We start from the raw sequence: 225,814 nt of genomic DNA on the forward strand, positions 1-225,814 counted from the left end.
GCCCTTTTGAGACAGACAGTTGGAGGATAAGGACCTAAATGTCAATCTTACAGTTTGATTTCTTGTATTTTGCCTGTTTGTTTGTTTCTAATTATATATATAGAGGCAAGAGAGACTTTCTTAAAGGTGCATATAGACATCAATACACTTCTGCCTGCATATTTGTTTTCGTGTCTATAGATAGTGTAAACTGCTACATCCGAACAGCAAGCTGTTAAGAATTGTATAGTGTTTTACTCTTTATTTTAAAAAATCTGGAGAAAACTACATATATAACATAATAAATGTATATATATGTGTGTGTGTGTGTGTGTGTGGGGGGGGGGGGGGGGGGTACCTTATTTACATAGTTCCCTGGCTGGAAGAGAATGTGTTGCCCTTTGCACAAATCAGATGGAAAGGGCAGCCATGCTCCAACATTGACACAATTGATATGTTTGCAGAGACAAGGGAGAGATAGAAGGCAGGTTGATAAGCAGAGGTTTATGAATCAGGTTTATGCTGTCAGTGGGGCAGACAGTTAGACTGAGAGGTGAGAGGGAGAGATAGAGATCCTTGAGCGGAATAAAAAAGCAAGCCAAGTCATAGCCAAAGATAGGTTAGAGCTCATCATCGCAGGGGCTTCACAACAGGTAACTGTACCTTTTTAATTTAATTCACCTCTTTGGCACCCACTGATTTCTCAACTCTGTCAAATTGACTGTCGCCATGAATAAAAGTTTGGCCCTATGTACTTTCAAAGAGCTTAATTGATTAATTAAGGCAATTCATTACGCTGGGAGTGTCCAGCTACCAATTTGAATTGAAAACTCACACAAGGTGGATTTGAACTCCATTAATTACTTCAGTAAATCAATTTTGCTGAGCCCCTTCAAGTAGTAAGACAGGAGACAACTGTGTAAAGTGATTATGAAGTGTTATAAAGAGGTTATTTTAGCCAGTCATGATTATTATGGAAGTGAGGAGTAACACCAAATGTTTCAGAAAGGTCAAACTAATTACATGGAATGGACAGGTGGCACATTGAGGCAGCAAATCCGCTACTTCAATATTCATTTACTCTGCTTTCTGGGAGACTATTGTTTGAAAATGCACTAAAATTAGCTGTCAATCATGTCTGAATACATTTGCTGAAAATTACTCATCAGGCACTGGCACTGCACACTTGTGTAACTGAGTGTTGCTGTCCATGTATTTACGCATAAATGTCTAGCACTGTTTGTGTTTCAAGAAGTATGTGTCTGACTGTGAATGAAATATGGTGGGCCAGAGGGAGAAAAGAGGTGCATTAAACATTGGAACAAGGTATGAGAAAACATAGCGTGTAACTGTATGTTGCCACCCAGCTTGGTGCTTGTTGTCGTGTGTTTGCATGGTGCTCACATCCTACATGGAGAAGTTCTGTCAAGTCTGGTCTGGCCTGACCTTTTCACTCTCCAGACACGTTTACAGCTCTCCAATACCTATCAAAATATCTACTCCCTTTCTGCCTGCTTCTCTGCCCCTAGCACAAACTTGCATCACATTCTAAATCCTTCTACAACTGTACTTTTCTCCCTCTGCTGAGTGTTTTTTGTATTCTGACCCACAATCCACTGCTTAACCGTACAATTTCCTCCATCCGTTGTCACTCCTTTCTCATTTATTTTCCCTCTATTCTTTGTCTTTCTCTGTGTGTTTGACCATCGCTTTGACAATTCAAGTCAAAGCGATGCTCCAGGAGCCGTCTTGGCTCCAAGAACCACATGGGAACACAGGGCAGAGGTGACAAGTAGAGTAGGAGTTTTTATTTGCATAGAAAGCATCAATATGTATTTTCTTGAATTTATGTTTGCCCACATCATTATCATCAGTGTTTTGTTTTGTTTTCAAAATTGTAAAAAGATACATTTTTGTCTCTTTGTCTTCTTAAAAATTGTCCTCAGACATGGAGTTCATGTGGCTGTATTCCCTATGCCAGTGCATGTTATCTTTATCTATAATTGTGGTGAGCGTGCGGCTTTGCATGGCAGTCACCAGCAAGGGCACGATGGCTGATGTCCAAGACGGATCCCAGATTTCCAGGCCCCAGCCTGGGAGTGTTTCATGCTGTCTTCGACTGTGTCTGGGTTGTGTCGGAGCCATAGGAGGTGCAGCGGGAGTCCCTCTGAACGTGTTACTCAACCTGCGAAGCCCCCAGTGTTTGTACACCTGCATAACCCTTGTGTGTTGCCCTTTGATGGTCAGGCAGTTTACAATGTTCCTGTTGGTACTGCTTACCCTGGACACCCACCTATACCATCGTTTGGCAGACAGGTGAGCGTAACAGTTTGATCAGTAGAGGAAAATGGACAAGTTTTCAATTTCAGTTTCAAAGTTTAAGCAGACAAACACACACACACAATTACACAACAAAAAATACACAAAAGGAGACATTTCTTATATAAGACTCCTTTTCAAAGTAAAATAAAACTTTGAGTGGTTTAATACATTTTTGTATATGTGTGGGAAAGAGTGAATATGTGGGTGGCAAGAGTCAACCAAGATTTGTAAGCATGCTTTTAGCAAAAATGAAAGAAAAATAAGTCAAGGCACACCTTTGTATGTAGTAAAACAATCTGTTTGTTCAGTGCTCATAAAGATGTTCTTATTGCGAACTGCTTGTGATGCGATGTGAGTGATGGTGAGTAAATATCAATAGGCTCCAAGGCTCTTAGATGTTTGATTGACAGTGACCCACAAATTCGGACTTGAATGGAAAATCAGAATTTCCTTTAAGACTGAAAATACTTTCTTCAAAGATGTACGGCGTGCCATTTTGTATTTTTGGAGTTGGTGGTAGACAGGTGTCAGTTAGGAACAATCATCTTGGTGATGTCCTAATTTCTTATGATACCTTCAAGTACTATTGAGTCTCAGTATTAACTCCACGCTAATATGTTGTTGTTGTTTTTCATGTCTTTGGATGCCAGATACTCCACAGTGGTCACTCGTCAGCGAACTCTGGGTGTAGTTCTGTTGTGCTGGGTGGCCTCTGTTCTCTCCTCCTTTGCTCAGTTCATCGGCACAGATGTCCTCAACGCCAGGACGAGCAGTACGGACCCAGGCACAGTGGGTCTTGAGTTGGATGGTAACTGGACAACTTCTTTACCCCATCTTACCTCTTCCCCACCCCCTAAGTATGACGTCAAAGTCATTGGGAAGCACCTTCCATACGGAGGCTTCTTGTCAAAATTTTATGTGGAGGACATGAGCAACTTTACCTATGCTGAGATTCACAGCAGCCACTGGACACTCTGTGCTCCTGACACTATTCTCAGTCCCCAATTCTTGGTCTATGTTCACGGGATGACGGCATTTATCCTCCCCTTGCTTTGCCTCCTGGCCATTTACATTGACCTGCTATGCATGAAGCAGAGGAAGACTCCTTTTAGTCATGCAGATCCCCCAAAACATGACTCCTGCTTGGCCCGCTCCCTGGCCCTCTCCCTCTCCCTTTTACTTCTGCTGTGCCTGCCACTCCACATTATCCACGCTCTCCTGCTTTTTACCCCGAGTACCTATGTTCCTGACTGGGTTCGTATATTTGCCTTGTTCCTCTTCCAGCTCTACAGTCTTGTGCCCCAGATCCTTTTCACTCCTCCTAAGAAACACATGGGGGGAGAACAGGCATCATTCCCTCTCACTGTTACCAACCTTCCACCTGCAGTAGCCCAGTCCAGAGGGAAATCTGTACGTATGGCACTGTGTGAGGCGATGCAGGCAGCTCCATGGTCTTCAGCCAAACACTCCCTTAAAGCTAAAGTGTGCCCAGAGGTCTAAATTCTCGGAAGATCTGGGCTATTGTTCCCAGCAGATAGAGCAACATTCCCTCCATGTTTCGTGTGCATAAAAAATAGTTAGCATTGGAAACAAATGACCTGTGGACTGAAGAAATGTGGCATATTTCTGTTTGTTGCTGGCTTTTAAGCAATCTGCAACCTTGTACACACACATAATGAATAACTAGCAAATGATCAGGCTAGTTAATTATCAGGTCCCACACCAAATGTCAGTGAGAAAATTAAGTCTCTAGGTGATAACTACTATCCTGATCACAGATGTCTGTTTTCTTTGACTGCTCTTCCTATGGGTCTTATTTTAAGCCTGCTTTAAATCTCTACTAAGCCAATCACCAGTAATGTAGATATATGAGTGGCAGCATTTAATTAAACCTTCAGTAGTGGTCTAGAGAGAAGGTGGCATTGTAAGGAAAACATAATTAACCTGGTTATGACACAATTTTCATGGCTGCTTTGATTAAACTTGTAAATACAATACGATTCTCTCTTGTAATAAAACGGTCCTTATTCACACTAATTGGATTGTTCATCTTGAAGCATGTTAGTATTAAGAAATCAGTGATGGAGAAAACAGTGGCAATCCATCTCCCTCTACATAGGACATATGTATGACAATGAACATGCCATTTACATTAGGGTGACCAACCGTCCTCTTTTTTTTTTGCGCTTGTTGACTTGTAAAAACCTATATGACATTTTTTATTTCACCATTCATTATTAAAGTTCTTCATGGCTGGGCCAAGTGTCCTCTTTTTTGGAAATCAAAATATGGTCACCCTAATTTACATTTCCCCCCTGTTTCTCATGATCATAGACCTGCTCTGTCTCTCCAGCTTTCTATAGATCTTGTGCCTATTTTTTATTCATTTTCTCACTTTTCAAATCCTTCAGCACTTTCAGTTTTATCTTAATGTATTCAGAAAATACACAGACTCTGGTATGCTTCATGTCATTGCAAAAAAAAAAAAAAACCCTTTCCCTGGAACACATTATTGACAAAGAAATGTAGTAAAGTCTGGGGTAAAAAATATCACTCAGTGAAAAAGAAAATTTCTCCAGCTTCCCTGGCACAGGTGCATATTCAATTGTTTTGCCTGCTTGGAAGCTCCTTGCTTCCTGATTATACGCAGCTTGGAAACGTCAGTATCCTGCGCTTCAAGCTACTCTGTCACCTCTTTGCCATGCTAGGGTCGCTGGTGAAACCAAAGAGATGATAAATAAAAAAATCATAAAAAAAAAATAAAAAAAATAAAATCATGCATGTTGGCAGTAAAATAAAATTACTTTTTTTCCTTTTGAACTGAAGTCAAATATTGGCTGCAAATTGTAAAAACGAAATATGACTCTCACAAATGGGAAATTCTCTGATGTGAACCCGTTCCAGGAGATTAATTTGTGAAACCAACGTCAGAGAAAAGCTATACAAGTTATTCATACATTTTTCCTGTCATATTATTAGCCATATTTTGGTACATTCACTGCATGCCATAAATAGAAGAGGATTAAGGACTGATGACTTGTTACTTTCCACTTTTTTCCTTATGTTTTTGATAATCACACTCCATGATCACGGTCGTATTGCTTTCAGAAATACCATATGAATTGTGTTATAAGTATGTCCAGCCTAGTTTCCCAGAAAGCCTACCCAGCCAACAGTCAATGCTGTGAATTTCAGTGTGATTATGAGGACTCTATAGGGGAACACAAACACAACTGTGAACTAAAAAGTTTAGTTTTTGTAGAGTTTTATTTCTTTTTCTCCCCTCTGTGAGGACGAGCAGAATATCAGCATCAAACAACCAACAAAGACAACCAGACTGAGTGCTGTGTATCCCACAGGAAAACAAACAGATGAAACCTTTGTTTGAAGGACACACACTTCTGTTTTTAAGACATAAAAAAGGGGCAATATTCTCAGTTTTATTACTCATCGACCACAGTGAGTTTGATAGCAAGCGCTTTCAGTGGTACTGTTGCGTCATCATAAACTCAAGATATGTCTAGTTTCGACTGAATTGTTTGCTGGCCAGAGTGTCAACTCATGCTGGTAGCGCCTGGCAAGTCCATTACTTTGATTGCCGTTTGACAATCTGTCTTTATGACAGGCGACCAAGGAGCTTTGCCATCGATAGAAGAAAACACATCGATCTATCACCCTGCGACCTCCAGCAGCTTTCAAATCTAGCCCTGCACACAGATGGACATGTTGAGTGCTTCCCGACAGAATCGGGTATTGATTGCATGGAAGTTAATGGCAGAGTCATATTTTTCTGCGTGCATCTGAATCAACCCTCCTGTCACCTTTTCTTGCCTGCTATCTGCTCTCATGATTCATTAGCACTGCCACACAAGCATCTGTTTTGTTTATTCTGAAAGAGCTGCCAGTTTTAACCGGCTCCGCTGCCTTCATCTTTATCTTCCCACCTATAACGCCACTATTCCCCATTGATCTAATCATATGCTACATCTCCTGTTCTGTATTCACAGGATTTCAAAAACAGTACCAGCTAATTATGCAGTAAACACCCTTCGCCCCCAGCCTCCCCCAAAAAGAAAAAAAAAACAGTCTGATACCCGAGGTTATTTTTGGATTCTTTTTTTATTTTGTCGTGCTTTGTATCTTTCCCCTATAAAGAAATAGTTAGCTATATATCAACAATGACACATGGACGGTAAAATCAACAAGAGTGAAAGACAGGAGAAGAGACAACTAGGCACAGGAGACATAGAGAGAGAAAGACTGGGAAAGAGAGGAAAGATAAGAGGAAAAGAGTGAAAAATGACAGCAATTTCTCTACAGTAGAACCAAAACAAACCATGGGAAGTGTACATTTCTTTAACATTTACAAGTATAATAATAACAACAGCAATAATAATAACAGTAACAACAATCATAATTGTTCAAATAATAATAATAATTAATAGAAAATCAATAAGACCTCTGGTTTCTCATAAAGACAAATGTTTTTTTTTATTCTTTTCTTCATTTTCTTTAAAGATCACTGGACAGTAGTTTGTTCGGCTTTGCACCTCTAAAGGCTAGTATTCTGTGTTAGTATAGTTGCTCATAATGCATTTCAGTAGTAAACTGTTTTCTTATTTCTTAAAAGTTTAATTTAATTTATGTCGAAGTTCTTTTTTATACAAACAAGGAATTCAGAGATATGTATACTGTCAACGTGTTTTACTGTACGTATGAATGTGTGCATGTATCTGCATATGTGTTTGAGCATTCAGGGAAAAAAAGCCTTCTCTCTCGTTCAGTCCTTTCACTCTGATTCTTCTTGGCCCTCTTATTAAGAGTTTTAAACCTTTTTATCCTCTTAATGACATTCTAAAATAATTATACTTTTCTTTAATGCCTTAGCAAGTCATATTCCTTTATTCTTTCTCAGCCCAATACTAATCCTTTCATTATTAGGAGCCAACAAAGAAGAAGAGATAGAGGGAGAGACATACAGAGACAAAGAGAGATATACGAGTAAGGGGAGAGGATTGTAACAGGTGAACGCAAAACAAATTAAAAGAGGACCACATTTCCTCCACTGTTGCAGTGAGAGGGGAAAAATAACACTAAAAGATGCTTTTTTCTTTCTTTTTACAAATTGGCAGGCCACCCAACAAGGATAGCAAAACAGGACAGTTAGTTTATTCATAAAGTATGGATACTTCCTGGGACTCAGTTTTGTTAGGGAATTATATATTAGCTAAGCTGTGTAGCCAAGATGGTTTGGCAATTAAAAAAAAAAAATCCATTTTCAAGCATCAAGCACTCAGAAGCTCCTGGTCAACTCTCTCTCTCTCCCCTTTGTCCTCTCTCCCTTCTCACACAGTGCTCCCACTGTCTCCGTCAGTTAAAAAACTGAGCTTTGTGAAATGGATTCTTCTATTCTCCAGGCGGGGAATTATAGCAGTCATCTGCCTCTAATTCCCTTTCCACTTTGGCGGCTGCACAGGCAGAGTGCCGGTTTTCTTTGTGCTCCCAGTTTCCCTCTCAATCAAAATAATTATGGCATCATTTCGCTTTTGTCTACATTCACCTCACTCTGTGGCCTCACCCTCTCTCCCTTTCTCACTCCCTATATTTTCCCCAGTTTCTCCAGCTTACAGTATATGGCACAGTCGTTAATGGCTGGTGGGTCTAGAGGCTCTCTTTTCTCAGTCTGTCTCCTAGTGTATGTCTGTTTACAGGATGTATATGGAGTGGACTGGAACAGGATGGATTGGCTGTGTGCGGTATCTGTATACAGTCGTTTTCAGAAGGCTGCCTCTTATGGCGCATTGTATTTTGTGTTTGTGTGTGTGTGTGTGTGTGTGTGTGTGTGTGTGTGTGTGCGTGTGTGTATACTGTATATAAGGTGGGACACAAGGACAGGAAGGGGGAAAGGGTATGAGGTCAGAAGAAAAGGGAATAGGGAAGGAGAAGGGCTACAGTAGGTACTCCTTCTTGCCCTGGCTGGCGTCGTTCCCATTGAGGAAGGCCTCTTGCACTTCACCATGTTCATCCAACCCACTGGCCTCATGGGTAAGATAGGAACCTGAGTGAACAGAAAGAGAGCAGGGGACAGAGAGAGAGAGAGAGAGAGGACAAGAGGGAGATTGTAGGGGGAAGGTTAGGCGGCAAAGCGTCATGATCATTGTAGTGCCATGCAGCAAAATCAAACCAGTCAGTGCTAATATTACTCCGTATCATACCTTTGACTGATTAATTCATTAGTTAACTGATTGTTAGGTCAATACCAGGCAAGAATTGGCTCTCGTGTACGGTATGAGCCTACCAGCAGAAATCAGAGTTGGCGAATGGATGCGTGAATAGAAGAGTCACAAGGAGAGGAGGTAATAGAGGGAGGATAATAGAAGATAATAGAGAATAAAAGACAGGGAGGGAAGAGAGATTGGCAGAAAAGGGTGGAGGGAAAGTTAGGTGCAAGAGAACAATGGCACGTTTGCGTCACTCAGAAAACCCATTAAACTCATTTTACCACCCCTCAGGTCTGTATGATTAATGAATCTGTGTAGTACAACTTGTAGAGAGCAAGAACCACTCAAGTCATCTTCATGCTGGAGTGTCCCTTCACTCCACGGGTGACTGACATCCTTATTCGTTGCACCACAGAGGTTGACTGGCATGTTGACAGTCACAAGGGACCAAGACAAAGCCCTAATACCCTGTCTCAACACTGATTGGTTGTAATGGTCCTGTCTTCATGCTGATTGGCGGTCAAGCCATACTGACTGTTGACTGACGGTGTGTCTAGCCATAGGGTAAGTTACCCTGGTCGCAGCCTGCTGCACTATTCCTAGATCATTTCTTGGCAGCTTTAGTGCATAGTACGTGGCTGCCAACAAAGGGCACTTAAAAAGATAGGGAACGCGGCGACTCTGCTTTAATAGATGAGCCTTGATACACTAACATGTAGTCATAAAACACTGGGGACCACACCTACATTTCCCACCCAACCTTTTCTCTTCCAAGGTTGTTTATCACGGACAGTGCCTGGCTGGAGAGGAGCATCCTGTCCTGCATGCTTTCTGCTGACAATTTTACACAGAGTTTCACAGACTCTGAGTGTAACTAGAATCCAATAATATTTTCACAGCGTGTTAAGTCAGAAAGTTGAGAAATTGAGAAAACATGCCTGTGGAAATTTGATAAAATACCCCGATTCCCAAAAATGTGAGGTATGCTTGTGAGAGTAACTTTTGTGCCACCTGATATGTGAATTTGAGTGTGTCTGTGGATTACCTTTCTGTCGGACAGAGCACCAGATGGTGACAATGAGGACACAGATGACAGTGAAAACCAGCAGCGCCAGAACACCACCTATCACTGCATAGGGTACTGCACTGTGAGTCTCCACCACTGCACCAGGATCTGAGGAAGAGCAAGAAAGACAAATAGCGTGTGTGGGTAGACTGCATAAAGGGAAATGTTGAGAAAAAGGAAAAGAAAAGTGCTGGCAAAGAAACTGAGGGAAAAAAAGAGAGAAATGGATCAAAAATGAAAGCAGGCGAGATAAAAGAGAAAGAAAGGCAGCACATTCCATCAGCTTGGAAGAGGGAGCAAGACACGAGAAAAGCGAAGTCGATATCTTCAACCGAACTTGCATTATCACCTTTCATAACCCCCCCACTCACTCTACAGAATGCCAGACAGTCAAAATGAGTGAGAAAAGGGTGAAGAAATGAGGAGACTGAATAAAGGAATAAGTAGCCTATGTCAGCCACTGCAAAACCACTCCATTCAGGAACCTGTCAAGAGTACAATGCATTTTGAATGAGGGAAACTGTGTTTACACCTCAAGCAGTACAGTCCTCAGAAATGAAACCAAACCTTTCACCGCAAAATGAGTGAAGTGAGATCAAAACCTGGAAAAAGACAAATTATGTGAAGATTTGCAGTATAAAGTTGCAGTTGTGGTAAGAAATAATGATGGCTAAAATGAGAAATGATGAAAGAAGCGCATGTTTGTATTGAAATGATTTGTCATTTGATACCTGATCGGTCAAACAATCAAACAATCAAATGACAGAAAATGAAAATAGAAGAATTTGTTAAATCACACTCTCTCTCTCTCTCTCTCTCTCTCTCTCTCTCTCTCACACACACACACACACACACACACACGATTAGTGCTCTGAGGTGTCATACTCCCCTTTAAGCAGTTTGTCAAAATTAAGATTACTCAAAAGTCAAAAGCTGTATTGTTAGTTGCACCTGTTGCAGATCATTTAGCTAAACCCAAAGGAAATGATTGTGTTTATGTGTGTCTTTATACAATTTCAGTAGTATATCCTGGCAAAACAACAACAACAACAAAAAGACAGGTATTTACATGCACAGATGCAGAGATAGAGAGAATTAAGATAATTGGAATCAGCCTCGTTTCTCCTGAATTTACAGGACACTAATTATCCACCAGAGAGCTAACTTTAAATGTGTGCTTCTTGCAAGGATGTGAATTGTTCTTCACTGGATGGAGAAAAGGCCCCCTGACTCCCACATTGGCACAAAGAAACATTTTTTAGTTTTGAGCACTAATGAACTTATGTGCTGTTGCATTTTTACAGAACATAATAAAGCAAAATAAGCTAGGGGTGAATTTCAAATGGTGCCATATCAAAGCTCGTCCAGCAGAGCAATTCGAACTCCAGTGTTTACAACAGTATGGTACTGTGTGCAGCACATGTAGCATGCAGCAAAGCTGAGCTGGTCAAGCAATGTCGTCACAGTAAGTTGTGTTTTTAAAATATATTGCTGGAAAGTTAATAACCACTTAGTCTTTAATTTTTCCCTTTTTAGTACATACATTAATACACCCAACACTTTGTTAGGTACACCTTGCTAGTACTTGGTTGAATTGTTTTGCTTTAAGAACTGTCTTTAATTCTTATGGCATAGATTCAACTGGGTGCTAAAAACTTTCCTTAGAGATTTTGGGTTTTGATCTATTGGATTAAGATCCCGTGACTGGGCAGGCCGTTTGAGTACAGTGAACTTAGGGAGATGATTTGAGCTTTGTGACATGGTATGGTGTACTGCTGGATGCATCAGAAACATCAGAATGTGGTCATAAAGGGATGGACTTGGTCAGTAACAATACTCAGGTTATCTTTGGTGTTTAAACATGTTCATTTGGTACACTTGGGCCCAAGTTGTTTTAAAGAAATATTCCACACCCCATTAAACCACTACACCAGGAGACTGAACAACTGATACGAGCCAGGTTGGATCCATGCTTACACCACATTCTGTCGCAGCAGAAATCGAGACTCGTCAGACATGCCAAATTGTAGCTGGTAGAAATGGCACCCAGTGGGAACCACTTCTTCTGCTTTAGCCCATCTGCTTCAAGGTTGTATGTGTTGTGCATTCAGAGACGCTCTTCTGCAGACCTTCGTTGTAACAGGTAGTTATTTGGGTTACTATTGAGTTCCTGTGCTCTTGAAGAACTCTGGCCATTCTCCTTTGACCTCTGGCACCATTAAGGCATTTTCTCAGAAAGATATTTTCTCTTTTTTGGATGATTCTCTGTGAACCCTAGAGATGGTTGTGTGTGAAAATCCCAGTCAGTGGTTTCTGAAATACTCAGACCAGCCTATTTGGCACCAGCAACCATGATCAAAGTCACTCAAATCCCCTTTCTTCCCCATTTTCATGCTCTCTTTCATTCAGCAGGTTGTCTAGATCATGTCTAGAATGCCTAAATTAATTGTGCTACTGCTGTGTCATTGTCTGATTAGATATTTGCTAAAACACGGAGTTGGACAGGTGTACCTAACAAAGTCACCAGTGAATGTATGGATTTATGTCTATGATGAATATCCTCTCATGGGTATACTCTATTTAGTGGTATAAGACTTTTTTTAGTTCATAAATATGTACTTGCGTCATATTACCACAACATACCATTACACCATCCACTGGACTCCAAATGCAACTTCTTTTAATCCTTCTGATGCTTTTAGTGGCATATCGCAAATGAATCACAGAAATAGTTTTTGTCTGCTCTTTGACATGGTAATACTAGCATGTATAAAATATAACTCATAAGTGTTGCAGATGAAGCCCATGCATCTCTGTCTGGCAGTGTCTGTGTTATCTCGTTCTTTGTTGTTGTGAAAAAATTAATAAAACATATGTTTTTGAGTCTGGACTTGTGTCTGAGTTGCGGGCGATAACAAAAGCCTTTTGATGGGCTGAGTCAGTGTAAGAGCTGGTAAAGCCAATAGAATGCAAGGACACAGAGTTATTGATGCAGCTCTTGAACCTTGATAGAGCGGAATTAAAACATGAATCATTAATACAGTGCTAACAGATAGATATCAGGAGGAGAAGAGAGACTTGTGGGAGAGGTGAAAGAAAAGAAGAGAAAGGAGAAAATTGAGGATCAATGACTTAAAAAAAATCCTTTCTCTACATGCATCTCTTGGACAAATGTCTTACTGAGCAACTTGCATCACTTTTCTGGTTTTGTGGATGACAAAGGACTTGCATCTATATTTATTACTTAAATGAATATTAGTTATTTGAGGACACACAGTGAGAATAAGGAATATTTCTTAGGAGCCAAAGAAAAGCAAAAGAAAAGAAAAAAACAGGTATACTCAAGAGATCCGTCTTTATCTCCAAAAATATGTTGTTAATCCTCAGTGGCCCAAAGCACCACAGGAAATGACTGACTAAAAAAATAGTTGTTTCCCTAAGGAGTCCTTATGATACACCACATTGACTAAACATCCACAAAACTGTCCAAATAGCAACTTTTTTAAGACCCTTTATGATATCTCCACACATGCCCAGCAGGTGAACAACCTCTACCTGTCACGGATAGTGACAGAGGCAACAGCAGAACAAGAAGAATGCTCCTGTTCTCTTTGCTTCATCTTTCCTTTTAAAAAAAACAGAGAGCAGACAGAGAGGAGCTGAAGGTGTGGAAAGCAGGACGAAAACAGTGAGCATGTGCTTTTGTGAGTGAATGAGATAATTAGATTCTGTAGACGAAAAAAGATACGGCGTACTGAATGAGAGTGTGCAGTTATAAATATGCACACAGCAACCATGCTTATAGCTGCAGCGTAACACTCATCTGAGCAAATATGATTACATACACCTGGATCCCTGATCTTTTCTACTTTCATGCTCTCCTTCTCTCTTTTGATGTACATTTGTGAGTCTGTGTGTGTATAAGCAGATAAAGGTTTGTGTAGCACCTTCTGATCCTGCCATAGGCTAACATTAGTAGCTTAAAACTAGGTGTGTTGCTAACTGTTAATGCAGATTCATTATCGGTAAAAAAACAGCACCGTGAAATCCTGCTTAGGCCACACACACACACACACACACACACACACACACGCACACACACATGTGTAAAAATGCTGACTGGGCAATGAGCGTGTGTTGGGGGGGGGGGGGGCATCAAACAGCTAGTGATGAGAGGAGAGAGAATAGATGGTTACGCATGGTGCATACCCAAGCGTCTGCAGGCGGGTTGCTCATGTGGATGCAGGGCAAAGGAAGGTTGCAGCAGTAAAGTGTGTGCGACTGCATGTGTGAGTGGAGGGAGGTGGAGTATAGGTAGGGCGGTGGAGGACACCATTGGAGAGAAGGAAACGACAGGGCGAGAGATGCAGCGACTATGACCTGCAAGAGCTGGGTCACAAGAACAACCAGGGAGAAACCCAAGAGAGATTAGGCACTCTGTCTTCTATCTACATTTGTGAATATATATATATATATATATATATATATATATATATATATATATATATATATATATATATATATATATATATAAAATTTTGGGACAAAAAGAATGGTAACCCGTAACTGTGAAAAGTCTTCAGTGTAATCCATGTAGCACTGCATCACAGTGCTATGGGAAATGTGGAGGGACAATGAATAAGGCTGAAATCCTGCAATTAAATGACAATCCACTTGAACACCTTAGTAATGGCCACAATGAAAGACATAGAATGTATAGAAAGCATGAGGCTTTCAGTGGCAACAACAAGTACTGTTACTTTGATGTGGACAACTGCTCAAAGGGATTATAGTCTACTAATTATACTGTTCTTTGGCTCCATGTTTAAAAATACAAAAACTTTTCTGTAGTAAATCCATAATAAATTTTAAAAGGTAAGCTAGAAAAAAAAAACCTAAACTTAAGTATAGTCTTTTTGGAGAAAAGAATTAGGCTAACCCAGATGTGAGCTCTTCCTTGCAGGTCATAGTTATCTGTTTTCTCATTGGGGTGCAGCAAAGCCAGAAAAGAAAGATATGCATGTGTGTTACCTTCTGGATCCAGGGCCAAGGTGGGTGGTAGGAGGGTTGGGGTGGTAGAATGGGAGGTGATTGGTGGGGTGGTAGGAGTAGGAGTGGAAGGGACCATGGTAGTGACAGACACATTATCTACAGGCAGACAGGGAATGGGATAAACACAGACATACAAATACAACACAGAGGGACATTTTAAAAGGTGTTTTGTAGTAAAGGTAGTACTGGATGTAAAACATGACACATGCTTCATTCGTTTCTGTGGCTGCAGTTGTTTCAAACACTAAAATATCAACATTAGTAATCATTTCCCCCCAAAATGTATGCAGATTTCAAAAAGAAATATATTCTGACCCATGAAAAGTGATAAACAAACACATTAGCAATGTTCTTTGGCAGGTTATATACCAGCTAAGGAGGTTAAAGATGCTCACAATGTGAAAAACACGCTTTAAAGTGGCAGCTGATGAGAATTACACCTGGCAGACTGGCATTCATCTGTGAAGCAATTGGAATATATAGGAACACATTCTCTATCACTGACACATTTTCTATGGTACAATGGCAGGAGAGACAGAGACATTGTCTGTGACAGATGCATTCCCAATGGAACAGTGCCATGCAGGGACTGTCTCATTCAATGCTGAACAATAGCTTGGATCTTGACACATTCTCCAAATCAATGGCTAAGACACAATGGTAGGTAGAGAGGTAGAAAAAGACAAGTTCAGTGCTGTTAAAGATAAAAATAATGGCTGACAAGAACTAAAAGGGAGATGGTGGCGTGAGTGTGTGTGCATCAGCACTTTCAGAATGAATAATACGCCACTTCATCGGACAATTTATATAAAACTGCAACATGCAAGGAAGTCTATGTACTCAGTGTAGGGCACACACACACACACACACACACACACACACACACACACACACACACACACACACACACAGTGAAGTTATTTTGTAATAGAGGAAAATGCACTTTTGCATAAAAACACGCATACTCAGTGTACATGTGCTTACACACAAATGCCTAATTGCACACACACATGCACACACGCTGCCCTTTCTGTTCAGGAGTAATTTATTGGTAAGTATTCCTCTGTCTCTTCTCTCTTTCTCCCACCGGCCCTGAGATCATCAATCTCTTTTTGCACTCCTCTTATGTCAGCACAATACCTCCCCCACTACTGCCTTTTTTTCCTTTCTTCAAGACTAGCCTTGGTCTTCTCTTGTGTACACGACTTACATGATGCATAATGTATTTTGTGCAAAAGATGAAGAGTTATCTGCAGGAAAAATAAAGTAAAATGGAGAGTGGAACAAATCGAATTTGATAGAAAATAGAATTTACTTAAATCTCTCTTTAGTGTATGAGTGCCTTGCTGTATGTTATATGCTTTTGTATGTGTGTGTGTGGATGCATGTAGATTTCATTTGAGCCTAAGAGCGGAAGATTAATTGCTGAGGTCACTGCACCAATTAACTGGTCGCTGATTAATTTCTTTTGACTATCATGAAAAAATAAATGTTCCCCGCTCACTATTTTAAACTTTTTTCAGTCTCACTCATCTTTTCTTCTTTCTTTATCAACAAAACTCTTTTTTCCCCTCACCCTCGCTCCCCAACCCATTTTGTCCACTTCTCCACTTCCCTTCATTTGGCTGCCTCAGCTGGCTCTCTGGTTTCATTCCTCTGTGACTGCGTTCCCTCACTGCCTCTCTTCAACTTAATTAAGGAGAATGCCATACAGCTGTCGTTCTCTTGGCCGATAGCGTCCTTTTTCCCCCACATCATATTGTTATTCATTAACACTATACGCCTGCCAATCAGGCACACAGCCCATGTTATTTCGAGGGATGGATGAGGCGGCACTTGCGATAATGACGTTTCTCCTCGTATCTCATTCTCACAGTAGTGCGCCTGAGGATACGGTGCCACCATTTTGGATGAGCCCTGTTATTCTTTCATGTTCAGTGTTCTTTATTTTAAGGGCTTAGCCCAAAGCACTGCTTGTCTAACCAGTTATCTTTTAGTGCACTGAGTGCTTAGACATTGGTCGAAGGTCCACTACTGTGACCATAAAGGTCGACACTGATTACCTGAAAACTCATAGAAAATTTACTCGGATGTCAGGTGCATTGTCACAAGGGAAAGAAAATAGCACTGAAGCTTTTCTTTTTTAAAACTAAAACGACTCGGCTTTATCTCAGTCTAGCTTCTTCGGCCCCTTGCCTCTAACCTTTTTACACTTTCCTTCTCATTCTATTTTTTTTGAAAGTCTCACTTCATTAAGTGGAGGTCTGGGTTTTTTTTTTTCATTCCAATTACCCTGACGGCTCATTACAACAGTCGAGGAGACAGACTAATCCCTGGTCACCTAATATCCTTCTCTATCTCACCGTGTACCCACCCTTTCATCTTTTTGTCCCTTGCTTTTGCTTTCCATGCAACTTTCTGTAAATCAGTTTCCAGTTTGCATCCTTCCCACTGTTCGCTTCTTTCTGTATTTCACAGAAATGAGCACCCTCACATGCATACACGTGCATGCACATGTGTTAAATATATAAAAACTATAATACTTATTTCCCCATCTCCATCTCTCTCTTTCTCCCTCTCTCTCTCTCTCTCCATCTTGCACACTCTCTCATGCAATTCAATTCTAATAGGTTTTATTGGCTTGGCGATTCATCTGAGTGCAGCAACTAAGTTCAATTACATAAGGAAGCCCTTTGGGCTTTCACCAGACAATCAACAACATTCTCCTCCCCGTCACAGGCACTCGTATGCTCATGCATCTTTGCGCATACACATAAAAAAAAATCCAATTTCTACTTAACAATGGTGGCACAGAGATGAAACACCCAAGAGAGGCCACATCCTTTTAGGATTTTGCAGATACTCGCTCTGAGACTATGTGTTTGCGTGCGTGTGCCTTTGCTTTCTCATTCTTTCGAAATTTCTCACATTTACATCAATAGTGGCCTCCTGAACGCTGCAGAAAGTTAATTTCATTGTTTTAATTTGTTCACACACCTACATGCACAGCAACAGGAAATATCTCACTGTCTCTAAATCAAGGCTTCTTAAAGTGTGTCAATTAAGGAAATCAGCACGAATTAAGAGCCATAACAAAAAAATGCAGACATCACACACGGGTAGTTAACGTTTTAATGTGTCTGTTTAGAGGATAGTGGTTTATGTTGGTGATTAATTTCTTCATTTAATTTCAGTAAATCGTTTTTGTTCTGGTTTCTAGCTTTCAAACCAGCACCCTCTGTCCTATTAGGAAGACAGAAACGTGTTTGTGTGCTATGATCACTAGAATAAAAGAGTTAAAACCACCCACAAGCAACATAATCTCTCAGCTCTAATACTTGAAATACTCAGTTTGTCTTGGGTAAGGTGTTCCTTGATTGCTGTGGACTGACATGACTCTCATGTGCTCTACTCCCCATTTCCCACAATTCACATCACGTGAACTGTGATTTAGTACATCTGTGCTCACACCTATTTTGGGTAATATCTATATAAGGTCAGAGATGAAGACAGTGTGTGAAAATAGCCATAAACTGTGGAGGAAGGATTGTGCAGCCCATATAATGCTGCCTAGCCCTCTGATTGGTCCCCGGGCACTCTGAGAAACCTTGCTCTTAAATCATAAACATGCATGTATACAGGAATAAAAATTCAATAACACACACAGAGTAATATGCGGTAGGAATGGTTGATTCGTCCAATAAAGCTCAGCTTCAATGCATCATGTCTTTGCACAACCAAGGCCCCTTGGAGAGTTTCCCACCTCTCACTCACAATTCTCCTTGGCTAGCATTAAACCTGCCTCTCTTTGTAAAGTGACAGCACTTAAAGCACCTGCGACAAATCTGAAGCCCCTTTTGCCTGAGTTTGAGCTCAGGCTGCAGACCCTGATGGCAGATAATTCTCGCAGAGGGACGGTTGACACAAAATGAGACATAGAGATGAACAAGTTTCTTTGCACCTGTAACAGAATGGTTTCATTTCTGCTGACTCATACCTTATAACACACATCTTCCATCATCCCCTCTTTGCCTGCACTTCCTCCTCCAGTGCACCCAGGGATTCCCTGTGGGAAGGCTGGGAGCCAGCTAAACTGACATTTCGTGTATTTGACAAGCCGTGGTACTGAATGTTAACCTGCATTCAACCTCCATCGTCCTTCATCTCCCCCTATTCATTTCTCCATCACACCCTCCTACCCCCGTTCCCCCAATCCAACTTCTCACTACTTTACACCCAGTTTGCTCCGTGTCGCCTTCTCAGAGAGCAAGGCCTTCTTTGGTAAAGACACTGAACTGCAGCTGAACCTAGAATAGGGGGCAAACCGGTGGCCAAGTGAGAAATAGTGATGGTGTTTCACAGGAAAAGGAAGTGGACAGGAGGTGCTAAAAAGGTGAGAACAGTTGAAAGCACAAGGAAAAAATGACATTGAGGAACGGAATACAGCAAGGTATAATGGGAAAAGGTGAATAACAAGAGTGTTTCAAACAGAAAAAAGAAAATAACCTCAGAGAGATTGAAAAGGTAAAGCATGCGACTACATCAATACACCAGTAAAGCTGCATTTCTTTTGATCTGCATAATGCTTTGGGAAGAAGTGAAGATCCTCGCTACAAAATAAGTTAATCATTATTTGAATGAAAGAAACAGATGATGACACCTACTTAAACAATGTGGGTGCTGGAATGAAAGAAAGCACATGCTGCGTAAAATGTTGGAGTTATGATTCATCTTGTGTTTTATAGCATTCAATCCCATCAGTTTTATTATTGATTGGCGACTTTCATTTAGTTTTCAGAAGCTAGCATGTCACCAGCACTATGTTAAATCATCCTTGGTGGTTTATTTACATCAATACAAATGTATAGCAAGGCGTGCATAGAGCTTGAATTCAATGGATACGTTTGACATTTCTCAAGAAAAAATTTTCACCATATTAGCTGGATTATTAGTTGTGACATTCAGGAAAAGCAAGTGCGACTTTCAGTTGCCTACAGATTAATATGATGGTTGCATCACCAACTCTGAGCTCTTTGAAATAAGGTTTAAAACAATCTGCCCAGTGGGTGACTACATTTTTCTTTTTTTTTGAAGTACAGCAACCTACCACTGATACGGGGCACACCGAGAAGACTTAAGGAGCTGATTGCTGAAAATCTATGGTGCAGCACAAAGGAGCTGAAGCTAGGCTTATGTTGTTTATGAGGATTTCCTGTCTTTTATGGATTTTTATTGAGGCCAGATTCCTTGATCTGAAAGTATCATTTTTTTCACAAAATGAAAGGATAAGAAAAAAAAAAGAGCGATATGTCAAATTAACAAGCAGCACAGAGCAACGACATTAAATAAAGAAGATAAATGATGAAATTTGAGGAAAAAATGCCACAGAGGAAAATAAATGGAGATGACTGCTAAGGAAATGGTGAAGTGGAAGAAGACAGAACATTTTCTACAGTGGTGGCAACACACATCAAAGCTCGACATGTCTAACCTTTTTGAATAGAGAAACAGAGACAACGAAAGAAAGAATAAGTGCGAGAGAAAGAAGAGCTGGTGGTGATGTCATCTTTCATCTTGCCAGTGTTGCCACCCGTGATGTCTGTGGAAAGCTGCCATTACGTGTGTCATCTGATTATTGTACAAAAGTGCGCTCGGTGTGGAAAAGAAAGTGCAACAGTGAGAAAGATAGATAGACGAGGGTGCGCTAACTAAAAGCAACCTAAGAATGTTACATAAGATATCATGTCTCAGCTTCCTTCATTCTTCCCACTGCTTCTGATCTTCAAACCAGGTGCTAGAATGACATGACAGGAGCTGCCAGTGGGGGAGTGGGGGGTTAGATCAAAAGGGCAAACCTACTGAGTGACAGTGGTGTGCACGTAATTAGGTCAAACCACAAATGCATTGGATATGAATCCATATAAGCCGCTAATGACGAGCTTGCTTTACAATTCAGCCCTACTGCTGCTGTCTTGTTAAAATTTCACAAATCTTGTTTTGTCCTTATTTGATTGCAAGTTTTACAGAGTTCTGACTCTCTTGGATCACACAACTTTAAACATATTCTTTTCAAATGTACTTCTAAGCCAGCGAGAAAGTTTAACCAATTTGTCATATTTCCTGAAAAGAAGTGGTGCGAGATATTCATGTGATGTTTCAAGCGGCATTGCTAGCATCGCCTTTTATTAATAAGGGATAACTGCTGTGTTCATTTCCACAGTTGTAAGATTGAACTCTGCTAGCAACATTTACACATGTAAAAAAAAATATGCTTATTTATTTTGAGCCTTGGTGAAGCTGTTTTAATTCCTCTTCGCCACCCTCCCTTCAAGTCACCCTTTCATTTGATCAGCTGCCCCTCACAAACAGAGGTAGGAAAGTGATGTGCTTACACTCAGCGCTGTGGTTACAAATGACCCTAATAAGGATATCAGCTCTCACAGATAGATATATATATCTATATATATACACACACACACACACACACAGTCCTTATTACTGAAAATAAGGACTAGCATAGCAAGTAAGTGGATAAGTAACAAATATGTCTTTTATAAATTACTTTTCAGAGACAGAGTCACAAAGTGCTGTAAAACAAAATAGAATAAATTACATAAAAACTAGAAATAATCACAAAAAATAACAGAAGTTTTAAATATAGTAAAGAGCAACAAAAACAAGGACGCAAAACAGACGAAACAAAAGCTGATAATTAAAGCAGGCATTATCAATAAGATCGAATAAAACAGAAAAGCTACATAAACAAATAAGTCTTTAGCTGATTTTTTTAAAAAGAGTTCATTTCATGGTTTTAGTATGTAGTATGTAGGCTTATCAAAGTCAAAGTCTCTTCATTTGTCTCACTTGGGAGACATTTGCTTTGGACCTAGGGGTCACACCGCACTCCACAGTCTTCAATCTTGTGTGCAATAGCTAAGAAACTCCGACCCTGCAATCACAGAATGCTAACAGCGCTAACTGGTAATTGAGCTGTGTTGAGTTTAAAATCAGAGTCTGTGTCATGACAGTGGCTTTTTCTTTTTCAAACCTGGCTAAATCACCATGGTTACTCATGGTGAACATATAACCTGGACAGCAGCAAGTTAGGTTCAGAGTTTAGGTTTAAAATCTGTGAAAAGAGACGTTTTCACACTGATTCTTATATATATATATATAGCATGTTATAAGTGCAACATAGATTCTCTCTTTTTTTATATGTGCAAGTTCTTAAGCCACACCTTACTAACATCATACATGAAGCCCAGCTGTAAAGTTACAGCAACTCAGGTGCCGCATCGCTTTGTCGCTTGAATGTGCATATATTCAGTTGGTATGCATAAATGGATAAATGTTTGTATACTTGATTCTAATGTACTATTAAATCTGTTTTACACTGATGAAACTGCAGCTACCAGAACACAGAAAACACATCAATAGAATGAATTCCACTTTGATCTGTCGATAAACCAAAGCAATTTCCACATCTCCATTATTAGGCTGTGGAATGGTAACCTTTAATATTTTATTGCATCCAGTTTATATTTTCTTGAGCTCTAAAGCGTGGCTGTCACGTTAGAAACAGACAGCAACATTGAGTGCACAAGTGGCGATAAAATAATTAACTTGCTCTTTGTTTTTTCACTCGGCGCACTTAATTCCAAGCTTATTGATTTTTCTGCAGCAATTGCGATTGTTAGATTTTTTTATATTGTTTATAGATTTATATCACTGTTTTATCATCATCACCTTATAATATCTCAACTGGAGTAGGAGGCATTCTCAAAGATCACGTTGTGTGGAAGTGGAGTCTTGTGACGCGTGAAATGCCCATCACGCTGTTGTGATACCAGCTCCAACTGGGATTTGGGGTTTTGTTAAGCCAGCCTGGCTTTGTTGAACTTCCTAGTAGTATACATCTAGAGCAGTGTGTTAGAGAAGCAGCTGAGATAAATAATCTGGATCTTCTCCATTTAGTGCTTAAAACAAAATCTAAAATCTACTGGGGGTCATTGTAAGAGTATAGACGTGTATTGTGAGCTTGCTTACTAGAACAGGTTACTGCATACACTTTGGGAATGTAGCACCAGTGAATTTATTTGCAGATCGTGATAACAAAAGCCATTTTACCAGCATCTTCCTCCCCTCTAAAACCTCTGTTCATGCAACAAGAAAAGAATTCCAACAGGTTTTTCACTGCACACTGTGTTTCAACTTCTGTCCTTGTCTTGTCCGTGTCATTACGCACTGTAAAATTCATTAGTTGTCAAAATATCTTGTATCTTTAGCTATTGCACTTGAAGATAAGTTATTTTGAACTCCTTGAGGAGAAGATTGGGTCACAGTGGAGATAATAAGCTGCTTCTTTACAAGCGATAGCCAGAATAATAATGTTGGTGACTAGTATCTGTGCATGCTAGTCTCCTTGTGGAATCAATAGCACTGTGAAATCAGTTGCACAGCAGGCTTAGCAAAGGTTTCCTGCTGTGTCTGAATCAAAAAAACAAATAAAGCTGAAAGAAAAATGAGACAAGCATCATGCTGTAGTGGGTCTGTTGCCCACTGCCAGTATAGCCAGACTCCAAATACTCTGGGAAGATAAAAGAATCAATACAATTTAAAAGACTTCTCTAAAATATTATCAAAAAATAAGAAAAGAAATAAGAAGCTTAACAAAGCAACCACTGAACATAAAATTATTCAGGACCGTTAACTACAGCCTCAGGTACTAAAACTTAAGGGACATAAAAAGAACCACTGGAGCAAACTTTGCAAGCACTTGTCTTAATACTAAGAAAATGGACAGCAAATTCACTGTTAGTGATCTTTACTCACCATACACCAACAGCGTGTAATGATCAGCAGCACGACCATAGTCATTCTGGGCCTGGCACAGGTATGTTCCGTTGTGTGATTGGCTAAGACGGGAAATCTGAAGAGTAGTGCCAGAAATCTCTGCCCTCTCAGGTAAGGTGTCATTAATCTTGGACCACTGAGTGTTTCTGGGCCTGTAAGAAATATGAAACCTTCAATCAGTTATCAAAAGTCAACCGTGTAACATCTAGATAGCAATGGTAGGAGATGACCCAGGGCTAACATATATAAAGAAAACAGAATTGGACCAAGCACTGAGCCCCGGGGGACCCACATGAGCGGTCCTGTTGAGGACATGCAGTTCTGAAGTGCTAGTTAGATACGTGTGATGAGAACCATTTGAGAGCAGTGCTAGAGGTACCACCCAGTTCCATAATCTGTCAGTAAAATGACATAATCAGTGCTGTCAAAGACTGTTGATAGTTTAAGGAGAGGGCGGAACCCTGATTTGGGCCAGCATCTTTACATATATGGACATTTAAGAGTCATTAATTAACCTGACATACATGTCTCTGGCCCAGGAAACTGGACTGCCCAAAGGAAATTCATACATGTACTCCAAATGCCCTACCTGACCAGAATGCTGGAATCTTCTAACTTAAATATTATAGGTTTTAGCTTTAGATGTCTAATTTTTGCAGTTTGTTATCATACCTACAAGAAGCAGTGCTATTTGCTATCATGATGGGAGTTTGGTGGAGACCTGAGTGCTAAAGTGAAGCTCTCAATCTACCCTCACCTATGGTCACAAGCTCTGTATTGTGACCGAAAGCATGATATTGCAGATACGTGTGGAAGAAATGAGCTTCCAGTGAATGAGGTTTGGGTTCTGCCTTAGAGATGTCATGAGGAGGTTAGTCATTTGAGAGGGGATGAGGGTAGACCTCTCTTCTCCACATTGAAAGGAACCAGCTGAGGTGGTTCAGTGATCTTAATAGGATGCCTCCTGGGGCCTCCTAGGTGGGGTGTTTCAAGACCCTAGGGTAGACCCAGGACACTCTAGCCTGTGAATGCCCCTGTGTTTCCTCGGATGAACTGGAGGTGGCTGGGGAGAACGAGACCTCAGCTTGTCTACTTGCTGTCCCCGTGACACGAAACATGAGCATAGACATACACGTTTTGAGTAGCTGCATGTCTTTTATCAGTTCAGAAATGTTCTACCTGCGTTCCCTGATCATTGCTCTGTATCTCTGCTGGTATGTGGTTTCAAAATGACAAAGCAAGCTGTATTGTTTAAAAAGAGATGTCTTGTGGAAAAAAGATATCTCAAGATAAGCTTACATGCAGTAATCACACACTTTAGTTCATGTTTTCTGAAGAGACGACTAACTCTTAGGCTTTACCTTGACAGTAGAAGAACAAGGTAAAAGATTGGCCTTAGTTAGCTGTTAGTGGCCACTGTATCTCTAACATGTTATTATTTTTATTTGGACAAACAACAAGTTGTTTGTCCAAATAAAAATAACTTTATTGTATAATTACTTTATGCTTCTATGCTTGTCAAATAAAGAAGACAGGATATAAGGCTGTTCAGGATTTAGATCAGCTCAGAGGCACTTTTGACAGAACTGGTAGTTAGTTAATAAGTAATGTAATTTATAACTTGTTTAATAGTCATGCTGTTATTAAATTCACGGGATAAAAATATGGGTTATTGAATCAAATATTTCCAAGGACATTGCTTAACACTGTCAGCAAGTACCTCACATAACAATGCAATAGATAGAATATGCATAGTCTGAAAGATATTTAATAAAGCCTGAGGAGCTAAATAATTTTAGAAGCAAAGGAAGTCAGTATCAGATTGACTTTGGCACTACCAGAAGTGGTGGCATGATAAAAAAAGAGGTGAAGACGGAGGGTAAAGAAGCCCATAGGGTGAGGTTGACATGAGAATGAAAGAAGGGTCTTGGAGGAGAAATCGTGGCAAGCGAGGGATGCATCCCGATAAATAATCATGAGATATGTGGTTAGAGGGCAGCGAGTGCTTGAAAGAACTGGGTAAGAGTGACAAGGGGGCAGATGACAGAGTAAAGGGTTGTCAGGTGTTAAGAGTAGGAAAGAAAACGAGAAGAATGTATTACAGGTAGAGTGAGGGAAAAAATGTGTAGTAGGAGTTGAAGTGCAGAAGCAGGCAGACAAATTGGTCTGCCTGCTTCTGCATTGGTCACGAGGCTGGGAAGGCAGAGCAGATGGGAGGTACAAGGATTACAGACCCCCAAATCTTTGTGTGTGTGTGTCTGGCAGGGTTTCATGGCTCTTGCCACCCTGGCCAGATTACAATCCTGACTCATCTGGGATCTAATCCCTCAGGAAGTCTAATTAAACCACCTTCTTGGTACAGCATAGATGCATATACACAGTTTCTCCCTTTCCACACTGATGTTTTAAAACAAAATCTCCCGTTTTTCCTCTCTTGCAATAACAAACTTGCACTCTTACTCTGAGTAATCCCTTACAAAGACAACACACAAATAATCAGGCTATCAAGCTAAATGAAAAGACATTGTCTGCCTTAATCTCCCCGCCTAGTAACAGACAGACAGTGAGTGTACCCTTCGCCACAAGGAAGTGACATATAATTAGTAATTAATGCTTAACAGGCATTTAACAGGGCCAGGGAGCAAGCGCAAGGGTGACAAGGGTACTGTAATGTGTGTGTGACTGTGTGTGTGTCTATGGGTGTGCAGTCCAGCATGAGATGAGGGTCATAGTCCAGCGCTGCCTGAAGTCCCATCCCTCACTGTCACATACACACACGCATACACAGTGTCCCCAACCAGCCGTTACAAAGCTTTAGTGGGGCTATAGCCAATACACTTCTCAGCCAGTCCTAACTGTGGGATTTCACTAAATTCATCACACTGACACACACAAAAACACACATGCACACACTTTAGCTGCAATGAGCTTTACTAGGGAGCTTTAGTGGACCCAATGCCCACAGACAGACAGACAATCTAGGGGAGGGTTTAAGAGCTTAGGCCCCAATACCCTTCTAGAAAGTGCCCAAAGGGCTGCCAACACTCTAGAAAAAGGCTTCATTTCAAGGTCGGATCTTAAAATTGTTGACTGCTGATTGGGTTTGGGTAACCTCACACACAGTGCATACCATGTCCACATTTAGACAGAATTCTTTGTATCCCCTTACACACTTCCAATATCCTATCAGGCACAGTCTAAAGCGCCTCTTCTCTTTGTCCTTCATGCAATAAAATATGGATCAGGTTTTTATCCATCTGTCAAACGGTAAATGTCATGTGAAACCACTCTTTTCATCAAAGTCAGAAGTACACTGCTACGTTCACATGTCCTTACACAACAAGAAATATATCACGTGGTTTAATATTGTACATTTACACGTGTAATAGAAGATAAATATGGCTTACAGCTCATATTTCAAGTCCATTTCCCAATATTTTCAATAATAAGTATTGATATTTAGATAGTGTTGATTTCTGAGCACAGTACCAAGAAAGTACAACAATAAAGACAAAGATAAGTCTATGCAATATAGTAATTTCACAGACACAAACAAGATGGCTGAAATTAAAAGTACTTGATAATTGCACTCAGTTTCTGAAGTAAAATTCTGGAAATGAAGGATCACAATGAGAAATTATATAGAAAGAGACGAATGTGAAAAAAGTATTAGACAAAAACAATGAATCTGTTGTAGCTTTCTGGTTAAGAGTGCCTAAGGTCTCGCTGATTTTCTTCTTCCTTTAGAACCAGTAATGCTGGTTAAGCACACATGTTCTCCCTTCTGTGATAATTGCTTTATACTCACACATTTGGGAGCTGTCCAGGAAAACCTGTTTTCTGTTGTGAAAAGCTCCACTGGAGCAGGTAGAAGTTATTCAAGGATGTTTCCACAATAGCAATTAAGAAGGAGATTTTTCTTTAAACGAAAGTGGATAGTAATTACTTGGAAAGTAAACAGTAATATATTTCAGAGACGCTCTCTGTTGGATAGTCACAGATCACCTACTGCACCCAATTTACCTCTATAGCCCATAAATGGCAAAAAAGTTTTGGTAGCACCCCTTATCACTTCATTGTTGACATTGTTGACAGCCAACACTTTCTCTGAACCTTCAACAAATCAAAATTTAAGTTTACTCTGTTAGATTTTTTCACACATTTTTGTTCTTTGAAACATATTAAAAGAAAACCAGTAAACAAACAAAAACATTTAACTCTAGTGTTACTGGGGCCGTAGTAACTTCAGCTCTTTTGCAGTTCTTTAGGGTTGCTTGTTATTCAATTCTAGCTCATTCTATATATAGCTGGTGGGATTTAATTATGATCTATAATTAATGGTCTGGGTAAATGTGTAAAACAGAGTTCTACTAACAGATTGGCAGAGATAAAGTCAAGCCTTACAAATCTTTAGCAATATTAGAAATGAAATGTCATTCTTGTAGCAGCAGCTCAAAACAATTCCACAAAACTGTGTTAGACACGATTCAATTTTGCTAAATTTTCTATTTGTAAGGATTGATACTGAACTCTGCAAACTCCTGCATGCCCTTGTCAGTCAAACGATGTTTGCGTACCCTTAAACTGATTTGTCAAAACCCGTTGCTTTGTCGAGGCAAACAATTTATAATTTATGATTACTTCATCTGGAATTCATTTGAAAAATTATGGAAAAATCTCTCTCTTATGACAGCCTGCAACACTTTCACAAGTAGCGCCTGAAACCAGATGGCAAACAGAACTTTTACACATCTTGTGAAAAGTAAAGCTAAATTCATTTGTCATGAATGCGTTATCTTCGTAATGTGTCCTGGTAAATAATGTGGAAAGCAAGACAAAAGCAGCACATTCTTAATGTAAAGCGCACCAATGCCAAGCTGTTTACCACACATACATATACACATAGACTTACAGAGGATTCCCAGTGACAGAGCAGGTGAGGGTGAGCGAGTCGCCCTCTCGCAAAATGCCAGCAGGAGGAACAATTCGAACTGTAGGTGCAACTGTAGAAAAGCAGAAAGGAGGAGGGTGACATGAGTAAGCATTTCAGAGAAAAAAAAGAAAAAACATTTCTCGACCTGAATGATGCAAGAATCAGACAGGAACAGGAAAAAAAAATCAAGAAAGAAAAGAAGAATCCGAAACAAAAGACAGGTAACAGAAAGGGATAAGTTAGAACATGGAAGGAAAATTATCTTTGACATCTGTTTCCAAGGCAACCGTGCGACAATCCTATGGTTTAGACACCTGTTATCGTAAGCAGCCCACCGCTCCAGCAGCTGCTGTAGTGCACTTGCTTCAGTAACAGAACAATCAGGAGCCAAATCCACACCCGCGGTTGGTCATTATTGCCAGTTTTCTGGCTGGAGGAGCATCCAGGCAGAGATGTTAATGTTTGTTGATAGCTCACCAGTCTGATCTATCAACAAACATTAATATAGAAGTGGCAAATTAATTGAACTCACAAGGCCGATGTAAACATATTCGCTAAATATGAATCATCCACATCTATAAATGTTTACATATGCCTGGGAAATGTTTGACTATTCAAAACGATATATTGTTGGATCAAGCAATCACATCAAGCTGTCAGGAACAGTGAAGATAGAACTAATGGAGTTACTGAATATGGTTGACTGCTGAAATTCATCAGATTAATATTGGGGAAGAAGAGAGACTACACTGTATGCACTTTTATCTTGTATTCTCATCACAGTTTATCTGCTATAATAATGCCTTTTATCAATTGCTGCCCACAAGACAATTCCAGTATGGAAGGAAATAGGGATCCACATGAAAAAACAAAACAAAATGAACTTTGCACAATCTTTGTTTTTCTAAAAAATATATATATAATAAAATAAAATAAAAATGTGCCACGATTTTTGTGCTGGAACATGTTTTTTGTTTTGTTCTGTCCCTGTGTAGTATTTTCTGTGTCTTGTCACCTGTCTTATTAGCCTTTTCCCTGGTGTGTATAGTTTGTGCGTTTTCCCCACAGACTTTATGTTGTTGTTCCCTTTTCCTTCTTTTCCTGACCCCTCAAATACATGTGGTACATGTCTTTGATGTCTTGCCTCTGACACACTTTTGCTCCATTATCACAAGACTTCAAGGCGCACCAGTAGCATTTCAGAAATGGAGCGTTTAGTCTGCATGGGTTCTCATATTCTGAAAACTGACCAGATTCTCTATGCCGTCCCCATGTCGAACTTCCTGTCCTCCTCATCTGCTCTGCGCTGCTTGACGTGACTTCCATGAAAAAGTAGAAATTCTGAGGGGAGAGTCATTTTTGGAATTTTTCCAAAGTGTACTCTGGTGGGATCGGAAGCATTGTCTTTTGCCTGAGTGGCTGCAATCAGCTCTGGTGGTTAGGTTAACAGAACCACACCCTGTATATTTGAGTGTCCCTTGTTTTGGTCCTGCTGGCACGCTGCTTTTGATTAGTCTCTGTCATTTCTGGATTTTGTTACTGTGACGCATTTCCCTGTATTTTCCAAAAAGTGCCTTCTTTTTTTCTAAATTTTATCTTCCAGTCCATTTCAGTTTTTGGTTTCACTTAGGCAGCATGCAAACACAGTAGTACAAATTAATATCTTCAAATCAAAACATTGAGCTGAAAGCAAATATTTGTTCCTCCTCACATCAAAAACAAACATCAAAAACTTGACAAGCTTACATCTGATTTTCTCATTTTATACACTGATTCTACTGAAACAGACTTCAAAAAGAACACAAAAAACCCCAAACAAATGCTGACAATTTAGTGTGGCATAAAATATATAATACAAAAACCCAGGGAGTTATCTCTTTCAGTAGTTTTCCCGCTTTGCCTCATCTAAGAGGACATTACAATTTAGTGCACACAAACTTGTGCAAAGACATCAGCAACAAAAAGACAAAGTCAATGTAGGGCAGGGATTGTTTCACATACTAATATACTCCACATTTCTTTCACTTGATGTTGTTTAGCTGTTTAAACAACAGGCCAGGAGCCTAACCTGGCCATGTTCCTATCTCTGGCAGCTCCCTGCATGACAGCATTTGTATGTATTAGGTTTTAATGAGTGCAGGTCTCATACAGGGCAGTTCTGAATATCACTCTGTTAAAATCCTGGATGGTGTATAAATGAGGATCATTCTAAAATGAGATATCACCGTTTGAAAAATGAGGCTGCTAACCTGACAAAATTATTGCTGGCATTAAAGTAAAACACTATAATGAAGAGGCCTGAAGTAGCACTTTCAGTGACAGTATTACAGATGAAATAATGTTTGTTTTTGGCAATGAACATTATGTTACTTAATTTGTCTGAAAGATGGATAGAAATTGTTTGGAGGCACACACACACACACACAAAAGAAGAGAAGGGACTTACAATACACATCCAGGCGATAATGCCGAATCCTCTTCTGCCCATTAAGTGCAGGGTGGAATGCCTCACAACTCAGTGCTGCCCCATCGTCTTTCCTTTCTACCGGGATGCGGATGGTGCTGGACACACTGAATGTCTTCCCATTGTCCTGCAGGGATACCACACCTGGAGACAGGCAGGAGAAGCAGGGGGGATTGAAAGAATGGAAGTAAATAATACAGATGAGGTGGCCAAGAAACATTTTAGCAGCCAAAATATGCCCGTTCTTACTTTCTCCCTGCTGAGACATCACACCTATGTTAAGGGACTGTGAGCTGCAGGGAGAAGGCGAGATGGAGGAGAAGAAGGGATTTCGCTTTCTTTTTTTGATGAGAAACCAAAGGGGGATAGAAAAACTGAGCAGAAAGAGAGTAAGAAGTGAGGGATTGATGAATGAGCTTTTTAGAGCATCACCAGGTACCTGTAAAGGGGAGGATGAGTGGTGAGGGAGCAAATAAGAGATAGAGAGAATAGAAAGCAATTTGCATCTATATTTCATGGCAATTATGAGCAGCAGCACAGTTTGTTTTCCGATAGTAAATCAACTGAATGTTTTGTCTGCGTGCGAGCGAAAGAAAGAGAGAGAGAGATAGAGGAGAGAGAAGGATAAAAAGAGAAAATATGCATAACCCAATTGAGATTTTAACTGAGCCAGACATGGAGAGAGAGAAGGACGTCAAAGGAACAGGGTGAGAGAATAAAAGGAAAGGAGAGAGGGACGCACAGAGAGAGAACGAGGGCAGCAAAACAAGCATGATTGATGCGTGTGTGTGTCTGTGTGTGTGTGTGAGAGGGGTGGGGTGGTGGGGGCAGACATGAAAGAGGATGATAACAGCGCGAGGCAGATGCAGAGTGGAAGAAAGATGCAAGAAGAGAGGAGGAGGAGAGACAGACGGAGGGAGGAGGAATAGTGGCAGCAAACTAACGGGACTTGACATGGTCACGTATTGGGAGTTTGTGCTTGTTTAGGCAGAATACAATATACTTATATTGCACTGAATTTTCAATTATTGCTGGCAAGCAAATGAAAGTGAGCTTAATCGAGGCCTGAGAGGATGCCAGCGTGTGCTGATGAGCAAGAATAAGGGTGCGGCGGGAAGATAGCGTCTTAATTAAAGAGTACTTCTGATATCTGTTGGGATCTGCTTCTAACCTTTAGTGTCACAGTTCGTTTAACTCAGGGCCAAAAGAGATGGGTGGAAGAGAGGAGGCGAGAGAAAAGAAGGGAAGAGAAGAGAGGAGAGAGAAGCATTAGGAAACAAGATAAGACAACTGAGGTAAAAGGACAGTCCCTGTCTGTCTCTTAGACTCTTAAAGTGTTGTGTAGCCAACAACTACGCCGAGGAGCCTCACGTCTTTGTCAGCAGTGAAACTCACAGGAAAAAAGAGACTGCTTTAAAAGAAGGTGAAGAAGTTAAGCATAAGGACATGGAGAAAAGACACAGAATGACGGTGACAGGTGCGTTCTGACAGAGAAAAAGAGAAGAGACTGGATGAAAGAGACACCCGGTGTCAGACAAAAATAGAAGGTAAAAGAGATGACAGCTGACATGAAGTTTAAAAGGGCAAAACGCTGCTCAGTGCATGTCCAATAAGCTGCTGACAACAGATTATCGCGCTTTATTTAATCTGGTCCGTGCAGAGCTATCTGAAGTTACAGATAAATGAATGAATTAATAACAATACAAAACACATCTGACACCAGTTTGTACTTTTGAACAATACCGTCTGCATATATTAAAAACTGGAGATAAAACCGAATAAAAATAATAACAATAAGCCTCAGTCAGAAATGCTTTGCATGACTTAGTCCCCAAGAGCTGTTTTGTTGTTGCTCAGTCAACTGATAAAGTTTTGGAGCAATTTAAATCAAACACAAATGCTGATTTAACAAAAAAAATTAATAAAAAAAAATGGGTGGGTGTAAAAACAAACAAAAATGATTTCTCGGGGGTTAAATAGGTTGAAGGGCCATGGAAAGATAGTTCTCAGATGTATTATTGAGCGAAGTGCTCCTTTAACTGAGGGAACCCAAAGGAGACAGTGAGTTAGAGACGAAGGATAGATCAGGGTATCTGATTGATGGATGGCTCATAGATTTATCAGCAGCAAAGAAGTAGGGAAAGTCAGAAGATGTTGAATTAAAAACTGTCTTCACGAAGCTGTAAAAGAGATAGCATGGGAAAAGAAGAAAATCAGGAGTGCGCGAGGCTTCTGGCAGTTTAATATAATAGTGTGCTTGTCAGATTACGTGCAAGTAAATTCAACTGAAATTAATTTTCATGAGAGATTAGCTTGAGAGAACGGACAAAGTCTATGTATATGTTTTCAGAATGAAAAGATGTTCACTGTAGTGGACACGGAGAGGCAAAAGTGTTACATTATTTAGCTGATGTTGATTTAATGAACACAGATTTACTTCTTCAATTAGCTTGAAATAGAAGGAATACTACTGTTCCGGTCTCAAAAGAAGTGCTGTTAATCAGTTGGAACTTTACTGTTGCCTATAAATATTGCACAAAAAAAGTGAATCAAAATGTAGAAAGTGGTTTGGAGAGAAAAAAAACATGGCAGCCCCACAGCCCAGACGCACATTTCCCTGCTCACTTATCATTCATCTATTTTTTACCTGCTTCTATCAACACATCCATCTGCTAGTCCCCAATCAACCGATCAATCACTCATTCTTTTATTCAGCACTCAATCTGTGATATCACCCAACCATTCTACTTCACCTGCCCTTTATTACCCAATTAACTCCCTCATTTAACTCAAACAATCATTTGAGCATTCATCAGTCCATCTGTCAGCCATGTACCTGCTATCTCCCGTCCTTTACGCATCCATCGCAGGGTGGCGGCCGGCTTGCTGCGTGGTGACACACAGGTGAGTTCCGCCTCGCCGCCCTCCACAGCCTCCTGCTTCACCTCCACTGTGGGTGTCTCTGGGGGAACCAAGACCGAGAGTGTCGCCACCTGGTGGTGCGTGGAATCCGTGTAGAGCTGGCAGAAGTAGCCGCCCTCATCGGACACGCTAACGTTGGTCAGTGTGATGCGAACCAGCCGTTGCGTGAAGAGCACCATCTGGAAACGGTCGTCCTTCAAGGCTGGAATTGGGCAAAGACAAAGAAGAGAGTAGGAGAGGGAAAAGGGTGGCGCGGAAGTGAAACCGCATGAGTTGGCATTGTTGAGGATACGGAGAAGAGGACCGTGAAAAGGTGGGAAAGAAAGGGAGGGGTGATGAAAATGACATGGAACAAAAATGTGGAATTGGTGAGGAACTCAAGAACAAGATGATGGGTGGTGAGTTCAATAGTCAGCAAACAAATATAAAAAAAGACAGTCACAATTTATAATGAAATAAGAAACAAAGCTACTTTTGGCTGCTCCCTTAGTCATGTGGGATCACCACAACAGGTAGCGCTGCAGGTTTCCTTTGGCAGGTTTTAAACCGGATGCCCTTCTTGACACAAAGGGATTTGTGTCTCCTCCCAACTCAGGCAGAATCAGGCAATCTTAAGCTTGTTAAGCAAATGTGCAATCCACTACACGAATATGGAACCACTGCTAGTTATAATGTAAAGCATTTATTTAAAATCTAACCACTGTGACATTATTAATTAAAGCCAAAAAACGTATGTAGATCTTTTTACATTCACGCAGACACGAAAGCTATGACTGCTAAGGATGCCATATTTTACAAATTTTCTGTTTTCATACATTTTACTTGGCAGGCTTTCATCTTGGTAAATCTGTCAATTTTACATTTTTAAAAGCATATCAGGAAGCTGACATCTAGTCCCCACAAAAGGTAATTTATTCTGCAGGATGCAAATTCTCCACAAGAGGGAGCTAATCAGTTGGTGACAAAGTAGTTCCAACTGGTCAGTTATTAGGATCCTGTATTCTACTTTGATTGGCCACTTTGTTGTGATCGAGACAGCTGATGAAACCTGAAAAGACATTTCAACTTCTGAAAGGTTGCGCAACAGGTAAAAGAGCTCGGTGTAGACTTGGCTAAATCAATAAACGGGTCTGGTGATGGGTAGCTTAAATGGCCACAATCTGGCCACAATCAACCTTCCAAAGCTATTAAATATCAAAATGAAAGAGATTTAGATAATTGGCTGCTTGAAAGGAAACACTAGATCAATGAAAAGCTCCATACTTTCTTCATTCTGTGTGTATAAACACAAAAAACCTCTTCATACACTAAATATGGTAAAATCGTAACTTGATAAATAAGCAACCAAAGGTGTCAGGGAGATGTGGTGAACCAAAAAGCACTGTGATTGTCTGTGAAATATACTGGGTAGAGTATAAAAACAAGTTAAAAAGAAAACTCACTAAAAGACTAGTCCAGAGTCGGCTGGACTTTTATTCAGCAAAATGCAGGTTTTTGCAATGAGAACCAGACTGAATGAAATTGCAACATAAACTGCGCTTAAAGCGAAAGAATTCTTTTGACAGGACTTTTGTGCAGTGACAGTGCTTTTGAGGATCTTCGCCTCGTCTGCTTCTGTACGCCTCAGGTGGTCAGGCAAGTGTTCTGTCAGACATGGCGAACAACATAACAACCTGCTTATTTGCGTCAGTCTTATCTAACCTTGATGCAAGGTTTGGGGTAACTTTCTGTTATTTTTTTGGAGGGAGGGGTCAGCACAGACAAAGGACATTACTTTTGCTCAAGAAATAACCATCAGTTCAGGAACTCTACACGTATCTTCTATGTGGGCAGAGATTCAGAGGTCTTGAGACAGGCTAGGATGAACCTGTACAGCAATGCAAAATAAAAGCAATTAGGACGAGTAGTTGGAAGGCCATTGAGGCAGCCTGTTACTGACCAAGCAAGAACAGGTTGCTGGAACTGCATGTATTTTTATTACAGCTAAGATTAAAATTATAGGTCCAAAGTTACAGGTTGGGGTGGACTTCTGACATGACTCTAGTTGAATCAAATTGGCCAAGTCTGGTTGAAAGTACTTTGCAAATAACACGATTTGCTTTTTTTTGTGCATCTTTGAAAATTCAGTGCATTTACATTTTGTTTGCAGTATTTTGAAAGTATCTATCAAACAGCACAAGAAAGCTGAAGGCTGCTTCAATAGAGGTACATGACATTTTGATCATTGGAATCAGTTGCTTCGTGGCCTCATGATCGTTTGCGCTGTAATAGCAAACAGTCAGTTATATCTCACCAACTCTGAAACAAGAGTCTTCACCCTCTGTTTGCGATGTCACTCCCATGAACAGCTTTGCAGAGGAAAAAAATGACAAAAGATGGGAGAAACTGTGGCTGCGACAGCACCCCTGTTGATTTGCCGCTCTGGAATTGATAGTGCTGTTAAATCCAAAGCTTGGTTTGATATAGAAAAGTTCATAAACAGTTTTGCAAAGTCAGTCTCGGTGGAGCAGCTCCAGGCTGCACATTGATACAACATAACAGATGTCTTGGTTCACTCATTTCCAGCTTAGAGGGAGAGTGTCGTTCATTTCCCCAAGCAATGATTGGACTTTGGTTAACTAGAATGCATTTGTTCGCTCTCTTTTTAAGTGCATGCTTTTTCCTCTCTAAGCCCATGCTTAATTAGCGTCTGGCATTTTTATTGTTTGTCTTATTAGATTTTAATCATTATTGTTTTTACTTTCTCTGAAGAACTGAAACACGCTATTTATTTCATTTTTGGAAAGATATTAAATTCAGAGGCACAAACTTTTGAGTCAGAGATACGTGCTGAATACTACAGTTGCGTATAACATACTGTGTAGGTCAAACAATAGAAAATAACAAAAGGCATTAAAGGCAACAATTTTGAAGCCAATCCCGAATCTCAGACCAATAAGCTACAATTACTAACCATATAATCCAAAAAAGGAGAAAAATAAGAAAGGACAGTGACATGAGGGATGAGGAGTAATGAAGATGTAACAACTTTCCCTTTGTTAGCAAAGAAAGAGTACAATCAATAGGGAGAAAAATGCTGATAATGACAAATAACACCAATAACAGTCTGTGGTTGACAGTAGTTTCATGTCCATAGATTCTCATAAATACCTTTGAGACTCACTTTGTATTGACTTGGCTGTGAAACCTCCCTCATGTTCCATCTCTATTTTATTCTGTCCCTCTCTTCTTTCCTTTGTGTTGGATTTGGCCTGGCCATCTCGCAGGACAATTTACAACACAGAACAGACACTACGGTATAGATATTAGCTTTGCGGGAGTGTGTGCATGCTTGTGTGTGTGTGTGAGTGTGTGAGCGAGAGAGAGCAAATAGGGATGTAGAAAAACGAGAAAAATAGACTACATAATGCAGCAGGCAGAGAAAAATAAGATAAAGACAGAAATCCACAGGAGACTAAGAGAGCAGCCTGGGGCAATGGAGTTGGTCCACTTTTCTTGGAGGTACACCACACTAATCTGTCCACCCCACCCCTAAAATTTCCCCTCCATCGGATGGCAATGAGAGCATTGTTAGAGAGCCATTCCCTGCAGACAGGTAAATCTTTTTCCCCCTCTCTGCACTAAATGGCAACTAAATGTCAGACTTCTGTTCAAGTCCAAGTTCACCATGATTGTCCTATCTCATTTGCATGCTGTGGAGAGTTGGCAATAAGATGAGAATGAGAGATATGGACCACTACGGAGAAAGGGTCCATTTAGTTAGTTCTACTGCTCTATTATAGCTCTCTGTCCCCACAATCCCATAAAAAACAACCCTGACTAGTTGCTCACTAGCAAAACAGGCAGTCTAATTCACTGCACTTAGTGCAGCAGCTCTGTTTGGGCGGCTAGTGTGGAATACATCAGCAGAGAAAGGTCTTAGTTTCTTAGCCTGTAATCTGGGTGGCAGATGGGCAATAGAGTGGAAGTGATGGAAGAAATGGTGGAGGTGGCGAGAGCCAGAGTGAGGTGCAATTTACACTCCCAGAAAATGTCCACAATGAGGCTTTTTTTGTTCTTACAGGAGCCAAATTAGTTATGGGAAGCCATCAATGCTTTATAGCTTTGCTAGACTTTGGAGCACTTCCTAATGCTGTGTCTTTCTTCAGCAACTGATCCTCCCTTTCCTTATTCTCTCTGTGGCTGTGTTTTTCTTAACCCTCAGCACCTTTTCTCATTTCCCTCACTCTTTTCTTTCTTTCTCATTTTCTCTTTCATTTGAGCCTTCAAACCGCTTCTTCTTCCTCGTTTTGATTAGGCCTCATCATGCTTTCCAAAGGGTGCAAGTCCAAGCCTCGTGGGAGAGCAGACGGAGCGACTCTGTTTAAATACTTAATGGAACTTACCGGCAGCGTGCTGATCTGATAGAATTTGGGGGACAAGGTTTCCCAAAGCAGCAACCTCAACTACCCAATTACGTCCGCTCCGTGATCGAGGTGACTAACAAGTGAAGGCTAAGTGTGTGGAACAAAAGCACTGGAGTGCTGCACCTGTGAACAGTGAAACTACGCCTGCAACTGTTTTTTGTTTTTACTGATTTTTCTCTCATCTTTGCATTCTGTTCAGAAAACTTTCATTGACTGCTATTTTGCAGACTGTTCCTGTGGGGAGTGTGGGAGTGTTGATTGCCGGATCAATGTAATTACAAGAACTGCAGGTTTTAATGATTAGAAAGTTGAAAACGTGTTCAAGTGCAGATTTTCACATATATAAATATCACAAAAGATGATTGCAATTACAACTTTGAGGTATAAGAGTCTCCTTTTTACTGTGGTCAAAAGCAAAAGGTTTTAAAAAGTCTGAGCATTGCACCTTGTACCAACTCACCAAGAAAATCAGCTCTTGATCTATTGGCCGTTCATTATTTTGACATTAAGCTCCTTTTAGCATTTTACAATGTCTACCTACTTACTGCACACTGAAAAACAAACTATTAAATCTTTAAAGCTGCATTAAAACTGCCAGTGGCATGAAAATAACTATTAGGACCTTAGACTGTCTAATGCACAAACGCAATGTTTTGTAAAAGTCAAATTTTAAGATGCTCAGATAAGAATTCAGAATTATTGACTTAGCGAGAGTTGCAGATTGGAATTAAAATGTTAATGTGTACGATACTCAGGAGCTCAGAAACAGTCATCAAGAGCAGCTTGAATGAAGTTAGCTCAGCAAACAGATTATCTGTCTTATCACCTGTCACGCAATTACAGCGGCGAAAAAATCCTTTTCCAAATAACAAGTAATCAAAACAAATTTCTTGGAGTAGCTAGGCACTAGAGAGACGAGTGTTCTGCCACTTGAAGGAAAGAATTGGATCTTGGTATGTAGATCTTCTAAGGTAGACACTGTTGAGAAGTTTTCACAACAGAAAGCTCCTTGGATGAAAGATGAGCAAGCGATTTTGCTAAGGGATTTGGGGATTTCTAGTTGGCTGCTCTTCCAAACAGATAGAGATGATTTTTACGCTTGTTGCAGACTGTGCTTTTGATGTGATTTTGGCGGGGGAAGACTCCTGTGCAAAACAATATCATGTATGCTCAAAACCAAGCATCTGTGAACACATTTGTGCTGGCCCTTCGTTACTGAGAGATTGCAGCAGCTAGCTGATTAGCTGGTTAATAGGATTTTGTTTTCAAAGTTTGTTTGGTTTTAATATTAAATCCAGCTCACTAAATAAGGGAGTTAAACAGATATTTTCCTCTTTACTGATCAGTGTCTATGTTTTTTGTGCTTGTTTTTTTTCTCCTTTGAGAACTTGTTTGCGTTTGACTTGAAGGAAAGGGGCTCAGCTCGGAGGAGACCAGGCTACTGGTGTCTTATATGCCTGAACTAAGCACATACACCATCCTCCCCTTTACTGTGAACATTTACAAGCCACAGTATTAAACTGTAGCCTTAAGCCCAAACTAATGTCTTATCACATAGATTATGTAGTGCATAAATAACACATTTTTTGGTTCAATTAAGCTGCTACACACAAAATTCAAAGCAATGTTTAATATCCTTGATCGCTGTTCTTTTGCTCAGAGGTTTCCTAGCAGCATTTCTGCTGCAAATCTGGCTAAGGTAGCAACTTCTGCCCTTAATTAGTAAGAAAAAAAAACAGGTAGAGTTTGCCTACCCCGAGGCCCTCAGTGAATTCTGCCTTCATTAAAATATTGGTTACAATGATAATTTGCCATAAAGCTGTATTTAAAAAAAACATGTGATTGTCAAGGCCATGCTCTAATGAGGACTTTAATAAGTTCTGATCTCATCACTGGGGTTAACAACGGATTATGCAGAAAGCTTCGAACTGTGCTTTTAAAACAGATAAGTAGTCACACTGTTAGGGCACACAGTAAACCCATCTCCTAATTTCACGTGGTGGTTAGCTGACTTTCTAATGTGAAATCACTTCAAAGGGAAAATGAGGACATTTGCAAGAAGAAAAATGTAAAGTGAAAGTGTTGGTGAGTCACTGCTAATGTGTTTAAAAGGCTCGCTTTAAATGTCACCAAAGGCAAATACATAGACAAGGATAAATTAGGTTTGTCTGCAGAGACCAGCGTGCACGCAGATACACACCTCGCGTGCCGTTGAAGAAGAGAGTCTGGCGGCGGGGATTCTGGATGACCACGATTGATCCATCGTAGTTCTGCAGGCGGCAGGAGATCTGAGCCGTACCCCCCTCCAAGACTGTTACATTCTCTGCTTGCACTGCCTGACAATGGGCTGAGGGAGATAAAGAGAGACGTAAACATAGTGATACAGAGGTTGGACAATCCAGAAGAAAGAAGGGGAAAAGTAAAGAAAACAGATTGAGGGAATAGAGAGAGTTGTTCAATTCTCTTGAGGTTGAATCTTATAAAATATAGTACTTAAAGGATGATTCATTTACTTGCTATTCATCACACAGACACAATGATGAAAGAAATGTTGAAGAGGAGGGAAAAAAGAGAAAGAGATAAAGTGATAAAGCGATTGAGAGCAAAAGAGAAGCCACCGAAGGACTCAACAGGTAAAAGAAGGTTCTCGAGCACTGCATTCATACGATAATAAGATGGATGATTATAATTACTGCTATTTGTTTCTTTACATGCACAAACACACACATACAACATTGCTTTGGGCTAGTCTAACACAATGCATCAACAAACACATTTGAACAGATAACACTTAAATCTTTAAGTGGCTGTTTGTCTCTTGGGCTTTAAATACATGCTTGAATGGCCATGCATAAGCACAAACCTGGTGGCATACAGCCAAACACATGTGCACATAACTCAATTTCATTCAAACAGATGACCACACTGCTGCCCTCTCACTACTTGTGTGTATATGAACAGTTTAAGTTGCAGCAGCATTACTGTACAAGTCTGTAATTGGCCAAAGTGCCGAGCTATGAAACCAAGATGGGAGCTTTAATTGGACTTCACACATTCTTAATGCCATTTCTCTACCAGGTGCATTCTAAACCCACTGATTACACTCCATTATCCAAATGAAATGGTTCTCATAGGGACACTTTCATGTACACGTGGTTGGAAAAGTACGCAATAACAAATGAGCACAGACACACACAGAAGCACGTGTGTACGGAAAGTGATTTTCACAGTCCCAAAAACTGTCTTACATAGTCTTTCAAACAAACTTGTCTGGGTCCTCCAACTCAATATTTTTAGACAAGGGGGCTGAGCAATAGCAGGGAGCCTCTTTGATGTTGCTGACAGCTCAAGAGTCAGTAATGAGGAGGTTGATTAAGCTCTGATTGTTGCACCCTCCATGTTTGTGGGTCAGGCTGTTGACACGACTCGGCTGAGTCACACCTCCCGCTGAGCACAATGGACACTGAGAGCCGTCGTTTGAATTCAAATGATTTGCGGAGCAATTAGTCATATGGTTCCAGCCAGGAGTGGAATGTGATTGCCTTGAAGAGAGTACCAGCTTGCTGGGCCTCCAAAACTAGTATTTATCAATTTGCATCTCCATTTGCATTTCCTCTCTCCCTGGCAATGTGTTGGCTGCAGGGAGGATTTAGAGGAAGAACGACACCAATATTGAAACACAGTGATGAAGCAGGCAATGAGAAGAACTGATAAAGATGGCAGTACTATATATATTTCACTGCTGTGTCTAGCAGTGTCTCTGAGCGTTGTAAAACACCTTCAGAAAGAAAGAAATGTTGTGAGACAAACAGATGGCAGCTGCTGTACTAAGAGTTGCTGACTTGACTGCTTTGGGCCAAAATAAATGTCTATATCGGCAACAGAGTGTGTGTCCTGAGCAGGTTTTGCATGCATGTCTGTGTGTGCACTGAGTGTGCACATGCAGGTGTTAACATACTGCAATTAAGCTACTTTGACATCATCTGATCCCTGGAACTTCATCCAAATCTAATCCCCCTTTGATTATAATCTTTTTTAATGAAATACTCAAAGCCTACATATTCATCACGTCAGGGGAAACACAGAGACACAGTGGATATTGAACCGAAGTCAGAAAGAAACCAAGGGGGAATAAAGACAAAGGAGACTCTAATACTTTATGGAATGGAGAAAAAAATCTTGACAATTACCACTAATTGTAGTCATTATTGCTCTCATTCTCTGCATCAATATTGTGATTCATATCGGGGGCCATCAGGGCCTGCCACTGCCATCCCAATTATTTTTCTAATGGCTGTTATTACTCATCACCATAGAAACTGGGCTTGGCCACCATTGTCTTAAACAGATGTAATTGCAAAAGCGCTGCTGCGCATCCTGACAAAAACAGTGCAGGGTCTGCGCGTGACTAGTGACCCATCGGAACCGACAGTAAGCGTGCCCTTAAGAGCAAGACAGAAAGTGGTCAAAAGTTTGCTTCTGGGTTGAGGCCAGAGAAACTAATTAGCTGTCCATTTGTACACCCACTTCTCTTGACAGCTGTCACCTCTTCAAAGAAAATTAGCTGTGGTGGGATGGCAGTAAAGCACAAAGAAAAGCGGGAAAGAAAAATAAAAATTAAAACTCATTAGTGGCTTATGCATCAGTGACGACTGACATCCGCAGTTGCTTTCTGAGAGATGCCACCCAGAAACACCTGCTGCATGCTGGTGTATGATCAATCTTAGCAAAGAGAACGAAAGAGCAGAGGGATATAGAGATGACGGGGAATGAGGGCTCTAACCAGGAAATGATAGCAGGGAGTTAGGAAGTGATGGTTCGGGTATAATAATGCAGCTGGTGGGGGCTGGACGAAATATGCGAGAGATGACGCATATTCTTCAACTCCCGCTCGTAACGCAGCTGGGTACAGCACTTTAGTTTGACTGTAGGTTTTATAGGCTGCCATTCACATCAAGGCCATGAGCCTGTGCCTCTGATCACCAGCATGGTACAATCCACAGAGGGAATGAGAAGGAGGGGGAGGGAATCAACCTCTGTGACAGAGGTATTAATCTCGGCCCCATTAAAATCTGTGCCCATAATAAAATACTCCACAAGCGTCGACTCGTATTAAGAGAGAATGGCGAGTGCAATCGATATCATGGTAGTGCACTGACGGTTATGGCAGTGGATAAATAAAACTGGATGGGGAGCAAAAACAATCACTTCTCTCTCCAACCAAGCGGGGGCAGTATTTTATAGCAGTGAAATTCCTATCATTTCCCATGCCACTGCCCCCGCTGTCACAGCCCTGGAAAAGAAAATAGAGGCCCTTATTTACTATGGCAGGAGACATCCAAGAAGGGCCATCATTTCAAAATACATAAACAAATAAATAAATAATAGGCAGGCAAATTCATAAGACAAGGGACCCGTCCTAATGGTCCCACAATAGGGTGAGTTATTAGCCAAGGGAGCCGGTGGGTAGTGGGACAGAGTGAGGGGATGAAAGGAGGTGTAGAGAGCTAAAAGAAGGGGATTTGGGAGGCAGCCAGGTGGACTGCTGGCTCACCCTTGGTCACGGTAAATTCTAGAAACTGTCTCACTGGTGCAGGGTTAGCAGGCTGAATTACGGCCTTGCTGGGTCTCTCTCACTTGGTATCACTCTCCCCTTAACTCACTCTCTCCATGTCTTTGAAGGTGGAGAAAGGTGAAGATTGAACAGAAAGACAAGCCACATAAGAGATGAACTGTCTCCATTTGCCCCAAACAAGCCCTCATGTATCCTTGAAGAAGTGCAGCACTGTCTCCCTATTCATTATCTGTCATTATCTTTCAACTGGACGAGGGCCAAGTGCTTGTGTTTTCTTTGCATGCTGGTCACGGATTTACAAGGGAACTGGTGCTGTAGACTACAATGCATAACCCCTGATGTTGTTACCGCTTTAATTAAAACAATAACAGCAGCTTATAGTTTCCACTCATAAGGGCTCGTCCTTTGGCGACTTCTCCATCACTTCCCATCTGGATGTACATATTTTTATCTTGCGTTATCCCGTGAGTCTGCGAGGCAAGTCGGTTTCTGTGGTATGTATGCAAATGAAGTGTGCAGTGTTTATATGCGTGAGTGTATATTTATGTGCATGTGTGTACGAACACTTGCTCTAGGTTAATCACAGAGTTTTGCAGCGTTCCGACTCTATGAAAAAGCTGACTTTGACGTTCTTCCACTCCAAACCTCCCACTGCAGACCCGCAACTCTCTCCCGTTCCCTCTCCCCTCTTTCTCTTCCCTGTCTAAAATTATCGCTTTATCTCACAGGGAGGCAGAACTCTGCCAATCAAATCCAGTTCCAAGAAAAAAAATTCTCCCTGTACATAAATAATACATAATCCTTTACAAATCTCGCTGTCGTCTCTCTCATTACCTTTGTTCAGTCCCTTTCTGAAGTCCTCTTTTCCCCTCCTAAGCTCACACTTTCTTCTCAGTTTTTGAGTGTACTACCCTGTCCCCGATTTTTTACTTTGTCCACAGCTCATAATTCTCTCCTCCCGCTGTCTTCTTGTCTAATCTCATTCTCACATCTCCCTCTTTCCTCTTTTTATTTAAACCCAGAGTCTCTCCATCCATCTCCTCCCCACCTTTTGCCTTATTTAATCCCTGATTCCTTGTCATTCAGCGTTCCTTCTCCTTTCGGCCCATCTTCTTTCTCCTTCTCATCTCCCTTATCTTTTATTGCATCGTTCATCATGCATCTTCTTCATTAATGCTGTCCTAAAGGTCCCCTTTCCGCTTCTCTCCTGGGCCTCAGGAGAATTTTTGCAACTTTTTTCTCTTTAAATCTTCCCTGTTATCTCTGGTCTCTAAACTCTTTCTCCCTCTCTTTTTTTCTTTCTTCATGTAGTTTTTTTTCCTGGCTTTGCAATAGTTTCATTCTGAACTCCAATATGCTTTCATTCCCCTTGCAATCTCTCTCATTCTTTCTCTTTTTGTGACTCAGTGGGAATCTTTTCCTGCCTCTCTGCTGGTTCCATCTCCACACTCTCCTTCCCTAAATGTGATTTGTTCTGCAGCTCAAGTCTGCAGCATAATCATGCTGTTTTTATAGTGTGCGGGGAGAGGGGAAGAGAAGGAGCAAGGGGAAGACAGAAAAAAGTGAGAGGAGTGAATGGGACAAGAGGGCAAAACAAAAATAAGTGGAGCAAGAGACCGAATGTTTCAGTTTCCCCTCTTTCATCTTCTCTACTTTCTCTTAATTACTTGTCATATAGCTCAGCCCTGTCCCTCTATCCTACCCTCTTTTTTTCTCTGTTTTCTTAATCTCTCTCTCTCTTTCTCTCTCTCCAGCAGAAACTTTAGACCTCATTTCATCCATCAACCAATGGTGTACTATTAGAACTGCACTGCTAATCAGCAAATCAGCATAAAATTGTCTCTTTTCACTCTTGACCTCTCATTAGAAACATTTACTTTCATTTATTTACATATTTCAAATCCCGTTTTTAGCATTCTGATTTTGCTCCCTAGTCACACTGCCTCCATCCTCCATTGCACTGAAATCTTATTATTTTACTGCTCTCATCCCCCTTTTTTCCTCGCACCTCCTCTCCTCCTTTCAACACATTTCTCATTTTGACCTTTGCATCTTTAGGTCTCTCTAGCCCTTTAGCGTATTTCAATCACCTCATCCCTGCCTTGTCCCATACCTTCTTCATTCCTCCCCCACTGAATTGTATCTGTCTGAGCCCTCTCTGCTCCCCTTGTCCACCCATCCCATTACTCTTTTTGCTCCCTTATTCACCTCCTCTTATGCTTCACAAATTACCATCTCTTCCTCTCTTTTCTTTCCCCTCCTTTTCCCCACATTTTCTGACAGCCAAAGCTGGTTAGCTCTATCTACTCTGCAGCGTTTTATGGCCCGAGTCTGTCACAGTCCCAACAACCCTGCAACAATGGCCACTACACATACCCCAACAGCAGCTTAAAGGAAATTTACAAGGCTATTACAACCACGGCAACTACACTGGAGATTCAACACAGCCAAAAGCACTGGTTTTAACACCCCTTCAAAATGTTCCTTTGGCGTGTGTATATTGGGCATATCATATGTGTGAAACTCATGGATGTGTATGTGTGGGAAATAGAATGCAATGATATGTGTATGTATTTAAAATCATGTGTGCGTACTCCTTTGAAATGGCGCATGCGAGAGAGTGTATGTGAATGCTCACTGAAGGCACAACTCGAAACTGCTTTGCTGGCTTGAAATTTAAACCCCGACTGCCAAAAGCTGACTGCCAACACAAAAACTCCTTCTCCATATAGATTATTCCTCACTTGTTACCCCAACCCAAGACCCCCTCTACATTCCATCATAGTACCATCACTATTAATGTCACTTCAAAAGTAATAGAATTTTTAAATGAAGGGAAAAGGATATTGTTTACTAGTGAGTAGCAGGGAAACAACATCTCCTCTGCTTTAAATTCATAATAATAATGACAGGAGGTATTAATAGCACAGCAGCAACTCTACTGCTGATCTCACTCCACTTCATCTACTGCTCTGGTTTGTGTTCAATCAATCATCTCTTGGCTTCAAATCTCGATCTCATGCAACTCTTTTTGAGGTCTTTTAGTGTCTTGTTTCATCTCTGTACCATCCGCTCCATCTCTGTCTTTCTTCCATACACACACAGAGTGCACTGTTCTCCATCTCTGTTTTCCATTTCACTTTTTCTGCCTCTGCGGCTCCCTGCCTCCCTCACATACAGTACAAGTGTCTGTCTGGCCAAATCGTGTTTTCCTTGTGTCAGTCTGGCTCTCTCTCAATATTTGTCTCTTGCACTTCACTCTTGCACAATTCTCTCATACTCTGTGGGTCTAACGGTCTCACATTAGGTTCTTGAACCACACTCTTGCTTTCTCTACTTTTCATTTGCTTTCCTTAAGTCCTTAAGTCATTCCCTAGTCTCTTCATCTCATGGGGATACATGCTTGTCTTCATTTTGTCTCTCTTTAACCTTAGATGTAATTACCAAACTCAAATTAGGCTGAGCAGCAACATAATCAAAAGCACTGAGAAACCCCGACCCGCAAGACCCAAAGGATCCAATGCTAACACCCACACGACACCCTCTCCATGTCCCAGTGGGTCAGAGTTGTTCTGGAAGCACAATGGGGTCGTACACAATATAGCTGCAATGTTGCATCTGATCAGTATAATTACCAGTACACTGAAAAATGATTTCATTGTGTGTTAAATCTTGGAATTTTTAGTTTTTTGCACATTTGGACACCAATTACTTATGACTTATTCTTTTTATACAACATTTGGATGAATATCTGCAGGGAGTTAAAATGTAAATTACACTGATGTATACTGTCTATACTAAGAGTGTTTACACGTGAAAATGAAATGCTTGCTTCCTTGACTTACTTAGCGAATAGCAGTAGAAACAACTGTGCGCATTTCATTTAACCAGTATGTGGGTGTGAGTTCATGTGAATAAGTGCAGGACTTACGAGTGATGCAGAGCAGGACCAGAACTAGGCTGCGCAGAGCAAGAGAGTAAGGAGCAGGAAGGAGGCGGCAGAGGACAGAGCTTCGGACAGGCCTCATTGTGTATTGAGAACTTGTGTTTGTATGTATAAATGCGCGCACGTGTGTGTGTGTGTGGCTGTGACTGTTTGATCAATGGCTCCTTTGTGACCCTGCCTGCACTGCTACTGACAAACCAGTCCACACACACACATATAAGCACTTGGATTTGTTCTCAAAAACAATGCCAACTAATGCACATGCTAACTGTTGTTGTATGAGGACAAACTGTGCTATACAGCATCCAAGCACATGCAAAGAAACTGCCTTAGCAACAAAGCCACACAAGACTGCCTTCTAGCCAGCGTTTGCACGCAACACACAAACGTTTTGCCAGAGCTCAGAGCAATTGTAGAGCAAGCGATTTAGACACTATATCACAATGCACACAGAGAAAAGCTTACAGCAACAACGTTCATTTGTTGACTATAGCTCCTTGTGTTCCTTAGACAGAATTTAGAATGTGCATTGTTTTAATTCCATGTAATGTGAGAGATTTGCTACTGCAAAGTCCTACAGAGGCTCAGTTCAATTTAAAGAAAATGTAATTTTTTATTGTAGCGCTTTAAGTCTCCTGAGACCAAAGTCTGAGATTCTCAAAATCAATAAACTGAGAAAAACAATGCCAAACAGTACCAAACAGACCGTATACTAACAAGAGTATTCAGTAATGGCAGCTATGCAATTAACTTAATGAGGTACAGGTTAATTAATTCTTCAGCTGTATACTACAGCGTCACACTTGGAGCTTATAGCAGGGTCTGAGCAATAATGAGCCACACAGTTAACCACAACAACAAATAGGCAACCTGTCTCCATTGGGTCAAACCACACTTATTTAGGGGAAATAAACCATCATATTACAAAATTTCAGTCAAATAAAACACAAGAAACTGACATCCAAAGCAGGTCTGATTTTCTCTGCTGGTGTTGACAATATTACAACTTTCAAAATAGAACCATCTCCATTGCTATGCCCTTAAGGACAGAAGAATCTAGGGCAACAACGTTCATCCTCAAACAGATTGTATTTTAATGAGTTAGACAAGGTTTTCAGCACTTCTCACCCAACAAATCAGTAGGCAGAGAAGTCAATGTTCCTTAGAGCTAATACCAAACCATCCAGACCTCGTGAGAGACTGAGACACTATCTTACTGCAACTCATCTAGAGATAGCCAAGGTTAAATAAAATCCATTGAGCTCGAGTGCAGCGCTGAAAAGACAGAGTGAAAGTGCTTGCCCTGTGCAGAAGAACGAACTTGCAAAGCACTGAATAAAACTGTTGTAAGATACTTTACATTCAGATGCTACATATTTTGGTATGCTATATTACCCCGGAGACTTGCACGTGATCCTCACAAGAATTCTACCATTATTCGCTTGGATGCTAGAACTTTGCAGATGAGCTATCATGTACACACTGCAGCGCAAATGGACAGAGATTTTACTGATTTTACTTGAATAATCACAGGCTATCGGACAGTTTAATCATGCAGCATCGGCTTTCCTAACGCTTCCTTTCTAACGTGTTCCACTGGCTGCAGTCGGCGCCTGGGTGCACTCCAGTTACACTCTCGCTCAAACACACTGATCTCAAACCCTGCTGTGTTCAAGGTCCAGACACAGTTTCGCTGATTGTCAGGACCTGATGCCTTGTTGGTCTGTGTAAGTGTGTGGCTCTGGTGTGTTTGTGTGTGTGTAGTTGTGAGTGCTTAATGTGTGTGTGTTTGTAGTGTAGAGACAAAGCGCAGCAAGCTGCACCGCACACCTCACTGAGCACTATCTGATGGAATAAAGTGCGGGTGTCATCCTTAGATTACTACACACTGTCTGCTTTCTCTCACTCTCTGTGCTGCTGCAAACACAATGAGCTCTAACGGCGATTGCTCTAACACTCCTGGCAAAGCTGAAAGCGGATCATCGCCAATCTTCCCTACAGCGCTGACTTCATTGGTCAACTGGCTGATGCTGAGAAAATTACTCTGTGTTGGTGTACACCAGCAGCTCGGGTCTGGCAGGTCTAAGGGCCTGGCAGCACTCAGATGGAAACAAAGTCTATCCACTTGTTAAAACTGATCTCAAATTGTGTTGAGTTTATCCATTCTAGCGCCCGTTCTCTGTCCTCTTCTTTTAATCCTCTGGTCCGCAGAAGCTAGTTAGTTCCCACAACTTGTCCTCGTTTTGTTTCTTTCCTGTTGATCTATGAAAACTGTCATAATCCCAGCGTGCTATCACTGCTGATCAAATCCATCTGTCTGTTTTCTGTCGTTCACTTACTTATATAAGCCTGGCCTCCCTCTCCTTGCTTAGACTCTGTGTGCGTGTGTCAGTGTGGGATCAGTGTCTGCATATTTGGCATACTATTTTGTGAAGGTTAGAGATGTCTGTGTGTGGATGGAAGCAGTGACAATGGATGCCTTTCAGGTCAACAAACAGTGGCAGTGTGTGTGCGTGTGTGAACTGTGCTTGACTGTTCAGTGTTGACTGAAGAAGAGTGTACATTTGGTTGACTGTTTAGCCCTTTCACTATCTACTAGCCATTAATTTATCCGTGCAGCCACGAACAGAGGCATCATAGTGCCTCTTTATGTTAAATGGGCGTTTTTTATGGCTGCAGGGATGCACATGGCTGTCTGCTGACAAGAAGTGGGTACGTGTTTTTTGTCTTTGTAATTCAAACTGGATGCGGAGAAAGGAAAAATGAACATGACTATGAGTATATATGAGTTACGCTGATGCGAGTTTGGCCCATCAAAAAGTATCGGCTCTATATTTTTATACTGATGAAACAGAAATCATTGCTAACAGCTAGACCAACCTGACAGTAAATTTTGTTTCACCACATTGTGTATAATGAAATTCCTTTGTTCAAGCTCATGTACTATCATTACTGCTATTGGCAATAAAACCTGCAATACAAAGCCAATAGTGGAAGCTAACTGCAGCAGACTCCGCGTCTTTGACATTCATTGTCCTGTAAAATGCGAAAGGCAACACAGCTTTGCTTTTATAATAGCACCTCTACTTGTTCTTAATCAACTAATCAAAAACTATCAGTCCTAATGTGCCACAAGCTGTATTTACAAACATCTTAATGCATTTAATTTGAAACACGCTGTTCCCTATCATCAAGTCAAATAAAGTCAAATTTATTTATCAAGAGCTTTTATCAAAATAGGGTCATGGCAATGTACTTTATAGATTAACTAAGGACATAATTACAGGCAAAAAGAACACATTGCAAATCATACCCACAACTGGTGAGTATGTGCGTATTTGTTAGTCTGCAAAGTCCCTGTGTGGGCAACCCCCTGATGGGTGTATTTGTTTTTGTCGCAGTGTGTGCGGAAGGAATGGAAGTAATGGCAAATTGTGTCCCCTATCCCCCTTCCTCTTTTTTTCCCTTTCCCCCCCTCTCTCTCATCCAAATCAAATTTTTAATGGGCTTCATTGGTGCCACCGTGGAATAAGTGTTGCCAAAGCACTTAAGGGGCTTAAGTCAGCAGCGTGCTGAAAATATTAAGCACTCAAACAGCCTTACAACTGCATGCTTAAGTATGCCGAGGAGGTCGTGCCAGCATTTAATACCAATGGTATTAAAGCTCTCCGACAAGGGAGAGGAACAGAAATATAGATATATACAGTATGTACAACACCTGGGAACAGATACAGCCTCACCGGAAGAATGGGAAGAGACTATGAAGAGACTGTGAAGACATGAGATGGACAAGTCATGAGGAGACAAGAGGGACGTAAAAGGGGAAAGATTAGCAGTGAGGTGAAGAAAACTGAATTTAATGACAAAGCAGGAAGCAGGTAAGTGAAAAGAAGTGGTGAGAAAAGGGAGGGAGAGAAGGAGAGGAAATAAAAAAAAATCAGTGTAGAGGAGGAGGGATGCAGGGGAATTGTGCCAAGGTGTGGGAGGTAAGGGTTGATGGGATAGCTGTGAACCAGCAGCAGAGGGCTAATGCAGAGATTCTATCGGGAGGCTTATCCGAGATTAAATTTCTCTTTGTCCTTAAGGCGCTTCTTGGGTAAGCGGAAGTGTCGAATTTATTTCTTATGTCTCCCTTGAGGTTGAGGCGAGTGGGTTTGGAACATATGAGTGTATGTGCGCGCCTAAGCACGAGGTGGTGATGTCTTCGTAGAGGTGGAGCATATGTATATGTGTCTATGTAAGCATGAAATTTGTAGATTTATTAACTGTCAAAGTGAGGAGGAGGAGGAGGGGGTGTATTCCTGAAAGGTAAAATAAGTCAAATTAAGATTCAAGTAGGCTGTTAGTGTGGCAACAACTCAGGCACGTGAAGTTGTACGTTAAATTTGCATATTCAGAAACATATGTGAGTTTTCTTTCTTTATAGATTTTGTTTTATGAGCTGCTACAAAGCCCTACACTATGAGAAAATCACAAAAACAAAATGTTATCTGAACTGTCCTGATTGAGTAATATCCTCTGGGTTTTATTCAGTGTATGCAAAAAAAATAAATAAAATAAAATAAAAAAATCAATTTGCAGCTGCTGTTTGAGATACTACAAAATGAATAAGAATTTACAAGGAGAACATCAGAAATTCCGAATTGCAGGTCATGTATCTGATTTTAAAAAAATAAAGAAAAAAAAACTATTTTGACCGAGCTCTGAGTACATTCATATCGGGCCTGACAAGCTCAATCAGCCTCTCCCTGGCCCTCTGCTCTCTTTCTCCTCTCATCTTTCTGATTTCTTGTTTGGTTGACTTGGTGTTAATAGCTACCCTAGAGCCATGCACTAGCTAATCCAGCTGGGTTTGCTCTGAACTCTAATTAGAAAACTCACAGCTCCTCAATCTATTTGACACTATCAGTGACTGCATTTTCTGGAGGCACAGCTCAGGTTACTTCCAGCTCACCTCACACTCCTGGGCAAAGGGATCAATATGGCCCGATCATTGGGGTGGCTTTCGAATGACACCAATAGCCTTTCGTTACACAATTTAGGATTACAAAGTTTTGATTTTCTTTATTTTCACTCTTTGTTGACATTGGTGGCTGGCGAATAAATACAAGTCAATGCTGCTCACAACACGACAGGCTCATAAGAATGCAAAACCGATACTGGGGCTTGAATCACTGGCTGTCTGAAATGACGTAGTTTGCATGGAAATAGGTTATGTGTAAAGACTGCGCATTTTAGTAGATATTTTCTACCTAAAATGATAAATCTCTCTACTTTTAAAAGCATTTATAGAGGCAGTATTCCTTAGGAGCCAATTTCACTGATGTTTCTAAGCACATTTATAGAGGATGCAGCCTATTCAGATACTTCCTACTTGACACATTTGTCTATTCCGAGTAAATAAATAAAACACTGCTTTGACGTAACTTTCTGCTTTGTGTATGTATAGTTAACCCTGAGATTAAACTCACTTTATGGTCGATAACAGTACTGGCAGTCTCTTTTCACTGATTTTATGAGTTGAGGGAAAGACATAACAGGGCTGAGGTAGACATATATAGACATGCTATTGTTATTTCTAGTCCCATTAAGCATTTACAATGCATCAACCGCGCATAAAAAGGGGCAATTTTAGCGTACTTGTTTTCCACCACGGCAAATTTTAAGCCACAACACTCTCAAGTGTCACACTGCAAGGAATGAAGATAAAGAATTGTGTTGATGGCCCGGTGCTATTGTAGTGGAACAAGCCAGCTGAATGTTTTATTAGAAATATGCAGCCTTTGGTTAATTCACTGCAATTTATCTCCACAAAAAACTCTGAATCTGGCATTTTAATTCATATTGTGAAGCTTTGCTTTATCATGATCACTAAAAAAAAATGCATCTTTCCAAGCTTCAAGTTGCACTTGTATCCCAAGGACTGTCCAATCACCATCAGCATTAGGAACTACTGGTCAATAATACAGCTGCTGGTGTGATTTTGGTGCCACAACAAGTAGAGTGTTTTCTTAAGCACGTACCAAATATTTTTGTGAATTCCTGTGAGCACTTTTTGTATGCCAAAAACACCATAAGAAATGCTAAATACCTAGCGACACAGACAAAAACGATGTCTTGATTTTCCTCTTCTGCTTTTCCACAGCCCTGTGTTTTGTTGACTTGAATAGTTTGTCAATGTGTTTTTTTAAGTGACAATTCTTTTCCAAACATTTTTCGAGGAAGCATTCCAAGATGACTCTGTGAAACAAATGATGTGGCACATTAGGATACTCTTAAATGATTTAGACAAAAGCTAGAAAACACCTCTCACATCAAGCACTCACACAAATGCTAAAAACTCACTTCTGTTATGACTCACTTCTCAAGGGGTGTCTATACAATAATAATAATAATAAATGTGTAAAGAAGTGAATGAATTTGCTCTTTCAATTCAAGCACAGGATCAAGTTGAACATCTGAACATCCCCAGAGTAATCAAATGTCTCAGTACAAACAGTATAGTTCTTTCAAGTACTTTTCACATTTTGCAAAGTTACATAGCCTACATGCAAACTTATGCTGCAATAATTAAGTCAATTTATAAAAAGAAGTAAAGAAAATTCACATTTTGAACAAAGCTAAATTGCAAATGCAAAATATTTATATGGCATCATTCAGACCTATACTGTATGTATAAAAATGTCCAGTATCACTCTGTTCCTTCTCCTTATGCCCTATTCATTTTTACATAACAACTAAATGCTGTTTAAAAACTATTTTATGTTTGTTTTAGACACAAAAAGCACACGAGTAAAGGCAGCGTAAAGGCCTTGTTGAAAAAGAATACAAACCTGCTTCAGATCTATTCTCATTCCTGAAAATATTCAGTTAGTAGTATTCAGTTTAGCAAGCGTGCAGCATAGTTAGAGTTTGCAGGTTTGCTGAAGTGAATTTGGCAAAAATTGTGAATACTGGTGTCCAAGTCCTGTGCTTTGGATAAGAAAAACTTTCTTACACTGAGCTGTAAAAGAAAGTTGGCTTTCATCAACTTGAAAGACTGCCAGTAAGCATAATTTCAGCTTCAGTTATTTCTCCTATTAAACATAGCTGGCAAACCAATAATCAGTCCAAATGGTATATTTTAGAAAACCACATTGCATTGTACCAAAGCATCCCAGTATTTGACAAGACTCTGGATGCCAGGAGTTACAGTGCCTGTAAGTACTGTCTGCAAACCCAATGACATTTAGTAAAGATTAGCTTTAGTTGCACACTTGCAAGTTGTTAACCTGGAATCATGCAGGTCATGTAAGAAGAGCCCATAGACCTTGTTAGTGCAGATAAAATATGTAACACTAGCAGTCAGAAAAAAAAGCATGAGAAATCAAGGTAGCTGCGGGGTTTCTCATTTGCTCATATAAAGAGAAGGTGTAGAGCAAAGTGTAAAGCATGTTGACCAGCAAGGTTGGGATCTTTTTAATACAAGCCTGACACTTTCTGTAAATCTCCTCCAGACCCTTGCCATCGTCATGCATGTAAAAAGATACACAGTTTAAGTTTAACAAGTCATTACACGCACATTTTATGCATGGCCACAGGAGCCCTACTGTGGCGCTACAGAATGCTAAGCTCAGTTATCTCTCATTGAGTAAGATAAATGCAAACATTGCTACCTGCCAACTCTAAAACGTACTCTCTGAGCTGTTCTCTGAACAAGTGTCGCTATGAGTCACATGCTACGCTGCTACCTGCTGGGAGTAACACTCATTATCCATGTGGCATTGTACCTCCCAGTGACAGGGTACAACTCCCCGCTCACTGTTTTCTCTGCTGCATTGCATGTGTCAGTCTCTTTTCTTTGTGTCCCCACTGCATGTGCTAACATTTGTGCGTTATGTATTTGGAACCCTCCTTTGTTCCCTGATATGTACATGTGTGACAAATGGCTGTCAGTGACTGCATGCGTATGCACCAGCTCACTATCTTGCCCTTTACCTTGCAGGTATGTTCATATGATGTGTTACTGATGTTCATATCAGCCTGTCAAGGCTGCAGCTTATGATGTTTCATTTTTATTCACTCTGCAGAGGCTTTGTATATTTCAGTGTGAATGTGTAGCTGTAAACAGGGTCTGGTACAGGTTAGCTGTGTGCTGTCGTGGCATAGTGTATGTGATTAGAATTGAGCAGCGATGGGCCAGCTCGCTGGGGAGTGCCCTGCCAACAGCTTTGCCCCCATTCCGCCAATTCACTAACGCCTAACAAAGGGATAATTTCTCCCTTGCATGATATAATCTTTCCTTTCACCCGCTGCCTCAGTGGAACCATTTGTGGCTTTTTTATCACATTTCTCTTTCTATCCCTTCATTTTCTCTGTCTCTCTTACTGTTGTGTCTGTTGCTTTTTCCACCCGCTCCTCACTCGTCTGTCTCTCGCTCCCTCCTTGCTTGCCCTCTCTTCCTCTGTTACGTTTTTCCAATCCTTTTCTTGCTCGACTCTTCTCTCACTATGACCTTACAGCAGGTCTTTGCACTGGAGTCACTCTTACTCTTTCCCCCTTTCGCTCTCTCTCCCTCTTTCTCTTCGTCTCTCTGGAGGAAAATCACAAACTCATCAGTTTGCCGGCTCTGTTCCTGACGAGCAGGCTCGCAAGGAGAATATTAACGAAGCTCTGCAGCCAATTAACACCTAAAGCACATAACAACCTTTTATGCCAGCAGATGCACATGCACGCGTGCACACACAAACACATATATTCACGATGCAAGAAGCACACAGTGCCGCATGCAAACAGTAGCAAGAAAATGCATACCCTGGATGCCACACACAATCCTGCCTAAATACAATCATTGCTACCTAAGAGGTGCACACAAACACAAAATCAAACCAAGACTTCAAGTCAAAGATACACATGCTCATGCACGCAAACATGCAAGACACTAATAGATTGCGCTGATGAGCGTGGATGTAGACGGAGAGAGACATTTATAGCAGCAAGGGTGAGTGATGCAGTCAGAAAGGATATACAAAAACAAAAAGAGAGGGGAAAGAAAGCAGAGAGGGAAATGTGTGTGAGGGAGGAGAAAGACAGAACTGTGGAGTGTGAAAAGAAGGCATGAAAAAAAGAGGGAAAAATCAGTCATAGAAGGTTAACGTGGCTTGGCTGCTCCTGACATAGTTCATTTGAAGGGTTTAATATTGGGTTGGTGCACAACGCGATGCATAAAACATGGTAGTAGAAGGGGCATTAGCAGTGAACCTTTGCACACACACACAGACTTTCGGACACATGTGGGGCAGTATCCTCGTATGCATAAAACATGGTGAGAGACAGTGGGAGCAGGGGGCGTGAGGGAGATAGGAAGAACAAGTGCGAATGGACAAAAAGCGTATGTTAATGACCCGGATAACGAAAGGCGGCCGCGAGGGGTGGAGAGTCAGGGGGAGAGTGAGAGAGGGCTGAGAGTGAGTTTGATAAAAGTAATGGTGAAGGGAATGTGAGAGCGAGAGAGAGAGACTTTCCTCACGGCCTGCTGCTTTTGGATCGAACAGCGTGCAAATGAAAAATGGAGATGAAATAATTAGACAGGCTGACTAGAAGCGCTCATCTAAATATGTAAATGCACTTAATTTTACTTTGATTTGCTCTAGTGCTTCCCTATCACTCTCCCACTTTCTTCTTTCCATTCTTTCCCCGTCATCCATTTTCATTCCACTCCTTCATGATTTTGCATCTTCTTTCCCAGCCTCTCTCTGTCTTTCTGTAATGTTTCCTCTTCTTCCTGGTTTTTCCTTCTTCTCTGTTTTATCTCCCTGCATTAAAGTTATAATATATACAAGTACACACACTGAATCATTCACAGTTTTAGGAACTTTCGGCGTTGTATTTGTCAGCAAAATTGTCTTTAATTAGTTAATTTATGCCTCTATGCTTCTTTGATGGGGTGTGGATGTGTGTGCATGCTTGTACTTGCAGCATGTTTAATTGTGTCCAAGCATCACTCCTCCAGGGCCATGTTGATATTCCGGATTTTAAGTTTAAAAATTTTCAGTTCCGATGGATGCACATTTGCCTCTGTCTGGGTTCCCTGTTTGAACTCGGATTTCATCCAGTCCCAGTGTATAATTGTGCTACCTCCAAAATTGAAGTTCTGTCTGACTACAACTTCAGCCAGGAGTGTACTGTTTCACAGTTGCTCAGGAGAGAAGGGATGATTACAGAGATTAACTCCTTCAGCTTACAATATGGGTGAGTATCATGTTAAGTCAAACCTGAGTGTCTGTATTACAGGAGATTTAAGTCACAATATGGGAGTCAAACGAGCAGCCTAAGAGGCAGATTGCATTTCATTATATCTATTGTATGTTGTTTTGAACCTTCTTTTAAAGCTAGCTATGCAGTTCACATCTGTGTTTTTTGAAGTCCAATAAATACGGCAACATTTCACAGATGCTGTTATAATTAAATACATTGTGCATAATTTCCAATTTGCTTGTAAACAAAAACGTATAAAAAAAACACAGTAGAATGAAAAAAATCGTCTTTCCTTTCGTATTTGCCAAGAAGTCTAATAATTGCCTTTTTATGTGTATTTTGACTGAGCGCGTTATTAAATTAGCATACGCTGCTTTTGTGCTGTCACTTGTATTTGCTGAAGTTTGTCTTGAAACAAAGATCTCAAATTAAATGAGACCATGGTACCTGAAAGAAGAAAGGAAAAATTAAAATGTGAACGAGTTTGTATGTGTGTGTATCTGATGTGTGGATTAAAGATGATAAGAGTCACTACGGAAAAAGCCAGCTGTCCTTCTTAATGACAATCTGTCAGAGCTCTGTCCCAAGTACTCCTCCTCCTTCATCACTCTGTAGTGTATTCCTCCAACCCCTTTCCTCTCCTCTTTGAGCAGGCTTGTACCAAACATCCCTCACTGGGACACTCACTTACTGTTCCTACAAGGTGACTCTGACAGCAGTCCTTCTGGTTTCACTTCTAAGAGTTTCCTTCACATTTCTCTCTCTCATACTAATTTCTTGTTTTTAATGACGTGTCCTTTTTTGGCACACTTTTCAAAGTTAGAAAAATAGCATTTGTCATGTTGTAAGATTTGATTTCTGCAAATCAGAATATCTGGTTTGATCTATTATACATAGTGTACGTGTTATAAACAATTACTGTTGCTGCCACACTGTTGTTTTATAAAGACTTTTTATGTTTTTGAGAGCCTAAAAATATGTTTAAATGCAGAAAATGCTCTCATTGAATTGCTGACTGACTCAGTCAATGACTCAGTCACACACAAGCAAAAATAGGATGCCAACCTCCTTCTGAATGGGGAAAATTGATGGCTCCCTAGTCATTGCACTGAATTCTTTTGCAATTATTAAATGATTGCAACTAGTTAGCAGCCTCAACTTTTGGGACCCCCAGAAGTGCAACACTCTGAGCCTCTGGGTGATCTGTGCTCAAGGTGACTGCACAGGTCACCTGCTGGGAATCAATAGTCTCCAAACAGGTCCGACTCAGACAGACTGGCAGAAGTTTGATTCTAATTTATAAATACAGACAGATTGCCCACACATTGCAATCAGTCTGAGTTAGTCTGCGCCAATAAACGTAACTCATCCACAACCCGTCCTTCTGCAACAGGGGGACTCAACTCATCTCGTTGCCAACTGGCTGTATTTTGGTTATATTCGTATGTAAAAGCAAGTTTTCCCAGCACCTTTGTCATTTTGCAGTTAAATTGCGCCCCTGCAGTAACTATGTCACTATTTGTGGAGAAATTTCTGAATTTCTGTTTGAAATCTATGAGGTTCTGGCTGGACTCTGAATGTGAGTAGTTAATGTGAACTTCTGACTACGTAGATGGCAGCAGATGGCAACAGATTTGTAATTTTCACCAATTTATTACAGTTAATCGCTATATTATCACAAACAGATTAGATTTAATTGCCAACTTGAACCCATTCAATCACAAACTGATAGCAGACTGATAGCAGACTGACTCCCTCTTAATGCAGTTTTATTGCCGTCTTGATGCACCAAAGTCACTTTGAAGATGGCAGCCCACTGCGAGTAGTCACCACTTGGAAACAGCGATTTCAAAGGCAAGTTCATTGTAACTGCTGTTTTCCCTAGAGTGACAGTAACCTAATAGATTTCAACCTGTTTATATGCACTTCATAACTTTTTTTCTGCTTCTTTATTACCTTGAACAGCACTTTGGATTGCTTTTGTATGAGGTTTTACATCCTCCCACATTAAACTACCCACAGTTAAATGACTGTGTCAGACAAATGAAGATCAATGCAGACAAATTACTATCTCTCTAATTGTGACACATGACAAGGCTACTAATTGTGTTTTAAGAGCCAATGGTTGATAAATGGATTATAGTAATGATTACTGATGTAAAAATAAAGTATGATTTATTGGAACAGAAATTTATGATGTTTCGACAGACTATAACTTCTTTTTCATTTGCCCATCCACTGTCTGTCTATCTGTCACAGCTGACTCCAGTATAAAACTTGAACGGCCTTGTGGTTTTGGGTGTTTTTTTGCTTGCTAATATTTTCATGTTTTTGTTTTCTTTTGATGAGAAAATATGGATGTCATTCTTGGTATATTTTTCTTTCTTTTTTTGCTGACATCAGATATCTAAAAGCATAAACTTCATTTTTCTCTTCTCTGTCCCTCCCTCACTAACACTTCACACACTGCCCACGTGCATCTGCGCTGCGTTAAACAGCCAGTTGGCAAGTTCAACAGTACCTATCACTGCCTCCACACAAGTGACCCTGACACAGCACTGTTTATTCATCACACCCTATTCTTCTATTCTGCTCTCTTCTTCACGTCCTTCAGCTCCAACTGCCCTCAGGCTCTGTTTATTCATTTATAACTCGCCACTGCTGTTTTTACCTACATAATGAGCTTTATTGCTGTCTTGCAGCCAACTGAGCAGTGAACATACATCTGCAAAAATCTGCACACACCACACACAGATCAACGTCACTGTGAACTATTAAGTAGACATATTTAAAGTTTATTAATCATACTTTTAATATGCAGAGAGGGCCATAGTAACACCCACACACATACTCACACACTTGCAAAACTTAAAAAGCCTCTCCAATATGCTAATTGTTTTCAAGCTGGACTGCTGACTGATTATTATCAGTTTCAGTTAAAAAAAGGAAATTAATGGAAAGAAATCTGTTAAATTTCCACTTCACCCTCTCTTTCATAAGGGCTGTCAATCACAGACGATGCTTAGTGACTCACAGCTGGGGCTAAGGAGAGCAAAAGCTAGCTCATCTTCTATCTTTCTTACAGTGGAGTGGAACAAGAAAATATATCAGTTCATCTTAAGGGCTTTCTTTCCCTCATTTATTGTGCAGAGGGCTGCGAGATGCTGTTTGTCTTCAGCAATCAAATACCTGTTCACGGTCTTTCAGTGAGACGATCGCACCTGTCAGAATACAGGGCACAGTGAATTCAGGACACAAACGTGCACTTCCTTCATTTACTCCTGGACTACTCAAAGTGGATGGAAAATCTGCCAAGGCTCAGCAGAGGGATCCATTAAATCGGCAGCTCGCAGCAATTAAGCAGACTAAATTTTATATACCTCTCGCCTCGTTTAAAAAAATTCAGGATTTCACTTTTAATTCAGCTTGATCAACATCACGCTTGGTTACCTAGCTCAAGGGGACTTGGGGGATTTGAGGCTATTAAAGACTAACCACAGCAGCAGAACAAGAATTAGAGCCCGACTAGTATTACCAACACTTGTAGAACTGCCACTATCAGGCTGGGTTTTATTTGTAAGGCCCCAGTACACCTGTTGATAATTCTAATGAAGAGAATAACACCCCCAGCAGGGGACTAAATTAAGCTGCAGCAGTCACAAACAGGCCTAATAAGGCTCTACGTGGGGCCTGCGCAACAATACATGCATTCTAAGCTGGGTGTTTGTGTGTGAAAGCATAACAGATGGAAGCCTTAGAGTTATGCCAAATGACCCTTCATAACTGAAAGCATGTTTGTATATTTATTCTATGTGCGTCCTTTCTAGCCAGCACACATTAAGGCTCACACACACGCACAGTTTTATGATTGCTATGGCTCTGGCAGCAGCTCTCCTTTAAATTCTTTTTAGACTTTAAATGAGGACTTAAGCCCATGGTTTGGTAATGACAGTTATTACACTCCTCTGCCTGCAGGAGGCTATCACACACACATAACCACACACACATACACTCACACATAGGGATGGGTACCGGTGTCCGGTGCCATGATGGCACCGGTTCTGACATAAACGGTAGTAACCAGACCGAAAAGCAGCGCACATTTCGGTGCTTTATTTCGGTGCTTTTTTTTCCTGAGATGTGATACACTTCGAATTGTAGCCAATCATTTTACGTTTCCGGGGATAGTAGGCGGGTCCAGGTACGTACGTTCTTTTAGAGCAGAGCTACAGATTAAAAATGTCCAAGACGAAGCGGTCAAAAGTCTGGCTGTACTTCACAGCAAAAGATGCAAACTCAGCAGCCTGCAACAAGTGCTTTAAGCTGATACTGTGGAAAGGAGGTAACACCTGAAATCCGATGAAACACCTGGCGACGCATAGCGTCTTTTTTTAAAAGCCAAGAAATGCGGCGTATTTGATAGCTTGCTGCGAGACCTCACACCGAGCGCATCTACTGCAGGTGTGGTGCCTGTTATCGGACCCAGAGTTAGCAACATCCCCCAAAAAGCTGAAGAGTAGAGTCCTGGCCCCTAGCCCTGCCAGTGTAGCAGAAATGATGAGGATGATGATGGCAGCAGCAGCCGTTCTTCTCTGCGTGAGTAGCTTAATGTTGTTCGTGTTTAATTTACGTTGAGTAGGCTAACCACGTTATTAAATTAATGCATGTAAGGTGAACTTGCAAACATCATCATAGCTACATTCGGCTGCCTTCTTGTTTGATGGCAGATACTCCCTTCACCCTGGCCAAAAAGGCTAAAATGACCAAAGAAAAAGTGGGAAACAGTTAAACATGAGGTTTTTGGACAAATTTGTGTTTTTTTCCATTGTTTAAGCACTGCTTCCAGCCAAGAGTGATACCATATATGCCCTATAGCTGCAGAAAAGGCTAACATTGTTATCTTTTTACAAAAAAACAGCTGAACATGAGAGGTTTTTGGACAAAGCTTGTGTTCTCCATTCTTTAAGCACCGGTTCGAGCACCGTTTAAGCACCGGCACCGTTTCAAAAGTACCGGTTTGGCACCGGTATCAGATAAAACCTAAACGATACCCATCCCTACTCACACACATACACCATTTAATTGATACATGTGCTGTTCAGTGCGAGTTATTTTGGAAAGACACCAACATAGTAAATGATGCAAATGCACAAAAACTGACACAACCCCCACAGAAACTCTGTCTCCCGTACACACACACACACACACACACACACACACACTGAGGCATAGTTACACACAATCATCCATTACAGCTGGTCTGTTCTCCATACCCAACATCCATTGCCTAGCAACCACCTATCAGGAAACAAGCTCACCTCCGGACCAGAGTAGCCTGCCCCTGAAAGGCAGCCAATCAGGTGAGTTGCTCCCCTGGGACAAACTAGTGTGATCAAGAAAAAAGGGCGGGGAGTTAGTCAATATGGTTTCAATGTCGCCTGCTGAAATCTCTTTTCCTTTTCCACTCTCAAGCTTTTCACTCTGTTTTAATGTTCCTTTGACACAATTATCAATGTCAAAGCACTCGAACCTCATTCTCATCAGCCCTGCTCTTCTCTCACCCGCTCACTGTGTGTAGGCGGCACTTTTTGACTTTAAAACTGACACCTATTTTGCAAATATACTGCCTCAGACAAAGTCATTCAAGACTCCAGTGCATTTATGTTTTTGTATCAGTATCCTGAAAGACAGATCAGGAATAGAGAAACATGGAGTACCACTCACTCATCCAAACAGTACAAATAATGGTTGGACGACATTTGTGCCTCATATCTATTTTGAAATCTACAACCATCCTGGCCAACAAAGATGCCTCAAATACAAAAATATTGCTGAGAGAATATTTAGACTGTGACAGTGTAATGCAACATGTTTGGAGATGGATGATGTCCAAGCAGAGCATTTTTTTTCTAGAAGCTGTGAGGTGACTGACAGTAAGCAGAGCACACTGTAGCACAGTGATATGAAAACACTCATCCTGGGGACTCTGGCACAATGAGATAATGATAAACTAGAACTCTAACAGGACCAAATCACAGTTTCAGGTTTTTTATTTTTTTGTTGTTGGATGGATTTTCTGTCTTAGGTAATTTTCCCAAGTGTGTGCTACTTGTTTTTCAAGTTGAATAAAAAAAACCCCAAAAACAACATAATATTGGCTTGTAGAGCTGGTGTGAAAATGAACAATTTTGTCTCCAACGCTGTTAAAACAACATTAGGAAAATAATGAAGACTATGAAGAAACATAATATTTGTTTAAGTTTAGGCAAACTTAACTAAACCACAATATTTTTTCGTTATTATAAAACCAAAACAATCCTACTTTTGCAGACTTACCCCTTACAAAATAATCACAATGAACACAACAATGGAGGCAAAAGATCAGCCTCAGTATGCTCTTCCTCACACCACGCTTTAATAAACTCCGCTTGCCTGACTGGTAATGCAGTCGTCCGATCAGCCATAACGATCTCTGTGCAGCAGAGGATTTTGCCAGGATCTTTGCAAATGTTCAGAGATAATTATTGGACATGTTTGACATTATTGGAGTAGTTCAAATCAATCTACAAGTTCACGGGGTTGCCTTAAATTAAATCTTAAAACCTCTCACTCTACCAGATAAATTTAGGTTGACCACTAGTCCTGATCAAGCCTTTGATCCAATTGTCCGTGTGGGCAAATCTGCAGCAAATCAGCCCGATAATCCTCGGGCATAATATCAGCCTCAGTCTTTCTCTGTCTGTGTCTTACACCTTTCTGACTCCCTCTCATTTCACGCTGGTCTCCTTTTTCTTTTATTCTTGCACAGTTTTTGGATCCAAAAGTCCTTTTTATTCTTTTAATATATGCAACCAACATGTTTAGCACTTTAAAAATTAGAGCATTACACTATGTAGGGAAAATCCATAAAATATAGCTATACCCACTTTTTAAATACTTTTTAAAAATTCTACAGTTACTTGTAATATATGCAGTGAATTTCAGTGAACTCTGTTCAGGAACATTACGGATGCCATTAAAGTATTAAGAGCTTGAATTACTTTAAGGGCTCCATTATCACTCTGGCCACCTCATACTAATAAAAATGTACATGCATAATTCTGGCTGCAACTCTGTCATACTGTTGGTAAAGTACTGTGCCATCATTTCAGGCAGCAGGAAACACTGAAAACCTCCTGTTTTTTGCCTCACTCCATCCCTCCCCGTGCCTTTCTCTGTCACTGTGTCTCTATCCGTCTGTCCCTGTGCCTCAGCTGCGATCCTTCCATCATTTCTATCTCTCCCTGGTGTGCTGTACTTTTTCGCCTCATCGCTTCACCAGCCCCCGTTTTCCTCTCGCCTTCTCTCCCTCTCCCCATGTTGTTGTTCTCTTGTACCTTACACCCCGTTCCTGCCCCACTACCTCCATCCTGCTACCTCTCCTTGACTCCATCCTTTTTCTTCCACTGCCACTCCCTCCATCACTCCGTCTGTCCTTCTTCCTGTCACCATGCATCATGCTGTTTCTTATCTACTTGTCACATTCTGTGTTTTGCTGGGTACTCAAAATTCGTTACTCTCCCTCTCTCTTTCTTTATGTCCTGTGTTTCATCTCTTCTACATGACGCCATTATCTAGCTTTCATCGCTGTCCCCGTCTTTCTCTCCATGTGCTGATGCTACAATGTGCATTCGCCTTCAAAGCAATTTCCACATTTAACACATTGGTGTGTCCTACTTGTTGACCCACTCGTTTCCATTTTTAATTTTTGAAGAAAATATTTTTTCCAAAAAATGCAAAATAGTATCTTACAAAAAATAAAACAAAAAAAGATTCTTATTGTGTTATTGTTAATTACTTCTAAGGCCTCTACGAGGAGTGATCTCGAGTATAATCAGCAGCATAATTTGCATCTCTGTTTCATTTTGTGTCCATCTATTAGCAGAGACATATTTAGCATTATCTTTGCGACAGAAGGAGCACGGTTTTCTCTAAACTGTGGCAAACTCAACAACTTTCTGGTGCACGTGAGCATGAAATTTAAGAGAAAACTGGCTTCTGTTGATGAACTATGAGTTTCTTTCTCTTTTTCTTGGTCCATTTTCTTTTTTTTAAAGTGAAAATTGTTAAGAAATGAAACGGATTAACCATATGTGTGTGTCCCTAGAATCTGATTGGAATGGTCTTTTTGTCCGGCAGTTATTGCGGTGAATGTTGGGGCAGAGTTCACAGAGAGGACGGGAGTGGGGTGGAGCTAGATGGGTTGCACACACATGCACACGCACACACAAGTTATGGCTCTCGCACAATACTGGAGAACAGGGGACACACATATTGCAGCCACACAGATCAAATGTGACGTATTGGGGAACATGTACGGTCACACACGCGCAGGAAACAGTGATATAAATGAAGAGTTATGGCACAGTCACACACATACCCAAGGGTACTGGATTCAGGAGAGCACTTTGATAATGTCACAGCCCTTAGGCCAAACTTGTCCCTTAAGCTTTAACCCCTAGTTGCTCCCAAGGCAGTATCTTGCAATTTGTGCGCATACATGTGAATATGTGTGTTTGTCTATGCGTGTGTGTGCTCCTTTTAGTTCGGTGGTGATAAAAGCTGCCTGCGGCGACAAGACAAGCCTCACCGTGACATCGAACACACCCTAGAGGACTCTAGACACCCTGCTAGGAATAGAGGGACAGATGCAGGGAAGAAGAAGAAAAACAAAAAGAGTAAGCTGAAGGGAGATGGCGACCAACGAGGGAGACATACAAATGGAGAGGATGCTGTGCTGAGAAGGAGAAACTGAGAGGAGAGGTAATTTGTGATGACAGAATGAGAAAGGGAAAACAAAGAGGTAGCAAAAGAGAGAGACAGAGAAGAAGGTAGCAACTGAGATACGCCCAGTGATAGATAGATAGATGGAAAACACAGAAACAAGAAAGCTCGAAAGACTTCAGAGAGAGAGATGGGGGGGGGGGGGGATCTTCATCAGAGAAGGGGAAGAGGTAAAAAGAGTATTTATCTAAGCCCTGAGGGGAGGAGGGGAGACAGAGTATACAAGAAAGCAAGCAAAAAGGAGAGCGAGGGATGAACATGAGCAATAGCAAAAGCTGAAAAGAAGCTGCCTTTTGAAAGCTATTTGGTCCTGAGCCCCCATTAATTCAGCCCGCATTTAGCTCTCTCTGTGAAGTGCTTTGGTAACAATGGATTCATCAAGCAGACTGCACAATTTGAATTTAACTCCAGGAAGGGAGATGGGGATGGAAAAGGGCTTGAGGGGGGTGGGGAGTATGAGAAGTGGCAAGGAAACAGTAAGGAGAAGCAGAGGTGGGACAGGCTGAGTGTGTGATGTTCCTTCACTGTGCTGAGAGCCATTCATTGTGAAGAGATGCTCATGGGAAGGGTGGAATGTCAACTTTTATTGTCACAAAGATGACTTATTGTTTATTCATCAGGGCAGACAAAGGGAGGCAGAGAGGATAGGGGTGGCTTTGTGTGTATGTGCGCACAAGTACATGAGTTTAGATGGTGAGCGTGCGCAAGTGTCAGCATCTATTCCTGAATGTATGCCTACGTGGGCTGAATGAAAGGAGATAAAGTCAAATTCGGTGTGATTACCAGACACGGAAAATCCGAATAATTGCCTGGAATTTGTTTGTGAAAGAATCATGTTTAAATGTCATCCCCTGACATATCTCTGTGTTCACATGGAGACCAGGCTACCATGGTGCATTTTCAGGAGGCCACACATTTCTGACTTTTCCTATTTCCCACATAATTATCTGTCCTCCACTCTTCTCCCCATGTCTTCCGTTATTCCTAACTCCCTTGCTTCACTTGTCTCCCTCTGCTGGGATTGTTTATCATTTACAGAAATCTCTGGCATCATCTGCCACTTCAGTCGCTAGCTCATCTCTCTCACCCTTCCTCCCATCTTGTCTGTCAAACACTGAGGTCATTGTGAGCCGTAAAAGCAAAGAAAGAAACTTTTCCTTCCTCTGTCGAATTTGTTTTTTCCAGATACCACATTGTATCCCCTAAAATTCAAAAATTGGTCCTTTGCAATGAAGAGCAAACACTATGGGCCGTATTGAGCCCCCAAAGGGTGAGAAAATAGCACTCAGCTAATATGGTGACCAGTAAACAATGAAGTAAACACTCTGCTGAGGAGTTTGTCTGTATTTACACAAAGCGTGTCTATAAACTCACACGGTTTATCCCCTCTGCATTCACACCAAGATGAGAAAGCTGACAAGTCTCATTTTCTTTCGCTTCTACCAGTTTCGCAAGATAAATTTCTACAATTTCTCAAAGAAACTGATACTTTTCCAGCTTACTTCACCTGTGTTTTTTATCCTCGCTCATTCAGAAGCATTTTTGTGATCAGTGCTGTTTACAGCCATTTAGACACGTTTGCAAAGAGAAAGCTCAGATAATGATTTAGAGACATAATGGCATGAGCTAAATGGGGACAAAATTCAAATGAGCTGCTAATTAAACCCCTTTAAGCTGTAGATGGATTTCGATGATCCCCTGTGTGTTTAAAGATGAAGCTGTCTCTTTCCTCTTTCTAACTCTGCTGGTCAAGCAGCCACACAGGTAGAAACTTTTTTTTCTTCTTCTTTCTGTAGCTCATGTTGTGAACCTGCAGAGCAAAAGACCTAACCATCCTACAGGAAACCCGAGGGGACAAATGCATACTAACCCTTTGAAGGTTTCACAATGGTTTCACTCTTTCTCAGACTTCAAAGAGAATATTTGGGGTACTTTTTTCACTTTGTCAAAAGTACTTTCTTGGCATTTCCTTTTGCAATTTAAAATCTTGATATCACTTCTCACAGAAGCTTATATGGTTCCCCTGCTCCAACAAGTCTAAAACCGGTCAGCCACAGTCACCCATGCTTCGTCTAAAAAACTTAAAAGAGCAGCTGAGAACAAGAGCAGCAGATTTTATTCTTTCATTTTGAATTTTTTTATTAGCAATTTTTTAATTAGTTTTCACTGTTTCTTAATCATCTAAATTGCAGACTCAAAGACACACTAATTCAGAGTCGGTTTTTAATGAACCGAGCAGTAGTGACACATAAAATAAAGGATTTGAAAGGAAAAGTAAGGCAGTGAAAATTACTTAAAATGAAACTGAGGTGGGTGCAGGAAATGACACAAAGCAAAACCAGGTGAGAACGCATGCATATGCAAAAGAATCAGTAGAACTTTTATGTATTAATTTTACAGTCAGGACACCCTACTGTTATTCCTTCTTATGTCAGGATGTCATCAGTCTTTGTTGACCCTTACAAACACCAGCAGTGCATGTCTCTGTGACAAACAGAATTCAGAAGACCCAAGAGACAGTGCATGAAAAGGCTCCTCTGCAAATGGCTCTTGTATTCAGTCCATTCCCCCAGTGGATCTGCCCTATATTGACAGAGCAGAATGGTGAAGGCCTTTGTAAAAGTATGAGACAGAACATTGTGACACAGTTCTCACACTACCTGAATGGCACACCAAATAACGCTACACCATAACCTCCTCTTTAAGGCACAATTTCACTCAGTGGTGGAAATGATCTCATTGCGTACGGGCACAATATGATGCTACATTTGAAACTCTCTGAAAGTGAATATATGGCAGGAAGGAAAGAAACGTGTAGAATATGGATGAATTTAAAAATAAAATCAATACAGATAACACGGCAAAGCAGAAGAAGCAGTGAGGTGTTATTGTGTGTGTGCATTCTTGTGTGTATTCTCAAATAAATAAAAGTTTGTTTTGTGTGCCTTAGCTATTGGTAAAACCATAATTCAGCAAAATATATTTCATAAAGATGTTTACATTTACTGTTCTAAGAACAACATAAGGTAAAATGTATTTGTGGAGACTTTTATATAGCTAGAGTCACAAAGTGCCTCAAACCACCTCTCGAGTCAATAAAGTGAAACAAATTACAGACACAGGCATTCTCATACAATAAAACACAGACATCAATATAGGGCTCTTTGTACAAGCAGGTACTCAGACATACTTTAAAACAGTATAACCCAACCTACAGGCAATATGACAGGTCTGAAACTCCAAATACAGCATAAGCAACGATTCACTCTCTCCTTGTTCTCCCTGTTCCAGACTAACAAAGAGCCAGAAAACAAACAAACAAACAAACAAAAAACTCTTTTCTTATATGCGACGAGGGCTAAAAAGTACCAAAATATATGCAGGTGTTCGATTGCAAAGAAACATACAGGTTTTCCAGAAAGAATATTGAAATTGCATTTTACTTGCACTTGGTGACACAAAATCAAAAAAACGAGGTGATACGCACCCTGTGGCTGATTCTTCACAAAAAAGCTTTGGCTCTGTGAACCAGCTCTAAATTCTCCGGCACTAACAGCCTGAAGCATATAGTTCTAGCAGTTATTTTGAAGCACAATAGGCAATCATTTGGAAATATTTCTAGGATAGAAAAAGCAAAAGCAGGATAAAAAAGGAAGTTAGGTTAACTTGTGTGTGTGTTTTTTGTCCCCAGAATCATTTCTTTATTATCAGCTACACTGTTCTCACTGAATATTATAAATAGTACAGCGTATAGTCTGATCTGAATATTATTTGCGTGAAAACATTAGCAGTTGGTGCCACTTACAAAAACAAAACAATAATAGAATTTTTAGGTGGCTGCGTGAACCATGAAGTTATTATAGTGCATACGACACATATCACTCAAAATAAAGAAACACATGCCGCTTTTCATTTATTAAGTATTTGTTAAGTGTCTTATTATTTCTGTAACACTAACTTAATCACACTGGGATCTATCTATAAACTCTATGAAGTGAAAATATGGGATTTGATTACAAGCACATATATTTAGCTACCATCAAAGGATCCATCCATCCATCCATCCATCCAATATATGCAGAGGACATCAGGAGAGAGGAAAAATAGTGAGTGGCCACAGCTCCGTTGTGGTTTGGGGGCTGGATTTCAGCCAGTGGTGTTGGAATTATGAGTGTAAAAAAGTACAGTCAGATTTTGGTCCACCTTGCTATATCATCTAGAAAGTGTCCGATTTGCAGTGGCTTCATTTGTCAGCTTGACAGTGATCCCAAACAAACTGCCAATGCAGTAAAAGCATACCCTGAGAGAAAAACATTTAAAAATGAACATTATCAGTCATGGATTGGCTTCCCCAAAGCTGGACCTCAACATTATTGAAGCAGTGAGGGATCTTTTTGACTGAGATTGAAACGAAAGGCAGCCAACAGCCAGAGAAGAGCTCTGAATGTCCTTCAAGAAGGCTGGAGAATGATTCCAGAAGACTACTTAAAGAAATTACAAGAAATCTTGCCCAAAACAATTCAAGTTTCATTGAAGTAAATGTGCTCATACCAATTAGAGTTGCACAAACTCTGTTTTTGCCTCATATACTGCATTTGCATACAGTATATGAGGCAATGCATGTTTGCAGTGACTGAGTTTAATAAATCACTGCATCTACTTCCCATTTTCCTGTATCAAAATTATAACGAAGACCTTTTTTTTCTTCTTTTGGGTGTTTACAGACCACTGTGTCTACACTGTTTATGTCAATAAACACATCCCAGTTTTCAGTTCTGAGTGTTTATTTCTGTGATTTCTCTCTTCGCTATGCCTCCTCGTGTCTTAGAACCTCCTACATGGGAGGTAGGCAGGGAAGACAAGGAAGTAAAATGCGAAGAGAGGAGTCGAGGCAACATGCATGTAACAAAACGAGACAGCCTTGCTTCACAGTGGTCACTTTAAATAGATTAATTAAATCGGACGCATGGCACAGCTGCATCATCTCCCCACTGTTTTGTTATAGATTTTGTGATCTCTGTCAGATGAGCCTAACAGTGTTCATGACAATTGTTAGATTTATATATTTAAATAGCGTGGCTATATTTCATACTGTGGCATAATGTGACAACCATGATGTGGCAGTGTTTGATGAACTTTAATAAAGTATACAAACTTATTTTCGTGACTATTTGTTGTTTTTATAGTCCATCTTTATGTCATTCATATATAATATTAAGCAAGTGCTGAAAAGACTCCTCCTATCCACTCGCATGCATTCTTTCTCATAGCTTCTACAAATATCCTCCTTTTTTCTCGCTCCTCTATCCATGCAATGTGTTTTAGGAATTGAGACATCCTTCAAGATGCCACACAGATATTGACCTTTGGATCACAAACAGGAGAAAGGAGGACAGAGTAGGTGGCACAAAACTGAGAAGGGAGACAATCAGTTGCCAACCAAACAGTTGCCTAAAATGATCGGCTCTGGTAATATATTACATAAGGAGGCAAATGTCAATGTAGAGATGTATGAGTGAATATAAAGAGGGAGGCCAAAAAATGTTAAAAAATACCAATAAAAGCTACCTAGGAGGGGGACATTTCTCTCATTTTCGGTCTCCTTCCTCGTTTGCTGTTGATGGTCAGAGTGCACAAGAGAAGGGCAGTCAGTCTGCGATATGGGAGGCTGGAAGGACAGTTGTTGGGTATGAAAGGTGGTGCTGTGCTGATGGGACTTTTATGACATCCTGTGTCATTGGAGCGTAGAGTTGGAGGAGACGGGATAACGGCCAATAGAGAAGAATGTCAGCAGGGCCTCTGGAAAGACATGCTCCAGAGAGAGCGCCTGATGGTTATGGAGGGCTTAGAGTGGGGAAGAGACAGAGGCTCTGCCACTTTGTGTGTCTGTTGCTTTTCTCCACTCTGCTGTTATTTCCACATAAAGACGTACAGAGTGAAAAACTCTGAATTATTTCATTAAAAGTTTCACTAGTGTTTTGTTTTTGGGTTAAAGTCAAACAAGAACACATAAAGAATTCAGTAAAATTCTACCTTGAATAGAGGCTGAATATAAGGCAGAATTTTCTTTTTGATTGTTATGTATATTTCTCCTTTAAGAGTCTGGAGATTGGATTTTTTTCAGTAAAACTGTTTACAGACAGAAAACCCTTTTTTATGTAAAGGACTCACTTAAGTAATGACAGTTTTTCATGTCTTTCTCCTTTAAGGAAACGGCCATTATTACAATGGTGATAAATTATCTAATCGCACCGTGCAGCAGTCCCTGACACTGCAGCACATTATAAAATTCTGCCAAAGAAGCGCCATCACATATTGGCAACACATTTCTAGAAAGCGAGATCATATTGTTACTATATTTCTTCTCTTGTCTGGTTTAAAAATGATGATGTTTCACTTCAAATGATGTAGTAGACAGTTTAAAAAAAGGTAAGGCATATATCTGATTTACTACAGTACAGTTTCTGGGGATTGGTTTAGATATAATTTGATTTTGAAGTTATGTTTTGGCTAAAATAAGGAGAAAAAATATTTCCATGTGACTTAAAACTAGGCTTACGGTTAAAGGTGCGCTAAGAATTGGAGCTACAAAAGAAATGTCTCTCAGTCACAGCAGTCTGGTGTACGAGAGCTGTGATAGTATGTTTAAGGGGTCACTGAATAAGGGTAATAAATGAGAAGTGCGGATGAGTTCACAGCTACAAAGACGAGCATCTTCTCCAATTTTCCATCAAATCATGTAATCATGTATCTGCGATTTCTGTCTACCTGTATCTGAATCATTGTGTTTGAGTGTGTGTTTGTGTGTGCGTGTGTGTTCATCTGTGCATGCATGATGAAGTGTTTGGAGGTGCCTGAGTACATCTCTCGCTGTGTGCAATCTGCAGCCGCTCTACAGTTGTTGTATCCCCCCCTCCGCTGGCTCATCTCAAATGGCAATTTGTTAAACATGGCCCTCCGTTAGCCCTCTTCCTCTCCTCAAAGCCATTCCCTGCACGACTGCTCCCCTCCTTCATCTGTCCATCCGCTCTCCCCTTCGCATCACTCGTTTTACTTCCTTTCCTCCCTTTCCCTTCTTTCTCCCTCTCTCTTCTCTCGTTTCCATCATTTTCATACCTCCTGTGCACCCTGCATCTTTTGCTATCTCCACCTCTCTGCCTGTTTATTTCTCCCTCCCTTTCCTCCCCCTCTCTGTTTTTCTCTCATTTAGCCTCACTAGTCCACATCAGATTTCTTCTTCATTATCTCTTTTTTTTCCTTCTGTCCTTCGTTACTCTTGCTCCGTCATTACCTCCGCCATCTCACCATCCTGTACTTAATTTAGGATTTTTTTTATTTTTTGAGGGGATCTCAATCAGTGTCCTACACATACAGTAATGAAGAGTTTGTTTCACTGCATATATCACGTATCACATTGATTTACACATAAAGATACAGTCACTCTTGAAACCCAATTTTAAACGGCATACTTTATGTACTGCTGCTCACTCTGGCTTCATTCCTAAGAGCAAGTGCCTGAGAATGATAAAAGTTTTTGCTGTTACTCGGAGTTAGAACAACAACCTGCAGACTGGCTGGTTGACTTATTGTGGTTATAATAGCTTGTCCTCATTTAAAGAGAACACTCAAAGGAAAAATGCTGCTTGTAGGACAGCCGTAAAAGTAACCTGGGAGCAAAAAATATCTATGATCTGAGCTGAAAATGAACATCAGCAGGCAGGCGTGTGCTTTACTTAATAGTTACATTAAACAACTGCTATCAAAGAGAATAAGCCTTGAAAATTCAGAGGAAAGGTTGATGGGTAACTATGAAAGAAAAAAGATGTAGTATAATGACTGATGCATAAATTTAAAAGAGGAGAAAGAGAAGAAGGAAGTGATGAATAGACGACACAGACAGGCTTTCTTATCTCTGCCTTCCCTCCTCTCTTGCCTTGTTCCATTTACCACCAATAACATCAGTTGTTTACCTTAGCCTATTATTTACTTCACCTCTATTAAGTTTGTTCTTGGATTCTCCAGTATTTTGCATTAATGGCCAGATCCAGTTTACTGTCCTCTTTGCCAAACTCTCCCCTTTTTAGCTCTGAGGTAAACAGCCTCTCTTTCATCTTCATTACCCGTCAGCCTCCTCCTCTTTTATATCCACCTCTCATCCTTCGATCAATCCATCTATCCAGCCACGTTCCAGCATACAAACACACGCACACACACGTGCTCTTGTGCGTTTGTTTGTGCATGTGTGTCAGTGTGCATTTCCATGGAAACATCAACATGAAAACTACCCCTCCTCCAGAGGTTCCGCTCATTTACATTTCATTTGTATGTTTCCTCAGAGACCCACGGCATTTGACTTTGACAATGGCGAGGAAACTGGCATGACCCTGTCCGTTTCTCTCTCTCGCTCTTTCTCTCTTTTAGCATGTATGCTTCTCTCGTGTTTTTACCCTCTCGCCCAGTGTTTCATCAACTCAACTACTGCTCAACCCTCCTTTTCCCTTTCCTCCATCCCTCCATTCCCATATTAGTCACTTAGAATGGCATTGCCCCTGTTTTCTGTCCTGCTTATTTAGCGGCTGTTTTGGAAACAGATCACTTTCATTCTGCCATAATGTGCTTCTTACCTCCTCCTTTTTGTTTCTCTCATTTGTAAACACTTTTCTTCTATCGTTTTCCATCCGTCTCTATTCCTAACAGCCATTTGAAAGAAGCTGCAACTGTAAGTCTTTCACTCCTTCTCTGAATAAGAGTCACACATTACAGCCTATTTGTAATTGGACAAAGAGCTTTCCACCCATTTCCTTTGCAGACAAACACAGCTGCTGGTAAACACGTGTGCACACACACGCGTTGCTGCTGCGTTACACAACACACGCATACACTTTTATTGACAATCTATAACAAGAAACATACTGTACTAGCCCAAGTGGGGATAAACAGAAACATACATGGACGCACACCCAATAACAATCCACATACAAACACAGACATATACTGTGCATCGGGCGCTGTAAACAGACAAAGAAAAACAGTGAAACACACAACTTGTTCTGTTTGCACTTTTGCACAAACACACACACAAATTCAGAAACACGTTCCCAAGTAGCTGTGAAATTAAACTTTTTTATATCTGACTTGTTGAAAAATCTTTCAAATGGTTAACCAGACACAAAAGCACATGTTTTTTTTCTCCTCCTTTTCTTTTCTTTCCCCCATCATGAGGATTTCCAATTAAACAAATTCTCTTTTACTGAGATTATCATCATCAATTTGTTTTTCACACTCCACAACATACTACTTGCCAGCATATGACAGAGTCACGTCCTATTCCCTATGCTCCGTTGGAGAAATGGTAAAGTTATAATGATGTGAGAGTGTGACAGAACATGGCAGTTGCACGACACCGTTCACATCCTTCACAGTAGAGGATTTAAAAGCCTTGCTCGGGATGCCTGCTGTAATTGGCTGTACCGCTGAAGAGTAGAACTCTTCACAGGCTTCATTACTGGCAAGCCTACATGTGGCAGGGTAAAATTAGACAGAACCAGCAGACACTACACCGTGTATATATATGTATATATTGTTTGAGTGTGTTGTTCGGTTTTTGTGAGAGCCAAATGTGTGCATGTGCGCACAAAAAAAGACAGTGCTACCTATTAGTGTGAGTCACCAAATGTATGTGTGCGGAGGATGTGACAAAGTGCATGCACGTAACTGTGTGTGTCTGTATGCGGAGAAGTGGAGGAAGCATTCATTAATGTTTGAGTGTGGGTGTGTGTCATTACTTGCTTGCATTTGTGTGTTTGTGAAAGACACTGTGTATGTCAAAGGGAAAAAAAAACCCACTGCTCTTTGGCTCTCATCTGACATTTTAAAAGCCGGCAAGCCGAGGACAGAGAAAGTTTTATGAAAACAGACTAAATGTCCAACGGGGATGACAGACAGAGAGACAGCTAGAGAAAGAGTGACAGGGAGATGAAGAAGAAAGTACTGAAAGAGTGAAAGCGAGAGGGAGAAGACACAGCAGGAAGGAAAAGTATTCAGAGGACGGGAGAGAACAGTATTCATCGAGCCAGGGGGAGAGGAAGGGCCTGTGCAGTTTCATTGATTTGAAGCTGTAGGAGGGGACAAAACGGGTAAAGAGGGGAGGCAAGGAGACAGAGTGGCTACTGTAAGAAAATGGTTTTATAATACAGTTAAAAAGCTGCACAGAAGACAGTTGGACAGAAAGGGGGGTAAAAGAGGAAAGCATGGAAGACACAGTGTAGAAGAAACAGGCTAAACAGATGGAGAACTTTTTTTTTAACTTGTACAAATACTGAACTTGCACTTGCAACTGTAGTTTTTTCATCATACTTTACACCTCCCACTCACAACATATATTTAATGTTGTGATTTTCAAGAGCATAATTATTTTATATGCTTGGAATAATCAATAAATCCTCACCTCACTGAAGCTCGGTGAACTTAGCTACAAAATTGGGTAAACATATGAAAATAATACAGCTCTATAAATACATTTTTTTAGATGTGTGTATAAATATTCATATATTTAATATAAAATGCACTGATATTGTTTTTGTACTTTGGCAGTGTGTAGATGATATATCACACCAATGAAGGTCTTAAATTGCTTTGAAACAAGGTGTGATGCATAGGACAGAGTAACAAGAGAAAAATGAGATAAGAGAATGTTTTTATAGAGATAAACAAAGTGTTGATTATTTACAGTAATTACTTTCTGCACAAGGAACAGAGGTAGTGAAGGTAGATGTTTACAATGCCTGGGGTCAGCCATCCAAAGCAATGGACAGTGTTCAAGAAGAGCGTGCAGGCAGGGTGGAGCGGGTGGAGATGGAGAGTGTCAGGGGTGATTTGTAACAGAAGGAAACCAGCAAGAGCAAAAGACAAGGTTTACAAGGTGGCAGTAAGACCAGCTATGATAAATAGTTTGGAGACGCCGACACTAATGAAAAGACAGGAGGCCAAGCTAGAGGTTGAAGAGTTGCAGATGTTAAGATTTTCATTGCGAGCGACCAGTAATGGACAAAATCAGAAATAGGTATATCAGAGGGACAGCTTGAGCGGTTTGGAGACAAAGTCAGAGAGGTAAGGTTGAAATGGTTTGAACATGTGCAGAGGAGGGATTGTGTATATACTGAACAAATAATATTGAAAATGGAGCTGTCGGGCAGGAGGAAAAGAGGAAGACCTCAGAAGAGGTTAATCGATGTAGTGAAAGACTCGCAGGAGGTTTGTATTACAGGGGACGATGCTAAGGACATGGTGACATGAAAGAAGAAGACATTCACTTAACTACAACGAAAAGCACACCAATAGTTATTTCATTCCACTTATTCTTACTCCCTAAGGCAAATAATGCTTTCTCCTGTGTTGCCTATTTTGAACCAAAACTACATATTCTGCTACAGGAATAATCAGTAAGATTCCTTTCTTAATTTTTTAATCCCTTACTGTCCACTGTAAACCATGTGCCTAACCTCAGTAATTACTTTTCATCCCCATCAGTGGCTCCACCTTTAACTCAAGAATATGGAACAAATTAGATGGAAGATTTGAAATATAACTTTAAAACTAAGAAGCATAAACACACATTTGGATTACAAAATGAAGTGACCTTAACTTTCAGTGTATAACATAGGAATGCAAGTACTGGCCATTGGAATGACATGCGGTAAAGATACTGTCTATGACCTAATGCTTTTGTTTCCAATGAAAGAAAGTGTTTCCCCTCATGCTCCTTTATGGGTTAAAAATGTTCATACTCATACTCTCAAAATTACTTTTGTTAGGTGGAAAAACTAAATTAAACTACTCAAGAGTAACATATTTAAAATATGAGCTAATTGGAAAAATGAACAAATTAACTTTTTTTTTTAAATTAGAGCTTCTTTATTTTTAAAGTGAAGGACTTAAAGTACAGTGTAAGACTTTTACTGGTATAAGAATATTTGAATGGTGTTGTCACTTTTAATTATGTAAAGGATCAGAATATATCTAGCAGCACTGAATGAAGTAATACAGTCAGAGTGCACAGCTGTTTAAGTTTTCCAAAAAAGAAACAATACATGTCCAAGATATTTATACTCAGTAGTAAAGTGGTATAGTAACTATGTGGGAGTGCAAATGAGTGTTCTTTGGAAATGTTTAATCACTGATTAGTTTAATCTAAACTGAGATGCACTTTTCATCTCATTTCCATTTGCATTTTGCTACAGAGTAAAATGTCATCATGCCAATTAATCAGGTGATTGATAAACATTTTGCTGATTGCCTTACTTTGTTGATTTACATGATTTGTATGTACATATTCATCCATGGATGGATGGATAGATGGATTGATATGTAGAGTGTAGAAGAAGGTCATCACACATCCAAATAGAAAGACAGAGCTATAAAGGAAGGAGACAGAAAAGTGGAGGGAGAAACAGAAAGACAGACAGAAAGATGAACAGATGAGCCCAGAGAACCAAGGCGTAAACAAGCCCAAGCTGCACTCTGTCATGACCTATGGACCTTGTGACAATGTGACTAATGGCCTTGAAACATACAAGGACCAGAAGAGCAACCACTGATGGAAACAAACCTTTAGAAAAAAATGTCACACCGTACGTAAGACTGGTGCAATTTGAAAAGAAAACCGAGACAGCCATGGAAGAAGTCGGGGAGAGATGGGGCAGACAGAAGCACTGCAGTGCTAGAAGTTAGATCTACTGCTGAAATCCTGCAGAAGACAAATGACCAGAAACCTGCCTTTTAATCCATGTTTAGTGTAGTTACATTTACAACAGACACAAATAACAGGAAAATTAATAGAAAGAAAATACGGTAAATCGTTAAGCTTTATATGTATCACATGACTCACATGTCTAATACAATAGTATGATTCACTAATGTGAGTGTTCTCTGCAGAAAATGAGAAAGAGGCAACTTTCATGAGTAAATTACAGAATGAGGCATACATTAAGTCCGAGTCCTCTTCTACAGGAGTCTTCCATCACCTTAAATCAGTTATGCTCAGAGCCATCAGCCATGATTTTGAAAATCTGCTGCATTTAAGAACATTAGAGAGAACGTGCTTTACAGCACAAAGAGGTATCTGTTGATCCTGAGCAAACTGAGATAAAGCTTTCTGTATTTTTTTTATTGTGGCAGGTGGCAGATCACGGTGGTGTACTGAAGAACATAATCCACTTGTATTTTGTTAAATCATATCTAAACATGACAGGTACACCGTATACTTTTGTTGTCATTACAAGATATTGTGTAGGAGAGAAGTGGGAGGACGAGAGAGCACGACAACATCTGCAGTCCAAGATTGAACAGAATACAATCAAATACAATAGAACCATTTTTGACCAGCTGCCTTTACCTTTTGCTGTCACTGTAACTTCTTCTGAGTTTTTTTTTTCAAGTAAAGTGAAGTATGCTAAGCTACAAACTAAGTAAACTACTAGTCTACTATTAAGTAAACTGAACTGACAGCTACACTGATCAGTTATTTAGTCTTTTCATCCTGAAATAATTGAGAAATCTGTCAGGGAGGTATTCATTTATGGTTTAAGATCCCGTGGTAGCTTCTGCATGCTAAAAGAGGCAGAATAAGCATTCCTGCAACTTCAAAGCTGTCTTGTTACCTGTACCTGTTTAATCATAGTATGTTTGCCATGAGGACTTGACTTCTAAAGTGTAATGTGGAGTTGCAGGGGCAGGACTAGCTGTCGGTAGATGCCACCAACCTTGTATCCACACTCATATATATATTGCGTTTGTTAGCAGAGATAATCAGGGGATAATGTGTATCAATCTTTTTAGCTAAATTTTACAACATTATGCAAACTCAGATGACTAAGAAAAATCAACTTTAATAACTTTGCAGTTCTGTAGTGAGCAGCTAAGAAATCTCTCTAGCCCTTTGAGCACTTTGAGATCAGGGTAGGTTATGCTCCATTTACAGGGTTGGCAATTTGATCCCTCACTTGATTTGTGATGTGGAAATTTGTCCTTGACCAAGACAAGACATGTAGTTAACCAGATGCACTTATACATCAACTATGGTATTACCCTGCAGTAAAAAAAAAAAAAAAAAACAATAGCTGGGGCTTAGTGAATATGCCTTTTCTAGTAATTTGTATTCTATAAATATCCCATTATGCCCTATGTGTCTTTTGGGCTTCAAGGCAGACTGAATCACATCACGGTAAAGAGCACCGTACTCACTCAGTGGAATCTAAGAAAACAGAACTCTTTCGACATGGAGAGCTGCCTGTAATGGGGTTGATATCAAAGGCACAAACAACAACAGCTGGAGTGCAGTAGCAGTTTTACAGACACTTGGTTTCATTTTTGTGGCTGATCTTTGTTTCCACTTGTTTTTGTCTATTTGCTTTTTGTTTGTTTTGTTTACTTATCTGCAGAACGGTATGAAGTTGATATCTTGGATGCATTACATCAAAATAATGTGTCTTGTTGATTTGCCGGCTGTTGCGTTCTTATAAATAAGTAATTATCCTATTATGTTGTTGTTAAGGTCAAGCCAATGTATTCTTCCAATAACACGCTATTATGTTTTTTAAAACAGTGCGGGAACTAGGAGAGACATCAAACAAAAATGTTGTGTGTTGGGGAGCAGAAGGCAGTGAGTCAAGATTAAATTCATAGAAAGTTGGGTTAAGGTCTGAGATTAACAGAATGACTGATTGCTTTGGCTCAAAGGGGGAAAATCCCTCTGAAAATCCCTCTTTTCATCATTTTTATTTTTCTCTTGCAATAAATTTCAGGCCTTGTTCTGCTAACCTATATTTCAATCCCTCCATCATTTTGCCACTGGGTCTTCTCGTGTCTTTCTTTGTTTTCTAACTTTGTCACTGCGTCTTTCTGCCTCTCTTCCTGTCTTACTGTAAATCCCTCTTAGTCTTTAAACAGCTTTTCCTCTCTGCACCTCTCTTGGCATCTCTGCCTCTGCCTGTCTTTGTCACGTTGCTCACTCTCTTTGTCACTCAAATTATACAGTATTGCCACTGTCAGTTAGGGATGTTGTGCTTACCGCCCACGCTTGCAAACACACCATTAGCGGATGCAAACCTGTGCGTGCACACACACGCACAAAGGTGATGTCGCGGAGAAGACACTGTGTCAATCACCATCAATACTGATCCGTCACGCTGTCTTGATACACTCTCAAAGACACCTGCATATGCAGAGGGGCACACTGCAAAATAGTCATGTCAAAACATGCCTTTTGAACATGCTCAAGCTGCCAGTAATGCTCCACCCAGTCCACAACTTTTTCCTCTCTGTTTTTCTCACACTTCTCTTTCTTTCCCTCCTCCCCCTTTCCCTTTGTCATCCACCTTTACTCCTGGGAGGCAATTAATGTTTTCCCCTGGACTCAAACTAATTAGCTTAAAAACTCCCACAAATAAATAAAGCATTTGGGGTGTGTGTGTTTGTTTGTTTGTGTGTGTGTGTGTGTGTGTGTGTGTGTGCAGACTGTGCACCTATGTGCTTGCACTTGCGTGTAAATGAGTGGAAAATGAAGCTGAATATATAAATACTAATATGGCACAGATTTAGTCGAGGCTAAAGCCTGTTAGAGTGTGCATCCAAAAAGATGTGGCACTGAAGTAAAAGCTGAAGCACACACATGACCTCAAATGTCAACACACACTTGCAGTGAATCTTGATATTGATCAAGAGTGCGCGCAAGGCACACGTGTAAATCTCTGACAGCCTAATTTTGATCGAATGAGAAATATGAAAACAGAGACAAATATATGCACAGAGAAGTCTGTCTGGCAGCTTATTTTGCTCCAGTTACACAGATGGTAAAATACCAAACCTGTAATGGGAGCCAGCTGTGTTGCAAAGATATTTCTTCTTCCTTCCTTTCAAACTACACTCAAGAAAAAATAATAGAATAAACGGGTATGTAATAGCATTTGCAAATAGCCACACACAAGCACAGGTGCAGGTTGGTCTCTCCAGTAGCAAGCCTAACTTATCATTCAGGAGGCTTTTGTACAAGCTGGTAAATCAAACGCATGTAAGCAGGTAATCACCGTACTTATCTGGGCTGAGGTATGAAAAATTCACAAGAAAAAAATGCAATAAAAAAGAGTGAATTTCAGACCTGACATACACCAATGAGAGAAAACAAGATTTTCATGGGTTATAATTCTCCTGCAGTTTGAGCTTTTTTCAGAATTCAGCCCACGCATAGGAATAACACATACCACACATTTACACAGACACGCACACACACACACCGAGAGCAATGCATGTGTGAATAAGCACACCTACAGTTTTAAAGACCCACGTACACACAGGTATACACGTACACACAAAGCGATAGACAAATAATCCCTGATTCATTGATTCCTCCAGAGGAATATGGGGTTACTCTTAGTAATAGCACTGCCAAAATGAACATCAACACAAGCGCTTGCACACAAAAATACAAGGCACCCTGGTTTAGGGGAGAGCGTGTCCCAATTTTTAATAACAAAAAAAGCTCTAGGGAGCCATGTGTGTTGATAGCTAAATGACACTTACAGGTTGATGTGCTGCGGATATGGCAGGAAAAAATAACAGGCTGCCAGGCACAAGGGGAGGGAGGCCAGGCCTACACTGGGAATTCATGCAGCAATGAGGAGCTGATTAAAGTGCCTGGCAGAAAAACTGGCAGAGCTGCAACTAGACACAGTGGATCAGAGCTAGCCAGGGAGCCTCAGTTCACAGAGTAACAATACTAATCCCTGCAGGCACAAATATTGGGTCCTAACAGCCTGCACTTCCCCTGAGGAACAAAAATAACATTTTAACTTCAACAGTTATGGCGCAGTTTGAAATATTAACCCATTTTAACATGTGGAAAAGATTTGTTTAACTACCTGATCGTCCTCATCAAAGGCTCCACACCTGCTGGAAAAACTACAGTAACTTGCCCACTTCAGGCAATTCCGACTCTAACTGCATATTACTTTTTCAGGAAACATTTACAGGTAAAACCATTGTTAGCGGCTGGAAAGGAAAAGTTTTGTGAAGCATAAGAATACATAACTTTAAGAGAATTACCTAATTTTACCTCTATTATATTATATTATATTATATTATATTATATTATATTATATTATATTATATTCATACTAGTTATTTCATTCATCTAGTTAGGTAAAACCATTATTTATTCATTAGAGTTTATTTTAACCCTGGGCAAGTTTCCACAACATACCCAGCATATTTAATGAGTGATACTATTGTTTAGAGCTCTTACTGTATCTAAATTGATCACAGCAACACGATTCCATCAGATTTCACTCAGCAGATGACAGAGACTGATGACGTTTGAACATGATACACATGCCTTCACATAAGTATTAATAGCGAACAGAAAAGAACAGAACACTGGATTTTTCCTCAGTTAGGAAATGTTGAAGCAGAAACGGTTAAATTCAGTGCACTTCCAAAAGAACACATGCAACCCCTAAGTACCACACTAATGTTAGTACAGAGCTGAAAGACATTGAGTTTATAACTGCTGGCAATTCATGAGTGGGGTGATCATTTCTTCAGCCTTACTTTATAATAGGACTACATTTCTGCAGGGTAAAAGGCACTTATTTGACTATATTAGCTATTAAGTGTATGTGCACATCCATTATATTCAGTTTCAGTTCATATTTTTGTATTGTGCAGTAGAACACTTGATAAAAGACCAGTGCAGGATAATCTGCACAATGCTGGTTAAATACATTTTATTGGTGCAGCGAGCAGGATGTGTTACCTGTAGAAATGTAGACACTGTGTACATGTAGACTTTGCCCATGTGTGCAAACACAGTGTATGTGTTGTGACTGTAAAAAGGAAAAAAGGGGGGTGGAGTGTCTTTGCTCAGCAGCAACAATATGTATTACTCACATCTGATTACAAGATGCTGAGGTGGAAGTTAGAGAGATGGGGGGTGAAATGAAGCAGGAAAGAGGGAATACAATGAAAGAATACAGTAAAAAAAAATACACACAAGTCAGTGAGAGTGTGTGTGTGTGATTGATTGTGTGTGTGAGCGTGTGTGTGTGTGTGTGTGCGCGCGCATGTGTGTGTATGTGTGTGTGTGTGTGTGAAGCCTCTTAGCTCCCTTTTCATTTTCTCCCTTTCCCTCTCCCACTTTCACCCTCAGCCCACCATATACATCTCCATGGAGACTGCCGCCTGGCAACAGCTGGAGGAGAGCCAGTTGCCGCGGCGACACTAACGCCCAACAGTAAGGAGCAGTGATGTCACCGGGTGGCCAGAATGGGTAGCCTGATACAGGCAGACAAGGGAATGAGCATTGTGAGAGTTAAACCCTCGTCTTCTTCTTTATCGCTGCCATCTATCAACCATCGCTCCTCTTCAGTGACAGTTTCTCTCTGTTGTTCATCTTCATTAGAGGTGTTTCTGTGCTGTCTTTGTTCATCTCTCTTTATCTGCTTCACATTCAGTATCTCTAACTTTGTTTTTCTCGCTTCATTTTTTTTATCATGCTATTCTTCTCTCTACTTTTGTGCAATCCTTCTTTTTTCAGCTAATGGTCTTTTAACATAGATAAAAATGCAAATGCACTGCCAGTGTATATATCTATTTACATTAAAACAGACAGGACTACATAAGCCACAGTCAGCATTATGCTAACACATGCAAGTATGATCATCTTTCCTTAACTCTCTCTCTTCATAATGTACTAGCAGATCAGAGCTTAACTACTTTATGCATACTTGCAGAATCCTATGTACTATGCCTAATACTTATATAACTCAGTAACAATCTTTTTGTATGTAATTCAGCACTAAAAAACAGTCGAGCCAATTTTCCCTTTTTCAATTTCAAATTCAGTTCAGCTCAATTAACTCAATTCAGTTGTATTTATATGCCATCAAATCACAAGAAGCAGGTTTTATGGAGTCATGAAGCCAAATCTTAAATTTTGGGTTCATATCATCATCAGTCTGTACAGAGGAAGTCTGGAGAAAGGTTCAACAGTGAGTGTCTATGGTCATTTGCAAAACATGATGGAGGCTCTGTCTTGGTTTGCAGCTGCATTTCAGCCAATAGTTCTGGGTTCTTTCAAAAAACTGATGGACTCGTGAATGCAAAAAGATGCTGTTCCACCAATTCAATTAAATTCAACTTTATTTATAAAGCTCCAAATCACACCAGTTGCCTCAAGATGCTTTATATTGTAAGGTAGACCCCACAATAATACATGCAGAGAAACACCCAACAATGATATGACCCCATGTCCGCAAGCACTTTGACGACAGAAGGAAGGAAAAACTGCTCTAATGGGATGATGATATGGTACTATTTTGTCACCAGACAAAACCATCTGGAAAGCAACTGATTGGTGGTGGCTTTATAGCTGAGGATGGCAAGGATCATTAACACACTGCTAATGCAGTATAAACATACCTACATAGAAAAACACTTGATGGAACACTATCAGCCATGGATTTCTCCCCCCCAGAGCAGGGACATTATTGAAGTAGTATAGAAAAACAAGAGGCAAAGAAAGCTTTGAATTTCCTTTAAGAAGCCTGGAGAACTATTCCTGAAAGCCACTTAAAGACTTAAAGACACAAAAGCTTGCCTAGAAGAGTCACAACAAATATTGATTTAAAGCTCATTAGAACTGTATAAACTGATTTTGCCAAATATACTGTATCTCCATGTATGTTTGCACATTTCAGTAAATCGCAACACCTGTTTACCATTTTCTTAGAATATAATCATATTTTTAAAAAAAACTTTTAAAAAGTATACACAGCACCCTAACACATCTGGAAACAAGGCTTTATATGTATTTAAAAACTAGCTATTTTTTTTAAAGGTAATGGTACTATTTCCCTCTGTAATGTTGTGGTAGTTTGTCTTGCCACTTGTGAATTTTGCATTCAGGAGTATATTTATCCTGGCAGCTTCCTGGAACTGTGTGCCACTCTTGTATGTGAAAAGTTGCAGTGACTGTGTCTGTGTGCATTTCATTTCTAAAATGCTCATTTAAATTCAATAATCTGCCACTCTACTTGTTGCAAAGTGGCACTTTATCATGCCACAGAACTTCACTCTAATGCAGTTGTAAATAAAGAGGCACAAGCTTAAAGGAGTTTTCAAGTTATGTAAGATTTTTTCCTTGAGTCACAAGTGACACTAAATCAACTACATGGACTCTGTTGTCTTGTATTTCTGACCAATTACGATCACCACTAACAGGTCTTGTTTACACCTGTAGAAGACAGTCCTCACACTGCTGTCATCACTGAAGAATGCTGAATCCAGTAAGCATTATGTGGAAGTTGTTTCCTTCTTTTTACTGTCTATTCACTTGTTTTTTTTTTCTTACCACCATCACCTCCAATCTCCTTCCTAAGTTGGACAGGTGTCCTACACTTCTGCCTCAATTTCCCAGCTTCTGCTTTATCATGTTATTCACTCCTCATCTCCTTTCCTCCATTTATCCTCTGCTCTTCCGTAACTTCAATCTAAATTGTGCCATCAGCCAAACAAGATACTTTTCCATTCACATAAGACTCCACACGCACACACACACACACACACACACACACACACACACACACACGCGCGCGCGCGCACACACACACACACAAAGGAGTAGATAGATAAACCCAACTTGCAGAGGTAAACACTGCAGATAATGGAAGAACCACTATGTGAGCTGTATCCTTACTATGTAACCTTCACTGTTACATGTCTAATCCTAACCAAAAAACAAAACAAAATGAAGAATAAGAGAATAAAGAACAAAATTTGTAACAAAATTGTAAAATCTCAGTTCTCACAAGGATTAAAACATTGCATACATTCAAGATAAAAACACACAGATTTTATTATTATTTATTTCTATTTGGTGTTATGGTTGGTCAGTGACCCCAGGAGAAAATGAAGGCAGAGAAGGCAAGGCTTCAAAAACAGAAAGCTTCAGAAGAGAAACAGGCATGTGATGAGGGAGGTAACAAGGCAGGACAGAGTGGTCCTGCTTCAGTTAGCATGTTAACGTGATCTGAAATGCTCCACACTCAAAACAGACTTAATTAATAGGGCAGTGCATTGCCTATAGCTAAGCTAATGCTAAACACAATGAGGAAAGGAACATGAAGGCTAATGCTAGTGGAAGCATGCAGACAGTGGAATCTGGTTACTGGGGTGGAAGAGATCAGTGCTAAATGGCTTGTGAATTAAGTAATTTGCTCTGGAGTAACTAATGCCCTTGTCTTGGTGCAGCAGTGAAGCTCCTGGGGGGGATATATCAAGAGATACATTAGTACTACAGAGTAAATAGAAACCAACTCAAATCAACTTGAAAAATGTTTTCCAAGCAAAAATATTCAAATTAAATAAAGGAATATTCTTTGTTGCATGAACTGGATGGTTAGATTATTCATATGGTGTAGAATTGGTATGCATAGACATACATACGCTTATTTTCTGACCTTTACATAAAAGTTAAAAGTAAGTCTTTCATGGATGGACAGAAAATGAGTGCATAGGCATTCTTGCAAAATATTTTAATGTCAAAAATTCCTACCTTCATGCCTTAGGGTTACATTGTTGCATTCACAGGTAATCTATATTTCTGTTCAATTTTGGCCACTGGTATAACAGCAAGCTCCTCCAAAACCCTACAGCATTGCCTACATCTTAACATACCCTGCAACTGTTGTGATTGGTCTGTTCAGTAATGTCGATTCTGCCTGTGCATTTCCATCTATTTTGTCGACTGTTTTCAGTTTTTAAAATATGGGAGAAGAATCTTTGCCTTCAAAACAAAACAAAGCAAAAATAAATAAATAAATAAATAACAACAAATGGTGAAGATCTTGAAAAAGTCAGAAAAATGTATTTGTGTCTGTATGGTTGGCACCACATATGACACACTGGGACAGGACAACAAGGTAATTATCACGTAAAACCGCAGGCACAAGAATGAATCTGGCGACGACGTCAGCCACTTACGTAGGTTATGTCGTAGGGCTCTACACAGAAGTCTAAATTAGCTGTTAGCGCTACACAACAGCCAGTTGGCTTTAACATTTATTGCAGTACAAAAAAGGAATAACTATTGGAGACCCTCTTGTTGCCTGGTGAGGAATATTATTTTTAATTGGTCAGTAGGCAGTGGTTTGTACATGCTGATGTCAATGTCTCAGAGATGAATGGATCCGTCATTCTTCTTCACTCACATTTTTCACATTAATGCATTTAATCATTAGTTATTATTAACCTCCCCTCACCCCCAACCAGGCACAGCAGATGGCCACTTCTCAATGTGCCTGGTTCTGCCAGAGGTTTCTTCCAGTTAAAAGGGAGTTTTTCTTTCCCACTGTCTCCAGTCTCCAGTCATAGTCATATAATTGTTGGGGTTTTCTGTGATGTCTCTGTATCATTCTAGGGTCTCTACCTTACAGTGTAAAGTGCCTTGAGGCAACTGTTTCTGTAATTTGTTGCTATATAAATAAAATGGAATTGAATGGAATTGAATTGTAGAAACACTACTTGTACTGTATGTGATGGGTAACTTCTAGTGAAGTCAATTTCTGCCTTATTCACCTGTAAGCAGCCTAAGGGTTTAAACACTGACTCATTTTCTTAGGCCTTCTCTGACACTTTCCTCATTTTGTCTTGTCCTCTACCATCTAATCTGTCCCTCTTTCTCTCTGCCACGGGTCTTGTTTTTCCTTCCACTCCATTTGTTTCCTGTCCCTTTCAGTCGGTTCTCCTGTTCGTCTCTCTCTCTCCTTCTGTCCTCTTCTAGCTGTGTTGTGAATGCAAATAGCCTGACACAAATTAACAGAGAGGACCGCCTACACCCACACCATCACCACCAACACACACATACCCTTTCTCGAGCTTCTGCTCCTAATGGGATAGTTGGACGATTGATTGCTTCCCATCACCAACGTTGGTTATATGTAGATAAGAGCGCCCGCATTCAGGTGCAAATACACACCTAGAAAAGGACACAAACAGGCCTCCCACAGGCACAAATTTCTCCTATTTGTTATAATGCAGAAGACACAAACAGAGAAATCCCACAAATGGCATAAATTTTTGCTTTCTCCTTCTTGTCTTTTCTTCCTGCACTGCCCTTAGACTACATCAACACTAAGCCCACTAAAAAATGAAAATGCATTTTAAATGCGAGCAACAGAACAAAAACTAAATGTTTTCTTCCTCTGCACTCTGGCCACCTTAGACACTGTTCTCTGCAGACAAAGTTACAATTTAGCCATTTTTATTTATATATTTATCAATTTCTCCTTGCAAACATCTGACAAGCAAAAAAGCAGGCCCATTCTGTGCCGCTCAGAATTATCAATCAGATCACTATTGTGTGAAGGAGATGGCTTTCAAATAAATACAGTATGTACTTTGTGAGATAGACTTGACATTTAAAGTGAGTGATCACAGAGTGGGATCGGGGGTGACAGAAAGTTTCCTTCCTTACTTTACGGCCACAGAACAAGAGAAAAACTGTCGATTTGATTTTCGCTGTCCAAACCAAAACTTGATGCCAGCAGTGTTTCATTTATCCACTGAAAAACCTTTATTAAAACTTATTTTTGGGTTTTAAACTGCCAGCTTATGATGGAACAAGGCCATAATTTAAGCTGCATGAGGAAGATTTCCCACAGAGAACGATACTGAGGACCTGAGAGATCAGGGCCAAAGCATCCATCGAGGGTGGCCAAATACAGCGACAGTTAACGGAGAACGAACATAGAGCTCAGCATAAAAAACACATACGCACACAGACTTGGTTATAAAATCGTACATGCAGCCATCAGATTCAAGCCCAATTAAAGTGTAGTTGACACTTCATTGGAGATACAGGGGCGTGCTTATCAGACCTGTTGTTAATGTGTGTGTGTTTGTCTGTGTGGGTGAGAGAAGGAGAAAGCGAGAGTCGGGAGGTTTATGTGTGTCGTGTAAGTGTGTGCGTGTCTGCACTTAATCTTTTACCCTGTTAATGTTTGAGTTGGGTGAATACACATGGGAGAGCCAGCCTGTGTGTAGGCAAAGCTTGAAGAGCTCATTACTGCATTTGTGTGAATCCAACTATCTCTAAAAAGGATGTTTGACTCCTGTCTGGCTGGGATTTCTGTGTTTGCGTCAGTGTCTTTGTGTGTCTGCGTTTCATTAATAAAGTAATGAATTCTTGTGCCCTCGCACAAGCCCTTGTCTCTCTTTAGGTGTGGATGCGTATCCCATAATTGGGAAATTGATCATGAGTTGGGTTTTTTTTCTCTATCATTGTAAGGACTCCTTCTCATTCCATAAGTGTAGATTATGTTCATTGTCATCTGGAGCAGCGCGGGACTAAACATAACGTGTAGCGCCTGAAACAATTCTTTAATTCTCTCCCGGCAACTGCCTTGCTGTCTCTCATTCTCTCTTGTTCTCATCCGTCCTCCTCTCCAGCGCTTTTCACACTCCTCCCTCCTTGGCTTTGCTCTCTGATGGTCTTGACAGGAAGACTGACAGACGAACAATGACAACCCCCTCTGCACATTTCAAAGGACACACGCAGACAGCCTCACACAGACATGACATGTGCATTGACAAATATAGACATGTAAATGCAAACACACAGGACATTATAAACAAACGAAAGACCAGTTTATGCACTTAAAGTGCACACAAGCAGAAAATATAGACACATGCATCAGCTCTCACAGACACCATGCATAGACACATACCGTGTGGACAGACTGAACAAGAGAAATAAATCTTAGTATTCAGTGTGTGGGCTGGTTGGAGCATCAGAATGTAACAGATTGTAACACATTTATAAACTGACCAACACTTGCTAAAAGCAACCAAATGCTGAACGTCTGTGTGGTTTCACAAGCCCTCTCCTCGCCTGCGTGTCAGACCGCTAAAGGCAAAGACGAAACATAAGAAGGCCCGCTGCAATTATTCATGCTACATTTGTAAAGGTTTTAAGCTTTTACACACATTCCCATAGCTCCACCAATTCTGAAAGCTCAACATCAGCAGTACCAGAGTTAAATAAACACTGATCTGACACCGTGTCGATACAGTTTAAACATTACAGGCTGCACAAAAGTAGCATGTTACATGGCCATTGCACCGGGTTGCTTATTTTTCAGAGTTTCCATTATAGTTTTTTTTTTTCTTTTCACTTGCAGCTCACTTTCCCTGACTTCTCAGCACCTCAGCAATCTGTGGTGCATAATATTGCTTTGTATATCACTACTGGCAACCCATCACTCAAATTGTCACATGTAGGGACCTATTGTTTTCTGTTCTGCTTGGTGCGTTTGCTGTAGTAAGCAAATGCTACTTTTGGTTCAAATTCAACCCTTGTATTGTGCGTTACACAGTAAACGTTCAGTGCAATTTGGTGTGCTAACATCGCTATACAGTTTTGCCATGAAGTAACGTCCAGGTAAAATGGAAAACTGGAGTGAAGTAGGGAAGCTGCTTCCAGTTAAATCTCAAAACTTTCAACACATAAAGTTCTGTCTCGTGGAAATGTTGCAGAGAGGGCAGAGATGATCCGGAATCGACTGGTATCATGGGTTCTCACAACAACTCGGCGCTGTTTTTAAGGTCTCTGCATAATACCAGTATGCTAGCAAAAGGAAGTCTATATGTTACATTGATTAGCTAACTTGGACATCTCTGCCCTTAGCTCAGTAAAAATTTATGTGGTAATCTATCTGTTGCCTGTTTCTGCAAACACCAACAATGAAATCTGTGGTGGAAATATTGTTTTACAGGTGTTTATGTGGCTGTGTATAACCACCCGAGTGCTACCTCACCATATCTCACCCGTTATTTCAACTGCACTGTCTCCTGAAAAAGCATAGGTTGTGCTCAAAATATTTCAAGCACTGGCAACATGTTTATTATTCACGTCCCTGACTCTTATATTCATATCAGTGAGACAAAAACTGAGACATACGTTACAAAAAACATCTTTTGTGAGTTTTAATTTAATTTAACTGCACTACATGGCCTCCAAACTTAATGCATGCAGTGAGCTCACAGCGTCATTACTGGTCCATGTTGTATTATGTAAGAATCTCATTTACTGTTGTACTTGAGTCTGCCAGTAGTTATTGAGTAGCAAGGTAATTAATGAGGCAGTGCCAGGAGAATCCTTGAAGACACTGACAGCTTCAAGCTATGGCTAATGTTAAGCAGTATGCAAAGTGAAACTGCATATATTTTAATGCCATTGCCATTACAGCAACCATTATCGGCCCTATATTTTATTGAAACGATTCAAAGTGCAGGTGGGGGGAAAAAAGGAAGGCTTTCGTGAAAATAATCTAAAGCTACTCATGTGGAATCACTGCAAACACAGAGTAATCTCCAAACTATTAACACGAGTGATCTAATCAAATTTAGGGTAAAGCTGGGTTTACATAAGTAAACACGACGCTAAATTAGAAAAAAAAAAATCTTGTCAGGAAATGGAAAATGCCCTATTTTCATTTGAGAGCACGATAAGATCAAGGTAGGAGCAATGAGGGCTTAGTCTCCATAATGAGTGGTACATCAGGTGCTCACACGCTCACGCCGTCCATGCTGGGATTGTCAGTGTGTGCCTACATCGAGCTTTATTTGTGAGCTACTCAGTGCTACCTCCCCTCAGAGAAGCACAACGATACTGCAGTCTCTTATTCCCACCAGGACACACTCTGACATGAAAGAAGTGCATGGAAGCAATTGCACACGGGGGCCCACAAACTTATCACAAAAAAGCATATAGCCTCTCTCTCACACACAACAGTGTTGAATCCACCTATATCCTTAGTTTCCCATCGAGATAGAGTAACGCTACAGTAGCCTCAAATTCCATTTACTGTGCTGGCTCTCACTCGACCCCTCCCTCGCTACCTTCCTCCCTGTCCCCGTCTCGCACTCGTTGCCACTTTCTCTCCTCTCCCTCTCTGTGTCTTTTCCTCCACCTTTGTATTCCCCTCTCTCTCATCTCATATACGCTACCTCTTATTTTCTTTCTTCGCTCTCAATCTCAGTCTGTTAACAGCTCCCTCGTTGCATTTACTCCCTTTCTCGCTCTCTCCTTTTGTCTTTTTTTCTTTTCCCGTATGGTCCAGTGGGGCCTCTGACAGTAACCACAGTACAGTAGGTTGCAATTAATCTTTTAAATAATTGTCTCTCACCGCAGATAGTGGACACCCTTGCAGAGGGGGAGAGAATGAGAGAGCTAAATGAGAGACGGTGGAAAGCACAGCAGAGATGGAGTGAGACAGAGAGGAAAACAAAAAGAGACACAAGAGACTATTTTATTTTTATGTTACAAATACGATGGAAAAATAAACCTGATTCTCATGTGTAACTGCAAGCTCATTCATTTCATTCTCCTTCTGTAACACTCAGACCCCTCCTCGGTGAGGAGGGGTAGAGGTGGTGCAGTCCCCGGCTGCCAAATCAGTTTCAACACGTCACACTCTCAGAAAGGATAATTAATCAGATTGATGCATAAAACATGAAGTCCACATTTTTAATATACACTACGCCTTCATTTTGACATTCATTGTTTAATACAGTGGCAGCCAATATATTTTGTTGAGCTGTTGGTGAAATAAGACATTCAAAGATACTTAAGTCTGAAAAGCGATTTCCTGCAGTTGAGACAGGAGTGGTTGATTGACACTGACTCAAGATTTAAAGGAACAAAAGTTCCTCCCTGCCGTAGCTCTCTTTTCAGCACTTTGTATTTTTGAGAGGGAAGTGATCAAAGGTTATTCTACTGTTACACACAACCTACGTCTCTGTGACAGATGTCTAAAGTAGTCTACTTGTACAGCGAGTGAGGCATTTATGCGACACCGCACTTTGCGTGTCAGCTCACAACATTACAGTTTGGAAATATCTATGCAGTGTTACGGAGTAAGACGAGTTCACGCGGGTTACATTTGCATTCCAACTCATTTAAAATAACATGATCCTAAAAGTATGAAATCTGTAATGTTCAAAGTCATTATCGCTCACTCATCACTCACCACAAAGTTCATCTAATTGCTGTTCTGGAGAATACAATCATTTAATGTCAGTGTCAGCAGAAGAATCTATATGGGTAATAACGAAATTCAAACCATCATTTTAATGTCTGCAGGGGGAGAAAAAAAGTGAATAGCTGCAAATTCATGACAATTTATCAGAGTCATCTGCTATTGAAGACCGAGCTTTAGTGATCTAATGGAGAAGTTGTTGTTCACCCAAGGCTTTTTTGATAACAAGAAATTGAAAAACACAACACCCACTATCACAAACTATACCTGCTTGTAAAATAGACGTTTTTTAGATATGCTACTCGCTAGGAAATTCTATAGATTTTTGTCTTATACTGAACTTGAACCATCAACTAAAATTTGTCAGTGTTGGAAAAAATAAAAAGCTACGTATCAACGTCAATCATACAAACTGCAAACGAACCTGTCAAATGGGTTTTGTGGCGTAGCAAGCTGTGCTAAATTGTGCATGACCTTCTTTCCGTCTTTGCACTGTCTTTTAATTACACTATTTAATTAGTGTTTATCCAGTTAGACATATCGCCCGAGTGTCTTGCAGTTTTGTTATACAAGTGAAGTATGCCCTTGTAACATTAAGTCATTTTCCATGCTTGCCAGTATAGGAAGAGTAATAAGGGCTAATTTTGATTCATTTAAATTTAATTCAAATGGAGAAGTAAACAGACAGCCCAAAATAGATTTGGCAAAGGACAGCATGAGATGAAAGGAAATGAAAGGATCGTGGGACAGCGCCAGGGTCAATAGTGATCTAGCTAACAGGTCAAGATGAATGGATGGTGGGATGAGAGCTCAGAGCTTAGTTTGTTGAGAGGGAAAACAAGAGATAAAACAATATTGTTTTGGGTTTTTTTTAAGAGGAGAGATCAAACTGAAATTTAAGGGGATACAGAATGGAGGAAGAAAGAAAAATATTAGCAAAGACAAGGGTGTGAACAAAGAAAACAACTGTAAGGAATGAGCAGCGTGAGGAGGACTGTGAAGAGAAGCAGGTGTAGATGAGGACAGGGACAGATGAGGGATTACAGAGTGATAGTGTGAGACACAGGGATGCTGCAAGAGGTCACACTTGGCGCTCATTGTCTGTAGAAGACAATCATGGCTCACAGTGAGTCTGTATGTGTGATGGTGTAATGTGCACACATCTGTGTGAATGTGTATGTGTTTGTTGACAGCTCTGTTCTCACCACAAGGAACAGTAGGCATGAAGGGAAAGGCTAAGAAAGCATGACAACAGCCAAGGAAAGGAACAATATGGTGTTGTGCAGCAGCTATAAATCAGAGAAAGAGACATTGTACAGAAGCTGACATTTACATTTTAGGCATCTGATCAAGGCTCTCGTACAGCGTAACTTACAGTGAATATGCCTAGACTGCTAAAAAAGACACATATAATCTGATGGAAGGAAGCCAGCAGAGCGAGGCGGGCACATTGTTCGCTCTTGGCGCAACAACTTTTTTGAAAAAAAAAAAAAGGGCAAATTTTTTTTACATCGAGTAGGATTTTTGTATGGTGCAATAACGTGAAAGGGAAGGCAGTGAGTGCCAAGCAGAAAACTTTCCAAGCATCCATAAATTCATCCCTCCAGTTTTTAATACAAAGCAGTAGTTTTCAAACTAGCTTGGCTCGCCAGCAGGGAAGGGGAGAACTGACGTGGGAGAGGGAGAGCTGAGATGGAGAGACGTGAGGAAAAGATGCTACATACGAGTAAGTGGGCAGGTGCGTGCGGACAGTCGGTGTTCAAAGAACAACAGGAAGTTAGCTCTGATTTGGTCTGCTTATCAATACTGTCAGCAGTTGGGGCTGCGACATAGAGGCAGCTGAATTTCTTTTTGGAGATAAATTATCTGAATTTCAGGAGCAGGACCATATCTCCGAACACGCCCCTTCTGGGTCTTATCTATATATGACCTTCCAGTTCTACAAGCAGTTCATTCTCATTTTCATGTCCCACATTTCGTCCCCTTTTTTCAATTCTTTCACTTCTTCACTACTACTACTACTACTCTCATTAGTACATGGGGATCTGCCAGGCCCGGGAGTCACCACCCCCTTTGAGGCCTTTCCCAAACCGCAGCTCAATTCTTGATTAAGCCATTTGCCTTTATCTACCAAAAAATGAGGACGTTGGCCCATCTAGCGAAAAGATCCTCAGAGTGAACTGCAATTTGCATCAAAATGGCTTTCATTCTAGGTGTCATAAGTCAGTCAAATCAGAATACACAGATGCATATGATCAGATTTAGTACAGGGTGTTTCACACTGCAGTGCATAAGATGGAAAAAAGCACATCCATACCAAAAAAGGGCAGGCGTTCGACCCAAAAACACATTTACAAAAATCACTACCATACTGCAAAAATCCAGTTTTACCTCTTTATTGCATCTTGGTAGCTGTAACATTTCTAGCACACCTGCTCTTCGTCAAAACTTTCCCAATGTCTGACTTGACAACCTGGTATACACCAGTTGCCAGCTTGGGGCTAATTACTGATTAGGCTTGCAGGACAAAGGCACCAAGAATGAACGAGATAAAGGGGCCCTTACAATACAATTTGCGTTTAGCGTTTTTTTAACCTAGCCACGGGGACCCATTCATTTTGACACTGAGTTAATTTTAGCGAGTTGAATTTCCTGGAAAAAGAAGAGTGTTAATGGTTGAAAAAAAGAAATGCGCAATAGACCAAAAATACTAAAGCTGAATTTGAAGTACTTGTACTTAAACTGTCATACAAAAAAGACATCATAAAAAAGACATCAACTATTTTCTTATACTTCAGGTTAAAAATTAAGGAAAACTTTCATCATAATTCCTATGCAGAATCTCATCCAGGTGCGAAAGGGTCAGACCTCGGAACGTATCAGAAAAAAATACTAATAATACTGCTGTATTCTTAGAGGAAAGATGAATTATAGAAAAGGTTAAAAAAGGGCATTTTTTTTACAGCGGCAGAGCCACAGACATAGGACTACGAGACACCGTCGGCAACCGTATGTGGATTGATTAATTAAAGATCTTTATCTTTCATTCTACTGACAAAAAGAGAAAGAGCAGGCTGCGCCTCGAAAAAAGGAAGGGAGAGTGAGAGATGAGGGAAGCTAGAAGGTAAAACCAACAGCGTAATAGAGAGGAAAAAAGATGGCGAGATGGCTATTCTGGAGGGGTAGATAGATGGAAAGATAGAGGCAAAAAAAAAAGGAATGTGACAATAACGTTGGAGCGAGGAAGGCAGATGTAAGTGGAGGGAGGGGGTAATGTGGCAAGATGAAAGAATGAGGGTGACTGTTTAAAGATGGGATGAAGGTGTTGGTGGGGAGTGGGGTGGGGGGATACGTTGGTAAAGAGGTCTTATGGTGTGATATTTTTACCCCTTTCCAATGATGGAGTGATGAGAGGTGGGAGGTGGAGAGGAGAGCGGAAGCTGTGATTAATGGAGGAGACATGGAGGCAGGAGGTGGTTTGACGGCTTGCATCGCTAAAAAAAGAAAGGCAAGTGTACAAATGTTCAGCTCCTCTTAATGGATTTGTATGGCTTTCTACTTTATTTGAATTAAAAAAAAAAAAAAATACCGCCTTTTTAAGCACCCTACATGTTTGCTTGCATTTACATCATCGTGTAGCAAGGGGTTACAAATTATCCTTAATTTGCACGGCACTTTAATGCAAACAGAATTACAGTGAACACTTAAAAGTAAGCCGGTGTTCAGTATGCAGTCAGGTAAACGGCTTCATGGGCACAAACACACCGTATCATTACTACAATTATCCCCTTCATTACACTGTGATATTATTTTATTCTTTTGCTTTGTAGTGTGTACATCTCTCTCAGCTTATTCATAGAAACACATTTTAACTGATGGCTTCTTGTTTTGGCTCATGATCCACAGAGCTTTTATCAGCACTTTACATTTTTGTGTAATAGTAGCATTCTGCTAATTAGTGTATATGAGCTGTAATTTGGCCGAACACCTCCTAATGTCATTATCTAATCCAAGCGATCTGATGACAAAAGTTGAACCATGTTTGTGCTGCCATCACTCATTACAGATTTATCTTCACAAATTCTGCACAAACAATTCACAGAGGAATCAGACTGTGAATATGCTTTACCCAGTCTCAGTCAGCATATTTACACGTATATGCATCTCGAGCCCACTGGATTGCCAGACATTTCTAAGCATGAACTTCTTGGATCTCTACAACCACTGGCTGACTGTGCTGGCTCAGGAACACTCACTCAGCAAATGAAAAAGCACAATTGTACCAACAATCAATGTCTAAACTGATGTTTGACCCCGCTTGCTTGAAAGTGCTCATTCATCAACTCTGTGATTTACAGTAACTCTGCAAACTATAACATCTTTCAACAACTGCTTTGTGTTTTCAGAATGACTTGGCACTGCAATTCTGTATGCTCTACACTAAAGCTCAAAAAATAGAGCTCAGGAAATCAACCGACTCGCCATCACCCCTGAGCTCTCGTCGTGGTTGTTAATGAATGACTTAGAGAGATGGGTCTGAGGTGCTACAAGGTACTTAGGATTCAGGTCAACATCACTTGACCCATGTGGGCAGGCCGGCTGAATAGTACTGATAATAAGGCTGGAGGTTGAATGAGAAAAGTCATTATAAAGAAATATAGTGGCAGGCGGAGGGAGATGTTTTGATACTAAGACTCTGAACTTGTTCTCCTCTCACTTTCCCATCTTCCAGCTCCTCCTTCCTTTTTTCCAAAGTCCCGTTCTCTGCCACTTCAGGCATCGCTCAAATCTCTTTCGTTATTTAATCCTTCTTTTCCTTCCCGGCTCTTGTGTCTTTGCTCCAGATCTGTTTGAGCCTTGAAGACAATACTTGTTTACATGCCTCTTCATCTGTATTTTTTTCTCTCTCTCTTCATTAAATTTTTTTCTCATCTGTCTCAATCAGCGTCTTGCCTTTAGCCATTTTTTCCCTTCATCTCCCTCATCTGCAACTAGCCTACTGACTTCTTCTCTCCTTTTCTTCTTCCCTCCCTTGCTACTCGTTCCCTGTGATTATAACAGATGAGGATGTTCACACACACAACTATAAATCAATTTATTTTCATGCCATCACACAGAAAATTAATGCAAAAAAAGAGAGAATAATATAACAAAGGTGATTATGGAAAATAACCTTCTTCACATCTCCCTCCGTAATTAACCCCTTTTCCCCACCAGCCTACCTCATTTCTATGCCTGCCAAGCTCCTTGCTGCAGGGCAGGTTCCAAGTCTCATTAGAAAGTGCTGGCCAGCATAGCTTTCTAACTGACCTCACCTGCTGTTTCTCTCTCTCTTCTTTGTTGTTCTGTCCTATCCAGACCTCTCACCAGTCACAGCAAGAGAAAACACTGCACACATGACACACGGTACATTGCCCACAAGATAGAACACACAACGTCCCCATACCCATGTGTAAAGATCTACACGGTGCTCCCCAAACTCACCAAAACCGCTCATTATTCATCTAAAACTGCTGCTTGAACCTTCAGTTTCACATAACACGCCACATAACCCCGCAGCAGCACCTGCACACACACAAACCATAAACTGCACATCAACTCACCACTCACCCAAAATCACATGAACACATGTGCAATCTGCTTTGGCACAAACACACACAAAATCTCTCAATAAAACCCCATGAACGCAGGTAATGGTCGACCCCGCAGGCTCAGACAGTGCACCACCAGCAAGCTCATTCTGAAATAGACTCTAGTTCTGTTGCTGCTTCGCTCCTAATACACCTTCACTGTAGGCCACCAACTCAAATTGGAAGCATGCCATTAGCAAGGTCAAGCCGAGTGTAATATACTGTAGCTGTTTTCACACATGCACTGCAACCCTGAACTTTTCTAGACATTACCCTGCGGCGCTGTATATAAGAACGCAAATGTCTGAATCAGCTGTGCTGGTAATTTTAACCTGCTGTTTCCCTGGTTGAAATCAATATAATTGAGCCCATGTGAGAACAGAACAGATAATCATCCAAAATATTCAGTGAGTGAAGTGTCGTGCTTCCTGCTTCCTCCATGCTCCACCTAGGCACCATCCTTCAGCAAAATTATGAAGGTTAAACAGTGGTGGGAATGCATTTGACATAGATGAGACTCTGCTGACAGCTTCAGGTTTATCTTCACTTTAGGTCTTACTTGTCTTACTTGACAGAGCAGGATTTGTGTTGACACACCAGCAGTTTGAAGCCCTTAGGTTGTTTCATTTATGCAGAGAAAGCTGTTGACTTAATTCCCCACATAGACATAGCCCTATTGATATTTGTATGAGCTAAAACCAATTGGAAAGAGAAAAAAAAACACCTTCTATTTACTGCAAATGCTGATTTTATTTTCACAGTCAACACTGACTTCAATACAATGGAAAAATACAAATTTAGATGCTGATATAGTTTCCACAGACTGGAGTGGCCCAGTCAGACCATCCATCCATCCGTCCGTCCGTCCATCCACCCTCTTCCACTTGTCTGTTCAGTGTTGCGATATAGGAAGACATAAATGTATATATGATATGATTGGCTCACTACTGCATTGTGAACTTACTTGTCTAGACTCCAATCAGCATTGTGGCTCTGCACCCTTATCTCAGTAATCTAAAAAAAGGCCTCCAGAGTGAGAGGTCACAAGTTTTCCTGATGGTGTATTTGAAATCTTTGTGAGTTTTTTACTATTTTCACAAGCAAGATTGTTTCTTTCATTTTGTCTATCTGATAAAAGGGTAATATGAAACAGCTATTTGAACGACGTCTTGTTAAACCTCATTTCTAACCAAAACAAGATTTACAAAGTTAGTGTAAAGTTTTGCAGGTACAATTTGTGAACGCCGACCCCACCTGCTCGTTTCAGTAATGACAAGCACAATCTAGCAAGCGCAGCACAAATCAGAGCTCTGTCGCAAAGAACCAGACATGATGATTATGAAGCCAGTCAACTAACACATAGGCACAGATTGTTACTTGTACTGTGACAAACATATTACAGTGCAGCATATGTTTTATGCAGTGGAGTGTAGACTAAGGACGGGCAAGGGAGAAAAGCAACTTTCCAACAAGTGATGAGGAGACATGTAACAAATACAGTAAAATACTTTTAATGTTCAATCTATATGAATCTGGAGCAACACTGTGAGAAAAATTAATGCGGGGGGGGGGGGGGGGGGGGGGGGGGTAGTCGTGTTAAACAGATGGAAACGATGACATAATTTAATGACATGCCCAAAATAATAATAAAGCCTTGGAGAAGATGCGTCAGGACCCTGCTGAGCAAATGTCCTTAAGTCCTTTTGAAAAAAAATGACGCAGCAGCCTTTCAGTGCAAAGCTCAATGACGCCAGTGTTTCAGGAGAGTTCTGCACAAGGTAAATGATAATGTTGTGCGTAATGGGAAATGCAGCATAAATTGAAGTACACAACAATGCACCTGTTAAGCTCTTAAAGACTCAGATTATTGTTTTAACAACCTCAACAGCTGTCTATTCTCAGAACCAGAGTTTATGCCAGTGATTAACCGGGTCTTGTTGTTTTTCGTGGTTCAAGTCCAAGACTGGAACACACTCTCTCATCCCAGCAACTACTTGTCTGTGACATAGACTTGCAGTGACTTGAAGAACACAATATGCAAACTGTTACTATCACAGCGGCACTGACAAGCCTAGTGTGTGAGCTTGGGCTGATATCAGAATCTGGCAACGTTTTATTTTTTTTATTTTTGAAGGTTGTATTTTGATAATCTTGTGCACAATTTGGATTGATTGATTCTAACCTGATACTTGGGTTTCATTTGTCTAAATGACACCAGCATGTGCAACTGCACACCAAAAACACTTTTTTTCTGCGTAGCCTCCTTTTATAAATCATTAATCTGCTATATTTGTCTAGTAAAAAAAGTTTCAGTTGATTCTTTCTTGCAGAAACCTTCACATCAGGCAGTAACCCGACTCACCCGTGTTCATTTCATTACCACTGCAAGGATTTTTTTTTCTCCCACGCTAACTTGCCTAACTTCCCGGAAGCAGTTTGGCAGAAAACAGAGGCTAATTTACCCCACTGACATCTCTGTGGGAAATATAACTTCGCTGTCCATGGTACTGAAGCATTCAACATTATCTGAAAACTGAATGTCATTAAGTTAAAGATCACATGTAGCTTTCTGTATGCTCGACAGAAACAGCAATATGAAAATTTTACCAAAAAAATAAATAATAATCATCATTAATATTCAGTTCCCATGTCTTTTATCCATCTACAGCCTGCATGAGATCAGGTTCAAGGGCTAAATCCATCATTGGGCTCTTCCACCATCATAACAGGCATCCCATTGCACAGTGCAATGTGGCAGGCCTTATTGAGGCTGTGGAGAAGTGCCCATCCGGTTCGATTTAGAACAGGGAAACAGACTTATGGACTTAATTTCAGTTTGAGGACTGATGTCAGCCTATCATAGCACTCCTCTGATGGTGACCTCGGAGGAGTGACCTCTGGACTGATGTGACTATCAAACCTTAGAAGGGGCTGGCATGGTCACTTCTAAAATAGAGACAGTGAGGCAGTTATCGATTCATTAAAGTTTACCAGCTGTAAGAAAACAAATCGTGAAAATATAAACTTAATCTTCATTCTTTACTTTTTTGAAAAAGGCAGCTATTACAGACAGTAAATGAATCATCAATGGATCATGGGTGTTTAGCCACGACACTGGCAATAAGCGTGGTGGGGTTACACACAACACGGATATTTATGCAGTGTGTGTTTGCCTTCTCATGCAGAACACATGCTTGGCTTCAAAAGGGGAAATCAACTAAACATGAGTTTCCTAATTGCTCATAGGACATTTGGGAAATCTTCTGTGGCTGAAAACCTCTGCTTTACATTTGAAGAGCCTCTTGGCTGTTTGGAAATATTATATGTGCTCTTGACATCAGCAACCTGAGGGCCAGGGACAAAAATGTGCACTACACAAACCACAGCAGATAGAAAAGCTTGTCTGGTTGTGGCTTATTTTGTGATTTCGTCTAGTTGAGGTTTCAAGATGATCTTTGATTTTCTCCATAAAATTAAGAAAAACCTGACTGACCAACTGATACGTTGCGATGCCTTTCTCTGGCCTTCCAAATAGATTAACACAAATGGAGAAAACTCTCTCTTTTCTACTTCACACAGTGTTCTTCTCCTAGCTGCTATTATCACAGGCAGGTGAAGTGCAAAACAAGAGATGCTTTTTTTTCCTGTGTTAAATAATGACAGGATTTGAAGCAAATTTCCTTCTGCAAACTTTAGTAGATCACACTGTATGAGTTATTTAAATACCTTCCTCCCCAAATTCAGCACTCTACAAAGGAAATGCCTGCAAATACTCCTCCAAATATGCAATACAGCGTCCAAAAATAAATGTCTAAGCATTTCATTCCCAAACGTATCACTTCACCTCCTTTGCAAATCCTCAGCAAATCATTTTTAATGCCAAAAGAGGGTTTTGCGCTGGCCCAAACCAGAGTAAATGTGACCAGGTGTGTACAACACAGTCAGTGTTATAGAATAGGATTTTCATCTAGGGGTGCCACAGTGGTTAGCACTGGTCACCTCACAGCAGGAAGGTCCTGGGTTTAGAGCCAACACTCATTTGGGAGTGTGTGTGTGTGTGTGTGTGTGTGTGTGTGTGTGTGTGTGTGTGTGTGTGTGTGTGTGTGTGTGTGTGTGTGTGTGTGTGTGTGTGTTAGCCCCTGTGACAGGCTAGTAACCTGTCCTGGGTGTACCCTGCCTGGGATGGGATCCAGCCACTCCCTGTGAACCATAATTGGATAAGTAGAGGGAAATATATGGATATAATTTAATTTTCAAATCTTACAGCTTTATTTCACTTAATTTAATTTATATAGCTTCCAGCATATTTCATTTTATTTCATCTTTATGTAGCAAAGCTTCTGAATCTATATTCTGTGTACATATCAAAAAATGGTTTAGATTTCTTTGAACGATTTATCGCAAAGACCAATAACTCAACAAATGTCAGTGTTTTAGGACAGCTCTAAAAAATGCATGTGGGTCTGGGGTATGAGATCAATAAAAAAAAAAAGTCCTGCTATCAAACAAATGGTGTGACATCATGTGAGATTTTTAGTAATGATAAATACAATTACTTCACAGGATAAATGTTTCCAAAATGACATTTTTTTAAATGTTTTCACTGCTTCTCCTTAGGTCCAACCCGGACTGGAATCAAGTGTCTGTGTTTTGTATGTGAACTGTAATGAAATGAAATGAAAAATGTATACATTTATTTCATATGTAAGTGTATTTAATCTAAATGAAATATGAATACTTCAGTCATAAGACAGCCATCAACACAATTAGGATTTATGTTTTAGCCTGCTGACAAGGTCAGTGAAAGTAATTATGATCGCAATACGTGTTTTTAACCTCTTAACATTTTTTCCTTTCCTTCGTTTTAAGAGGCTTTTGTCATGGACCAAAAAATTCTACATATATTTATTTTTTAAAATATTTTAGTTTGTTTTTAACTTTAGGTTTTCAGTTTTTCATTGTTTTTTTCCTTACTGAGATAACCTTGGTTTGATGATAACATCAGAACTTTTTTTTTTTTCATTTCTAATTACCACCTTTCATGCATTCTTGGTTTTTGACTATGCATAACGTCTCCATTCCAGAAAACAGATTACAGTCTCTGAGCCTTGTGAATGTTGAAAAGAAAAATAAATGAATATTTTTTTCAAAGTAGCAGAGTTGGAGCAGGAGTGATTTCTAGTGTTAATGATAATTACATCTGAAGAAGGAGAAAAAAAGGCCCGAGGCATCAGTGTTAGACTTTTGGGACTTGGTTATAATGTGATCCGGTGCTGGTTAAGCAGATAGGCTGGGTTTGGGTATATGAGCTTGTCTCAGTTCGAGGACTGGGTGGCAGTTCTTTCATGCCGTCCTCTAGCTGTCATCGTTATGCACCCACTCACGCGGAATCCAAATTATAACAGCATGAAGCCATGTGAATGCATGGATTTGTGCTGTGTGTGTTAAAGAGAGAGAGAAACACAGGGTAGGAGAGAGAGAGAGAGTGCCTTTTCAACGAGTGTTTCTATGTACGAGAGAGAGAAAAGTGAGAGAGATGACGAAAGGTTAGGGTTAAACCACATCTCTAAATTTGGCATGAGCTCAGATCAAAGGACTGCAATGTTGGGGGAAAGAAAAGGGAGAAGGCTCTGGAGTCCTCTTCTCCCCTATCTATCTTTACTATCATTTTCTCTCCTTTAAAATTACTTGCCTCCCTCTTTTAGAGTAACCGCTCACTAGACCAAATTTACAAATGCACATTTTCTTTGTTTTGGCCCTGGATCCACAAAAGATTACGTTTTTTGAAGAAAACAAAAACGTTAAAAAATGGACAATCTGACTTTGTTTTCGAAGGGTTCTCTGTGTTCCACATAAGGCAATATACACAAGTCATTTTGCATCCCTGACTTTTGGTCTAGGTTATAAATTTATGAAGAAAAAGAATTTGTGCTTCACTGTGTATAAGTGGGATTTTTGACTGGATGAGCATTTTTGTCACAATGACCTAATACATCATTCAAATTTAGCTGGCTCACTTGTTACAGATTATTATTTTTCCTCTCCCCCCCCCCAAATGGTTATGTAATTCATCCCGCTCCCTCTATCTCTCCGTACCCCTTTTTTCTCTCCATTACTCTCTATCTCTCTCCTGCCTCTCTCTACAAGAGTGGAACAAATGGAGATCAGTCAGACTAATGCTGAGTTAGGCCCCGTGTTGCTCTCACAAAGCTATAGCATTACCCCTCTCATTTAACCAGCACTCTGAACTGCACACACACACACACACACACACACACACACACACACACACAAACTTGACAGGCTGCACTTTATCAAAATTTCTTTCTTTCTCAACACAAAGCGTAGACATCCGCACAATGTTCATGTGCACACATGTCCAGAGCTTTTCATGCATTCTTTTCATGCATAAGTGATATTTCAGCTTCAGAATAACATCGCCCACAAAGAATCCAGCGCTCGGGTCAGCTTAGGTACTCTTTAACAAATGGCCCTCAGAGTAATTGTGTTAAAAGTCTGTCTGCTGTTTGTCAGCTTTCAGTAAGTCTTGGATCATGTTTTTACAAAACACAAAAACTTGCTCCTTATTTTATATGTTTATTATGGTGTTCTGGTAGTATCTTGGTTTGAAAAAGCTCAGGAGATAAATATTTTAAGCTCTAGCGAACAAAAAAAAAGATCCAAATATTAAATATAATCTCACGCCAGGCATTGGTTTGTGTACAGGATTTGCTAAAGAGATCCGTTTTCTGCTGCCTTTTTATGTTTTTTTTTTTTAAACATGAAGTGACTATACTTGAGGCAAGAGCTCTTATGTAAACATCAAGTAACACTAGCACTGACTGCCTAGCTTCATAAGGCACCAGTCTAATTTAGTGTAATACTGTAAGATGTGCTAATATTGGCTAACCAAACAGCAGGCTTAAAACTACCTTCTATCATCCTTAGGATCCATTTTTGTGCAACTTAGAACAAGATAAATTGCACCCACCTGTAACTCAAAGCGCCCAACTGTGGCATAAACTTAAATCTTGAATACAATTTAAACGAATGAGTTATATAAAATTTCAATCACCCATTCAGCTGTCAGAAAGAGGTACATTAGCTTTAGAGACCACAGCCATGTTTTGTACTAGGCTGTCAAAATAGTATATTTCTGCTTCAAACGTGTGTATTTTAAGATGAGATCTCTGTGGACTGACTCACTTTTCGAGCTATTAAATAAAACTGAGTTTGGGCATTTCCATTTGGCTTCATTTCTGTCTTTAAGGTTGCTGCTTGTTACAGACCTATTTCCCAGTCCATTTTTCTCTCTCGGACATGGTTTACTCCTCAGCTGGCACACATGTTTCACATCAACTACAACACCAACCTACAGTATATAAACACCTTAGCTTTTATGCCCATTCTTTGCCAGATTGTCCATCAACTATTGTGGTAGACAAACCAGGCTCCCCGAGCATTTTCTCTAGCTCTTGTATTTTTGACCTGCCTCTGTTTACCACATTTTCCTCTCTATGTGCTTGAGACCTCCTTCGTGTGCCAGCTAGACTTTGTGAGACCCTGCCTGCTTTTTTTTTGCCTACCAGCCCACTCACCAATTCCAGCGTCTCACTCTGACCTGACACACCATCTAGTCCACGTCTCCAGATTCTCTTTGTGTTTTGTTTTCCATGCTGCATTTGAGTTCACTAATTCTTTATTAAACCGTAACATTACACCACTTTAGTTATTTGCAGCATCACACCTCATTTTTGCATAGACCCAGATCTCAGATGGTAATTTTCTTGAGAATAATGTCAACATAACCAGCAGAAACTATGACAATAACAGGATGTATCCTTATCATCGCCTCCTGCACTGCTTGTCTTGGTTTAAGCATAAAAAAATTGTTATTTTCTAATAAACACAGGGGGAGGCACCGTCACACGGACAAAAACGTACATTCTCTCACACAGATTACAGCACAAGAAAGCATTAGTGGGAGTCTTGTACTTCAATCAGCCAATTAACCTGGAGCAGAGCAGAACAAAACATTTGGCATTTGCCAATAGGGCAGCAACCTTCCAGTGATAATTACTCTTTGAGAGAGCAAACATACACACACATACACACACAAACAACAACACACACACACACGCAATGCCCCCCCACCAGTACAGCATCTATCACATGTCAGGTTAAAGACGATAGTGGCTGCACTTCCAGCGTAATCAATTATTAATCCTTGTCCACGTATGAACAATCCCAAACTCATGCTTCCGCATGTAAACACACACAAATATAGAAATGGGAGACATTCACACGACAACAGAATGACTGTTGTTAAAAGTTGACAACAGAGCGCAGACGATATGAATGGTGTGCGTCTGAGCGACGCCTCAGGGCACCAGAATACTTCATGAAATAGATGGCCTACACACATTCTTCAATAAAGGCAGGGTAACAAACACACACACACACACAGTCGAGCACATGAATGAGCCCAACATCATGTGTACAATTGAGACATTTTTCCTGGAGAGAGAGAGTGCCTTGGTTTTGAAATGTCAAGATAAAATGCTGTGACAGTGGTGGAAGAAAACATCAGAGAATGTTTGAAAGAGAGAGAAAAGAGAGAAAGACAGGGCGTCCTGCAAAAGCCCATGTATATTTGATTGAGAAAGGAAATGCAGGGAGATGAAAAAGGAAAATGAGGAAAAGGGAAAAAAGATGATGGAGAGTTACAGTAAATTGGCAAGGCCGCTTCTGAAAGCACGCTCTAGGGGAGAGAGAGGGAGAAAAATAGGGTGAAAGACAGAATAACACACAGAAGGACTCAGAGAAGTGCAGTAGCAAGAATGGATTGTTAGCTGGTAAACGACTGTCACTTTCTTTAGGGAGATAAACAGATCTGACACCTCCGCATTCTTCCTCTCTCCTCATGTCCCTTCTTTTCTCTCACTCGACATGGCCTGACAACCCTTCAATAAAAAAATCACTTTCTGACTCTCTCTCTCCTGTTTTTGTTCCCTGCTGTTCTGTACCATCTCTCCCTCCTCCGCTGAGCTTCCCCCCCCCCCCCGACTCTTTTTCTCTCAGATATGTGCGACAAACTCACCCTTCCGGCAAAAGAGGCGGCATATACGAAGAAGAAAGGGTGGAACAACATGAATAAAGACCCCATTTTTCACACGCGCCTTTTCTTTTCCTCACTTGCCAGCGCCTTGTGACGAGATTAGATGAGGAAGGAAGGGGGAAATAAAAATCAAACGAAAGAGATTTCGTTCCCGACATGTAGAAGAGGTACAAAGGGAAAGAGAATAGAGAGGAGAAGAGGAGATGGAGAGTGTAAACGACACAAAGAGGAGGATCAGAGAGAAGGTACGCATGGAGACTCAGAAAAGGGAAATCAGCAGAGAGATAAAGAACAGAAGACTTAAAGGACGACATGCGTTGATGGATCAGTTGTCACTTGGAATTTGTGGGGTGAACATGCATGTGCACCTTGGTACATACATGCTGTTCACAAAAAATCTAGACCATAAACATAAAGCTTTGACAGTTTTCACAACTAATCAGCATCAGCACCTTTAGAGCAAAAGATCAGTGTTATGACTGTCAATGACTGGGACAAGCATATGAACATCAATAAGAGGAATAAAGAGGCACTTGTTCTACCAGAAGAAATGAAAGGCAACATGGGACAACAGGGAAGGATAGGCAATATAGAAACAGCTGGTTGAAAAGATGGAACAGCACCAATCATTCGAATAAATGAGAAGGCAAGGGAAGATGGAACAAAGAGGTCTGAATGCATTAGAGCGCTTCGGTTTCTGTGTTTTTTCTCTGTGATGAAGGAAGTTGTTCTGCTGTGATAGTGAGGCCTCTGGAGGAAAGATGGAAAAATCTAAACAATGTGAAAATTAGGCCATGCAAACACTCACACACAGACGCACGAGTACAAGCACATGCACATGTGCTCTTTCACTCTGCGCAACACATGTTACCCACTCAAAAGGGGATTGCAAGAAGCACAAAGCAAGCCTCCACATATGCATACACGCACACACACACATGCACACACACACACACTCTGATTCCGGCTGTTTATGTACGCAGTGGCAGGAATAAATAAAAGGCAAGCATCTAACAAATAAAATGAATTTTTAATCATTGGAGGCATTTGAATTAGCTGTGTCATTAAATAAACAGAAACAAGGCACTGTTTGAAATATTCATGTTGGGTCCTGAATATATTAGACTGCTTGGAGGTGTGCTCCCCACGGGCCCCAGTTAGATTTGGGACATGCCCTAGGGCACAATGATATATTTTTTATATATACAAACACAGTATACATACAGTTATAATGGGGAAGGGGTTAGGGTAGAAGTCAGGCAAGAATGAGAAAATGGAAAAAAGAAGCAAAAACTAGTTCTGATAAACTCAGAGGCCTTTTTATGGATTTTTGGGAGAGTGGGTGGTTAACAGGAAGCGTAGAAGAAGCCTGAAGAAACTAGAAGAATGACAGAGTGGATAGTGAGGAATTTAAACAGGAAAAGAAACCAGGGGAGGGAAAAAGAGGATTCAAAGATGACAAGAAACAAAGTTAGTTGAAAGGGAGGGGGATGCACAGATGAGGGACAGAGTAAAGCAGAACATGACGATGAGCGCAAAAAAAATTTTTAAAAAATCAAAGTAACAGGTATAAGGGGTAAAAATGAGAAGACAGACAGCCTGAGAAAGAGGGAATTCATAGTGAGATCAAAGGAGGTATGGAAAACCGATAGAAAACAGAGGTGGGAATACTGCGTTGTGGATTAATCTGTGGAGAATAGTAAAGGATTTACATGTAGCATCCCATGTTATGAAGGCAAGCTGTGTGTCAGCAGGAAAAGGTAGATAACTGAGAAAATAGAGAGATTATAATGTGAGGAGAGGAGCAAAAGAGAGAGAGAGACAGAAGCATCAGAGAAATAAAAAGTGAAGGTAGACGGAGAGTGAGTGATAGATGCTAGTGAGATCAACCAGATACACCATGGCAATAACAGAGAAGGAGCAAAATATATTAATCTCCTGTATTTCTTACAGCATGTGACAGACAGTAGTGAGGAAGAGTATAGAGAGAAGGAAGGAGGGAGAGGCCACTGGAAAGGAAAAAATAAAATGATTCGGAAAAAGGGGGAGCATGGGCAATTGCATAATGACTTTAATGAAAGCGCTCTATCCCCAGCGGACACTTTAGATATGACTACTGGGAACAGACGAGAAAAAGAAGAAAAAAGGATGACGACATCAGGAAGGGTAGGAAGAGGAAATGAGGATGATTACAGTTGTGGTAATTCTACTAAATGAACTGTTTTATATATTGGTTAACAGTATAAACCATAATCACCTATTTACGCTCACTTTTATGACATCCAAACTGATTCATTTCATCTCTAATCTACGTTCATCAGTTTTCATCATCAGTGGGATACCATCGCAGACTTTGCTGGGGAGTGGATGACCTGCTCTACCTCCCCGCAAAGTAAGGAAGAAGAAAGAAAGAAAGTGTTGTGAAAATCAGGGAAAAATCTGATTCTTTTATGGAATGCCAAACGGAGTGTGTCCTTGTGTGTGTGTGTGTGTGTGTGTTTGTATGTGTGTGTGTGTGGGACTGGTGAATACCACAATTTTAATACGATGAAAGCTCCAGGGGGTTTGGCACTGCGTCTTACAAATAAATCTTCCATCGCCTCAGGCATTTATGGGAGCGTACAGAGTATTTTATTTTGCCTCTGCTTTCATTTCCAAAAAGAAAAAAAAGAAGAAAAAAAAACCTTTGTGTTCATGTATGTATTTCTATGAGTGCATTTTAGTGTTGGAGTGGTGCACAAAAACATCTTGTCATCTTATTTTTAAATATACGACAGCCTGTCCGCTGATTGTTCCCTCACCCACAACTCATTCATAACCATTTTTAGCATCACTTGGCTTCAGCTAAAGCCATGCTAGACACATACTAAGCACTTCATGCAACTTTGTTGAGCTAATAACGACCTCTTACATAAAACTTCATTGTAAAACTAAAGTTAGTGTTTTCTGTATTCTTTGTCAAATCTTGGTACATATTACTCACAAAGCAAAATAACCAGTGGGCCTGCTGAGCCACTAATCTTGAGCAAAAGGTAAGAGCATGCTATAGAAATCTGGAAAGATGACTGGTTTCTGGCACTGCAATGCAAGGTTTTTTAATATTTCTTTGTAGCATTCAGCCTCAATTGCCATCAGCTTCTCTTTGCACACGCAGTACTACTTCTCAAGACTTGTTAACAGGCTCTGATTAGTAACTCTGTGGAGTTGCCCTCTGAAAGAGCAACTCACCAAAATTAGAAAGACATATTTTCTCACTTCTCCTGGTGGCAGACATCCTCGGGTTTACTGGGTTTATGTTGTGAAGTATCCATCTGTAAAATTTCTGCCTCAAACCCTTTACGGTGGAGGAGAATTGGATTTCATATGATGTTCACGTCATTGAAATATGACATTTAAAAAATTCAGAAGGTAGAGTGGCCCATCTATTAATCAGTGGATCGGTGCTCCTCTTGGCCATGTTTTGACACTGTAGCTCAGTTGCTTCCAGTCAGTGAGTTTCAGGCATTATATGAATGCTCCACCAAGAAATATCACAGGGTTCACCTGAGTGTAGAAAAAACACTTTATAATATCTAATTTTATCAATTCATTATTCACAGAACACTCTCTTTTTTTTAAACGTAACTTTTACATTTTCAGTACTTCATCAGAAAACGTCCCTGTATTGAAGTGGAGAGCTGAAAATTCACTTTGTATGAAACCATTTTCACTTGCCAGAGACGTCCTTGCTTCCAAGGTTTCGAGCTCAGACTGGTTCACACAAGGATAGCAGCACTGGAACACATACACATTCACACTTGTGCTCAAACCCTTCTGCAACACAATAACTTTGTTTGAAATGGTGCGTCTGTCCCCCTCTCTGTCTCTTCTCCCTCCCTTCTCAGCACTGCTTGAGGGAATAAGACAGACCGAGGAAGACAGAAGAAGACCGGGGGTAAGACAGGGGTTAATTTAGTCCTTTAAACAGGGCAACCTATTGGATTACCGGTCCTACAGACCAGGCAGCCACTCTAAGAATTAAAAAGGACACACCTTAAAAACATGAGTCCCACCGTCTTACGAGCCAATCACTATGCAGATCATGGAGCCAAGTGTTCGGAGGGGTGCACAGAGAGGCCAAACAGGGTTTGCTTTGTTTTATCAGCCCCCTCCACCTTAAGCAAATACCAAGTGATTTGTTTTTTAAATGGATGGGATTGAGCCTCCCAAAAAGAACAAGGGAAGCACAAAAGAAGGTTGAAAGAACCCGCCACACCACCCCCGAAACACACACACATCACGACAAGATGAAAGGGGGGTGGACGGGACACTGGGAGTGATTGATTTTCATGCAGCTCTAAAGTGGATCCCTCTGGAGGCCTGGATAACGTGAGAGAGAGAGGGAGAGAGACAGAGAGAATAGAGGTAACTGAGAAAGAAAGAAAGAGTAAAAGAATGGCAGCGAACACGAACAAGACAGTTTGCCCTACTCAAGTTTCCAACAAGCCTTTTTTTTTTCCTCTTTCACTCATTCAGCCTGCTTGCCTTTCATTTTTCTATTATTCCACTTTTGAATTACACAAGGATATCTTCATTTTGACAGGAATCCAAATGGAATCTGAGCACATGCTGAGAGAAAGTAGAGAGCGTAAGAGGAGATAACAGAGACAGACAGGGATTTAAAAGTGGAGGCCATGGATGAAGAGTAAGAGAAGGGGTGCAGAAAAAAATTAAAGGTGAGTTGAGAGCCAAAAGAAAAGTTGGTTCTTTAGTATCTGAATTAGAGGTATTACAGGTGCTTGGCTTTACCCCTTTGTCAGTGCAATATGTGTGGTGAAGTTTTGAGAGGGTGTGCATACAGAGGAGAGACTGGATGCAAGCAAGAGGTAGGAGTAGACGTGGTGCTGTGATAAAAGGCTTTGACGCCATGAATGTCATACTAAAAAAAATACATCCAATAGGATATTGAGGTTCACCCACTGAGGCAAAGATTTACAAGGAAGAAAGAATAAAAGAAAGATAAATAAGAGATAGGGTGAAATCAAAGGGACGCAGAAAGACGGAGGGAGAAAGGAAAAGGCCATCGCTCAGGCTGACACATTCGTGCAGTCACTAAAACTTAGGGCTATTACAGAGGACATGGGATGGAGGGCTGCAGAGCAACAAGAAAGGTGTGAGGAATGAATAGAGGAGAAAGGTAAGAAAGAGAAAGCACATGTGGGTGGCCAAGGGGTATAGCGGAGGATAGATGTGGGAAGGGGGGTGGTGAAGGAAGCAAAAGAGAAATGAGAGCAAGGCAGAATGTTTGCTGATATCCCATTTTCCACAGAGGAGATGAAAGAGGGAAAGAGGGGATTAGAAAAGAGTGGGCAGAGAAGAGGAATGAGCTGGTGATATGGAAAAAGAGTGGGGGAGAGAAAGGTGACCAAACACGAGAACAAGTGAAGGTTAGGGTTGACTCTGAAAGCTACCGTGCGGGAAATGTTTGTGACGTGACAGAGTTATCACTACTGCCATCTAAAAATAACATTGGCAATACCACTGGGATTGGGCGGCTGTGGTCTGAGAAATGGGAAGAAAGGAGAGGGAGACGTAATTACAGCAGCCCTATTAGCATGCAGGCTGTCCTTATTAAACATTCACATAGGAAACTGGGACTGAGAAGTAATGTTTCTGGGCAAATGCCAGACAGACAGGCTGCCAGCAAGCCCTGAAAACTATTTGGACATGCAGACGGCCACAAAGACCGGAAGAGGCTATCTATTCATCTGTCCATCCATCTATTCATCCCCTCAGACCAAACATATACAGAGAGGGAAACGGAGACATGCAATCAAGGTTGCATGAATTTGTTCCTTCCCATCTATCTGCGAACGTATTTAATGCCACTCTTTTTTACATTATTCCAATCAAAGATAACAAAAAACTGCCTATTTTCTTATAGCACAGCTAAATTCTAATTTGGAAATGCGCATTAGCAATATAAACAAAAGGGCACCAGGGAATTGTTAGGGAACATTAAGTGCAATCAGCTTTAGTAATGCCGTTACAATTATAAAGATGTTGACTGCACTACTGGTCTTTTTCTCTTTTACTCGGTCTGCATTAAGGAACTCCATAGGGAAAATGGAGTCTCTTAACTGTATTGAGGACATTTTCACTTAGACAATTTAAAGCATTCTCAGGCTTCCAAGCACCCACAGATAGTGTGATCCAAGCAAGCACAAAGCCTATTAGCCAAGCAGGGAGACACACAGCCAGACGGAGAGACAGTCTTATGAACAGCAGGGAGACGCATGGCTCTGAGCCTGCTAAAGCAGCCTCATGTCCTACTCTACAGTGTGCATACATGCAACAAGTGAATGACTTAACGTCATGAAAAAAGCCACAAGGCTTAATATAACATTGTTGCCTTACGTACGCACTATAAAATAAAGGCATTAATCCAAGCAGACATTTGATAAAGCATATCTCTGACACTCAAGACCTAACTTAGTCACCCCAGACATTTGCAAACTTAGTGACATTAATCCTGTTTGACACTTTGATACAAATGTAGAGCAATATAAATAAACACATGTCCACAAGAAATCTCACACGAAAGACATCACCTCTGGCACTGATACAAGTAGACAGTCTGATACAGAAACCCAAATTTCCCTCTTTCATTCACTCCACAAGGAGCACACTTACACATACACACACACACACACACACACACACACACACTGAGCAAGCATGCATACAGCACTGCAAATAAACAGCACTGTCAGGTGTCATGATGTGTTTTCACACTTTCTGTGTAAAAACATAAAGACAATTGGGATTTTATTATTCCAGTGTCCACAGCAAGTCTACTGCTCATTATTATTTAGCCTAGATTTACAATTAACCTCAAATTATCCTTTAAATAATCAGTGAATACATCATTTTGAATCAATGACATGGCAGAAAGATAATAAAAGAAGTAAGAAAAATGAATTCCAGCCACAACTGAGTATGTAATTTCTTTTAAATGGTTTACACCGCTCTGGGTCATCCACCTATCTAAAACAATAATTCAATATATTGTTTGTTAAGCACTATGAACAGAGTTGCAGTGGTTCCCTCCAACACTTTCATGTAAATAAAAACAATAATTTTATAGTTTTATATTAATCATGGAAAAATGGATTATGCTGAATCTATGAAGGGTTGCTCATAGGTGCAATTACACAATAATTGCTTTTTTGAGCAGTTTAGCATTTTAGCTCAAAGCATTTCAGTGTTAAGGTCTGCAGGATTATTGTTTTGGTGCAGTCTTACAGCTAATCATTGTCATTTTCAGACACAACAGGCAAACACTGGCATTCAGTGGAAGCATTTTAGCATTGGCGAGAGCCAATATTTCCTTTGTAAGTTGGTGGAGACTAAAAGCTAAAAAAAGATCTAAAAATTATGACTATTAAAAGCTTTTACTCAGATGACCAGTTATATTATGTTGAATATGTGCCACAGCACCAGATTACTAAAGAGGTTTTTCAACTTGTTTCTCTGCACACATCCCCTTTGGGTTAGACTGTGGGAGGTATTACCTGCGTGACCTGAGTTCTGCTTCCACTAAGCCCACTTTTTCTTCAGCTGACATAGAAGTAGCTCATGGGGCATGCAGCTTGGTGGAGTCATACAACTGCTCAGCTTTTTTACCCCCCTTTTTTTTGGAGGAAAATGTTTTGTGTCTTGGAAGAATTCAGCAAGAATAAAAAAAAAAATTTAAAAAAAGAAAAAACTGATAAGGAAAAATTACCCCAGCTGTAAACAGTGTTAATTCAACCTCTAAGATGTTCAAAAAATATTAAGCTTTATTAAAGAAACTTTCAAAAAGAAAAAAACCTCTAAAACCAAAAGGCTTAAGTAAAAAAAAATTAAATTACTAAGACTGTGTTGTGGATGGAGAAGCAGAGTATGTGGAGTCAACAGCTGTGTGACAACTTGGAGTGGGCGACTGCAGTGCTGCTAAGAGACAGAGGACACCAACAGCCAAGAGAACAGAGGTAACATGAAGCCAGTAACGTCTCTAGTGATCAGTCATTTGAAATAAGTTTTACTTCATTTATTTATTTGTTTATTTATTGAATATTTATGCATTTATTGGATAGGGATAGTAACAGAGAGACAGGAAGATGGGGAGATGGGGGGAGGGGGACTGACAGGCAGCAGTTGAGCACTAACAGATGGAATTCATTAAAGAAGTGTGTCAAAAACAAAACAAGAAAATTCATGTTAAAACTTACAGAAACTTAGTGGTATGAGAAGCACATTCCAATTACTGCATCACCTACTTTACTTTATCTCGCTGAAACTCTGAGACTTCAATTTCCAATAGCAATTTTCTTTCTAAACGTTTTAGAAAATGGTATTGTTTGTTAACCACTATGAACAGAGTTGCAGTGGTCCCCTTCAACACTGAAGTGCAGGACACGTGACTCAGAATAACTGACATCCTTTCTTCTGTTCTTTGCCTATTGTCATCTACTCAAAGACGGGGTTGCTAACACAGATAAACACTGGATTTCAGAGCCCATCTAAAATTTTTGTTGACGTGATTTGCTGGTAGCTTCCTTGCAGTCTGCATCACTAAACAGCTAACCCCTGGCTCACCGGGACAATACCTAAACCAATACCACAAAGTAAAGCTGTTTTCCCCCCCTTTTATTAACTAATATCAATAAATCAGTCACTAGAGGCACTATTGGCCTTTGTGGATCTTGGCCTTTATCTCTCCGTCTCTTTCTCTTTATTACAGTTGCACTCCATCCACTGCTTCATAAATGACAGCCACCTTATAACTTCAGCACCATCCTGGTAGTGTATTTAAGCTTTTCATTCGGCCCTCCTCCCTGATCCCTTTAAACGGAACGGTGCAATTATTAATTACTCTACAATAACACGTTAAAAATCCTCCTGTGAAAAAGGCCTACAAAGTATACAGGAATGAGTTACAACATGCTCATTTACCACATCAGTTAGTGTGCGGCAAAAAACAGAGTGAAAATTAACCTGTCGTACCAGGCGAGTGAGGTGTTACATCTTATGATTCTCATTAACCCATGATGAGCTTTCAAGCATGTGCAGAAAAGTGCCAGATCTGACAATAAATCATAGACTGTCTTGAATTGTTAAAACTGGGTTAGTCTCCAAAGACTCAGACAAATTGCAAAGACAAGAAAGAATAAAAGGGCACAGTGAGGCCCATGATGTGCAGTTCTGCCAATGCCTCCTCCGACTGCCTCCTTTGAGGAGGCCTGTGGTTGAGATTAAGGCTAAAGCACCTCCATCCTGCAGAGGCTCTACTCCCACAGTCATGAAGGCGTGTGTGATAGCATCATCTAGCCAGTGAGTACAATGCTGTTTTGACAGGAGCAAAACTTGTGAATATCTTCTGTCGTGTGCGGACATTTGCTGTATGTGGCTGATATTTAGCCACATACAGCAAAGCATGATGAAACAGAACATACAGTGCGAGGATTCCTCCTACTTCACCGTTACGAAACAAGGGGAAAGGGGTCTCCAGAGAGAGAAGCCTCGGTCTGAAAGAGCTGATCTTACTCTTAGATGTAAAAGAGCAATTTGTCTGTAAAGTAGAAAAAGTCCTGTCTCCCTTGACAGAAAAACAAGATAACGAAAGTGATAATACACAAAAGTCACTCACTCCCTGAAATCGGTTCTAAAAGGAGCACTGTTTTTTAGAGACAGCATCTTGGGAAAGATTTCTGCTATCAGCTTGAACAATTGTTTTACCACAGTGTGCAGCATCAAGAGTGAATCCCACTGAGGCGCCAAAGAGCACACAACAGGTCTTATTCGTCTGACTCCTTAAAAAAAATCACCTAAACAAGGGATACGCAAAAAAGGATATCTTGCCGAAAAACCTGATAACAGATTAGATGGTAGTGACATTCAACATAATGCTAGGCAGAGCTAGTTTCTTATCTACCAATATCAGGAAAAAAGGTCGAGGACACAGTGTGGTATATCCACGCCCATTTGAAGAGACTTGAAAATGCTGTCTATATTAGAAAAAAAATCTTGCTCTTTGGATAGTGCATACCAGCCAGGGGAGCAGGCTTAACCTTTTTGGAGCCAGACCCAAAGCCACTGGCCTATCACCAAAGGATGGACGATAGCACCTTCCAGATGTGAAAGTGCATATTTGCACCAAGAAGAGCTGCCAGTGCTTCCCTCCCTTTAGCTCCATAATGGTTGAGAATCATGATGTGCTTGTGTCTTCTCCAGAACTGCTAGATTCTCCTTCTTAATGCGCATGAGTATACATCAGGGGATGTCCAGATGCATATTCACTCCCACTGGAGGGTCATCTCATCTGTTAATGCAATAACACAGCGTAGCTTCTAACGTGAGTGGAACAGATTCACTTCTCCGTCCCCAAATTATTCTCACTACATCTACAATTTCCACTTGTTGTGGACAGAAAATAAAAGTTCCTAGGTATGCCAGGATGATCGTTCTGGTCTGGATGTCTAGCAACTACTTGGGAACACATTTATTGTATTTTTTTGTTTTTACTTGATTGAATTCATATAATACTTCATCTTACACAGCGGGTACTGAGTCAGAAAAACATCAGTTATTGCAGATTTGAATACATACCAGAGCGACCTACAATATGAGCCCATAAGGCTGTTTGTCAGACACCGAAGGACTGATTGGACTCCTCTGTTGACAGTGTTGCACCTCGTTTAAATCAATCTTTTACACCATTTCAGCTCAGCGTCTAAACAAAATATATGTGCATCTCTAAGCTTTTTCATCAAGTCAGATACTGCAATTTCACTCCTTAACATTCAGCAGTGGCATACGGAACAATCAAAAGCGTTACACTGCTGCCAAAAGCACACAAGACGTGTTGAAATATATAATTAGGAACAACAGGAATGTATTTGGTAGCCTATGACTGATCACGTCATGATCAGTGATGGCGGATGATTTAAATTTCACCCATATTTATAAAACCGTTTTCAAATACAACCAGCTGTGGCATAAACGGAGACAAACATACAGTGCGTAATGACAGAGAAACAGAAACAGGTTGTCAATAACAGAGACAGGCTCACATGCTAAATTACCCAGAGTCACACCTTGGCACACACTCACAGCCTGCTACCCGAAACTAACAAGTACAAACATGACCTAGCCTTGTCCCCGGGAAAAATCACAGTGGCGAGCTGGCATATAGAGAAAGAGCTCTGTGCCAAACATAGACACCCACACACAGTGTACCTGCAGCACAGTGTCACAGACATGCAAATACGTGATTCTGAGAAATGGTGAATCGTGGATGTGAATTAGGAAACGCTGACAGCAGTTCAGAGTTGAGATAGTAGGTGTGCCTTATCCCATAAAAACATTAAAAGGCCTCTCAAACACACCCATATGCGGCAGTGATTAGGTGACTGTCTTTTATTGTCATCTCTGTTACAACATCCTTTTGATTTCTTTTTTAACCCTCGAGCACTATCCCTGACTTCTAAATGCTTGAGCCAAGCCCTTTCTATTACACTACGTGCACATGCGTGCAGTGGTTTATTCATACGGCTTTATTTGCTTTGATCCGTTTGTGTAGGTTACAGGCAACCTGTACAACTTCAGTCTGACTGAATAACTGCTGTCAGTGCTGTTGAATCTACTGTTACAGAGTGTGCTTTAGTGATACGTTTCTTATTCATTACAAGTGCTCAAATTGAACATGTATCATTTCACACATTTGTGGCTTTCACAGCAAGACTTTTAAATGTCATTGTCAGTCATAATATGTGAAGGACTTGGGTAACTCAACACTATGTCAGTTATTGTCATTATCAAAAGATCCTTTTTTTTCTTGTAGTATTTATGTGACTTTTCCTGTTGACACATACTGAAGGTGAGGCGTAGAGGACCACAGAAATATATAGACTGAGAAAAAAGTTTAATAAATAGGATTTTTGTATGGAAAAGACTTTTATTTTACTAAAATTATGCTAGTTTTGTTTTGTTTTTGTTGTTTTTTTAGCTTGGGGAGCTAGGGGATTTCTGGCTTCTAAAACAGGATATGCCAGGAAATGTCTGGCACTGATTTAAAAAAAACAAAAAAAAAAACATGAAAGGACATGAAACCTATAAAAGACTTTTTCACTCTGCACGGTCCAAAGAAAACAAAAGTGAAAAGAAAGTGAAAACTTAACCTCAAGTACAAAAGGGGACTTTTTCTGATAGAAGCTCAGGAAAAGACAATGGCACATGATATCACTTATGCTCACACTTTCAACCAAGATCAGTCCAATTAGGCTAAAGGAGGTTAGGTCCCACTTCTCACTTCCTTTTCAAAGCTACAATGCAGCTGCATTTCCCAGCGCTGTCGATCCACAGACTGGACAAAGACGGACAGTAGAGCCACAGTCTCAGACTTTGATTACGTAAATCTCCTTACATAAGAATTCTACAAGGATAAGTGTTTATTTGTGTGCCGCTTGAAACTGCAAATGTGTGTTCACTAGCATGAGGGTCACATTGTGTGACTTTGTGAGTGTACATTTGGCCACATGTGTTTATGAGTCCATGTGTGGGCATGCATTACAATGTCTTTACAATGTACGGGTCTTGTGGTGCATGTCTGCAGTCTATAAATTCCCACCGATAGACGACATCACTGCCTCGTAACAGAATGACACAAGTATTAAACTGAAGGAATGGGAAAGGTCCCTCGGACGTATTTGGAAAATGTTGAAAACAAACAACAAAAGAAGCTCTAAATGAATTTTCATTCTTTGTAGTTCATGAAACCCCATTAAGGGAAAAAAATGCAGTATGTTCTTTCAGTCTACAGAACAACACTCTGGTTTGTTCCCCCAGTTCGTGCAGATGCACGCAATCCCTGACTGATGGTTTGGAAGGACAATGTAATTGGGTTTTGGAATCGTTGCTCTCCTGAGGAATGGCTCCATGTTTGCCTCTTTGATATTTGTGACACAGAAAGAGCATCCTGTTGCAAAACCGCTGACATTTAAGATGAGACAAACAACACATACATCAGATATTCCTAATCAGTGCTGTGGAAAATGTAATGTAGGGTCTTTGTTGACATCTGTAAAGTTAGAGGTGTATTATACAAAAGAAATTCACAATTTGTTTTTAGGCTTATCTGTGTTTCTATTGGCTTTAATTAAAGCCAGTAGAAAACCACAACATAAAATCAGTTATTTTAGGAAAAGGCATACTGGCAAGTGCAGCAGATATGTAACAAGAAAACTAGCTGCATGTGTTTCTAAACATAACTTGTAAAAACTATGGAGCCATGGATTTTCTTTCTCAGTGAAACTCATATTCATTCACATTCACTGTTACACTCAGCCACAGCAGGAAGCTCCCCAGTGAAAACGCGGTCTTCTGGTATTGAACTGCAAGTAGCTCCACTGGTGCGGTTGACACACTGTAACCTTGGAGATGATTTCAGCAGGTCGGGGCAGAATTGTATTGTTTCCCACCTACATTTTCCCTAAAGGTCAGAGTAAAACACGCCACATTTTAAGAAAAGCTGTCAAATGAGCTCGGATTAATGCATAATGTCCCATTAGAGGAAAAATGAATTCGAAATTTGTGGTAACTATTGAAGCAGTACTGCAAATCCTCAACTGCTTGCTCATTTATCCTCTTTGTATACATGAAATATGCCATTTTACAGCCTTAGGTTGAAGAAATCAAAAACTCAAAGCCGCAGGGCTTTTTTAATGGCACAAGAAAGTTCATAAAGCCAGCTACCTGCTGCTCATTAGATAAAGGTTGAACTGCTGTCTATACTAGTGTAATGACAAAATGCTAAAGTTATCATATCTAGTCATACAAAACGCATGGTTGTCGCTTTTAACATTATTTCGATAAAGCTGTGGGGCGTTGCAATGGCCAGAGGTGTGGGCGGAAAGAGAGAACCACGCAAGAGGGGGAAAGAAAAAAAAAGCAGGCAAAGAAAGAGAGAGAAGCCTCCAGATACAGTGAGAAGTGGTTGTGTTTGCACGAGATAAGGCCAAGGAGCTAAATCACATAGTGAGTGAGGTGGTATGCTATTAAGCAGGACAAATATGCCTATTCAAACAGCAACTTTCACAGCCCAAATGAAAATACTTTAGGGCAAGAGACAGAGGAAAGGAAGAGGGAAGGAGGAAGTGACTAGGAAGGAGGGGGAGAGAAGCAAGGGGGAGAAGACAGGGAAGGGTAAAAGGGGCGACGAAAGAAGGAGCCAGAGATGGATTATGCCCACCAGAGGGAGAGCAAAGGGAGATAAAACAGGGAAGACGCTATTTCATTTGTCTAATTATATTTATCTATCTCTAGCTCACAAACAAACAAAAGAGACAAATGGTGCTGACTGAATAAACTAAAGCTGAATGGGTACAAACAGGCGCCCAGACACACGAGCACAAACGCACATTAACCAAAGGCATGCAGCAAAAACAAGAAAACAAATCCGGAGGAACAAAATACTGAGGCAGAGAAGGCAGAAATATGGGAACTGAGAAAAAAATGGCAAAGAAATGAGAAAAGCTGAGAGTAAGAAAGATAGTACAGAGCTAAAGGCACAAGCCAGATTGACACTGAAAAATTAATGCGCAATTGCAAAGAGGGATGCGTGCAAGCCTGAGATGGAAAGGGAATGTGTGAGTGACACAAGGACAGAGGAAGAGAATATTGGTCTCAGCGCTGACAGATTTAAGGTTATGGTATATACGCGCCTTCTCAACCACACACCTTCGCTTCTTGGTCTGCTCTCATTTCCTTTTTCAGCTATGACTGCTGTCTGTCTTTTCCTACTTTTCTATTCCAATTTCTCACATCACCTTCTCCTGTCTGCCCAGCGCCCACTTTCTTTATCTGTCCATGTGTGTGGTGATTTGGCTATTTGTCTGCTATATGTCCCACACACATACATGCACATGCTCGCGCACGCGGACACACACACACGCTCCAATGACTGTTCATCTTCGTAGATCTGATTGTGTCAATTTGTCTCAGTGTCACGCCACTCTCCAATTTGCCATCTTCCTGACAGGATCTTATTGATTGGCCCACACACTTGTCATTCTTCCGGTCTCTCACCCTCCTGTCCAATCTCCACATCTCCATTTGAGAATAGTTTTCAGCTACCCCTTCCTTCCACCTCCATATATCCATGCTTCCATTCTTTCATTATCACACCTACTCTAACACTTATATCTCTCTGTCTTTCCACCCTTCTCAACACCATTCCCACATCCCACTTCACTTTCTCTTTCATTTCACTCCCCGCGTTTTATAGTATGCACAAATCAGAGCTATGGGCTTTTATGCTGTGATCAGTAACTCAAATGGAAACGCGCGAGTAATAGTGATTACCTGTCATAGCCCGGCTTTGCTTATAAGCAGTGCAGGAGCATCTATCGCCAACTTGAAACAGGAGACTAACAGTCTTAACAGCCTCTGTAATTCAGCTAAGGTTCACGGCAGTCAGAAACTGCGTTGTGTGTGTGCGTGCGTGTGTCTCTTGTGTGGCTTCGAATGCCCGCAGACAACTTTGGAGTCATTGAAAAGTTTTAAATTCAAAAGATGAACACGAGAGGAAAATGCAACCTGAAGGAAAACAAAGGGGTTATTGAGTTTTTCGTTTTCTGTTTATCGCTACCATTTTTCTCGCTGTTGTTTGACCCAACAACGCTGTAATTTGATGCGGTGCAGTTTTAAACTATTCTTTATGTTTTGAAGCATGTTTGTGCAAATCTGTGTGTGTGTGTGTGATTCACAGTCTCCTGGGAATACAGAGGAGCTGGAACGCCATCAAACATCCTGCTGACAGACAATCTTGTCAATCTGCAGCTGCAATCCATCAATGGAAATGCGGTGTATTCATTTTATCCAGAGGGATAAAGCTTCTTTTTTCAAATGTTCATTTTGGGCAATAACTTTGATAACTGACAGCACTGAGTTTCCAGATAAGTACAGATTTGAAGAAGCATACAGTTTCTGTTCTTTAAGTCAGACTATCACACTTTATCAATTTTAAAAAACAAAACAAATTAATACATTTTTAGAATCCATTTAATATTGACGCAATGTTTATTGATGGTGATGATCTATTGATTAGAGAGACTATGTCCTTTAGCAATAATGTACTCTTTCGGTTCAGGCAGCTTTATAGGTGTCGATCAACTGCTGTGTGTATTATTGGTGATTTTTTCCAGTGAGAATCTGAATCAATTATTCAAAAGGGTGTTTTGTAAACATAACATAGAAATGTGAGGTTTTCTGAGGGTCTGTAAAAAACTGTTTGTTCTCGGTCAGATTTTGTTGTTATTTAGTTTCTCCCTCCCACATTGATAGTGGCTTGAAGTTTGTTGTTTTATAAGCCCCTTAACTTTTATTACTTTCCTTCCTTAGTAATGTTACAGCCACAGTTCTGTTACTGCTTTATACAGTGTGCTTTTTATTTGCTGAAATAAAGCATATCTCACTTAAGGTATTTCAAAGAATACTTGGTTTTTAGAACAAAAATCTCCTGACACTCGCGCCTTTTGACTCAGAAAGCACAATGCAGCCACACAGAGGAGACACGGAGTAGGAAATGTGTCTTCACGATCAGTCAGAGCTGAATAAAGCATGCAGGAGGGAAAAAATGAAGTAGGGCCACATAAGTCTGTGAGTATGGTGTCAGATGCTCTGTTTATAGTCAGCTCTGAAGCTGTCTCGGGACTTGCACTGACTCATTAACCAACATTTTTTTTTTGCCTTCATTTTGACGAGTAATAACTGCTACTGATGAAATCTCTGATATTTGATAATTACATGCTGACATCATGTTTATAATTTTAAAAAGATATTATCTAAAATAATTATATATTTGTTCATTTTGTAAACTTTCTGCAGTTCTGTTTACAGAGTCTGTCTTCTCTAAAACTGTATTTGAGTGTAATTCACTTGCAGCAAAGCAAAGTTAAAGATTTCACTAGGGATGGGTATTGTTTAGGTTTTATCTCATACCGGTGCCAAACCGGTACTTTTGAAACGGTGCCAGTGCTTAAACGGTGCTCAAACCTCTCATGTTTAACTGTTTTCCACTTTTTCTTTGGTCATTTTAGCCTTTTTGGCCAGGGTGAAGGGAGTATCTGCCATCAAACAAAAAGACAGCTGCATGTAGCTATGATGATGTTTGCTAGTTCACCTTACATGCATTAATGTAATAACGTGGTTAGCCTACTCAACCTAAATTACACACGAACAACATTAACCCTTAAGAACCCAGACCTATTTCTACTTTCATGAAAATTATGGGGGTTGTAAGTTATATCAAATGAATCATATATAACACATTTCTGAAGTTTTTTTTGTAATAGCTCCACCCACTGCCCCAGATCTGAAATGTCACATATGCATCACATTGGGCATACAAGGTACATTTGTTCCATATTTAGAAAGTAATTCTGTAAACACTTTCTTGCTTTTAAAAACAGAATTTCCTTTTTATTTTTAACTTCTTAACATGGATACTGATGGTAACACTTCTTGGTTTACTTTAACAAGCATTTTGGAAAAAAAATCAAATAAATCAGCCCAATGTTGGAGGTACAATTGAAAATGTCACTGAAAAAACATTAACATTAGAGAGGTGTAATGAACTAAAAACATGAGCATATAAAACATTGTGCCAAAATAGAAAAGAATGTTACATAAAGTCAATAACTTGCTCAAATGGCTTTTTTCATTGCAGTTGTTAGAAGTTTACCTTTGGTAATGGTAACTTTTGAAGCAATTTCTTTCCTCTGTGAAACAAAGACGTACATCACATTTTTCACAGAGGGTGGTAGTTGCATTCACCTTGCAATTTTTGCACCGACCTCGCTTTTCACATTTTACAGGCCAATGTGCAACCTCATCAGTCCGGACATCTTCTGGAACTCCAACACGAACTCTCTTGGGTGGTGGAGGTGGTGATGAGATGTTATGTGATGGGCGCCCCCTGTGTGATTTCAAAAGGATCAGGCTTGTGGCAACTTCTGCCTGGAAGCTTCTTTGTTTCAGTGGCTTTTGGACACCAAGTAGCTTGCAGTCACGACGGTAAATCAACCATGCGTTGACAACACCGAGCATGATGGTTTGCCAGAACAGGTAGAGATACCACCTCCGTGACTTCATGTGGTACTTGTACCTTGCAATGCAGGCGTCAAGCAGGTCAATACCCCCCATGAATGTGTTGTACTCCTTCACAATGTGTGGCCTTTTGACCTCAACAAATGCCTTGCCCAATTTGCTCCAGCGACGGACTGTATCTTGAGGCTCAGTTGCACAATAGGATGAGATGAGGGTAACAGATTTGTTGTCATACCACTTCACAATAACCATGCTCTCCTCCTTATTCACCCTGGCATCAACAGATCCTCTGCCTCTCTGGGCAAGACTTTTTTCATCTTCAAGCTGACAACCTGCTAAGCGATTTCCACGAAGTGTTCCTACAAAGTAGATCTGTCGCTGAAGAAGTGTGAGCACAAGTGGGGCTGAGGAGAAGAAGTTATCAGCAAAAACTTTGTAGTTTTGCTCAGCTGGCAGAGTTTCACACAACTTCACCACAACATCTCCTCCAATCCCAAGTAAAGTCTTCTTCCCAGTACCACCTTGATAAACAACAAAATCATGGAGCATACCAGAGGGTGAGCACCGGGCCCAGATTTTCAATCCCCAGGGGTGGGGCTTTCCCTTCACATACTGCCTTATTGGGCTGTGTGTCCCCTTGAAGGGTACCATTTGCTCATCAACAGAGTTGTACTCCTCTGGGACGATATCCAGGCATTGTTTGCGAAACATTTCAAGCCATGGACGGATCTTCCAGCACTTGTCTTCTGCATCTCTGTGTAATAAATCTGTATTGTCAGTGAAATGTAGAGATCCCAACAGGGTTTGAAATCGGTTGCGGGACATGTTATCTGCTACCATAGGAGACCTGGTGTCATTTTCCCAGTATGCTCGATTTCCAGGCATTTGGCATAGACCCATCCTCAGATAGAGACCAATGAGTATTTCTAGTTCTTTAACAGTGGTATTTACATTTCTCAGATGGTTGGATTTTTGTACACTGTATAAATTTGTTTGTTCCATTAACAACAGCAGCATATCATCTGTGATGAAGTTTTTGAAGTACTCCAGTGGAGTGTGGATCTCATCTGGAGGTTTGGCACAGGGTCCCTTGAATGTGGTCTCAGGGGTTTCGAACATTTTCTTTCTCCAGGAGAATTTTTGTCCTTTGATAGCTGCCTTGGGCTGCCCAGTGTCCATATGGCTTGAATGTGGCTCTGTCTCTAAATCACTTGAATCACAACTGTCTGAATCACTGGATTCACTTGATTCATCACTCTCCACGTCTTTGTGGGGGATGTAATTAGGGTCTTCAGAATCTTCATCTGAGCTACTTTCACATCCCTCATACTCACTGTCCTCTGCAGTGATAAACTCCAGCGCATCTTGAACACTATATTTTTTCTTTTTATCCATTCTACAAAAGAGTGAAAATGATAAAAAAAAAAGGGGGGGGGGGGGGGGTAACTGAAAAGTGCCTCGACAAAGCTAAAGTAAAGTTCCATCACAAATTTAGGTAATTTAATAAATTAGTTATGCTTGAATTTAGTTAAATATGACTGAGAATTAATAACAAAGAATACATTTACTTAAAATAACTGAATGAGCTAAACTGACTAAGCAAATGATCAGTTTTTGTCTTTTTGTGCTAAATATGTCACATCAGTTTTTTTAAGAAAATTTGGAGTTTAATGCCCGATGTGACATATTTGTCACAGCGATATTTAACAAACTGATTCTAGATCAAATTGTTTCAGAAATATTACCAAACTAGGTTACAAGTGACCTATAACATCTTATCTAAAGTTTAGAATTGCTAAATGAGTAAAAGCTTACCTTTTCAAAAAGAAAAGAAAGTTTTTAAAATTAGCGTAGTGGTCTCATTAGCTAACCAGGTGGACCAAGACTTTGAAAATGGTGTCTTGAACACCCAGAATGCCTCACTTGTCACATGACTGAACTAGTTTGTGCAGTAGACGCCACTTAGGGACTTTATTAGTTAAAAGTCAAAGTTAAACCATTATAAATAGTTTTTCTCTAAGTGTAAAGGGGCGGTGACACCAGTGTCACTGTGGGTCCTTAAGGGTTTTAAGCTACTCACGCAGAGAAGAACGGCTGCTGCTGCCATCATCATCCGTCATCATTTCTGCTACACTGGCAGGGCTAGGGGCCAGGACTCTACTCTTCGGGGTTTTGGGGGATGTTGCTAACTCCAGGTCCGATAACAGGCACCACACCCGCAGTAGATGTGCTCGGTCTCGCAGCAAGCTATCAAATACGGCGCATTTCTCGGCTTTAAAAAAAATGCTATGCGTCGCCAGGTGTTTCATCAGATTTGAGGTGTTACCTCCTTTGCACAGTATCAGCTTAAAGCACTTGTTGCAGGCTGCTGAGTTTGCATCTTTTGCTGTGAAGTACAGCCAGACTTTTGACCGCTTCGCCTTGGGCATTTTTAATCTGTAGCTCTGCTCTACAAGAACGTATGTACCTGGGCCCGCCTACTATCCTCGGAAATGTAAAATGATTGGCTAGAATCTAAAGTGTATCATTCCATACCAGTTGGTGGCGGTAATGCACCTTTCACTTATTTGCCAACCGCCAATACAAATGTAAGGAAGAAGAAAGTGTATCACAGCTCAGGAAAAAAAAGCACCAAAAAAAAAAGCACCGAAATGTGCGCCGCTTTTCGGTCTGGTTACTACCGTTTATGTCAGAACCGGATACCGGTACCCATCCCTAGATTTCACTTACTGGCAATAACATTAAAATTAAAATTCTTTCGGTCATGAAAACAATATATTGAAAGTCTGATATTATGAAAGCACAAATTCTAATTCTGACAAACTATGTTCTCTCAGTTTTCCGTGTAAGGAGAAATTCTTTGAATGGATACAAAAGAATATCCATTATAGGTATTGAAACTAAACAGTTTCAATGAAAGAATCTGTTCCCGTTACTTCTACATTTTTGCAAAAATTAAAATCCTTCCAATGCATTATTTGCCTGTGGTTATTACAATCTTGCACCACAGATAGGTTGTCTTTGAACACAGGCTAGACCACCACTAATTTTCTGTCAGTTGGAGCTCCATCTGTAGAACCTTTACTTCGTATGTCAAGTAGGAACTGCATTATGCTATCTATAATCTGCCATCCCCTGGTTGTAAATCTTCTTCGCTCAATAGCCGGAGTTTAAAGGCTGAAAAAATTCAGTAAGTCTTTAGATAATAAGTATAATAAAATCATAACATATATTTCTGCAGGGCTTCATAATGGGGTTATTGATCGATACTAAATTTTCAATATTTACTTTACCATTTAGTGAGATGTTTCATTCTCAGAACTCATTTGATTTATTATTAAAAACTCTGTTTTAATAATAATAATAATAATAATAATAATAATAATAATTTAATAATAATTATTAAAAACTCTGTTTTTAATAATAAATCCCAGCTTTTAATTCCAAAGAAACTACACCAGTAGTTTCTCCTTTCAGTTAAGCAGTTTTTCTGAAAATGTGCTTTTCACTTATGCTTGCTTTTTGGGGTATAACGGGAGCAACGCTGATTTGGGGCTAAAAGGAAAAGATACAGCTGTGCATCTCTTTGCCGATCAGCTGCACATGGTGAACTGCACTTGATTTGAAGTGCAGCGATTGGAGATAATCACATATCCTTCTGTGAAATTAGTGTTAAAAAAAAAAGAAAGAAAAAAGCTTCAAACATTTGTGTGGGTGTTGAGGTCAGCAAAGGGGGGCACTTATTTGAAAATGGGAGGGGTGTGGGAGAGTGGGAGGGAAATAAAGATTAACTTCATCATATAATCAATCACACTTGTTCCCTATCATTAATCAGCTCTTCTCCACTCCTCAAGTGCCTCATTTTCCTCCTTCGAAATTCATTTCACAGGCTTTGTTGTGCATGAGCTACTCTGCTTTTTGGTTCGTACAGATCAAACCTTTTCATTATATTTCATGATCTGCTATATTTCATCACATCCTATAAAAGTAAAAGCTGAAATTAAGAATAGCTAGAAATATAACGAATTGTTTTCTCACAACTGCTGTCAGGATGGATCGGCTGCTTCAATATAGGAACATAGTGAATGTACCTGGCAATAATCAAAGCCACTTAACTCAAATGCAACTCACTGCAGTAACTGCACCTGAAATGCCAGTCTTTGAACTGGATGTCACCCTTTTTGCTAAAAGCAACTATTTAGAAATCATATTTACATGAATGTCCAGCAGCACTGTGATAGCCTTTCACACAATTCCACCTGAAAAAAGTAAGGCTACAATCTAGACCTGCAATTTAAGTACAATAAAGAGTGTGAAGAAGTCTTAGGTAACACCAAAATACAACATCCACATCAGATATTCAACTTAACTAAACTTTTCTTTTTTCCAGCCTTAGTTATCAATATTAAAATCAAGAAATCTGTAAAACCACCTCTCCTTTGAGACCCCTAAAGGTACCTGTTGTCAGATCTGCTGCTTCTTGTTTCTCACAAGACAAACAGGACTTGGCTTGGATAAAATTGGCTTTGAGCTGTTTTCGGCAGATTTCGTCTCACCGTTAGTGGAGGGGTTGTTGCCCAAGGCAGGGCAAGTGATCAGTATTATCAAGGTGTATCTTCCTATGGAATCAATCACATCTGACGGCTTTCCAATAGAAAGAAAAAAATGAAATGTGCCCTTCTCCTGTGAGGAAGTGGTGAGAATCCCAGCGGTCACCACTGAGGCTATGTCCGTTGGTTTTTTCCACTTGAACCCTGGTTTTGTTTGACATTATTCACAAAAATAATGGTATTTAAGTCAAAAACTGAATGTATCACATTGTTTTAGCTGCAGCTGGGTGACGAGGGACAATCAAATACAATCAGACACTCAAGCGAGGAGAAAGGAAAACAAAACACCAGACACAAAAGACAACTCACTACTAAAGCAAAACAGGAAATGAAAGAAACAAAAATGAGAACTTAACAGAGAGAAAACACTAAAAATATGCATAATAAGAACCAATCCAAAAGATGACCTGACGTGCAGAATGTCATATCCGGAGGACATAAGGGGAGGAGCAATAAATAAAAAGGAACCAAATAATAACTGGGAATCAAAAGTAACAAGAACAAAACTCTATAAAACTTAAAACAAGACAAAGTATTTAAAAAAAAATGTGATCAAAAGCTTTATGTGTTTATACACCATGTTGCAGTGCCTTTTTTTCCCTGTCTTCCTGCCCTCACCTCCAACATCTATGAGCCTGGTGTCACCAGAGGCGTTTTTCCTTCCCACTGTCGCCATGTACTTGCTCAAGTGGGGTTGTCTGTTTGTTGGGGTTTTCTCTGTTATTGGGGTTTTGACTACAATACAAAGTACCTTAAGGCAGCACTATCTAAAAAAATTCAATTAAAATCTAGAACTCTTCATTTGTATGTTGTGCAACACAAAAAGTCATCATTTAGCTTTTAGTATTTACAAGTAAAAATTGTGATTATACTCAACCCACAGTTATTTAAAGCTAATCTTATTCTTATTCAAACTGCTTTTTGAGTCTTTCAGCACAAAATGGAGATGGAGATCTTTCATTTCATTTCATTTCATTTATTTATTTGGCCACAAAAATATGTTTTGAAAATGAAGCTTCATTGAATGTAATTCACAATTCTATTTTTAAATCTGTGTAAAATGTAAAATGAATGGTGGTTCTATAGAAATAAGGACACAACAGGAGACCTAGCCCACGATCAAGCAAATCACTGCTGCATCCGTCTCCTTCAAAATATAACCATAGCAACCGTAAACTAAATAAAATGTCATATGAAAAGCTGGATAGCTTAGAAGGAAAACACACTGGTATTTTCTTAAAGAAACAGAAAATAATGATAGTAAGTGGTTATCAACAAACTGACAATGCAAAGAAAGTTGGAATAATAGAGTAAAGTGCTTGTTAGACAGAACCTCAGAGGTCTGCAGGTATGTCAAACTAACTATGCAATTCATCTACAGCTTTACTCTGTAGGAATATTTCAGACAAGAAACATAAATTATCATTTAAGATTGTCATGCCTCTTTAATACCCTGAAAAGAATCACCTAAGGGCTTTGATTTTTGTCTGTAATCAGGCCCAATTTTTCTTCATTACTGAGCAAACGTCACACTTGCAGGCTTCTGATGAAACAACAGGCCTTCTAATTTGGCATTTAATGTGCCAGCAGGTGGCAAATGAGTCTCAAAGCCCGGGATGGCAGCTCCACCAGCATGACCACCCACTCTGAAAGAATGACCATCTTTGATTTAGGCTGCAAGAGCCATTGCTATTGACCTGTGATGTGTGTGGGGTTGCCAAGACTGGCTGGCTCTTGATGGGAGCTTTTTTTGATGACAGCAGCGCCACTAAAAAGGTGCGGCTCCAAATTATGCCTTAACTACCTCTTTTATCATTACCCAACCATCCTTATCCCACTTTTCTCACTTCCCACAGGGTTCTGCAGTGATGAGAAAAGAGCTTGCCCAACTGGGAGACTCAAGCCTGTCTGAACTGCATGGTTTTTTTTAGGGGTGCAACAATACTCGTATCGATATTGAACCGTTCGATACAGTGCTTTCGGTTCGGTACGCATATGTATCGAACAATACAAATTTTTAAATTTATTTTATCAACTTTCCTTCGGACGATGCTGTCTGTGTTGAGCGCTCAGTGGATCTGAGTTCGACAGTGCAGCCTAGGCGGAGTAGTCAAACGCAGATTCACTGAGCGCAGGGCAAGCCAGTGAGACAGAAGTTAAGCTCTCGTTGCAACATGGCAAATTGAACCTCCCCCACCCTCATTCAGATCTGGCGTTTGGAACTATTTTGGTTTTCATGTGACGTATGACCCTGAAGGTAAGCGCGTCATGGACAAAAGTAAAACAGTATGTTGGATGTGCCACGCAATGCTCAATTACATTGGTGGGAACTAGTGCATTAGCGCAGTTAGCTCGTTAACGTGTTGGCCGTCCAGCCCCACGCACGGGGCGATCCGCGGTAGCTCATTAACGGAGATTTGCCGTGTTGTGGCGTTAACGTCATTTCAGATTAACGCTGACAGCACTAGTGGGAACACAATGAATATGACTGCACATTTACACCGACATCATCCTAGTGCAAAGACAAGTGGAAGCAGACAAAAACAACAAGCATGCATGCTACAAACTTTGCCCGAGTCATTTAGACAGCCGTTAGCACATGATTCTCCTTATGGGGACCTGATATGTTTAATATACTGCTGAGAATATAGCCCAGAAGAAGCGTATAGTATAGCTTTTATTTTGGAAAGACCCATTTCTCTGTAATAAACTTTGTTGTTTCAGCAACATTAAATTTAAAAACTGTACTTTTGAGTTAAAATATATATTTATAATTTTAATAAATGACAAATTAAAAAGGCATGAACATTTTTTTTTTTGTATCGAAAAAATATCGAACCGACACCAAAGTATCGAACCGAACCGTGAATTTTGTGTATCGTTGCACCCCTAGTTTTTTTGTGTGTGCACGTGTGTGTGTGTTTGAATGAATGCAGGTGTGCATTTGCACTGAGGATGTTTCCGTTCATCACTGAGCTCTGCTCTCAGGGTACTGCTGTAGACATAAGTTGTCTCAGAGGACACTGATTGGGCTCAGCGGGGCACGATGAGCTTGAGGTAGATGAGGTGGAAATGAACTTAAACTGACCTGCCAAGCAAGTATAGACAGCACTCATGTAGTTTCACAAGCACACTTACACATATATATTTGTGTAGATAAAAAGCTTCTTATATGATATGTTTTGAAATAGCATTTTATTTCAGACACATTAAATGCACAGACATGCTTCATGAGTACATAAATGTAGCTCCGTTTGAAAGCACCATATGATTGCTCATCGTGCTCCTGTTTGCGTTCCCTCTGGCCGTATCTGTACGTTTGCCTGTGATGTTCTTACATTATTTTCTTAATTTTATGCATCCCACTTGTACATACACATCATCTTCAAAATTTTCTGTGAATTTTCTACTACAGTGGTTTCATGTATATTTGTGTTCAGGCAGTGTTTTATCTTTACATGTCCCACTGTGTGTGCTACCTATTTTAATGCATCAGTGTTTGGGTTGCAGACAGCGGAAAACTTTGATGTAAATATATGCACGGACAATATCCATGCAAAAAATAATCCCAACTATGCTTCAGTGTGTTGTACTGTTGTTATTGTTTGTCTGTTTTTCCTTTTGTATTTATCACTTTCTGAACACCTTGGTATGAAAAATACTTGCAACTTATTTATATTAATTAAATCACCAGGACTAATTATCAATTTCAATTTCTTTATCTATCTGCATGCACAGAATAAATTTGGAAACCTCACAATCACCTCAGAAATGCATAAAAGTCTTATGGCATCAATTTGCTGTGAAACACATATAAACTACATGACAGTTGTAAGTATTTGGAAGTTAAAGCTTGATCATCTGTAGCAGTTACTAAGAGGAGTGGGGGTGAGGGTGAACAGCAAACCACACATTCAAGTCTGAAATCCCTCAGCTTCATATTTCTCATATTTTTGGAAAGCCACTCTTTTCCTGGGAATATAGTTGACAAACGTATTGCATGACATTGGCAAATCCAAACTGTCAAACCATTTTGTCATACTGACTGAAATACACTGTACAGTTTAATAGTTTACCTTTAGGATTGGTAAACTGTGACACTGTCTTACTGTTTTAACTCGCCTTTGTTGCAGAACTTGAATGCAAACCCATCCTTCTTGTTTGGGAAGTACAAATGATACTTCATGTTGACCCCTGCATGACACAGTGAACTCATCCCATGCTTTGTGCTGCTACTGCTTAATGTCAGTTATTACAGTCACCCTGCCATCCAGCAACATCAATTATGTCAATAAGACGCCCGTCTGCCAAGAATTCACATGCATTACGAAGTGTTGACACATCAGTTTACACCCTATTGTGACTGTAGCAGGAAAACTGTAGCACTGCTCATTGCACAATGAAGAAATAAAGCAACAAAATGAAGTGAGCACAAGAAGAAGTGATGACAGCTTCATTATTAGTTTTTTTATGATCTGTAATTTGGCATTTTAAAAATAACAATGTGCTTTCCTATTTTTTTTCTCCTTTTTTGTAAAACAGTAAATTCTCAGTATCACCAATACACCATAAAACTGTTAATTTGGGGCAGCTGTGGCATAAACTTCACACTGGGTGGTTGTCTAAAAATTTTAGACAACAAAACAGGAAAAAATACATCCATCCTGCCCTGCAACAACAGTTCAGCCTGGCAGTGGTGTAATTGTGTGAAAGATATTTCATACCAACTGAACATTGTTGCTGACCATGTCCATTCCGTTATGACCACAGCATTCACTCTACTCAGATAGCCTCCATAGCCATTCAATCTGGTACCAGCAAGATGTACCTATCAAAATGGCCATTTCTCAGTCTGTGACCACAAAGTGTGCAGCACTGTAAAAACAGTTTCAAGATAGACAAAGAACTGGACTGTGCAAGTTGAAAAACCAACAACCATTTGTCACTATCAACAACAATGGCCGCCATTGCCTCACACCAATGGCTGTGCTGAAGTGCAGAGAAGAAGAGAAGTGCAGTCTAGGTGAAGGTTAAGAGTCAGCTGAAGTACAAACAGTTAGGAGACAGGTGAAAGAAAAGGTACTGTCATTGAAAAGAAAAAGGCAGGGATGGCATGGAAGAAGCAGGTAGTTAACCAACAGAAAGATCTATTTTAATAATTTTAAAGACCAAGAAACCACAAGAGGAATGGCGCCACTGTATGAAGGAAGGGTTGAAAAATGATGGGTTGAGACAATGTTCCTCATACCGCAGGCTTAGAAAGGCAGAGAAGAGAGACGCCGTCAGGCACTGAAGGAGAGAGCAATTAGATTTATCTGCTCATTAACAGAAGGGATAATTGACTACAAGAGTCTGCAGCGATACACTAAGAGACAGGGGGAGAAGGAGAAAATGAGCCAGGGAGAGAAATGAGAGCAGGTGGAAGGAGAAAAGACAGGAGGCAGGCAGGGAGGGATTGAGAAGAAAAGGGAACAAGTCAGGAGAAATAAACAGGGGAAAAGTGAAAAATGAAAAGAATGGGGAGAAAGGAGAAAAAGCGATGGAAGTAGGGGGGAAATCAGCCCACAGAGAATGCTGAAAAAAGGATTAGTGACTGGAGAGGCAGTAGGAGGGAAGGCAGGAGGAGTAAATGAGGATAAATGTACGGTGTTTGTGCGGGTGCGTGCTTCACACACATTTTACGTTTCTGTTTTTAGTCACCTGGGAGAGTTCTCACATTTCCTCGTTTATGTCTTATGAGAGTTTGTGATGACACAGAACTGGTTTTAAAGAACTTTTAAGATTGTGGAAAGCCAGACTCACCTCAACATGTGCAAAGGCTTTAAAAAACCCACTGCAAATCAGAGCCAGCTAAAGCCACCTTATTATCCACCTGCTGATACCATTTTAACAACAGTTGCAATCAAACCCTTGCACACTGCTCAGAAAAGGGGTAGTAGGCTATGAGTGACATGTGTGTCATTAATGCTTTGTATTTGCCAATCAGTGTCTCACACAGGCATGTATTAGTCACTGAGGTTGGAAGCAAAACTTTGATGACGGATAACACCTCCATTACTCTGCCCAGAAGAACCTTAAACCTTTTTCTTACACACTAAAATATTGACAGATTAAAATGCCATAGCTTTTATTTGCATTTGATTAACTGGACATACTTCGAGCAGTTCAATCACGCAACCTTGAAGAACTCATTTTCTTTGCCGAATGCTTTTTCAAAGTCTGCAAAATTGCCGCGTGGATTACATTCACTGATATTCTAATTTTGTAGGTGTGATGGAGGTCAGGACAGGATTCGGGGTACTGGGTGTACAAGTACAAGCCTTTCATGTTGGGAACCAGACATTACATTGAATTTTTCACCAAGACACAAGACATTACATTATTTTTCTTGAGCAAATTCTTTGAGTTGCAATCACCGGTAACACTTGGTTTTCACTCGCTTTTTCCAGGAACAGAACACGAACAGATGTAACAATAAATAATCTGATCCCCTTTGATCTAAAACCATACATGCTAATTACTCACAAATATAGTGAATTCTTTAAAGCACAGTTTAATCTTCAATCCTTCTGTGTTTGTCTCTACATCACAACGCACCCTTCAAATTCTACTCCAGCATAAAGCCACCCATGTTCTACTCAAAGCTCAGAAGGATTTAGGATTTAAGAGGCAAAAGCTTCGAACATTTGACTCCGTGAGGCAGCAGCCTGACTCTGAGCCAAACACGCAAGTGTTTCTCGGATCGCAAGACATGAGATAACCTGTGACGTTCCACTAATGCAACATCATGCCTTTGATCCTACAGAAGTGGACTCAATCTGCACAAGGTAGGAGGTAGAGACAAAGCAAGAAAAGGAAGTACAAAAAAATTGTGAGTGGGAGCTAAAGCCACCCTTCGTCACCTCCTTCATCAGACCTTTTTTTTTTCTGTTGATGATTCAATGAATCTCCAAGCAGCTATTGCCCTCAGTTGCATCACAGATACATTAAAGATGAGAAGGAAATAAAACACATGGGAGAAGGTAAGAGCAAGTGAAAGAAAACTCTTCACCACTCCTCAACTTGCACAGCCTAACCCTCCACTTCCACACCCACCTGTTGTTTTCACCTCCTTCTTCTGCCTCCTCTTATCCCTCCGGCATTAAAACTGCATTGCACTGCTCTCTATTGTTCGTATGTTCACTCTGAATTTGAAATTTCAACGATGCATTGTTCCACGGCAGAATAAATGTGCTGGGATATCAGTGTTACATGACATTGATTTATTGATGTTACCAATGCAGTTATGCACAATGGTAATCAAGCGTCATGGATGGGGGAATATATCTATAATTTAATGAAATACATATGGTATTACATTTATGTGTGACCCACATTTAAATCGTTTTTGCATTTTCTTTTCTTTTCTTATTATTGTTATTAAGTTTGTTGAGTATGGTTTTGTAATTCACTTCCATCCATAATAAACAACAAGTCTGGTAACATATTATTCAGTCTATGCAGACAGTCCATTACTTGGCAAGAGACCAGCAATCATGTTTTGCAGAGTTGTATAAAGTATGAGGTTTTAACCTTTTAGAATTTAAACAAATTACAGCCCACGGATTTGTATTAAAGTGAGCAGTCATGCAGTGTTTAAAATTTGCAAACATTTTCAACTTCCATTTTTCATTTCTCTTTTTGATCCCTCCCCTCCCCCTTTGATGGGACATTTCTGCATTTCCCCAGTTCTTCCAGCAATTTGCGGGTTTTATGGGAAGTGCGATTTTAAAAGTGTAAGTAAGGTCGAGCTTCCAACACTTGGTCCGCTCTCAGCCAATAACATTGTGAAACTGCTTGACAACGTTGCTTTTCATCCAAACACAAGTGCACATCTTAGACGTGCATGCACAAACACATACTAGCACAAACTAGTCTACCTCCATGCTTGACAGGAAAAGGAAATGGCTTTTCTCCATTTGGAGAGCCACAAACAAGAGGTGCTGCCGGCCCATTTCAGATAGCGGTCGTCTTAAAGAGCCCCTCTGTCTATGAATATGGAGATGAGGACTTAGGAAGGAGGGAGAGAAGGAAAAAGAGAAAAATTGAGGGAGGGAGAGATCAGAGGGTGAAAAAAGAGGGAAGAAGAGAGAAATTCTGTGTCTCTGAGGTGCTTTTCCTGCCTGTCCTGTGGCCCTTGGCTGGATTTATGCACTGGATTTAGAAGACTTGGTATGTGTGTGTTTGTGTATGTGTGCGGTGTAAATGACAGGGTCTATGTAAAAAACAAAGCCAGAGGCGACAGGTCAGAAAGTAATCACTCACAAACATGCCTACAGTTAATAGGACAAGGAAACACAAACACTCCTAATCGGGTTCTTCCTCCTCATCTAGTTTCTCTCCATTCAATCCCCTCGTCTTCTACTCACAGTTAAACAGATCATACACTCACATGCACCGCGTACTGTACACGCATGCATTAGATGAGCGCACAATGCAACACTTCTCCACCTTTTTATCCTTGTGTTCATCGTTCCCTCCATTCACTGCAGAGCCACTATCCATTGCACATTAGATAAGCCTATATGGTTTTCCTTTCTGCCTGCATTCATTTATATGCGGCTCTCCAGCAAAACAAACACTCGTCTGTGTGCGGCAGATAGCATCGCAGTATCACCATCCAGCAGCCACTACACACCACATGAATTATGGATTGTTGTAAGTGTGAGAAGGAGGTCACACGAGAACAACAGAGGGCAATTCCTGAGGTCCTGTTAAATTATTGACGACAGCAAATGTAACAGTTTATTGTCACCATTATTACTGTAAACACTGTGGATCTTTAAAAAAAAAACAAAAAAACAAAAAAAACGGCCACCACTACCAGTATTTTAGAAACCTTTGTATGTATATAGGTACTGACCCAAAATGCAAATGCACTGAATCTCTTCATGTCATTACAACTGCCCACACGAGTGTAATTCACAAAACTGTGACTGCTCATTACTACAACTATACTGTGGCTTTAAAGAGACTCTGTTTGTTGTTTACATCAAGGCTGTAACTGTAATTGAGCCAATTAGCACATGCATATGTTGTCATATACGATAATTAATGCTTAAAAAATATTTATATGCTGATGGTTAGCTTGTATTAAATAGATTAATATTATTTTCTATACATATACAACTGGCTGTGAAAATCTTCCATCATTAAAGAATAAGTGACATCGTAAAAGAAACATTACTGAACAGAAGTTTGAGTTACACAAATCATATGGTCATCTTTCACAGTTACAGCCTCCTTACTGTAAAGTTCCTTCTGGAGAACCCTGGAGGCTTATGGGGTTTAAGGCACTGACCATGAAGTGCAACATCCTTGATTTGAATCTCTCACTCTTCCAGCATCAGCTGCCTAATAAAGAAAAAAAAAAAACCCCGTAAAAATAGCTTCTTTGTCTTGCTATCGCTACACGGGAGAAGGAATGTCCAGTAAAACCCAACTAGCAAATGTACTAAAAAGACTGCAACTTGATTAGTCACTTGATTTGCTCAACTCCAACTGCTGAATCTCAGATTTATCTGAGATTCAGCATCCATTTCAGACAGAAATAGATTTTGTCCCCGTTTTCTTACACTTTAATCACATTATGAAGGGGTCCATTCATTCACAGCATGATAAGGACAAAGAGTGATCCCAACAAATAAGTCTTCCAACCCCCATAATAAAATTAAATTGAGAACAAATGCAACCCTAACCTTTAAAGTACGAGATCTTTTTTAAAAATCAACATCCGATATAAAACCACTAAAATAATTTGTTAAATATTTGTTTGTCCCGGCATTTCATATGTGAACAAAATAAAATCAATAGCCCATTTAAGTACTCTATAAAACTGCATAAATTGCTGCATCTGGGAGTAATGCACAGTTTGCAGCGAACATAAAGAGCAAGCTGAATTCTCAGACACGTTATAATGTGGAACGGCTATTTTAAATGTAGCTTTTAGCAGATCTAATTATCACAGCACAGCAGCTCCATCTCTCTCCAGAAATCCAGAGACGTGCAGTTCAGATGAAGTTAGCACTCTTAACGATCTTAATGTGAGTGTTTCTCTGTACTGTTAGTGTTTACACTGTGATATACCTCTCATCTCTAACCTAATGCATGCTTGGAGTAGCTCCAGCCTTTTTGTGCCCCTACACAGGATACGTGGGTATAGAAATTGGATGGATGGATAATTAGACAAACTGACAGCACTGGCAGCCATGCTACTGTCATCACATTTATCTTAAACCCCAATAATGTAATCACAGTTCCAACCACCATAATCATCATTATACGTGTATCTTATTCACCATCCGCCCAGAAATATGCCATCTTACAGTATCAGCATCATCGTCAGCATCTCAGCACAAGCTGACGTCACTACTGTACCACGTCTGCCCGCAGCTTCATCATCCTCTAGTTTCACAGACCTTGTCAGGTCTCATTTCTTAACAGCGGCACCATATAATGAGAGCCATAACCATTATTGTCCAAAGGTCTCCTGTTCCAATCCTTTACTTTACCAAATGACTTTCCCTTGCCCCAACTCTCTCGCCTTCTCTATTTCCCATTCGCCTGCTCTAATTACACACTGTTTGTTTGGCCTTCTGGCTGCCCCCTAATGCAGAGGAGTCATTAAAATGATTTACAGAAGTAAACCCCACACCCACCCTTACCTCTCTTTCCTCTCCTCACCTCACCTCACTCCACTCCATCCCTGCCCCCCTCTCTCCCTAAATTCCCGACCCCTTGCACCCCTAACATATAACTCAGTCAAATATCGCCGGTGGGATTCAAATCAGATTCGATTAATCCTTTTTGCTCGCTGCCTCTCTCTTTTAGTCCTTTCTCGCTTGCTGCCCTTTCCACCTCTTCCAGTTTCTCCAGCACTCCCCAATCACATAACTGCAAACTTCTTAGGTTAAAACTGTTTTTATGAGGTGGCACTTTGTCTCCTTCCTTTCTCCTCACCCGTAGCCTTCTCTCTCCTTCCCTTTTAGACACACAGACAAACATTATTCCCCTCTTGAATTATGTGATGGTAAGAGACTGTAATCATTTCAGATGCCTGACTCAAATGTTATCTCCTTCCATTTACTCTGCTCCAGACATGAAAAAGCAGGGAATAGACTTTACTTCCTCTTCTTAATATGCCATCATAGGCCTGATGCATTTCACTTTTTCAACTTTTCTTTTTCACCTTACTTGACCTCCTGGAAAAAAGCACAAGAAGGTAAACACCAGCCCATCTTTTAAAATTAAGTATAAAACGTATACAACAGGCGAACACAAACAACAGGATTAAAATCGCATTCAATTAATCCCTTATTCCCATTGCCACCTACTCAGCAATGCTCCCTTTCTTGCACTTTCCACATCACTAACTTGCTCATTTTATTCCTCCACCTCCATCTTCTTGGGTTAAAATGGGTTCGTGCGCGAGTGTGTGCATGTTTATGTGTGTGGGCAGGTAAATAATTTTTTATTCAACTCTTTGACTCCATGTTATCTCCAGTACCTGACTTTCCCACACCCTCACTCCGCTTTTAATTAACACTCTTTATTTCACAGCTCTCCCTGCTAATCTCTCCATCAGAGGCCTATAGCGCTAAAGGCTGAGCTTTCACTCCCGCTGTGGGCTCTTTGTACTCTTTCAAAACAGAAAGAGCAACAAACACAAGTCTAGCCATGCACACACAGATAATAAGCCACATACACACCCACACACGGGCCTCTTGAAATACATTAATACGCTCAAATGAAAAAGCAAAAGTAAAGATGCACTGGCAGAAATATCTCATCTGATTTATTGCAAAAATCACATAATCTTTCTCCCTTTGTGCTGTGAACTTCAGGTGTCGCATAATGATGGTGTATTAACAGCTCTGTGTGATAACTGATGCATTTTAACTTCTAATAAAATGGGTAATTGGTGAGTCGAATTGTCAAAGTTTGAGATCAACACTGATAAGGACTAGTTTACCAAGAAAAGGGAAGTGGTTATTGTGTCTTCATTGCGTCACTGCGTCTCCATGTAAAATAAACTCTCAGATAGTCCAGTAAATTTAGATTCTTTTATACACATAAATGACAGCATGCTTGTCACAGATAGCAGCCTGTGGAACCACGTGCATAAGGGCTTGTGGGACTGTGGAGGAACTTTGTCAAGTCTTAGAAAATGACTCCAGGTGATGCCATAGTGATGCCATCAGAGTTATTGCAGCAAACAGACAGCCTCTATTACAAACTTGAGTAATTGTCCGCTCATTTCTGCCTCTGTTGCTTTGATTTTTCTTTTATCAGTCTCTTGGGAGTCTTCCAACTTTACAGGAATGAAACACAGGACCACAGTGGTACACCTATAAAAGTTTAATCAATATCTAAAATGAATGTTGATACATTTTCTATCCATTTCATTTCAACTGACTGTCTCAGTATCCCCCCCCCCCCCCACACACACACACACATGCTTAACATCATGCTTGCAAAGACCTTCATGAGTGCATTGAGCTGAGTGTGAAAATGCAATCTAGCAAGAGAAAGATAACATCAAAGAGAGAATCTGGGCTTTAGGCGACAATTTATTTGGAGCTCTAATCTTTCCAGCACTTCACGCAGTCGATTCTAACAGATTCTCAACAAATCTCTAAGTACCATTAATAGGCGGTTGCACTAACCTGATGTTTTTAATCACTGGCTTACTGGATAGGTTAACTTGCATTATGTCCATGCAAATTATTCAGTAAAGTCACAATAGTATGCGTAAGAACATACAGGATATCATATGAAAGATTAAAATGTCTTTATCGCATTCTCTAGAATTTCAGAAAACCCGACCTCTGACCTTGACGTCGAGGTTGAGGTCACTGATATTCTGAACCATCAAAGATTTCTAGCAGCTACACCTATGGTATCAGTTTGAAACACCTACATCAACTCATTCTCCAGTTATTGCATTCACAAACTGGAGTGTCCATGCCACCCGTCCACCTGACAGGGTGGTGTCCACAGCACCCTATCAGCTTTTATGGCTGAGGGTTAAAAATGGCTGCTGTAGAGCCGTCATCAGATTGAGTATCAAAATGTTCTGGTTTGAGTCCAAAAAGGAATTTGTTAACATCCATAATTGATAGACAGACATTACAGGTTTGTTTTTGCACCAAAGCCCACACTCACTCAGGTTTTGCTTTTATTCAAAGACTTCTGGATTCGACATATCTAGGAAATTAACACTGTGCTCACCTACATCTGTAAACACCTAGAGGCTAATCTATCAGTTCTGACAGGGCTTACGAGCTTTCTCTAGAAAAGAATATGTGTTTTTATATGGCCAGAGCTGACACTTACATGGGAACAAAAACTATCAAGATATGCTTGATAAAATACTTTTACAACTGAGATTAGACAGTTGTTTTTTTATTATTACACACGTTTACATGTCATATGAGATGCTTCTGTTACGAGTGTACCACAAAACATATGTCTGAACTTTAAATAATAACTCATTGAAATGAAAGTTGAAAAACAAAGATTTGTTTCATTATTTTAATGAAACTAAAGTCCAAAAATCTGTCTTACAGACAAGCACCATACCCCTAGTGTAATCTATCTCCAGCTTGAATGCGAATGTGCAGTGCAGGGTTTCTATTGTTTCAGTTAGCGAAATGGTTTTTAATCAAATGCGACCGAGCTTTTCTGCGAATGTAATGAACGTGTCTGCTGGCTAAAATCTTTTACAAATCATTATAAAAATGACTGAGATAATTTCAAAACATTTGCAACCTTTTCTGTCGCAAAGCAGCAAATAGTACGTATGTAATTAATCAAGAAGAATCACGCAAACAACAAAAGGAACAATCAATGAAAGTGTTTAGTTTGTGTTTCTAATTAAAAATTGGACAATAGAAGACTGGGAAAGCATTGCCTAGTCTGATGAGTCTCGATATCTCCATGCACTATTCTGATGCTAAGTTCTGAATTTGGCATAAACAACATAAAAGCATGGATCCATCCTGCCTTATATCAGTGTTTCAGTCTGGTGGGGCTGGTGTTATGGTCGGCTGCATTGTAGATATGCAGCTGGCAAATCTGCAAAATCTGTGTGAAGCTATCATGTCAATATGGGCCAAAATCTCTGAGAAATGTTTATAGCACTGTGTTGAATCTATGTCAAATGGGAGTCTAACCTTGTACTAGCAAGGTGTAAATACTGAAATAGCTCTTTTTGTATGTGCCATCTCTATATTTTCCTGTCTGAGGAAACATTCACAGTTGTGAATATATCTGCAATAAGCTGTAGGCATATGTAATACCCTGGTCATTTTGCTGGTTTATAGAATAAACGTGCTTCTGTTAAGTCGTATATAAACATTGTAAACATCTTTGAGGAAGATCACCCAGAGTTACAGAGTGTATTTTTCTCTGTGTGTAGGTATACAGCTGTGAAGTGAGAGCAGAGGAGAAAAAAATGAAAGAAAAGTTGGTAAGGATAACATGGGCTGAACACCATGCAAGTGATGTTCTTCGACTGCTTTGCTCCATCAATCTCCTTCATCCACCTTTGTCTTTAGATGTCTTTATTACAGTGAATCGCATTATACCGCTGAGCCATGTTTACACATGGGAGGCAAATCACATAATTGAAGAGTGTCAGACACTGATCCAGACAATATTTAAATGTAAATATGACATTGCCAAAGTGTCTCTGAAATCCATGCTGTAATCATACCGGTCTATGAATAGCTCTATATTTGCACTGCAGGCTGAGTGCAGCAGTTAAGCAAAGATGATTTCCTAGAACTCTCCTCAACTCCAGTAGCGTAAAAAACAATGTTCTATCACGGCAGCTCTGAGACGGTGTTGAGGGGTAAGCAACGGTGCGAAGAAAATCAGTGCTACCTTCGAGTGAAGACATCAGGTGTGTAATGCCATCACATGCTCGCTCTCTGCCTCCTGTTGAGCTTTTCCACACACTGTTCTGAACAATTGTCCACTCTCTCTAATCAGCCCTTTATTGTCCAATAATGAATACTTTTCCTGTAAGAGGCCGCCGCCCATTTCCTTCTCACAAGTTTACTGTGAGAAGTGATGGGATGGGTCTGGCCAAGAGGAATGATTTGGGTTTTTTCCCTATACCTTCATTGTTCACAGTCTTAAATAAAGACGTTTTGGCAGACTTTGGTTTGTATATGGAGCTGCAAATAAGGCTTCAGCATGCTGGCTGCTGTGCGTGCCTGCTTTCTGGCCCGTTAAATAACTCTCATTAAAGGGCAGCAGCAACTAATAACAATGTCTGATCTGAACCAAGCTTGTCCCTGTGCCCCATCCCCTTCTCTCCTTGTTTAATTTCCCTTTAAGGCTGCTTATTGATTCTACCCCTTCCATTCAATTCAATTCAATTCAATTTTATTTATATAGCGCCAAATCACAACAAATGTCGCCTCAAGGCGCTTCATAGATACAGAGAAAAGCCCAACAATCATATGACCCCCTATGAGCAAGCACTTTGGCGACAGTGGGAAGGAAAAACTCCCTTTTAACAGGAAGAAACCTCCGGCAGAACCAGGCTCAGGGAGGGGCGGCCATCTGCTGCGACCGGTTGGGGTGAGAGAAGGAAGACAGGATAAAGACATGCTGTGGAAGAGAGACAGAGATTAATAACAGATACGATTCAATACAGAGAGGTCTGTTAATACATAGTGAGTGAGAAAGGTGACTGGAAAGGAAAAACTCAATGCATCATGGGAATCCCCCGGCAGCCTACATCTATTGCAGCATAACTAAGGGAGGATTCAGGGTCACCTGGTCCAGCCCTAACTATATGCTTTAGCAAAAAGGAAGGTTTTAAGCCTAATCTTAAAAGTAGAGATAGTGTCTGTCTCCTGAATCCAAACTGGAAGCTGGTTCCACAGAAGAGGGGCCTGAAAACTGAAGGCTCTCCCTCCCATTCTACTTTTAAATACTCTAGGAACAACAAGTAGGCCTGCAGAGCGAGAGCGAAGTGCTCTAATAGGGTAATATGGTACTACAAGGTCATTAAGATAAGATGGGGCCTGATTATTTAAGACCTTGTATGTGAGGAGCAGGATTTTGAATTCAATTCTGGATTTAACAGGAAGCCAATGAAGGGAAGCCAAAACAGGAGAAATATGCTCTCTCTTTCTAGTCCCTGTCAGTACTCTTGCTGCAGCATTTTGGATTAACTGAAGGCTTTTCAGTGAGTTTTTTGGACATCCTGATAATAATGAATTGCAGTAGTCTAGCCTGGAAGTAATAAATGCATGAACTAGTTTTTCAGCGTCACTCTGAGACAGGATATTTCTAATTTTAGAGATGTTGCGCAAATGGAAGAACGCAGTCTTACATATTTGTTTAATATGTGCGTTGAAGGACATATCCTGGTCAAAAATGACTCCAAGGTTCCTCACAGTGTTACTGGAGGCCAAGGTAATGCCATCCAGAGTAAGAATCTGGTTAGATACCATATTTCTAAGCTTTTCAGCGCCGAGTACAATGACCTCAGTTTTATCTGAGTTAAGAAGCAGAAAGTTAGTGGCCATCCAAGTCTTTATGTCTTTAAGACATTCCTGCAGTTTAACTAATTGGTGTGTGTTATCTGGCTTCATGGACAGATAGAGCTGGGTGTCATCTGCATAGCAGTGAAAATGTATGCTATGTCTTCTAATGATGCTGCCTAGGGGAAGCATGTATAATGTAAACAGAATTGGTCCTAGCACCGAACCCTGTGGAACTCCATAATTAACCTCAGTGTGTGAAGAGGACTCTCCATTTACATGCACAAATTGGAGTCTATTAGATAGATATGATACAAACCACTGCAGTGCAATACCTGTAATACCTACAGCATGTTCTAATCGCTCTAATAGAATATTATGGTCAACAGTATCGAATGCTGCACTAAGGTCAAGAAGGACAAGCACAGAGATGAGTCCACTGTCAGAGGCCATAAGAAGATCATTTGTAACCTTCAATAAAGCTGTTTCTGTGCTGTGATGAACTCTGAAACCTGACTGAAACTCTTCAAATAAACCATTCCTCTGCAGATGATCTGTTAGCTGTTTGACAACTACTCTTTCAAGGATTTTTGATATGAAAGGAAGGTTGGAGATTGGCCTATAATTAGCTAAGACTGATGGGTCTAGAGATGGCTTTTTGAGTAAAGGTTTAACTGCAGCCACCTTGAAGGCCTGTGGTACATAGCCGATTATTAGAGATAGGTTGATCATATATAAGATCGAAGAATTAATCAATGGCAGGACTTCTTTGAGCAGTTTTGTAGGAATGGGGTCTAAAAGACACGTTGATGGTTTGGAGGAAGTAATTATTGAAGTTAACTCAGAAAGATCGATTGGAAAAAAAGAGTCTAACTTAACATCAATGGAACTAAGAGTAGCTGTAGATAATATTAGATCTGTGGGATGATTATTGGTAATTTTTTCTCTAATGATAAAAATTTTATTTGTGAAGAAGTTCATGAAGTCATCACTAGTTAACGTTAAAGGGATGGTTGGCTCAACAGAGCTCTGACTTTTTGTCAGCCTGGCTACAGTGCTGAAGAGAAACCTGGGGTTGTTCTTATTTTCTTCAATCAGTGATGAGTAGTAAGCTGTTCTGGCTTTGCGGAGGGCTTTCTTATAAAGCAACAAACTATTTCTCCAGGCTAAATGATGATCCTCTAAATTTGTGACACGCCATTTCCTCTCCAGATTACGAGTCATCTGCTTTAGGGTACGTGTTTGAGAATTATACCACGGGGTCAGGTACTTCTGATTAGAGACCTTAGTTTTCACTGGAGCTACAGTATCCAGAGTCGTACGTAGTGAGGAGGTGAAATTATTAACAAGATAATCGACCTCTGTTGGGGTAGCGTTCAGATAGCTGCTCTGCTCTGTGTTGGTACAGGGCATTGACGATGATAACAGTGGCTGGATTATATTCTTAAACTTAGTTACAGCGCTTTCAGAAAGACATCTACTTTGATAAAGTCCACTCTCCACTGCTGCGTAATCAATTATTGTAAATGTAAATGTTATCAAGAAATGATCAGACAGGAGAGGGTTTTCAGGAAACACTGTTAAATGTTCAGTTTCTATGCCATATGTTAAAACAAGATCTAGAGTGTGATTAAAGTGGTGGGTGGGTTCTTTTACATTTTGAGAGAAACCAATTGAGTCTAACAACAGATTAAATGCCATGTTGAGGCTGTCATTTTTAGCATCTACATGGATGTTAAAATCACCCACAATAATTATTTTATCTGAGCTCAGAACTAAATTAGATATAAAGTCTGAGAAATCAGACAGAAACTCTGTGTAAGGCCCAGGTGGACGATAGATGATAACAAGTAAGACTGGTTTCTGAGTTTCACAGCTGGGGTGGACAATGTTAAGCATCAGGCTTTCAAATGAATTAAAAGTCTGTCTTGGTCTTTCATTAATTAATAGACTGGTGTGAAAAATTGCTGCCACACCGCCCCCTCGACCTGTGCTTCGAGATTTCTGGTAGTTAGAATGACTCGGGGGTGTTGATTCATTTAAACTAACATAATCATCCTGCTGCAACCAGGTTTCTGTAAGGCAGAGTAAATCAATTTGTTGATCAATTATTAAGTCATGTACTAACAGAGACTTGGAGGAGAGAGACCTAATATTTAATAATCCACATTTCACTGTTTTACTCTTTGGTTCAGATGTGGATACTGTATTGTTCTTTCTTTGTGATTGTTTAAGTTGTTTGTTGCTGGTTTTTAGTTTGTTTTTTGTCTTTTTGGAAGCAGACACAGTCTCTATGGAGATGGGTTTTTGGGGGGGTAGCAGGAGGAGAGAAGCTGCAGAGAGGCGTGTAAGACTGCAACTCTGCTTCCTGGTCCCAACTCTGGATAGTCATGTTTTGAGGGGTTTAATAAATTTGTCGATATTTCTAGAAATGAGAGCTGCTCCATCCAAAGTGGGATGGATGCCATCTCTCCTAACAAGACCAGGTTTCCTCCAGAAGGTTTGCCAATTATCTATGAAGCCCACATCGTTTCTGGGACACCACTCAGACAGCCAGCAATTTAAGGAGAACATGCGGCTAAACATGTCACTCATGTCATTCAGTCTTTTTATTTATAACACAAAGCAATAACAAGAGTGTCACAACCTCAAGTTTCATGCAAGCTATTAATAAGATGAATCTAAAAGCGGCAGATGCATGTTTACGATATACAGTATGGGTCTCTCCTTGACATCAATCTGTTCATACTTTTTTTCACCCTGTCTTCTAGACTTTACCTCCAACTCGAACTTTTGAAAGAAAGGGCAAAGTGAGTGAAAGAAAGAAGATATCAGGACCAAGGACAAGAGCTGACGAAACAGGCTATGATGGAAAGAAAGGGAAGCCAGAAGGAGCAAGAGGAAAAAGGCAGAATGAGAGAGATGAGCAGGGTAACCGAAATGGCAGAAGAACTGCCAAAAGGCAGGCCTTGGTGGTAAATCCAGAGACGGACAAGGTGGAGATAGACTGAGACTGAGGATGAGGCAGGGAGAAATACGGATGTGCTGAGGGGAACAGAAATGAATAAAAGATGGAGGGAGACAGATAGGATCGAAAGGTATCGGAGGTAAGTGAGAAAACTGCTGGAACTGTTAGGATTCTCAGTAGGCAGTTGCTCCCTCTTTCCATCTCAGCTGTAGTTATCAAGTCTAGCTTTGTGCAATGCTGTTAATATAACTACTGAGCTGTCACAGTGTGAAGTGCGCACGAGTTCAAAACAGTGCTTATTTATCAGTTTGCATTTGTGTAAGGTACATGTAAGTAGCACTAATACATAAGCCCATCTGTTGCCTTGAATCTCTATATGTGCGTGGGAATGCAGAGGAGCTGTTTCAGAATTGTGCATGCACAGTACATGTATGTGTGGGAGGGGGTATGGCAGAACATCACTATTCACAAGTATGTGAAAAGTCTGTTGGATTCTCTGAGAGCCACAGTGTGGTTTGTTGGATCATACAGCCACGTAGTCTAACTGTTTAGCCAGACTGCACTGCAAGCAAATCACAATACCTGCAGGATTTCAATATTTAAAGAGCTTTTCTACATTCTTTGACACTCAGGTAAAAAAAAAAGAGTCAACTGTGCCAGACAGGGTCCCTGTTACAGCTGAGATGGAGTAGAATTTTGTCATCTGTCTAGCTCTTTCTATGTTATTTTTCAGCTAGCCTGCCAGGTGTAACCCACTAACTGTCAAGACTAACTGTCAAGACGTACACAAAATAGATTTCTAGGTGCACATACTTTTTATGCTCATTTTTTCATGTGCCAGGCTCAACCAGTCGGAGGTGTGTTTGGCATGACAAGATTGCTAGGACAATGATGCATGTGTATGTGCCTGCATGTGTGAGCAGAATACCACTTAGCCTCTTTCAGGCAAATACATGCATAAGAGCACACAAAACTGTAAAACGACCACTATGTCAAGAACAGGTCAGGTAGGAGAGGTGAATATGTAATGGATAAGGGCCACATAGGTCAGATAAGACAGATGGACAAAGCAAGGGAGGAAAGACAAAAGTAATGAGGCCTGCATAAAAGTCTACCTGTGAAAGATGGAAATTGGTAGGATGTAGATGAGGGAATTAAATATGGAGGTGCTCGACTCTCTTCTGGTGTTTATGCTTTGGGAGAAATAAAAGAAAGGCCAGAGACAGAGAGAGAGGGAAAGAGAGAAGGGGGTTAGTTGAAAACTGTCTTGGGAGGAAGAGAAGGTGGGTGGGAGATGAATGGAGATGGTTGGAGGGACTGCACGGTCTCTGAAGGGCATGTACAAAAATGAGCTTCCACCTTCAGAATACTGCTGTGCAGCGTATAAGTAAAATGCACACTTCAGCAAGCCCAGAGCAAAAGAGATGGCAAGAGAAGGTAAATCTGGAGATAAGGGGAAAAAGAAAAAAAAACTCCAATTGAGTATAAAAAGAAAACATAAAGTTAAAAAAGAAAGGAAGCTGGAATTGAACTTATCAAGAGAAATTGGAACTGAGGGTGAGAAGAGGTGCGGAGAAGTCAAAAATAATATTGGAAATGAATTGATGCGGCGTGTGTAAATGGAAGGCGGATGAGAAAAAATAAAGAGTCAGATGGAAGGAAAAAACATTTTGTACATGCAAATGAGAATGAGAAAGCAAAAACACAGGCATTTGTGCTGACCACCTGGGCCCTGTCAATCGTGTCTCTCTCTCTCTCTCTCTCTCTCTCTCTCTCTCTCTCTCTCTCTCTCGCTCTCTCCTTTTCCCTTTCACTGTCTATCCCTCCACACCTGGGCTCGCCTGCCCGCGGCTACAGTACAAGAGGTAGATAGCAAGAGGAGGCAGGAATGGGGTGGAAGCAGCAGGGAGGCAGGAGAAACTGCCAAAGTATCCATCAGCAAGCAGTCCTGGCAACAAAAAGTCCCCTTTCCCCTTCACCAAGTCTGTCTTTCCAACTATCATTGCGTCTCCCTCTCACTACAAACTCTAAGTAACAGTTGGAGCAGATGCATGCGGACACATGCACCTGGATCACAGAACTGGCGGGTGTGTGTGGGCATAGGCATGGGCATTTAAGCATCAACGAGGTTAGGCACAGAACGATAGGAGCACAAGGAGAGATAAAATCATGGTGAGTACAAAGAAAAAGACAGCAAGTCAGTGTTGAGGCCTTTAAACCAGCTTCACACTGTGTGAGAATTGGGAATGAAGGATAAAAGAAAGGCAGCCAGAAAAAGAAGAACACGGCATGAAAAGGTGGAGAGAGAATAAGTATAGCAATCAAGTGGGAAAAAAACTGGTTTTGCTTGAGAACAAAAGGCAGACAAGGAGTGCTACATGCATAACAACAAAGCTAAAAAAGTGAATGTGCATTTAAAACACAATCACCAGGTGTGTCCCTCTATTTGTCTGCAATACTCTAGAAGCTTAGAAAAAGGAGGACAGGAATGGCATTTAAAAAGCACAGCACAAAAAAACCCCGCTGCAGTAAGGAAGTCTGAAAACTCCAAAAGCTCACTGGAGTACTTGCAATGTTTGTATTTGTGTATATGCAAATTTAGGTGTGTAAATTAGCGCAAGTGCATGAGTCAACTTGCCAACCTGTCTCTCTGCTTTGATTCAAATTTGTGCACATTTCTGTAACTTAACCACTGATTTACAAGTCAGTCATCATTTGGGATCAACCTGCTTTTTAATTACGAGTGGTTTATGTTTGTTTTTCATTTCCCCCATAAGCTCATAAATTGTTTTCCTCACCTCAACTTAAAATCGATCTCCATGATAAATAAGCATCGTTATAAATGCATATACAAGTAGTGCTGTCGCAACTAAAATTTGTGATTGCATGTACACACACACACACACACACACACACACACACACACACACACACACACACACACACACACACACACACCCCTTTTGGTGTTTAATTGCTCAGTGGCAAAAATATGATAATGGCTGACTTATTATGATGTAAAAATAATACAAATCTAATTAATGTTATAGTCTGTGCCTTAAAGCTAGGGCTTTATAATTGTTTTAGGGGCATACTTTGCTTTTGTGTAACTTCTCTGACTAGCACAGAGGCTGAAATTCATGGCTATTTTTAATTGTTAAAAGATTTAATTAATCTTTAAAGATCAGGACATTGTTGAAATAGAAGGTAGGGTAGACTGGATACTGATACCCAGGAAAAAATAACATTTCAAAACCACTAGGGAAAAAAATTAAGAAGCAGTGATAGTGAAATTTCGCTGGACAAATTTGCAGCATTTATTTTTTCTAACAAAGTTTGATTGTTTGGATTCAACTCAATAGATCTGACCAATCAGACTTCTGCATTTGGCGAAATATAAGCTGATGGTGTAACACGTACACCAGTACTGAATGTACGAATAGTAAAAAAAATAATAATAATAATAAAAAATGTAAAAACCCACTAGTTTATCTCAGACACACAGCTAGATGCTGCTCCAGGTTAATCAGCTCTCTAAAATTATTTCTATGTCTTCTCAGATGTGATTCCAAATCTGCCATCAAAAGCTCAAATTTCCCCACTGACATCCTTTAATATGTACAAAAGTGGTCGCAATACAACTTCAACTCCTGGATCAAACTATGAAATTCTCCCTGCTACGTTCCTGTGAGAATTGTAATATTTTCCACAAAAACACAACACATTGGTACATACATCACATGACAAGTTTAGAAAAAAAAAAACAGGCAACTAGGCATAATAGGCATAGGCATTTTCCACATGATTAGGCAAAAATAACTATAAAGGCAATAATATTTTAAGGTTTTCTGAGTTAGTACTGTGCTTCTGGTGAAGTTGTACCATATTTTTGTTGCTGATCAAACAGAGTTGATAAGATAGGCCATCCATGTTTCTGTCTAGTTGATCCAATACTTATTCCTGCTTCAATCTCAGACAAAATAACACTTTTCTTTCATCAATTATTGTGTTATCCTGTGAAATTAATAAAGTCTATTAATGTTACAGACAGGCAGGACTGATTTTTACTGCCAGCAATAACATTATCTTTTTATTTTTAGCCACAGCCACGGGCTGCTACCTTAACAATAACAAAGGCTAATGTGGCTATTAGGTAACTGCTAATAGTTAAAGAGCTAACATTAACATATGTGACAGCCTGTTAACATTTATGATAGCTATTAAATACTTTAACGTGGCTGAAACTGGAGTTTTAATGATCTTACGAAGTTTCTCATATACTGTTGCTCAGTGTTGGTAATGAAAGAAGGGGCTGTGTGAAGCTGCGTGCCACCTTTAGCAGGCGAACACAACAATGTGGGTATCTAAACAAATCAGACAGTCATTTGGTATACACACACACACACATATATATATATATATATATACATATGTGTGTGTGTGTGTGTGTGTGTGTGTGTGTGTGTGTGTGTGTGTGTGTGCGCGTCCATAAAGGTCATTTTGTACTATGTACTGCATAGCAACTGGAATCTTGGACACTGAAACAGATAAAGCTGCTCTGATAAACGGAGGAGAGATGGTAGACCTCATGGCCTTTGGGATGAGAAAAAAATAATCAAGAATGAAAGCACATTCCTCCCTACAGCTTCCTTTTATTAGTTTCTCAAGCAATAAAGTAAGTTACTGTATATGCAGTCAGGAGGCGACAGTGCCGTACTGTGTGTTCTGTGGTGCCTTCCAGACTGTAGGATCTACGGCATATTGCAGACACAAAAACCTCTTGCTGTTCACGGCTACATGGATCAAAAGAGCTAAAAATGACTTTGGTACCATCCACAGAACCCCACTGGCCCCCGCAAGCTGCTTCACAGCTCAATTCACCAGTACTGCCCAGTGGGTGGCAGTTGCTATGAACCACTGTTTCTCTGCAACTGCGCCCAGTGCCCTAGGCCTGTGTCAAGCTCATTCAGTATCATTGCCTGTAAGCCTGTTTCTCTCTTCCACTTCTGCAATGGCCAGAAAGGAGAGCCATGGTTCTTGTGTGTCCAATGATAAAACTATTCATCAAACAGAAAGAACATGTCTGTGTCAAGTCAAGCACCACCTCAATCTACTGGCGATGCTTAATGGGAGATGAGGGGAGAGGGGTTGTACCTGTTAACAAGCATAAGGTGAATCAGCAGTCATGCACTTAAACGCCCCTTCAGCCGCTCGAGAGGAAATGAATCCTGGGAGAGAATCAACCAGAGCTTTCCTCAAGGTCATTGGTGCCTGGCCACTTTTTAAGTGGCCTTGCCAGCTCTAACGGTCTTTGCAGAAACAATCGTAGCACCAATCCAATTTGGCTCAGTTTCTTTTCTCTTTACTTCAGTGCAGACGGCTGCATTGCCTCACTATTGTTTTTGCCCTGCTGAAAGCAGAGCATGAATTGATGACCTTATGAATCTCAAAAGAGCCTGGCAAATCATTGCGGTAAATCAAGCACCAGCACATTAAGCATGACTGCAGGCTCTTTCCCCCTAAGTTTCTTTCTTTTTCTTTCTTCTTTGTGTCCATCTCTTTCACACTCTTTCCTTCCTACGAGCACTTGGGGATATTGAGAGCAGCCAACTTTTTGAGGATTGTTTTCATGTGCTGCTAATTAATTGCCTGTAATTAATGGTTGTTTACGGGTTGCTAATGAAGTGGATCAAAGCCTACTACTCCTGATGTGGAGGCTCTTGTCTTAGGCTGTAGAAGGAGATGAAGAGAAGAGCAGACAGACAGAGACAAGCAGCGCAGAGAATTGAGGGGTGATTCTGACAGTATAGCGCTAACTACGGTTGAGGCTTTTTTTTTTCTTCAGTACCTTTATCAACTATCATTTGGCTTCTGTGCAGAACAGAGCTGAGCAGTCTGACTTTGATCTATCGGCAGCTGCTGTTATCACTGGTGTTATGTTGAATGATAGCATTTGGTTTTTAAAGTGGATACAGTAAACTGCAATGTGTACTTTTGCAACATTTAGAAAAATACTCTATGAAAACCGTTTTGCTTCCTAAACACATTTTTAAAGCAAACACCCCTCTTTCCACACAACTTTTAATGTTTTCAGAAAGCATTAAACATTCATTAACACGATGAAGCTTTGATGATGTTTGAAATAAAGGAACAGAAATGCCACTCCTGAGGTTTCTGTAACCACTGTATCTGGCTCTATCACTTTATCTCTGTCAGACATGGTCTTAGCGCGAATGAATTTGCCACTCGTGGGAGAGACATTTTGCGAGCTTTCTAAGATAGAAAACTCATCCGAGACCTCTCCAGCATTGTTGTGACCGTCTTCTGAAAATCTCCATCTGATTTCCCAGTAGATAGTGCGCTGCTTGGCAATTTTCAGCATCCGACAATCTCATCAAAGCAAACCTATTAATGGCAATGATATGAAGAAGGATTCTAAATGGCAGACAGATGAATAGCCCTGTGCGTGTGTGGGTGTTTAATTCTCCAAGCCGAAGCGCCATGTAGCTTTGCTGAAAGTGGGAGGACTGTCCACGAGCTGCTGGTAAACAATTTCAATACTTGTTTGCCTGCGTTTTTGTGTGCATGTGGGTGTGACAGTGCATGTGCATGCTGTGACCTCATCGATCATGACACTTTGCCTCTCAGGTGTGGTCACCTACACAGTGCCTGCCCGCGCTCGCTTTTCTCGGTATATTGCCATCCATCTCTCTGTTTCTCCTCTTCCCCCTCCTCCTTCTCCTTCCCCACATCCTCTTCTCACATCAGCACCCTCTACTTTTCTGCTTTGGCCCCACCTACCTAATCTCTCTCTTCCCTCCTTCCTCACTTTTTTGGCCCCATAGATCAGTCATACTGCACCGCAGGGATTGCTTTCTCTCTCTCCCTCCCTTGTTCTTTTTTTTTTAAACACGCCCTTCCATTTTAGAGCTGAAATCCTGCAATCATTCACTCGTTTGTTGGACTTCTCTCTGCCTGACTTTCTCCTCTGCTCTGTTCCTCCCTGCTCCAGTGGTCTGTGACGCAAGCCCCTGGCGCTTTCCCTCCCCCTCCTTGCGGTCTTCCTTCGTTCTTTTATACACTGTGCAGCCAGCCATCTCTCCCCCTCTCCCCGTAACCCTTTCACTCTCCCTCTGTGACCCCATCAGTCCCTCAGTGCCCCAGCTAAGGCTGGTCACTCTTCATCAGCTAGCCTCCATTGGACACACAGACCTCCCAAAAGCAAAGGGAAATGGGGTCTTGTTGGCAACATTTGTGCCCAGCCTGACAGTTTCACCTAGGTTTAAGTTCATTTCTGACCCTCCTTACCCCGACGCGAGCACCTAATTACCAGTCATCCTCTCCTCCTCTTGTCTCTACATCAAGTCTTCCAGACGGGATGTGTATTAGCCTCAGCACTGCCAGAGTACACAGTTTCCAACTCTTCAATTTTAGGCACTTGCCCTCTTCAGCTAAATAAGGCTCTCTCATCCAATCACAGCTAGTGAGGGCTCTGTTGCAGTGCCTGAGTGGGGATAATCACCTTGGTTACTGGCATTACCAGAGGCTGCTGTCTGGCCATGTTAGCGCTGCGCCCTGCGGGAGCTGCCGAAACAGGTGTCACAGCAGCAAGGAAGGGTGTTAAACAAGCCCAGGGCCAGGCAGGAGGCATAAATGTTTACTCTTAGTCATGGAAACCATGTCACCAAAAGCAAGGAATGTTCCCCAGAATGGCATTAGTGGTTCAAAGTGGGGTTTTTTTTACGTCAGAGGACTGTCTCTTTCAACTTTGTCTCTTTTACCTGTCTGCAATTCAGGGTTAGCTTCCGTTGACATAATCACACCTTGTGCTCAGCAGCTGCCTTTGTCAGTATTCCCTAAAAAGCTACACAAAGACAATCACTTTTTGTGACACAGTCACAGCTTCACGGCAAAGACAAATACACATCGAGAGGGTTCAGCATCTGGACAAAAGTTGCTGGCTCAGGGGACACGAGGTCGCAGCATGGGCAGCTGGACCCAAAGAGGCGATCTACTTTTGCACTGGGCCAGTCAGTTCAGAGAGAGTTAAGAGTATCAGATTGATTGGCAGGCTTCGAATGCCAGCAAATGGAGGAGACGTCCTTGGCATCCGAGTCAGCATTAAAAACTTCAGCTGCAAAGTTGGTGAAACGCCAGTTGTTCTCAAAGAGCGACACGTAAGGACGACATAGATCACCATTATGATAATCACAAGCTGCACTGTCTGGGGAATAGTAATGGGAAGGAGATGAGGTGGCAGCCATAAAGAGTGTTTCTACATTAGTGCTGGCCTGATTAGATTGACAGAAAGTTTCACTAATGGACGATTAAACAAATGGTCAAATGAGATATAAGGATCCAATTACCAATTGGCGTCTTTGTGTGCCCCTTTCAATCATTGTGCTTCATGTGTTCTGTTTGCATGAACTTGTTCGTGAGGACGCAGCAGAGTGAAAACAAGAGCTGAAAAAAGGCTGAAAAAGGGAACGCTTAGTCATATGATGTGTCCCTGCAGGGATATAGAGGAACTTGCTCCTTCCTAGGTCCTTTTATTTCTATTCAAGTGAAAACAAAATCCTTTTTGAACCTGGTATATAATACTGGAAGAAGTTACGGAAATGTATTTATTGTGTGAAGCAACCGCAGATAAAAACAAATGAATTATGGATTGCACAGAAGACTGGAGGGCAGATTAGGAGATAATTACTGTAAAATACATCACCTGTACTAAATGGCGAACCTCGAAACCTCTGCTTCTGAGTAATGGACCCATGAATGCCCAAGGGAGAATAAAAGCAGCCCACACTGAGCTCTGTAACTCTTTCAATTGTGACTATCCCAAAAAACGATACAGTCCAATTTGTTTATGGAGCTTATGTTGAGCCAGTTGTTCAGCTGAGATAGTGGGCCACCCTGTCAGGACCCTTTAAGAATGCACTGGTTGATCAAACATGGCCACGCGCAGCAGCAACAGGCAGCATATTTTTCCTTAAAGAAAAGCTCCTTTCTGCTTCTTCTTTGTTGACAGGCATAGTCTGCCAAGTTCAGGTTGTCCAATTATTTCGACCTACAAAAGGCAGGGAATCTGAGGGGGGAAAGAATTCAACGCTGAAATCTGATTGTGCACTGGGCTTTAGATATTCACCTTGAACCAGCAGATGGCAGGGCAGAGAGCAAAGAAGGGTGGTCTAGGTCTTCATAATTAAATTGCCAAGAAGTTTATCTTATTTACGGGGAGAATTATGCTCCAAGGTTTGGATCAAAGGATAAACCTTGGCTCGCGGTGAAGACATTTTCAGCACATTAAAAAACAAAGATGCTGAAATAGCAAGCCCAATGTAACGTGGAAGAAAGTAAAAAGGCAACGTTAACTCTGGAATGATGTAAACTGTGCCTGACAAGCATCAAAATCTGCACTTGAGTTCAGACAAACTCTTGCATAAGCAGTAATATAACTATGTTCAAAACAGGTAAGCTGTCTATAGGCAAGATGTGTGTGGATGTTTATATGCGTTCCAGCATTTATTTGAGTGATCATATAGTATGTGTCCATATTTTTTATTTTTTGTGGGTACTGCATTTCCCTTGATGCTTGTGTTTACACGCCAAACCTCCCTTCTGTGACTCACAGCGACATTGATTTATGCATGGCTTCACTGAGTGTTTGTGTGTGTGTGCATATGCACACGCGCACTTGCACACACCAGCTATAATTGGTATTCAAATCTCCTCCCACAAGTACGTCCAACTGCTGCCGTTTTTCAGCCACCAGAGTCCCAGCCAAGGTCCAAACAGGATGATGGGGAACAAGCTCAAACGGATGGCTCTCATTGCACACATTCAAATAAACAAATGGAGGTGATTTAATGCACACTGCGATAAGGGAGGTGGTAATGGCGGCATAGGAGAGAAATGGGGATGAGTTGTTAGAATGGAAGTGATGGAGGGTAGCGATTAAGGGTGGGCACGAAGCAGAGGTGGAGTTAACAGCATTTGTTACTGTACGTGCTTTGCAAGTTTGGCCTGCAGCTGCTGTTGATCAGACACCTCCACAAAGCCAGGCAATCTGCGCACAAACATACAGCACTGACTGTGTGTGCATGTCCCTCAGGCCTGCCCGTCAGACACACTGTGAAGTCTTTCTGCCTTTCTTCTCTCACTTTTCCTTGCTCCCTCGCTCTTTTCTGCCTTTCTTCCTCTATCCATCTTTCCATCCCTCTGTCTCTCCCTCCTCCTTCACAGAAGCACCAAGTCTTCCAGCCTCGCTATCTTCACAGCAACCTCTCAATCTATCTGTCCACTCATCCATCTATCCACCCAGTCTGTCCATATCTATTCTAGCATAATAACAACTGCCAACCCTCTATAGCCTCCCACCTTTCCCTTCTTTCAGATTGGTGGAAGAAAAATAACCGAGACAAGATCTTTATTAAATCTCTTTTTTCCTAATGCAGACACAGCATTGGTGCACATCTGCAAGGTTTTTAGAAACAGACCATTTTTACTCTACCTCATCTCCCTCTTTTCTCCACCGACCTTATGCCTGTAACACCCCTAAACTCCCCAGCCTCCTGTCTCTCTCAGCCCCTGTCAGAGGCTAGATTAATGACAGTGATCAGTGAGCAGCCCCCAGCTGAGGTTGCCTGCAGCTTAGGCAAAACCCTGCACTGTACGCAGCACACACGCCCATGCACACACACTAATGTAAAGCACATATACTTGCAACACACACATATTCATAGATGGGTGCCCAAACCCACAAGCACAAACCCCATACACAGTGAGAATAACATACAAATACCTATAGCTCATGCATACCTTAACCACCCAGTGTTCATTAAACACATACATACACACAAACACACACACTTTCTCCAAAGGAAAAAAATCAATATCTATCAATATACTGGCTCTGGTGAGGTCGGTATTAGTGCAGCCACAAAAATGGCTTTGGTAAGGTAGTTCTTCTTGTATACAAGAGACATCAACATAACAGCACCGTCCAGGTTTGAGTGTGTCCATGCCTCACCAAGCACTTAACTATTTCACTGCCTCAGGTCAACATAAACGAGGGGTCGCAGAGTGCAACAGCCACAGGACACAAACCAGCGGAGCAACATTTATGTGCACATTGTCATCATCAATCCTCCTTCGTCAAAATCACAGAGGCTTCAGATGGACTTTTCTTTTTGAAAGTTTTATTTCAAATTGCATCCAAACAAATCCCACAAAGATATCCAGCTGAAGTTCTTCAGAGGCTAATCCAAATCCCCATATTTTGCAAATGTGGCACTTAAGAAGCTACTGAGTGACCATAACTAGCCAGCTACTGTGTAAAAGAAGTAAAGCAGGACTATCCCAACCTGAAGTGTTCCAGTGATGGTGATAAAAGCAATACAAAACACTACAGGTACTGTTACAAGTTGCTGCAATGCATTGTTAGATGTTATTTTATCTGATAAGGGGGAGGCTCAAAGGTCTTTACGGTCCCTCACCCTTCTCCAGAATATAAAAGCAGTAACAAACACCACTGCCGCTGCTGATGTCTGAGACATGTCTGGTCCACTGCGGGCATTTGTTATGAGCTCTCGTGTGTTCTATGAGAATATTTAATCGGAGCTCTGTGTGTGTCGCTGCATTCACAGGCTGCATAAGTCACACGCTCCCATTTCCCATTCCGCCACAGACAACAGCTGTAATAAAATGAATCCCAACATCAGGAGAAAATGTAAATTCTGTGACGCACAAGGGTTGAGAGAGCATTGGCTTCTTTCATTAAATATTCATGCATGGTCGAAAAAAAAGTGGCCACCTTTCACTTTTCTTTTCAACGACTTGACATTTTAGGGGTCTTCCCAGCGAAGCAGTTCCGAGATGTGATTAGGACAATGACTCATATCCATGTAACAATACAGCCCCGGCTTCCGCAAAGGGCATTGACTCTAATTACCCACTGAGAAATATTAACACCAGTCCACAAAACAACAGTAAACTGGCAAATCTGCACGTGTTTTGCTCCGTGGTGCGCTCCTCCTCCTTCCCGTCCAAGTGCACAGTAAGTCAGAGTGGACCCGGTGCATTTTAAGCGTTATTCAGCTTCTACTTAGAGGACTTAGATAAACTTGCACGGAAAAGCCCAAACACATCGAGACGGCGTGCCACTCTTCCCATTCACATCACATTCGTTCACTTTCATTTGAGCCTTACCAGTGTTGAGCAGCCAAGCCACTGTTACGATGGTTAGAGGGACGCAGTAGTTCCACACGGTCGCGAAAGCCATCGCGGGTATTCCCCTCTGATATCTTTCTTAATATTCCTCTTCCTTTGAGAAATCAGAGTGACATGAACCCGCAGGTTCACCCTCCGACAGCGCCTTTAGCGTCTATGTGTGTGCGCGTGTGTGTGTGTGACAGGGCGCGCGCGTGCGACTGTGCGTGAACGAGTGTGTGCTTTGTTAGGCTTTCCGAGCGTAATAGCAGGTCTTTACATAGTAATGCTCCCCTCTCATACACACCCACTTTCTCTCCCCCTGAATCCCCGAATATGACGGCTTGGCCGGTTTTTCTTGGTTACTTTACATTGTAAATATATTGTAAAGCTTGCCAATTGGGCGGTCCTGGATGTCTTTCTAGCCAATTGCAGAGAGCAGGAGCAGGTGGAGGGGTGTGCGGATGTGAGCAAGGGGCTGGGTTTAAAAAAAAGAAATGGGCTATCCAGGAGGAGAGCCGGGGAGGCAAGAGGGGCTGCGTCTTCCAGTTAATTGAAATCAATTCGCTCTAAATGTGATTGATAACCAGCATTAATTTTCCGACTCAAATAACCAATTTATTTCAAATTCCACCCCAAGGACTTAAAAGATGCAAGGCACGCTGATTAAGATGACGGAAATGAATGGTTCTTATTGTTCAAATTTAGGGACAAGTGGTGCAAAAAAATGTGGCGCTTTCTAAAGTTGACTGTAGGGAGGAAAACGCAGCTTAAGAAACGCGATCATTTGAAAAATGGCACTTCGTTTGAAATTACTGTTTGGCTGTTTGGTGGTAGAAACTCAGTGAAACTCAGTGCCAAATCAGTCCAAGCAGTAGCCTCTGGGTAGTTTGAGATTCAATTCTATTGCAGAGGCTGCTTTGAATCCAATTAATGTGCATAGGACTCATCAAGAAGAACAAGAAACAGTGTAAGCTGTTAAATCACCGTTTACAATGGTAATAGCTCGGAACAAAAACTTGGGCTAAGGATGAGCCGGTGTTTCTGATCATCTGTAGTCAGGGCTTATTAGGTTGTGCTAAAGGGGCTCTTTAACTTTACCCTCATGCTGCGGCCACAGTTTGCCCATAATTGTGTTTTCCAGTCAGAGAGCGCTGGTCCATTATGAAAATTGTTTCTCTCTCCACATCTCTTTTTGTCCCCCCTCTAATCTAGTGTTTACTATGGACTTATAGCATCCAAGGCTTGAAGGCATCTTTTTGAAACTGTATCTTTGGCGCCCCTCTCAGGTAACTGCAGGGATGGCACGTCACACGTCTTAAATCTGCTTCCGCCTCTTCTGACAAGTCCTCCAGACACTTTGGTCAGTTTAGTTTGAACAGTCGGGAAAGTTCAAGCAGCCAGAGCACCTGGGCAGTCTGTATTAATATTAATATTTCTACTCTTGACTCCCATAAAGTTGCTTTGAACTCTTACCCCTTAGCTAACCTATATTAATGGATCTGTGTTAGATCAGGTCCCAGCTTCGGGGTCTCTCCACTGAGGGATCTTATTACTCGACACAAGTTTTAACCTTGTTGTTTGGCGAGGATAATGTCTGCCCTACTCATTTCCCAACCCATTTTTCCCTGTCTGCCTCTCTGCGAGTGTTTGTTCCCGGGTTGGCAGGGAGTCTGTGGCAGCAGCTCCCCCGCACCAGATGGGGCATTGTCAGGAAGTAATGAGGGGAAAACACCTGCTTCTCTTGCGAACTCCACTCCTTCATTTTCAGCCATTTGACACAACATATGCAGAATGCACATACAAACTCAAGTGACCGTGACGGGAACAGCAGTAGTCAATGACACAGTGTTACAAATGCCTGGCACTGTAAGGCATTAGTCAGTGCGGTGTCACGTTTGGTATAAGTCACCTTTAGATATTGGTTTGCGGGCACTAAGGGCAGCTAGGGTACTAGACAAACTGCGGACATAAGTGAGGAGCTATTTAGCTTTAATGCCACAGTACAGATCTGCATCCTTATCCGGACAGGACCTTGCGTGCACCAGACAAAACACTTTTAGGAAATCTGTATGCACTGCACAGCACCTAAGCTGTTGTCCGGTGCTTTATCCATCGAGACACTGTCAAGGTCAAAATGTCACTGTAAACTTCACTTCCCTCTCTCCCAACCAGAGCATTGTACCTAAGGGAAAGCTCCAGTGTGATATTCCTGATACATAATTTTGTGTCTCTTTTTTTTTTTTTTGGCCAGACATCAGAAGCCCCAAGACCAAAATCCACAAGGGAGCACAGAATGATTTACTCATGACTGACTCAAAGGCCAAAACGAAATGGTGCTCACTGGCATTTAACATTCAGGAGAGCATTTTAAATTCACAACATTGTATTTTTTCTCCCCCCCCCCCCTATGAAGTATGTTTCTTTCCCCCCCAAGTCTTTCTGTTTTGGTTATAGTCTCGCTGTCTGTTGCTTTCACATTCCTTGGGTTGACCTCAGACATAAAGCAAGCAGAAGTTTGTAGAGTTGGAGAAGAAATACAAGGAGTCTGTAAAATGCTAAACAAAGGAAGGCTGCTGCTGCAGAGCTGAGCTGTACAGGGGGCTTGAATAATCAGTTTAATAACATTATCCTGGCTGTGCTCTGTGGCGCATGCACCCGTTAATGGAGTGTCAGTGTTAAACTGCCGCTTTGCCCATTATTAACAACGGCCTACGGTCAACCACACACGATAATAAAAACCGCATAAAACCCAACATAACTTCAACAGACAAGCGTAATGAAATTCTCAGCATTATGAGCACGGTTATGGTAATAAGCGGTGGTGGTGGTGAGGCACAGCGTTAAGGGTTACAAGGCAACAGAGGAGAAAATTAAAAAGATGAAGTTGTAGTCTGTGATGCTTTTTTTGGGGAGGGGTTGGGTGGGAGACAGAGAAGACTAATCTAGTCTAGTTAAAATAGAACTTACTTGTAATGGCCAAGACTGTCTGCCCTTACAACTGACGGGAAAGCTTTCAAGGTTACTTGCCAATGTGATTATTCACATTATGAGAGTTTCTAGTTTGTGAATGCAAGTCCATACACGTGTATACAAACTGACTGAGGGCTGAGTTCTCTGCTTATGGGCAGATGGGAATAGAGGCAAGAATGCACATGCACAGTACTCTGAGTAAAGGTCATCGCTTCAAAGTAAGGTCTTTCAGACCGAAGAGGAAGGTTGGTAAACAAGCTGATGCGAGCTCGAGATGGCATTGGATCGAGAGGATGTGCGGCCAAGCAAGCATGCATGTCCGGCTCTTACCATGTTGTCAATACTCCTCACCCCCTTTAGTGTCTCTTAAATGGAACAAAATCAATGGCACACTGGAGGATGGTAAATAATATTTTCTGAAAGCCATTTAATACCACAGAAAATCCCAACTACATTAAATTAAATATCCGAGTGCAATGTGCTTGAGAGCTGTCACAGTAAAGAGATTACAATAACCTTCTTGAAGACGCTTTGAGCTGGTTCTGCTTTGGAAAACATGAAGGTTGAAAGAGAAACAAATCAACAACATAAAACCTTGTCCTATCACCCAAACGATTCATTCACAATACACAGCTGAGCAATTATGTGTGCAACTGAAAGAAGAAAACTGAATGTAGCATCTTTATAGCGCTGCGAGTAGAATCCTTATCATCATTTTCTAAGAACGTAGCCCGCCATTTTTCACACTGCAGTATACATGAAAGGAAAATTGCCCACCTTTCTATCCAAGATGCAGAACTGCAGCGTGCGCTCACAAGCCAAGCTGCTCAGGCTCTAAAGCAATCACTTGCCCTTCAGTTGATTTTTTTGTTTTGTTTTTTTAAATACCCAACTCGTTGCTGATTTTTATTGTACTCTGCCCTATAATGTCTCCCAACATACCCATTTACTGCTTTATGACATTCTTTATTTTTTATGGACAACAACTGCATCTCGCTCCATCCTTTCATCCGTTCTCCTTCCACCTGCCTCTGCAGTTACACCAGAGGTTGATTGTCTCCGCAGGTGGAGGGTAGGGACTCCGAGCTTGCTTTGTAGATCGGCTTTTTCTGAGACCGGTCATCACTGGAGAGAGGAAGAAAGGAGAAGAAAGACGAGCATGATTATCAGTATATCGATCTCTCAGTAGGTGCTCGAAAGGTATAAGTGAGGAAATTATAGACTAGAACCAAGCACTGGAAGCGCACCTGGCTGCTGATATGAAAGTACATTATCCTCTCTTGCACTATCTGTATCTATTTGTACACACATGCTTGTATACTCAGCACAGGTTTGTAAAATTTAGTAGTTGTTTTTAGGCCACTATAAACATGCAGAACTTCTGATTGCTGCAGAATCTTGTTAAAAGTCTGCCTTTTGTAACTGTTTTTTATAAATCTACATGGAAAAGAAGTTAATGGGTAAAGCTACATTGGGTCACGGTGCACATTAAGGCACTGTCAGCTTTCACGATTAATGGGAGTTCCACTAATTTCCTTATAATTGCTATAGCCTTCTTTATACTTTTACACTAGACAGAGAATTTAACCTACTGTCATAAGCCCAAGCTTTTGGCGAGTAGGAAGTGCATGGGAGCAAAGGGAGGACGAAAAAGATCAAGGATGAGGTCAAGTGGATCAGGGCTTCTGAGATTGAATTTAATATTCATGATGGTAAATGCCTTTTCAAATAGGTGGAAGTCGGCACATATGTAAAGATTTTTTTTTTCCTTCCTCTCTTTTTCTTTTGAGAGAACAGTCAGAGAGTGAAGCATACACCAAGGTGCACACTGCCACACACACCTACACTTACACGGTGACTGAAATGACTTTGGTTCACATGATATCACACTAGACAGAGTGAGATTTTGTGGAAATTGCTGTAATCATTTAAAAAGCTATCCTCTGGGTAACAGGAGGGGGAGGGTGACTAGATAAACAAGCACAAACGTTCTCTAGCACCGAAGACACATAATCCATCAAATTGTAACACGCTTTAAAAAGATCACATCTAAAACAAAGTGAAGACTTAAGATGACAAGACACAAACACGCAGTTGTTTCTTACATGGGTCCCTTGCTGGTCTTGGTCTCTTTGGCTCTGCGGCACAGGAATACAATCATCGAGAGGATGAACACCACAAGAGCTACAGCTACTGCCGAGATCATCAGCATGAGACGGCCATCACTTGTCTCATACCAGTGGGCATCCTCTGTGGGACAGACATGAAGGAAAACATGTATCACACGGAATGCGAAATCAGCAAAACTATTCACATTCTGCCTCCAGGCAAAGCTTCTAAAGGCAACCTTATGCTTGTTTGTGATAGAAAAGACTGTATTCCTCACAGTTCAAACTGTTACAGCCTTATACACAGCGCTGATCTTCAAGAAGCCTGCTTGTTACAATTTGCAAGAACTGGCTGATCGGCCCTGTTATGTGCGCAATTTCCCAATTTAATGGTAATGTTTGGGGAAAAAAGAGGGATTTTTCTGAATCCAGCCTTTAGAGCTGCGGATATAGTAAACACTGGAAAATTACGATTACGAGTATTGGAGGCAACAACAAATACATGCTGTGTGGGTTCTCATATATACATACACATACATACATACATACATACATACACATACATACACACACATATATATACACATATATATATATATCTTCCTTATGTTAAGAGGATTTGTTTGTCAGCTGAAGCCCTGCGGGTTTGCACGGGGAATGTTTGTTTAGGGTTTGTGTAGCCTTAAAGCAACAGAAGTAGCATGCAGTGTTTTCTCACCCCACTTTCAAGGATGATTAAACATTATTCCAGTATTTTGTTTTATTTTTTTACATTTTAAATTAGTGTGCTTCAGAGAATGTACTTGATGAACTGTGGAGCACAGTGACCAATAAGTCAATTGCAGAAGTGACTTGATAACTCTACCATAAAAATAACATTCATCGGGGGCGACCATGGCTCAGGTGGTTGGGAAGCGCATCTGTAACCGGAAGGTCGCCGGCTCTCTGTCCTGGTCGTTGTGTCCTACCCCCTACTGGTGTTGGCCAGAGGGGCCGATGGCGCGATATGGCAGCCTCGCTTCTGTCAGTCTGTGGCTACAACCGTAGCTTTCCTCCACCAGTGTGTGAATGCGAGAGTGAATGAATAGTGGCATTGTAAAGCGCTTTGGGTGCCTTGCTATATAAATCCAATCCATTATTATTATTGGCTTAATTGCATTTTTACAGATTGCATAATTTCAACTATTGGAACTATAAAGGCTCCTACTGGGTGAGAGAATAGCATTTAAACACTGCAGTGTATTAACAGTTTGTAATCATTCACAGATCAGCAATGAAGACGATGAAGACTGATGAGTTTCTGTTAATTGGATTAGCTATAATGTTGTAATGGAATTACTTCTGTACTTGAAAGCAACCATCATGTTTCATGAGATTAAAAAAAAATCACTTTATCAATCATGCAGATTTTAGACAAAGGCAAAGTGAGACTGTGCAAGCGCCTAAATACCTAAAGCTGAGTACAATGTGAATGCATGCAAGAATGCATTGATTTGCAAATGAAACTAAAGTAAAGTGATTTTTTTGATTATTTTTATATTTGGAAAAATATAAAATATTTATATCACTTTATTGCTAACAACAACGTCATGTTTATATACATGGTGTTGGATTACCTTTTCTCTTAACAACACTCTAAAGAGACCAAGTGTTGTTTTTGAAGCAAATGTTTTTTACTTTTTTTCTGGTTATGGGATTTCGGCTGCACAGGGTCTCCCTGAACTGTTGGGCTTTTAATTTAACAATGTTCTAAATGTTTGTTTGTTTTTGTAATGAATAGCAGGTCTGAGATACAGGCAGGCCAGCTTAACACCTGGGTACTTTTACTACATAGTCATGCTGTTGTAATGTGCAGAATGTGGTTTAGCAGCGTCTTTGTTTCCTGAAAAAGTCATCTGGATGGCACCATATGTTGCTCTAAAACCATTATACACCGGTCAGGCTTCATGGATCTTTACAGACTTTAATGTTACCCATGCGATGTGAACTAATGCTCCACTGTGCACTGATAAAAAGCTGTGGGGAGATAGATCTACCTTTAAGATTAGGCTTAAAACTTTACTTTTTCATAAAGCTTATAGAGTTAGATCTGGATCAGGTGAGGCTGAACCATCCCTTAGTTGTGCTTCTGTAGGTTCAGGCTGCTGGGGGAGTTTCTGAGCAATTTTTCCTTTCACTCTTGATGTATTTATACACCCCTTCTGTATGTCATTGCATTTTGTCTACTCTTTTACATGGTTTGTTTTGTCCTCATCTCTCTATACTCTCCCTTTTCTTCCCTCACTTTTCAAACGGTCACAACTGCTGATAACAAATACAACTGAATTGAACAAAAGCGAATTCAGTGTTTCCTTCCCATTTGATGTGGTGACCACAACTGTCAAAAATAATTTTTAATTTGGATTCAGTGAACCAGATTTTGGCCCAGAAAATTCTGCATCATTTATGTGCTTCATTTGTAAATTCATTTCTTTGCATGGTAGAGTTTTAACTTGCAAACTATGTTTACTAATGATGGTTTTTAAAACTCTTCCTGAGCGTATGCAATGATTTCTACTACAGAATCATGTCTGGTTTTAGTGCAGCGTGTCTGAGTAAGGACCCTAACTTAATTCAGTATTGGATTTCAGATGATAAAAATGCAAATTATTTGCAATTTTATGTTGACCGCTGAGTTTTATGAATGATGAACCTCTCCCCCATCTCTACTCACGAAAGATTTGGCATCTCTGTGATGCTCTTCTTATACTGAATCATTTCATTTTTTTAACTTAACCCAAACTTGAAGGAATTTTCAAACCATTGCCTTAATGTCCTAACTTTTTTGCATACAGAGCTGACAAAATCTTACACTTTCTGATTCGTCAGTTATTGTCGTCATATATTATACCGTCATTTATACATTATGTATACGTATGATGTCTAAGGGACTATAGGACTTTAGATGTAACAGTGGGAAAATGGCTCATAATGTCTAAATTTCACAACTCTTCAGTAGAGCTCTTCATTTACACACCAGCACTTGATATTTCAGTCAAAAGAAAAAAAGGAATCAAAGGTCAGGTAAAACCACTGCTTCTTATAATTACCCTCTTATCCTTTAAAGTCGAGGCAGTTGTACTATTACCATTTGTTTATGATATTTAAAATGTATTATATCCTCAGGTATGACCTTCTTACATGTTTGACATTTTAGAGGTAATTTCTTTTGGGACTTTGTTCCTCCTTTTTTTTTTTTTTTTTTTTTTTTCTTTTTTACGTGAGGTGTTTTAATAAAATGTCTTTACCTCTCTTTGTTGGGGCGATGTGGCCTTTTTCAAATTTCTTTGTAATTTCTCCTTCAGATATATTAAACCTCAAGCCTGTACTGTACTTCCCATAAATTTAAAGCATCAAAGGTTGGAGTCTCGTAGCTGACAACTTCTGCATACGCTCCTGCTGACGTAAAAGTATCCTAATACCTGACCTTTCTGGTGATATTTGACTGCGAAAAGGAAATGGAACATAATATTTAGTTTTGTTTTTGCTCAGGGGATGTTTAATATTGATGGATGAATTCCCCCTCAGTTACAAGGAAACCTTAGCTAGTTTTCAGAAAGAGGAAATGTAGAAAAATCAGTACAAAGGACAAAAGGCCTCGTCCAGGTAAATCTTTTCTTACCTGGCAGTACAGTAATGCTGATAGTGCGTCTCTTGTTGAGGGACTCCACAGATGGATGCCTAGCGGAGCAAGTGTACTGTCCTTCATCCATCGCATTCAATTTTGACAGTTTCAGTGAAGAAGAGGGCAGAACCCAGTCACTTCCCTGAGAGAGAAAGACATACGGTGGAAAAAAACAGAATGAAAAAAGGAGAAAAATATGTCTACTTACCAGACTGTTCGCAGCCTTAGGACAAACAGCTAAACACATACAAATTAAAACTGCACTTAGCTGAGCGCAAAAGATGAAACGGAGAACATATACTGCCATGTGACAAAAAAAGAGAAGAGAAAAAGGGGAATCGTTTTTAGGCAGACTTGTGCAAGGATGGAAAATGAGAGCAAGTGAAATCTAGACTGGAAGAAACAGATGGACTGGTAATGGGACAGAAAGAAATATCAGCGGGTGTTTGATCCTCAGAGAGCAGCCCCCAAAAGTCCCAAATCAAACGTATTTACCTGAGCAATAATCCCAATGAATGAACACACATCACCGCAAGTCAATAACTCAGATAACACCATCATCCGCAAAGAATGATGCTGCAACAGCACACTGTTAACGCAACACATAATGAGATGGCAAGGGAGTAGGATGAATTGTTGACACAGAAATAGCAGCACTATTATGAGATAGAGCCCAACATGGGAGGAAACAAATAATAGGCCAAACACAAGGATTGAAAAACAAATGAATGTGGAGGAGAGTTTAAAAAAAAAAAAAAAACATTACACCATGCAAATGATTTGGCTCCTGGGAGCTACAGTTCCTGCCAAGAAAGTCCATTTCAATTTGAATGGATCTGAATTAAGAGGATTTCCCATAAAGGCCAGGTCTGGCCAAAGCAGCATTTTGTATGCAAATCCACTGGCTCCCAAAGCAGTGGCCTGTTTCTGCCTCTGTCCTGCTGTCATTACCGGGGGCCAATGTGCCCACGGCGGCTGTCTGTCAAACTGTACGCCACTTTCTACCCCACATCCATTTCTGTCAAACACACAGTGGGCTTGCAGACACAGACAGAAAGATTCACACACACACACGTGCGCGCTCACATAAACTGTGACATGAACATTTTGTTTGGTCGTATTATTTCCCTGAATGCGTAATTCCTTTTTTTCTAATGGTCTCAAGTGATTTGTGAGCACATACAATACTGTTCACTGTCACTTCTACTGGTTAGAATTATTAGTCTTCATCAAAGTGACAGTGTTGTACATTAAATAACCACAAAAAAACTTGATGTATTACATATGATCATGTGGAGGACAAACAGTATTAACAGCATAAAATATCCACTGAATTGGATTTGGATTTGTAAGCTCATTTAAAATCCGGATTAGCAGTGACCCTTTAACAAGCATATTAACCCTAAGCCAACTTATCAAGAGGAATAACAAAAGGGGAAACTTGGCAAGTGTGTCTGCATGTCCCTAGATGTCTTAATAGTTGCTTCATTACACTTCTTACACAAGTTGCGATTTTGACACCTTGAAAGCATAATATGATTTTCTCACTGTGAAGACTCGGTGTATTTCCTGACTCATCAACTTATTCTTGGACTCCATGCCAGTTGTCAGTTTGGCATTTTACACTGCGATGTCTTAATTTCCCTTGGGCAAGAGTTTTTTCACTCAGCAAAGAGCCCAGTTGAATAATTCAATGCCGGTTAACCAAACACTGGAAAAAAAAAAAATCATTAGAAATCTATCCGCATAATTGTTTTCAGGTTGACTGGCTCTTGTCTAGACCTCATTAAACTATTAATCCTCTGTAAGTGGGCAAGCTGCAATCCCCAGCGAGTGGTGTGCCCAAGCCAACCGGTCACTTAAATACAGAGCACTTCTTCTGTGAAGGGGATGGAAAGACGGCGGGCAAGGGGAAACAAGTGGCTTGACAAAGTCAGAAAGGGAGGAGAGAAAACTAAAAGAGTGCTTGAACAAAGGCAAGAAGCCAGCAGAGACTGGGTGAGAATGGAAGAAGACAGGACAGTAAAAAAAAAAGAAGAAAAAAAAAAAAGGTCAAACTGAGAGGGAGGGAGAGAGTGGTGAGAGAGAGAGAATGACAAGTTTCCAAAAGCATAATGAGGGCACAGCCACTGTGCACGCTCCCGAGGTTTTCTCACCTCTTTGTACCAGAAGTAGCTCGGCTCCTCTGATGAGCTGGCAGAGCATTTCACCACCACGTCGTCTCCGAGTCGCACCTTCAGCTCATGTGGGGTACCCAGGTATCCGGTGTAGCCCTCCCTGGACAGTGACAGCTCCCCCATATCTAAGACGCAGTTGGGAATGAGAAAGTGTGATCGGGCATTAATGAAGCAGGAAATTTAATATAAGCTGAAACAACTTTGTCAAGCGTTCAGGTCGTGACTGAACATATGTTTGCAGTGGCAGCAGCTGGTCAACACTTAGATATTTTAAGTATATTTGAGCATAAATGCTCAAGTTTGATTGCCTCCCTGTGGTATAGACTGTACCAAGCGGTCAATAATAATGATAATAGGCTTCATCTTATTGAAGTCTTTAGAGCGGCAATGTTGTGAATAATGGCTCATTTTCTCTTCTATCTCAATAGATGGCCCACGTCCATCCAGCTCTTGGCTTCTTTCCTCCTCTGTCTCCTTCGGTCCTACACTCCATTCTAATCTTTACCTCATATTGATCACCCCTGTGAGGCTGAGGAGCCTATCAAACAACATTATGGTCGATTCGATGGCCACTGAGAAGATAGAGGGCACTGAAAATCTGACTAGCTATGCCATGAATGACATTTCTTGAAGCTTTGCATTGATAACAGATACCTTAAAGCTGGAGCCGCCCCGCTGGGGACACGGCTCTGTTTATCTGAAACTAATAAAAAAAATAAAACAACTGCGGTCGATCTTTCGTAGGTAAGAGTACATATTTGCATCGGAGCTCTACTTCCTGTTGTTTTTGTTGTGCAACCTCTGCAGTGCCATTGTATAGATATGTCTATTAATATTTAATATGTTTTTCTATCCCTCACTGTGAAGAGAGCTGTGTCCACAGTGTCTGAAAGATTGTCTTTACCTCCTGATGGGTGGGAAATATGACGGAAATTGGTTTCGCAGTCTGTTCAATCGTTTTAGACTGTTTTCCGGTGTATATTTAGGTGTTTTGTCCTCGTCCCTTTGTTAGCAATACTAGTAATCTCAAATTGTCCTGCGTTTTCCTTACTGAAAGTGAAATTCAGCAATACCATGCATTATTTTCTACTCACATATTTATCTAGATTTTTGCAGACGCCTATTTGACATGTACAACACACACACACACACACAGACGCTATAAAGATCTAAGGTTAATTATTTGTCAAAAGGAAAACACAGCGTCACAGAGTCATTGTTCCTCACAGCTCTCACCCACGCCACCCGACACACTCACAATGCACTTTGAAGGACAAGGGCAGCGAGGAGTTGTCTGGCTCGGTCACGTTTTCGTCGTTGGACACACAGCGGTAGGGCCCCTCGTAGTACCTTCCTGCGCGGGGAATAGACAGCACTAGCCTGTCTGCGAGCTGCTGGATCTTCAGTGAGTAGAAGCACCAATATCTCTCCATATATCTCTCCATAATGGGACGCCAGCCATGCATGTACTGTTAAAGAGAACGGGGGGAATAAAAAGAAAAAGAGAGGTCTTCTTTTATATTTACTTTTCAGTAATGAAAATTCTCTGCTGCATAATACTTCTTTGAGCTTACATAAGCTCAGAGAAAATAAATGAATATGATAGTTATACACATTAGCAGTCTAAGGTTATACAACAGTAATCACATCCCTAGTGATTTAAAAATGATTTAATTAAACATAAAAAATAAAAGTCACGTGTCTTGAATTATTACTTTGCAGCCATCTGATTACATTTGAAATATCATATTCAGGAGGAAAAGTTACATAATCATTGTCATTACTGGGAATTACTGTGGTGGATCATTTTTAGGAGTTACATGCTATGAAGTGACAATGTTTACTGAGCTTTTGATTGTTATAAGCAAGTTTAATCGTTATTTTTAAAAACGAAATTTAGGAACAGTAAGGAATCATAGCAGTGAGTTCCTTCTCAGGTATACAAAATCTCCAACGTCACAAACAGAGCTGTGACATGCACATCGTGATATTTTTCGAGTGCACTCTTTTCCTTTTTCACCCATCTTCCTCCAGCTCACCTTGGAGTAGACCTCAAAGTGGACCTGGCTGATGTTCAGGTCGGAGTCTGTGTATAGACACTCCAGCGTGACCGTGTCTCCCTCCAAAACTGGCTCACTTGGCCCTTTGATGACCAAAGACGCTGCATGTGGACAGACATAACAGATGATTAAGTGAGAGGTTGCGGAGGTGGGTGTACCTCCTGAACACTGCTTTCAAAACAGCTTCTTCCCGGAGAACCTTGGAGTACTCATAAAAACACCACAAGCACATGACCAACAGGTTTTTCAACTTGACGGATACTGTTGATAACAGATACTGATTCTCTTTCACTTCAGGCAAGAAGTGCTGCATAACATGGTTTACATTTTTTTTTTTCACAAGAACTGAATGCGAGGCTGGCCTCCGCACACTCTACATAAAACATTTAGCTGCTCTTATGCGTTAGTCTCTCGATAATTCTAACAACATTTCCTGTTTCACTCTGTGTGTCGCAAGGGAAAACCTATCAGTGTGACAGAAGAGGAAAACAAAGCCTTTCCTCAAGAGAACAGATCAACTAAGAGACACACAGACAAGGAGACAAACAGGCGAGCAGACGCCACACGATGCCCAGGGGCTTCAGCTGTATGAATATATTTATGAAGAAAGGAAGACCAGAACCCCGCTGAAAGATTAAACCAATATCTCATTACAGACGAGCAAATAATATTGAGCTCTTTGAGAGAACCGCATAAAAGTCTATGAGGAATATGAAAAATATTTACCATAACTGGCATGAATCAGGGAGACCACTGCAGCAAGTAGAAGCGCTTTCATGGCTGTGGAAAACAATATCAACACAAATATCTGAGAACACGTCGTGAGCTCCTGCGCACTTTCTCGAAATGAAAGTTTGCTCAGTATTTATGTATAGGAGGATGTAGGTGTGGCTTTCGTCTTCGTGTGTTTTTCAGGAAGCGCGTTTGAAGAAAAAAAGTTGAAAATCCAGCCAGCGTTTAAAAAAGTAAACAACCAGTCAACACCAAACTATAAATACACGACTTACTGAGTCTAGTTACGTATATGTTGTGACTCATTTGTCACATACACAAGAAGCACTGTAAAGTAAACGCAGTGTAAACTCAGTAAACGAAACAAGGACCGCTACTGCTGCTCCAATAATGAAATTCACTTCGCGGTGCGTCACTTGTCTCTTAGGGCGGTGGAGTCCGTCACGTCTGAACTCGTTGAGGTCGGTGTTTTTCTGCACAAGTTCATCGGAATGTGAAAGCACTTGTGACACGTTACCGCAGAGCGTGCTATCTAAAACCGGGGAAGCACAGCGTTTTACGCTTCATTTTCTCTGACCTTTGATTGATTAGCTGTTAACCGGAGCTGAACCGCAGACTCTGTGGGCCTCAGATGCGCTGACCTACACATGTTCGAGTCATCTGAATACGCGCAGACAGCTCGTTAAAAACAATGCAAGACAGCCGAGCAAAGAGACTACCTGTCAGAATCCTATAAAAATGTTATTTGCTCTCGTGTGCTGTTATGTCTCCATTTAGTAGAATGAACTGGATAAACATAAAAATCCATTTTCCCTAAAAAGCGCCCTGAGGGGGTGATTGGTAATTCATTATCATTGCCATTTCACTGCATATGTTGTCAAACACTTCATGGTTTAATGTTTTTATTGCATGTTTTTTATTGTTATTATTAGCGATGGTGGCCTTTACAGACCGTTGTGTAAATGGGCAGTGGACATTCATGGGGTTTGGGGATATTGTGCGCAATATTTTGAGATTACTGTGCATTTGTTCACTGCGGATGAATAAAAACACCAATAAAGTAAAAAGCAACAACAAAGAAATGTTTTGTTAAATTTTTGGCCTTGAAACAACATATTACTTAAAAAAAGAGAGACTACAGTGTCTTATAAAATTATTGAGCCACTCCTCATTACTTTATATTTTGCTGGGAAAATGGGAAAGAGGTGCAGTTGATTTATTGAAATGTACAAACATACATTAAAATAAAGCAAAAGTTTTTAAAATTAAATACATTCCTTCTTTATTCTTCAACACAACCTGAACTCTGTTCTTTGTGTTTCTATTATGGTGGGCTTTTCACTGCATTGGTAGTGTGATTGAGATCAATTGCTAACACTTTCCAGATGGTATTGCATGGTGGATCAAAATCTGTGTTCTACTTTTCTGTGTTCATAATTCCACCAGTTTTCATACAATCCCCAAACGAACTGGCTGAAATGCAGCCCCAAACCGTGACAGAGCATCCAGATGGCTGAGACACTCACTGTTGTATCGCTCTCCTGACCTCAACTGCACATATTGACGAGAAATGAAAATTTTCAGATTCTGATTCATCACTTTATAAGACGTGTTGTCGTTGATTTTCAGTATAAATTTTGTGTAATTTGTCATACCTCAGCCTTTTCTCCCTGTTTCACTGAGACCATTTCTGACGAGGCTTCAGTCAACAGTAGATGGTTCAACTGAAGGTCCAGATACATCTTTCCAAACACATCTCTCTTGCTGGACTTCTGTTTCTTGAGGACATGACTTTCAGATACTGTTCATATGCTGTATGAAGCTTGTTGGACCTACCACCTCTTCTTTTGTCTTCTGCTTGTCCAGTTTCATCTGATATTTTACTTCAATTCAGTTATATTTCTGCAGGGCCAAATCAAAACAAAGGTTGCATCAAGGCGCTTTGTTTTGTGAGGTAAAGACCCTACAATAATACAGAGAAAACAGAGAAAAGCCCAACAATCAGATGACCCCTTATGAACAACCGCTTTGGCCTGGGACAATGGAAAGGAAAAACCCCTTTTTTCTTTCTTTTTTTTGTGGCTTCAATGATAATATCCGTGTTAGTAGTTTAAAAGAAAACAAATAAAAACCAAAACAAACACACAAGCACACAATAATCATTTGAAAATGTTCAGGTGCAATGATTGAAGTGAAAACGAACGAGAAAGAACTAAAAAAAAAATGAAAATGAGAGAACTATTGCTCAATTAAATTTTAAAGAATTACAAGAAAGCAACTCCTTGAGAACAGAATATAAAATATATAAACATAATGTAATAATGAATAATAAATAGAATAAAAATATGTATTTAAAAATATGTGTGACTCAAGACGTTTGCACTGTATTGTGCAGAAGGGAAAGGAATAAGTGTATAAGTTATGTGATGAAAATATTATTATATTATTATATATTATAACTAAGTATTATAACTATTGTTCGAAGCATGTAAACTTTTATTTTTTAGTAAAATTAGCTCGTGTAGTTACTAAAGAAAGCAACGCTTCTTTATTAGAAGATCAATCCGAGTTTTTGTTGTTGTAATTCCACAAAACATCCAGCAGGCGGCAAAGTAGAGGACCCAGGGCTGCGGCGCCCACAGGAAACGGAGATCAACAAAGCGGAAGTACTGAAAGGAAACCTCGGTTATTTTTCCAGCTACCCAAAGGGGAAAGTGAGAGACGATTTTTGTGTCAAACAACAAATTTGGCATCACAGCAACGCCGAAGGATGGACAGATAGTGCTTGTTTAACTGAGTAAGTTGACAATTTGACGCACAGTTTTAAGATTTAGCCTCCATATCGATTCTCCACCGGATTCGGTGCTAACGTTAGCCGCTATTGTTTTTAGCACCAATGTTAGCGCAAACTTCGGTGTGTTTTTTATTGTTTGTTTTATTCAGTGAAACTCCACGGCCATGATTAATCTATTATCTGTTGTTTTTATATTTTGAGTGTCTTATTTTTCACTAACTCGATTAATGTTTTCAGTAAACCCATGCCATTGTTTGTCGGCTAAGTTGCATGGCTTGTGTCTATGCATACTTTCGGTATTGTAAAGGTAGTAGAGTTATTAATAAATGTTGTAAGCAATAAATAAAGTCAACTATCGCTAAAAGGCCCTTTATTGTAAATATAAAGCACCGGGTTTTATGGTAAAACTTCGTGTTATTTTTTACTTTAAAACCAAGAGAGTCTTGAGAGCTTGAATAAAGAAAGCAACTGGACTTCTTTAGGTTTCTGAAGACGTTTTATCCAAGAGGCTTATTCAATTTTAAAAAGCAAAGGTGGGAAATCCCGGGAACTTTCCCCTTTAGGTGGTCCTGAGAGTCGTTAAGCCATTATCATCATTGAGGGGGTGAAGGGTGAAACTACTGGGAAGGGATCCTAAGACTGCATTGTAGTTTGTTGATACCTGACATTCTAATTATATCAATAATGGTCGTTTACAGTGGGTGTAGATGGTCACCTCAATAGGTCACATGATGGAGTGGGCAAGAGTAGTTTTGCCCTTATCCCCCAGTGATGGAAATGACCCGCACCTTTTTTTTTGACACTTTGGCTCATGATCATCAAGTCTGTCAACGACTCTAAGGACCACCTTTTTTTATGAATGTCCTGACATTCAGCCTAAACAGCTTGATCAACCTGTGATCAATTTCTGTAGTAACGCTAATTACTGACTTTTAATTTCAGATTCACGGCTGCGGTCCTGATAAAGAGGTAATTCATCGCATCTGAGTTCAACTTGCTGCTGAGGGTTCGAGAGACCTACCACAACTTTTTTGCCCCGCAGTGACGCTTCAGAGTCTCTCTGCTTTTCCTTTAGCCACCAGCATGGCTAACAGCACTGTGACAGTGGTTAAGGGTCTGCCACCAGGCCCTGCGGGTAGAAGTAGTCCGGAAGGATCTCAGGTTAGTTAATTTTTTGCTTAGCAGAACCAAAAGCCGGGATCTGTGTAATAACTTACTGACTTCACGTCTTAAAATGCAAAAGATTGAGAGTGTATTTTGTTTTACATGAAGATTCTTTCTTTTTCTTTGGGTTTTTTTTTTTTTTTTTTTTTTTTTTTTCATGAAATATCAGTGCAAAACTTATGGCTCCTTGCTTTAAATGTGAGAAAACTGTGTTGTATTGTGTTTTTTCATTTTTTCCATTTTATTTTTTATCTCTTACTATCACTAAGGTATTATGCAGACCACACAACTGCACCCATTAGCTTTTATTAAAGGATGATGGATGCATCTTCTTTTTTCCCAGGTGCTAAGTAAGAAAAAGCTGCAGGACCTGGTGAGAGAGATTGACCCAAATGAGCAGCTGGATGAGGACGTAGAGGAGGTTTGTCAGTAGTTTAAATAAATTGTGCAAGATTTTTTTGATCTTCTCTGTATTGAATAACATTTACATATTTTTGCTTTAAAGCCTTTTGTCATCATTTGCAATTAAAACTTGCCTAATGCTGTTAACAGCTGAAAATATGATGGTTTTCAAGCTATAGTGAAACGGATGGTTTCTTCAGTTCGCCGTCTGGTTTTCAAAATCCCTGTTTTCTTCTCAGATGCTGCTACAAATTGCGGATGATTTTATAGAGAGTGTAGTGACGGCAGCCTGTCAGCTGGCACGCCACCGCAAGTCCAACACCTTGGAGGTGAAAGATGTTCAGTTACATCTAGGTAAGTTGCTTGTGACGTTTTTGAGTGATTGGGTCATTCTTTATTTTGTCAGGTTGTACTGTGTGCCTTGAGCTCTCACAAAGGACGTAAGAATGTTTATTCTGCAGTTATTGGTTGGCAGCTGTTTACAGAAATATTATCAAGGCTTATATTTAATTCAGTGCTACATGCCTTATGAGAATTTGATTTGAATTATTTATTTGCTGCTATCATTTGTTGGCTATTTATATTCAAATTTTGTTGTTACTTTGAGAGCACAAGGTGATTTAGCAGACTTTATATGCATAAAAAACGTCTGGTATGAATAGATTTTTTTTATCACTTAAATTATATTAATGATAAGAACTTAATTTAATATTTGTAGATGGTTTCAGATAAATGTTAGGTAAACTATGTGCTTTCTGTGATAAGTTTAAATATCACAGAGGGAGTTTAAATTATTTACTGTAAAAGCCTTGAAAGAAAAAAAAATATAATAAATATATATATATATATATATATATATATATATATATATATAAAACAATTTTTGAAAAATGAGATGGAAATTAGATCTTTCCTTATAGACTGGGTTATTTGCCAGCTATGATCACTTCGATATCAATATCTATTGTAAATCCCGATGAGCCTTTTAAAGTCTGTGGCCTGCTGCCATTGTGCATTGCTTTTCTCAGAGCGCCAGTGGAACATGTGGATTCCTGGTTATGGCTCAGATGAGATCCGGCCGTTCAAGAAGGCTTGTACCACAGAGGCCCACAAACAGGTGAGCGATTGGCTCTGCTACACATGTTAGATTACTGTAAATGGTAGAATAACTGCTGATCTTATATTTGTCAGTATGGTTAATTTGGTTTGTATTATGATGAACACTGGGCCTAATTGTTTTCATTTATTCTCATTTCAGAGAATGGCGCTGATCCGCAAGACAACCAAAAAGTAGCACGACTAAGATGTACCTATTGTGTTTTGTTTTTTTTTCCATTCTCTTTTATTTTCCTGTCAACTGGGATGTTTTTTTTTGTTTGTTTATTTTTTTGACTAAAATAGAGAGGTGGTATTGGTGGATGTATTTTTCTTGACATTAATGTTTCATTGTCATAGCTCTGTAAGTTTTATGTGTTTTGCCAGAGTCATTGCACAATAGTGGTCTTTGTATGTTTGATTCTGTATTGTTGCCATTAAGCTAAACCTGGCAGAACTCCATTGCATCTTTGTCAATAAAAAATGACTCAAATACTTTCTTGGTATCGTTTATTACTTGGATGTCAGTGTTACCTGACTCACGTCTGTGCCTTCCTAAAATACTTGGTTTTACCTTTCTCATTAGAGATTTATCATTAGATTAGATATATTGCAAGTAAAGTATATGACTGATTGGGACTCCTCTTTTTTTATTAAATCAATTTGTGCAATGATTATCATTATACTTATTTATAGGTTTTTGTAGTTAATTGAGGTGTAAACTACCAAATTGCTCTGTGGTTTGGTGTCCATTATTATGTGTTGTTGTGCACCGTTATTGAAAACTACTACACCAACCTTAACACATTTTTTAGCATATTGTTTTGGTTTTTAATTTTTCTTTTGTTTACTTTGGAAAATTGCATCCAGATAAGACAAACTTCAGATGGAAGAAATTGTCATTGTAAGAAATTAATGACTGAAATTACCAATCGGAAGGTTGGAGTATGGTGTATGTATTGCCAGACTTAAGTTGGTCAAATTACATGGATATGTTAATTATCTGAGATGCTGTTTCACATTTCTAGTAGATGTGAAATTGCCACACTGTGTATTACATTAATACACCACAAAGGCTCAGATGTGATTAAATGGACTTCCTGCATACTTGCAGCCGACCAAGGATAAAGAAAGATATTCAGAAACAGCAGATGGCTACCAGCCATCATTTAATGACCTTGTTTTAGTTGCAGAGACACTGGGGGAAAAACCCCAATTTAATGTATGCACCTGAGAGTTTAATGAATTTCCACAGAAACACCTACAGACAACCAGTTCCTCACAGGATATTTACTAGTTATGTTACAAGACAACTGTTCAGGCTCATAAGAATAACTGAAGAGACAAATGAAGGTTCAAGGCAATATTTGTAATCTGAACCAAGGGACCGAGTACCTTAATAGCTGCCAGTTACAGGCAGAACAAACAATATAGGAATATAGAAATTGAAAAGAAAATACAGAATACCTTTGTGGAGCAGTGGCTCCAATCCTATCACTTTTGACCCCTCAAAGTCATAAACCTGCTTGCAAACCGCTTTTTGTAATGTCTTTGTGTGGACAAGAGCTGTGCAGACTACCTCGCCTCCTCAACCTTCAAGCCGGTGGAACCACTTTACCAGTGTACGGGTTTCGAGGTAGAGAAATCAATAATTTAGATTTGTTCATTTCTTCTCTCACTTTTGAATAATTGTGACTCTGACACAATTACATCTTTAGCACCCATTAGACAAATTAGAGAAAAGAACAAACAACTTGTCATATTACAGCCTCTGCCCCAGCTGAACTGAGGTTAGCCATGACCTCATAAGTCCATTAGCGTAATATGCTGTGGAGCTGACATCTCACTAAAGAGAGAATTACCATATTTCTCTTATAAATACAGAATATAGATTTTTCTATTAAAAGTCCACAGTTTCACTAGCAGCTTTGAGTACTTTGTAAGGCATATTTTGAGCTCAGTGTTACAAGTGACATTGAGCAAACTTAAATTTGAACCTAATGGTGAAGCTATATCAAGATCGGAAAGGTTATTGGGCTTTACAGTGAAAAGTTCAGTTTCATTAAATGATAATCAATACAACAGGAGTCGAGCACATGACCTGCTGATGGCAAAAAAGCAAAAAGTGTAAAAATATCTGTTACAGAAAAAAAATTAACACTACACTGACCTATTTCCCCATTTTATTTCACAGAGCCAACACAAAATAAAATAATAGCATCTTATAGTTCTAAAAGATTCATCTTCACAAAAAATGTGCAAAAATACTTTTCATACTAGCGTGTTTTATGATTTTTGTGCCTTACAGTAATATGCCACCACCGATCTAACCTGCTCACAGTTATTTGTTGCTTTTACAGTCACGTGAGTTCACATAGATGGGCACCACATGTCCACAGTTTAACTGCAACACTTTTTCTTGTCCTTGGTTGCTGTTCTTGGCTGAGGCATGTTGGCTCGCTGTAACTGTAGCGCCTGTGGGGCAGTGCACTTGACTCCATCCCAGCCCTCTTGCAACTCTATCTCTCCACTCAATAGTCCCTGGTAGATCCGTCGAGTGAGGAGCTCGAAGCACTCCTTTACATGTTGCCCAGACTTTGCAGAGGCCTCCACGTAGGGCGTTCCTAGCTGCTGGGCCAGATTCTCTGCCTCTTCTCGGCTCACCGCCCTTTCCCTGTGAGCATCTCGATCATTCTTTTGACCCACCAGGATGAACAGAACCTTATGTGGCTGTACTCGCTCGCACACCTCAGCATGCCAGTCTTTAATATGGTCAAAGGAGGCTCGATGGGTGATGTCAAACACTAGCATGCCTCCAACTGAGTTGCGGTAATAGGAGCGGGTCACTGATCTGAGGAAAGAAGTGAGACAAAGGGGTAAAAAATCTTAAGAGAGATAGAAAAACCCACACTGGCAAACAGAATCAAAATTTATGTCCTGTTCTAATGAGCAGTTAACAGCTGCTGTGTATAACGTCAGCTCTTTTGGACAAGCATTCATACAAACAGTTCCCCCTGATTTATTGAGCCAAAGGTCATCTAAACTGTCAGGTGGTGAAAACTTCATCTAAACAGGTATTTCTGACAACAGGACAAGCCTTTGGTTCACTTAATGGGATTATAGATCCCATCCAGAGTGAAGTTAAATGCAAACAGGCGTAGTTTGCAATTTGTTTCAGTTCATTCAGCTGGAGAACTGGAAAATAAAGGATTTGGAGACAGAATGAAGCATGCTTCTCCTAGTTCTTTCATTAAATACGCTGAGCCTGGAAAATATTACATTTAAAAGAGCTCAATCTTCAATTTAGAAGTATTGCACAAACTGCACTTCTGTACACACCTATCTTGTGACACTGACAGGGTGGATACACAATCATAGCAGAAAGTAAACAAAGCAAAACAACTTTATTGTGAACAGTATAGGCCCTAGTTCATTTGTCGCACACAACTAAAGTGTCTCTAATTTTCATTATTTGAACAGGGTCCTTGTAATGTGGCCTAATGCATTAAAAACGACATAAATGTTACCTGGATTCCAACATAAAGCTCATATCATTGTAGAATGCATATATCTTATTCAAAGATCATCCATACCTGAACCTTTCCTGTCCTGCTGTGTCCCAGAACTGCAGCTTTACACGGACCCCCGGTTCCACCTCCAGGAAGTGAACGTAGAAGTCAACACCTACTGTCTCGTTGATGGACTCCATAAACAAGTCCTCTGTGTAGCGTTTCAGTAGGGAGGACTTTCCCACAGTTGAATCGCCCAGCATGATGATCCTGAACTGGTACTGCCACAAAGTCAGGTCCATTGTTGCTGGCAGTTACAAGAGATTAAGACAGGAATGACAGCTTTTGGAGATATGAAGGTGTGCACAAGCTCTGGGAAAGAGAAAAACAGATTGTCACAAAGATTAGAAAAGGTTAAAAGCAAATATAGTGAGAGATTACTGAGACTGAAGAGAAAGAAAGAGACATAACTTCATGGAGACTATCTACCACACAAACTTACCACCAGTTGCTTTCTTACCTCTGACAATCCAAATGTTGAGAAACAGGCATTAAGCCACTCCTTATTAATCTCACTACCAATGCAGCAGCAGTGTTCACAGCCATCCCAAACTTCTTTCCTTTTGTGACTGCAGTACAGCTCTCATTCCCATGGTGGCTCTTCAAATCCTCTACGAGGGCAGGTATGTAGAAAAATCTGCCCCACAAAGTGGATCCATTTGAGCTGCTGATCTTAACTAGTATAGTAAGCTTGTACACAAGTGTGGCTTTGCAGGGGCGTGTACTTCTAAAGGTTGCTTGTTGATACTTGACTAAAGGAGGGGCAAGAGCACAAGGACAAAGGGAGGGCCAGATGTGGGAAAGGGGGACGTTTAAGGAAGTAGTGGCTGCCTAAAAAAACTTATCAGGGGAAACTGTGCAGTTTCCTGTAGTTGAGAGCCAATAGGGACTTCATCATCAACAAACATACAAAATGAGGGTGACTGTTGGCAACTCTAACAGTTGCCACACAATTTCAACAGTTTTTATCACTTTATGATCTCATACGTGCAGCGAGGATCTGAAAAGGGAAGTTGATAACAATGTCGCTTTTTATCCTCTGGGAAAGCCAAACTGGTCTCACAGCTATATGTAAAGCAACCATGACCTCTTAACATTATGCAGTGATGAACGGGTTCACGTTACATGAAGGCACCATGGAGAGCAACAAGGTTCCTCTCCACTGTCCTGGTTAGTAGGATAATGAGTCCATCCCTAGGCAGTTGTGACACCAGCATATTTATGAAAAGTCATTCACACATACTTACAGGTTGTAGGGGTAATATTCTCCAGGACACCCCCCCCCCAAGAAAAATACAAATAAACAGACGTGCTGCATAACACATGCATCTAAATTTAATAAATAAAAGGCATTTCAGTGCATTTGGGTCACACAATGGTAACAAAAGTGGATCTCATGTTACTTAAGACTGAAAATGCAAGAGGGACATTTGATAGTGATATCCTACTAGATGCTTTTACTGATGCTTCCATTTGAGATCGTAGTTTTAGTTTTATTCTGTTGTTACGCAAAGGTTGCTTAAATTTCCCCAGATGTCAGATGACTGCATCAGCATATTTCAATTTAAACAGTTCTTAATCAGAAATAGCGGTAAAGGGCAATCATGTTTACTGGTCATAGGCAAAAGTTGTGCAACCTGAACTGGTCAGTTCAGTTTTAGGGCTTCACAAACTAATGGTGTTCCAAAGTGAGCGAGTCTTCAAATGACAGCTTACATGCAGAAATTAAAAGCCTGCATCCATGTGATTGATTCCTGCCTAAATCTTTAACATTATCAAAGCAGAATATTTCACATTTTCACCCGAGAGTCACAGCCTCATGTCCAAACAGATTTGGATGTAATACAGAGAAAGACTGTTTAAAACCAAACCAGTATTAAACTATGGGGGAAATACAGATGAAAAAACTGACAAACAATTACAACAATTTAAAAAGATAAATATATCAGTAATTCCATATATATATATATATATATATATATATATATATATATATATATATATATATATATATATATATATATATATATATATATATATATATATATATATATATATATATATAAAAAATCCCACTTAACCCTTTCTCAGATGCTACAATTCCAAAAAACTGAGAACGTCTCTGAAAAATATTTCTCTGAAAAACTCCAAAATACACATCTTCTCAATATTTGACCAGAACATCATTATGATAACGGCAGTACACTTTATACTAATGGGCTTATATCTTCCCTTTAATCATGTACCTTAGTGTATTCTTTTTTAACAAGCTCCATTACAGCAACATTTTTTTGAGTTCCCTCACAAAACCTTTATTAATACTTGATTTTTGCAGCAACTTTAAAACACCAAAATAAACAGAATTCACTACCTTTAATATTTTGCTGTAGGGAAAATATTTGAAGAACATAAATTATAAATTGTTATGACAATAAAGTATTAACAATTCAAAAATGCAGAGTAATACAAAGATTGTTTGTGCAGAGTCAGTTAGGGTATTTCCTGGGTGATCTCCATGAGCGGCACATACACAAAAATTACTTCTACAAAGACAGAAACTTCAGCTCACGCATGTCCATGTCGGGTGAGCTGCTACCACTGTGATCACTGTAGGTGTCCCTGAAATGAAAGGTAAATTCATAAGATTATTACATCAGCAAGACATTATAGGGACAGTTTTACTGTAACTGCGGGAATTGTTGTGACATAGCATCAGTTTTAAATGCAGATATAATATGTGTGGGCAAAATGCTTAATGACTGATGTTAAATATTGATCAAGTTGTAGGTTCTTTGTAGGAGTTTTTTTCCACATGTTTACCATTCAGATTACTTATTAAAAGTGTCATCAAAGCATAAAGGTCAGCTAAATATGATGAAAAAGGAGAGCAAGGTGAAATAACATTCAACTGTTTGGAGGTTGGAGAAATGCCATGATGGAATAAGCGAGCTGGGAAGTTATAGCTGCAGCTAAACTTCGAAACTGTTGGACTGTCACCATTGCAGTTTCATTTCCTTTAAATAACTGTTGAATTGGTGATTGATGTGCTGGTGGTTACCGTGGAGAAAGGCGACAGCCCTTGGCCAAGTAGCTCTGGAGTTTTCCTGCAGAGGCCAGCAGGAGACCAAAGTATGGAGGAGAAGGTTTGATAGGTCTGGAGGTGAACTCTGGATGATACTGCACTCCAACAAAGTAACAGTGGTCTGAAACCAAAAAATTGCGTATTACTGCACATGTTTCTGCTCCCTCAGGCTTCATTTAAACAACAAAGATTAAATGTTTGATATCATAACGAAGGACAGTTTGGGGTTAAACATGATTTCTCTACATCGTGTTCAAGAATTGTATGTATTAGAAGAAGCCGGTGGGTGCTGGATTTCAAACACGCTTTCCCCATACCCTCTAATTCAATGACTTCCATTCGCTCTCCTTCCACATCCTGACCAACAAACTGAAGTCCTTTTTGTTCAAAGTGATGCTTCAGCTCTGGATTCACCTGAAAATAAGATAAGATTCTGTGATTCAAGGTTTTATGTTTTGTTTTGTTCTTGCAGTACTTCTAGAAGAAAAGCCATGGACCCAACAAAACAAAATAATGTTCAAATCAAATCTCAAAGTTAGATAAGATACTGCACACAATACGTTTTGCTTAATAAATTTTGTATTTAAAAAAATAATTTCCACACTTTTCGCTGTATGATAAAAACCTTTAAACCCTTGTTTGGATCACTACCTCAAATCTGTGTCTGTGCCGTTCGTCAACATATTCCACATCTCCATATAGCTTTCCTGGAAGAATAAAAAATATTTTATCAACAGTAATTAGGTAGAAGAAGTCCATGTATCATTTGATCCAGGGAGATACATACTCAGCACACTGGTGCTGGATGAGAAAATGGTCCGCCTCTTTCCCAACCTCATAGTCCCACCCATCTGGCCTGGGTTGTGTTCTGGCATGTCAATTACCTGTAGAGATCAAATCAAGATTATATAACTGATAATGGATGGTAAAAATGCAAGGTAAAAAAACCCCAAAGAAGATAACATACCACAGGGTGTTTGGATTCTGGATTAAATTCTGTGGAGTTGGCATCTGAAAAACACAAGATGAACTGATCTGAGCACAAATCAGCTTTCCAATAGGTGGAAGCTTTATTCATCATTAAATTAGAAACCACTGGAAGCAAATGTTTCTTAACTGTGTCCTCAGCAGAACTAAACAATCACGTACCTTCCCATCCAAGAACACTGCGGGCAAACTCACACACTGCCAGCTGCATGCCCAAACAAACGCCTGCAAAAAACAAGGCCAGTGGAATTCTAAATATTAAACAACATATTTTTATATAATATATAAATCACTGACTATATGTAATGAATTTATATATTAAGTGCTACCTCATATGATTAATTGTCAGTAAAGAAAGGTGTGCAGTAAATACAGATTACCCTTTCAATATGCACCACAGAGAATTTCAGCAGCCAAAACAAATACAAGACCTTGAAACAAAACCCCAGTAGGGGGTTTGTCTTTTCATTGGTGTAAGCGGTATTTGAAAAATTCACATCATACATAAAATATATGAACAGCATCCCAGCACATCCTCTACACCACCCAGCACTAAGGTGTGTAGGACAGAGTCTCTGCTTAGACTGAGTCTATATCTATAATCAACTCAATGTGTTTCCCCCTATTTGTCTTTCAATAACTGCTCGAACTACATCCAACTGCAATATAAGATGATACACAGCATACAGCATAGCCTGACATCTCCCTTACCCAGGAATGGCTTATTCTGTTTCCGTGCCCAAGAAATAGCCTCCATCTTGCCTTCTGTACCTCTTGCACCAAAACCTCCTGGCACCAAAACACCACTGTGGAAAGGACAGAAAAGACCATCACTGAGATTTCACAGACACATGTAGAACCACTTAAATCTATTTAAACCTTGTGTCACTCTCTCTGGAAAACTTAAAAAAGCAAAATGCCAGGCTGGTATTGTACAGCCAATGTAAGATAATTCAGTATCGTATGGTTAGTGAACTAAGTAACATAATTAGAAAAGCGTTAGTTTGTGATAGTATCTGATTAAGACACACTAGTGACATTGTTCTTCAAAAAGATGAAGAAAGAAGAAGAAGAAAAAAAACAAAACAAAAAAAACCACTATCCTAAATTGTGTTTCCTTTATCAAAACAACCCCCTGCAGTAATACAATAATCTTTTTGGCTGTCCCCAACTTGTAGCATACCCTGTTACTGCTTCTTTTGAAACAGCCACAGACAAGCAGGACTTTTCTTTTAACCCGTTTGCAATATTGCTACTACCATAGCTGCACGAACTATAATACTGTATCACCAGAGTGTACATTTTAATATCGACAGCTGCTGATTATCCAAGATTATCCACACTTCTTAGCGTGTTTTCGCCTTGTTTTGTCTACTCACTGAGCACTGCAGAGTTTCTGCCAGGCCTCGTGATATTTCACTGGATCATCTTGCAGTGTAGTAGTCTCCAAATCTGCAGAGTCTATGTACTGCAATAACAACAAACAGTGTAATCTGGATGGAGATCAGTCAACAACAGGCTGTACAAATACAGGAATATGTGAGGTTTTATTTAAGTATAGCAAGTTTATCTGACAACAGTCCAAACTGAAAACAGCGATGCAAAATTCAGAAATTAGAAGAGTTTTCTCCTTACCTTGACCTCTAGTTTGTGATTAATGGCAAGGGCTGAGTGCTCTAGGGCCTTAATAACAGATGTGTAGGAGTCAGCTAACTTTGTATATTTTCCCACCAGGGCTATGGAAACATGCTCCAAGAGACGGTCGGATCTGAAAAGAGAGGGAGATGATTTATAGTACAGAATCTGGTGCATTCTTTGAATGATTACTTCCTCAGCTACCCGTTTTACCTCAACGCTCAGTATGTTGTACTCACTGGGAAAAGAATAAATAAATAAATCTGCTTCTGGTGTCAGCATTCTTTTAGGGAAGGTTTTGTGACCAAAATCATAACAAGCATCATTATTGCTGACGTATTAGGAGGTCCTGAAACTTAGATTGAATCTGTCACGCCTACTTGTCTAGTAATGTTATGTTCAAGGGGTCCAGAAACTCAGCCAAGTCTGACACCAAGTTTTAAATTGAATAAACACACAGAGTCCTTTTTCTATGTTGTATTTGAGGTTATGTCACGAGCAAGGAGCAAAAGCAAACAAACAAACAAAAAAAACAAACAAAAAAAAAAAAAAAACAGCATTGTGGATGTCCAAGGCTTCGAAATACACAGTCCAAAACAAATAGCAGCCAAGTCCACATTTTGTACCTTAAATGAATGTATCTAGTTTTCCCTGTTCAAGACAAAATTAGAAATAGTTAAAGGCTGAGATACTCTTTCCTACCGGTCAGCCATCTCCTTCCACTTTGTGAACATCTTTCTGGGTCTCATCTCAATGGGCAAGTTCAACCGCTCGCACAAGTACCTCACAACACCCTGATCCTCCAGCAGCAGAGGAACTCTATAAATTGAGGAGACATCGTGGACACAGATCACCTGAAAGGAATTAGAAGACGTGTTATTTGTTGACATCTGCTACCTTTTTTTTAAAAAAAACATTTTTATACACTGACCTGTCACTTTATTAGGTATGCCTTAGCTATCAAAAGGTCCAGAGTGTCTCTTGGTATAAAATGTTACAAATCCCCCACATCTTTGCAACATCACCGCTGGTCTGAATTGTTGATACAAAGTAGGATGGATCCACGCTTTCAATTTCTCTACACCACATTCTGACCCCTTCTGAATACCCTGGTTGTAACGAGTGGTTATTTGAGGTACAGCTGCCTTCCTATCAGCTCAAAGCAGTCTGTCTATTATTCTCCGAACTCTGGAATTAACCTGGAGATGAAAAATCCCAGTAGATCAGCTTTCAAAGTCACATCAACTTTCTTTCCCATTCTGATGCTTGGCTCAAACAAGCACCTGAGCAGGTGTACCTAACAAAGTGGCTGATGAGAGGATATGCTTTCCATTTCTACACATCTGAGGTCAGCATCTATCTAAATCTAATGATATCATAGCAACAAAATTAATTATTTAATAATAATAATAAATTATTATATAATGTTATATCTACTTATACTATATGACAACATTATCTGAAATAGTAGATGTGAGTAGTGATGAGAACTGTACTAGCTCATAACTAACATAAGTAGCCTATCCTACCTACAGTTTTACAGGAAATCACCTGTGTGGGCTCCACATGACAAAACATGGAGATCTTTTCCTTGACAGATGTTTCTAGAGGAGTTGTACAGCGACAAACAATCTGCCAAAAGAAGGACATATATCAGGATAATGTATACAAACAAAATAATGCCAGAGCGCACACTTGAGTGTTTACGATTTAATACACTCCAAATTTTATTTGATTGTGTACATAATGAAATTAACATGTGATTCAAAATGATGGCTTTATCAGAAGAATGGGGGTACACTCTTAAGTAGGGGTGGGTTTTTATAATCGATTTATCGATTAAAATCGATTCTGGCTTGGATAACGTAAAATCGATTCATTAAAATCCTGAATCGATTTTTTAAATATAAATTTATTTTGCCCAAAATGCCAGAATATCTGGTGAAATCTCACAAAATTTCAACAACCACCAAACAGCTAAGACAGTAAATGAGAGCAGGAACACGGATTCTGCACAAAGACTTAAACACACAGCGCGACCCGCGGATCAGAATCAGTTAGATGTCGCCTTTCTCACGGTCGGGGCTGAAAGCCGACAGCGCGCTGATTCTGATCTGTCGGCGGTTCAGCGCTTTGTGTTCACGCCCTTTATGTGCTGATTCTGAAGCTGTTAGTTTGATGTCTCTCCAAACAATATTGACCGAACCAGCAGCAAAAGAATATCCAAACTATGCTTCACATAAACATCGTCATGTATTCACTCTTACTTTTACTGTTTTGCTTTGACCACAGCTCTCTCTCTCTCTCTCTCTGTACTGTTTTCTGCATTATTCGGTTGCTTGTTACGCACAAGTCTACCGTTGTTTACAGCGCTGTCAGCCGACGTTTATTTTCTTTTTCGTTTTATATACTTCCGAAAAGAAAACCTAATTTCTGCCGTTCAATACTGAACAAATTTAAACTTTTTTTTAAAATTATGCAAAATGCAAAATGCAAAATGCTTACGGCTGTAACTTCAGAGGTAATGTTCATATGTTGATTAATGGTTTTCTTTCGTTTTTGATGTACTGCAGAATATTTTTATAAAATCCCAGGCCAGGAAAATCACCTTCATGTTTTTCTGTGTTTTATCCTCAGCTACTTTGACACAAAGGCATCTGCTGTGATGCTCACACCTTTGATAAAGTCTTGCGTGTGTCAGCTTCCTTTTTATAGATACAAAAATATGTAAATGTACTGATCTGAATTATAATATTTCTGACTGTCAAAATTTCCCAGATTCAAATCGAATTGAATCGAATCGAATTAAATCGAATCGTGGATCGAATCGATTCGGGACCTTGTGAATCGGAATTGAATCGATTCTAGAAATCAGTGACGATACCCAGCCCTACTCTTAAGCAAGTTTAAACTAGCTTCTTTGTGCTAACTGACTTGAGAAAACCTAAAACCGGGCATTTCACATCTCATATGACTCTTCGTCCTCACAAAATGATCCCTGTGAGTTCCCCCCAATCCAGTGACAGACATTATCAGATGATACTGATATAATAGTGGTAAAAATAAATCTGCCAAATCAATCCTACAGAAAACAGTCCATCTATTGATTTAGCACGCAGTTGTAAAATTAATTCAAGTTAGCCATTTTAACGCTTAGTGCAGTCTCAGTGGTGGTGCTCTTTACTTTTTATTAGTGCTCACACTAGTTAGCAGATCACCCATAATACACCCATTTGACTTGCAGATATAAGAATCAGTTTAATCTGACTACCCACCAAATCTGCAGACAATCCCAGCCCTCTGAGTTCCCGGACGCTGTTCTGGGTTGGTTTGGTTTTCTGCTCCCCTGTGGTATTGGGCTTTAGAGAAAAGATACATCCACACAAAACAAAGCATAAATGGCCGTGCAATAGAAGTCCAAAGTGATTATCCCCCAGTTCAATACCATGTTCCTTCAATTACCAAAAGAATGAATTTAAGACTAATGAAACAAAAATATTTCAAATTACTCATTAGATCTGGCGATCTTACAGGTAATCACTTTTTCTACAATATCTGTTAACACTGCTTGGTTGTGCATGGTCACTAGCAAACCATACCTGTGGTATCAAGCTGACATGGATGTTGCAGAAGTTCTCCCTTTTCACCTTGAACTGGAACTGTCTGAAAGCTTCAATAAAAGGCATGCTCTCGATGTCCCCCACTGTGCCTCCTAGCTGTGGACACAAAACACCAGCTTAAAGCACAGAATTACATGCAAGAATACACAGGCTGAGCCTCAGCACTTTGGAAAGACTTGGGAAATACAGCACACTGTCAGCAGTACCAAGCCCATAATACTGTCAGTGCTGGTTTGAAGTATGCTGTATAGAAAGAACTGCTAGAGGCAGGATAATAATTTAACTTGGTTTATGAGAACTTGACTCTTTTAAGCTGCAAATATATTAAAGACGAAATAATTTTGCAGCACATACTGTAAAATAAACACTTGATTTATAACACAATGATTTAACACTGTTTTTTAAAAATACATAAAACATTTATTTCCCAAGGCTAGAAACAGAGCCAGTGTTTTTACAACCTTTCAACAGCAAATCATTTTTTAAATCCCTCTATTTACCAGTTTTTACTGGTTTTTTTTGTTTTTTTTGGTGCATCACAGTGACAGTCATTTGTTCGGGTTCAGCTATTTCTCAGACCTGCTGCTGAATGGTGCCAATATTTGCTATCGCTTCAGGCAACAAGCTTTTTTTTTTTTTCAATCCTTTTGGAAAATGGATTCCACTTCTGACGTGGAGCATTATTTTTTTTTAAGTCTGAGAACTACTAGACTAAAGAATGACCAATGGAAATGTAAATAAGATACTTCCCACTACAGCATATTTATTTACACTACAGGTCACCTTGGCCAACAACATAAATCCCAGTTTACCTCTATGACACAAACTTGAGGCTCCACACCGTCCTCATCCACTGAAATGGTTGCCTGCTTCATTACCCATTCCTGAATAGCATCTGTGATGTGTGGCACCACTGACAAAGAAAAGAAAAATTTTAGCTATAGTTATCTGTGCATTTGCATTGTATAACTCCACCCTGAGAAATGCATGCACACATGTCAAATCCGCTTTCCTAAGGCCCGTTTTGGCAATAAAAGCAGTTATGTAAACAGTAATATCCAACCTTGTACAGTCTTGCCCAGGTAGTCTCCTTTTCTCTCCTTGTTGATTACCGATTGATAGATCTTTCCAGTTGTGATGTTGTTATCTCTGATAAGCCGGATGTCCAGGAAACGCTCATAGTTACCCAAATCTAGATCCACTTCCCCACCATCATCGAGAACAAACACTTCACCTGGAAAAGACAAACAGTACATCAGTGTTTTCACACAGTTTGTTTTATAGTAGATTTTCACCTGGTAAAAATCCTTCCTGAGCCCCACTTGAGCCCCGCTTACTAACATAAAAAAATAGATATATGCTTGACACTTTATTACGTACACCTTGCTCATACTGTGTCGGAACCCCCTTTGCCTTCAGGACTGCCATAATTCTTAGTGGCACAGATTCATCAATGTGTTGGAAACAGTCCAGAGGTTTTGGTCCATGCTGACATAAAAGCATGACTTACTTTGGTGCAGATTTGTTGACTGCACGTCCAAGATGCAACTTCCATATTCCACCAAATCCCAAAGGTTCTCTATTGGAATGAGATCTGTGATTTTGGCACAGTGAACTAATGTTGTGTTCCATTTGCCTCCAAAGTCAGAGCTATGAATGATGCCATTCCTAAATTTAGTTTGTTCAACAAAAACTTGGAAAAGCAAGCAGTGCCATTAATGCATCACTAGCAGTACAACCCAATGCTTGCTTTTGCTTAAAAATACTGCTGCAAGACATTCACCACTGTCAGTGGTCTGTATATGAGGTGTTTGTGGTTGCAAACACACAAATATGCAGGATATCTTCTCTTTTTTGGGAACACTATATAAAAAATCTCAAGAGATCAACAGTTTTTGAAATCCCGACCCAGATAGCAAAAACAACCATGTCATGTACAAAGTCACTTAATCTACCTTTCCTTCACATTCAGCTGCTTAGTTTGAACTTCTTCAGCTCATCTTGACCCTATATAAATGCCTAAATGCACTCAGTTGCTGCCATGTGATTGGTTGATTTTACACTTCCATCGGCAATCAGTTAAACAGGTGCACATCAAAAAATAGTCAGTGACTGAACACTGTATGGAAACAACCTGTGCCCACACCACTCTACCTTAAAGGCTCTAACACTCCCACAGCACTTCTTGTCAAATGTTAACCACAGAACTCCATCAAACAATTGAATCAAACTGCTGATGGCAATTGACTGAGGACAAGGACATTGTTAGAAGCAGTAAATTATAAATTACTTACCGTGCTCATAGGGTGAAAAGGTTCCAGCATCAATATTGATATATGGGTCGATTTTGATGGCTGTGACATGAAGACCGCAGGACTTAAGGATTGTTCCCACACTGCTGGCAATGATGCCCTTACCAATACCAGATATAACGCCACCAGTAACCAGGATGTACTTCATAGTGGCATCTAAGACTAAACACAGAAAACAGGAATCCAGTAAATGACTTACAAATGTACTTTACATTTCTAGGACAAGTTCTTAGCAATACTGGCATTTACAAGCTGTATTTACTCAAGTAGACAAATAGTATTAAAAGTCCCAAGGGTCCTTCTGCAAGTGGAAAAAATATATTTTATTTTATAATTTTCTATAGTGTTTTTTGGGGAAAATAAATAAACGCTATCCCGCTATCCAGCGAGATATTTTAGTTGCTGTATGCTATGCTTGACACGACCCTGTCACCAATACTCCAGAACTTAAATAAGTAGAATTGAATAATGTTGTTTAATACATTTTTGGCCTTCTTTTAAGGTAAGGATAGTCAAACTCATACTGAGCATTTAATTTCAGATAAGACTTAATTTATATGGCTGAATCAATACATTATTTTTATTTGTAGATGACGACATAAACATAACAGGGTATCAAATCAGTACTAGTATTTGTGTTTTCTCAGAAAAAGACCCAAGCTGTGGAATGTATTGGACTATAAAAGTCGAAAATGTAGTTATAAAAATAAAGGAAGTAAACAGAATTGAAAGGAATTTCTTTCTTGGTAATATGTTACAGGCTTCCATCTGTCAGAATGACCGACTTGATCACTCAGTCAAGTCAAACAAGATCGGAAGAAAACAAAACATCTCAAACAGGTTTCAAGGGCTGCACATAAGTTGTTATATTTGTTAAATAATATGTTATATTTATTAATTTAGTTATCAAGAAGTTAGGACAAGAGAAAGATTATTGTGTTTGTGCGTATGTGTGTGTCTGTTCGTTGGGGGCGGGGTCCGATTCAAGGAAAACCCTGCACAGAATGACTCCTAAACTGTCTATTTTAACAAGGTACTTGCCCTGCACCAACATTTAAATGGAGAATTTCGCTATGTGCTCAGTAATGTTATAGCTATAACACTTAACAGCACAGTCTGTCTGTATCATGGTTTGATTAAACTGACAGCATGATGGTGTTTTTCCTTATAGAGGTGTGGCTAACCCTTTGTTTACATTCATTTGTTTACATTGTTCGGACCTATGCATTACAGTGAGACTGTACGAACACAAGTTGGTAAATCCAAATTGTAAAACCTAAGAATGTGATCGAATTACACCGGTGTGAAAGACGCATTAACTTTTGTTATTGTTGGTTTTATTGACAGTGTATGATGTTAAATTGGCGGGAAAAAAAAGAGCGCCGCTATAAGTAAGGGTAACTTCTCCAGAGGGGCTCCTGAGAGCTTTCGTGGGTTACTGAGTTTAGCCGCAGGTAATCTGTCGTTAAAGGATTGCTACATACATATTTCACAGAGGAAAACTGGTCGGTTGATTAGTTTTCACCTGTCGTAACCCAGTTAACATTATCCATACTGTCTTGTGTGAAGTCCTACCTTATGGATTTTACTTACAGAGACAAAAAACTGATTCATTCAATAGCATCCAACAAGAAAAATGTCATATTTATCGTGTTATTATATCAGTTAACTGGTTATGACCAATTTTGGGACACCAATAACCAACTTAGCGGCATTTTCTTTAAACGACTTTCCGAGGAACGACGGAATTAAACGACTTTCCGAGATACAGCGTCATTAAAAAAAAAGCCATACAAACTCACCAAACGGCTATAGCAAAGTGTCCAGAAATACCTTGATGTAGTGTTTATCTAACGAATTTCTTTCTGTTCGTAAAGAAAGCCCACGTTGTTGCAGTACAGCAAACACGTGTATGACAGGCTGCGCTGACTGGTTGAGCCACTTCTCCAACAGACAGCTTGCGTCCTTCCGTTTCGTAATGTAAGTAAATTTTCCGTCCTTTTGTTTGCTCAGGCAGACCTTGGGCGCCGCCCATACAGGATTAACCAATGACAGAGCTGAATTGCAGAGAAACTCTGCCTTACAGATTAAACTACGGTCGAATTTTATGCCCCGGGTCTCCACACTGGGGCGAATGTAAAGCATTTCAAGGTCAGTGCAGCTGCACCTTTTTTGAAACTAGAAATTAAAACTCATCAGGAAAATGATTTTGGATTATTAAAGCCTTCTTAATCTTTTTTTGTCTTTGTATAAATTGACAGATTTTCTCCACTACTGTGATGAGATATTATCATGCTTAGTAGTAATTACTATTTAAAATAAAGCAATAAAAACATAGCTATTATACTAATTTGTAAGTCAAAATATGTGGAGAAGAACTTTATTCTAATTATCATATTTGTCCGACTCACCACTAGATGTCCTCAGTTTTCTATGTTGCATTATTCATCCCCTAAGCAGGCTAAAGCTTGACCTTTCACAAGTATAATAATACTATTAATAAATAATGATCTGGAAGGAAATAAGCCTTACATTTACTAACACAGAAATTCAATGTCCTCATGTATTATTGTTTGGCAAGTGTGGCACAATGAGACAAAGCACTAGTCCCACTTAAAACCCAGTTTACACTCTAACACAGCCTCGAAGATATTAAAGTTTTTTGTATTCACTGTTGTGCTGCTCCAGTTTTGCTGTGGGTAATGAGAGTGGTGATTCTAATTCATTTCTGTCCATGATCTAATTAAAGACCTCGTCCCTGCCACCTCATTTTCATAAGCTGTTCCCTTCAATTACATCTGACAAGTGAGCAGAGACACACATTAACCTCCTGCAGGAAGAACTACTGTGCTTTCCTCGTGTCTTTGAAACATTAAAATACAAGAGAGCCATTCAAAGCTAATTCCACCTCTCTCAATCTACCTATTTGCAAAACATATCTGAGGATAAGGCCGCACCCACCACCCCCACAGTCTGATGTAGACTTCTTTGATGCAAATGACAAGAGAGTGCCATGCAATGTTGTATTTTGCAATGCTTAGTGGTCATGTGTATCACAACATCCAAAGTCACTCTCTATAAATGCAACACTATCAGTGTGTATACCTTTTTCAAACAGCTAGAGAAGCCAAGAGGAAAAAGCTTAAGTTAGAGCGAAACTTTGTTGACCTAACTCCCAATAAAATAGACATATTGAACCATATAGCACTGTTTTTGACACTCAAGGTTATTTGCGCACAGACAGATGAGATATGTTTATTTATGAGAACTGAACTTTAGGTGTAAGATAGGATAAGATTTTCATTGGGAGTGACCAGGATGGGAGAGGATTAGAAATGAGTATATCAGACGAACATGCTCAAACTAAGCAGCTCGGAGACAAAGTTAGAGAGGCAAGACTGAGATGGTTTGGACGTGTGCAGAGGAGGGATGGTGGATATATTGGATAAAGGATGTTGAAAATGGAACTGGCAGGCAGGAAGAAAAAAGTAGGATCTCAAAGGAGGTTCATAGGTGTAGCAAAGGAGGACATGCAGAGGGTGGGTGTGACAGAGGAGGAGGCTAGGGATAGGGTGAGTTGGAGACAGATTATCTGCTGTGGCAACCCCTAAAGGTAGCAACCAAAAGAAGAAGAAGAAAAAGAAGAAGTGATGTAGTTTATTTTAAACTGCATCGCGCCAGCTGTTGTCTCCTATTATGTGGTTATGTTGTCTTGTTAGAACATGAGGTTAGTAGCTATGGTTTGAATTAGGCTAACAACAAACACAACAAAGGCAACTTATTGCCAAAACATTTTGTTGGCTAAATATATTCAGGTCTTAAGGAATCATTGCTTTTCTATATCTTGTAAAAGACTACACGGAATATTTGGAAATGTTAGACTTCCTTAGGATCATTTATGCTAACTGTTGGACTATGATCTTGTAATGAGAATTTTACAATTTTCTTATGTTTAAAAACCAGATGATTAACCAGTCAGCTGGGAAAATTCAGCAGTTAAATCCAGGATGAAAGTATGTGTTTATTTCTGCCTTAATTGTATAATTATCTGTAATTGATTCCATTAGTTATAAAAAGCACAATTATCTGATTCAATGAAATCATAAATAAAAGACTGCTTGCTTTTTTTGCTGAAGATTATTTGTGTTTCAATTAAGTGACTCAAAAAAATGACTAATATCATCATAATAAAAACAACCATTTCCTTGTTGTGCAAATAAAGTGAATTATCCACGAGAAAAGAATGATGAGAAATATTCCACCAAAGTCAAACATCAGTTTGTTTTGGCAGGTTTCCCCACCACTCCTCTCTGTAAGCTGCGTAGCAGCAGGGTCAAATGTCACAAGCTGCTCTACTCTCCCAGACCTCCAGTGGGCAAGAGAGGGCCAACTCCCAGCTCAAGCAGACAGAAACAGTAGCCCACACCCCTCATGCCAAACACACATTATTTATGAATAAGAGTGGTGCCTTTCCCTGTCCTCTTGTAGTTTTGGAATTTTAAAGACAGATCGATTTAGGATGGGAACACAGATGGCTCTTAAGGCACAATGCAGTTCAAAACCACTCAGAGGAAGAGTGAGCTCTTGGGCAATTAGTGTCATTATGGCTGCTCATGTGCTTGGTGGGCTGGATAAACAGTGGCTGTGGCTTCTAGGGGTTAGGCATGTGGGTAGCATGGATAATGATGATCGGTGCTGTACTGCAGCAGGGCAGCGCATGCACAAAAAGACACATACACACACACACACACACACACACACACACACACACACACACAAAACAGCTTTAAATAGATGCTGGGCAGAAAGCAAAGGTAAAAAGGAAAAAAGAAAGTAAAGGAACTAGAAAAATCAAACTACTTATGATCATAAAACCAAACCAAAACCAAATGTATTCTATTTAAAACAACAATATAAAAACAAAGAAAAGCACCACACTGACACATTTGAGACACTGTGTGTTTACAAAGTTTTGAAACATTAAAATGTATTTTTTATCACAGTTGTTGACTTCTAATTTCCTGTAAGTCAGCAATTCAGGTAACCACTGATAATGTTACAAATGTATTATTCATTTTTATATATACATATATGATATTTGTGTGATATTATATTTTCGTGTGAACTGGTGTTGTTGTCAGTTTGAGATCTGACAGGTTAGCACATATATACACACACACACACACACACACACACACAAAATCATCTACAGTTATAGTGACAACCACATGTGACAAAGAGGATGTGTGGTTGAAAACAGACCGAAAGTGACCTGTAATTTCTCTGAGAAATGCAGCTCGTAGACCTTGAGGGGAAACTCACGCTGAGTTTGTTGTCATTATCTTAAACCTATTTAATACACATGTGTGCGCATGCATCTCTATGGGAGTGTAACACCTACCATTCTCCTTGCCTAAACCACAAGTTATTGAGAAAATAAATGTCAGTTAAAGGGCGTTGTCTGTGGCGTCTGTACTGGTCTCTCCTCCTGCTACTTGGAGCACATCTAATTTGATTATGAGCACCAGTGAGGAAAAGCATTGAGAGTGAGAGTTTATTGGATAACATGGGACCAACGATGACAATAGAGAGATGAGAGGGAGTGAAATGGAGAGAAAGAGAAATAGGAATTAAGTGATTTGTGAGAGAGAAAGGGAGAGAGACACTCCAATAGAGGGAATGAGAGACTCTTCCCATGGGGGGATGAGACTGGATCAGTGCCCGGTATGCCACTGCACTGTCGTCTGTGAGCTGCCTTTGTACATGTATGGAGACCAGCATATCTCATGATCCTCGGCTATTATCCCGACCCAACTCCTAGTATGGGGCCTAGTATTCTCTCCTGCCTATTGCTTCTCTTCCTGCTTACTTTCACCACCTGCCTCTCACCCTTTTTCCTTTTTTCTACTCTATCCTTCCTCTCTTCTCAATCCTTATGACCCCCTACTCCTCCTTATTACACTCTTCCTGTCCATCTCTTCACTCTCCTGGCCAACGCACAGCTAAAGCTGGGCCTCTGCCACCTGAAAACAGATGACAGTTTTGTGCTTTTTTCCCCCTGTTACTGCTACAGACCCCCCTCCAGGAGAGGTCCGTCTGCTTAAGACGAGAGGGGGAAATGAGGATTGATTAATTTAAAAAGCACGCTCTCCTCTTTTTTCTTCTCTGAGCCCCCCTTTAGCAGAACATGCCTACCCAACAGAGAGAGATTGAGAGGAAAATCATGGAGGCTCATTCATCAAGTTCTGTATCCCATTATAAATAATGTGTGTAAAGTGCAAACAAGCCTGGGAACTAAGGGTTGTGGCCTTTGACCAGCACTGCTATTATGTATGTGCAGTTAAGACTTTTTCAGTGACGGAACGGTGACAAGATCAATGTGTCAAAGCCAACATGATCCACAGGAGATTCTTGTCTTTAATTTGTCTTAATTTGAAATAATGTTCAGTATTTCATGTTTTAAGAAAGGGCTAATGTGTATACATCATTAACAATACACCATATAAATGACCAAACAATCATGAATTGTCATTATGTAACAACAATTCAGTTGTGTAACTTTTTTCACAAAATACAAAATAATTGATTTTACTTTAATCTCTAACTGTCAAATGGAATTTTGCTTCCTAAAATAATCAATGTGGCAGTCAAATCACCAGTAACATTAAAAAAAGTCCGTCTGATAACAGATCATACTCTAGAAGGAGATACGCCCTGATGCCTTGTGACCCTGCACATTAGCACTCCTAGACCACATGTCATTTTCAAGTCAGATGCTAGACTGAGCCGAACAAGCAGTCCTTTTATCACTAACTCAGTTATTCAGTTATTTCAACCTCTTCACGCACTGAAGACTACTCGACTTGCTTACACCACTTAGCTGTGAGTACCCGTCACAGGAAGGAGAGGTGCAACTCGCTGCTGATACTTCTGATGCTATCAAGTTCAAAGTTTGACACCATTTACCATTTAAACATGACTTACCTGAGATATGTCCTTGCTAATTCCTATATTAACGAAACATCTTATTATTGTTGTTTTCAGAGGAAGGCATTTTCTAACTGACCAAAGCTAATTTTAAAGTTCTTTGTGTGACCAGTTTATGTCTTTGTGAAGCTACTCATTAGTGCAGCTTTCAGATTTGATGTACAAATATTTGTATAGTCTGTAACTCATAGGGTTAACACTTGAACACCTCTTTCAACATGTTTAGATTTTTTCAGAGTATTTCATAACCGTGCAACATTCCCAATTCCACATACATTTGCCAACAATAACCCAGTATCAGTCAAATGTCTCTCTCTATTCTTGTCCCATACCTCATGTGGGCATGCCAGTGCCCACAAAGAAGCTACAGTGTTATACAATGAAGTGTTCTATTTCGGTGTCCTTATCAATAGAGGATCTGTCTCTGTCAGTATCTAAGCCCCCTGCTTAGTCTGTGAGAAGTCTTCGTGAAGGAGTGCAAGGACAATGAACGACTTGATAGGAGGACATATCACTTTGGATCACATGTTTAAAAGAATGAAGGAACATGACCCAACCAGAACCAAAGTGGCTGGGTCTACGTGAATTATGACCTGTTTGGTAACAAGTTTGGATTCAGCGCTGATGTGCACAGAGCAAAGGTTCATCAAATCTCACCGAGAGACTGTTTTAGATTTCATACTGTAGAAAAGACATGAGCCACATCTTGTTTCTTTATATTTTGGTTCCAAGGAATGAGACTTTCTTCTAATTTTTATAATGGTTTACAACAGTAGTTCATGGGCTTTCTTTCACGATTTCTCTCTGGACATTGGCTGGTTTTTCAAAACATTCCTTTTTCAGATGAATGCTTTGTTTGTTTGTTAAGCAAGTTAACAATGACCATTTAATTTTTCAAGTATAAAAAGGCACCAAAACAAGGAATGAACCGGGGCTGTGTCTACAGATACCAGAAAAATTTGCAAAGAATCAATTTAAAAAATTGATAGTAAGATTGTGTTACTATCAGCCTATCGGAAAAAGACATTTTCAATTTCAATAAACAAAAAATGCCAAAGATGACACAGTTTGCAAACTGATACCCATACCTATTAGCTGGAAACATGGTATAGCTTACCATGGTTTGCAGTGTGACATTGGAAATATGGGGAAACAGGACAAGTGGAGGACAAAGGAAGGAATGATGGGTCCAAACAGTTATCCACAATATCTAAAAGTAATGTTCTTAAGAAATTGGAAAAAAATCAAGAAAGCTCTGACACAAGACTAGAAACATTATTACAAACATGAATTATTGGGTTCAAATTGTTAACAACATGTATGAAGGAAGTAAAAAGAGAGGTACAACAATGAATGTCTTCAACCATCTGCAAAACATGGTGGAGGCTGTGTCATGGTTTGGGGCTGCATTTCAGACAGCTGATTTGTGGATTTTGTTAAACTGAATCATGAACACAGAAAAAATACTATCAGATTTTGATCCACAATACAATGATAGCTGGAAAGTGTTTTCAACATGAAACACTCTACCAATGCTGTAAAGACATGCCCGGTTGGAAAAGAAACATACAATGGAACACTATCAGTCATGTACTGGCCTCTCTGATGTCTGAACCTTTACATTATTGAAGCAGTGTGGGATCATCCTGACAGAGAAAAGAATAAAAGACAGCCAACATATAAAGCAGAGCTTTGAACGTCCTTCAAGAAGCCCAGAGATCCATTTCTGAAGTCTACCTAAAGAAATGACAATAAAGCTTGTCTAAGAGATCTAAGGCTGTGCTGAAGAGCAAAGGTGACCATACCAAATATTGACTTTCAAACTCAAAGGTATTTCTGTACTGTATTTCTATATATTTTCCATTTTCCTAGCAGCAAATAAAGAAATTAGGAGAGATTCAAAACTTTTGCACAGTACATCAGTACATCTACTGTACATGAAGAAAAATCTGAAACAAAAACCCCAAAACTTATATTACTGACTGTCAGATCCCCCTCTTAGCACATGTTCTGCTTACATGTTCTCCTATCATTTATAGCACACCTGACAGTATCTATTTAAAATATGACGCTCTTTTCCATTCACTGTATTCTGGACTAGATTTGAGTCCCCTGTGATTCTTTAAAGAGTAAACAGGATCTGAACTGCACACAGTGCCTGCTTATCTTTTGGTCAGTGTTTATCAAAACTCCTCAGTACTCATGGTAAAGTAAGGGTTAAATCTGCAAAGAAGTAATCCACTTAACATTGTTGACTCTAGGGGGTTGTGGTAGCTCAGCAGGTGCTTGTGAGTTTAATTTTGACTCATGGCTTTTGCAGGATACCTCTATCCCTCCAGTTTCCCTCCCTTATCTTCATTGTAGACCACTGAGTGCAGCAGGGCTGCAATGAAGATAATCATTAAGGAAAAATTATTTCTCTCTCACCTCTCTCTCAATCTCCTTCCATCACTCATTGAGTTTGGAATGCACCAGTTCAATCACCCCCACTGAGAATAACACTCATGTTGGGTAATTTTGTCTTACATAAGGGAGAGTATTGCACACAACAAGACATGTAAAAACAACATCAGGCAAAGCTAGAGGGAGAGAATGCAATCCTCAGCTATTTGTAATGGAGAACAGGGGAGGGGCAGCGGGGTGGAAGATGGATGTGATTTCACATTAATTGTGTGGGTTCACACAAGTGCGTGCATGTGTGTTCAAATGTGTATGTGTGCATGGGGTAGGAGGTGTTAGAGGAATTTCTGAGAGCTATGCTGACTTTACAGGCACAGCAGGATCTGAATGTGTGTGTGTTCATGTAGTGAGCAAGGAGGCATGTGTGAGTAGGTGCCTATGATGTGTGTACTAGGGAACATGTGATTGTGTGTGTGTGTGTGTGTGTGTATGTATGTGTGTGTGTGTATGTGTGTGTGTGTGTATGTGTGTGTTGTGGGCTGCCACACATGGCTGGGGGAAGAGGGTGGAATCTTCTTAGTGTGATGTTGAATTTGAAGACTGTGGTGCAAGAAACAGGATAGCAAGAGTTCCAGAAGTCAGCTGTAGAGTAACAATGTTTTTGTTTCTATGAAAAAACAAATACAAGCCAAACAAGTGTAAGCACTACTGTAAAAATTCCTATTTAGTTCTATTGGTTTGTTTGTTGTTTTTCTCTTTATTCTCCACTGTGCATGTGCCATCTTTTCTTGTCATGCAGGCTTCACATAATATTAGCAAGGTCCCCTGGTTGGCACTATCAGCACCCTTGATCTAAACAAAACTCATGTCAAATGGGGCATAAATTATTTGAGGTTGAAATAAAGTTCATTTCTGAAGTTGAAGTAATTAAAATGTAACCAATTAATAGTGGGAGCCACAATCCAGTGTACTTCTCGTGCCCCTGCTGGGTGCTGGACACTAAGCTACTGTTTGGTGAAGACAAAAAAAAAACAGTAGAGGGGGAAGGCATATTCACAGGCAGTGAGAGGGAAGGACAGCTAGAAGCCTGAAGGTGAGAGTAGAGACTTTGAATGTAGGGACTATGAATGGTAAAGGACCAGAGAGAAGGTTTAAGGATATAGTGAAGGAAGACATGCAGAGAGTTTGTGTGACAGCAGATGATGCAAGGGGTAGTGTGAGACTGAGGCAAACAATCTGCTATAGGGAGACATAAATGGAGTAGCCAGAAGAAGAAGAGGTGTTTATAAAAAGCATCTTTTTTTCATCTCTTCAAAAGTCACATGAAGTAATATTCAAGATATAATTTGAAGATCATACTGAAATTTTGTAACAGGAACAAAGAGTGTAGAAGAACACTAACCAGTGGATCAATTTAGAATACCATGGATCGCTTTTATGCAGCTGAAAAGGTTTAGTGCATCCATTGTGCAAGTTGACTGGCCTCTGGTAACTGAAGCTAATGTATGGAAGTGACATTTTACATGGCTAATCAAAAACCAGATAGTGTTTCATCATGAGGTCAGGTCAGCTAATCTTCAAGACCTGAAAGCATTAGCTGTTTCTTTCAGCCGAATAAAGAGTTTGAGTTCCATTGTTACATCGTGGTTAAAGAAAAGCTAAAAAGAGAATGGCACAGAAAAATATGAAAAAAGGTGAACTAATGACCGTTTCAATTTAAAATTAGTTATTTAAAAAGGTTGCAATGGAATATGTTTGATTAATGTTATTAGATATGGGCAAAGTCAAAGTTACAGGTGGGCTTATGAAAACAAATTATCTGAACAGTAGGCTGGACATGCCTGCCTGCCGAGACGCCAGATCTAATGGCAATGAGACAAGGAGCACAATGTGAGAATATTAAACTCTAACTTGAATTTTAATAGGACACTCTCACTTATCCACCCACATTAAATTAACATGATTCAGCTTGAAAACAGAGGTGATAGCCCTTTAAATGTCAGATGGGTAAGATGTGACTTTCAGAGTTAGGTTTGTAACTTTTTGGACAATGACACATTTTTATATTTCAGAGAGACAAGCAGAGTTTAGTGGATTGGACACAAAGTTGGTTGAGATGATGGAAGTGCCAGGCAGAAGGAAAAGAAAAAGATCACAGAGAAGATTAACGGATGTAGGGGAGGAGGACATGCAGAGGGTTGGTGTGACAGAAGGGGATGCTCGGGATAGGGTGAGATGTAGGCAAATGATCCGCTGTGGGGAATCCTTTAGTGAGCAGCCAAAGGAAGTCAGGAAGGATTGCAGAAAGGTGAAGATGTCCATGTAGGGTACAGTCAGAAAACACAAGTAGATCTAAGTCACTAGTGTTTACTGACGATATTATGACTGCAGATATGAGTAAGAGGAAGAACTCTGAAGTGTATGGGACTGAAAAGCAAATGTTGAAAAAAAGATCAGAGAAGGTTAATAATGACCCAAAGAATACTGCTAAAGAAACCCACTACTTTCTTAAGGCAAAGAAATAGGATATTCTTCAGTAGCCAAGTCTGCCACTTGATCTCAGCCCAGTAGAGCATGCTTTAGAGTTATTCTGGACAAAACTCACTTCAGAAACACTCACAAACAGGCAGCAGCTGAAGGTGGCTTCAGTAAAGGCCTGGTAGAGCATCTCAAGGAAGGAAAAACAGTATTTTCTAACATCTATGGATATTCACTGAAAACAATCTTCATATTTAAAATTAAGATAGTTTGTTCAATTATTTTAGGCTGTAGTTTGTTTATTTACTAGACTCAGATATTTCTGTGGTCAACTTAGGGTCATCAAGCAGGATCACAGAAAAACAAACATCTGTGTCCAGGATGACCTAGATTCTTCTTGACCCAGTAAACAAACTGTTGACACACTTTCACATTTGGACACCTCTGACTCTGGTCTGACAGATATTTTATTTTTCTGCCAACCAAAAAATGGCTTTTATTGACTCTAAATAGCTCTGTTTAACCCAACCACAGTACACATTCAGTCATCCCTGCAAGTCAACCTGGTGAAATTAGCCTGTTTCTGCTAACACTTGCTGCTCTTCTGCATCTAAGGCTGAGTTTACTTTTTCAACTTCTGATTCTCAAAAATAGCCCTTTCAGCTTTACCTCCTCGATTTCAAAGAGCAGTTTCATTTGGGAACACATTTATCTATCTGGGAATTGAGTAATATTTCAAGCCAAGCATAACCTGTCAGCTCCCCCTTTAAATCTAACTGGCTGTCTCATGAGATGATTGCGACAAAGTTTCAGTCCTGCTCCCTGAGAAATTATGAAAGCCAATTACAATTGATCATGTCACTTTGCAGCTCCTCTCTCATGCTCTCACTCTCCCGCTTTTTCTTTTTTATCCATCTATCACTCAATTGGCCTTTCTCAGCCAGTGTTTCATTCTCTCTACAAACCAGAGATAGATCAAAATGTCCAGCCCAGCATGTATAATCCACAACACTGACCTGAATTCCCCTTTTTTTTCCTTTGCTTTCTCTGCTCCACTGTTCCCCTGTCACTGCCGCCCCACCCCTTAATCCCCCCCACCCCCCAGCTCTCTCTCCCTCTCTTCTCGCTCTCTTCAGCTGTCCTTCTCCTCAAAGTGAACTCAGCACATAAGGTGGTTTTGTTACTTTTTTCCCGACTGCTTTGTATGTAATCACCATATTCACAGCTCGTCACCTGTTTATCAGGATCTCACTTTGTGAAAACACTTGTACGCAGGATGGGTGTTTCCAAGGTTACCACAGAGGCACTAAATAACTGTGACAGCTGTAGCTGGGGACTCTAGTCAAGCGAAACGATATTGCCATAGATACATAGTACTAGTAAACAAAGACATTTAATCCCCATACTCTAAAAACAAACAGAGTCATGATTTCAAACAGGCATAAACACTATGCTGATTTCATAAAACAGTAGAAGCTTATGTCATGTGTGATCAGTGTAACAGGAGGTTGGATATTAGATAGCCAAAATAAACGGCACTGAGGCAGGGTTTTTGAAATGCCAGCCAGTAGTAGTCTATGCCATCTCTTTAGGAAGAGACCCAAAACATAGTCACAGCTAACAGTGGTACAAATCTGTGATTATTTTACATCCACTTTACTGAGAGGTTAGAGGCAGTGGAGAATGCCTGGATTGTAATCTCCACAGTAGTGTGTCTGTGGCCATCTGTGCCGCAGTGTTAGTGTGTGCGTCTAGAGGTCTGTGTGACGTCTGTTCTGTGCCCATGCGGTTGGTACTGCATTCATCTTTCAGTCACCCAAAAGCAGATGTCACTGGGACGATAGGGAGCGGCAGATTGCCGTGGCGACCGACCGATGGCAGGTTGAAGGTGTCTCCGCCCTGCGGTGCCCAGCAGATGGAAGCTGAGGTCATTATCTGCTGTTCTGTTCATCTCCTTACCCCCCATACTCCCGTGCCCCCCCCCCCCTCTTACTGCGTCAGCGTACTGCAAAGATGCATCGGATCAGATACTGTTTGATAGGTATTAAATGTAAACATATTATCAAGTGCTTTACAGCTCCAAAACACATTCTGCAACTTAAGCTGTTTGGACTGCTGATAATTCAAGCTCATTATCACAGTCTTTTCTAAGGACTGTGAAAAACATTTCTTTATACACACAGTCTTGACCTCACAACTGTGATGCTGCTGAGGGAAAATATTAATTGCAGATCCACTGCAATAGAAATAAGTATTCTTTGCCCCAATTGCCAAGCTACCATATTTCTTCATTAACAGAAAACTAAGGAAAAAAACTATGCTACGTGGCCATTCAGAACAAATAATCCAAGTCAACAGCCACAGGCGGAAAGTAGGGCAGCCTGGAAAGAAGCACTGCCACAGCAGGCAGGAATTCCTAGTTTATTATGCTGCTAGATTCCTTCTATAATAAGCTGTGCAAGCATAGAGGACAAGGATAAATCCACGTTTACATGCATCGTGTCATGTCCTTTTTGTGTGTCGTGCATCAGGCAGCTGTCAATAACAGAGGGTTTCCCTGACCACAGCAGCACAGAATGGCCCAAGCTAGGAGTGTCAGCAATTATGCCTCGAACTGCCCCAGGCTACAGTATATTGAGCAAATTTCACTTCCTGTATTCCTGCTGCTTTTGCCACTCAGCAGCTCTGTGCTGTTGGTTTTCTCTCTTTCTAATACGAGACAGACGTGCTCCAGATGTGTGATGTACATTATTCAGGCCACGGTGTATTTTGTTTGTGTAAACGCAATATCTTTGAAGCTCTGGCGCATGTTCAAAATGCATGTACCAAGTTGTCCTTGTTTTTATTTGCTCTTTCGGTTAAAGCAGTGTTGCAATCTATTTAAACACATGCACAGCTTCTTCTGCAAGTGAATGAGTTGGAAGTGTTGGGCACTTTGCAGCCTGTGCACATGCACACATGTGGCACACAGACATAAAAACCACCTAACTGGGGCGTTGCTGTTTGGCTGTCAGCTTCATTTTATAGAGTTGCTGAAATTATTAAAGTTTAGGCTTCTGTTAGACGGTTTTCATGCACTTTTTTAGAAAAAGTGCTTTCCGCTTTCCAGATTTCTTTTTGTTTTTTGTTTTTTCAAATTTCTCACGCTTCAGTGGTTCAGATCATCAAATACATCCTAATACTAGATAACCCAATTAACCGGATATAACTAAATACAAAATTTGTTTTCAAATGATGATTCCCTTTATTGAGGGAGAAAAAGTAATTGCTCCTCACACTTACTCATGAGTTAACAGAGATTAACAACATTTCATTAGCCACACCTAGGCAACATTAATGCCAGAGCTGTTGAATCACTTAAAGAAAAACCTGTCTGACAAAGTGAAGTAGGCTAAAAGATCTCAAAAAAGCAACACATAAGGCCACAATGTAAAGAAACTCAAAAACACATGAGAAACAAAATCACTGACATCAATCAGTCTGGAAAGGGGTACAAGCCATTTCTAAGGCTTTGGGCAGTCCATGACCCACAATGAGAGCGAATATTCATAAATGGAGAACACTTAGGACAGTGTTGAACCTTCCCAGGAGTGGACCGCCTACTCAAATTACTTCATCGGTGCACTGACGACTCATGCGGGTCACACAAGCCTCAGTTAAGGTCAGAGTTTATAATTCAACAATAAGCAATAACTTAGGCAAAAATACCAACAAGGAGAGAATTTCAAGGTGAAAACCACTGCTGACCAAAATGTGTGATGGTGAGGATCTGGAGGACTTGCCATAATTGACAGGAACATGAATTCTGCTCCTTACCTGTTGGTCTGACCATCAGTTTGTGCCCTGAAGCAAACTGGGTTATGCAGGAATGATCTGAAGCACACCAGCAAGTCCACCTGTGAATGGCTCAAAAAGCAAACAAATAAGAAAAAAAGAATGTTGTGGAGTAGCCTAGTCAAAGTCAGGACAAATCGCAGTGAGATTCGTTTGCATGATTTTAAATAAGCTGTCCGTGCTGGAAATGTGGCTAAATTAAAACAATTTTGCAAAGAAGAGTGGTCCAAATCTCCTCCACAGCATTGTGAAAGACTCACTGCCAGTTATCGCAAAGGGTTGATTGCAGTTCTTGCTGCCAAGGGTGACACAACCAGTTATTAGATTTAGGCGGAAATTGTTTTTTCACATAAGGAAAGATTTGGTGTGGGTTGCTTTTTTCTCTTAATAAATGAAATCAGCATTTAAAAACGACATTTTGTATTTGCTCAGGTTATCTTTGTTAAAATATATTTAAAGGATCTGAAACATTTAACTGTGACAAATATCCAAAAAGTATATTTTCGCTTTATTTTTTATTTAAATTCATTGTTTACAAACTAATTAAATATATGGTGATTTGTTAAATTTAGCTTTTTGGAAGCTTACTAATATTTTTTTCTTCTTCGGTTTACATTTGTTGTAATTTTCATGTTAAGCAGGACATTTATTGATTTTTACATCCACCCATTTTTAGCCTCTCAGTTTACAAAATGCAACAATACCAAGCAATTTCAGTCCTACGGTCATAAAAATATTACTTGGTCCTCTTGCATATAAAGCAATAATAATAATAATAATAATAATAATAATTAAAATGCAAGTAAAATATATAAATTCAAAGTTTTTTTTATTCAAATAATTCAAAATATGCTTGGTATAAACTGAATGCATACAAATCAAGTACATTTTATTTGACTAGACTCCATTAAAATGAAGGTTTCACCTTACACTTATCTAACAAAATCTGGTGGAAACTGTAATTGCTTAAAGTCAGCATTTTGAGAATAAATATTTTTTGATTGTACACTTTGTTTCTCAGAAAAAGCTGAAGCGTTTGGATCTTGTGTAATATTTAGCGTGATTGCTGCAGGGCATTTCTTCACCTTTCTTCTAGGAAATTGATGGGTGGAGCTAAACTGGTTAGGGATGGACCACACCTGAGCAGGTTAAGCACAAAAGACTATAAAGTGGATAGATCCAATGACATGCAATAAAATGCTGCCAACAGTGAACTGTCCACATATGTGTTACATACAAACTCCAGAACTTCAGCTTAAATCAAGTTCTCTATTGTTGTTGTGGTTGTTGTGCATACTTTTAGCTAAATATAAAACCAACAGCAATCTCATGTTGCAAACTGGCTTTAATGTGACTGGAAACATTTCTTTTCTCCATTACTACTATTTGTCAGTCTTCTCAGGGGATAAACAAAGTGTCATAGTCAGATTTATTCATTGCACCAACTACATTGTCCCACTGGGTTTTTACAGAGTTTACATGTTGCATGCTCACACAGTGTATCCCTGTATCAGGGGTGAATAACTCTCTTAAGGGTGTTTGGTGTCCAGATCATTACCATAATTCCTGACTCTGAGGCACGCTTCAGTCTGTGGTAAGAACACAGACTGAAGACAGAACATCTCCCCCTCTACCCCTCCAGTGGCACATCTCAGGGAACCATTTTTGGCCCCTGTAGCATTTTAGTGAGTAATCATGGGGCTTTGGAGCTCTCAGTCCTCCATTTACATGTCAAAACCTCCCCAGGCCCTGGATGTAAAGGACCCAATTTAGAATGACAAAGCTCTGCCAGAGACAGCTGATCCACAAAGGAAGCCTGGTTAAGTTCTTCCTCCCAGTCACCAGCTGCTCCACTGACCCATAGTACCTCTATTCAGCAAAGAGACAGGGGAATGCTGCCACGTGCACTCACATTTAGCTATTGAATAAAAGAGAATGGTGCTTTATTGTTATAAATCACCAAGTTTGCCAAAATCGATCCAGTATCTGTTCGGAATACTGTGATCCTATCATTCATGTCAACATAACTCTTTCTTTTGTTTTACAGCTTCATTCAAAATCCTCCCCACTATAAAACATCACAACCAGAGATTGTTAAAATCTGCCTCACCTTTTTTTATTTTTTAATTCAGACCTCAAACCATAATTTCATTGCAAAAAGAGGTCAGACAAATAAGCTGCATCTTTGAGGTGACATAACTGATTACTGGTGATTTCAGCACATACGGTCTTTTTTTGTTGACCACTTGAGTTTAGGACAAGGATGTTAAACTCATTTTACACTGTGGGCCACATTCAGCCCCATGTTGATCTTCTGTGGGCCAGACCTTTAAAATTTCAATGTCTGTCACTTTAAACAAGTTTAAACTCATGTAATCCCTGAGGTAAGATTTGAATATATGCAATTTCAGAAACATGTCTTAGTTTAAGGAAAGAAATGCTGTTTGGAGCTAAACATTTAGAAAAAGATTAATTATTTGAATAAATAAACCTTTCTTCTATATATTTCATTTCATATTTCAGCTGTTATTTACTCAAAATGATTGCTTCATGATTCTTGAGGTTTTGAGTGTGTACTATAAATTGCCATACGGGTTGTCTTTAATAATAGGAAAAGCTGTAAAACATTTAAAAGTACAATTAAGTCTAACATTTATGCCCTCCGTCACGTTTTCCGAAGTTGTGCAGTGTGGCCAGATTCTGGCCCCAGGGCCTTATCTTTGACACCCCTGGTTGAGAACAACAAGTGAACAGAACTGTGTGACTTGTTTATTTATTTATTTTTAACACAGTGTGCATGGCATGTGTCAGAAAGAGCTCTGCTCTATTTGTGTTTGTATCTGACACAAAGTCATCTACAGATCTGTCACTTCCCTCCCGTAACTGTGCACTGGAACGGCAGGATACTCGTAGGTCACACCCAGAGTGCTTTTCTTGGAACTGTGTCATGAACCAAATGGAAACACATTGCTCCTTTCACCCATACTCCCACTTTTACCCTCATGCACCTGACCTCCAAGGGTAAAAAAAAAAAAAAAAAAGTAAAACACAGGGCTGAGTTGGTAAGAGAGTAATAACAGGAAGAGACAACTGCAGGATCAGGCCCAGATGGTAAGGTATGGCCAGCTCCTGTTGATCCGAGGAAGGGATTACATAAGTAGATTTAAAGCAGTGAAAAGGGGGACATGTTTCATTAGCATCACTTGTGCCAGATCTATATTTGGAGCATGAGCCCACAGAAACAAGCATGCAGGGACAAAAATAGCCTTTAATAGCCCAGTTTGGGAGCTTTATTCCATTCCCCTCTCCTGCAAAAAGGATGGTGACAGAAGGAGAACACTGTGTATGAAGCGGCTCACTTCACCCACTCATGGTTCTCCCTCAGGCAAGGTAGGAAGGAGGCAAGTGTGGGAAAAAGGAGAGAGGTGGAGGAGTGGGGGGGTGGAAGTGGACAAGATGTGCTCAATTACCTCGGTACGCTGTGCTTTGTTTGAAAAGCCATTTACGAAATACTACAAAACAGCTGATTACCTCCATATAGTCACATGAATTACCTTTCCACTAAATGCTAATGGATGATACTGAAACAAATGAAGACTTTTTTCTATTTAAATTTCCTCCTTTATCAAAGCTACGCCCAGCTCTGTTTATACCTAAGGAACAACAAAAACAACTAACTTCTTCAGTGTAATATTATTTTACAGAGTCCTGTACAATACAGGTTCTTTACTATTATATTCCAAAAATAAAGTTTCTTGCTACATGTTAGTGCATGTCCAGACTTAAATACAACAACAAGGTTTTGTCATGCCTGAGAGTCTGTAAGTACTGTTGGAAAGAAGGATAGACAGTCAGTGTAGCTACAGATGTGAGGAGAGCAGCGAGGGAGTTGCTAGAAACCCTATCTCCTCATATTGGGTGCCTGTTGCCCCCAGAGAGTAAGCAAGAAACAAGAAGCCCAGCTGTCCTTAACAATAGACCTACCCCTCACCACCCACATCTCAAAAGGCCTCATTCAGTCCCTGGGCTCTCCAGACGCTGTTTCCAGGTACACTAGCCACAACATGCTTGCTTTCAAAGCAGATGTCTGTCTCCGTCTGCGGTACTTTTGTGTGTTTATGGCATATGTGCAAGCCTTCATGTTGTAGCCATCTGTATAGGGTTTTTTTGTTTGTTTTTTTAATTTACAGAGTCAAATCAGAAATATTCAAAAGTGAACGTGATGTGTCAGCAAGTATTTTTCCTACAGGTGGTGAGTTTTTCACACCCAAAAGATTTTCTCTGGTGGAAAATCATTTGAGCTGGCTTTTAGATGGATCCCCTTGACTATTAGATGCTTCCCAGGGACTTGGGCTTCATATTAGCTTCAGGCAGACTACCTAAAGAAATAAATGCATTTGTTTTTGTATCCACTCTTACTTAACCTGCCTCACCTACCACATCTGCACCACCCAAAATTTCCACAATGTGTTTATCTTAAGACTCCATGGAATCCCAGAATCATATTCCAAATAAAATATATGTCCATTCGGTTGTAAAACCCTCCGTTTATTTCCCAGTGGTGTGTTGGCCATGTCTCCTGATACATTTATAGAGAGCTGCTGAGGGTTCATGCCTTTGTCATTGCACTGGCAAATAATTCTATAAGGGCTATTGGTGTAATTGCGAGGCGTGGCCAGACACATGTGATATCACTGCTTTGCTGAACTGAACAACCAGCCATTTTTTGTTTACTCGCCAAGATGCTCAATGGACTGAGCAGCTGATCAGGCTAGTCACTAAAATGTAGTGCAAAAAGTCAGAGCCAGGTGAATTTTTTGTTACAATGATTCAGAGATGTTTTCTTTTCTTTCTTTTTTTAAATTTTAATTTTAAGCATTGTTTTTAGACATGAAATAAGTTAAGATTCACAAAAGATGAACATGGCCTTATGCTGCCTGCTAGCTCCTTTCTCAGCTAGACGGGAGTTTAGCTCTGTGTTACTGGTGTTGTGCCACGTTGCAGTCATTGCCGGGAAAAATTCTCATTGTACGTCAAAAGTGTCAAAAGGGCTGACATAGTTTGCAGTTAAATCTGCCACTTAATAATGAATGGCTGTGATTGGGTCGCAGCTTTCAAACCATCACTCCCTAGACTGTTGTGATTGATAGGTGTACTGACTGCATTCATTCTGATTTGGATTATGTTAAACATTAACAAAAATGTTACTAGCACCAATCGAGAAAGATTGCTGTTGGAATGAAATTAGCACATCATTTGATGTATTTAAAAAAGGAAATAGGTGCTATAGAGGTATGATAAATAAACCAGCAACAGCTTTGTATTTATTCTCCTCTCAAGCATTTTTAATACACAGGAAGTACTGAAGCGTGTTTGAGGCCATTTAAGCAAAATCATCTGCATTATCTCCAGTACAGACTTCAGCCTTTTTCTCAAATGGGGGAAGGGAACAGTTACTAAATCCACTTATTCAGAGCCCCGCTCCACCCATCCCAATCCAGAAAAACTTAATGTTTTCTATCAAGTCACTCTTGTGTCTGTTTTGTAGGTGCAATCATCGCCTGCTTTAAACCAAATTACATCTTACACAGGCGTGTCTAAAAGTTAATTCAGTGACAAGTACGTGTGACAAATTACCTGACACTGTTTATATTGGGAGGATGTCAACTCCACTTCATGGTGTGAAAAATGCTAATAATTCTGAAAATTCTTCATGATCGCATCTGCTCTCTATATTCAAGAAGAGTGTCTCTCATGATCACCCCTTCAGCTGTCACTTTATATTGAGTCCCAGCTCTTCACTGCTGACGTGAATGATGTGTTACTGAGAAGTGTGCCCACGAGTGCGTGGCGTTTGCGGAAATGCATTTGGGAGACATGCGTGAGTCTAAAAGAGGACAAGGCTGTGTGTGTGATGGTGTTTTGCGTAGGTGACAGTCTCATGGGTATTCCCAGAGAGCAAAGTCTCTATTCCATGCAGCACAAACACAAACAGCTCTTTAGAGAGGAGAGCACCAGTCAGTCAGTCCCAGGGCTTAAAAGAGAAGGCGTCCCCTCCCCCATCACTAAGACGAGCCTTACACACACACATGGACAACACGTACACTTAAAGGCGTACAGGAGAAGGCTCTCTTACAGACATGCACAAGGCAGGCGTATTTCTTCTTCACACACTTTGCCGTCCTCAGTGCCCTCCCTGTGTTTATTTATGACGACCCCAGCGCTGATACCATCTCATTCTCTCTCAATTACATCAGCCAACTCCCTATCCTCCTTAGCAGAAACTGTTTTTCTTCTTTCCCTATGTTTCTCTTTTTTCCCTGTCTCCTTCAGCTGGTTTTTAAGGTACCTTTTCTTTATAAATCATTAAATGAATACCAAACAAGAATGAAAATGTTGTTTCCAGCCAATTGATAGTTTACAACCCAACAGCATTTGTTAATTTATGCCAAATACACAAGAGGCACAAAAACATGTTCCATGGGGAATGAGTGACTGTTGCATTGAGTTGCATCACTACTCTTGGTAAAAAATAATAAATAAATAAGCAAGCCATACTGGTCACACATTAAGCATAGCATGATGTAATTTGACACATCAGGCAAATGCAACAGTGCTTGTAAGATTTAATTTATCACTTGTACTCTTTTGTTCATACAGCTCCTGTAATTACCCCTTTCCTCTTTCCCAGTTTCACAAATGATTTCTAAAGGCAGGGAAAATCCCAATTATTCCTTACCTGCTCAGGTATATCATTCTCTGTGGCAGGAGAGCCATAACATCTGCGATTAGGATCCTACTGTAGCATAGAACACTTTTACAGAGTTGATTTTTCATTCCCCATAGCAGCAAATATATTTTTATCCATCCTAACATTGCCCTTTTAAGTCAGATTTACAAGTCACAGGTGTCTCTGTGTTTCAAACAATATCAAACCTTCCAAAGTGTTCTATTATCAACCCTTCTGTGTAGTGTTTCATCACAATTCCAGGGTGAAATATCAGAGAAATAAAGCTTGATGATCCAGATTGTTACATCCCTGCAGCCTTTTATCATAATTCTCTTGATATTTTCCTTGCTCTCTGGTCAAGTCCCTGTATTGTGCACTACTGCACAGCACCATACTTAATCAGCTGCCTTTTGAAACTAACCTCTGAAGCATCATCTGTAAATGAATCATACTAAAATTAACTGTGATGATTAAAGCTGCTGTGGGTTGTGCTCAAAAGTGCTTTACTGATTTGCAGTGTTTCTGATGCATAAATGATTAGTCCACTGCTTGCTGAGTGGGGTATTTTGGCAAATTGGCTCAGGCTGCACATAATAACTAAGCTGGAGTTACTATGTACAAAGAAAGTGTGCATGTTTTTTGTGAGGTTTTTTTTCTATTTCCTGAATTTGTTGTAATCTGTGTTTATCTGTTACAAATTATGAACACAAGCACAGCAGAGAAAAATTGAAAGTATGCTATCGAACTTCTTTAGTGTAGTGACCATCCACTTCCTGCGACACACAATAACAGGAAGTGGTTAACAAGGTCCCAGACAGCCATCCCCATTACTGAAAACGCACACAGTTCCTTCCACAACAGCGTATCGTTTTCAGCCTCAGTGTCACAGAGCAAAGGGCCACAAATACAGGATTTTTTTTTTACTCAAAAAAAAAAAAAAAAAAAAAAAGCAGGATACAAACTGTGAACAGCAGGAAAAGGTGAGGTCTCAGTTTGAGCGTTTCGCATGTGACCGAGCTCTGTACAAACACATGTAAGGGTGTGTCTGTATGATTTAGTTCACTAGAGGGTGGTTTGCTTAAAACACATTTTCTTATTAAGCCTAGAAAGAAAGTAAACCTGAGGCAGATGGGATTGGCAATAAGGTTTAGGGAAGGGCAGGCATCTTTAAAAATACTTAATAAGTGACTAAATAAACTGCCTGTCTATCCCTGTGAATCATGGCTAGATTTAAAACAATTAGATGAATGAACCAGTATCAGTAGAGCCAGCCGGGAAATCAAACCTTTGCTGAATTTATTATCATTTTGGCAGAAGAGCAAAAGACATCTTATCCATTAAAAACATAAAAACTCAGTGCCATGCTTTTCTTTCTTTAAATGAAAAATACTCACAAATTCAGACAATAGTTGTTAATAATCTTACTATAGTGATTGTAACATATGTATGCATACATGTCTATATGTGCCCCATCTCCTCCTTGATGGCTTGGGCCAATCTCTACAAAACCTTGAATGAACATCATCACACATACAGCGATTATTAACATCTGTATCATAAAATAAAAATCTTGTAAATAAAATTTTTTTGGATACTTTTTTTTATATTATATCATCTTGTCCCATTTGAATGCAATGTAATGTTCTTTACTTGTTTTGGTTACATGTGTCACACTCAGTGTATGTTAACCATACATAACTTGATGGTCACTAAAATTTTAATCCCTAATGGAATTTTGTTCAAGTCACCACTAAATATGAAATGAATAATTTGAAACAGTGCAACAAGCCTGGTTTTTGCTAGTATTTCTTTGCCTCTGCCTCTTTAGGAGCTGCCAATCATAGATCTGCTGCCACTACCAAAAGGGAAAGTGTGACAAAGTGGGTGAGAACACCATTTGTCCATATTCTTAGTTAACATTCTTGTTTTGATTCAGCCATATCTCATATGTATACTGTAGTAGGCAAACGTGTACTATCCCGGGTTTGTTTATGTTTTGCACTTTCACAGACTATGTAATGTAACATCTTGATTTAAATCAATTCTGAAAAGTTTGTTAAGTTAACATGTTATTTATTTCAACTGTTAATTTGTCTAGTTTGAACTCACATTACCTACCCGTGTTCCAGGATCAAAAGGAGGAAATGGATCTTCACTTCCTGTATTTATAGTTTCCTGGTTAGTCTGAGGTCACCAGGTGAAGAAGGGGAGAATCCTTGTAATTTAATAAAGTTGATTTTAGAGTGTGTTTGTAGAGAAATGGATTTAGTGTTGTGATATGTATTGACTACACCTTAGAGTTTTTATTGCTAGGAAAGAGTAGCAGTATAGGATTGAGTAAGGAAATGTTTGTCTTACCTACGGAATGGAATAGTCCAGTGCTGAGCTTGTTTGGTTAAGTGGACTATTTAAGTAGATGAACGCAGGTGTTTGAGGAGAAAGGACCAGGTCAGTGTAGCTGTGACCTTAATTTCTGTTGATTTAAGTTCAGTTATTTTTATTTCTACTGAGTTAACTATGGAGTTGAGTTTCTTATTTATTTTTGTAAATATTATTTGGTCATAAAAATGGTGAATAAATCACTCGCCACACTGGACAGCATCACTCTTCTATCGCAGACAGGCACTTGGACTAGGTACCCTGTGAGCTGGGAGGCAGGTAAAGGTGGGGAAATCTTTGTGTTAACACCTAGAATCCTAAATTGGGTTTCAGTTGTCCTCACACCTAAAATATACCCATAGCTGTCAGAATAATAGGTGTTTTAGCTATTTGAACCTATGCAAATATGTATGAAACCAATGATTTTATGGAATCCTCCAAAAAACAGTGTGATGCTAATGATGCTGCACATTGGTTGAACACTGATTGGTTGAAAACTTGGCTGGAACAGGAAAGGGAGAGACAGCTGAGTCAACCAGAAAAGGCAGAAGCATGAAAAAAATTATAATTTCACTGCCCACTGGTGAAAGTAAACAACTGCAACATGTAGACAGTCAGCAAAGCTGGGTGTGAGCAAATACCCTAGAGGCATCTTTATAGCTTCAGCCCCTGCACATGTATTAGGGTCCACTAGGGTCCCTTTGGCACTATATAAATAAAATGTAATTCATTAAATTGAAAAATTGGGTCCAAATGACCTAAATTTCATCATTAGACAGTGAGCACCGCGGTCCATGCAGATGTCCACATGCCTGCTTATTGTTTTTGACTGTCCATCACAACCCATTAACCACATGTGCGCCCCAAGCTTTGGACTTCAAAGGAGTATACCAGGAATAACTGCTCAGCTGTGATGTCTCTAGCTGCCAGTGTCTATATCTGCAACAGAGTATAATCAGGGACTTACAATACAATGCACCAAATACATGTGCACCCTTCAAATGGACTTCAAAGAACTAAAACTGGAATGATTATTCAGCTGTCTTTGTTCATGTCTGCTGTTTCGGAAAACCATGTGGTTCTCTCACAAGTATTTCTTACACACTATGATCTTGCAAATCTTTTGAAAATTCTGCCCGACCAAAAAGTAAAAAAAAAAAACAAACACAGATCCAGTTAAAAAGAAAATAACTAATTTTAGTGCTACAATCCAATCCACCTAGTGGATGTTGACAAAGTTCTGGATATCCTGAAAAAAGGCATTTACATTCTTACAAATAATTTCTGCCAATTGCATTTGGAGGGGGTGCACGAAAATCTCCTGGAGCTGAATAGGGTTGATTGTGTGAATACTAACAGCAGAACTCAGCAAAGACCAGGATTAACATCCCAAGAACAATGTTTCTTTGAAATAATGTTCCCAAGTTTCTAAACATAACAGAAGACTTTGCTGCTATGAGCAAATAGAGTGGAAAAAAACTGAGCATACAGTTAATGAACATTTTGCTGTTATGATGTGTTTGCTACCATTATTTCCAAAAAACAAAAAAGTTCAAGACGTGATCATACAGAAGATATCACCTATCATCTGTGAAAAGTGATATGTTCAAATTTAGTTCAGAAACCTTTTAGCATAAGCGAACATCCATAATTGCAAAGCTTATATAAGTCATCTGCATCTACCATCTACCATCCCTTATTTAGCATTCATATGCACAACTACCACTAAAGTGATGCTACTTCTTTCTCTCTCTCAGTCTGTAATTAATGTTCTTTGGGGGATGTGTAAATATAGTTGCTCAGTCTTTTAGCCAATTACGCAGAACAAAGACGGTGGATGTCAGCAAAATCCTCAGCGCTCTGGGAGCTCCCAGCACAACCAGGACTGACCTTCAGGCTTTCACTTCTTTGCTGCTCCTTATCAGCACACATTACTTTGTTATTGTCATCCTGGCTCACAGCAGTCTTTCAAGGACAGTTTGGGGTGTGAATCAAACCAGAAGCAAACTTTAAAGTTTTTCCAGCATAATTAACTTGCCAAATAAAGTCTGCGATCAATCTTATCAACCCAATGAGAGGATGGTATGTTTTTCTGCTTGTACATGGATTTGATGAGCAGTGAGAGATGATTATTATCTGGCTTGTTACCAAGTAAAATTTACTTACTGTATGATTTCTTAATGAGAAAGATTTACAGTGGTAGTCCTTATAGACCCTTAATTTTATGGATGTTATGGTGTGGATGTTTCCACATACATCATTAATAAAATATGCAATTAAAAGTTATTTCAAGCAATTACAGCATAAAAACTGAGCGTCTTTCTCTTTTTTTAATCTCTGGTGGTTAATATTTTCTGTTTTCTTCTCTTTCCCTTTCTCTGTCTGACCATATTTTTCTTCATATTTTTTTACTAAATGAATGAAACTTGACATCAATGGCATTATACTCTCTTCAAGGTTTAGGCAGAAACCCTGAAATTAATTTACACACTAAGCCATTTGATAGATTTCACTTGATTCTGTGTTCATACTTATGATGTCCAGCT

General features: G+C 40.2%; 6 protein-coding genes across 11 annotated transcripts; 2 read left to right on the forward strand and 4 right to left on the reverse strand.

The window, feature by feature from the left end:
- Nucleotides 1-1,927: 1,927 nt before the first annotated feature.
- Nucleotides 1,928-4,937, forward strand: LOC146508575 (adenosine receptor A1). The gene is made up of 2 exons (XM_085176574.1): nt 1,928-2,295; nt 2,952-4,937. The coding sequence occupies exons 1-2, from the start codon at nt 1,928-1,930 to the stop codon at nt 3,799-3,801; spliced, it is 1,218 nt and encodes a 405-aa protein (XP_085032700.1). The 3' UTR covers nt 3,802-4,937.
- Nucleotides 4,938-5,076: 139 nt separating this feature from the next.
- cadm4 (cell adhesion molecule 4) lies at nt 5,077-164,182 on the reverse strand. Of its 4 annotated transcripts, XM_085178780.1 has the most exons (10): nt 47,725-62,352; nt 40,419-40,565; nt 33,727-34,014; nt 30,873-31,034; nt 28,406-28,496; nt 23,473-23,645; nt 14,620-14,736; nt 9,568-9,696; nt 8,517-8,595; nt 8,248-8,359 (listed from the first exon to the last, which is right to left on the reverse strand). In XM_085178780.1, the coding sequence occupies exons 1-9, from the start codon at nt 47,819-47,821 to the stop codon at nt 8,555-8,557; spliced, it is 1,245 nt and encodes a 414-aa protein (XP_085034906.1). In that variant the 5' UTR covers nt 47,822-62,352; the 3' UTR covers nt 8,248-8,359; nt 8,517-8,554. The 4 variants fall into 4 exon arrangements, with proteins under 4 accessions (XP_085034908.1, XP_085034905.1, XP_085034907.1 ...); XM_085178782.1 differs by lacking the exons at nt 8,517-8,595; nt 47,725-62,352 and adding an exon at nt 164,087-164,182 and having other exon boundaries at nt 5,077-8,359; XM_085178779.1 differs by lacking the exon at nt 8,517-8,595 and having other exon boundaries at nt 5,078-8,359; nt 47,725-62,349.
- A 2,306-nt stretch (nt 164,183-166,488) lies between these two features.
- Nucleotides 166,489-178,144, reverse strand: LOC146508577 (CD166 antigen). The gene is made up of 7 exons (XM_085178783.1): nt 177,795-178,144; nt 177,048-177,169; nt 176,267-176,477; nt 174,988-175,133; nt 172,829-172,973; nt 169,165-169,309; nt 166,489-168,184 (listed from the first exon to the last, which is right to left on the reverse strand). The coding sequence occupies exons 1-7, from the start codon at nt 177,844-177,846 to the stop codon at nt 168,097-168,099; spliced, it is 909 nt and encodes a 302-aa protein (XP_085034909.1). The 5' UTR covers nt 177,847-178,144; the 3' UTR covers nt 166,489-168,096.
- A 2,289-nt stretch (nt 178,145-180,433) lies between these two features.
- taf12 (TAF12 RNA polymerase II, TATA box binding protein (TBP)-associated factor) lies at nt 180,434-183,750 on the forward strand. Its single transcript, XM_085178786.1, has 7 exons — nt 180,434-180,597; nt 181,537-181,563; nt 181,670-181,755; nt 182,102-182,179; nt 182,400-182,514; nt 183,189-183,277; nt 183,419-183,750. Exons 3-7 carry the CDS (start codon nt 181,678-181,680, stop codon nt 183,452-183,454), a joined length of 396 nt encoding a protein of 131 aa, XP_085034912.1. The 5' UTR covers nt 180,434-180,597; nt 181,537-181,563; nt 181,670-181,677; the 3' UTR covers nt 183,455-183,750.
- rab42b (RAB42, member RAS oncogene family) lies at nt 183,474-188,789 on the reverse strand. Of its 2 annotated transcripts, XR_014877049.1 has the most exons (4): nt 187,285-188,789; nt 186,849-187,136; nt 184,029-186,106; nt 183,474-183,789 (listed from the first exon to the last, which is right to left on the reverse strand). XR_014877049.1 is itself a non-coding variant. In XM_085178784.1 (3 exons), the coding sequence occupies exons 2-3, from the start codon at nt 187,064-187,066 to the stop codon at nt 185,656-185,658; spliced, it is 669 nt and encodes a 222-aa protein (XP_085034910.1). In that variant the 5' UTR covers nt 187,067-187,136; nt 187,285-188,789; the 3' UTR covers nt 183,474-185,655. The 2 variants fall into 2 exon arrangements, 1 of the variants encoding a protein (XP_085034910.1); XM_085178784.1 differs by having other exon boundaries at nt 183,474-186,106.
- Nucleotides 188,790-189,178: 389 nt separating this feature from the next.
- On the reverse strand, nt 189,179-200,440 carry LOC146508580 (CTP synthase 1-like). 2 transcript variants are annotated; one of them, XM_085177918.1, is made up of 18 exons: nt 200,263-200,440; nt 198,443-198,622; nt 197,212-197,382; nt 196,961-197,061; nt 196,128-196,244; nt 195,804-195,887; nt 194,080-194,160; nt 193,231-193,382; nt 192,529-192,661; nt 192,273-192,361; nt 191,605-191,699; nt 191,056-191,118; nt 190,874-190,917; nt 190,694-190,790; nt 190,558-190,613; nt 190,224-190,320; nt 189,883-190,027; nt 189,179-189,443 (listed from the first exon to the last, which is right to left on the reverse strand). In XM_085177918.1, exons 2-18 carry the CDS (start codon nt 198,606-198,608, stop codon nt 189,368-189,370), a joined length of 1,767 nt encoding a protein of 588 aa, XP_085034044.1. In that variant the 5' UTR covers nt 198,609-198,622; nt 200,263-200,440; the 3' UTR covers nt 189,179-189,367. The 2 variants fall into 2 exon arrangements, with proteins under 2 accessions (XP_085034044.1, XP_085034046.1); XM_085177920.1 differs by having other exon boundaries at nt 200,294-200,439.
- Between the last annotated feature and the right edge of the window lie 25,374 nt (nt 200,441-225,814).

This window comes from Neolamprologus multifasciatus, chromosome 11, assembly GCF_963576455.1.
Source record: "Neolamprologus multifasciatus chromosome 11, fNeoMul1.2, whole genome shotgun sequence".
Lineage (NCBI taxonomy): Eukaryota > Metazoa > Chordata > Actinopteri > Cichliformes > Cichlidae > Neolamprologus > Neolamprologus multifasciatus.

Bases quoted from the DNA above. Each gene is read 5' to 3' on its own strand.
- rab42b (XM_085178784.1), bottom strand. From the start codon at position 187,066: ATGGACCTGACTTTGTGGCAGTACCAGTTCAGGATCATCATGCTGGGC. The intron at 186,107-186,848 runs GTATGGATGATC...TTCTTTCCTCAG, and splicing joins GCAGGACAGGAAAGGTTCAG to ATCAGTGACCCGCTCCTATT.
- cadm4 (XM_085178779.1), bottom strand. From the start codon at position 47,821: ATGAGGCCTGTCCGAAGCTCTGTCCTCTGCCGCCTCCTTCCTGCTCCT. The intron at 40,566-47,724 runs GTAAGTCCTGCA...TATCTCCCTCAG, and splicing joins GGTCCTGCTCTGCATCACTC to CCCATTGTCAGGCAGTGCAA. The intron at 28,497-30,872 runs GTAAGTCCCTTC...GCTTTTCTACAG, and splicing joins TTATCGCCTGGATGTGTATT to TTGCACCTACAGTTCGAATT.
- LOC146508580 (XM_085177918.1), bottom strand. From the start codon at position 198,608: ATGAAGTACATCCTGGTTACTGGTGGCGTTATATCTGGTATTGGTAAG. The intron at 191,700-192,272 runs GTGAGTAGACAA...TCCTTTCCACAG, and splicing joins CAGAAACTCTGCAGTGCTCA to TGGTGTTTTGGTGCCAGGAG. The intron at 190,791-190,873 runs GTATGTTATCTT...TGATCTCTACAG, and splicing joins CAGAATCCAAACACCCTGTG to GTAATTGACATGCCAGAACA.
- LOC146508577 (XM_085178783.1), bottom strand. From the start codon at position 177,846: ATGAAAGCGCTTCTACTTGCTGCAGTGGTCTCCCTGATTCATGCCAGT. The intron at 172,974-174,987 runs GTGAGAAAACCT...TTTCTCTCTCAG, and splicing joins GCTACTTCTGGTACAAAGAG to GGAAGTGACTGGGTTCTGCC. The intron at 169,310-172,828 runs GTAAGAAAAGAT...TCTGTCCCACAG, and splicing joins CAGCATTACTGTACTGCCAG to AGGATGCCCACTGGTATGAG.
- LOC146508575 (XM_085176574.1), top strand. From the start codon at position 1,928: ATGGAGTTCATGTGGCTGTATTCCCTATGCCAGTGCATGTTATCTTTA. The intron at 2,296-2,951 runs GTGAGCGTAACA...TTTGGATGCCAG, and splicing joins TACCATCGTTTGGCAGACAG to ATACTCCACAGTGGTCACTC.
- taf12 (XM_085178786.1), top strand. From the start codon at position 181,678: ATGGCTAACAGCACTGTGACAGTGGTTAAGGGTCTGCCACCAGGCCCT. The intron at 181,756-182,101 runs GTTAGTTAATTT...CTTTTTTCCCAG, and splicing joins GTAGTCCGGAAGGATCTCAG to GTGCTAAGTAAGAAAAAGCT. The intron at 183,278-183,418 runs GTGAGCGATTGG...TTCTCATTTCAG, and splicing joins CCACAGAGGCCCACAAACAG to AGAATGGCGCTGATCCGCAA.